The sequence below is a fragment of the Staurois parvus genome, unplaced genomic scaffold, assembly GCF_062004578.1.
Source record: "Staurois parvus isolate SC_StPar_1 unplaced genomic scaffold, SC_StPar_1.0 ptg000444l, whole genome shotgun sequence".
Lineage (NCBI taxonomy): Eukaryota > Metazoa > Chordata > Amphibia > Anura > Ranidae > Staurois > Staurois parvus.
The window spans coordinates 2727466-3015823 of NW_028318240.1; the positions used below are offsets into that span (position 1 = coordinate 2727466).

Genomic DNA, 288358 nt, shown 5'->3' on the forward strand with positions numbered 1-288358 from the left:
CCCTGGTCGTGGACGGATGAGGAAAATTGATGAAAGATTGCAACGCAGAATAGTCCGGATGGTGGATAAGCAGCCCCAAACATGTTCCAAAGACATTCAAGCTGTCCTGCAGGCTCAGGGAGCATCAGTGTCAGCGCGAACTATCCGTCGACATTTAAATGAAATGAAACGCTATGGCAGGAGACCCAGGAGGACCCCACTGCTGACACAGAGACATAAAAAAGCAAGACTACAGTTTGCCAAAATGTACTTGAGTAAGCCAAAAGCCTTCTGGGAAAACGTCTTGTGGACAGATGAGACCAAGATAGAGCTTTTCGGTAAAGCACATCATTCTACTGTTTACCGAAAACGGAATGAGGCCTACAAAGAACAAAACACAGTACCTACGGTAAAATATGGTGGAGGTTCAATGATGTTTTGGGGTTGTTTTGCTGCCTCTGGCACTGGGTGCCTTGACTGTGTGCAAGGCATCATGAAATCTGAGGATTACCAAAGGATTTTGGGTCGCACTGTAGGGCCCAGTGTCAGAAAGCTGGGTTTGCGTCCAAGATCCTGGGTCTTCCAGCAGGACAATGACCCCAAACATACGTCAAAAAGCACTCAGAAATGGATGGCAAAGAAGCGCTGGAGAGTTCTGAAGTGGCCAGCAATGAGCCCAGATCTAAATCCCATTGAACACCTGTGGAGAGATCTTAAAATTGCTGTTGGGAAAAGGTGTCCTTCCAATAAGAGAGACCTGGAGCTGTTTGCAAAGGAAGAGTGGTCCAAAATTCCGGGTGAGAGGTGTCAGAAGCTTATTGATGGTTATAGGAAGCGACTGATTTCAGTTATGTTTTCCAAAGGGTGTGCAACCAAATATTAAGTTAAGGGTGCCAATACTTTTGTCCAGCCCATTTTTGGGGTTTTGTGTGACATTATGTCATATTTGCTTTTCTGCCTCTGTTTTATATTTGTTCCAATACATACAAAGGGAATAAACATGTGTATAGCAAAACATGTGTTAATGCAATACCTTTTTTTTAAAAAAGTTTTTTGTTAGTTTTTGTTATAAAATTTTGTAAATAAGTGATTTTTCTCCTTCACTGGTGTGCGCTAATGAGGCTGAAGTGATGGGCACTGATAGGCTGCACTGATGGACACTGATAGGTGTTACTGATGGGCACTGATGGGGAGGCACTGGTAGGTGGCACTGATGGGAATTGACATGCATCACTGATGAGCACTGAAAGGCAGCACTGATACATGGCACTGATATATGGCACTGATATGCTACACTGACAGGCACTGATAGGCGGCACTGACAGGCACTGATAGGCGGCACTGATGATGCACATTGATAGGTAGCACTGACTGGCACTGATAGGCGGCAATGACTGACACTGATATGCTACACTGACAGGCACTGATAGGCGGCACTGACAGGCACTGATAGGCGGCACTGATGATGCGCACTGATAGGTGGCACTGATTGGCATTGATAGGTGGCACTGACTGGCACTGATGGGTGACACTGAAAGGCAGCTCAGATGGGCACTGATATGTGGCATTGATGTGCACTGGTAGGCACTGATACGGGCATTGATGTGGCACTGATGGGCACTGCCATGAGGCACTGATGGACACTGACAGGTTGCACTGCTGGGGCTACACTGATCATCAGGGTACACTGATCATCAGTGCTCTGATCATCAGTGTACATGTCCCCTCTGAGGAATGCTGATTACTGGCTCTCCTCTCCTCTGTCAGCGTGACAGCTCGAGAGAAGAGAAATGCCGATAACCGGCATTTCCCTGTTTACATGTGATCAGCTGTGATTGGACACAGCTCATCACATGACCGAGCCAACATCTTTTGCTGTTTCCGTGATTGATGATCCGCTGTGGCCGAGGGACACAGCGCACTGCCTATCGCCGTGCTGCGTGCTCCCTGAGCCGAGCATGCGTGGTGAGAATAGGAGGACGTCATATGACGTCCTCCCAGAAGCAGAGAACCACCTTGCGTCCGTCATATTACTATATGACAGGCGGGAAGTGGTTAATTAACAGTTCACAGCATAGTACATCTATAAAATGTAGGGGTTTTTTTGCACAGTACATCACTTTTTTATATTTTTTTGGTTCTTGATCACTGAAGACCTGTATAAGGGGCCAAAATCAGTTTGGTGTCAATCAGCTTTGGTTAAAATAAGTAAGGAATATTTTCCATAAAGCACATACTTGTTTGGTTTTTCATGTTATTTAACATTTCACTTTAAGCATTTTTAAAAATCACTGCTCCCAGCCAAACAGAATTTTTTTAACAGTTTTTTATTTTGCTTTGGTACACGTCTCCCAAAGCACTGCCCAGCTCCTTGTGTCATTTGTTTGACAATCCCTTGCCTATTAGCCAAGAAAATGGTTTGAAGTGGCCTTGATAATAACGGGGTTTGCGTTTGGCACGCAAGCTTTTATAATGTTCCCTGAACCTTTCTTGAACTGAATCTAGGTGTGTTCGGCTCATCCCTAATATAATAATATAAACTTAATCCAGTCCTATCAAACCCTAAACTTGGCAAACTATTTCCCAACATCATGAAACCGCCAAAATTTAATACTCTTCTGGTCAAAACATAACCTCTCATGGATAGGGGAAATTATTGCCAAATATGACCACTCTGATGATACTGCTTGGGCGGCACATTGGCTAAATGGTTCCGCCTGGCTGGCAGTACTAGAGTCATAGGTTCAATTCCCAACCATGGCACTTCCTGTCTGGAGTTTACATGTTCTCCCAGTGCCTGCACGAGTTTCTTCCAGGTACTCCAGTTTCCTCCCACACTCCAAAGACATGCTGGTAGGTGAATTGGCTCCTGTCTAAATTGTCCCCACTATGTGTATGTATGAATGTGAGTTAGGGACCTTAGATTGTACACCCCTTGAGGGTTAGGGACTGATGTGAATGTACAATATATGTAAAGCGCTGTGTAAATGGACGACAATATATAAGTAACTGAAATAAATAAATTTGTTTTTATGCTTCCTAATCCCATCTTGACTTTCAAACTCAAATCTTTTCAAAACTGTCTTACAAAATTTATCCGGTTCAAAAAGAAACCTTGAATTACCAAACAAACAATGTATAGCCATAAACATCAGTGAGGATTGGGAGTTCCTAACAGGGGCGGACTGACAACTCATGGGGCCCCCGGGCAATAGGGGATCATGGGGCCCCTGTGTCCTCACCCACACTCAAACCACACCCAAAAAAGCCTATGAAAGGTACCAGGGACATCTCATGGGCCCCCTACTGACCCCGGTGCCCCAGTTCCCCAATGGTCAGTCCGCCCCTGGTGCCTAAATTCTATAAATATTTTAGGAAGGCCCAAATCACTTTGTTGACATCCCTCTTCACCTCCAGAGAATCCCCTTTGAGGGTAAATCTGGAATCATACTGCTGTTCGCTTGTGAACATTTGGGTACGCAGTAGGCTACCACCCCAATCAAGACCTCAGTGCATGGGCTCCTTGATATTGACACATTAGTAGTCTGGAACTACACAAAATATTATAGTAAATTATGTTCATCACATTTACCTTTACTCAAAGTCCTAGGCAACCTATCATTTGTGCCTGGTCTGGAGTTGCATTGTATTTTCAGTTGGTGGCGCTCTAACAATAATTATATTCTTCTATCAATTGTAGTTCCATATACAGTTGCAAGAAAAAGTATGTGAACCCCTTGGGATTACGTGGAGTTTTGCATGAATTGGGCATAAAATGTGCTCTGAACGTCATCTAAGTCACAACAATAGAAGAACACAGTCTGCTGAACATAATACTACACAAACATTAGATGTTGCCATGGTTTAATTGCACATAACATGTAAACATTCACAGTGCAGGGAGGAAAAAGTATGTGAACCTTTGGACTTAATAACTGGTTGACCCTCCTTTGGCAGCAATAACCTCAACCAAACGTTTCCTGTAGTTGCAGATCAGACCTGCACAACGATCTGGAGTCATTTTGGACCACTCCTCTTCACAAAACTGTTTCAGTGTAGCAATATTCTTGGGATGTCTGGTGTGAATCGCTCTCTTAAGGTCATGCCACAGCATTTCAATCGGGTTGAGGTCAGGACTCTGACTGGGCCACTCCAGAAGGCGTATTCTGTGCTGTTGCAGCCATTGTTTTGTTGAATGACTTGTATGCTTTGGGTCATTGTCCTGTTGCATCACCCATCCTCTGCGGAGCTTCAGTTGGCGGACAGATGGTCGTACGTTTTCCTGCAAAATGTCTTGATAAACTCTGGAATTCATTTTCCCATCAATGACAACAATCCGTCCAGGCCCTGAGGCAGCAAAGCAGCCCCAAACCATGATGCTCCCTCCGCCATGTTTCACAGTGGGGATGAGGTTTTGATGTTGGTGTGCTGTGCCTTTTTTTCTCCACACATAGTGTTGTGTGTTCTTCCCAAACAACTCAATCTTGGTTTCATCTGTCCACAGTATATTTTGCCAGTAGTGCTGTGGAACATCCAGGTGCTCTTTTGCAAACTTCAAACGTGCTGAAATATTCTTTTTGGACAGCAATGGCTTCCTCCGTGGTGTCCTCCCATGTACTCCATTCTTGTTTAATGATTTCCTTATTGTAGATGTGTCAACAAAAATGTTAGCATGTGCCAGAGATTTCTGTAGGTCTTTAGCTGACACTCTGGGATTCTTCTTTACCTCATGCAGCATTCTGCGCTGTGCTCTTGCAGTCATTTTTACAGGATGACCACGCCTAGGGAGAGTAGCAACAGTGCTAAACTTTCTCCATTTGTAGACAGTCTGTCTTACCGTGGACACATGAACATCAAGGCTTTTGGAGATACTTTGGTAACCCTTTCCAGCTTCATGCAAGTCAACAATTCTTGATCGTAGGTCTTCTGAGAGCTCTTTTCTGCGAGGCATGGTTCACATCAGACAGTGCTTCTTGAAACCAGTAAACCCAAAACAGGTGTGTGTTTTTTAAGGGCAGGACAGCTGTCAGCAACACATCCAATATCATCACACTGATTGGAGTCAAGGTTGGCTCACTCCTGGGTCCAATTAGCTCTGGGAGAAGTCATTAAGCTAGGGCCTCACATACCTTTTCCTCCCTGCACTGTGAATGTTTACATGTTATGTGCAATTAAACCATGGCAACATCTAATGTTTGTGTAGTATTATGTTCAGCAGACTGTGTTCTTCTATTGTTGTGACTTAGATGACGTTCAGAGCACATTTTATGCCCAATTCATGCAAAACTCCACGTAATCCCAAGGGGTTCACATACTTTTTCTTGCAACTGTACAGCTGGGCTAAGATCAGGGAAAAAAATCTAAGCTCTTCATTCGGAAATCTTTTGATATATGCAAATCAAACATCGGCTGACACTGACATCTAAGAAGGATCAATGTTTGACTGTATTTACTATCACACGCTCTCTCCCAAATTATGTGCTGATACTATTTCCAACACAATTCTTTTATCCAGCCAACAGCTCACACTTACATTTCCAAATAGTGATTTTAAAGGCAATAAAACAGCAAAGGATTGGTAACAGTCGTCCACAGTATCTTCATGTTCTATTAATGAGCTTTCTGCTGAATCATCATTTAGGGTACTCACCCGATTGTACATGGTACAGTAATGCAGGCCATAGATGGGTCGAAAATCGGCCGATTTTTAGGCCGAAAAAAAAGATCGGGCAATTTTTGCACCGTTAATGGGTTAATTGGTTGGCCATTTTTCTGGATTTTGTCAGATTTCTTTGATCAGTAAAGTTGGAAAAAAATCGGCTGATTTTGCCTATCGGCCAATTTTCACGGCAATGATGGGCAAATCGGCCGATCTTTTTACCGATAAAAAAATCTGTGCATGAGCCGTGACCTGCAGGAAAAAGAAGAAGAAGAAGAGGAAGAAGAAGAGAAAGAGGAAGAAGAAGAGAAAGAGGAAGAAGAAGAGAAAGAGGAAGAAGAAGAGAAAGAAGAAGAAGAAGAAGAAGAGAAAGAAGAAGATAAATAAGGAGAAGAAGAAGAAGAAGAAGAGAAACAAGAAGAGAAACAAGAAGAAGAAGAGAAGAAGGAGAAGAGAAAGAAGAAGATAAACAAGGAGAAGAGGAAGAAGAGAAACAAGAAGAGGAAGAAGAAGAAGAGGAAGAAGAGAAAGAAGAAGAGAAAGAAGAAGAAGAAGAAGAGGAAGAAGAGAAAGAAGAAGATAAACAAGGAGAAGAGGAAGAAGAGAAAGAAGAAGAGAAAGAAGAAGAAGAAGAGAAAGAAGAGGAAGAAGAGAAAGAAGAAGAGGAAGAAGAAGAGAAAGAAGTAGAAGAAGAAGAAGAGAAAGAAGAGGAAGAAGAAGAGAAAGAAGATGAAGAGAAAGAAGAAGAAGATAAAGAAGGAGAAGGGAAAGAAAAAGAATTCCGGTCCGCTATTATATTTGACATGAAAAAGTATTGCGGTTGCAACAATGTATCTATTTGTATCCGAAAAAAACCCATCTGTATCCGAAATGAATACAAATAGATACAATGTTGCAACCGCAATACTTTTTAATGTCAAATATAATAGCGGAGCTCTCTGCAGGGACAGAAGTAATTAAATGCCGGCCGTAGACGGGAAGGAAATCGGCCGATTTTTTTTACTGTTGGTGGTAACGTCGGCCTATTGAACAACCGATTTTTTGTTTTTTTGTTAAAAAAACAGCCGTCTATGACCTGCATAAGGGTCCTTTCACACGGGTGTTCCGTTTTTTTTCTTCAGGTCAGTCACATTTTTTCAAAGAAAAAACGGATGAGCTTACATCCATTTTTTCATCTGTTTACATCCGTTTTTTCATCCGGTTTTCATCCATTTACATCTGTTTTTCATCCGTTTAGATCCGTCTTTCGTCAGTTTACATCCATTGACATCCGTTCCGTTTTTTGTTGTGGAAGAAAAATAGGGTTAATAAAAAAAACGGATGCGGACATTGACGGATGTAAAAAGATGTTCATCCGTTTACATCCGCAAGTCCATAGAAATACATGGGGGTCAGTTTTTCATCCGTAAATGGACATACGAAAAACGGATATACGGGATGCCTGTGTGAAAGGGGCCTATGATTGGCACAGTAAGATTGGCACATCTCCACATCTATCATTCTTATTTATGTTTCAGGGCTTGCATATCTGTTAGAGGCATTCTGACTGATAAATGATGGCTCCCTGCCTCTCAAATTGTATCCTATTAAACAGGATGAGATTCTGTGCCACCAGTGTGTACGATGTCTATACATTGTCTCTGGAAAAATGGTGGAATTATGCCTGCATCAAAAATCTCATCACATCCTAAAGAATATGATTCAGTTCAGCAAATAATCATCTGGTAAGAGGCAGTGTGATTGGTGTTAGTGAAGGATTTCTCATTTTGGTGATTTCTTGGGAATCTTTTAGATTTCTGTTGGGTCCTCGATTGATGAACTTTTTTCTGTATCCAAAAAGCTTTGGATTGGACTTTTTTGTTATATTATTATGTTCTTGAAAGTTTAAATTTAGCGCTGCACTTTCTGTATATAAATAATTACCAATTACCAATACCTATCGCCTATGAAGAGTAGGTAAGAGTAGGTGGTGCAATAAGGAAAAACATGCGATTTCGCACGTTACTGCATTGCACTTGGTGGGAACAAGCACTGAAATATACTCTGTGAGGCAGAGTTCAGTTGCCTGTAGAAAGTAAAGCACCTTCCCCCAAATCCCCCCTCTTAAAACAAATCCCTCTATCCCAGGGGCGGACTGTCAACTCATGGGGCCCCCGGGCAATAGGGGATCATGGGGCCCCTGTGTCCTTGCCCAAACTCAAAAAAGCCTATGAAAAAGGTACCAGGGGCATCTCATGGGGCCCCCTACTGACCCCGGGCCCTCGGGCAGTGCCCAAGTTTCCAAATGGTCAGTCCACTCCTGCTCCATCCCCCCTCCTAGCAACACCCCCCTAAATTTCCATTCCTAGCACACCCCAACCCAAATCACCCCCCCAGCACAAACCCCCCCCAAATTCCTCCTCGTAGCATGACTCTTCTAAATCCCCTGACCTAGCACAATCCCCCTCCTTGTACAACCCCCCCCCAGCATGCAACCCTACTAAATCCCCCCTCCTAGCACAACCTGTCTAAATTCCCCCTCCAACCTCCCTCTCCCAGGGCACAATCCCCCTAAAACCCTCCCTCCTTGCACAACCCCCCTAAATCCCCCCTCTTAGCACCCCCCCAAATCTCCCCTCCGTGCACAACCTCCCCCTCCTAGCACACAACCCCCCTAAATCCCCCCTTCTAGCAAAACCCCCCTAAATTCCTCCTCTTAGCATAACCCCACCATACTAAATCCCCCACCTAGCACCCCCCTCCCAAATTTCCCCTTTCTTCTAGCACAAATTATGTCCCTAGCATAGTAATAGCAGCAGGGAGGGGGAGAGAGCCAGGAGAGCCATGTTTAGAGCTCGCTCTCTCCCCACAGTTACTATGAATGATCCTCGATCCTGTTAGCTCCTGTGCTATGTGAGGCAGAGAGCACTGTAATTGTTGGTTATGTGTTAGAGAAGACACTGGTAGCTTGTGATGAGGCAGAACTCTGTTTTACTTGTGTGGCTTAAGTTGCAAACATACAGAACACATTTCAGCAGACATCTTGGTTTTGAAGAGAGGAAGAGAGAAAAGAGAACCAACAAGTTTTACACACATGCACAACTTGTAACCTTAGTGTACAGTGCCATCTACTGGTCAAGTGATATTAACACACAATACTATATAGTACATGCTGTTGTATTCCCAACAGTAATGTCCTGCGGAGATGCAGAGAGTCTGTACTCTGTCTCTTCTGCTCTCTGCTCCTCCCTGTAAACTTACTGAAAAAACAGAAAGCTGAGCTGGCCGCCTGACCACATCCTACCAATGGAGTACTTATTGGCAAGAGTTCAAAGAGGAGCAGAGAGCAGGAGAGGTGAGGGTTCTCTGCATCTCGGCAGGACATTACAGTACTCTCTGTCTCACATAGGACAGGCGCTAACAGCTGGCATCCTTTTTTTTTAACATTTCAGCTGTCAGCAGGGGCGGGGCCCCCGGGAAGTAAGGGATCATAAGGCCCCTGTGTCCTCACCCACACTCAAAACCACACCCAAAAAAGCCTATGAAAGGTACTAGGGTCATCTCATGGGGCCCGCCACTGACTCTGAGCCCTCGGGCAGTGCCCGAGTGCCCGAATGGTCAGTCCGCCCCTGGCTGTCAGCAAGGGAATCCCACTGACAGCTGAAATGTCATCAGTTGTTAAGGACAGGGAAGCCCTTTCCTTAACAATTTATAATTGTCTACATTTCAGCTGTCAGTGGGGGAGTCCCACTGACAGCTGAAAGAACAGAGCATTTGTACAAGTATTGGTACTCCTGCAAATGCTTCGACACTAAAAACCGATACCTTTACGTTCGTAAAGGTATCGGTTTTTAGTGTCGAAGCATTTGCAGGAGTACCAATACTTGTACAAATGCTCCGTATCGGCACTGAAACCAAAACCAGTATTGGTGCAACCCTAGTAAACAGGACAAATGGAGTGGGTGAATCTCCTTAACCTCTTGGCGCCGGCCGAACGCAAATGTGCGGCCTCCCGGCATCTGGGCCTAGACGCCGAGCGGCCACATATTTGCGTTCTATTAAAAAAACATGTGCTGAGAGCATGCGCCCTGCACGCTCCCAGCACACACGTACGTTACTCATGGAAAGGTCCTGATCTCCTCTTTCAATCGGGACCTTTCCCGATCATGTGACCACCGTGATAGCGAATCTAAAAGAGGCCGTTTGATACTTTCTCCTCTGTTCCTCCCCTTTTTTCAAGTGACCACCTCTTATCTACTGAAAAACTAGACTGAACCGTAGGCATTTTGCACATGCTCAGGTTGGTGTGTATTGCTAGAGAGGTTTTTATTTTTCTTGGGAGAGTGCATGTGATCAGCACAGGGTCAATCAGCACTGGTCAGACAGAAGTCAGGGATTTTGCATCCTCCTAGAGCAGAAAGAAAACTCCTTCTACAAGGTTTAGCTAGTGCTGGGCTGGACACTAATAGAAGTCACAAGACTGCCCTAACTGCTGATGAGAAAAGGTATTTAGCAGTTTATATTTACTAAAATAATTGCATTTCCATGTTCTGTGTACCGTGGGAGACCGGATATAGTGAATGCAGGGTCCTGGGAGACCAGATATAGTGAATGCAGGGTCCTGGGAGAGCAGATAAAGTGAATGCAGGGTCCTGGGACACCAGATAGAGTGAATGCAGGGTCCAGGGAATCCAGATATAGTGAATGCGGGGTCCGGGGAGACCAGATATAGTGAATGCAGGGTCCAGGGAGAGCAGATATAGTGAATGCAGGGTCCAGAGAGACCAGATATAGTGAATGCAGGGTCCTGGGAGACCAGATATAGTTAATGCAGGGTCTGGGGGGAGACCAGATATAGTGAATGCAGGGTCCAGGGAATCCAGATATAGTGAATGCGGGGTCCGGGGAGACCAGATATAGTGAATGCAGGGTCTGGGGAGAGCAGATATAGTGAATGCAGGGTCCTGGGAGACCAGATAAAGTGAATGCAGGGTCCTGGGACACCAGATAGAGTGAATGCAGGGTCCGGGGAATCCAGATATAGTGGATGCAGGGTCCGGGGAGACCAGATATAGTGAATGCAGGGTCCGGGGAGACCAGATATAGTGGATGCAGTGTCCGGGGAGACCAGATATAGTGAATGCAGCGTCCGGGGAGACCAGATATAGTGAATGCAGGGTCTGGGGAGACTGGATATAGTGAATGCAGGGTCCGGGGAGACCAGATATAGTGAATGCAGGGTCTGGGGAGACCAGATATAGTGAATGCAGGGTTCGGGAAGACCAGATATAGTGAATGCAGGGTCTGGGGAGACCAGATATAGTGAATGCTGGGTCCTGGGTTTAGTAACACTTCAATGTGCAAGTTTTTTTTCATTTAAACAGCACTTCCAAACTCAAAAAAAGACTTTGAATCCAGTCAAATGACTAAATCATGTGCCGTGCCAGACATTCTCCTTTACTTTAATAAGGGTATCATAAACATATAAAATATTGCACAATGGTAAAACAGTGGGAATAGCAAGTTACAAAAACACATAAAATGCTAACACAATAGAAGGCCCTTCTTTTCAATCTAAGAGATGGTGGAGCACTGGCAAGATGGCAGAGACTGCTGGTATTTAGTTACTTTGTGATGAATGGCTAGGGAAGAGAGATAGGTGAATTTTTAAAAAGATGGACATTAGAAATATTTTATAAGTATATATATGCCATTCATTAAAATCTCATACGTTTTAGCATGTTAATGCCATTTCAAAAGCAACTTTGAATCTTTTTTAAATTTGCAGCTTTATTAAAATGACATATTGTGATCCTGCCTGTGGGGCCTTTCTCAGGCACTTCCTGTTATAGGGTGACAACTAAGTGTAGCACTACCCCTGTAGAGGCGGATGGCATTAAGCGGTTTGTCCGTAAAAGTACTGAGTCACACCGCTCCAATAACACAGTCTAGGGGATGTCTTTTTTAAGATTTATTGCTTGAAGAAACTTTAACAGGAGAGGGGTTAGGGCATCCTTTCTCAACCAGGGTACCCAGGCACCCGGGGTGCCTGGAGGTTTCTTCAGGGGTGCCTTGGCAAAATCTATGAAAATTTCCCAGAATTTGTATACAAGCCAGCGGGTGGACAAGCCTGCCTTTTATTTACACAAAGTCACAGGTTTTCATTGAGCGCCATTACGACCTTCTATCTGCCTGCGTCCTGACAACCAATGACATCATCAGTTGATAAGGAGGATGTCATCTGCCTGCACAGCATCCTAGTTTGACTCTCCCCTGCCCCTCTCCATCAGTGTTGGGGTCACATTAGTTCAGTGATGGAGAAAAACTGAGGGAGAAGAGAAACAATGGAATACTAGTCAGTACCAATGTGCAAAAGTGTATTTGCTTTGGAAGAATAAATCACCTCTAATGTTGGGTGTCCTACATGTGTGGGTGTTACTGTGTTATATAAAACTACTAGGATAGTTTTTCACATTTTAGAATGGGGTGCCTCAAGACTGTCCATAATTTTAAAGGGTGCCTTGACTGAAAAAAGGTTGAGAAACACTGGGTTAGGGCATAGGATACTCCAATGGTGGATGGGCAAAACCCTCACAGTTGATGACCATGAGCCAGCCACAAGCCATTAGCAAGCCAGAAGCTTCAGTGCATACTGCGCAATCTCTGGCCAGTGGTTCATAGAACCCAATAGTTCATCAAGACCTCATTTCAAAGAGTGTCCACATCAGCCCCTGAACCTCACAGTCTGCAGTCATATGGTTTAGGTACTGCCTGTGACTGTTGCCTGTAGCTAGGCCTATCTGTGAGATGGGGAAACAACTCTAATTGTTTGAATACTGCTTGTGTGGAGTAAATTAAATGTTTTGACTGACATTCTGCAGTTTAGCCACAAGATGTCACTGTTTTTCTCACACAGCCTCAGACTGTATAGATATTTCTATATTCATGAAGAGGAGTTTACACACAGAGAAGAGAGAGCAGCCATGTTCTGGAGAATGGTGAATGGGGGGGGGCCGTGTGAGCTGAGAATCTGATGACATCCAGGTGTGAGGGCATCTCTCCTTAACCAGAGCTGCAGCTAAGTGAAGCTGATGAGATTGCTGCCAGGAAGCTGATGAGATTGCTGCCAGGAATGCTGATGAGAGCAGAGTAACTAAACAACATATACGGCGAGACCGCATGCTTGTTGGAGAGACATTTGTTCTGTTCAGAGTCACCAGCGGATGCAAAGCAGACCCGGGTCGGTAAGCACGTGCACGCACCTCATTTCAGTGTTGGCGCCTTGAGACTGAGTCCAGGCCTATAGTTAGTTAGTTAGGGTTTCTGTTTGTGTCAGGCCACAAGTGTTGTTACTGATCATTGGAAGGACTCCACAACTTAAAGTGACATTTCACATTGGAGAGCTGATAAAATCCTACAAACTCAAGCCAGACTGACTGTCGTTTTGCTCAGACGGAATACTCAGGCACGTGCTACAGGACCAGTTATGGGAGAGGGAATACTGTAGATTTGTGTAAGATTGTAAGCTGTTGTGCTGCACCGCAGGCTAGCCCATACCATACACCCATACACTGATTCCTGCTCTTTTAGGGTAATAACGGGTAAGGTGTGGCAGCTTAGTTGTGCCCCCCAGTAGATAAATTACTACACCTTCTACCTTCATCCATCAGGAGGCGCCGTGCTGTGCAGCACAAGGGTCTCAGCCTTTGGGCTGAGTGTATGTAAATTTATTGTATGTTTCCAGCATTTGTGGTTGTGTTTATTTGCCACATCTAAGTAAAATTCTGTTGTGACAAAAGCTGGTGTTGGGGTTGCTTTCCTCGTTCGTGACTTCAGTGTATCCTGGGGAGCCCACCCCGGTACACAGCTTACATATCCACTATGGATAGTCCTTCAAGGCCTGAATCTTGAGGTTCTTGCACAATCATTTCAGCATGAATGATAACATTTGCCATAAATTTGCTGCAGAAGTTGACCTTGAGCCCTAAATGATCTTATACCACCATTCACAGGATTTGGGAGGGGTGAAACAGACCCCTGCAAATGTGTCCCATCCTCCTCTTCCTCCTGCTGCTGTGCCAATTTGTTACAAATCTGGTAGAGGCTGAATTGACAAAAGGGCTTCCCTTACACCCCCTGCCCAATACCCACTGTGGTGTAGCAGGGCGAGGAGGGGCATGGATGCTTGCATTGGATACAGACTCAACAAAAGATCCGAAGACAATCTGGAAGCTGCTGGGCTGCTAAGATGTTCAGACCAGGTCTGTGCAGGAAGCTAGTGCATTGGTTGGGCAAAGGAATAGCAAGTGGATGAGCGGGGTCAGCAACAACCTGGAAATAGTGGTACCAATTCAGAAGCAGGAGCAAGGTCAAAGTCGAGTCGAATTACCATATGAGCAGCAGAGGTACCAAGACAATAGGCAGAAGGTGTGGTCAGAATACAAGCCAAGGTCAGATCTGGATACAGCAGAGTCAGAGGGCATGCTGGGCCAGGGGCGGACTGACAACTCATGGGGCCCCCGGGCAATAGGGGATCATGGGGCCCCTGTGTCCTTGCCCAAACTCAAAAAAGCCTATGAAAAAGGTACCAGGTGCATCGCCCTACTGACCCCGGGCCCTCGGGCAGTGCTCGAGTTTCCAAATGGTCAGTCCACCCCTGTGCTGGGCCAAACACATTATAGCAGAATGCAGGTTGGGTCATGGGTTAAAGGAGTCTATGGCCACTAAACAATCCTTGCCAGTTGCGCTGTGCTTTAAACAGGGCTCTTGGTGCCCTAGTACTAGCTAGTACTGGATATACTCTTTCATTCACGCTACTGCACATGTGCATGAGCCTACATATGCAAATGTGCACACAGTTATGACCCTATGTATCAGGTAATAAGATATAATATGTTAATTAAAGTGATATTAAAGGCTTCATTTTTTTTTTAAACAAACACATCATACTTACCTGTTCTCTGCAGTGGTTTTGCACAGAGCAGCTCAGATCTTCCTCTTCTCGGGTCCCCTGCCGGCGCTCCTGGCCCCTCCCTCCATTTGGGTGCCCCCACAGCAAGCAGCTTGCTATGGGGGGCACCTGCTGCTTGGCCCCGCCCCCTCTCTTCTCATAGGCTCACTGGCTGTGATTGACAGCCGCAGGAGCCAATGGCTCCTGCTTCTGTCTCAGCCAATATGGAGATGGAGTCCAGGGATTGCCGAGACTCCAGTGCACATTGCTGGATCGAGAGGAGGCTTAGGTGTGTATTGGGGGGGGGCTGGGGGAATGTTGCACAGAGCAGGTTTTTTACCTTCATGCATAGAATGCATGAAGGTGAAAATCCGTGAGCCTTTACAACCACTTCAACCTTCCTCACACTGATCTATGCATTGTGTGAAGGGGGACTTAAAGTATAACTAAAGCCAACACATTTTTTTAGTTTTGGAGATGGAGATGGTGTTCTGCCTTCAACAGGGTCATTCATCATTCTTTCCTGCAATATAAGATTTGGCCACTAGATAGAGCCCAGAATACATATACTGTTTTACAGAATCCTGATACAGTGTTGATAATAAAATATTCTTTCATTCTAAGCAAAGGAAACAGGTGAATCTTGGGAGCTCAGACTCCATCTCAAGAACTGTGGGAAAGGAACCAGCCATAATTCTCTGCAGCACGGCATGGACTGAACTTACATTCCCTACAGGCAGCATCGCTAGTGAGCACAGACTTATTGCCATCCGTGGCTTAATCATTTCATTGTGTTTGTATATTTCATATATTGGTTATATGTACAGTACTTCTTATCTCAATAGTTAGGCTGCGTGTCGAGTTACACGAAGGGAAATGTGTAGTGAGGACAGAATAAATGGATTCGAACACCTATTAGTTTTTTTTGGCTGACTGTGTAGGGAGATTCACCCTCTCTATTTGTTCTGTCTATCATTAAAAGTGAAAGTAAAAGAAAACCCACATTTTGGGGAAATCTTCCAAAGGGGACACTGGTTCTGCTGACCTAGGGGCCCCAAAGGATTCCCCCAATGGGACCCGGATAGAAAACAAAATCTGACAGCGGTTATAACCTTCCTCTACACTGAAAAAAAAATGTCTACAGTTCTACTTTACTGATTTATAATGTAATTTTAAATTAATAATATTTAAATCAAGCTACAGCCTTAACTGCCTCCCGCCCGCCATATAAGGAAATGACGGGCGCAAGGCGATTCTCTCGTTCTGGGAGGACGTCATATGATGTCCTCCCACTCCAACTGCATGTGCGTGGCTCTGGGGGTGAGCAGCGTGGCGATCGGTGGTGCGCTGTGTCCCTCGGACACAGCGCATCACTGATCAACGGAAAGAGCCGAAGACATCAGCTTGGTCATGTGATCAGCTGTGTCCAATCACAGCTAATCGCATGTAAATAAGGAAATACCAGTTATTGGCATTTCTCTCCTCATGAGCTGTCACGCTGACAGAGGAGAGGAGAGCCGGTAATCACCATTCCTCAGAGGGGATATGTATACTGATCATCAGAGCAGATGATCAGTGTGCCCTGATGATCAGTGTAGCCCCAGCAATGCCACCTGTCAGTGCCCATTAATGCCAGCTGTCAGTGCTCATCAATGCCACCTGCCAGTGCCTACCAGTGCACATCAATGCCACATATCAGTGCCAATCTGAGCTGCCTATCAGTGCCACCTATCAATGCCAGTCAGTGCCACCTATCAATGCCGCCTATCAATGCCAGTCAGTGCCACCTATCAATGCCGCCTATCAGTGCCGCCTATCAGTGCCAGTCAGTGCTGCCTATCAGTGCCAGTCAGTGCCACCTAACAGTGCCAGTCAGTGCCGCCTATCAGTGCCATATATGAGTGCTGCCTTTCAGTGCCCATCAGTAATGCCTGTCTATGCCCATCAGTGCCACCTACCAGTGCCTCCTCATCAGTGCCCATCAGTGCCACCTATCAGTGCCCATCAGTGCAGCCTATCAGTGCCCATCACTGCAGCCTCATTAGTGCACATCAGTGAAGGAGAAAAATCACTTATTTACAAAATTTTATAACAAAAACTAAGAAAAACTTTTTTTTTCAAAATTTTCAGTTGTTTTTGGTTTGTTTAGCAAAAAAATAAAAACCCAGAGGTGATTAAATACCACCAAAAGAAAGCTCTATCTGTCTCAAAAAAATTATAAAAATTGCATATAGGTACAGTATTGAATGACTGCGCAATTGTCATTCAAAGTGTGACAGCGTTGAAAGCTGAAAATTGGCCTGGGCAGGAAGGGGGTATAAGTACCCTGTAGGCGAGGGGTTAAACACAGCTTTCATGCCTTACCACATATACAGCATAACATATAGCAGTTTACAGCCTTTTCACAGCATATTTTAGTCACTGCTGAATGTTATCTTGTACTATCTATATAGGACTGTTACATAAACAAGAGTTTTATAGTTCACCATATGACGATTTTAACCTCCATGCAGAGCTACTCCGGGAGGTCCTTCAGCTTCCAGAGGTGATCACCCAATCTGGTAGCTTCTGAGCTCATGAGGCATCTGGGGTTTTGCAAGGGTTTTACTGGGCAAGTAAACCTAGCAAAAGGTTAAGGGAAGGAAACAGGCAAACATTGATTCACTGCGGAATGACTCATATTACATAGAATGCAATAAACACAGCCCACAGAGGCAACTGTACTGTACGTAGGCACAGGCATTGGCAGAGATAGCAATGCTGAGATGAGTCTTCCAAACTACAAAAACATATCAAGCTGCAGAAATGATTTACTGCATATTAACTATTAATATCCAGCCATCACCATTGTGACGGGAGTCACTTTGGGTTGGGGGCCCATGGAACCCAGCTCACTTTGGAGAGGTGGGGAGACCCCTGTCTCAGCTCCCCATATCCCTCTTCTGTGTAAGTCACCCTGTGCCTGTTAGGGGTGCAGGGTGAGATGTCCTGATATTGTGTAGACATATATAGGTGGGGTGGGGGGTTGGTCATTGTTTAATGCCATGTGATTGTGTCCCATTGTTTTATTGTGTGTCTTGCTTGGGAGTAAACTATTATGGGATGTATGTGTTTGTGTATTGGCTTGGTGGGGGGTGTTTCTGGCAGCCCTTACCCCTGAAGGGACTGTCTGCTCATGTGTTTCTTGTTGCTAGATTTGGTTTGCCCCGCCCTGTGTCCTTATGCAGGGAGGTGGGTTGTTCCCTTGAATGTTTATATCGTGTGTGTGTGTTAAAATAAAGCAGTCTATTTCCTGGTTTTGGTCAAGAGTGGTGTCCATGGATCTATGTTCGGACAGGGAAGCGGGAGGCTAACGGAAATACCATAGTGCAGTCGGGGTCCGGTTCCTTTACAACCATCCCCTCCAATGTGAGCCCCCCTCTCATATTCAGCCACCATCAGACTCCTCCATGAGAAACTTCCCTCAAATTAATTTAGCAAATGTAGACCTTGCTGCTAATTAAAGCCCCATGCACATAAAATCCTATGTAATATGAGTCATACTGTTACATTAGAAGATGTAAATGGTTGTGTTACATTGGTAGTTCCTGTATACCCCCCTGTTACATTGGTGGACAGTGCTACAGGGACATCACGGCAGGGTGTGAATTGTCTATTTATGCTACACAGATCATTACCCCAGGTGCTTCCTCTTTTTTTTGCTCTTTTAGGCAATTGGATTCTATTTCTGGTTACAGTGCAGTTCCAAAAAAATATTGTGATACAAATGTTAGATATTCTTCTATCATTGCAATTATTATTATTATTATTATTATACAGGATTTATATAGCGCCAACAGTTTGCTCAGCGCTTTACAATATAACGGGAGACAATACAGCAACAATACAGTTCAATACAAGAGGGTTAGGAGGGCCCTGATCCTGGGAGCTTACAATCTAAGATTGACCTTGAATTCACAGAGCTAACGATCTCAAAGTAAAGTTCTAGTTTTATAAATCAAAAAGTAGGACCACAACACTAAAAAGTAATAAACAAAAACTGAAACTCTTTTTCCCTACCCCTTGATCTACAGTAGTGGTCTCCAAACTGCGGCCCGGGGGCTGGATGTGGCCTTTGATTGCCTTTATCTGGCCCTTGGGGCACTGTTCCTTCCACTGATATGAGGCAACATTCCTTTGTCTAACACCAACATTGGGACATAATCCCTCCCACTGATATAAACTACAGAACACTATTACACCATTAGCACTTTTCCTCCCACTGACACCATCGATGGTGCACTACTCTCCTGCCACTGACACCAATGCTGGAGCACCAGTTCTTCCCTGACACCAATGTTGGGGCACCGGTCCTTCCACTGACACCAGTATTGGGGCAAATTTTCTTTCATTTATACCAGTGTTATTATATTATAGTTTTATAGCACTTACCTACTGCCTGCCCTTCGCCTGGGAAAAAAATCACACATGTATCTTGCCTTGCACATATCCTCAATCTGGTAGTGCAGCATGCATCATGAAATACCTTGGTTTCCAGGAAGTCCTTCATCAAGGCAGAAGGCTTTGTGGCCACCTTAAGCTTTCATGAAATGCAGCACCGACATTACCCTACTGCCAACCACCTCATTAGCCTTGTCTCTCTCTTTTACATTATGGCTCCACCAAGCTACTTATATGTTGTTCAGCCACTGTTTCATGTTTTTGACTATTGTCTCTCAAGCAACATTTTGTAATTTATATTTCAAGATAAGATCTGCTTAGTCTCACATATTGCAACCTAACAAGGCTGTTTAAACACTGCTCAGCCACTGTACAATATCAATTACACAGACATCCTTAATATATGTTACCAGGATACAGTGTTGCTCTATTCTGCATCTCCCATGCATATATTTTAAAGTATAGGTGTTTTTTCCATGTAAACCTCACATTAAAATGACCCCTTCCATGCTGTATATATTTTTTATTTATACTTGGTTAAATGTTCCTCATGATAATGGGCAGTCTTCCACTGTAGCTAATAGAGCACAGATCATGTTCCATTTACTTTTTTCATGGCCACATCCAGAGAAAGTGACACCTGAAACCAGAAGTCACAAAATCCTTGTTGTTTCTGGGTTTTTACTTAATCAGGGGTCTCCAAACGTCCTAAACAAAGGGCCAGTCCTTCAGACATTGGGGGTGGGGGCATTAGGAATAGATATTGCCCTGGCATTAGAGTAAACAGTGCATCTTTGGAGTTAGGGGGAGGAATAGAGCCCCATCATTCATGTCAATGGTAGGAATAGTGCCCCATCATTGGCGTCAGTGGGAAGAACAATGGCTCCTCATTGGTGTCAGTGGGAGGAGTAGTGCCCCATTGTTGATGTTAGTAACAGGAATTATACCTTATTGTTGGTGTCAGTGGGAGGAATAGTGCCCAATCATTGGTGTCAGTTGGAGGAATAGTGACCCATCATTGGTGTCAGTAACAGGAATTATGCCCCATTGTTGATGTTAGTAACAGGAATTATACCTTATTGTTGGTGTCAGTGGGAGGAATAGTGCCCCATCATTGGTATCAGTGGGAGGAATAGTGCCCCATCATTGGTATCAGTGGGAGGAATAGTGCCCCATCGTTGGTATCAGTTGGAGGAATAGTGCCCCATCATTGGTATCAGTTGGAGGAATAGTGCCCCATCATTGGTGTCAGTAACAGGAATTATGCCTCATTGTTGGTGTCAGTGGGAGGTATAGTGTCTTGCATTAGTGGGAGGAATAGTGCCCCAAGGGCTGGATAAAGGCAAGGTAAGGGTTGCATCTGGCCCCTGGGCTACAGTTTGAAGATCACTGCACTAAATAATGGACATCTAAAATTACGTATGGCATGAAAATGAAAGTATTATATTTGAAGTTTTGTTAGCATGTTGATGGGGGGGGGGGGAAACCAGAGAAACCCAATGTAAGCAGATTAAACTTTAGCTTTGAAGGTCAAATAAATGAAAGGAATAAAATGTCCATTGGTTGAAGCTTCTAGCTTCATTTTCAAAGCTTAAAGCTCATTTCTCGTCTCACTGCATGGTTCAACTGCTCGTTTTGTCTTGAGATGAGGAGAAAGCTTATACTTATCAGATCATTCATTCAACTGGAAAATGGCGCTCCTTCAAGGACCAGCGGTGGACTGTTCCAGGTCTATGGAGCCTGCTCTGTGCTTAATGACATCAGGAACAGTCCACAATTTAAGACTGCGAGAGCATGGGAGTGTAAGACTGGGTGCTGGGAGGATTGGAGGATTAGGTAAGTAAATATCCTTTCTCTTCTCCCTCAGATAAAAAAAAGAGTAGTTATAAAGGGCAGTGCGGGCAGAGCTCCACTGCATGGGAAAACCTTTTTTTGCCCGGAGATGGACTTCAGCAGAACATACTGAAATTAGAATCTGACACCATGCACAGCTCTTCTAGTTTCTGGATGCTCCATTTTTGGTAAATACCCCCCTATGGACTCATGAATTCTCTAACAGACAATCTTGGGGAAAGGAGTCTTTAATTATGCTCTCATCAATCTTATCTCCTAGACATAGCATAAATAATCACTTTAGTAGTACATACTGTCAGTGGCGTCCCTAGGCAGGATCTGTGGATTGGGGAGCATAATGGATCGGAGTCCGATCCATTATGCTCAATTCGCAGATCTGATCCATCCTGCGGGGATCGTCAGCGTGCAACCTATATGGGGTGACACCGGACCCGCTCCACGAAAAAAGGTAAGTTGTAAAGAAAGCCGACGATTCCCACAGGATGGATCGGATCTGCGGATTGAGCATAATGGATCGGAGTCCGATCCATTATGCTCAATCCGCAGATCCGATCCATTCTGAGGGGATCATCGGAGGGGGTATCACCAAGTGTTATCGCACCGAGAGACACCAACCCTAGGGACGCCCCTGCATACTGTACATAATAGCTTTACTACATTCACCGCACACCCTTTAAGTGCAAAAAAGTTCCCAACTATACCATGGCTTTACATTGCCATCTATATCATTCATTCTCAAGTCATCAATCACTTTGGATGTGGCTATAATTAATTTTTCTAGTTATTCCCAAATAACCAACCTGTGTCCTACAGAAATATACCTAGAAAAATAAAACAACAAACTGCTATCTAACTAACCTGAAGGGTGTTACAAGCAGGAGCGGACTGACCATTTGGAAACTCGGGCACTGCCTGAGGGCCCGGGGTCAGTAGAGGGTCCCATGGGATACCCCTGATACCTTTTTCATAGGCTTTTTTGAGTTCGGGTAAGGACACAGGGGCCCCATGATCCCCTATTGCCAGGGGCTCCATGAGTTGTCAGTCTGCCCCTGGTTAGAAATATAATAGGAGAGCAGGTTTTATAATCTTGATGCCCCTTTGGATATTGATTGACATGGGACTTGCATTCAGTAAAAACAAATGGGCATTTTATATCTTTCTCTATAAAATGATTGGTTTAAATGGCAGAGCACCTCATCTCAGGGCTACCAGCCCAACATACAGTATATAAAAGGAACTGACTAAGATGGAACTCAGCCTTCTACTGATGACTCAAAAACTAACAAATCCTTTCTGCTTGTCGATTGTGGTTTACTGATTTTTAACTTTAACTTACTACGTAAGCTTTTTATGTTAGTATGTTTGTGTGTATTGGATACCATAACTTTTATATACCCATATACAATCTTCTTCCTGTAATAATGTAGTCTTTAAAAGTAACCAATGCATTATCTCAATGGATGAATCAAGCAATAAAGTTTAATGTGAGCTATAGGAGTGTTACCATGAGGAGCTATTCCAGCAGTCTACACAGTCTAAAATACAGGATTATCAACCTCGTTGCTGCATACAGTGAATCTCCTGAACACTAATTTTAATATTCTCCTGAGTCGTCCCATCTGTCATCCTACACACCGTAAGAGCCCCTAATGAAAAGGGCAGTTTTGGACCCACGAACCTACACTCTAACCTTTTAGTGTGGTGATCCTGTTTGCCATGGGACTGCGCACTACTAATCCGTCACCCTAAAGCAAAGCAATAAAGGAAACAAAAAATGATTAAAAAGAAAAAATAACAAATACAAAAGTGTTTTAAATGAGGTGCTGTGATAACTATACAGTAAACAGAAATGATGACACCACAGTGATTATAAGTGTAAAAGTTCATCATAAAATAGTCCCAAACATATTCTTCATGAAACCACAAAAAATTCCTCAGGAATGTGCAAACGGATGCTCCAGTGATTAAAACAACTCCCCAGCAGACTAGACCTCATTGGACATAAATGACTTTCTTTTCACAGATTGGCATATAGTGCTTTTGGACAACAACAACTCCATTTAACATGGCTTCCGGTCCTGCATTCATACTCCAGTAGGGCTCCCCATATGGTGCATAAAAGAAATAGAGGCTCCAATAGTGTAAAACTGTATATCAAAAACCTTTTATTTAAAGTCAGAGCTACTTACAAGATAAAATACAATAAATCCAGCTTGGATAGTGACCTAGCAGTATTACATAATCTCACATCTAGTAACATCTGTCCAAACAATTCGTCAATATATCATCTTCCGGTGTAATAACTGAGGTCACATCCGATTGCTGCTCGGTTATGCCCCAATATGTTGTCAATATGTTGTCAAGGGGATGGCAGGGCAGAACAGCAACACAATATTTATATATCCACACCTTGGAAATGCTTAACTTCTTTGTTTCCAATACTGCCATTGTTCAATGCAATAAATAAAGCCTCACACATGGGATGAAGGCAGTACAAACTGAGCAAGTAAACCTATAAAACAATGAAAATCTCCATAAAACTAGCCTCTTATCTAAATCAATGGAATGTACAATGGCAGTAATACATTAGAAAATAATTGGCAACCAAATACAGCATAACTTTGAACAAAAATATAAAAAAAGTACACATTCTTATAACATCGGCAAATCTACGATAACACAAAAATAACTTGAATAAGCCATTTCTGAAGAAGAAAAATCATAGATTTGTGGATTTATTGTTATCACAGCACCTCATTTATAATACTGTTGTATTTGTTAAATTTGGGTTAATTTTGTATTGAAGGCTGCAGTGACACTTTGTATTTGGGGGTAAACATTATAGTCCTGAGTTGGGTGATTATACAAAAAAATATTAGTATACAACCAAATGATAGTTTAAGTAACTTGTAAAATGGCGGTGGTACTTTATTTGGGGTCAGAATATAAACGTTACTAACAACAAAGTAGCTGAAAAGAGGAGGAGCCACATACAGTTTCCTAAAAAGAAAATACCCACAAGCCTCTTAGACAGAGATAGCGGTGCACAAACAACAGAACTTTTCTCAAAAACTTAACAAAAAACATAAAAAATTGTCCTTGTCTAACAATTCACAATAAAATGCAGGGTTTAGTTGCACACATTTGCAAATATATGTGAAAGCCGCAGTACCTTGCCAAGGTTTTTCTGTATACTGTGATCATAACTGTATATTTCAGATTATCCAAGTTAGAGCACATATAGCAGTGGATAACTTAAAGGCAAGTTTGCCTGGAGGAAGCCATCTCCTAAAAGGCACAGGGACACATTGGATGCCCATCAAGAGCACAAGGGCAGCTGAAGAGCATCAATGTGTCCCCAAACCAAAACCAGCAAATAAGCTGTACAGATAAATGGCAACAACCTCAATCTATAACCAATCTTTGCAGTAAGGTGCACATGGAAGGGCTTAGCTCACCACAAACAGAAAATCTCCCAGCATACCTACCAACTAGCCTGCAAAGAAACAACTTGACCCTGTCTAACGATTAACATTAAAAACAGAGGGTTTATACACTTTACCCCCTGACCCGGCTATGGCCCTTCTTAATAAACGGCTCCCAGACACTTCAAGCTACTTCTGCAGGTCACAACTGCAGCAAAACAAATTATTGCCAAAGCCTGGAAATTCCTTCACCTCCACATTTTAGAAATAAAACACAGGATCACCAGAGCCATGATCCACGCCAAGGTCGAAGCGGTCCTTTTAGATAAAGTGAGTAAATAAGAAATGCTATATAAACCTAGGATAGATCACTTCCTTCCACCTGATTTTGACGAATCCTTACTTCTCCCATGTTAGAAGCCATGCTAGTCTCCAGGTTCATGACCTGCACTAAGGTTGCTGCGCCTCCCCCTCAGGGGTCTCTTCGCTGCCCCCACACCCCTTCTCTGATCGTCCCCACCACACCTCCTTTTCACCCCTCCCTTCTCCCCCATACACCCCTCCTGCACTCTTTCATTCCCATTTCCTCCATCTCTTCGTCCCCCCCCCTTCTCCTCTTCTTGTCTTTCCTTCCTCTTCCCCCCCCCCCCTGTTTTCTTTACCTTTTAGTTGTTCTCCTATTGGTCGCTAATGGAATACCCTTAACCATACCAATTGCGTTGCCTACAGTTCAATTCCCCCTATGGTTAAGCAAACAAATATATCAGAAATACTTCCCTCAACGGAATTGCTATGCTAATCATCACATAACACTAACCTCACCCTGATCTGTCATTGCTTTCTATATACCAACCAATGTATAAACTTGTCTACATTGTCCTCTTTTCAGGAATATTTTTGTTCACAGTGCTAGGGGTTGCAAACCCATCATATACAAATGCCTTCCAGGCATTCCTTGAATCGTTACTGTTAATGTGGTTATCTCCCATTGAGATTATGTACTTGTGATCTCTAGACCTGTAATCGCCAATTCTGTTATGTTACCTTCAATAAAATATTTGAACAAGAAAAACAGAGTTTAGTTACACACATTTGCACATACACTATATTGCCAAAAGTATTGGGACACCCCTCCAAATCATTGGATTCAGGTGTTCCAATCCCTTCTATGGCCACAGGTGTATAAAATCAAGCCCCTAGGTATGCAGACTGCTTCTACAAACATTGGTGAAAGAATGGGTCGCTCTCAGGAGCTCAGTGAATTCAAGCGTGGTCCCGTGATAGGTGGTCACCTGTGCAATAAGTCCATCCGTGACATTTCCTTGCTAATAAATATTCCACGTTCAACTGTTAGTGGGATTATAACAAAGTGGAAGCAACTGGGAACAACAGCAACTCAGCCACCAAGTGGTAGGCCACGTAAAATGACAGAGCGAGGTCAGTACATGAAGCGCACAGTGTGCCGACGTCGCCAGTTGTCTGCAATAGCTAAATACCTCCAAACTTCATGTGGCCTTCAGATTAGCACAACAACAGAGAGCTTCATGGAATAGGTTTTTATGGCCAAGCAGCTGCATTCAATCATGTGCACGCAAAAATGCTGTTTTTTTTGTACATTTTCCTTGCAATTGTTTGGATATTCTTTGCAAAGTGTAGCTTTACCTCCTTTATTAGGCTCTGGAGAATCAATTGCTAAAGACTTCCAAAATTCATGTGGCCTTCAGATTAGCAAAAAACAGTGTATAGAGAGCTTAATAGAATTGGTTATCATGGCCGAACAGCTCTATCCAAGCCTTATATCATCATGTGCAATGCAAAGCAGCGGATATAGTGTCTGGCAATCCATTTGACATGTCTGGGTTTGGTGGTTGTCAGGAGAAAGGTACTTGCCGGACTGCATTGTGCCAAGTGTAAAGTTTGATGAAGGGGGGATTATGGTGTGGGGTTGTTTTTCAGGGGTTGGGCTTGGACACTTAGTTCCAGTAAGAGGAACTCTTAAGGTGTTGGCATACCAAGACATTTTGGACAATTTCATGCTCACAACTTTATGGGAAGTTTGGGGATGGCCCCTTTCTGTTCCAACATGACTGCACAGCAGTGCACACAGCAAGGTCCATAAAGACATGGATGAGCGAGTTTGGGGTGGAGTCCTGACCTCAACCAGACAGAACACTTTTGGAATGAACTAGAGCAGAGATTTTGAGCAAGACCTTCTCGTCAATGCCTGACCTCGCAAATGTGCTTCTAGAAGAATGGTCAAACCTTCCCATAGACACACTCCTAAACCTTGTGGACAGCCTTCCCAGAAGAGTTGAAGCTGTTATAACTGCAAAGGGCGGGCCAACTCAATATTGAACCCTACAGACTAAGACTGGGATGCCATTAAAGTTCATATACATGCAGGCGTCCCATTGGCAATATAATGTATATGTGAAAGCAGTGGTGCCCCAGCAAGGTCCCTCTGTATACTGTGGTCTTAACTCTGCATTTAAGAGTCTCCAAGTTGGAGCACACATAACAGTGAGCTGATGATACTCTTCTTGCAATAAAGAACAAATAAAAACAGCATTAATTCAAATGAATCACCAAGAGGTGACAACTTGCAACAGTCCTCAAATTTATACCATTGCAGCCAAGTGCTTGAATAGCCTGACCAGGTTAACTCAGAGAGAGATTGATCCAACACAGATTTAGTTAAATCCCAGTTAGCTGTTAAAGGTGTTCGTTCTGGGCACTTATTATTGTTATTATTATTATTATACAGTATTTAGCGCCAAAAGATTTGCTCAGCGCTGTACATTATAGTGGGGGACAGTACGTGAGATGATACAGTAACAAAACAATACACAAGGGGTTCGAGGGCCCTGCTCTTTCAAGCTTACAATCTAGGAGGGAGGGGATAATGATACAGGAGGAAGTGGCTGTGGGGGATGGAGTGGTAGGAGGAGTGGAGGAGGTCGGCTGTTAGGTGAGGGCGGGGTAGGCTTCCCTGAAGAGATGGGTTTTCAGGGTGCGCCTGAAGGTGAGGAGGGTAGGTGACAGTCTGATGGATGGGGTAGAGAGTTCCAGAGCATGGGGGAAGTCCTGGAGAGGTCCTGCAGTTGGGCGTGGGAGGAGGAGACCAGGGAGCTTGAAAGTAGGAGGTCTTGTGAGGAGCGAAGAGTACGGGTAGGGTGGTATTTGGGTATCAGGTCGGTAAGGTAGTTTGGGGCAGCGTTATGAATGGCTTTGTATGTCAATGTTAGTAGTTTGAATTTAATGCTTTGGGCAATCGGAAGCCAGTGGAGGGCATGACAGAGGGGGGTGGCAGAAGTGGAGCGGTTGGTAAGGTGGATGAGTCTGGCCGCTGAGTTCAGGATAGACTGAAGCGGGGATAGCCTGTGTTGGGATAGGCCGGTGAGAAGGGAGTTGCAGTAGTCCAGGCGTGAGATAATAAGGGAGTGAATGAGTTGTTTGGTAGTGTCTGGGGTTAGGAACGTACGTATCTTGGAGATGTTGCGGAGGTGGAGCCTGCATGAATTTGCCAGAAATTGGACATGGAGTTGGGCACTTCTGCTTGATTGCATCTCTTCCTTTTCTCCAGGGGGCCACACTCTTGAGGGAAGCGAGCTGCTGGTGTGATAAGCATTCACAAGTAAATTACAAGTAAATTAAATTGGTCTGGCAAGTAAGTCACTTTGAGCCATATGTTAAAATGTACACAACACAAAAATAAATGGTGGAGTAAATTAACAAGTAATGGGGATTTTGAGGGCAGGCTATTAACCGCATATACAACCCTTTTGTTGTCTGTGTGCAGCAATCATTTTTTTGTAAAAATATTTATTCTTAAATAACAATAGAAAAAAACTATGGGAAAAGAGTCCCAACAAACAATATGGTGAGTGGTGCCTTTAGAGACAAAGGAGTCATACAAACTATCAGTTTACCATTTACCTTGCCAGTAAGCCAGAAATCCCACAGAGCCTGCATTTGTGAGAAATTCAAGGCTGTCACCTGATATAAACTTTTCCTGCCACAAAACGTGCCATTTAAGGATGATAAAAATGAGTACCAAAAGAATAAATCCTTAAGCATGTCCAGTAACTTCCCTTTGAACTCAGAAATTTGTCAAGATGCTTCTTAGTTGTAGGAAATGTGTTCCTGCTGGAGCCTAAATTAGATTGCTATTGTATTAATAGAAGTATTGTGTGTAGAAAGGTTAATTATTGGCAAATCAATACAGTCTTTTTTATGGCTACAACAAAATCTGATATCCTGTCAAAGAATAAATGCTGCAGCTGGTGAAAGCACCAATGAACAGATACAGATGAGATTTTGGAGTCACCAACCTTTAGGGGAGCATGAGATTAAGACACAACTATATGTCTTCAGGCCACAATCTTATAAAGGAATACACAGCATTCTTTTGATGAAAAGTATCACTGCAGTGAAACCATGCAACCCCCCCCCCCCCCCATATAGCCATAGGCCTCAAAAACATTAAACATCTTACTGTTGAAATACTGTAAATCATGACCTAGGATGCTTGCGAAGACACAAAATGCCTGCAACCAAGTATTAAAATATCTTGCTGATGACCTTCTTCTGTCTCACACAGCATCTTTCTTCTCCTTACCAACAAAATCCTTATCAGCAGGTAAAGCCATCAGCAGGTCAACAAATTCATTTCTCAAAACAACACTTGCAAGTGAATACCTTACAGCGACATTTTGCACATCATTTCCTTATGAAACAAAGCTTCAGTCCAGAGCAAGGAGAAGAGAATAGAAGAAGAGAGGACAGACAAAACAGCATTGGTGACAGAACTGTTAGTAACTGGTTGTTCACAAACTGCCAGAATAGCTTAAACTATCTGGTAGTTTACTTGAGTTGGCACTGAGACTACTGAGGATGGAAACCCAAAAGAAAGGTCAACTCGGAGGAACCCACACAGTTGAAAAGGAGACAGCAGAAGTAGCTGAGGAGACCTAAGCCTGAAGACTCTAGCATAGTTAGTCTGGTTGAAAAAAGACAAAAGTCCATCCAGTTCAACCATTAAAATAAAAAAAAAGAAAACAAAAAAAAAAGTTTTAATCCTACACCCACAGTTGATCCAGAGGAAGGCAAAAAATCTTAGCAAAGCATGATCCAATTTGCTCCTGCAGGGAAAAAAATCCTTCCTGATCCCCTGAGAGGCAATTGGATATTCCCTGGATCAACTTTACCTATAAATGTTATATCCAGTTATATTCTGTGTATCCAAGAAAGAATCCAGGACTTTTTTAAAGCAATCCACTGAGCTGGCCAGAACCAACTCTTGAGGGAGTCTATTCCACATTTTCACAGCTCTTTCCGTGTTTGGAGATTACATTGCTTTTCCTCCAGATTTATAGAGTGCCTCCTTGTCCTCTGTGATGACCTCAGGGTGAATAAATCTACACCGAGTTCACTATATGAACCACTGATGTATTTATACATGGAGATCATATCCCCCCTTATGTATTATACATGGAGATCATATCCCCCCTTATGTATTATACATGGAGATCATATCCCCCCTTATGTATTATACATGGAGATCATATCCCCCCTTATGTATTATACATGGAGATCATATCCCCCTTATGTATTATACATGGAGATCATATCCCCCCTTATGTATTATACATGGAGATCATATCCCCACCTTATGTATTATACATGGAGATCATATCCCCCTTATGTATTATACATGGAGATCATATCCCCCTTATGTATTATACATGGAGATCATATCCCCCTTATGTATTATACATGGAGATCATATCCCCCTTATGTATTATACATGGAGATCATATCCCCCCTTATGTATTATACATGGAGATCATATCCCCCCTTATGTATTATACATGGAGATCATATCCCCCCTTATGTATTATACATGGAGATCATCTCCCCCCTTATGTATTATACATGGAGATCATATCCCCCCATATGTATTATACATGGAGATCATATCCCCCCTTATGTATTATACATGGAGATCATATCCCCCCTTATGTATTATACATGGTGATCATATCCCCCTTATGTATTATACATGGAGATCATATCCCCCCTTATGTATTATACATGGAGATCATATCCCCCCTTATGTGTTATACATGGAGATCATATCCCCCCTTATGTATTATACATGGAGATCATATCCCCCCTTATGTATTATACATGGAGATCATATCCCCCCTTATGTATTATACATAGTGATCATATCCCCCCTTATATATTATACATGGAGATCATATCCCCCCTTATGTATTATACATGGAGATCATATCCCCCCTTATGTATTATACATGGTGATCAATACATTCACTGTTTTACAGAAACTAGGGACTGTCTGGCCTTGATAGAAAAACTCCTTCATTCTAAGAAAAGGAAACAGGTGCATCCTGGGAGCTCAGACTCCCTTTTAAGAACTGAGGGAAAGGAAACACCTATAATTCTCTGCAGCACATGTTGTGGACTGAACTTGCATCCCCTACAGGCAGCATCACAGGTGAGCATAGACTTATTGCCATCCACAGCTTAATTATTTCATTGGGTTTGCCTCATCACAGACTATCTCCGCTTCAGTCTATCCTGAACTCAGTGGCCAGACTCATCCACCTGCCACCCCCCTCTGTCATTCCCTCCACTGGCTTCCGATTGCCCAACGCGTAAAATTCAAACTACTAACATTGACGTACAAAGCTATTCATAATACTGCCCCAAACTACCTCACTGACCTGATACCCAAATACCACCCAACACGTACTCTTCGCTCCTCACAAGACCTCCTACTCTCTAGCTCCCTAGTCTCCTCCTCCCATGCCCAACTCCAGGACTTCTCCAGGTCTTCCCCCATCCTCTGGAACTCATTATCCCAATCCATCAGACTGTCACCTACCCTCCTCACCTTTAGGCGCACCCTGAAAACCCATCTCTTCAGGGAAGCTTACCCCGCCCTCACCTAACAGCCGATCTCCTCCACTCCTCCCACCACTCCATCCCCCACAGCCACTTCCTCCTGTACCACTACCCCCTCCCTCCTAGATTGTAAGCTCCAAAGAGCAGGGCTCTTGAACCCCTCATGTATTGTATTGTCACTGTATTGTCTCATGTACTGTCCCCCACTATAATGTACAGCGCTGAGCAAACTTTTTGGGGCTATATGAATACTATATAATAATAATAATATTTCATACATTGATTATATGTACATCTTATCTGTTTTTCCAATGGCTCCACACATCCCGTTTTGGAAATAAAGCTTTAAGATTACATCCAGTCTGGCTTATTGCAGAATAGGAAGGTTGAGCTACATGTTGAGTTACACACGGGGAAATGTGTAGCAAGGACAGAACACCTAGGGTTCCTCCAGAGGTTAGTAGGAGTGCCTCTCAGCAATTTCTGCCTTTCAGATAGCTAAAAAAAAATCAATGGTGTCAGTGGGACGTTATCTGTAAGGGGGTAATTCTTCTCAATGACCATAAGTTTAACCACTTCCCGACCGGCTGTTGCATATAAACGGCCGGATGGTGGCAGTGCAGGGTCGGGGGGCCGTTTATAAACGGCCTCCCCGCACCCTGCTTGTGCACGCTCCCTCGGAGCGCGCAGCACCGCGATCCGGTGCCCGCTGTGTCCTCCGGACACAGTGGAACACTGATCGTCGGACGGGACCTCTGTACGAGGTCCCAATCATGTGATCACTGATTGGCCAATCAGTGAGCACATGCAAAGTAGTAAGCAAGATGTCACTTGTGACATCATTGCTTACTACGTGTGAAATCTGTGAATGATCACAGAGGTCACATGGTACAAGGTTATTCACAACAGCCTTGTACCATGTGACAAGCTGTGACCAATCACAGTTCACACAGTATTTCTCAAATCACAGAGAGAAAGAGAAATGATTGCTTTTACATCCTATATGGGTGTAAAAGCAATGTGTAAAAAAAAAAAAAATCTTCATCACCCCCCACAAATAGTACTTGGGTGCTAGGGTGACAGTATGTAAAAAATAAAATAAAAATAAAAAATTATAATATAAAAAAATAAAATAAAAATGTAAAAAAAAATGTTTAAAAATTATAAATTTTTGGTTATAAACTAATTTGGATTTTTTTTTACTAAAAAGATAACGGAATAAATTTTGGCAAAGATTTATGATGAAATATTATTTATTTGCAAAATGTTATAGAAAAAACTTTTTTTCAAAATTTTTGGACTTTTTCATTTACATAGCAAAAAAAATAAAAATCCCAGCGGTGAATAAATAGCACCAAAATAAAGCTTTATCTGTCTCAAAAAAATGGTAAAAAATTCATTTGGGTACAGTGTTGCATGATCGCGCAATTGTCATTCAAAATGTGATAGCGCTGAAAGCTGAAAATTGCCCTGGACAGGAAGGGGGTGAAAGTGTTCGGTCTGGAAGTGGTTAAGAACCATTCGACTGACCATCACACTAATGTATCATGAGTTGTTTCAAAGGTTCCTCTGTGTTGAAAAGGTTGAGAAAGGCTGATTTAGACTATATTTCCTATTACCCAGAATCCAGATTTAAAGTTTTTGCAATCTTAGTCCCTAAAATACCCTATACGTATTACCATGTTAATGTCCTTACAAAAGTCATTTTCTAATATTTTGAAATCTGCAGCTTTCAGTAGAACAATCCTTGGTGATCCTGTCATGGAGGTCTTTGTCCAGGTATTTCCTGTTATATAGTGACAACTCTCCATCCATGTCTCCCAATGGTGCTTCTGTTTTGTCACCTTCTTGCACAGGTATCTGATGGAATTTACAAACAGACATTTCAATACATTACACACGCTTGGTCCACTGCTATATCCATCAGGGAACCCACCCTGAGAAATACTAGGCAGCCATTTATGGAGGGCATGTAGATAGGCAGTGGCTGCAGATTAACAGCATACAGATGTAACAAACAATAACTTAAAAGACAACAAACCTTTTATAAAAAATAAGAATGGTAATTTTTTTCAAAGTGGTGCTATTGCGGAACCAATTTATAACAAAAAAAAATTACCTCCAATTCAAAGATAAGGAAACTGCAGGCAATGAAGACAAACTCTAAGGTGGTGTACAGAGACAGGCCAAGTGCCTGTCTTTGTATGCTGTGTAGCAAAGCGGCATGTTTGCTGTCACTACCCACTCTCCTTCTTACCTGTTACTGGTTGTTAAGGATGCTGTAAGCTTCACAGCCACCAGCCTTCGAGCCACCACTGAAGCTGCAGTGGGTCAACTCTGACGGGGAAGCTGAGACACTAATTCCCCATCAGGTCTGCTGTCTCCTTGTGATCAACAACAGGCAGTGGATGGATTCTATAGTCAATAGCATGCTGTCTTTTGTCTATGGATCCACTCACAACCGGCTGTCAATAACAAGGGGAGTGGACCCGATGGGGAACTAGTGTCACGTACCTTGGTAGTGAGCCTGACATGAAGAGGCAGACCTCTCGTACAACCCCGGCTCGGGGACCGCTGAGAGTGAGACAGCAGTCGCAGGAGGTAAGAGGGCCTGGGAACCATCCGGTGAAGTAGTTGGACTGGTGAGGAGCAGACCAGAGCAGGATGCGGATGGATCCGTGCAGGAGGGATGGATGTGGGTGCACCGAGAGGTGAGTAGCAGAGTCAGACGAGCCGGGTTTGGTATTGGATGAGGCAGAGCAGACCAGAGCAGCATGCAGGAGGATAGTCGGGTCACAGGCCAGGTTCAGCAGCATGAGGTCAAATGATCAGGAGCAGGCTGAAGAATTATCCAGAGACAAGCCAGGGGTCAGGGCAAGAGATGGTCAACAGTAGTCAGGAGCAGGCTGGGTTCGGCAACAGAGAACAATACAGAATCAGGAAGCACAGGCAGGGGAATAAGACCATACGGCAATTTGGATACTGCAGCGGCCAGTTTAACCTCCCTAGCGGTATGATTATTTCAGATTTTTGGTGCTGAAAGCGGTACCATTATTTTGCATGGAAATATGTAGTTTTTTTTATTGTAGGCTGTAATTTTCAGGAATAACTCACTGAAATCTGTCCAAACAAGAGTCTATTAAACATCCCGGGGATGATAAAATTTGAAACACAAAATCATAAATTATAATTTAATAAATAATCATAAAAAATAATAATATAATAATAATACATTTAATTCAATAATGTAATCAAACCAAAAACACTGAAATTTGAAATATAGCGCCAAGTTCGCACATCGCTGAGCAAAGTCGCAAAATCGTTTTCAGTGTCTGATGACAAATTTCCCCCACGAATCATTATCACTCAATTCTGCAAGTGGTTCTGATTTACTATCGCTGTTCTCTAGCCGGTCTAAAACCGCTTTTGACCTAAAGGGACGCTTTTTGGACGCCATGGACGTTTCTCAGTTTCCAGGCAGAATGAACAGTAAAAATGCAGGCAGGGTGCTGGACAAAGCACTCGGGACAAAATGTATGTGAAATGGGTTGAAACAGCAATGTTATACTATGTAAAATTTGTTTGGAAAAAAATGACGTTTTTTAAAATTTTCAAATTTCCCGCCGCCGGCGGCGCCCGTACGTCCTGACGTCACAGGGACCGGAACACAGAAGCCGGATGCCGGCATCGGCCGGAGGAGATGGCCGGGGACGCTGCAGGGGACACATCACGGGAGCGAAGGACAAGGTAAGCTCTGCACGGACTCCCTATGCAGCGCCGCATGGTAAGCTCGAGTGTAGCTCGGGGTTACCGCTTGTGGTACTGACATTTTACCCCGAGCTACACTCAGGAATACCGCTAGGGAGGTTAAATAGCCTGCTTGGCGCCGTGTGCGCGAGTGCGCAGCCACAAGTGCCGCTGCGCGTGCCTGTTTACCTCGTCGGGATCCTGCGCATGCGCAGATTCGTGCGCCGCGGCGATCCTCTCATTCCCTGACAACTAGTGCTTGTAAGTCATCATCAGGCTCGTCCCCAGATACAAAACCTCTGAGCTGCTTGCTAACATCTGCAGTGGAAAGAGGATGCCCAGCTGCACTGGGGATGAAGGGTTCATATGGACATTCCAGTCTTAGCACCCTTCCATACATGGTCCATACCCCAGATTTATGTACCTGTTTGCAACATGAATTTGTCACCCGCACTGACGTTTCTCAAGCAGAGACGTGTGATTTTAAAGAGTGTCCCAGACACTCTATGGATTTCCCCAACAGTGCTTTGGTAAATTATTGTAATACTGTTACAGATCACATCTACTTTGATTTGTTTGCCAACACCCTTGAAATACGTTTGGGCAAATTTGTTGGTTGAAAGGTAAACATGCCTGAGTTATAACACTTGTTACTGTACATGGTTCGTCAGCATAATTTTACGTTGATTTACAAGTTTTCACAACTTCCATTTACAAGAATACTTATCTTATCAAGGTACTTTAGTTCCTCCTTGGCATTTAGGAGATTTCTGTTCAAACATAGTCCTTCCTATCTATTCATGACATCTCTACTGACAATTTATACCTGTGTCACTGTTGGAGTTGCGTACTATGTCATCCCTCTACCTCCTCCTGTCAGCGTCACAGCCTCTATTATAAATAAATGTTGCTTCAGAGTCTAAGTTCATTGTCGATTTAGGAATCATATAGAATAAGAGAGGATTCTACAAGAATATCATTGATAGGAAGGTGGAAGAACAATCAAAGGTTCCCAAGGTGGGATCCTTCATAGATAGTCAAAGGTCCCACAAAATGGAAACTCAGTGGGGTCACGTCCTTGTGTTCCTGGTTCTTTTTTGTGCTTCTTTTGGTAAGTTTTCCCTTTATTCAAATGAACTATTTTTTGTTTAATGAAATAATTTTTGGCTTCTAAAGTATCGCAAAAAATGTGTTAAAAATCAAAAACTAATTGAAACCATCTAAACATTGTATTACATTGGGGTCCAGTTGCCTATCACAGATTGTATGTATTTCGTCATATGTTGTTTCTGCTGTTTCTGCTGTTTTAGGCTATTCTTTTTTTATTTTTTGCTTGAACAGTTTATTGTTTGTTGGGGTACATTTTGCAGCAGATCTTTAATGCAATTATATCTCAGTATTTAGTTACATATTTAGTAAATAATATTTGGAGATTTCCCAGCACAAGCCACATGTGGCAAATTTCCATGTGGGATGTCACTTTTGCAACATAGAAATGATTTGCTAAGGGCTAAGGTCAATCTACACTGGATCTGACGTGATAAGAATTGCAGATTTTGGTGCCTAATTACTTTTGTGTTAATGCACGTATGGCATTTAGAGGTGTACACATGTAAACTGCTGCTGGCTGGAATATTCTGTTATTCTAGCCACTTGAATAAATGTACATGCATATGCACATGTGTAAACACGTATGTATGTGAATTATGTCAGTATAGTAAGCTCCTCTACAGACATGTTTGGGGCCTTTTTTTATGCCTCTGAGTGTTGCTCTAGCTTTCCTCTGATGCAGCTGGCTAATAAAATAGATTACCCACGTAACCCTCATGGGACTACATTTTGTATTTAACAATGCAACTTTTTGGGACACTGGATCACTATATTTGAGTGCTAAAGCCACGGCATTTTAAAGTCCCCTTCTGGGCTCCTTCAGTTTTGGATTCACTGTTAACTGGATCAACAGGATGCTTTGTTTCTCTTTACGGGTCGACCCTGATGTTTGATAAGTTTCCTCCTGTTTCCATGCACATTATAACTGATTACAGTCATATACCAAAAATACAGTCTGGATGGACTTAGGCTGGCCATACATTATACAATATACTTGAGATTTTTGGTTTAGATTTACCAAAAACCATATAATAGGAGGTCAAACCTAAACAACACTTTCAATTGTATCCAATTAGACAGGCCCTTGCACTACATAGTTGAAGGTAAATCTAAAGGAAATTGGGCAGAAAATTGTATAGTGTATGGCCAGCCTTAGTGTGACATATACTCACCGGCCACTTTATTAGGTACACCTGTTCAATTGCTTGGTAACACAAATTGCTAATCAACCAATCACATGGCAGCAAGTCAATGCATTTAGGCATCTAGACGTGGTGAAGACAATTTGCTGAATTTCAAACCGAGCATCAGAATGGGGAAGAAAGGGGATTTAAGCGACTTTGACCGTGGCATGGTCGTTAGTGCCAGATGGGCTGGTGTGAGTATTTCAATACCTGCTGATCTACTTGGATTTTCACGCACAACCATCTCTAGGGTTTACAGACAATGGTCCGAAAAAGAGAAAAAATCCAGTTAGTGACAGTTGTGTGGATAAAAACGCCTTGTTGAGGTCAGAGGTCAGAGGAGAATATGCAGACTGGTTTGAGATGATAGAAAGGCAATAGTAACTCAAATAACCAATTGTTACAACCAAGATATGCAGAATTCCATCTCTGAATGCACAACACGTCAAAACCTTGATGGGCTACAGCAGCAGAAGACCACACCTGGTGCCAGTGTACCCATCTTGTAGTGGCTACTTCAATCAGGATAATGCATCATGTCACGAAGCTCAAATCATCTCAAACTGGATTCTTGAACATGACAATGAATTTACTGTACTCCAATGGTCTCTACTGTCACCAGATCTCAATCCAAAAGAGCACCGTTAGGATGTGGTGGAATGGGAGATTCACATCATGGATGTGCAGCTGACAAATCTGCAGCAACTGCATGATGCTAACATGTTAATATGGACGAAAATCTCTGAGGAATGTTTCCAACACCTTGTTGACACCTTGTTGAATCTATGCCATGAAGAATGAAGGCAGTTCTGAAGTCAAAAGGGGGTCCAACCCAGTACTAGCAAGGTGTACCCAATAAAGTGGCTGGTGAGTGTATATTTTGGACTCTTGTGGGCTATGAGTCACCTCTTTCTTTGAGTATTAAAAATGTATGATTGATTGTAGGCATTAGGAATATTTTAACAGTATAACATACGTGATTTATTGCATCATGTTTTTGTGAAGGGGTTTTCCTAGTGTGAGGACTCGAGCATCTATGATTAGTCTTTAGTGATAAAGTCATTACAGCTTTGGACAGTTATAGAGACTTGGGTATAAACTGTATTTGGATAAATGTTTGACTGCCAGTGTCCATTTATAATGATATATTATGCATGCAGTTTTGAGGCCTCCTGTTTCAAGGTACTTGTACATGGAGTACAAAACGACATTACTAGGCAGATACCTACAAGGTGTGCCTGCCATGTTTCTAAGTTTGAATCTCTATATGGTATACATCTTGGCATGTACTACAGCATATTTGATACGACTGCTGTTTCATGAATGTGCAAAACCTGATTATTGGATATTTTAAGGACATTCACTTGGCTGGTACACAAGAGTACATTCACTTGGCTGGTACACCAGAGTAAATTCACTTGGCTGGTACACCAGAGTACATATGCCTTGTCTGTATGTCCACCCATCTATGGTCTTTGAACCCAGTAGTTGCACATACCTTCCAGAGAGGCTAAGCCTTTTGGTCTTGAGCTTACTGTTATTATTATTATTATTATACAGTATTTATAAAGCACCAACAGTTCGCTCAGCGCTGTACATTACAAAGGGAGACAGAACATGCGACAGTACGAAAACAATACAATGTGATACACGAGGGGTTCAAGGGCCCTACTCTTTCAAGCTTACAATCTAGGAGGGAGGGGATAGTGGCACAGGAGGAGATAGCTGTGGGGAGTGGAGTGGTAGGAAAAGTGGAAGAGGTCGGCAAATTAGCAGGGGGTGGGGTAGGCTTCCCTAAAGAGATGGGTTTTCAGGGTGCTCCTAAATGAGAGGAGAGTAGGTGATAGTCTGATGGAGTGGGGTAGGGAGTTCCAGAGGATGGGTGACGCCCTGCAGAAATCCTGGAGGTGGGCGTGGGAGGAGGAGACTAGGGAACTAGAGAGAAGGAGGTCTTGTGAGGAGCGGAGAGTGCGTGTTGGGCGGTACTTGGATATTAGGTCAGTGATGTAGTTTGGGGCAGTATGATGGACAGCTTTGTACGTCAGTGTTAGGATTTGATCCATTGGGCAATCGGAAGCCAGTGGAGGGATTGGCAGAGGGGGGTGGCGGAGATGGAGCGGTTGGTAAGGTGAATGAGTCTGGCAGCCGTATTCAGGATCGACTGAAGTGGGGATAGCCTGTGGCGAGGCAGGACAGAGAGGAGGGAGTTGCAGTAATCGAGTCGTGATATGATGAGGGAGTAGATGAGTTGTTTAGTGGTTTCTGGGGTTAGGAAAGTGCGGATTTTGGAAATGTTGCGGAGGTGGAGTCTGCATGAGATAGTTAGTGATTGGACCTGGGGCTGGAAGGATAGGTTGGAGTCCAGAATGACACCAAGTACTCTGGCCTGCGGGGCGGGCCTGATAGTGGCATTGTTGGACGTGATGGAGAAGTCAATGGGAAGTGGTGTGCGAGCTGGGGGGAAGACTAGGAGCTCAGTTTTGGAGAGGTTCAGTTTAAGGAAGTGGAGCGACATCCAGTCTGATATGTCGTTTAGTAGGTTTGTGATTCGGGCGGAGACTGAGGGGGTAAGGCGAGGCGTAGAGATTCATTATGCTCACTAACATAAGAGTTCTACCACATGATATCTTGCTTCTTGCTTCTTTTGGATGCCCAGGCCTACCATTGTGGAAAAGCCCCTATAAGCGGCAAAAAGAAAAATACACAAGCTGGTTGTTTTTTCGACCTTAAATACTGATGATGAACAATGTCGGGGTACAATGGGGGTCATATCCATATTGGGTGTGTTTGTTTTTAAGTTGGACCACAGTCGTTTAATGTGTGTGCTATATCATATGTTTAGTTATATAAAAATTGAATGTATTAATGTAAATGGAATAAAATCCCAGAAACAAACACGGAGGAAAAAATGGTAGTGTTTTAATAACATATTAAATAAAGGTGTTAGCCAGTGCATTCCAACGGGAAACAAATATAAAAGTGCTAAAGGTTAAACCTGGGTGGTGAAGCTTTAATGTAAAAAGGCTTATAAAAGAGAAAAAAATGGCCTTTAAAATAAAATAAGGCCAAGGGGTCATTGTCAGCATTCCAACACTACAAGAAACACAATGAGAATGTAAGAGCGCAATCTATGAAAGAGCGCAAAACTACGATAGGCACATAGCAGAAAAGAGTGAAAAAAACTATCAAGAAATGTTATAAATATATTGGCCCCATAAAGGAGGGTCAGGGGAAGTTGGTTGACAAAGAGATGGCAACTGTACTAATGCATTCTCCCCCTCATTTTCTAAACAGGAAAAGGAGGGTTACAACAACCATGCTTGTATAGTTAGTAACACATCACAGAATGGACCCCTGTGGCTTACAGAAGCCAGCGTCCAAAACAGACTTGAAAAACTTAATGCAAATAAATCACCAGGACCAGATGGATTACACCCGAGAGTCCGTAGCCCCCCTGGAGGTATTCCCGAGTGTAGCTCGGGGTAAAGTTTCAGTACCACAAGCGGTAACCCCGAGCTACACTCGGGCTTACCATGCGGCGTTGCTCCGCGATCCCTCGATCACTTACCTTGTCCTGCGCTCCCGCGATGTCCCTCCTGCAGTATCCCCTGTAATGTAATCTGGCGGATGCCGGCATCTGTCATCTGGGTTCCATCCTCTGCGAGCGTCGGGACGTACGGAGGACGGAACGGCGGGAAATTTGAAAATGACAAAAAGTGACATTCACAAAAATCACTAAAAATCACATAGTATAACATTCCTGTATCAAACCATTTCACATACATTATGTCCCGAGTGCTTTGTCCGGCGCCCTGCCTGCATTTTTACTGTTCTTTCTGCCTGGAAACTGAGAAACGTCCATGGCGTCCAAAAAGCGTCCCTTTAGGTCAAAAGCGGTTTTAGACCGGCTAGAGAACAGCGATAGTAAATCAGAACCACTTGCAGAAATGAATGATAATGATTTGTGGGGAAAATTCGTCATCAGACACTGAAAGCAATTTTGCGACTTTGCTCAGCGATGTGCGAACTTGACGCTATATTTCAAATTTCAGTGTTTTTGGTTTGATTAGATTATTGAATTCAATTTATTATTATTATATTACTATTTTTTATGATTATTTATTAAATTATAATTTATGATTTCGTGTTTCAAGTTTTAACATCCCCGGGATGTTTACTAGACTCTTGTTTGGACAGATTTCAGTGAGTTATTCCTAAGAATTAAAGGCCTACAATATAAAACGCCAAATTTCCATGCAAAATAATGGTACCGCTTTCAGCACCAAAAATCTGAAATAATCATACCGCCAGGGAGGTTAAAGAACTTAGCCAGGTTATAGCCAGACATTTATTCCTAATTTTTATGGTCAGTTTAAGGATTGGAATGGTACCAGCTGATTGGCGTAAGCAAACATGATACCAATATTCAAAAATGGGCAAAGTTATATACCTGAAAAATTCAGGCCAGTCAGTCTAACATTAATAGCATGTAAACTATTAGAGAGGATGATAAAGGGACTATATTCAAGAATTTGCACATGAAAACAGCATCATTAGTAGTGACCAACATGGATTTATGAAAAATCATTCTTTCCAGACCAATCTGTTCTACGAGGAAATGAGCTGCCATCTTGATAAGGGAAGGCTGGTGGATGTGGTGTATCGGAATTTAGCAAAAAAGCATTTGATACAGTTCCCCATAAACCCTAATTTACAAATTGAGGTCTGTAGCCATGGACCATATGGTTTGTACATGGATAAAAAATTGGTTACACGGGCGCATACAAAGGGTGGTGATAAATAGCATGTCCACAGAATGGTTTGGAGTGGTAAGTGGTGTACCCGAAGGCTTGGTCCTGGGACCTATTCTGTTTAACTTATTTATATATGATACAGAGGTTGGTATTAATAGCTCAATCTTGGTGTTTGCAGATGATACAAAGCCAAGCAGGGCAATAACTTCATAGCCGGATATAGAAACCCCTAAATAAAGGGATATTGGCTCAACTTCCTCTCCTTGGCTCGGGTATATAAAGTGGGGGGAGCTGCTAGGTTGGCAGATGCATGGGAACAGCTAGCTATGAAGCACCCCATTTGGTGGTAGTAAGATAGCCACATGCTTCCCCTCAGTGGGCCCCAGCTTGGGCCTGGTTCAGCAATGTCAGGGTAATGAGCAGCGAAAGCAGCTATTGCAAAGAAGCCGCCACTGGGAGCCAGTCATGTGTCGGGACCTATTTTCAGGGTGCTCCAGTCCGGTCACATTATCTCCCCAATGGCCAGCTTTAGTGGAGAGGAAAGAGCGCAGTCAATATCTGCAATGTCTGTGTGGTGACATCACTCATAGGCTCAATATGGGGCATCCATTGTCAGTGGTCCTTCCTCTCCCCTGAAGCCGCCACTGGGAGCCAATCACGTGATTGGACCGGAGCACCCTCTGAATAGGTAAATATAAGCATTTTCCTTCTACAGAGTCGTTATTTTAGGATTTAAATGGGTGGGGATGGGTGGGGGCAGGTTTAGGCTTAGTTAGTAATAGCTTGAATGTCTACTTTCATTTACAGAGCAGCATATAGATAGATGACCACATGGTATAGGAAATGTACAGAGTGAGGTGTAAAAGATGAACTTAGGAAGGGATTGAACGTTGGGATCCTATCTAGTTGCGCTCCTTCCCCTTCACCTCACGGCCTTCTATGGTGTGGGGGGGGAGGGGGGTGTGATGCTTCGGCGTCTGGCAGAGAGGGCGAGAGACACATGCTACCCCCCTCTGTCATACTTCCTCGATAACTTAAGTTACGTTTTGTAGCACTTCACATCCTCCTCTTAGTTCTCTAAGTTGTTGTTTGGGGTCTGCCCCCTCATTCTTATGTGTTCCACTTCCATGCCAGGTTTTTTTGTTTTTTTTTCCTTTCTTTTTGTCTGACTTACTCTCGTTATATGGCTAGATGCTTCTAGCAAACTGTTGTATAGATATAACCCATGCTTTTGTCTATGTTTATGTTTTTCGATGCTCAATAAATCTTTATTGGGAAAAAAAAAGATGAAGACACTGACCTGCATTGCCAAATTACTGTTTCGGTGCCTCCAGACTCCACCTCCTAGGAAGGGGGTCCTATAGAAGCTTGTGCTTCTATCTGGTACAGACTGCCGGCCACTTGTGGGACAACCACTGCTGCTGCCTGCATCTGAGATTTGACATTAGGGATGTTAAAGTTAAAAGCAATCTGTATATACTGTGAAAAATATATTAACCCCTTACTGTGCACAGGGAGAGAGAACACACAGAATCGTTGCGAGAAAGATCTCTCGTCTATTGAGAATGTTACTACGGATGTAGTACAGCTTAGAGATAGGAATTAGATTACAAGGTCACAGTTGGCTATACACTTAAGAATAATGAGAGCGCAGCTGAAGAAAATAATTTTTAAAGAAGAACCCTGCGGGTATAACAAATATTAAATAAATAAAGTCTCTAAAGCATATAGTAGCTCTGAGTGAGGCCAGCTGGCTCATTACCCTCCTTTTTGTCCATTCCTGGACAGGGAACAGGCTGTGGGAGAACTACGCAGACAACAGTACGACGTCCTGTATAAACTGTCTATAATATAGAAACAGGACTGCAATTCTCGGTGTGGCCTGTATACACTGTCTATAATAGAGGAAAAGGACTGCAACTCTCAGCCTGGCCTGTATACACTGTCTATAATAAAGGAACAGGACTGCAACTCCCAGCGTGGTCTGTATACACTGTCTATAATACAGGAACAAGACTGCAACTCCCAGCGTGGCCTGTATACACTGTCTATAATAATGGAACAAGACTGCAACTCCCAGCGTGGCCTGTATACACTGTCTATAATAATGGAACAGGACTGCAACTCCCAGCATGGTCTGTATACACTGTCTATAATACAGGAACAAGACTGCAACTCCCAGCGTGGTCTGTATACACATTCTATAATATAGGAACAGGACTGCAACGCCCAGCGTGGCCTGTATACCCTGTCTATAATACAAGAATGGGACTGCAACTCCCCGCGTGGCCTGTATACACTGTCTATAATACAGGAACAGGACTGCAACTCCTAGCGTGACCTGTATACACTGTCTATACTACAGGAACAGGACTGCAACTCCCAGCGTGGCCTGTATACACTGTCTATACTACAGGAACAGGACTGCAACTCCCAGCGTGGCCTGTATACACTGTCTATAATACAGGAACAGGACTTCAACTCCCAGCGTGGCCTGTATACACTGTCTATAATACAGGAATGTGACTGCAACTCCCAGTGTGGCCTGTATAGACTGTCTATAATACAGGAATGTGACTGCAACTCCCAGTGTGGCCTGCTTACACTGTCTATAATACAGGAATGGGACTGCAACTCCCAGCGTGGCCTGCATACACTGTCTATAATACAGGAACAGGACTGCAACTCTTAGCGTGGCCTGTATACACTGTCTATAATACAGGAACAGGACTGCAACTCTTAGCGTGGCCTGTATACACTGTCTATAATAGAGGAACAGGACTGCAACTCTTGGCGTGGCCTGTATAGACTGTCTATAATACAGGAATGGGACTGCAACTCCCAGCGTGGCCTGCATACACTGTCTATAATACAGGAACAGGACTGCAACTCTTGGCGTGGCCTGTATACACTGTCTATAATACAGGAATGATACTGCAACTACTAGCGTGGCCTGTATACACTGTCTATAATACAGGAATGATACTGCAACTACTAGCGTGGCCTGCATACACTGTCTATAATACAGGAACAGGACTGCAACTCTTGGCGTGGCCTGTATACACTGTCTATAATACAGGAACAGGACTACAACTCCCAGCATGGCCTGTATACACTGTCTATAATACAGGAACAAGACTGCAACTCCCAGCGTGGCCTGTATACACTGGCTATAATATAGGAAGAGTACTGCAACACCCAGCGTGGCCTTTATACACTGTCTATAATTCAGGAACAGGACTGCCACGCCCAGCGTGGCCTGTACAGGAACAGGACTGCAACTCCCAGAGTGGTCTGTATACACTGTCTATAATACAGGAACAGGACTGCAACTCCCAGCGTGGTCTGTATTCACTGTCTATAAGACAGGAAGAGGACTGCAACTCCCAGCATGGCCTGTATACACTGTATGTTATAGGGATAAAGGCTACAATTCCATCCCAGTGTGGATGGAAAGTATATTATGGAAAATTGGATTACAACTCCCAGCATAACCCATTTATTTATTATTTGTATTTAGCAAAGTCACCTCATTGCATGTTGTGGGAACATGGGCTGCACACCCAGGATGATTTATATTTATATTATATTATGGGAACTGGGACTACAACTCCTTTTTATACCGTTTAGTATTATTTGAGAAAATTGGGTAAGGCTTTAATCACACTTGTGCGACTTGTCATGCGACTTCATGACAAGTCATAGCCCATTGTTTTTAATAGCACCCTTTCAGATCTATGTGACTTAAAGTCACAGCGAATTTGAAAAATGTTCCTGCACTTCTTTGAGTGTCAGAGTGTAAAGTCACATCAAAGTAGCACCAAAAGTCCCACTCCAAAGCCGCACTGGAAATCGTGCCACTTTAGAGTCACACAAGTGTGAAAGGAGCCCATGTATTAATTATTTAATACCCCATCTAGTGAATGCAAATTAAAATTTTGTTATATGCTTTTTCGTGACAAAATATTATCAATTCTTATTTTATATTATGTAAATTTGGACTGCAAAAGTCTCCATTGCCGTCTCATTGGAGAGCCTGGAACTGAAGACAGCAGTTTTGCCAGCCTAGAATAGAGGCAATCGGGGACCAGAATGTCCCCGACATCTCTATGGCATAGGAAACGGTAAGCAGCAAGTATTTTGTCACTTCCAATTTTGCCGGATATGAACAAGTCCATTTTTGGCTTGGGAAAGCATCTGATCACACCGATGTTTAGACCTAACTGTCACTGACATCCCCAGTGACAACAATACAGTGATCAGTGCTAATAAAAAGCACTGACACTGAACTAGTGGCACTGGGAAGGAAGGGGTTAACTTTTGGGCGATCAGAGGGTTAACTGTGTGCTGTGTGTGTTTAACCTTGGAGACATGCTGTTTTGTATTTCTATGCTGGCAGGAGAGAGACCTGTGTTTACACACAGGTCTGTCCCCTGTCAGGTTTGCATGGCGATCGCCAGGTGCCGGTGGGCAATCTCCGGCCGGGACCCATTGATTGACATGCCTAGCCGCCAATGGCGGCATGGGCACGGCAGCATGCACGCCCTCTACCCGTAAATGCAAATCACGTATATATACACATGAGTTTGCGCAGCCCTGCATCCCTGTAGCAGTATTTCTGCTATAGGGTGGCGGGCAACTGGTTAAAAAGTGACATGTTATGTATGTATTTACTCAGTGTAACACCATAATTTACCAAAACAATATGTATTATACTGTATTTTTGTGCATTAAAATTCATTAAAGTTTACAAAAAATAAATTGCATTCGAAAAACAGCTGTGCAAATACCATGTGACATTAACTAGCTGCCGACCACAGATAGCCGAATGACGGCTGCACTGCGGCCGGCCAGTTCTGGCTGGACATCATATGACGTCCTCCCAGAACGCGCTCTCCTGCGCGCCCCAGGGGGCGCGCACCCGGCGATCTCCGTGATCGCTGTGTCCTACGGACACAGCTGATCACGTGATGTGGTAAAAGGCCAATCACAGCGGCCTTTTACCACGTGATCAGCGGTGTCCAATGACACGCTGATCAGAGGAAAATGCAAGTGCCGGTTCTCGGCTGCACTTTCCTCACGCTGTCAGATCGTGAGGAAAGTACTGCCGAGAACCGGCAGTTGTCAGAGCGGGGATCGGCACCGATCATCAGGGCACTGATGATCAGTGCCCTGATGATCGGTGCCCAGCAGTGCCACCTGCAAGCTCCGCCCACCTGTGCCCAGCAGTGCGCCCACTAGCTCCGCCCAGCTGTGCTCAGCAGATCACCCACCTGTGCCCAGCAGTGCACCCACCTGTGCCACTCTGCAGTGTCACACACCTGTGCCCAGAAGTGCCACCCACCTGTGCCCAGCAGTGCCACCCACCTGTGCCCACCTGTGCCACCCACCTGTGCCCACCCACCAGTGCCACCCACCAGTGCCACCCACCAGTGCTGCCAGTCAGTGTCACCAGTCAGTGCCCAGGGGTTGTGCCAGTCAGTGCCGCCAGTCAGTGCCCAGCAGTGATGCCAGTCAGTGCCGTCTATCAGTACCCATCATCAGTGTCACCTATCAGTGCCGCCTATCAGTGATGCATATTAGTGCCGCCTATCCGTGACACCTCATTAGTGCTGTCTATCAGTGCCGCCTATCCGTGCCACCTCATTAGTGCTGTCTATCAGTGCCGCCTATCCGTGCCACCTCATTAGTACTGCCTATCAGTGCCCTTTAGTGCTGCCTATCAGTGCCCATCAGTGCCGCCTATCAGTGCCCATCAGTGCTGCCTCATCAACGCACATCAGTGAAGGAGAAAAATTACCTGTTTGAAAAAATTTATAATAGAAACAAAGAAACTTTTTTTTTTTCAAATTTTTTGCAATTTTTGTATTTATAGCGCAAAAAGTAAAGCGCCCAGTGGCGATTAAATACCACCAAAAGAAAGCTCTATTTGTGAGAAAAAAATGATCAAAATTTCATATGGGTACAATGTTGCATGACCGCGCAATTGTCAATCAAAGTGCGGCAGCGCTGAAAGCTGAAAATTGGCCTGGTAAATAAGGGGGTATAAGTGCCTGGTAGGCAAGTGGTTAAAAACAAAATGAAAAACCCACCATTTTATTCTCTAGGGTCTCTGCTTAAAAAATACAGATTTTTAAATGTAAATAAAATGTAAAAAAAAAATGTCGGAAAAGGCCTGGTCTCAGGACCGGATCTAGCCTGCCTGATGTGGGAATGCAATAAAAAAATGCCGGGGGGGGGGGGGGGGGGGGGCAAAGAATGGGAGATCAGCAGGGCAGTGTACAGGAGGCAGCAGGGCAGAGAGCAGGGGTCAGCAGAGCTGAGGACAGGGGTCAGCAGGGCAGGGGTCACTACTGGCAGGGCAGAGGACAGGGGTCACTGCTGGCAGGGCAAGAGGACAGGGGTCACTGCTGGCAGGGCAGAGGACACGGGTCACTGCTGGCAGGGCAGAGGATAGGGGTCACTGCTGGCAGGGCAGAGGACATGGGTCACTGCTGGCAGGGCAGAGGACATGGGCCTGTTTTGGCAGGACAGAGGACAGGAGTCACTGCTGGCAGGGCAGAGGACAGGAGTCAGTTTTGGCAGGGCAGAGGACAGTAGTCACTGCTGGCAGGGCAGAGGACATGGGTCACTGCTGGCAGGGCAGAGGACACGGGTCAGTTTTGGCAGGGCAGAGGACAGGAGTCACTGCTGGCAGGGCAGAGGACAGGGCTCAGTTTTGGCAGGGCAGAGGACACAGGTCCGTTTTGGCAGGGCAGAGGACACAGGTCAGTTTTGGCAGGGCAGAGGACAGGAGTCACTGCTGGCAGGGCAGAGGACAGGGCTCAGTTTTGGCAGGGCAGTGGACAGAGGACAGAGGTCACTGCTGGCAGGGCAGAGGACAGGGGTCACTGCTGGCAGGGCAGAGGACAGGAGTCACTGCTGGCAGGGCAGAGGACACAGGTCAGTTTTGGCAGGGCAGAGGACGGAGGTCACTGCTAGCAGGGCAGAGGACAGGGCTCAGTTTTGGCAGGGCAGAGCACAGGGCTCAGTTTTGGCAGGGCAGAGGACAAGGGTCACTGCTGGCAGGGCAGAGGACATGGGCCTGTTTTGGCAGGACAGAGGACAGGAGTCACTGCTGGCAGGGCAGAGGACAGGAGTCAGTTTTGGCAGGGCAGAGGACAGTAGTCACTGCTGGCAGGGCAGAGGACATGGGTCACTGCTGGCAGGGCAGAGGACACGGGTCAGTTTTGGCAGGGCAGAGGACAGGAGTCACTGCTGGCAGGGCAGAGGACAGGGCTCACTTTTGGCAGGGCAGAGGACACAGGTCAGTTTTGGCAGGGCAGAGGACACGGGTCAGTTTTGGCAGGGCAGAGGACAGGAGTCACTGCTGGCAGGGCAGAGGACAGGGCTCAGTTTTGGCAGGGCAGTGGACAGAGGACAGAGGTCACTGCTGGCAGGGCAGAGGACAGGAGTCACTGCTGGCAGGGCAGAGGACACAGGTCAGTTTTGGCAGGGCAGAGGACAGAGGTCACTGCTAGCAGGGCAGAGGACAGGGCTCAGTTTTGGCAGGGCAGAGCACAGGGCTCAGTTTTGGCAGGGCAGAGCACAGGGCTCAGTTTTGGCAGGGCAGAGCACAGGGCTCAGTTTTGGCAGGGCAGAGGACAAGGGTCACTGCTGGCAGGGCAGAGGACATGGCTCCATTTGGAAGGGCAGAGGACAGGGGTCACTGCTGGCAGGCCACTCAGCAGAGCTCCTTCTCCCATCCCTGTACTACACACAGCCTGGGCACAGGCAGCAGAACTCCTCCTTACCACACAGATAGCTTTGGCTTTGGCGGGCACAACTAAAATCTGGGGGGGCATAGCCAATCCCAGCACCCCCACTCTAGCCATGCCTGCTCTTCAATTAGTTAAGACAGTGGAAACAACAGGGCACATGTATTGGGGTATTTATGATGATATTTGAACGTATTACAGTGCATTTGTTACTGCCATGCTTCCAATGTCTATATTAGGCTTATACTCCATAAAAATAAAACTTTTTAATATTTTCATGTTATTGCAGCTGTTTGATTTTTGGATTACACCGTAGCTTTCTGTACATGGTCTGTGCACATTGTATATCATGGGAATGGCAACTCTCAGCAAATCTCTATATGCTTTCATACAGGGGCGGACTGACAACTCATGGGGCCCCCGGGCAATAGGGGATCATGGGGCCCCTGTGTCCTTGCCCAAATTCAAAAAAGCCTATGAAAAAGGTACCAGGGGCATTTCATGGGGCCCCCTACTGACCCCGGGCCCTCGGGCAGTGCCCGAGTTTCCAAATGGTCAGTCCGCCCCTGCTTTCATACATTCTATACAGTATAAAATTGTCCCAAAAGTGCTCACAATCAGTTATATAGAATGGAATCCACCCTTGCCCACTTTTTCCCCAACAGCTAGCAGAAGCTTTCCAATGGCGAGAGATCCCCCCAATCCAGGCCAATAGGAATTCACAGAAAGGACACAGCATGTTTTAGGTTAAAAATTGCATTCAGCAAACATACATTTTTTAGGGCCTATAAACTGACATTTCCTTTAAACCTACACCTATTTTATTGCACAACTACGTTGTTAACTATATAACTGGTTTATCGGTTTTGTTCCAGAGGAAGGCTAAACAAGCCCTCTACTCTATTTTATTTCATTGGAGGAAACAAATATTGTTCTGGGCTAAGCAAATACAAGTAGGATCCAACCCGCAGCTCAGATATTGTTCTATAGTATCTATAACTGTGGATGCTATTAGAAAATCATCCAATCTCTTTTCAAATTTTGTCAATTTTTCCATGACTACATTTTGTGGTAAGCCATTCCGCAACTTACCTGCTCTTAACCCCTTGCCTACTGGACACTTCTACCCCCTTCCTGCCCAGGCCAGTTTCCAGCTTTCAGCGCTGTTGCACTTTGAATGACAATTGCGTGGTCATGCAACACTGTACGCATATGAAATTTTTATCATTTTTTTTTCACACAAATAGAGCTTTCTGTTGCTGGTATTTAATCACCACTGGGTGTTTTATTTTTTGCGCTATAAACGAAAAAATAGCAAAAAAAAAGAAAAAGTGTTTCTTTGTTTCTATTATAAAATGTAGCAAACAGGTCATTTTTCTCCATCACTGATGTGCGTTGATGAGGCTGCACTGATAGGCAGCACTGATGGGCAGCACGGATGAGGTGGCATGGATAGGCAGCACTGATGGGCACTGATGAGGTGGCATGGATAGGCAGCACTAATGGGCACTGATGAGGTGGCATGGATAGGCAGCACTGATGAGCACTGATGATACTGAACTGATAGGTGGCACTGATAGGCGGAACTGCTGGGCATTGATGGGTGGCACCGATGGGCACAGGTGGGCTGCACTGATGGGTGGCACTGATGGACACTGATCATCAGGGCACTGATCATCACTCCCGTGATGATCAGTACCGATCCCTTCGCTGACAATTGCTGGTCCTCGGCAGTGACAGTGTGAAGAAAGTGCTGGCGATAACCGGCAACTGTATTTACCCGGTGATCTGCTGTGTTAGTGGACATAGCTGATCACGCGGTAAAAAGCCGCTGTGATTGGCCGTTTACCAAACCATGTGATCAGCTGTGTCCGTAGGACACAGCGATCACCGGCGGCTTCAAGTGCGTGCCGCTGGGGGCGTGTTCTAGAATGACATCCATGGACGTCGTCCCAGAACTAGACAACCACGCTGTAGCCATCCTTCGGCTATAGCGCGGTTGGGAACTGGTTAATGTTCTTTTACTATACTAACAATAATCAACAATCAAAAAACAATCTTCTTCTACCATATACAACTGATGTCCTCTTTCTGTACAGCCCTTGGAATAATAGGTGAATTTGCCAAATCCTTATACTCACCTTAGAGGAATTATTGCAGATTAGAGATGAACTGTACATATCCAGACATCAATCTGAACCACACTGAAATCAATTGAAGCCGAACCTTAAAAACCAGTTCTGGTAATTTTCAAGGTTAATAGGCAAAGGATTGTCAAACAAAGGGCATGGGGACCTGAACACTGCCTGGGAGAACATGTACCAATGTATAAAAATGTTTAAAATGACCATTTGGTGAGGAAAGGATATTTAGAGGGGCCTTAAAGCGGTAACAAAATGGGCCCCCAGCAGGTTTATCCCATAATGTCTATCTATCTATCCAGTCGTAGCCAACCCTTGGCGATTGCATGGACTGTCACTCGTAAGCAACTTTTTCCATGATTTCTCTTAGCAATTATTTTTACAGGGTAGGTTGCCAGGTCTTTCCCCAATCCCTACTATGCAGGAGACCTCGCATGGCAAGGGATAAAACCAGGACAATTTACAGGAGCAAATTAACCTACCAGTATAGCTTTGGAGTGTGGGAGTAAATCCACGCGAACACAGGGAGAACATGCAAACTCCAGGAGGTGCAATGGTCGGGAATTGAACCCATGACCCATTTAATGCACGGCAGATGTGCTAACTACTAAGCCACTGTGCCGCCCTATCCCATAATGTGCTAGTATGCAAAACATACTAGTACATTATGACACACTTACCTGCAAATGGAGCCCTCCAGTGCAGTGCTGTCATGGCTCCCCAGCACTTATTCACTCCACTTCCTTCCAGGTTCCCAGGCTCTGGCTCTTTGAATGGCCAGGGCCACGATGACGTCACAGCACCGCTCTCTGCATTCAATGGCATACTGTGTGCCCTGACTGCTGAGCGTCACTGCCCATGTGCGGGTGATGTCATCGGGTATTGCCGATATGAATATCTCCTAAATGGTGCACATTTAGGAGATATTCATTGTATCTACAAGTAGGCCTGATTGAATGATTATCTGTAGGTACAAGCTAGGAAAAGGGACTTTACTACCACTTTGAGGGGCAGGATTGAAAATACACAGATGATTCAAATAACATGCATGGGAGATGTCTAAGTTCCGTTGGAAAAAAAAATCATCAGATGGAATGTTTCTGAAAATCAAAGCAAAATGGCCCTTGTTCTGCTAGCTGGGATTTTAGTTGAAATCTTTTGTCCTCTGATCCCCTGCTACTCTCTCAGCTGTAATCGTCTGATGCCACAGGGGGTTCATTTGAGGGGCCTGTCATGTGTCTATTCCTGCCCATTCTGCCTTATCCTCCATTTATTTATTTAGAAACTGTATTATAGCTCCCCTGGATGAAAAAAGCTGTATGAATGGAGGATGAAGAAGGAAGGACCTCATAGGACTTCAGACTTTGAAGGCTTAAATAGTACCAAAAATATTTTAAAAAGTACAACTTTTTTATTTGTGAAAAATTGTTATGACACATAGACTTACAATACAATACATCATACAGAGTCATAGTACAGCATCAGAATATGAATGGAAGATGGTGGATAAATGAAAGGTCCACCTCCTCTATTCATAGATCATCTTTAATTCATGATTTCATTGCATTCATAATTTGTGCATTTTTTTCCTGAGACTCGACACAGAAAAATTGTACAGATTTGCTTTAGTCTTTCATTCTTTTTGATAGGCTACTACAGTGGGGCAAAAAAGTATTTAGTCAGCCACCAATTGTGCAAGTTTTCCCACTTAAACAGATGAGAGAGGCCTGTAATTGGCATCATAGGTAGACCTCAACTATGAGAGACAAAATGAGAAAAAAAATCCAGACAATCACACTGGCTGATTTGGAAAGAATTTATTTGCAAGGATTTTTGCTCACCGTTCTTGTGATCATTTTGACCCCACGGGGTGAGATCTTGCGTGGAGCCCCAGATTGAGGGAGATTATCAGTGGTCTTGTATGTCTTCCATTTTCTAATTATTGCTCCCACAATTGATTTGTTCACACCAAGCTGCTTGCCTATTGCAGATTCAGTCTTCCCAGCCTGGTGCAGGTCTACAATTTTGTTTCTGGTGTCCTTCGACAGCTCTTTGGTCTTCACCGTAGTGGAGTTTGGAGTGTGACTGTTTGAGGTTGTGGACAGGTGTCTTTTATACTGATAACAAGTTCAAACAGGTGCCATTGATACAGGTAATGAGTGCAGGACAGAGGAGCCTCTTAAAGAAGAAGGTACAGGTCTGTGAGAGCCAGAAATCTTGCTTGTTTGTAGGTGACCAAATACTTATTTTCCACCATAATTTGCAAATAAATTCTTTCCAAATCAGCCAATGTGATTGTCTGGATTTGTTTTCTCATTTTGTCTCTCATAGTTGAGGTCTACCTATGATGCCAATTACGGGCCTCTCTCATCTTTTTAAGTGGGAGAACTTGCACAATTGGTGGCTGACTAAATACTTTTTTGCCCCACTGTATCTCAGATGGAGAGAGCACTCAGTTTGCATCTGGAAAAAAATATATAATTTTTTTCTTTTTTTGGAGAGTAAAGATGAAAAATGTCACACATTTACATCATAATCTATTTGGACAGCCTACAATTTCTAAAGGACTGAGCCAGCATAATGCATCTGGAAATGAAAAATGTGTGTTTTTTAATACAAGGTTGAAAAGAGAAAAGTTTAGCAAATTTGCAGCACAGCTTTTGACAGGATATTTCTGATGGAGAGAGCAAGCAGATTACATCTTGCAATAACAAATGTGCTCTTCTTTAAACAGACTGAAGACCAGGGGTGGACTGACCATTTGGAAACCCGGGCGCTGCCCAAGGGCCCGGGGTCAGTAGTGGGCCCCATGAGATGCCCCTGGTACTTTTTTCATAGGCTTTTTTGAGTTTGGGCAAGGACACAGGGGCCCCAAGATCCCCTATTACCCGGAGGCCCCATGAGTTGTCAGTCCGCCCCTGCTGAAGACATAAACAATTTACAGATTTGCAGCACAGTTTTTAGTTCTTTTTATCCATTCTCTAATTTTTGAAAGATTGAGCAGGCACTGAATACTGAAAAATTTGTATCTTTTTGTTTGAAATTGGAAACACAGAAATTTCACACATTTGCAGCAGAGTTTTAAGCCTGATAAAAAAGACCACTATTTCTGAGGGAGAGCATAAAATCAAGGTTCAGCAGAAGACAAGGCACAAGGCAGGATTGTCCAATGTATCCGGCAGCATACTGTCCACCATCTCAGGTAGTCAATGAGAAGAGTTACAGCCAGACATAGGCAAGGTCCCAGGTTCAAGTCCAGACACTGATAATAGGTCTAATGTTGACTCATATTTGATGATACCCCACAACAAGTGGCCCGTAGGGCTGTATCAAAACCTTGAAGGAAAGAGAACAAAAAGTAGTTATCAAAGAGTGGAAAGGAGAGAGAAAGAAGGGAAGTAGACCAAATCCAGGCAGGAGTAAAAGAAGCAGTTGTATACCTGAGAGATATTTGATCTAGGGGTATGAGAGGTGTTCATTGACCATGATCCAAGACAACATGGATTTCAATAGGTGGAAGGGAATCGTAGGTGATTTCCAAGATCTAGTGATGGAGATTGTAGCTGCTTCAAATACAAATGCAATGAGCCTCCTAGTGGGTTCCAGTATCCCCTCCACTGCATGACAAACTCGTGCAGACTCCACCTCCGCAACATTGCCAAAATCCGCACGTTCCTAACTCCAGAAACCACTAAACAGCTCATCCACTCCCTCATCATATCACAACTCGACTACTGCAACTCCCTCCTCACTGGCCTGCCTTGCCGCTGGCTATCCCCGCTTCAGTCGATCCTGAATACGGCTGCCAGACTCATTCACCTTTCCAACTGCTCCGTTTCTGCCACCCCCCTCTGCCAATCCCTCCACTGGCTTCCGATTGCGCAACGGATCAAAATCCTAACGCTGACGTACAAAGCCGTCCACCATACTGCCCCGAACTACATCACTGACCTAATATCCAAGTACCGCCCAGCACGCACACTCCGCTCCTCACAAGACCTCCTTCTCTCTAGTTCCCTGGTCTCCCCCTCCCATGCCTGCCTCCAGGACTTCTCCAGGGTGTCACCCATCCTCTGGAACTCCCTGCCCCAACCCATCAGATTATCACCTACCCCCTGCTAACTTGTCAACCTCCTCCACTCTTCCTACCACTCCACCCCCCACAGCTATCTCCTCCTGTGCCACCATCCCCTCCCTCCTAGATTGTAAGCTCGAAAGAGCAGGGCCCTCATACCCCTCATGTTTTGCATTGTATTGGTATTGTTCTGTCACATGTTTTGTCCCCCTTTGTAATGTACAGCGCTGAGCGAACTATTGGCGCTTTATAAATACTGTATAATAATAATAATAATAATAATGTCCAAGTAAGGCCTGTATTGGTGATTTGGGAAGATTCTTTCACATGAACGGAAGTAAAACTTACACTGGGAATAATAGTTAAAGTCAGAACTGAATTACGCCTAATTATACCTGTTTTGTATGAAAAATCTCTCTCTTGTGCGTTCTGTAAAATTATATTTTTTTCCTTTCATGTCATGTATACTACAGGTGCAGGGGCACAATCCACTGAAAATGTAAATGAATCAGAAGCAACAGAAATACATACAGCCTCCAGTGTAACGATGAGAGAAGACACAAATACGTCCTCCAATACTGGTATTTTTTTGCATTTTTTTAAAGATAAAAAGAATGATTCTCACTTTACAGATCTGAGGACAACTGTACAACGCTTGTTTCAACTTCCATACATCTGCTACTGTACTTAGTTAAAACATTAAAAAGTCTATTAACCACTTCCTGTCCAGACACTTTCACCCCCTTCCTGTCCAGGGCAATTTTCAGCTTTCAGCGCTATCACACTTTGAATGACAATTGCGCGGTCATGCAACACTGTACCCATATGAATTTTTTATCATTTTTTTGAGACAGATAAAGCTTTATTTTGGTGGTATTTATTCACCGCTGGGATTTTTATTTTTTTTGCTATATAAATGAAAAAGTCCAAAAATTTTGAAAAAAAGTGTTTTTCTTATAAGATTTTGCAAATAAATAATATTTCATTATAAATCTTGGCTAAAATTTATTCCGTTATCTTTTTAGTAAAAAAAAATAGGCCAAATTAGTTTATAACCAAAAATTATAATTTTTAAACAATTCTTTTTACATTTTTAATTTATTTTTTTATATCATTTATTTATTTATTTTTACATACCGTCACCCTAGCAGTACAGTGTCACCATGGTGACACTGTACTACTTGTGGGGGGTGATGAAGATTCTTTTTTTTTTTTTTACAGTGATTGCTTTTACACCCATATAGGATGTAAAAGCAATCATTTCTCTTTCTCTCTGTATGCATTCTTGCAGCCATTGAGAAATACTGTGTGAGCTGTGACTGTTGTGAATAGCCCTGTACCATGTGATCTCTGTGATCATTCACAGATTTCACACGTAGTAAGCAATGATGTCACAAGTGACATCTTGCTTACTACTTTCCATGTGATCACTGATTGGCCAATCAGTGATCACATGATCGGGACCTCGTACAGAGGTCCCGTCCGACAATCGGTGTTTCACTGTGTCCGGAGGACACAGCAGGCACCGGATCGTGGTGTTGCGCGCTCCCAGGGAGCATGCACAACTAGAAATAGCGGGTGCCGTTTATGAACGGCAACCCGCCCCTGGAGTGCCACCGCCCTGCCATTTAAAAACAGCAGGCAGACGGCAAGTGGTTAAGTTCGAGCTCCTGCCATTTTGGTATACAGGGAGCAAAACAAACCCCTTGAGCAAATATTGTCAGCTTTTCAACAGAGGAGGAGAAAGAATAATTCCTGATATTAACCCCCTTATTATTTGTGCCATTACTTCTTTAAATGGTGAAGCTTAATCACTTTTACTAAAAAGAATACCTTCCTTAACTGATAACAATGTTCTTTCTTTCATGTGCAATTGATTTCCTCTTGTCTTTTGTACAGACCTTGGGATATACAGTAAAACAAATTTGCCAAATCTTTATTCTGGCTTTGAATATACACTATATTGCCAAATGTATTGGGCCAGCCCTCCAAATCATTGGATTCAGGTGTTCCAATCACCTCCATGGCCACAGGTGTATACAATCAAGCCTCTACTGCTTCTACAAACATTGGTGAAAGAATGGGTCGCTCTCAGGAGCTCAGTGACTCCAAGCGTGGTCCCGTGATAGGTTGTCACCTGTGCAATAAGTCCATCCGTGACATTTCCTGGCTACTAAATATTCCACGGTCAACTGTTAGTGGGATTATAACAAAGTGGGAGCAACTGGGAACAACAGCAACTCAGCCATGAAGTGGTAGGTCACGTCACATGACAGGGCGGGGTCAGTGAAGTGAAGGTCATGAAGCGCACAGTGCGCAAAAGTCGCCAACTGTCTGCAGAGTCAATAGCTAAAGACCTCCAAACTCCATGTGGCCTTCAGATTAGCACAACAACAGTGTGTAGAGAGCTTCATAGAATGGGTTTCCATGGCCGAACAGCTGCATCCAATCATGTGCAAGCAAAAATGCTGTTTTTTTTTAATTTTTCATGCAATTGTTTGGATATTCTTTGCAAAATGTTGTTTTACCTCATTTACTAAACTCTGGAGCAACTGCACTTGCAAAGTGCACAGTCTATTTGCCTTTAGTAAATCTACCCGACTATATCTTAATATTTCGGGGTAACTGCACCTCTTTCTCTGTTAGGCTAATGCTGGTTAGCCCTCTCCACCATATTATCTGGCACTGAACACATTTGAAGACAGATGAAAAATGTGTAATTAGATATCCAAATTTTTGATTAGGGCCGGTTCACGCCATAGAAACTCACTTACAATGCCATTCCTTATGCTTGACAAGATGGAGATATCCACCCATGAAAGGAAAAAGTAACTATCTTATATACCCTCAGGATGTTGTGTACACCCAGGTCCCCCCCCCCCAAAAAAAAAATAAATAAATAAAAGAAAAATAAACTAAATGTTCTAGACAAAAATGATATTTATCAGGATAAACTGCATAAATAATTTTTAGAAAAAAGGAAAAAAGGAACAAACAAAACATCCATACAAAAGTGTTGATTATCTACTTAATCTGCAATTTATTTTTAAAGTTATATTTTAAAGAAATGTATATTAAAATACCTCTTCTTCCTAGAATGTATTTATTTGTGTACATTTGCAAGAGTTCATTTAATATCTTTGCCAAATTATATATATATAATTTGAGGTATGTCCCCTTCTTCAAGGTCCAAGCAGGTCAAGGTTTTTTTTTTATGTCGAAGCCTAATTGAACAAGCTGAAGTTAAAAGCTGATTGGCTACCCTGCACAGCTGCACTAGATTTTGCACTCTCCAGTTTTAGTAAATCAACCCCTTTGTATTTCTTACAAAGCCATCCACAACACTGCCCCTAGCTACATCACCAACCTCATCCGCAGATATCGCCCAAATTACCCACTCCGCTCCTCCCAAGATATCTTCCTCTCTAGCTCCCTCATCACCTCCTCCCACGCTCGCCTCCAGGACTTCTCCAGAGCCTCTCCAATTCTCTGTAACTCCCTACCACAGTATGTCCGGTCAGCCCGCACCCTGTCTGCGATCTTTAAAAACTCACTTATTCAGGGAAGCCTACCCCACCTCCACCTAAGAACTGTACTTGAGCCACCTCCATCAGATCATCACATTTTGTATCACCTCCCCCTTCCTTTAGATTGTAAGCTCCACGAGCTGGGCCCTCCTATTCCTTCTGTACTGAAATGTATTGTAATTGTACTGTCTCCCTTATATTGTAAAGCGCTGCGCAAACTGTTGGCGCTATATAAATCCTGTATAATAATAATAATATGTAAATCCTGTATAATAATAATATATAAATCCTGTATAATAGTAATAATAATAATAATAATATATAAATCCTGTATAATAATAATAATAATATATAAATCCTGTATAATAATAATAATATATAAATCCTGTATAATAATAATAATATATAAATCCTGTATAATAATAATATATAAATCCTGTATAATAATAATAATATTAATATATAAATCCTGTATAATAATAATAATATATAAATCCTGTATAATTATAATATATAAATCCTGTATAATAATAATAATAATAATAATATATAAATCCTGTATAATAATAATAATATATAAATCCTGTATAATAATAATAATAATAATAATAATATATAAATCCTGTATAATAATAATGTCATGTTCACTACAGATATGTCAGAGCAAGAAACAAACACAGCATTTTCTGAGACGTCAGTGACAGAAACATCTCCAACTACAGGTAAAATCTTCATCTATAAAGGTATCATCATAGAAATGTAACAGTAAATAGGAATCCTTTGTAGCTGTGTTCTTTCTTGGAGAAGAAGATGAAGTTTGGAGGCCAATTTTGGCACTTTTATTTTAATTAATTAACCTCCCTGGCGGGATGATTATTTCAGATTTTTGGTGCTGAAAGCGGTACCATTATTTTGCATGGAAATATGTAGTTTTTTTTATTGTAGGCCTGTAATATTTAGGAATAACTCACTGAAATCTGTCCGAACAAGAGTCTAGTAAACATCCCAGGTATGATAAAATTTGAAACACGAAATCATAAATTATAATTTAATAAATAATCATAAAAAATAATATAATAATAATAAAATTAATTCAATAATATAATCAAACCAAAAATACTGAAATTTGAAATAGAGCGCCAAGTTCGCACATCACTGAGCAAAGTCGCAGAATCGTTTTCAGTGTCTGATGACAAATTTCCCCCACGAATCATTATCACTCAATTCTGCAAGTGGTTCTAATTTACTATCGCTGTTCTCTAGCTGATCTAAACCCACTTTTGACCTAAAGGGACACTTTTTGGACGCCATGGACTTTTCTCAGTTTCCAGGCAGAAAGAACAGTCAGGGCAGGGCGCAGGACAAAGCACTCGGGACAAAATGTATGTGAAATGGGTTGAAACAGCAATGTTTTATTATGTAAAATTTGTTTAGGAAAAATGAAATTTTTTAAAATTTTCAAATTTCCCCGGCGCCCGTACGTCCCGACGTCACAAGGTTCGGAACACAGAAGCCGGATGCCGGCATTGGCCGGAGGAGATGGCCAGGGACGTGGCAGGGGACACATCGCGGGAGCGAAGGACAAGGTAAGTGCTGCAGGGAATCCCTGAGCAACGCCGCATGCTAAACCTGAGTGTAGCTCGGGGTTACTGCGTTTGGTACTAAAACGTTACCTCGAGCTACACTCGGGAGTACCGCCAGGGGGGTTAACCTCTACAGTAGAGATGATGTTTTTAGCTTCATGTCTATGGCCAGTGCCAATTGCTATGTAACAATAACAAGAGATACCTGCGCTCAAATCCCAATAGCTTGTAGATGCATTTATCCATCAGGTGCTAAAGGGGTGTAGCCACATATTAACACTGGAAATCCTGGAGGAACCCTCTGCACACAACTAATTTCTCTTTCCAGCAAATGTTGCAATAAGAATAGGGATTTTTAGATCACACATATTGCAATACATTTTTAAGCTGGCCAACTGCATCAAAGTATTCCATTTTGACCAGTCCTACTCTGCTCTACCAATGAAAATGCTACTGTGGACACAATGTCCATCATTTGCTATGTAGACTGATGCCAAGACATTTTTTGGGAGCCACATCAAAGTCCATGCTCCTGAAAAAACACTGGAACTAACCACCCCAGCAATCCTTTACACCACGTGTCAACCACAAGGCCTGTAGGGTGAATCTGGCCCACCAGGCTATTTCATGTGGCCCCTGCACTTGCTGCCCCCTTCTCATCTTCATCCCCACTATGTCTCATGAGGACAGAACCCCTCGGCCAGATCCTGCCCTCCTCTATTCCTTCTCTAGACCCTGCATGTTCTGCTTCCCAGCTACTCCCCTCAGAAGCAACACAAATTAAGGGGGGTGCACTGTGATATATGGGAGGGTGGGGGCCTCTGGACAACTAATGTAAGGGGAATGGGGTGCTCTGGACATCTAGTCTTACAGATACAACTGGTCCCTTGAGGGCAACCATAATGCTGATGCGGCCCATGATGATATCAAGTTTGATACCCTTACTCTAAACCATAGTTACTCAACCACATCCACAATTCCCTGGGCTGCATGTGGAGGAAAGCAACTTCCTGTGTGCCTATTTCAAGTTCGACCCAGAATTGAGCATCTGTGTAGAAAAAAGAAAGTCCAAGTTTCACATTAAGGCCTCATGTACACAAGACACTTCTGAATGCTGAGAACTGACTGCTGGAAAACGTAGGTTAAAAAATGTCTGTTTAGCTGCGTTTGCATACCGCGTTTATGTGCATTTGCGTTTAGAAGCGTTTTTTAAAGATACGCACAGAAGAACCTCCAAAATGCCCAGAATGCACTGAAAAGTGGTCAATTATTAACTATTTCAGACTGTTTCAGAGAAATACAGAGAGTAGAAGCAGAGACAGCAGTATGTATTGAAATTAGCTTAGGTGTGAGTTGCTCATTAACATTTCTTTTGTTTCCAAGGGTGGGAAAGGTGTCTGGTGGAGAGTCATTAAGGCCACCTGGCAGGGGGTCTTCATGAGGAATTTGAGGTGTGAATGGTCATTAACATTTCTATTGTTTCCAAGGGTGGGAGAGGTCTGAGGTGTGAATTGGTCATTACAATGTGTGACAAGCTTGGTAGGAACATCCTGTATTCAGTGTTTTGTCCATCTGAGGACCTTGAAAATGCTTTGCATGCATTTTTCATGATGAAAAAAGTCTCTGGCCAGCATCGGGAACTGGAAGAGTTAAAACAAAATTTCAGATGCAAACGCTTATATGCAGCTTTTAGCTGCATTTACAAGAGATTTGTGTTTGAAATGCTAATAAAATCGACCGCTGAACGCAAGTTTTCTGCATTCAAACAAATGACTGTATACTCAAATGCCTGTAAACTACTGTAAATGAAGATGTGTACATGGACACATAGGAAAACATTAGGGAGAGTTCAGGGGATGCTGAAAAAAACGCTGAACAGCTCCTAAATGTGAGTTTATCAGCTGCAGTGTACATGAGCCCTAAGGAGATACGATTTTTTTTATTTAATGCTGTTTGTTAATTGTTTTATATCTACAGCTCACTGATCAGATCCAATGTTCCATGAGCTGCAGATCTAAATTTTGTTTTAGGGGTTTCCCGGGCTCTTAAAAATTTTTGCCAAGGGTTCCTCCAAGGTAAAAAAAGTTGGGAAATCCTGATAAGACTGATAAAAGTTTTGTGGTACTTAGTTGTCATAGCCTCCAGGCTTCCATCAGCTACTGGTACCTGAACACAGATGCCCCAGTCGGGCCTTGTCAAATGGAATATGATCCAGGCAATCAGAACAAAAATGCTTCACTTTGAAAGAAGGTAAATGACCAAGGACAGAATCCTTATTCAAACAGAGATGCTGATTGGCTGGTTGAGTGTTAACATTACCCTTTGTGAAAAGTTATGTGATCCATCACCATGGTTGAGTTCATGTACCTGCAGCCAGAGGATTAGATTTTCTTATCAGGTAGTTCAGTTTATTAGGCATTACGGTGTGCGCTATGAGAGTTTTCTCTGTCTTTGAGCTATGATTTGAAGTGGAGGCAGTGAGGATTGGTCACTCAAATGGACTCTATGCCTGAAGCTGCTGCTAATAGCTGGAGGTGAAACTGCATGAATATTCTGTTAAAGCGCAAGTGAACTAATATTACAGGTTTTAAATAAAAAATTAAAATTATAGGCTTTAAATTTATAGGAGTATTAACCACTTCAAGTCCGGACACTTTTCCCCCCTTCCTGCCCAGGCCAATTTTCAGCTTTCAGCGCTATCACACTTTGAATGACAATTGCGCGGTCATGCAACACTGTACCCATATGAATTTTTTTAGCATTTTTGTGAGACAGATAAAGGTTTATTTTGGTGGTATTTATTCACCACTGGGATTTTCGTTTTTTTTGCTATGTAAATTAAAAAGTCCAAAAATGTTGAAAAAAAGTATTTTTCTTATAACATTTTGCAAATAAATAATATTTCATCATAAGTCTTGGCCAAAATTTATTCTGTTATCTTTTTAACAAAAAAAAATAATCCAAATCAGTTTATAACTAAAAATTATAATTTAAATTTTTTTTTTTTAAATTTTTATTGTATTTTTTTATTATTTACTTTATTATTTATTTATTATTTTATTTTAATTTAAATTTTTTTACATACTGTCACCCTAGCAGTACAATGTCACCATGGTGACACTGTACTACTTGTGAGGGGTGATGAAGATTTTTTTTTTTTTACACTGATTGCTTTTACACCCATAAAGGCTGTAAAATCAATCATTTCTCCTTCTCTCTGGCTGCATTCTTGCAGCCATTGAGAACTACTGTGTGAGCTGTGATTGGTCACAGCTTGTAACACGGTACAAGGCTGTTGTGAATAGCCCTGTACCATGTGACCTCTGTGATCATTCACAGATTTCACACGTAGTAAGCAATGATGTCAGAAGTGACATCTTGCTTACTACTCTGCATGTGAACGCTGATTGGCCAATCAGTGATCACATGATCGGGACCTCGCACATTGCGGTGCTGCGTCATCCCAGGGAGCGTGCACAGACAGAGGGGCGGGGAGGCCATTTATAAATGGCCACCCTCCCCTGCACTGCCACCATCCGTCTGTTTATATACAACGGCCGGAAGGGAGGTGGTTAAAGTGAGTGGACATTGCATATATTGGTGGGTTGGCAGCTTGGGCACTGAAGAACCTTCATGAAAGTGCTTGGTGAAAAATTATATGTTTTATGTCACGGAATTAACACTTTTATTTGGACATTGAATATGATGCTTAAGGACGGATATTAAAGTGTTACTAAATGCACAACGGTAAAATCAGTATGAGGTGAACCATGCTTGTTAAAATCCCTGTGGAACCTAAGGTGTTAATCCTCTGCATTGTGTAAAAAGGATGTTTGATCCTGACTTCTCTAATCCTCCCCTTCCTCTACTGTCCCCCATCCATTTGGTGACAGTACAGAGCTCTAGGAGTCACTCTGCTCCTAGCCATTCTAGCCATGCTCAGTTTACTGTGTATGGCTAGAAAGTGTTTTTTCCTTTGAGAGGGTGCGTGAGATCTGCCCAGGGCCAATCGGCACTGTCCGGACAGCGGGTCAGGGGTTATGCATCTCCTAGGACAGTAAGAGAATAAAAACTCCTCCTACAAGCTTTAATCAGTGCTCAGCTGGACACTGATAGAAGTCACAAGACTGCTCTAACTGCTGATGAGAAAAGGTATTTAGCAGTTTATATTTACTAAAATAATTATGTTTCAGGGTCCAGGGAGACCAGATATAGTGAATGCAGGGTCCGGGGAGATTAGATATAGTGAATGCAGGATCCAGGGAGACCGGATATAGTGAATGCAGGGTTCGGGGAGACCGGATATAGTGAATGCAGGGTTCCGGGCAGAGAGGATATAGTGAATGCAGGGTCCGGGGGAGACCAGATATAGTAAATGCAGGGTCCGGGGAGACCAGATATAGTGAATGCAGGGTCCGGGGAGACCGGATGTAGTGAATGCAGGGTCCGGGGAGACCGGATATAGTGAATGCAGCGTCCGGGGAGACCAGATGTAGTGAATGCAGGGTCCGGGGAGACCAGATATAGTGAATGCAGGGTCCGGGGAGACCAGATATAGTGAATGCAGGGTCCGGGGAAACCAGATATAGTGAATGCAGGGTCCGGGGAGACCAAATATAGTGAATGCAGGGTCCGGGAAGACCAGATATAGTGAATGCAGGGTCCTGGGAGACCAGATATAGTGAATGCAGGGTCCGTGGAGACCAGATATAGTGAATGCAGGGTCCGGGGAAACCAGATATAGTGAATGCAGGGTCCGGGGAGATCAGATATAGTGAATGCAGGGTCCGGGGAGACCAGATATAGTGAATGCAGGGTCCGGGGAGACCAGATATAGTGAATGCAGGGTCCTGGGAGACCAGATATAGTGAATGCAGGGTCCTGGGAGACCAGATATAGTGAATGCAGGGTCCGGGGAGACCAGATATAGTGAATGCAGGGTCTGGGGAGACCAGATATAGTGAATGCAGAATCCGGGGAGACCAGATATAGTGAATGCAGGGTCCGGGGAGACCAGATATAGTGAATGCAGGGTCCTGGGAGACCAGATATAGTGAATGCAGGGTCCTGGGAGACCAGATATAGTGAATGCAGGGTCCGGGGAGACCAGATATAGTGAATGCAGGGTCCTGGGGAGACCAGATATAGTGAATGCAGGGTCCGGGGAGACCAGATATAGTGAATGCAGGGTCCGGGGAGATCAGATGTAGTGAATGCAGGGTCCAGGGAGACCAGATATAGTGAATGCAGGGTCCGGGGAGACCAGATATAGTGAATGCAGGGTCCGGGGAGACCAGATATAGTGAATGCAGGGTCCTGGGTTTAATATTACTTTAAGGGTGATTAGTGGTCTATTTGCACCTTACCAAATGGAAATATTTGGACTTGTTGGATCATTGATGGTTATATGTTGTTTTAGCATTAGTGCAGGTTCATATATCACCATGAATGATTAAGGTTTTCATTATATATGTTACTGTTGGCTTACTATATGTTTAGGAGATTAATCAGTACCGTATTTTTCACTCCATAAGACGCACCTAGGTTTTAGAGGCGAAAAACAGGAAAAAAAATTCTGAACCAATGGACTGCAGACACAGTACAGGAGATGACCAGAGACTGCGGACACAGTACAGGAGATGACCAGAGACTGCGGACATAGTACAGGAGATGACCAGAGACTGCAGACATAGTACAGGAGATGACCGGAGACTGCGGACAGTACAGGAGATGACCAGAGACTGCAGACATAGTACAGGAGATGACCGGAGACTGCGGACAGTACAGGAGATGACCAGAGACTGCAGACACAGTACAGGAGATGACCAGAGACTGCGGACACAGTACAGGAGATGGCCAGAGACTGCGGATATAGTACAGGAGATGACCAGTGACTGCGGACACAGTACAGGAGATGGCCAGAGACTGCGGATATAGTACAGGAGATGGCCAGAGACTGCAGACATAGTACAGGAGATGGCCAGAGACTGCGGACACAGTACAGGAGATGGCCAGAGACTGCAGACACAGTACAGGAGATGACCAGAGACTGCAGACATAGTACAGGGGATGACCAGAGACTGCGGACACAGTACAGGAGATGACCGGAGACTGCGGACACAGTACAGGAGATGACCAGAGACTGCAGACACAGTACAGGAGATGACCGGAGACTGCGGACACAGTACAGGAGATGACCGGAGACTGCGGACACAGTACAGGAGATGACCAGAGACTGCGGACACAGTACAGGGGATGACCAGAGACTGCGGACATAGTACAGGAGATGACCAGAGACTGCGGACATAGTACAGGAGATGACCAGAGACTGCGGACACAGTACAGGAGATGACCAGAGACTGCGGACATAGTACAGGAGATGACCAGAGACTGCTGACACAGTACAGATGACCAGAGACTGCGATGACCATTCACAAAGCGAAGCGCATGCGCAGTGGGCTCCCGGCTGTCACAGAAGCCAGAGCGGGAAGACTGTGCAGCGCTGGAGCGAGGAACAGGTAAGGCCCTGCAGGAGACAACAGCTGAGCGGCCGGCCCGGTATTCTGACATGGTGGCGGCAGAAATACTGGACCGGCCGCTTTATATTCGCTCCATAAGACGCACTGACATTTTCCCCCCTTTTTTTGGGGGGAAAAAGTGCGTCTTATGGAGCGAAAAATACGGTAATTGCATTGCATATTTTGGTGTTTTATCATTTTAAAAATACAACACACCATTGTTTTTTCTGGTATTGCTATATATTAATGTGTGAGTACACTGAATCAGTGGTAGCAGCAGTTCCATACAGCACATATATTGAGACATCACACATACACGTATTTTTAAAATTTCTTTAATTTAATTAATTTATTTTTTGTGAGCACACATAAAGCAGCACGAGTTCATCACAACTTTTACCTGTTTACCATTATTAAAGTAACAGAAAATCTGTCCCCAAAACAGGAACAAAGGGGAACTGTTCCAATGAGGACACTGGTTCTGGTGACCCTGGTGACACCCTGGGATTCCATCACTTTGGAAGGATTTCTTCTCACTTCCTGTTTCTGCCATGGATCGGGAAGTGAAGGGCAATCTTAAGAATAGAACACAGATGGCAAAAAAAAAAACAAAATGGCAGGAGTTTTGATTCTCCCTTACTCATTCCAGAATTAAAAAAAAATGTTGCCTTCAACTTTTGTCCTAAACTTTACACTCATAAAGTAAAGTCCAACTTCAGGCTAATGTTTTTTTTTCCTCAAAATACCAGCTATACAGTAACAAAATCCCCCAAAAAACAAAATCTACTTACACTGCAATACTCACCTTCAATCTGGTGTTACCCCCTACAGCAGCTCTTCTCCACCACAAGTTCTAAGTGCTCCAGATTGAAAGACATATGGGGGAGGGCATCTCCGTGGGAAAAGGTGAACATTTTTGACTTACCAGTATCAAAAAATTCTGAGAGAAACTTAAACCTGGTTAGTGTGATGAATGTATACTTGTAGGGAAAAGTTACTTCATCCTTTTTTGACTTCTGCTTACCCTCCTTAGCGGTATTCCCGAGTGTAGCTCGGGGTAAAATTTCTATACCAAGAGCGGTAACCCCGAGCTACACTCGGGCTTACCATGCGGCGTTGCTCTGGGAGTCCCTGCAGCGCTTACCTTGTCCTTCGCTCCCGCGATGTGTCCCCTGCAGCGTCCCCGGCCATCTCCTCCGGCCGATGCCGGCATCCGGCTTCCGTGTTCCGGTCCCTGTGACGTCGGGACGTACGGGCGCCGGAACCGGCGGGAAATTTGAAATTTTTTAAAAATTTCATTTTTGCTGTCATTGCTGTTTCAATGCATTTCATATATATTTTGTCCCTACTGCTTTGTCATGTGCCCTGCCTGCATTTTGAATGTTCTTTCTGCCTGGAAACTTAGAAAAGTCCATGGTGTCCAAAAAGCGTCCCTTTAGGTCAAAAGCGGTTTTAGAGCAGCGATAGTAAATCAGAACCACTTGCAGAATTGAGTGATAATGATTCGTGGGGGAAATTCGTCATCAGACACTGAAAACGATTTTGCGACTTTGCTCAGCGATGTGCGAATTTGCCTCTGTAATTCAAATTTCAGTGTTTTTGGTTTGATTATATTATTGAATTAAATTTATTATTATTATATTATTATTTTTTATGATTATTTATTAGATTATAATTTATGATTTCGTGTTTCAAATTTTATCATACCCGGGATGTTTACTAGACTCTTGTTCGGACAGATTTCAGTGAGTTATTCCTAAAAATTACAGCCTACAATAAAAAACTACATATTTCCATGCAAAAAAATGGTACCGCTTTCAGCACAAAAAACCGGAAAAAATCATACCGCCGAGGAGGTTAACAGGCACTGAACTTCTTCAAAATCTATCTTCAACAGCTCACAGACTCAGCTACTATATTAATATCACAATTTATAATATTCCCTATTTCTGCAGAAACAGAATTCCGTTCATCATCAACCAGTGGTACAACATCAGAAGAATCATCACCAGACCCAAATTCAAGCACAGAATCTGCAACCACTGAATCATCTTCACAGTTCAAAACTGCGACACCAACTATTTCATCCACTGAACTCTATAATGAAAGTAAAACAACCTCTGGTGTAGCCGTACAGTCACCAACACAGCTAACCACAACCGTATTCACTGAACACTTTACTGGAACTCTACCCACCACAGAAACGTCCATACAGTCCACACCAGAGATACCAACAGCCTCATTCACTGATCATTCTGCTGAATCTGTTCTCACACCTCATACATCCATACAGTCCACAAGAGGAATACCAACAACCTCACCTACTGATTTCTCTACTGAAGCTTTACCCACTTCTAAAATATACATACAGTGCACAACAGGGATCCCCACAACCTCCTTCACTGAGCATTCTACTGAATCTGTTCTCACACCTCATACATCTATACAGTCCACAACAGGAATACCAACAACCTCACCTACTGAGCTCTCTACTGAACCTTTACCCACCTCTGATATATCCATACAGTGCACAACAGGGATCCCCACAACCTCCTTCACTGACCATTCTACTGAAACTCTACCCACTTCTGACACATCCATACAGCCCACAACAGAGATTCCAACAACCTCATTCACTGACCATTCTACTGAAACTGTACCCACCTCTGAAACATCCATGCAGTCCACAACAGAGATAGAAACAATGTTATTCACTGATCATTCTACTAAAACTTTACCCACCTCTGATATATCCATACAATCATCAACACATATCCCCACAACTCCTTTCACTGAGCAGTCTACTGAAACTTATACAACCTCTAACACATTCACCCAGTCCTCAACAGAGATACAAACAACTGCATTCACAGTACAACCCTCTACCATATTATATAATAATCTATCTATTGAAAGTAGACCCACCTCTAATACAACTATACAGTCATCTACACAACCCTCAATTATATTATCTACTAATCAATCTACTGAAAGCAGACCCACTTCTAACACAACTATACAGTTCTCTACACAATCCTCCACCATATTATCTACTAATCAATCTACTGAAAGTGGACCCACTTCTAATACAACTACACCGTCCTCTACACAATCCTCCACCATATTATCTACTAATCAATCTAATGAAAATAGACCCACTTCTAATACAACTACACAGTTCTCTACACAAACGTCCACCATAATATCCACTAATCATTCTACTGAAAGTAGACCCACTTCTACTAAAACTACACCTACTTTTACACCACCATCCACCATAATGTCTATTAATCAATCTACTGAAAGCAGATCCACTTCTAATACAACTACACCGTCCTCTACACAATCCTCCACCATAATATCTATTAATCAATCTACTGAAAGCAGACCCACTTCTAAAACAACTACACAGGTCTCTACACAAACTTCCACCATAATATCCACTAATCAATCTACTGAAAGCAGACCCACTTCTGACACAACTACACAGTTCTCTACACAATCTTCCACCATATTATCCACCAATCAATCTACTGAAAGTAGACCCACTTCTACTATAACTACACCTACTTTTACATACCCCTCCACCATAATGTCTATTAATCAATCTACTGAAAGCAGACCCACTTCTAATACAACTACACCGTCCTCTACACAATCTTCCACCATATTATCCACTAATCAATCTACTGAAAGTAGACCCACTTCTGCTATAACTACACCTACGTTTACACACCCCTCCACCGTAATATTCACTAATCAATCAAATGAAAGCAGACCCACTTCTAACACAACTACACCGTCCTCTACACAATCCTCCACCATATTATCTACTAATGAATCTACTGAAAGCAGACCCACTTCTAACACAACTACACAGTCTTCTACACCACCCTCCACCATAATATCTGCTAATCAATCTACTGAAAGCAGACCCACTTCTGACACAACTACACAGTTCTCTACACAATCTTCCACCATAATATCCACTGATCAATCTACTGAAAGTAGACCCACTTCTACTATAACTACACCTACTTTTACACCACCCTCCACCATAATGTCTATTAATCAATCTACTGAAAGCAGACCCACTTCTAACACAACTACACAGTTCTCTACACAATCTTCAACCCTAATATCCACTTATCATTCTGCTGAGAGTAGACCCACTTCTAATATAACTACACAGTCTTCTACACCACCCTCCATCCTAATATCTACTAGTCAATCTACTGAAAGTAGACACACTTCTAATACAACTACACCATCCTCTACAGCACCCTCCACCATAATATCTGCTAATCAATCTACTGAAAGCAGACCCACTTCTAACACAACTACACAGTTCTCTACACAATCCTCCACCATATTATCCACTAATCAATCTACTGAAAGTAGACCCACTTCTACTATAAATACACCTACTTTTACACCACCCTCCACCATAATGTCTATTAATCAATCTACTGAAAGCAGACCCACTTCTAATACAACTACACCATCCTCTACACAATCCTCCACCATATTATCCACTAATCAATCTACTGAAAGCAGACCCACTTCTACTATAACTACACCTACTTTTACACCACCCTCCACCATAATGTCTGTTAATCAATCTACTGAAAGCAGACCAACTTCTAACACAACTATACCGTCCTCTACACAATCCTCCACCATATTATCTACTAATCAATCTAATGAAAATAGACCCACTTCTAACACAACTACACAGTTCTCTGCACAAACTTCCACCATATTATCCACTAATCAATCTACTGAAAGTAGACCCACTTCTACTATAACTACACCTACGTTTACACACCCCTCCACCATAATATTCACTAATCAATCAAATGAAAGCAGACCCACTTCTAACACAACTACACCGTCCTCTACACAATCCTCCACCATATTATCTACTAATGAATCTACTGAAAGCAGACCCACTTCTAACACAACTACACAGTCTTCTACACCACCCTCCACCATAATATCTGCTAATCAATCTACTGAAAGCAGACCCACTTCTGACACAACTACACAGTTCTCTATACAATCTTCCACCATAATATCCACTGATCAATCTACTGAAAGTAGACCCACTTCTACTATAACTACACCTACTTTTACACCACCCTCCACCATAATGTCTATTAATCAATCTACTGAAAGCAGACCCACTTCTAACACAACTACACAGTTCTCTACACAATCTTCCACCATATTATCCACTGATCAATCTACTGAAAGTAGACCCACTTCTACTATAACTACACCTACGTTTACACCACCATCCACCATAATGTCTATTAATCAATCTACTGAAAGCAGACCCACTTCTAACACAACTACACAGTTCTCTACACAATCTTCAACCCTAATATCCACTTATCATTCTGCTGAGAGTAGACCCACTTCTAATATAACTACACAGTCTTCTACACCACCCTCCATCCTAATATCTACTAGTCAATCTACTGAAAGTAGACACACTTCTAATACAACTACACCATCCTCTACAGCACCCTCCACCATAATATCTGCTAATCAATCTACTGAAAGCAGACCCACTTCTAACACAACTACACAGTTCTCTACACAATCTTCCACCATATTATCCACTAATCAATCTACTGAAAGTAGACCCACTTCTACTATAAATACACCTACTTTTACACCACCCTCCACCATAATGTCTATTAATCAATCTACTGAAAGCAGACCCACTTCTAATACAACTACACCATCCTCTACACAATCCTCCACCATATTATCCACTAATCAATCTACTGAAAGCAGACCCACTTCTACTATAACTACACCTACTTTTACACCACCCTCCACCATAATGTCTGTTAATCAATCTACTGAAAGCAGACCAACTTCTAACACAACTATACAGTTCTCTACACAATCCTCCACCATATTATCTACTAATCAATCTACTGAAAGTGGACCCACTTTTAATACAACTACACCGTCCTCTACACAATCCTCCACCATATTATCTACTAATCAATCTAATGAAAATAGACCCACTTCTAACACAACTACACAGTTCTCTGCACAAACTTCCACCATATTATCCACTAATCAATCTACTGAAAGTAGACCCACTTCTACTATAACTACACCTACGTTTACACACCCCTCCACCATAATGTCTATTAATCAATCTACTGAAAGCAGACCCACTTCTAATACAACTACACCATCCTCTACACAATCTTCCACCATATTATCCACTAATCAATCGACTGAAAGTAGACCCACTTCTGCTATAACTACACCTACTTTTACACCACCATCCACCGTAATATTCACTAATCAATCAAATGAAAGCAGACCTACTTCTAACACAACTACACAGTTCTCTACACAATCTTCTACCCTAATATTCACTAATCATTCTGCTGAGAGTAGACCCACTTCTAATATAACTGCACAGTCTTCTACACCACCCTCCACCATAATATCTGCTAATCAATCTACTGAAAGCAGACCCACTTCTAAAACAACTACACAGGTCTCTACACCACCCTCCACCATAATATCTGCTAATCAATCTACTGAAAGCAGACCCACTTCTGACACAACTACACAGTTCTCTACACAATCTTCCACCATATTATCCACTGATCAATCTACTGAAAGTAGACCCACTTCTGCTATAACTACACCTACTTTTACACCACCCTCCACCATAATGTCTATTAATCAATCTACTGAAAGCAGACCCACTTCTAATACAACTACACCGTCCTCTACACAATCCTCCACCATATTATCTACTAAACAATCTACTGAAAGCAGACCCACTTCTGACACAACTACACAGTCCTCTACACAATCTTCCACCATATTATCCACTAATCAATCTACTGTAAGTAGACCCACTTCTGCTATAACTACACCTACTTTTACACCACCATCCACCGTAATATTCACTAATCAATCAAATGAAAGCAGACCCACTTCTAATACAACTACACAGTTCTCTACACAATCTTCTACCCTAATATCCACTTATCATTCTACTGAGAGTAGACCCACTTCTAATATAACTACACAGTCTTCTACACCACCCTCCATCCTAATATCTACTAGTCAATCTACTGAAAGTAGACCCACTTCTAACACAACTACACCATCCTCTACACCACCCTCCACCATAATATCTGCTAATCAATCTACTGAAAGTAGACCCACTTCTAAAACAACTACACAGGTCTCTACACAATCCTCCTCCATAATATCCACTAATCATTCTACTGAGAGTAGACCCACTTCTAATATAACTACACAGTCTTCTACACCACCCTCCATCCTAATATCTACTAGTCAATCTACTGAAAGTAGACACACTTCTAATACAACTACACCATCCTCTACACCACCCTCCACCATAATATCTGCTAATCAATCTACTGAAAGCAGACCCACTTCTGACCCAACTACACAGTTCTCTACACAATCTTCCACCATATTATCCACTAATCAATCAACTGAAAGTAGACCCACTTCTACTATAAATACACCTACTTTTACACCACCCTCCACCATAATGTCTATTAATCAATCTACTGAAAGCAGACCCACTTCTAATACAACTACACCGTCCTCTACACAATCCTCCACCATATTATCCACTAATCAATCTACTGAAAGCAGACCCACTTCTAACACAACTACACAGTTCTCTACACAATCTTCCACCATATTATCCACTAATCAATCTACTAAAAGTAGACCCATTTCTACTATAACTACACCTACGTTTACACCACCATCCACTGTAATATTCACTAATCAATCAAATGAAAGCAGACCCACTTCTAATACAACTACACCGTCGTCTACACAACCCTCCACCATATTATCTACTAATCAATCTACTGAAAGCAGACCCACTTCTAACACAACTACACAGGTCTCTACACAATCCTCCACCATAATATCCACTGATCATTCTACTGAGAGTAGACCCACTTCTAATATAACTACACAGTCTTCTACACCACCCTCCATCCTAATATCTACTAGTCAATCTACTGAAAGTAGACACACTTCTAATACAACTACACCATCCTCTACACCACCCTCCACCATAATATCTGCTAATCAATCTACTGAAAGTAGACCCACTTCTAATACAACTACACAGGTCTCTACACTATCCTCCACCATAATATCCACTAATCATTCTACTGAGAGTAGACCCACTTCTAATTCAACTACACAGTCTTCTACACCACCCTCCACCATAATGTCTATTAATCAATCTACTGAAAGTAGACCCACATCTAACACAACTATACAGTTCTCTACACAATCCTCCACCATAATATCCACTAATCAATCTACTGAAAGCAGACCCACTTCTAAAACAACTACACAGGTCTCTACACAATCCTCCACCATAATATCCACGAATCATTCTACTGAGAGTAGACCTACTTCTAATTCAACTACACAGTCTTCTACACCACCCTCCACCATAATGTCTATTAATCAATCTACTGAAAGTAGACCCACATCTAACACAACTATACAGTTCTCTACACAATCCTCCACCATAATATCCACTAATCAATCTACTGAAAGCAGACCCACTTCTAAAACAACTACACAGGTCTCTACACAATCCTCCACCATAATATCCACTAATCATTCTACTGAGAGTAGACCCACTTCTAATACAACTACACAGTCTTCTACACCACCCTCCATCCTAATATCTACTAATCAATCTACTGAAAGTAGACCTACTTCTAACACAACTACACAGTCTTCTACACAATCCTCCACTATAATATCTACTAATCAATCTACTGAAAGTAGACCCACTTCTAACACAACTACACAGTTCTCTACACAATCTTCCACTATATTATCCACTAATCAATCTACTGAAAGTAGACCCACTTCTAATATAACTACACCTACTTTTACACCACCATCCACCGTAATATCCACTAATCAATCTACTGAAAGCAGACCTACTTCTAATACAACTACACCGTCCTTTACACAATCCTCCACCATATTATCTATTAATCAATCTACTGAAAGTAGACCCACTTCTAATACAACTACACCAATCTCTACACAATCCTCTACCATATTATCTACTAATAAATCTACTGAAATCAGACCCACTTCTAACACAACTACACAGTTCTCTACACAATCCTCCCCCATAATATCCACTAATCAATCTATTGAAAGCAGACCCACTTCTACTATAACTACACCTACTTTTACACCACCATCCACCGTAATATTCACTAATCAATCAAATGAAAGCAGACCCACTTCTAATACAACAGCACTGTCCTCTACACAATCCTCCACCAATATATCTACTAATCAATCTACTGAAAGCAGACCCACTTCTAACACAACTATACAGCTCTCTACACAATCCTCTACCCTAACATCCACTAATCATTCTACTGAGAGTAGACCCACTTCTAATATAACTACACAGTCTTCTACACCACCCTCCATCCTAATATCTACTAGTCAATCTACTGAAAGTAGACCCACTTCTAATACAACTACACCATCCTCCATACCACCCTCCACCGTAATATCTGCTAATCAATCTACTGAAAGTAGACCCACTTCTAATATAACTACACCTACTTTTACACCACCATCCACCGTAATATCCACTAATCAATCTACTGAAAGCAGACCTACTTCTAATACAACTACACCGTCCTTTACACAATCCTCCACCATATTATCTATTAATCAATCTACTGAAAGTAGACCCACTTCTAATACAACTACACCAATCTCTACACAATCCTCTACCATATTATCTACTAATAAATCTACTGAAATCAGACCCACTTCTAACACAACTACACAGTTCTCTACACAATCCTCCACCATAATATCCACTAATCAATCTATTGAAAGCAGACCCACTTCTACTATAACTACACCTACTTTTACACCACCATCCACCGTAATATTCACTAATCAATCAAATGAAAGCAGACCCACTTCTAATACAACTACACTGTCCTCTACACAATCCTCCACCAATATATCTACTAATCAATCTACTGAAAGCAGACCCACTTCTAACACAACTATACAGCTCTCTACACAATCCTCTACCCTAACATCCACTAATCATTCTACTGAGAGTAGACCCACTTCTAATATAATTACACAGTCTTCTACACCACCCTCCATCCTAATATCTACTAGTCAATCTACTGAAAGTAGACCCACTTCTAATACAACTACACCATCCTCCATACCACCCTCCACCGTAATATCTGCTAATCAATCTACTGAAAGTAGACCCACTTCTACTATAACTACACCTACTTTTACACCACCATCCACCGTAATATTCACTAATCAATCAAATGAAAGCAGACCCACTTCTAATACAACTACACCGTCCTCTACACAATCATCCACCATTTTATCTACTAATCAATCTACTGAAAGCAGACCCACTTCTAACACAACTATACAGTTCTCTACACAATCCTCCACCATAATATCCACTAATCAATCTACTGAGAGTAGACCCACTTCTAATACAACTACACAGTCTTCTACACCACCCTCCATCCTAATATCTACTAATCATTCTACTGAGAGTAGACCCACTTCTAACACAACTACACAGTCTTCTACACAATCCTCCACTATAATATCCACTAATCAATCTACTGAAAGTAGACCCACTTCTCACACAACTACACAGTTCTTTACACAATCTTCCACCATAATATCCACTAATCAATCTACTGAAAGTAGACCCACTTCTAACACAACTACACAGTTCTCTACACATTCTTCCACCATATTATCCACTAATCAATCTACTGAAAGTAGACCCACTTCTAATATAACTACACCTACTTTTACACCACCCTCCACCATAATATCCACTAATCAATCAATTGAAAGCAGACCTACTTCTAATACAACTACACCGTCCTTTACACAATCCTCCACCATATTATCTATTAATCAATCTACTGAAAGTAGACCCACTTCTAACACAACTACACAGTCTTCTACACAATCCTCCACTATAATATCTACTATTCAATCTACTGAAAGTAGACCCACTTCTAATACAACTACACCAATCTCTACACAATCCTCTACCATATTATCTACTAATAAATCTACTGAAAGCAGACCCACTTCTAACACAACTACACAGTTCTCTACACAATCTTCCACCATAATATCCACTAATCAATCTACTGAAAGTAGACCCACTTCTAACACAACTACACAGTTCTCTACACAATCTTCCACCATATTATCCACTAATCAATCTACTGAGAGTAGACCCACTTCTAATATAACTACACCTACTTTTACACCACCATCCACCATAATATCCACTAATCAATCTACTGAAAGTAGACCCACTTCTAACACAACTACACAGTTCTCTACACAATCCTCTACCATATTATCCACTAATCATTCTACTGAGAGTAGACCCACTTCTAATACAACTACACAGTCTTCTACACCACCCTCCATCCTAATATCTACTAATCAATCTACTGAAAGTAGACCCACTTCTAATACAACTACACCAATCTCTACACAATCCTCTACCATATTATCTACTAATAAATCTATTGAAAGCAGACCCACTTCTAACACAACTACACAGGTCTCTACACAATCCTCTACCATATTATCCACTAATCAATCTACTGAAAGTAGACCCACTTCTAATATAACTACACTGTCTTTTACACCAACCTCCACCCTAATATCCAATAATCATTCTACTGAGAGTAGACCCACTTCTAATACAACTACACAGTATTCTACACCACCCTCCACCATAATGTCTACTAATCAATCTACTGAGACATCTACCCAGTCTACACCAACAACACACACAGCAACTAGCCAAGTCTTTTCCACAGACACTACTCAAACAATTAAACCACCAACAACCTCTACTACCAAAAAGCCACCAGTTACAAAGCCAGGTGAGTCTGAACTTACTGTTAACATACTTTAAAGTAGTTTCACCATGCCTTTTTATCTATTTTAGATATATATTTTTTCACAGGCAGGATTAAGTGGATTGAAAGTGTAAGTTCACCTTTTTGTAAAAAATGAAAAGGTGAACTAATACCTTGTGCTCCCCCATATCTCCACTTCTTTCTGTACTTACCTCCATATGTGATGAGATGTAAGAGCTCACGCAGCCAGTCTAGCAATCCAAGGACTTAAAATTCTCTGCTCTTTTCCCTCCTTCTTTCTGCAGGTCTTTGCCGACTGATCAGAGTGCTTCCGATTGGTCAGTGTTGGCAAATTACTTATTTAACCAAACAGAAGCACTCTCATCCGTCATAAAAGGGGAAAAAGCATGGATTTAAATCCCTGGACTGCTATACTACCATCTCATCACCCATGGATATAAGTACGGTGGGAAAAGGGGCGGGGGGGGTTTGGAGCTGGAGAGGGTGTTCGGTGTTAGTTCACCTTTTCATTTTTTATGATATGGTGGACTCTTACACTTTGATGTCCAGTTTTAATATTAATAATTAGGGTACAGTAACTATTATTCATTGATGCATTATATTAATATTGAAGATATTTCTTTTAGAATGTACATCTTTTTATAGCTATATCAAACGTGAAGAGACATGGTCGTCTTAATCCTTATGCTGATAGCATTAGTAAATAGATAGTAAGGTATATTATATTTGCTTGTTTTTTTTTTGTTTGTTTTTTTTACATTTCTTCAGTTGTTTCTTGGTTTCTGGCCTAGGTCAAAATGATATCATACATCCCAGGAGTCTTCATGGGCATTCTTTCCTTTCATCTGGAGGGGGGAAGCAGAGTATTCCTCAGCTAAGCACACCTTCCTTCTGCATTCCTGAGCTAAGGGCAGATGGATTCCAGGAAGTAAATGCTACATGAATCATCTGCCCTTACTCAAAATGGCTGCAGCTAAAAATGCTAGGGGGGGGGGGATTTCCTAACGAGATGAGGCATGGAGACATGGATGAAGAGAGGAGTTTGCTGGGAGTATTCAAATGAATTAAATATGTCCCAATAAATATGCTGCATGATGTTGGGGATATCAGCTCAGGGGTGGCATGGCTGGAGCAGGCCTCTTCCCGTAGCTTCCAGGGGAATGACTGCTCTGGTAAGAAGTGGGCAACAATAAAGGCAGGGCTAGGCAGATACTGGAGGTAGTGGTCTCAATTATTAGAAGGACAGATAGGGCAATCTGTCACAAAGACCAGGATCGCTGAACAGCATGTTGTTTACTGTGCGCTTGGCTGATCACAGATTGGATCACCAGATTGTTGTGTGGAGCTGGGGAGGACCCAGCTGTCATGGTACATGTTGGTACCAATGACCAAGTTAGAGGAAGGTGGAATGTCCTAATAAAAACATTTTTTTGGGACTTAGAAAAGAAAATGGCCTCCAAGGTAGTATTCTCAAAGATACTACCTGTGCCTCAAGCCACACCAGAGAGGCAGGAGCTAAGAAAACTTAACAAGTAGGGATGGACTGCACCTTAATGGGAAGGGTGCATCTATGTTGAGGGCAAGGAAGACCAAAAAGTTGGAGGGGCTTTTAAACTAAATGGCGGAGGGGAGGGACCAGACGAAGTGATAGCCAGTAATGAGTGAAAGTCAGGGGGTGCTATAACCGTAATACCTAAACCCTGGATAAGTGGGTTGGCAAAACAAAAATATAGCCACAGAAAAAATAATAAGGAAATAGCATGCACTCGTATAAAACTGAGAGGCATGTATACAAATGCCAGAAGCTTTGCTAACAAAATGGAAGAACTGCAAGTTCTGATACACGAGGAGGATTTTGACTTCATGGGAATATCAGAAACCTGGTTTGACAGCTCACATGACTGGCTGTCAACTATTCCTTGTATCGGAGGAACAAAGACGGTAAAGGATGAGTATGTCTGTATATCAAGAATGATTTGCCAGTGAATGTGCAGAACAACATTGCAAATGGGAAAAGGGAAGAGATGGAGTCCCAGTGGGTGGAACTTCAAAAAGAAGAAACTAGTGGGAAAATAATAGTGGGTGTATGCTACAGGAACCCTAACCTGAAGGATGAGGAGGAGTTGGATCTCCTATCCCAGTTAGAAATGGCAGCGAGGCAGGGCAATGTTATCATAATGGGGGACTTCAACTATCCAGATATTGACTGGGCAAAAGGAACAGCTCACTCATCTAAGGCCTGTCATTTCTTAAATTTATTACAGGACAACTTCACGTGTCAGTCAGTGGATGCCCCAATTATAAATAATGCATTACTAGATCTATTGACTACAGATAATATGGATCTGGTTGCAGATGTGGAAATAGGGGACAGCTTGAGAACCAATGATCACAAGATAATTACATTTAGAGTAATTCATAGGATAAGGAGGCAAAAACACTAAATTTCATAAGAGCCAACTTTTCTAAACTGCGCACAATACTACAAGATAGTAAATGGAATCAAATCCTAAAACACTGAACACTGAGGAAAAATGAGAGCATTTTAGGAATATTTTAAATAAAGGTATCATTCAGTGAATTCCGATGGGCAGAGTGAAGGTTAAACCTGGGTGGCTAAACCATAACGTAAAAAGAAAAATTAAAGAGGAAAAAATGGCATTTTAAAAATATAAGGCAGAGGGGTCATCATCGGCATTCCAACACTACAAGGAATGCAATAATATGTGCAATCAGGGCAGCTAAATTAGACCAGGAGAGACACATACTGTAGCAGAGGAGAGAAAAAAAAATCCCCCCAATTTTTAAAAATATATTAACATTAAAAAAGCAAGGTCAGAACATATTGGCCCCATAAAAGATGACAAAGGGAAGTTGGTTACAGATGATAAGGAGAAGGCAACTGTACAAAATGCATTTTTCTCCTCAGTTTTTACAGAGGAAACAGAGGGATATAGTAGTCAAGATTGCCTCATTAATAATGCATCAGAGAGTGTACCCTTGTGGCTAACAGAAGCAAATGTCCGCAAACGTCTTGAAAAGCGTAACGCAAAGAAATCACCAGGACCAGAAGGCTTACACCCGAGAATCCTCAAAGAACTAGGTTATAGCCAGGGTGGTATTCATAATTTTTATGGACAGCATACTGACAGGAATGGTAGGAGTTGATTGGCGAAGGGCCAACGTGGTTCCAATATTTAAAAAAGGGCGGAGATGTATTCCTGGAAGCTACAGGCCAGTCAGTCTAACATCGATAATATTTAAACTATTGGAGGGGATGATAAGGGACCATATCCAAAAATTTACTGAGGAAAACAATATCATTGGTAGTAATTAGCATGGCTTTATGAAGAATTGTTCTTGGCAAACCAATCTGTTCACATTCTACAAGGATGTGAGTTGCCATCTAGATAAAGGAAGACCGGTGGATATGATGTATTTGGATTTTGCAAAAGCATTTGATACAGTCCCCCATAGGTGTTTTATTTACAAAATTAGGTCTGTAGGCATGGACCATAGGGTTTGTACATGGATAGAAAACTGATTATGGAGCATGTCCAAATGGTAGTAATAAATAGCGTATACTCAGACTAGACTGGAGTAGTAAGTGGGGTCCCCCAAGGCTCTGTACTGGAACCAATTCCGTTTGATTTATTCATAAATGATAGAGAGGCTGGAATAACTGGCTCAATCTCAGTGTTTGCAGATGATACAAAACTATGTAGGGCAATAACGTAACAGAAGGATACAGAAACTCTGCAATAAAACCTCAATAAAATTAAGAGGTGGGCAGATACATGTTAAATGAGGTTTAATGTTGAAAAATGTAAAGTAATTTACTTGGGGGCTAAAATTATGAATTCAAGTTACTCGCTAGGGGGAGCACCTCTGGGGGAGTCCAGGACAGAAAAAGATCCCAGGGGTCCTAGTAGATTATATACTCAGTCATTGCATGCAATACCAAGCTCCAGCAAGCAAAGCTAGCAGAATATTAGCATGCATTAAAAAGGGAATTTACTTGAGAGATAAAACTATAATCCTACCACTTTACAAGACTAGTTCGGCCACATCTGGAGTATGCCATCCAGTTCTGGTCACCAGTCCTCAGTAAGAAATGTGCTGGAACTGGAGAGAGTCCAGAGAAGGGCTACAAACTTAATAAGGGGACTGGAGGACCTCAATAACGAGGAATGCTAGCGATATACAAATAACTCAATGGTGACTTTGGCATAAAGAATAAACTATTCAGTCTCAGGGAGTATAAGAAGACACACGGCCACTCATTGAAAATGGAGGAGAAGCGGTTTAACCTTACACTGCATAGGGGGTTTTTCACTGTCAAAGCAGTAAGGATGTGGAACTCACTTTCACAATCGGTGGTGTCAGCGGGAAGTATTGATAGTTTCAAAAAGCTCTTGGATGGGCTTCTTAGAGAACACAGTGTACAGGGATATGAGTTTTAACATAAACACACACACACCCACACGGGTTGAACTGGATGGACTGGTGACTTTATTCAACCTTACCAACTATGTAACTATATGCAGGGCTGCTGTTAGAAACCAGGGGGCCCCATACAACCAACCTGACAGTTCCCCCCCCACACACACAAAAAAAACTCCACCGTTTACTATGCTTTAGTTATGAATGAACACAATGAGTTGTCGGTACCAATCACTCAATGTGTTCATTCAGGAAAGGAAGAAGATGGTAAATGTGACATTGTCATTGGACCCTTCCCCCTTTCTCCATCCTGAACGTTCATATTGTGTGATTGCAGCTGTGGGTGGGAAGGAGAGAAGAGAAGCCGTCAGCACTGAGGGTGTGGGGGCACATAGAGGAGCCTGGGCTGCAGGAGGAAACATATGGTTCACAGGGAGGGTGATGAGCATGGTGGGGGGCAATTACTGGTATGGTATGGTTTTCTCGGCAGCAGCTGACAGCCAGTTGGAGGGAGAGGAAAAGAAGCCAGCTTTCAGCTGCTGCCGAGAGAGCCATACAGGGGATCAGTTCCAGTAATTGTTCCTGCCCCCCCCGCCATGTTGATCATCCTCTCTGCCCACATCAAATTCCCCCAGCTTCCTGGGCCCCCCTGCTGGCCTGGGCCCCGTTCAGGAGGACTGGTGGCACCCCCTTATCCACAGCCCTGACTATATGTAACTATGTATGTCTTCAGTTCGTGATGCTCAGGTACAGTTTATTCCGCTTTAAGAAATAAATGATTGTACAGCATCAATCTCAGTACCAGAGTGATATTGTTGAGAATGTATTTAATTTGTAAACTCACATGTCACTTAGCTTTATGTAATGTCTTTGAAGGAGTCACCTGTGAAAATGGTGCTTATTATGATGGAAACAAGTGTGTATGCAAAAATGAAGACTTCTACGGGATTAGGTGTGAATTCCTTTTGAGTGAGATCAAAAGAGGTAAGTTTATTTCCATCCTATAAAAAGTACTAAACTAATTAATGGTGGACCATGATACAAGACAAAATGCTTGGATGTTATTATCATCCTGAGTGCCCTGTAGTACATTTACAAGGTGCCTAGAACAAATAAACAATGGCCATACCTGAACGGAGCATTACCTGTGATGATTGGGTATGGACTGGGCCATCTGGGCCAAGGATCTACAGTATTGACTCAAAAAATAGGAGTAAAATGAAAGTACAGGGGAGACCTTTAGTGGTGTTGTAAATTGGAGAAGATTTTATTTAATTGGAACTTGAAAATTTAAGAGACATTAACCCAGGAATGGTCTCTGTGTTTAAAGTGCAAATGTTGAAATTTCAAATATGTTTACCTCTATCTAAAAAAAACACAAAACAAAAAACTGTCTCATCTAAAAAAAATAGAATACAAACAAAATGCAAACATATAGTACAAAAACACAACAAAATGTGCTTTTTTTTCCGAAATGTTGTCCTATGTTTTGAACCTCCCTAGCGGTATGATTATGTCAATATTTCTGTGCTCAAAGTGGTACATTTTTTTGCATGGAAATATGTCGTTTTTTTATTGTAGGCCTGTAATTTTTAGGAATAACTCACTGAAATCTGTCCGAACAAGAGTCTAGTAAACATCCCGGGTATGATAAAATTTGAAACATATTATTATAACAAATCATAAATTATAATATAATAAATAATCATAAAAAATAATAATATAATAATAATAAATTTAATTCAATAATATAATCAAACCAAAAACACTGAAATTTGAAATCTAGCGCCAAGTTCGCACATCGCTGAGTTCAGTCGCAAAATCGTTTTCAGCGTCTGATGACGAATTTCCCCCACCAATCATTATCACTCAATTCTGCAAGTGGTTCTGATTTACTATCGCTGTTCTCTAGCCGGTCTAAAACCGCTTTTGACCTAAAGGGACGCTTTTTGGACTCCATGGATGTTTCCAGGCAGAAAGAACAGTAAAAATGCAGGCAGGGCGCCGGACAAAGCACTCGGGACAAAATGTATGTGAAATGGTTTGATACAGGAATGTTATACTATGTGATTTTAGTGTATTTGGTGAATGTCACTTTTTAAAATGTTTAAATTTCCCGCCGGTTCCGTCCCCCGTACGTCCCGTACGTCCCAACGCTCGCAGGGAACGGAACCCAGAAGATGGATGCCGGCATCGGAAAGAAGAGCGGGTAAGAGCAACGCTGCAGTGTATTCCCGAGTGTAGCTCAAGATTACCGCTTTTGGCACTGATAAATAACCCCGAGCTACACTCAGGAATACCGCCAGGGGGGTTAACATCTACATTTTCATGATCACTGACGCGTTTCATGTGTCAACACCCCCCAAATAAACCTCTTAAAATGAGTAAAAAAAAACCAAAAAAACTTGATTTCATTTTTTGAGGGGTTATGACAGGTTTTTTGGGCTCCAGATGCCAAAATTTCTTGTTGTTTTATTATACTGTTATACAGTATATGAAGAAATATAAAATATGCAAAAAAAAAACCTACAGCTCGCCGTCGCTTTTCTTTTTTAGGACTGTTTTTCACATCTAGTTATTAAAAAAATACAAGGCTTCTCCTAAAAGGCTTCTCTTAAGTGATTCTTCTCTGCATCATTATTTAACTGCGGATATGTGTACAATGCAATACCTGAATACCAAATTTCCGTGTTTGGTGAACGATGATGTACACGCATGCAGGGACACATCGGCATATAGTCCGTCACTTCTGTGGTCAGCTGTGCTCCCCATTTGCAGCTCCCCAGACCTGAGACAATTATATGTTTTTTTATGCTAGGCATATTCTGTGACTAATTATGTCCCTCTGCATGTTACGAAACACAGCTGTCATTTTTACGGCTGATAATTGCTGGCAAATGCAACATCAGGAGTGACAACAAGGAAGAAGGACAGGACATACTGCACATGCTTTATGTACTTCAATAAAGTGTAGAACCCCCTTTGACCACAATTGGGTATGTACAAGGGCAGGAATGGGCAAACTACGGCCCACGGGCCGTATACGGCCCGGCGGACCTTTCAATCTGGCCCGCGGAGCGTGATACAAAAAAAAAAACAGCCAGGGCAGGCAAACATTTGCATCATTCAGCGCGCTCAAATGCAATGATTGGCCAGTCTCGCTGCCACTCACATCCTGATAGCCAGTGATTGGCTGTCAGGATGTGTGTAGGCGGGGCAGCGTGACGAACGTGAGGGGAGCTAGGCTCCTCTCACAGTCCGCCCTGAAGACCGGAACGGCGCGGGAACACGGCGAGAGGAACGCGCGGAGCAAAGGTAAGTAAATTGACACAGGGGGGACTTGGCTTACTACTTGGGGGGGAATAGTACTATGGGGGATGAAATGTTACAAATTTTAATTTAATTTATATTAATTCACACATACACATCATTCATCTACTCTTGGTCCCGCCCCCGGGTCCAATATATGAACCCATTGCGGCCATCAAGTCAAAAAGTTTGCCCACCCCTGTACAAGGGTGTATTTACCACAAGGCATTTGCCTAGGGTGGCATTTTTCAGGGGGGCAGCAACACCCCCCAGGAAGAGGGGATGGAAGAAGGAACACATGCAGCTTGGAGACCAGGTGGGATAAGTTGCGGGCTTCTTGACCCTCATTCCTGGGGATGTCCAGAGCTTTGAATGTGAGTATCTTTCTCTCTCTTGCTGGGAGGGGAGTGGCTGGGATATGGGGCGATGGTAGTGGTAGGCTCTCTTGGGTGAAGGGGCAGGGGTGTTGTTGGTCAATGTCAGGCTCTCTGCCTGGGGCAACACAAAACCTAAACACACCAGTGGGTATGTATTATAAAACACTATAGTACATAAGGTACATTAATTACAACATTTGTAATTAAAGCCGAACTCCAGGCAGATAAAAAAGACAAATGAATGCAGCTCATTATCCATTAAAGTCTATGTAAACCTTCACCTTGTAAAACAATCCAGTCAGTTTAAAATATAAATGAAAGGTAAAATATTTGTGCATAGATACTGTATAAAGAAACATTATAAGTACCATTTTTCTCTTTTTTCATACGTAATTACATACCCTCTGTTCTCAGGTGCATAAGGAGCTAGGAGAGGAGAAACAGCAGCACACTGATCTTCCTAGAGAATGGCTGTGCGGGGGGAAGGGGGGGGTGTCAGGACAAGTCTAATACCGTATTTTTCGCTCCATAAGACGCACTTTTTTCCCCCCAAAAAAGGAGGGAAAATGTCAGTGTGTCTTATGGAGCAAATATGGAGCGGCCAGTCCGGTATTTCCACCGCCGCCATGTCAGAATACCGGGCCGGCCGCTCAGCTCTGTAGCGGGACTTTACCTGTTCCTCTATCCAGTGGCATGCGCAAGAAGCGGTGCTCTTTGTGAATGGTAAGGCGGCACCTGGGACACATGACAGATCCCAGAAGCCGCCGGACCAATCACAAAGCGCAGCGCTTCTCGCTCATGTGCACTGGGCACCCGGTTGTCAAGCCGAGCGCCATTACAGAAGCCGGGAAGACAGCGCGCGGCTGGATCGAGGAACAGGTAAGAGCGGGTACCCGCTCCCCACCTCTCCAAAGGTCAGCAGTCATCTGTCCTGTCCGCAGTCTCTGGTCATCCCTGTACTGTCCGCAGTCTCTGGTCATCTCCTGTACTGTATCCGCAGTCTCTGGTCATCTCCTGTACTATGTCCGCAGTCTCTGGTCATCTCCTGTACTGTATCCGCAGTCTCTGGTCATCTCCTGTACTGTCCGCAGTCTCTGGTCATCTCCTGTACTGTGTCCGCAGTCTCTGGTCATCTCCTGTACTGTATCCGCAGTCTCTGGTCATCTCCTGTACTGTCCGCAGTCTCTGGTCATCTCCTGTACTGTGTCCGCAGTCTCTGGTCATCTCCTGTACTGTATCCGCAGTCTCTGGTCATCTCCTGTACTGTCCGCAGTCTCTGGTCATCTCCTGTACTGTGTCCGCAGTCTCTGGTCATCTCCTGTACTGTGTCCGCAGTCTCTGGTCATCTCCTGTACTGTGTCCGCAGTCTCTGGTCATCTCCTGTACTGTGTCCGCAGTCTCTGGTCATCTCCTGTACTATGTCCGCAGTCTCTGGTCATCTCCTGTACTGTGTCCGCAGTCTCTGGTCATCTCCTGTACTGTCCGCAGTCTCTGGTCATCTCCTGTACTATGTCCGCAGTCTCTGGTCATCCCTGTACTGTCCGCAGTCTCTGGTCATCTCCTGTACTGTATCCGCAGTCTCTGGTCATCTCCTGTACTGTCCGCAGTCTCTGGTCATCTCCTGTACTGTGTCCGCAGTCTCTGGTCATCTCCTGTACTGTGTCCGCAGTCTCTGGTCATCTCCTGTACTGTCCGCAGTCTCTGGTCATCTCCTGTACTATGTCCACAGTCTCTGGTCATCTCCTGTACTATGTCCGCAGTCTCTGGTCATCTCCTGTACTGTGTCTGCAGTCTCTGGTCATCTCCTGTACTATGTCCGCAGTCTCTGGTCATCTCCTGTACTGTCCGCAGTCTCTGGTCATCTCCTGTACCGTGTCCACAGTCTCTGGTCATCTCCTGTACTGTCCGCAGTCTCTGGTCATCTCCTGTACTGCGTCCGCAGTCTTTGGTCATCTCCTGTACTGTCCACAGTCTCTGGTCATCTCCTGTACTGTGTCCACAGTCTCTGGTCATCTCCTGTACTATGTCCGCAGTCTCTGGTCATCTCCTGTACTATGTTCGCAGTCTCTGGTCATCTCCTGTACTATGTCCACAGTCTCTGGTCATCTCCTGTACTATGTCCGCAGTCTTTGGTCATCTCCTGTACTGTGTCTGCAGTCTCTGGTCATCTCCTGTACTATGTCCGCAGTCTCTGGTCATCTCCTGTACTGTCCGCAGTCTATGGTCATCTCCTGTACTGTCCACAGTCTCTGGTCATCTCCTGTACTGTGTCCGCAGTCTCTGGTCATCTCCTGTACTGTGTCCGCAGTCTCTGGTCATCTCCTGTAATGTCCACAATCTCTGGTCACCTCCTGTACTGTGTCCGCAGTCTCTGGTCATCTCCTGTACTATGTCCGCAGTCTCTGGTCATCTCTTGTACTGTGTCCGCAGTCTCTGGTCATCTCCTGTACTGTGTCCGCAGTCTCTGGTCATCTCCTGTACTATGTCCGCAGTCTCTGGTCATCTCCTGTAGTATGTCCGCAGTCTCTGGTCATCTCCTGTAGTATTTCTGCAGTCTCTGGTCATCTCCTGTAGTATGTCCGCAGTCTCTGGTCATCTCTTGTACTGTGTCCGCAGTCTCTGGTCATCTCCTGTACTGTGTCCGCAGTCTCTGGTCATCTCCTGTACTATGTCCGCAGTCTCTGGTCATCTCCTGTACTGTGTCCGCAGTCTCTGGTCATCTGTACTATGTCCGCAGTCTCTGGTCATCTCCTGTACTGTGTCCACAGTCTCTGGTCATCTCCTGTACTATGTCCGCAGTCTTTGGTCATCTCCTGTACTGTGTCTGCAGTCTCTGGTCATCTCCTGTACTATGTCCGCAGTCTCTGGTCATCTCCTGTACTGTCCGCAGTCTATGGTCATCTCCTGTACTGTCCACAGTCTCTGGTCATCTCCTGTACTGTGTCCGCAGTCTCTGGTCATCTCCTGTACTGTGTCCGCAGTCTCTGGTCATCTCCTGTAATGTCCACAATCTCTGGTCACCTCCTGTACTGTGTCCGCAGTCTCTGGTCATCTCCTGTACTATGTCTGCAGTCTCTGGTCATCTCTTGTACTGTGTCCGCAGTCTCTGGCCATCTCCTGTACTGTGTCCGCAGTCTCTGGTCATCTCCTGTACTATGTCCGCAGTCTCTGGTCATCTCCTGTAGTATGTCCGCAGTCTCTGGTCATCTCCTGTAGTATGTCTGCAGTCTCTGGTCATCTCCTGTAGTATGTCCGCAGTCTCTGGTCATCTCTTGTACTGTGTCCGCAGTCTCTGGTCATCTCCTGTACTGTGTCCGCAGTCTCTGGTCATCTCTTGTACTGTGTCCGCAGTCTCTGGTCATCTCCTGTACTGTGTCCGCAGTCTCTGGTCATCTCCTGTACTAGGTCCGCAGTCTCTGGTCATCTCCTGTAGTATGTCTGCAGTCTCTGGTCATCTCCTGTAGTATGTCCGCAGTCTCTGGTCATCTCCTGTACTGTGTCCACAATCTCTGGTCATCTCCTGTACTATGTCCGCAGTCTCTGGTCATCTGTACTATGTCCGCAGTCTCTGGTCATCTCCTGTACTGTGTCCACAGTCTCTGGTCATCTCCTGTACTATGTCCGCAGTCTCTGGTCATCTCCTGTACTATGTCCGCAGTCTCTGGTCATCTCCTGTACTATGTCTGCAGTCTCTGGTCATCTCCTGTAGTATGTCCGCAGTCTCTGGTCATCTCCTGTACTGTGTCCACAATCTCTGGTCATCTCCTGTACTATGTCCGCAGTCTCTGGTCATCTCCTGTACTATGTCCGCAGTCTCTGGTCATCTCCTGTACTGTGTCTGCAGTCTCTGGTCATCCCCTGTACTATGTCCGCAGTCTCTGGTCATCTCCTGTACTATGTCTGCAGTCTCTGATCATCTCCTGTACTGTTTCCGCAGTCTCTGGTCATCTTCTGTACTATGTCCGCAGTCTCTGGTCATCTCCTGTACTGTGTCCGCAGTCTCTGGTCATCTTCTGTACTATGTCCGCAGTCTCTGGTCATCTCCTGTACTGTGTCCGCAGTCTCTGGTCATCTTCTGTACTATGTCCGCAGTCTCTGGTCATCTCCTGTACTATGTCTGCAGTCCATTAGTTCAGAATATTTTTTTTCCTGTTTTTAGCCTCTAAAACCTAGGTGCGTCTTATGGAGCGAAAAATACGGTAATTGGAGGAGAGCAGGCTGAATTCCCTAAAGAACTGACCACTGTGCTCATATGCCTAGTGTGGTCAGTTTTTAAAAGGAAAGCAGAGGAACTGGTAGGAACACCATGGATTTCACACAAAGGAAGCAATACAAAGAGAACAGGGGACTTTTTCATGCAAGTACATGGCACTGCAGGCACATAGCAGGAATATGAAATGTTGGGTTTATATATTATTTAATACATCAATATTGTTTTTTTCATTGTAAGCAGCGAAAGTACCTGAATGCAGTGGCGTCCCGAGGCAGGTGCGGGGGGTGCACGCCGCACCGGGTGACATCCACCGCACGGGGTGACACAGGACTAACTCCACGAACAGGTAAGTTGTAAAGCAAGCCGACGATCCCCACAGTATGGATCCGATCCATCCTGCGGGGATTGTCGGCATTTTTTACAACTTACCTTTTCGTGGAGCGGGTCTGGTGTCACCCCGTACAGGTTGCATGCCAAGAATCCCCGCAGGATGGATCTGATCCATCCTGCGGGGATCGTCGGCTTGCTTTACAACTTACCTTTTCGTGGAGCCGGTCCGATGTCACCCCGTATAGGTTGCATGCCGACGATCCCCGCAGGATGGATCGGATCTGCTGATTGGGAAGGATAATGGATCAGAGTCCGATCCATTATGCTCAATCCGCAGATCCGATCCATTCTGTGGAGATCGTCGAACGGGGTGTCACCAAGTGTTATCACACCGGGTGACACCAACCCTAGGGATGCCCCTGCCTGAATGTGACTTGGCTTTAGCATCTTGCAAGTCACTGTACACTCTGTACAGCAGAAATTAGAGAGGATCAGGAAAGAAACACTCATCAGTGCGCTGCTTCTCCTTTCCCTGTCCAATCCAGAATAAAGATAGTGAAGGGACCTCTAAGTAAAAGTGAAACTACAACAGAGAAAGACAGGGCCATGCAGTATGTGGCAGAGCAGTGTAAATGTTGGGACTAGATGGACAGAAAAATAAATCCTTCAGCAGGTAAAATGGCTTCCATATATGTATTTCATATTTGTAATATGATTTTATGCAGAGTTCAGTTTTAAATAAAAAATGGCACATTTTGCTAGAAAATTTAATTTTGTTAAACTAGAATCAACATTTCTTGGAAAGAATATTCATGCTAATAACTTGACATGTGAACAGAAAACACGCTAGAGCTTCTCATATGTGCTTCTCATTATAGCAAACGTCACTGTCACAGTATCAGTCAACATTAGCACAGAAGATACGTTTACCGAAGATCTCAGGAATGAAAATTCTGCCATATACAAAACTTATAAAGAGCATTTTTTAAATCATGTAAGTATATATTATGGGTATGAGTTTTTAATCTTTGTCTATATATTATTTTGATATTTAAGCCTATATACTGTATGTATATGTATACTAAATATATATAAAATATATACTGTATACACTGCTCAAAAAAATTAAAGGAACACTTTGAAAACACATCAGATCTCAATGGGGACAAATCTCCTGCTGGATCTCTATACTGATATGAACGGGTAATGTGTTAGGAACATAAGGACGCCCCATCATTTGATGGAAATGAAAATGATCGACCTACAGAGGACTGAATTTAAAGACACCCCGAAAATCAAAGTGAAAAAAGTATGCAGCAGGCGAGTCCATTTTGCTGAAATTTCATTGCAGCAACTCAGAATGGTCCTCAGTAGTTTGTATGGCCCCCACGTGCTTGTATGCATGCCTGACAACGTCGGGGGAGGGTCCTAATGAGACCACAGATGGTGTCCTGGGGGATTTCCTCCCAGATCTGGACCAGGGCATCACTGAGCTCCTGGACAGTCTGAGGTGCAACCTGACAGTGTTGGATGGACCAAAACATGATATTCCAGAGGTGTTCTATTGGATTTAGGTCAGGAGAGTGTGGAGGCCATTAAATGGTATCAGTTCCTTCATCCTCCAGGATCTGCCTGCATACTCTCACCACATGAGGCTGGCATAACGTTCTCCACAGCTTCTCCAGACCCTTCCACGTCTGTCACATGTGCTCAGGGTGAATCTGCTCTCATCTGTGAAAAGCACAGGGCATGAGTGGTGGACCTACCAATTCTGGTGTTCAATGGCAGATGCCATTCAAGCTCTATGGTGCCGGGCAGTGAGCACAGGGCCTACTAGAGGACGTCGGGCCCTCAGGCCACCCTCATGAAGTCTGTTTCTGATTGTTTGGTCAGAGATATTCACACAAGTGGCCTGCTGGAGGTCATTTTGTAGGGCTCCGGCAGTGCTCAACAGTCAGCATAGATGAGTAGGGAAAGAAATGCCAGTGGCCTCCACCTGTAAAACCATTCCTGTTTTGGGGGTCATCTCATTGTTTCCCATCTAGTTCATCTGTTGTTAATTTCATTAACACCAAAGCAGCTGAAACTGATTAACAACCCCCCCTGCTACTTACCTGACCAGATCAGTATCTCAGGAGTTTAATTGACTTGATGCTATACTCTAATTACAAAGTGTTCCTTTAATTTTTTTGAGCAGTGTGTATATATATATATGCATTTAGTATATATGAAAAATATATGAGAAATAAGATTTGTTTGTGTGGTATCAGCTTAAGCATTATGGGGGTTATTTACTAAAACTGGAGAGTGCAAAATCTGGTGCAACTCTGCACAGAAACCAATCAGCTTCCAGGTTTTATTGTCAAAGCTTTATTGAACAATCTGAAGTTAGAAGCTGATTGGCTACCATGCCAGATTCTGAGTGCACCTGTTTTAGTAAATATCCCCCATTGTGTTTGTCTATTGCTGTGATGTAGATGAGAGTCAGATCACATTTGATGGCAAATGACTGCAGAAAACCAGTTATTCCAAGGGGTTCCAAGGGTTTTTTTTATTATTGCCACTGTATATTTTTAGTTTTATGCAGGGCTTTTTTTCTCTGAGAATAGGTGCAGGAACTCCCCACCTTTTCAGCCACCCCTTGCCTCTGCCCCTACCCACCTCCAAGCACTGTCCCTTGGTTTCACCCCCTACCCACCTCCCAGTACCACCTCTTTTAGAGAATACAGTATCATTTTGTGGTTCACGTAATTTGTATGTAATGTGTTAATGATAACAAGAAAAGCAGAAAAATACACTAGATCCCCTGCAGCCAACAACAATAGATCCCCTACATGACAATAGACCCCCCCAGCAACAATGGACCCCCCCACAACAAAATACCACCTCAGCAACAATAGATCCACCCCAACAATCATAGATCCCCAGAAACAAAAACAGATCTCCCAGCAGCCAGCATCAATAGGCCCTCCAGCAGCCAGCAACAATAGACTCCTCCTTCAACAGGAGATCCCTCAGCAACATAAAACCCCCAAAGCAACAATAGACCCCTCATCCAAAAATAGATTCCCACCAGTGAAAATAGACCTTCCTGCATACCCCAGCACCCATTTCCATTACTTACATTCAGTGCTGGAGGTGCTGGAACTGCGTTCCCCCACGTTCCCGCTGAAAAAATGCCCTGGTTTTATGTCTGCACATGTATTTTTACTCAAGTAACAGTGAAATATTGCATATTAATTCTTCCTTTGAGTAAGCCAGAGCATCTCCTTTTCACATGTTTAGCTATACTGTATATCCTTCTCAGCTTTACTGTTGTTTACAGACATTAAACCCAACATTTCATTTTCCTGATATAAAGTATGCCTACTGTACCATGTACTTGTATGAAAGTACATCCTCTCCACCTTCTTCCTCTCTCTGGTTCCTGCTGTACTTACCTCTGTGGGTGATTAGCTGCCAATGCCCATCCAACCGGTGCAGCAGTCCAAGGATTTGAAAGTCTGCTTGTCATCCCCTTCTATCCTTAGGACTTCCAGAATGGATCTTAGAGATTCTGATTTGTCAGTCAACATGTGCCAGCACCTGACCAATTGGAGTTATTCTGATCCGTCCTGGAAGCCCTAAAGAAAGTGGGAATGAAGAGTGGGCATTTCAAATCACAAAGGCAGGAACAAATGTGGGAACAAGGGGAGGGTGTAGATTGTTAGATCACCTTTTTAATTTTTCTGAAAAGATGAATTTACACTATATGGGGTGAGTATCCTCAGCAGGAACATACACAAATGGAGCCCCCCCCCCACCAAAAAAAAACCTCTCCTATATTTTCTCTGTGGTTGTTTGGACAGGAAGTTAGGGAAAATCTCTTGTAGGAATACTTGGCATGGTGAAAGAAATTTTTTTTAGGCTAGAATTTTACTTTACTCATGGTGCAGAATCTGATCAGGGTTCCTAATATTGTAGTAAAAAAAACTTTTCCCATTCTCATTCTACCTTTGAGTTAATCATTTCCAGCTTATTATTATTATTTTTTTTGCCTTGCAGATGAAAAGGATCTACACCGCCCTAAATAGAGATGTAATAATCCGGTTAATATCTTTCAGGTATGAATAGAACTTATGTGTATTGCAAACTCTAATTAAAGTTTGTTTTTGTTACTTATCCTGCTCCCACTGGAGCTTCTCCCAGGCACCCCCTTTTTCCTGAGACCCACAGAGTCTATGTAGGCTGGAGTGCTGAGATTAACTAAGAACTATGTGTATCCTGACCCCTGTGTTGGATCAGATGAGATGTAACATAATTTTTTCACGTTGCATGTTTTTGTGTTGTTTTAGTATGAATTAGTGTGTATATATATTTATATCAGGGGCGGACTGACCATTTGGAAACTCGGGCACTGCCCGAGAGCCCGGGGTCAGTAGGGGGCCCCATGAGATGCCCCTGGTACCTTTTTCATAGGCTTTTTTGAGTTTGGGCAAGGACACAGGGGCTCCATGATCCCCTATTGCCCGGGGGCCCCATGAGTTGTCAGTCTGCCCCTGATATATATATATATATATATATATATATATATACACAGTATACACACACACTATATTGCTTTAAGAACAGATTCATGTAAGGTTTAAATCAAGAGATACACTATATTGCCGAAAGTATTGGGACCCCCCTCCAAATCTTTGGATTCAGCTGTTCCAATCACCTCCATGGCCACAGGTGTATAAAATCAAGCCCCCAGGCATGCAGACGGCTTCTACAAACATTTGTGAAAGAATGGGTTGCTCTCAGGAGCTCAGTGACTCCAAGCGTGGTCCCGTGATAGGTTGCCACCTGTGCAATAAGTCCATCCGTGACATTTCCTGGCCACTAAATATTCCGCGGTCAACTGTTAGTGGGATTATAACAAAGTGGAAGCAACTGGGAACAACAGCAACTCAGCCACCAAGTGGTAGGCCACGTAAAAATAGGGCTCAGCGCATGCTGAAACACACAGTGCTCAGAAGTCGCTAACTGTCTGCAGAGTCAATAGCTAAAGACCTCCAGACTTGTGTAACCTTCAGATTAGCACAACAACAGTGCGTTAAGAGCTTCTTGGAATGGGATTCCATGGCCAAGCAGTTGCATCCAAGCCTTACATCACCACGTGCATTGCAAAGTGTCAGATGCAGTGGTGTAAAGCACGCCGCCACTGGACTCTAGAGCATTGGAGACGTGTTCTCTGGAGTGACAAATCACGCTTCTCTGTCTGGCAATCTGACGGATGTGTTTGGGTTTGGCAGTTGACAGGAGAACGGTACTTGCCTGACTGCAGTGTGGCAAGTGTAAAGTTTGGTGGAGGGGGGATTATTGTGTGGGGTTGTTTTTGAGGGGTTGGGCTTGTCCCCCTAGTTCCTGTGAAGAGAACTCATAAAGTGTCAGCATACCAAGACATTTTGGACAATTTCATGCTCCCAACTTTGTGGGAATTATGGAGATGGCCCCTTCCTGTTCCAACATGACTGAGCACCAGTGCACAAAGCAAGGTCCATAAAGACATGGAGGAGCCAGTTTGGGGTGGAGGAAGTTGACTGGCCTGCACAGAGTCCTGACCGCAACCCTATAGAACACCTTTCGGGTGAATTAGAGCGGAGACTGTGAGCCAGGCCTCCTCCCCCCGACATCAGTGCCTGACCTCACAAATGTGCTTCTGGAAGAATGGTCCAACCTTCCCATAGACACCCTCCTAAACCTTGTGGACAGCCAGGTAAAGGCAAGCATCCAAATTGTTTCAGCAATATAGTGTGTATATCTATATATATATATATGATACTTGCTCTATTTTATACTGAAGAATTAAGTTGTATTTTATTATAAACATTACTTGGTTCCCACAACTCTTTAATGCTTTAGCCCGGGTTCACACTGATGCGGTGCAGAATTCTCAGCTGTTTCTGTGCGATCTCCGCACCGCATCACAATCGCACCCCATTCATGTGAACCGCTGCGGGTGTGTATGTTAAGTTAACAACACCCAGAAATCGGTCCGCTAAGCACGGTGCGATGTACAGAATCGGATCACATAGGTGTAAATACCAAAGCAATCCGATTCTAGTGCAGACCAAAAAAAGGTGCTGATGTGGTGTGATTTCAGCTATACAAAATTGCACTGCACAGAATTCACATGTTATTTTCACAGGAATGCGGTGCGGTTCCTGTGCGAATCACATGCGATATGCCGCACCGCACAAGTGTGAACCCAGGCTTAATGTCTATGATAACTTAATTTGAAGTGGTTGTAAACATGTGAAATGAAAAATAAACAAAGCACATACTTCTATAGTGTACACTCCAAAGCACCAAGTGTGAGTTTTCCCTGCTATTTGCATAAGTTATTTTTGTCTGCATGAGTTGACACCAGACGATCTCTGCTGATAGCCCCATCACGCAGCACACAACAGGTGATTGACAACCTCAGCTGTCCATGTTTCCTTACAACAGTGTGTAGGGGGGGGGGGGTGTCCATTCCCTCCACTCAAGTATCAGATTACACTGAGCTCTGTGCTTTATGCTCTACAGTGCTTGACATTAGATCCCCGCCCCCGGCCTTCTGAAGCTGAGAAAAAGATCTCTGTGTTTTAGAAGGCTGTAGAGAAGAGAGAGCTTTAGATATACAGGTAAAACCTATTGTATACAGTAGGACTTGTTTCATCTCTGTATATAATCTGTAGATAGTCACTTTAGTGTATATGTGTAAGAGTTTACAACCACTTTAACCCATAGAGATATAAGAACTACAATGTCCCCTGACAGGAATTGTAACCAGTATCCAAGTTCTGCTAGGCAAGTGAGCTAAGTTAAAGTGCTCTCCACTATGCTCACTTAAAACCCAACTCTGGGTTAACAAAAAGGGGGGGGGGGGGGCAGGGGCGTATTTTACCACAAAGAATACAAGGCATTTGCCTAGGGCAGCATTTTTCAGGGGGACAGCGCTGACCCCCAGAAGAAAGAACACACGCCACATGGAGACCAAGTGGGATCCGAAAGAGGCTGCGGGCTGCTTGACGGTGTATGCAGAACCCAACTCTCGTTCCCAGGGATGTCCGGAGCTGTGAAGGTGTCTGTGAGTTTTTCTCGCTCTTGTCGGGGGGTTGCGGTGGATGTATGGGTGGCAGGCTCTCTCCTTTGGGAGGTTGTTGGTTGGTGTTATGCTCTCTCCACGGTGGGGGTGTGTGTTGGTTGGTATCAGGCTCTCTCCGCGGAGGAGGTTGGGGTGGCTGATTTTTGTGTTGCCTAGGGCAGCACAAAACCTAAATACACCACTGGGGGGGCTCTACTTATTGCCACACAGGCTGAAATAAAAATGTCTTTCTTTAGTAGAGTAGAAAAGACTGAACCCTCATCAGATTAAAATTTCTATGTGTCCCTGTTGCAGATCTTCCCTCACGTCCTGTTTGGCAAATCCACTGTCAACGGGACATTTTAACTAACAAAGCCTGAATAACAGGAAAAAGACCAACACGGGGTCAAATCTTTCCTCACTCTGTCCAGAACAAGAACATAGTTTTTAGTTGAAAAGAAAAGTATTTCCACAGTTTTTTTGATCATACTTGTCTTCTGTGTCACATAAAATGCAATTTCTTTTTCTCTCTTGTGACCTAGAGTCAGCTTATAGAGGGCAATGCCCTTTCTCCGCCCGGAGCTCCAGTAAGCACTGGAGGGGGAAAGTGGAGATCGGTGACTGACAATCACTGCTCTCTGCTCTGAGCAGACCGAGAACTGACGAACTTCAGTCATGTGATCACTCATTTCTCTGTTGTAGAGCCAACGTGGGACAGCTGAAGCATAGAGGGTTTATTTTTATGTACCTCAAACTTCTCTTTTAATAATACACTTTATAGGGAGTGGAAATTGATTTTTTTTTGGCTTCTCATTGGAAGTAAACTTTTATAGAAACAAAAAGGAATACGATGAGGATGGAATACCAGCAAGAGCCAAGAAATGTTCCTAGAAATACAAGAGTTTTAAAACTCTTCTTATTGCCATTATTTATTGGGAACTTTTATAGTATTAACATGTAAACTGTCTCAGTTATTTCATGTATTCCAAACTGCTGCCTATTATACCTTTGCTGCTACTTGTGTCTGTATTCTAGTCCTGGAAGTATTGTTGTGAACCATGAAGTCAGTACAGCAGTCCCGTTCTATAATTACACAGAAGAGAAAGCAGACTTAGAAGAAAATGTGAGACGTGTTCTAGATAAATCAACATACAACAATTGCACATACAATACATCAATGAAATTTGGTAAGCATGTCTTCCTTTCTTTATACAGTCCTTTTTTGTCTATCTATCTATCTATCTATCTATCTATCTATCTATCTATCTATCTCTATCTATCTATCATCTATCTATCTCTATCTCTTTCTCTATCTATCTATCTATCTATCTATCTATCTATCTATCTATCTATTCATATCTATCTATTCATATCTATCTATCTATCTATCTATCTATCTATCTATCTATCTATCTATCTATTCATATCTATCTATTCATATCTATCTATCTATCTATCTATCTATCTATCTATCTATCTATCTATCTATTCATATCTATCTATCTATCTATCTATCTATCTATCTATCTATCTATCTATCTATCTATCTATCTATCTATCCTATCTATCTCTATATCTATCTATCTATCTATCTATCTATCTATCTATCTATCTATCTATCTGTCTATGTATCTGTCTATCTATCTATCTATCTATCTATCTATCTATCTATCTATCTATCTATCTATCTAACATCTATCTATCTATCTATCTATCTATCTATCTATCTATCTATCTATCTAACATCTATCTATCTATCTATCTATCTATCTATCTATCTATCTATCTATCTATATCGATCTATCTATCTATTATCTATCTATCTATCTATCTATCTATCTATCTATCTATCTATCTATCTAACATCTATCTATCTATCTATCTATCTATCTATCTATCTATCTATCTATCTATCTAACATCTCTCTCTCTCTCTCTCTCTATCTAACATCTATCTATCTATCTATCTATCTATCTATCTATCTATCTATCTATCTATCTAACATCTATCTATCTATCTATCTATCTATCTATCTATCTATCTAACATCTCTCTCTCTCTCTCTCTATCTATCTATCTATCTATCTATCTATCTATCTATCTATCTATCTCAGTTTTGTATTATTTGTGTTGTGCCCTAGGCAACACATACAATCTAAATTGAAAATGGCATAAATTAAACAATATTAATTTTACATTAAAATTTGAGTTATATCTCTATAAACATGATTAATTATCAAACTGTAATCATATGAAAAGAAGAATCCACAACTGTCCATCTGGGAAACCGAGTTCATAAGTAGTATTGCTCAACCAAAACTAGGATCCAGTCTACCAATATTTCCCAGGGAGGTGAGCATGAGAGTCAACCCACCCAGCCTACTGCAGGCCAGCTGTTAGCTTTTCAGGAAAAGAAGAAAAAAGAAAAAGCAGAGGAAGGGGAAATAAGAAAAGAGACAAATTATAAATAGAGATGTATGCAGCAGACACCAAACAATGGAAGTTACCCAACAGTACTGGACCAGATTCACAAACTCCAAATTTGAGCATGTTGGTTTTGATGTTTTGGAAAATACTTAACACATCATTAATCATTATTCAATTTAGTTTATTCTTTACTAAGTCCAGAGGGATCGTAGACCATCAACATCTAGTTATAGCTATTCTAGGTGCTAGGAATATATATGGAATCTGCTGACTAGTTCCTTTCAGGATCCCAGGGAACCATGTACTTAGAGCGGAGTTCCAGCTGGAAAAAAAAAAAGTCTGCAGCTACAAAAATTGTAGCTGCTGACTTAAAATACAGACACTTACCTGTCCCTCGGTCCCGCGGTGTCCTCACCACCGCTGGTTTCACTGGCCATCTTCTCTCCCCGGTGCCGGTATCTTCAGTGTGGGCACCCGGATGTGACAGCTTGTGGCTTTACAGCTGGGTGTCCACTGCGCATATGCAAGAAGCACTGCGCTTTGTGAATGGCCCTGTAGTCTTCTGGGACCTGTCACGTGTCCCAGAAGACTACGGGGAGAGAGGGGGGGAGGACAACTTCCGCTTCTGATTGAAGTGGAAGTGGGAGTGGGTGCCTATCAAATTCAGGTACCCGCTTCCCTTCCACTCCCCAAAGGTGCCAATCCTTAATGGGGAGTTGGGGACAAGGGCTTAAAGTGGAACTTCCCCTTTTGGGCAAACACATTTTAAGTTTGATTTGGGTGAGTGTAATAATAAATGTATATACAGTATATGTGTAGCACCCTCTTAGAATAGGTTGCTAGAGAGGTTCAGGTAAAGTTAGTTCTTAAGCTCCTCTGTAATCATTGCAATGGTGTGTGATTATTTTTGGCTGTTCTGGGTCTGACTGGCTGAAGGCTCAATTGCTTCCCCCTGCCTTCTAGTGGCTTCAAAAACATAGTGGGCTGGAAGAGTCAGAGTTTCTGCTTGAATATTTATGTGGTATCAGCCAATCACTGGGGGAAGGATACCCAGTAGGTAGTTGAGAAGTGCACAAATAGTTTTGGGCTTGGAGCATCAGGATTCTTGTCTAGGAGGTGAAGATCCCAGCCTGGAGGGCTGCTGCCCTTCTGGGCAGTTCAGCAAGGTCCGAGGCCTATTTGCTGGAAATAGTTGGAGCCAAATCAAGGGGACTCATAGGATCTGGCCTGTAGACTCACAGGAGGCTTTCCCTGCACCCCATACTACTTCAACAAGCATTAAAGTTTAAAAATCACTCCTTGATGGTCATTGAGTTGTGAGACTGTCCTAGTTGTAGTGTGCCTGGCTGCTGTACACCCAGCAGGGCCCGTCTGGGGTCTGCTCTACATATGTATCCAAAATCTTTTAATTTTTGTACAGATCAACCAAATATGCATCATAGTACCCTCCAAGGGACAACCCCAAAAACAGGTATGAGTCACTTGAGAAGCAAACTTAGTGATCTTGCTCAAAACTAAATATAAGTTTATAATTTGGTTCTCCAAGTGATGCATTAATTTATATAGCCTAGGTCAGTGGTCGGCAAGCCGCGGCTCGCGAGCCACATGCGGCTCTTTACACACTTTAATGCGGCTCTTCTGTGTGCCGGACGCCCGCTCCCCTCCCTCCTCTCGGGCGGCCGCCCCAAAGTCAGGACTCTGCAGCTAGCCCAGCAATGGGCAAACTACGGCCCGGCGGACCTTTTAATCTGGCCCGCGGAGCGTGGCAAACATTGGCTGTCAGGATGTAGGCGGGGCAGCGTGACGAACTCCTCTCCTCTCACAGTCCGCCCTGAAGACCGGAACGGCGTAGGAACACGGCGAGAGGAACGCGCGGAGCAAAGGTAAGTGAATTGACACAATATGGGGAATGAATTACTATAGGGGAAATGAATTACTATAGGGGGGATGAATTACTATGGGGGATGAATTACTATATGGGGGATTAATTACTATGGGGGATGAATTACTATATGGGGGATTAATTACTATGGGGGATGAATTACTATATGGGGGATGAATTACTATGGGGGATGAATTACTATATGGGGGATTAATTACTATGGGGGATGAATTACTATATGGGGGATGAATTACTATGGGGGATTAATTACTATATGGGGGATTAATTACTATGGGGGATGAATTACTATAGGGGATGAATTACTATATGGGGGATGAACTACTATGGGGGATGAATTACTATGGGGGATGAATTACTATATGGGGGATGTATTTTCAGTTTTAAAAATGTGGCTCTCAAAATAAATTTCAATCGTGGTTTTGGCGAGATTTGGCTCAGTTGAAAAAAAAGGTTGCCCACCACTGGCCTAGGTGAATGGGCTCCCTCTTCTGGATGCAAAATATACTGGAAACCAGCTGCTGTAAATCTGAAACCCTCAGAGAGAGGGTCAAGACAAAGAGGGAGTGCCAATAGTGTAGTAGGTTCAAGCTAGTTTATTGGTCACATAAAATAGCCATGGGTTCATGTACAAAAATAAATAAATAAATTGCCAGCATTATGTGGGAACAAAATTTTTTTGCACTGACCCAGCAAGGAAAATGGCATCCGGACCTCCTCGTGGTCGCGGCGGTGTATGACGTCACACATGCTTCCGGCTCCTCCTGAGGCCTTTCGTGCTACAGCACTTCATCAGAGGGGAGGCCAAACTTGTTGCCACCTCGACCTGCAAATTCTGAACTTCAAAAAATGTACACATTTTAAAGACAAAATGTTTTAATTTAGTTTTTAGTTCAGGAAGAATTAAAGAGCCCTTGGCAAGTTTTTATTGGTCTGTATCTCTGCTAGGTAGATTGGTCCTTTCTATTCATATTGGTAACTATGGAAGAGCTATGGTTCAGGCTGATCTCAGTTCATCAAACCTGTAGGAAACTGTCATATGAGAGCAGGCCATCACCTCAGTCTACTTTGACTTTGTAATTCCCTACCACGCAGCCGCACATAACATATGGGCAGAGATGCTAGTGACATCATTGATTCTAATATAGCCGTCTGTGACCATGTTAGGTCAACGATGTCACCAGCCCTCCACACACACTTTAATGCTGGAGAGGAAATTCCACAGATTCCACAGATGGGGCAGAAACCTGCTATCATGTGACATTCTTCCACCATAGCTCATCCTTACTGGTGACCACTGTTAGTAGGACAGAAATTTATAGGAAATTTAAAATGTTATATTTGTCACAAGACAAGGGGCGATGGTAAATCTTGAAACAGAGACAGATGTTATGGTGACATCTCTCTAAGAGGGGATTTCCCCTCCCTTTGTAGAGCTTTTCCCTCACTTACTGTTGTGTCTCGGGGATAGGAAGCAACAGAAAAAATGCCCAATGGGACACAGCAAGAAAAAAACGTTTTGGCTATACATTTGATTGAAATGAGAAGTATAGGTATATAGATATATAAGCATAATGGAGGTTAACAAAAAGAACATACATACATACATACATACATACATACATACATACCTAACTCCATGCTGCAGCATCCACGGGACATTACAGCTGTCCCTTGGCTCTGGGTCACAAGAGAACATCAGTAAATGCACTTTTGTGATCCAAAAGAGAAATATAGCCAACAAATGTTGGCCATACTTCTTTTTGAAGTTGACTTACTTTAAATAAAAGGTGAACTTTGATTTTAGGCTATATACAAACTGCATTTACTTGGCATCCTTTTATTTAGGACAGTTTGTCACCTGAGATAGGTATCAGGGGTTGTAGTTAGATATACTAAGACATACCTTCCAGTACCTGTTGTAACTTTAACAGCCAATATCAGCAGCTACACTATATTGCCAAAAGTATTGGGCCCGCCCTCCAAATCATTGGATTCAGGTGTTCCAATCACCTCCATGGCCACAGGTGTAGGCATGCAGACTGCCTCTACAAACATTTGTAAAAGAATGGGTCGCTCTCAGGAATTCAAGCGTGGTCCCGTGATAGGTTGTCACCTGTGCGATAAGTCCATCCGTGACATTTCCTGGCTACTAAATATTCCACAATCAACTGTTAGTTGGATTATATCAAAGAGTGTAAGCAACTGGGAACAACAGCAACTCAGCCACCAAGTGGTAGACCACGTAACATGACAGAGCAGGGTCAGCGCATGCTGAAGTGCACAAAAGCTAGAGACCACCAAGCTTTGTGTGGCCTTCAGATTAGCACAACAACAGTGCGTAAAGAGCTTCATGGAATGGGTTTCCATGGCCGGCCAGCTGTATCCAAGCCTTACATCACCAAGTGCAATGCAAAGCATCAGATGTAGTGGTGTAAAGCACGCCACCACTGGACTCTAGAGTAGTGGGATGTGTTCTCTGGAGTGACAAATCACACTTCTTTGTCTGGCAATCTAATGGACATGTCTGGGTTTGGCAGTTGACAGGAGAACGGTACTTGCCTGGCTGCATTGTGGCAAGTATAAAGTTTGGTGGAGTGAGGATTATGGTGTGGAGTTGTTTTTCAGGGGTTGGGCTTGGCCCCTTAGTTCCAGTGAAGGGAACTCTTAAGGAGTCAGCATACCAAGACATTTTGGATAATTTCATGGTCCCAATTTTGTGGGAAGAGTTTGAGGATGGCCCCTTCCTGTTCCAACATGACTGCGCACCAGTGCACAAAGCAAGGTCCATAAATACATGGATGAGCGAGTTTAGGGTGGAGGAACTTGACTGGTCTGCACAGAGTCCTGACTCCAACCTGATAGAATGAGGATGAATGAGCGGAGACTCTTGAGCCAGGACTTCTCGTCCGCCTGACCTCACAATTCTGAAATGGTCAAACATTCCCATAGACACCCTCCTAAACCTTGTGGACGGCCTTCCTAGAGGAGTTGAAGCTGTTATAGCTGCAAAGGGTTGGCCAACTCAAAATGGAACCTTATGGACTAAGACTGGGATGCCATTAAAGTTCATATGCGTGTAAAGGCCGGCCGACCAATACTTTTGGCAATATAGTGTATGTTTGCACTGATCAGCAGAAACAAGTGCTTAATTGTCAATACTTGTTAGAATGGAAATAATACATTGTATTTAGCTGTAGCTGCCAGGGCGCAGAAGTTGCTAAAGTAAACTTGAAAATTAAACAAAAAATAATCTAGGTTTTTCTTATATAACTTTCTGATAAAACACTTGCAATCCACAAGTAGCCCTAACTTTTTCTTTGCTTTGCAGATGCATTTTGCTTCAATTCCCCAATCGTCAAAACAACAGAAATCGATATATCAGGTACTCTTTTCTCTATTTTATTATGTATATTTTTGCTTTGTTCATGACTGCAGTGTAAAGAATGCACTAGGAAATATACCTGTATCTATAGCTCATTTTTTCAAATAAATATTTATATCTTAAAATTTCAGATTTGTGCTCTTTTGCGGATATTGATCCAGAATTAGGGAAATATTATTATGGTATAAATGGAACCACCGAACTATATTGTGTTAACAACTGCAGTGCTCTCACTTTGAAAGAATATCGATTAGACTGCCACCAAGGACAGTGCTCACTAACAAACAAGGGTCCTTTGTGCTAGTAAGTATCAAACATAACTTATCTTCTTATTCAATGTTATGGCCCTTCCATGGCCAGGGATAGATTTTGCCTTCTTGATCATAACAACTGTAGTTCCAAAGCTTTAAAACAAACCTTGCTTTGCCCAAACAGGACAAAGCAATAGGTTCACTTTATTGGAGCCTCCCGTTGGCAGGTGAGGGGCTACCTCATGCGTGGCTTAAGCAAGCAGTTGAGCAACCTCCAATATAGAACCAGGGGCGGACTGACAACTCATGGGGCCCCCGAGCAATAGGGGATCATGGGGCCCCTGTGTTCTTGCCCAAACTCAAAAAAGCCTATGAAAAAGGTACCAGGAGCATCTCATGGGGCCCCTTACTGACCCCGGGCAATCAGGCAGTGCCCGAGTTTCCAAATGGTCAGTCCGCCCCTGCATAGAACTGACCTTCTGGGCAATACTAAACTTTGCCCAGTGACTCTCCTTGATGTGTGAGTGGTCAGCTGAGACCAACCCCTGATCCACCATCCTGACTGTGTGCTTTGTCTCCTTCACTCCGAAAAGTTCCAGGCACTGGGCTCCTTCTCCATAGCCAGGGGACACAAATCGAATCCATGCTTGCTCTCTTCTCTTCAGAACAGCATTCTTACCGAATAAAGGAACAACGAGGATGGATGTGGTTAATGTTCTTTTTCTGAAAGCCTCAGTCAATCATAGCTCCAGCAGAACAACACAGTTCATTGCAAATGGACTCTTGGTCCCAGGCCCTGCCGGTGGCTGCTCTTGTCCCTGCAATTAAATGGGTCTATGTTTTTTTTGACCCAGGATGGGGGAAACAGAGGGGTAAACCATCTCTAAGGCTCTACCTTCCTTTTCCTGGAACTAGGATGGGGAAGCCCATGGCACCCTGCCCTTCCCCAGAGCAGGAGAACAGCAGATGGTGTTGCCTGTTCTTCTTTCTTCTCCAGACTGACTCACCTCCCTACTAGGATCTGCCTAGTCTCCCAGCCTTCTCCCAGGCCGAGAAGGCATCCTAAAGGGGAGCCCTCTCTACCACCTGCCTACACTCCACCAGCAGCAAATACTTACTTATCATCCCAGCCTGCCTTCTCCGAAGACTTCACAGTGGTGCTGCTTCATCTATCCTCCAAAGAAATTTGATATGGAGTCTGCAGTACAATTGAAGTAAGCAATTTCAGTACAGGAGAGGAACCTGAACCACCGCGGAACACTGATGTTAAGGCTGGAGTTCAGCTTTAGTCCTTTTGCTGCCAGAGCCGTTTTTGCATTTTTGCACAAAAAAGATGTTTAAAAAATGATGTCAGGCTTGAAGATTACACAAACTGCCCAAACATTCTATATTTTCTGAAAGCAGACACCCTAGAGAATAAAATAGTTAAAATTTTATAAGTCACCAGATATTACCGCAAAAGTCTAGGAAACACAAAATTTCAGTAAAAAAAAACACTAAAGTTATTTTTAGGGCAAACAAACGCAATAAATTACCCACATTTCTAGTAAAATATAAAGATGACATAGTACTGATTAAATAAATACCCAGCATGCCAAACCTTAAATTTGTGTGCACCTATAAAATGGCAACAAATTTCAGTACCCTATCTTTTCTATAGGTGGCGCTTCAAAAGCCCTTATAGGTCATCAGTTTAGTGTTACAGAGGAGGTGTTGTGCGGGAATTATTGCTCTCACTATGGCGTGCGCAGCGATATGTAACATGTGTTTCACATTCAACGTTTTCATGCCTAGGAATCCAACATGTGCGTTTATGTTCGTACGCGCATATATGTGGGGCCTCAAAATTTTTGGGGAGGGAATGTTATGTGCTTGGGTGTAATTTTATTTTTTTGGAATAAAAAAACATTTTTTCCTTAACTTTGTTTTTTCCATCACATAGGGGACACATAGTCCCCCATGTGATGATTTTTTTGTGACAGATTCTCTTTATTGAGACATGCAGGGTTTAAAAGACCTGGTCTCTGGTCTCCACTAGATGTATTGCAATACAGATCACAGTGCGATAGATGTATTCCCAGCTATTCTAGCCGGGGAAAGTGACAGCCATGACCAAGAAGTGACGTCATGCACATCGCCTTCCGGGTCGCAGGAGGAAGGGGAGGAGAGCTGTGCCTCCACCCGCTGGCACCAGTGCTCCCTGGGCCTGCAGATGGGCGAGTGGAGCCTGGATATACAGCGAGGAACAGAAGTATTTGAACACCCTGCAATTTTGCAAGTTCTCCCACTTAGAAATCATGGAGGGGTCTGAAATTCACATTGTAGGTGCATTCCCACTCTGCGAGAATAAAAAAAAACAAAATTCAGGAAATCACATTGTATGATTTTTAAAGAATGTATTTGTCTTGCACTGCTGAACATAAGTATTTGAACACCTGAGAAAATCAGTGTTAATATTTGGTACAGAAGCCTTTGTCTGCAATTACAGAGGTCAAACGTTTCCTGTAGTTCTTGACCAGGTTTGCACTGCAACAGGGATTTTGGCCCCCTCCTCCACACAGATCTCCTCTAGATCTGTCAGGTTTCAGGGCTGTCGCTGAGCAACATGGAGTTTCAGCTCCCTCCAAAGATGTTCTATTGGATTTAGGTCTGGAGACTGGCTAGGCCACTCCAGAACCTTGATATGCTTCTTACGGAGCCACTCCTTGGTTATCCTGGCTGTGTGCTTCGGGTCGTTGTCATGTTGGAAGACCCAGCCACGACCCATCTTCAATGCTCTGACTGAGGGAAGGAGGTTGTTGCTCAAAATCTCACAATAAATGGCCCATTCATCCTCTCCTTAATACAGTGCAGTCGTTCTGTCTCCTTCGCAGAAAAGCACCCCCAAAGCATGATGTTACCACTCCCATGCTTCACAGTAGGGATGGTGTTCTTGGGATGCAACTCATCCTTCTTTTTCCTCCAAACACGAAGAGGGAAGTTTAGACCAAAAAGTTCTACTTTGGTCTCATCTGACCACATGACTTTCTTCCATGCCTCATCTGGATCATCCAGATGGTCATTGGCAAACTTCAGACGGGCCTGGACATGTGATGACTTGAGCAGGGGAACCTTCCGTGCAATGCATGATTTGAAACCATGATGGCGTAGTGTCACCGACAGTGACCTTTGAAACTGTGGTCCCTGCTTTCTTCATGTCATTGACCAGCTCCTCCCTTGTAGTTCTGGGCTGATTCCCCACCTTTCTTATCATCAGTGATACCCCACGAGGTGAGATCTTGCATGGAGCCCCAGTCCGAGGGAGACTGACAGTCGTTTTTAGCCTCTTCTATTTTCTAACAATTGCTCCAACAGTTGATCTATTTTCACCAAGCTGCTTGGCAATTGCCCCGTAGCCCTTTCCAGCCTTGTGGAGGTCCACAATTTTGTCTCTGGTGTCTTTTGACAGCTCTTTGATCTTGCCCATGGTAGTAGTTGGCGTCTGACTGACTGTGGGGTGGACAGGTGTCTTTAAAGAGCTCAGGCAGGTGCTACTAAGTTAGATTAATGAGTGGAGTAGAGGTGGACTTTTTAAAGGCACAGTAACAGGTCTTTGAGAGCCAGAATTCTTGCTGTTTCTTAGGTGTTCAAATACTTATGTTCAGCAGTGCAAGACAAATGAATTCTTTAAAAATCATACAATGGGATTTCCTGAATTTTTTTTTTATTTTGTCTCTCAGAATGGGAATGCACCTACAATGTGAATGTCAGACCCCTCCATGATTTCTAAGTGGAAGCACTTGCAAAATCGCAGGGTGTTCAAATACTTCTGTTCCTCACTGTATGGTGGGAGTGGATGCATGGGGGCACTGGTACCAGGGGCTGCAGAAGCAATTAGATGACTGTGCTGCCACCCGACTGCTTCCACCTCACAGGCAGGAGTCTGACTGTCAGTATAATATAGAATCCTGGTGGCTGAAGCCACCAGATTTTCTATAAAACCCCCTTCTGTCAGGTCCGTCTGACCTACCGACCTGGCGGCGAAAGGGTTAAGGGCAATAAAGAGAGATTTTTTAAATATATCTTTTATCTGGCTTCTGTACAATATAAACGAGGTGCAAATGTTTTATATATATATTTCCTGAAATCTAGTAAAAGTAGTTAAATTGAAATTCCTTTGTAAGCTCTGTCCTCTTACAGCTGAGCCCTGCAAAACATGAACCATAGCAGGCTAGGTGGCTTGGTGACCCAGCAATATAATGGAGCAACAGATAGATTTTTTTCCTGCCTGTTGTTTTTGGGGAGACATCTCACATAGTCAAGCCTCGTTTCCATTACAAATCCATGTGCTTGTAGAATCACTATTTTGTAGCACGTACACAGACTAAAAATGAAAGAGCCAAGTGAATGAGCCAACGTGAACATCTTTTGCAGGCTTTTCCGATTCACTAAGGACTTTATTCATGGCTGTCCACTACTCTCTTCTTTTTTGGTTTGGATTTGAGGACATGTATAGTTAGTTTGAAAAAAAGACACATTTATCCAGTTCAGCCAGAAACAAATACGAGAAAATCCTTACATCCTCTGTATATAGCAAAGTCTAATTAGGTCCAAAAGAGAAACAAATTCCTTCCTGATCCCCAAACGCAATTGAATAGTCACTGGATCAACAATCTTATAAATAATAGTGACCAGTTATACTGAATATTCTGTATTTAGAAGTAGATTCAGACCCAGGGGCAGACTGACAACTCATGGGGCCCCTGGGCAATAGGGGATCATGGGGCCCCTGTGTCCTGGCCCACACCCAAAAAAGTCTATGAAAAAGCCAATGAAAGGTACCAGGAGCATCTCATGGGGCCCCCTACTGACCTCAGGCCCTCGGGAAGTGCCCGAGTGCTTAAATGGTCAGTCCACCCCTGTCCAGACCTTAATTAAAGTAAATCTAAAGTCTAAACATGTTTTTACCCAAATGCATTCTCTGCATTAATGTGGTTCTAAAGGCTCAAGGCTTTTTACCTTCAGGCATTCTATGCATAAAGGTAAAAAGCTTTCTGTGTGCAGCATCCCCCCCCAGCCCTCCCTAACACTCACCCAAGCTCCCACTCGATTCAGTGATGTTCACTGGAATCTTGGCTATCCTGGGACTCCCTCTCCTCATTGGCTGAGACAGAAGTGGGAGTCATCGGCTGTCAATGACAGCCAGTGAGCCAATGAGAAGAGAGAGGTAATGGGGCTGAGCCACGGCTCCATTTGTGACTGGACATACAGAGAACCTGGTGCCCCCATACCAAGCTGCCTGTTGTGGAGGCACCTGACAGGAGGGAGGGGACAGGAGAGACTGTGGGGGACCTGAGAAGAGGAGGATCCGGGTCACTCTGTGCAAAACCACTGTACACAGCAGGTAAGTATAGTCATGTTTGGTTTTTTTTCTTAAAAAAAAAAAAAAACTTTTTAGAATCACTTTAAAATAAAAAACACCCCACTATATTTTCTGGCTCCCGCTTGTCCCTAAACACCTACCTGACTCCTCTCGCCTCTTCAGCATTGTCTTGGCTGCAGCACTGCTCCTCTCACTTTCTGCTTTCACAGCAGACACTGAGGGAAGCAGGAGCCATAGGCTTTGAGGAGGGAGCAGGGGCATGGTTATTATGTATCTATGGATGCACACAGCCTGGCTCATCAGCATACATGTCCAGGTGCCTCCTTACTATTCATCTTGCAATGGAGATATCCAGAACAGGAAGAAGGTGACAGCGTTGGGGGGAGGACTGCTAGAAGAGCAGAAGAAGGTGCTTTCAGTTGCACAGAACAGGTAAGTATGACCTCTTTTTTATTTTTATTTTTTTATTTAAAAAAAAATAACCTACAGCCATTCCCTCTAAGAAGCAATATTGTCATCTCCCAATTAACATCTTCAGTCTCATTGTGGTACCCGTATGTCGATGAGTTGAAGGGTTTATACCAGGATGATTCCTGCAGCTGCAGGCATCATCCCAGTATCTTTTTTCAGCCAGAGATTGGCTGTTGAAGGCGGTGGAAGGGGGTTTCCCCATGCCTTCCTCTGCCTTCCCAGGCTTTCCTGTCCCACCAGGAATCCTGGGACTGAAGCCAGTGGTTCCGCTTGCTGTCCATAGAGATGATCGAGGACCAGAATGTTCCCGATCATCTCTATGGTCTAAGAAACTGGAAGTGATGAGTTTTTAACTTACGCTGTCGCTCGGATGTAAACAACTTGTGAAAGCATCTTATTAAACCGATCTTGGTTTGATCAAATGCTTTTAAGGGCAGAGGAGAGAACTGGGGTTTAATAGACCCCAGATCTCCCTATAAAGAGGACCTGTCACTGCTCCAGCTATCAGAAAGGATGTTGTTCATCCTTTGCGATAGCCATAAAAGTGATAAAAAAAATAAAGAGACAGTGTAAAGATTAAAAAAAAAAAAAAAAATCTTTAACAAACTCGTGCAGACTCCACCTCCGCAACATCGCCAAAATACGCACATTCCTAACCCCAGAAACCACTAAACAGCTCATCCACTCCCTCATCATATCACGACTTGACTACTGCAACTCCCTCCTCACTGGCCTGCCTCGCCGCTGGCTATCCCCGCTTCAGTCGATCCTGAATACGGCTGCCAGACTCATTCACCTTTTCAACAGCTCCATCTCTGCCACCCCCCTCTGCCAATCCCTCCACTGGCTTCCGATTGCGCAACGGATCAAATTCAAAATCCTAACGCTGACGTACAAAGCTGTCCACCATACTGCCCCGAACTACATCAGCAACCTAATATCCAAGTACCACCCAGCACGCACACTCCGCTCCTCACAAGACCTCCTTCTCTCTAGTTCCCTGGTCTCCTCCTCCCATGCCCGCCTCCAGGACTTCTCCAGGGTGTCACCCATCCTCTGGAACTCCCTGCCCCAACCCATCAGATTATCACCTACCCTCCTCTCCTTTAGGCGCACCCTGAAAACCCATCTCTTCAGGGAAGCCTACCCCACCCCCTGCTAACCTGCCGACCTCCTCCACTCTTCCTACCACTCCATCCCCCACAGCTATCTCCTCCTGTGCCACCATCCCCTCCCTTCTAGATTGTAAGCTCCAAAGAGCAGGGCCCTCGATCCCCTCATGTTTTGCATTGTATTGGCATTGTTCTGTCACATGTTCTGTTCCCCTCTGTAATGTACAGCGCTGAGTGAACTATTGGCGCTTTATAAATACTGTATAATAATAATAATAATGTAGCAATGTCTGTTGCTTATCTATTTTAAAGTACATTTTTCTGCTTTCACGCAATGCAAGCTCTCATTTTTCTTCCAAAGTAGATATGTACTCATTCTCCTCACAGCCTAAAACTTTCTATCTTCTCAGCTGTCAGATATCAGACCAGTACTGGTACACGGGGGATCGATGTGACACGGCAATCAGTAAACCTGGGGTTATCGCTGGAGTCACTGTTGGCCTGGTAGTTCTGCTTATTATAATTTTAATTCTGGTGTACTTCTCATATAGACGTCAACATCGCACAGACAAGCTCAAGTGAGTGCCTTCTTCTTAAATGAAAAAATAAAGGATCAAACATTTTCAGTACAAGTATCAGAAGATAAAACTTTTTTACCTTAGCACTTTAATATGTAATATAAATTTTCTCCTTCTAAAACCAGATTAATACAACCAGAATTGGTCTCTTATGAGGACATCCAGGAGCCATATGGCTGTCAAAGAAACAAGACCAGAGAAGGTGAGGCATCATAAAAGACAAATTTTGTCAGCTCAATACTTTTATGACAATCATTGAATCTCTTATTTTTATGTTATGCCATGTGTATCACCCAAATAAATGCTCAGGTTTTTATTGCTGTCCTCACTAGGGAGATTCACCCTTTCTCATGTCCTAGTGATGATCTGTATTTGTCCTAGTGATGATCTCTACTTGTCCTAGTGATGATCTCTACTTGTCCTAGTGATGATCTCTACTTGTCCTAGTGATGATCTCTACTTGTCCTAGTGATGATCTCTACTTGTCCTAGTGATGATCTCTACTTGTCCTAGTGATGATCTCTACTTGTCCTAGTGACGACTGTCACCACAACTTTAAGTGAAGAGAAATCCAAAAGTTTGAGCTGTTGCCAAATCAGGAACTGAGGTTAAGTCTTCCAATGGGGACACTTGTTGCTGTGACAACTGTCTAAAGGCCCATATACACATCAAGAATATCATAAAAATATGTCCATATGAGGAATGATCGTTCTATTATCCGATTGTTAGTATAGTGCTTTCGAAAGCTGATTCCGACTGTTCAGACGAAAAAAACTGAAAGTGCAAGCTAGAACATTTTTATCATGCGTGAACACAACATCCAATTTTCCCTGAATGTGTACAGTAATCGTAGGTAAATAATCAAATAGAAAAAAACACGCATGCTTGGAAAGAAAGAACGACCCTACACTTCCTCTTCTACTACGCTAGTGCATAGCTAAGTTTGCCTTAGCCGATTGAGAATTTTCATACAACTTAATACCATTGTTGGTTACATCATGATGCATACCTTTGTGCAAAATCGGATGATTGTTCGTCCACTTTTCTCATAGTGTGTACTAGGCTTAAGAGAGAAGTTCTCTAACTTTGAAGAGATTTTGGACCTGTGTTGGTGAGCTTTTGTCGATGGTATGTTTGATATCAGTTTGAGAGACTTCTGAGATCATTCAGAATTTACTGACAGGTGCATGTGATTTGAAGTTGATCTTCTTCTGACCTGTTTCAAGCTGGTTTTGCATTCTTATATAGAAGGGGTCTCCAAACTTTTTAAACAAAGGGCCAGTTTACTGTGTTTCAGATTTTAGGGGGGCTGGATCTTGGCCAGCAGGAGTAGAAAATGTGCTGGCATCAGTGGGAGTAAACAATGTTCCATCTTTGCTACTAGGGGAAATATTAGTGCTCCATCATTGGTATCAGTGGAAGGAATAGTGCCCCATTGTTGGTATCATTAGGAGGAATAGTGCCCCATCATTGGTATCAGTTAGGAATAGTGCCCCATCATTGGTATCAGTAGGAGGAATAGTGCCCCATCATTGGTATCAGTGGGAGGAATAGTGCTCCATCATTGGTATCAGTGGGAGGAATAGTGCCCCATCATTGGTATCAGTGAGAGGAATAGTGCCCCATCATTGGTGTCAGTGGGAGGAATAGTGCCCCGTCACTGGTATCAGTGGGGGAAATAGTGGCCCATCCTTGGTGTCAGTGAAAGGAATAGTGCCACATCATTGGCATCAGTGGGAGGAATAGTTCCCCATCGTTGGTGTCAGTGGAAGGAATAGTGTTCCATCGTTGGTCTCAGTGGGAGGAATAGTGCCCCATCATTGGTATCAGTGGGAGGAATAGTGCACCATCATTGGTATCAGTGGGAGGAATAGTGCACCATCATTGGTATCAGTGGGAGGAATAGTACCCCATCATTGGTATCAGTGGGAGGAATAGTTCCCCATCGTTGGTATCAGGGCAGGAATTATTGCCCCATTTTTGCTGTCAGTGGGAGGAATAGTGCCTTGTGTCAGTGGGAGGAATAGTGCCTCAAGAACTGGATAAAGGTATGCAAAGAGCTAAATTCAGCCCCTTGGCCATACTTTGGAGACCACTGTTATATAGATATGCAAAACCCAACTGAAGCAAACAAAAGCCTGTCAACACAGACCCTTTATCTTGCTCCCAAATGTATCTACGGGACTGAAAGTGAACAGACAAGGGTTTTCACCTTTATCTATTTTAAAATATCAGATGTATTTTAAATAATACGTATTGCCCATCCATGTTACAGTACTCAAGATAACATATTAAATATTGTACATAAGGTTAAAACAATATGGTATGCTTCTTTGCATCTGTTTCCAGTAATATTTACTGATATTCTTGTCAAAGTCTCAATATACAGTATGCACTTCATATACGGTGTGTCTTTTTAGGGTTTGTGAGCTTTGAATCAAACAACAATGGGTTTCAACCATCCGTGGAAAGGGTAAACACAGGAATTAAGGTAAGCGGGTAGAACATGATAAAATCTTGGCTTTCATAAGAAAAATAGCATGGTAAGGTGAATTTACATGTGAAAATATTCATGACACAGCCAGGGGTGGACTGACAACTCATGGGGCCCCCGGGCAATAGGGGATCATGGGGCTCCTGTATCCTTGCCCAAACTCAAAAAAGCCTATGAAAAAGGTACCAGGGGCATCTCATGGGGCCCCCTACTGACCACGGGCCCTCGGCAGTGCCCGAGTTTCCAAATGGTCAGTCCGCCCCTGGACACAGCTAGGTTAGGCCGAAAGAAATAAAATACTATGCAAGGATATCAAAGTATTTTTCTGACTCTCACCCTTACATTTAAGAATTACATAAACAGATACATGCATTATCAAATCTATTTCCACAGCTGTTTTACATGTCAACAGATTACTGGAAAGAAGCTCAATGTAAAAATTCACCATCCACCATCTTCACCACCTTCATCCAATGAATAGTACATACCATAGCTCTACCTGTTTGAAAATAGTGAAGGTCTTCCCATAACAGATGCAGCTATTGAGAGTACACAAAGCAAGAGGAGACCGCACAATGCGCATGCGCAGAGTTTTAATGGCCTGAAACAGATGCTGATAGCTTAAGCTGGAGTCAGGAGAGGGTGCATTGTGCACGTGCTCAGTTTGAATGCACTATTGGGTATTATTGGGAAATTTGGCCCATCCTGAAAACAGCAGGACAGAAAGGACCAAGGTGTGAGCATTTTTCTGGAAAGGACCCCCAAAAGCTGCATTTGAATAGGAGGATCTTCACCATTTCCAATAGAAGGAGCTATGGTATATTCATTGGATATAGAACAGCATAGGGCCTTTTCTGAAAAAAAAAAAAAAAAATCAACGTTTCAGTGTGCAAGATTCTATATTCTTTTTTCCTCCTTTGTCTGTTCTGAAGCTTTTTGTCCTTATTTTAACATTCACCAAGGTTTTTTGCCTTAAAACTGGAGAAAAAGGGGTCTAGAAGGGAAGCTTATCTTATGGAGAGGGGAAGGTGCTCCATAGTGCAATCAGGTAGAACTGGACAGGGAGGACAACACCGCATGGGATTTCCGTGCAGCAGAAGCAGAATAGTCAGCTCACTAAAGGCAGTTAGTAGCTTACTGGGCTTCTGGGAGATTGGCAGGAATTTTTTCAGTACTAGCAATGGATTTAAAGGGATAAAACATGGGAAAATGCTTTGCACATTGCAGAAATGTACTGATATTTTTTTTATTTTCCCATTTCCTGTTATTTTTATTTATTATTGACTCTGCTATTACAAAAATGAATAGTACTAAAATCTACATTTTTATACATAGGTTACCACTCCTAGACCCAAGCTAATTAATTAATAGCCTCAGTTGTAATTCAGCAACCTGAAAAAGCCATCACCCAGGACACCTAAGACACCCTGGACACCCAGAACACCCAGAACACCCAGGACCATGAAGACTGGAAACAAAGATGTTTATTGTCATTTCTATGATAGTGAATCAGAAAAAGAAAAGATATTTACCAGTATTCAACAGAATTATATTTTTTCAGTATAAAATCATGACGTACTGAAAACTTCCTTTCGGATAAATTTAAAGAAGAATAAGGTGTTTGTAGAATTTTATTGGTCAAATGAAATCCTTATGTATTTTAGTAGGTAAAATTTCTGAGTACATAAAAATGTGTATCTTTTGTTTTTTGAATGCCATCTCGAGGGAAAAGCAATGTTGCTTGAAAAATCCTTATGCGCAGTACAGCATGGAACAACACAGAATGCACTCAAAAATTGTTCAGAAATTTTACAGTATTTATTATTTCTATTCCTACGTTAGGTTTAAACTGTATTATTTAAAATGAAGTGTCATTACAGCATTATATTTTTCTATTAAAGCTAATAAATAAATTGGCTGTGTAACTAAAATTGCTTAATGGGTCCCTGGTGTGTATTGAGAACTCAGTTTTAGACATTGGGGGAGATTTACTAACCCCTGGTTCACATATACGCGTTCCTGCAGGCCGCGTTTTACGCGGGCACGAGAGCTCATTCATTTGAATGGACTCCCGTGCCCCGGGACACGCAGGGAAGAAGTCCCTGCACTTCTTCTGAAATCGCAGCCCGCACGGGAACCTCGGTTCCCAGTACGGTTGCAATTTCCAGTGCGGGCGGCGTGCCATTAGAATTAATAGCACACCCGCGGGTACGCAATTCTCTGGGTGGGTGGTGCACGGATCCACAGTGGCACCACCTAAACATATGTGAACCTGGCCTAAAACTGGAGCACTCAGAATCTGGTGCATCTGTGCATGGTAGCCAATGAGCTTCTAGTTTGTTTAACCATTAGCCGCCTGGCCTATAGCCATTTGGCGGCGGCAAAAATGCTTCACCATTCCGGGTGCACGCCCGTGCTCCCGCACATGCGCAGTTCGCGCAGTTGCAGAGCCGCGCAGCGGCGCGATCTGTCACCGGCCGTGTACCTCGGATACGGCCGATGACAGATTTGGGTACCGGCCCCCGTTGCCAGTGCCATGTGACCTGCTGTGACCAATCACAGCAGGTCACATGACAGTTGTATACAATGGATGGCTTCATTCATGCCATCCATTGTATACTAGTGCCTAGCTGTGAATGGTCACAGCAGGTCACATGCACATGTCATGTGATTAGCTGTGGCCAAATCACAGCTAAGCACAAAAAAAAAAAACCCCAGAATGAATCGATTTCATTCTGGTAAATGCTTGCTTATAGCAAAGTAATTCTTTGCTATAAGCAAATTGTGTAAAAAAAAAAAAAAAAATACTGATCACTTCCCCAAAGTAGTACAATGTTACTATGGTAACATTGTACTACTTTGGTCATAGTAAAATATGAAAAAAAAATCTTAAAAAAATAAAAAATTTAATAAAAAATTAAACATAATAAAAAAATTTATAAAAATTTAAAAAAATATATTTATTTTTTTCATACTGTCACCAGTCAGTGTCCCTGTTCACCACCATGCCAGTTATATGATGACGCTGTACTGCACTGGTGACAGTATGTAAAAAAAAAATAGTGAAAATAATTTTTTTAATTTTCCGAACAATTATGACAAAAAAAATACAACTTCAAAAAATGCGCCATTCCTCTTATGAAGTACGTCCGACTGTCTACTCTGCAAAAAGGGGTCATTTGGGGGATATCTGTACTGTTCTGACATTCTTGGACCTCAAGAAATTAGATTGGCTCTCAGTACTTCAGGATTGATCAATATTCAGATCTATACCATAGTTTGTGAACTCTATAACTTTCCTACAAACTAAATAATACATCCTAATTTGGGTTATTTTCACCAAAGACATGTAGCAGAATACATCTCGGCCTAAATTTATGAAGAACAATTATTTATTTACAAACTTTTATAACAGAAACAAAGAAAAATGTGTTTTGTTTTCAAAATTTTCGGTCTTTTTTTGTTAATTTAGCAAAAAATAAAAACCCCAGCGGTGATTAAATACCACCAAAAGAAAGCTCTAGTTGTGTGAAGAAAATTACAAAATTTTAGTTTGGGTACAATGTTGTATGACCGCACAATTGTCATTCAAAGTGTGAGAGCGCTGAAACGTGAAAAATGGCCTGGGCAGGAAGGTGTAAAATTGCCCGGTATTGAAATGGTTAACTAAGCTTTGACAATAAAACCTGGAAGCTGATTGGTTTCTATGCAGATCTGCACCAGATTTTGCACTCTCCAGTTTTAGTAAATCTCCCACTTGTTCTACCAATTAAGAAAGCTCATTACATTTTCCAAGTATACACCACATGTATTTAGTTACAGATAGTTTTTCACCTGAAAAAAGAGCAAATTTAAAAACCAAGAAAAAAAAGGCAAGTAAAAGTTATAGCAGATTTTCTCTTATTATATATCCCAGACTGATAAACATAATATTGGAATTAAAGATGGAAGGAAAGTTGTCTGCTGGAATTACGAGTAGGTCATTTAGTGCTTCAAAAGTATAGACATTATTTAGTTAATCTTGGAATAACTTTAAATCATATATTAAAGCATGATGTAATCCGTGTTTTTTTATTAGATAAGATTCAGAGGGATTACAATATTTAATTCATTAAATCTGATTTTGTAATCAACATAGTCAAAATGTTAACACATGATAATCTGTGTTGGTGGTATAAGCAAATATACAATTAAAATAATCCTTTCAAAGTATAATGACTTAGCTTGCTATGAATATAACACATCGCCATGCCTTGGGCCTGTGTAGATGGGTTTTGGGTTTGGGTCAATGAACAAGTGCAGCTTGTTTAAGGCTCCTTTCACACAGGGCGGACTCTGCTTGCTTAGCAGGGGATCTGTCCGCTGATCGCCCGCTGAGAAGAGTGGAGAGGGTGGATGAGAGGTCCATGTTTGCTCCACTTATGCAGACTGGACACAGACAAAGCCTGCTCTGCTCTGTGGGCAGTCGGATGTGAATGGACCAGCTGTCCGTTTACGCCTGTGAAGCAAAAAACAAACAGAAAGCGCACCAACCTTGCGCATTACCTCAATAAACCAAAATGTATTAGTCATAGAATAATACTCACAAACAAATGGAGTGTATCAAGCATTTAAGTCCATAAAGTGACTAAGGATAAAAGCAGCTTGCGCGAGTCCCATCATAGAAGTGGATACTTAGGTAACCACTGACGCGTTTCGAAGGGTGTCCCTTCTTCCTCAGAGCTTTGAGGAAGAAGGGACGCCCTTCGAAACACGTAAGCTGTTACCTAAGTATCCACTTCTATGATGGGACTCGCGCAGGCTACTTTTATCCTTAGTCCCTTTGTGGACTTACATGCTTGATACACTCCATTTGTTTGTGAGTATTATTCTATGACTAATACATTTTGGTTTACTGAGGTAATGCGCAAGGTTGGTGCGCTTTGTGTTTGTTTTTTGCTTCACAGTATTGGTTGGGCTTCCCCAGCCTTGTTTGAAGCTGCACAACCGCATATGCACTGGTGGTAGAAATTTTCAAGTTCTGGTTCCATCTTCCTACCCCGGGTTGGGTCACAGAGCACAAAATAATTCATTTTTCTTCTATATTGTCCGTTTACACCCGACAGCCCTTCAACCTGAGCCATCCACATGGAGGGGAACGGATTTGCTTCTGTTTGTTTTTGGCGGATCGGAGCAGATTGAAAGTAGGCAAATGTAAAAGTCCATTTATATTCGCTGATCCATAGAGGAGAATGGAGGGTCCAATAGGGTCCTCCTGAAAATAGTCCCGATCGGACCACTCTTGTGAAAGGAGCATTTGGTGCATCACACTTGCATTCATGCTATGACTCAGATCATTCAAACCACAACCTCCCCTTTTAGTTGCCCCCCCCCCTTTACATAACAGTCTTTATTTCACATCACAGCCCCTCTCCCCCCCTTACATCCCAGTCCCCTTCATATCACAGACTCCTAACATACATCTCAATTCCCTTCACATCGCAGCCCCCCGTTGCATCTCGGTTTCCTCTCCTTAAATCACAGTACATTCCCCCTCACATCACATACACCCCTTCACATCACAGTCCCCTTTTCAGATTCCCCCCCCCCTCCAATTACAGCCTTCCCCTTTACAGTCCTACCTTACACAGCAGGGCAGAGGACAAGAGGCATGGCAGGTCTGGACTGAGGGTGCAGGTTGCCCAATTTTTCATGTTAGCAAATAGGTAACTGGTTTCCGGTATCGCCCCATGCCCTAGCAATCAATCACCTGCTTGTTAACTTGAAAAGTTAGAAAGCTCCCACCAGTGCAGATTTTCATGCACCCTGCCCTCTGCCCTGCAGCAAGAATGGCAGCAGCACCGTTGGGGGGAAGGGATACCTAGGAGAGGACATCCTGGCTGCTAAGTGGCCCAGCCATGATCCAAGTAGGACTGTCACTCAGTCGTGATCTGGACCTTGGTCTGCCATTTAGTGATGCCTGCCTTAGATTAAGGCTTGCATCCATGTCTTTAGACTTCAAGTGCATAATGTTACATTTATCAGAACTAAACTTCATTTGCCACTTGGTTGCACAATCAAATAGTGCATCCATGTTATTTTATAAATCAGAAATATCATGTAAAGACTTTATTCTTGGGGGATGTGGACTGACGCTAAAGTGAACGGGCATTGAATGCTCAGCTGTGCTCCATCATCAGAGTGAGGTCTCCAATGTGTCCAGGCGCTGTGGCTGTGTTTCCTCTCTGGTCCCCGGCAAGGCTGAGCAGAGTGGTGGTGAGCCACGTAGAGAAACCGCAGCTCTGAGGCAGAGACTGGAGGGAGCGGTGGAAAGTGATTGCTGGTTCGGCATTGGCCAGCGGTTTTCGGCAACCCTCGGCAACCTTTGACAGCTTCCAGAGATCTTCAGCAATCTCCGGTAATCTCCACCGCTCCCGTTGGCATTACTTGACCTCTAGATCCTCTGTGAGACTCTCAACTGGCCAAAGATGGGGAAAGCATGAGGAGAAAGGATTGTAGCTTCCCTGGAAGCATACAGAAGGTGACAGAAATCAAGATCACTAGAAAGAAGAGGGAGACATCAGCATTACAAGATGGTGCTGGCTCCCAAGAACAGGATACAGGGAAAGATCGGAGCAAAGAGTTGGCTACAGCTGCGGCAAAGCTAGAATGCTTTTTCTCATAATCCGACGCAGACTGCTGGAAAGTTGCAACAATAGCGCAGGCCAACTTTGTCACCATCAGGGGCAACTAAGGCCTTAGTATCAGGTGAGCACTGCAGATCTCCCAAGATGACTTCGGCACCCTGTACTCCAATTGCAGTGAGAGCACACATCCTATACTTCATCAGTGGAGGAACCATCTTTGAGAGAGGTATTGATAGTGGTTAATGGCTGTAAATTTTCATTGTCAGAAATGATGGATCAATTAAAAAGGCTTAAGGAGGAGATGGCTTTCCTTAGGCATGATCAGCAAAAAGTGAGGGATCGCACTGTGGTCTTGGAAGGCAGAATTAGTGGAGTAAAAGATGATATAACTCCCATGAAAAAAGAGATGGGATTGTTAAAGGGGAAAGTTGCTAAGCACAGTCATAGACTGGAGGATTTAGAAAATTGACTGCAGAGGAATAATGTCCTTGTTGTAGGCCTCCCAGAGTGTAGTGAAGGAAATAGTGTGAGAGACTTTTTGGAAAAATGACTTTGGGAGGTCTTTGGAAAAGAAGCATTTTCTCCTTTATTTGCTATAGAAAGAGTGCACAGAGTTCCTTGAGATCCCCACCACCAGGGGGCCTTCCGAGACCGGTGCTTATGAAGCTTTTGTACTACAAGGACTAGAGAAATTATCCTGTGAAAGGCTAGAGAAATGAAAGATATTGTATATAATGGGGAAAGGACTCATTTTTCCAAGACTTTTCCGAGGACCTACAAAAAAATTTGTGGACATCAAAAGACGTCTGCGGCAGTTAAATGTTACATATGGCACTCTGTATCCAGCACGGTTGAGAGTTGTACAGGGGCGGACTGACAACTCATGGGGCCCCTGGGTAATAGGGGATCATGGGGCCCCTGTGTCCTTGCCCAAACTCAAAAAAGCCTATGAAAAAGGTACCAGGGGCATCTCATGAGGCCTCCTTTTGACCCCGGGGCCCTCGGGCAGTGCCTGAGTTTCCAAATGGTCAGTCCGCCCCTGGAGTTGTAGCTAATGGAGCAACACATTTTTTGATACACCTGCCACAGCTTCTGCCTGGCTAGAGAGAAACGAATAGTCCTTGCATACTTAAATAGACTTGAGAGATGGTAAAAGAACATTTGGACACTCTCTGGAGGTTTTTTCTTTTTTTTTTTCCTTTTTTCAATTAGAAGCAACAGGTTGGACTTATACGTTCACATAGTGTAACTGTTTAGGTGTTTTTGCACTGACACATGATTTTTGAAGGTTGTTTTTTGAAATTTGGGGAGTTAAAGTGCTAAGATTACATGCCTTGGTTTTCACAAGGGGGGGTTATCATTTTGGTGGTAATAATGTCTTTTTGGTATGTTTTAGGATGACTAAGATGGGGACTGTTTGTTCTTGGAATGTGAGGGGGTTGGGGAATCTGGTAAAGACAACAGCCGTATTTACTACCGCTTCTACTCTAAAGGCTAATCTCCTTTGCCTGCAGGAAGCGCATCTTACTAAAGAAACAGGGTCAAGGTTAAAGCATAAAGGTTTGCTTGTCGTTGGCAGCACAGCGGCTAAAATGTTAGCACGTCCGCCTGGCAGTACTAGGGTTGTTGGTTTGAATCCCAGCCACAACACCACCTGCCTGGAGTTTGCATGTTCTCCCTGTGCCTGAGTGGGTTTCCTCCGGGTACTCCGGTTTCCTCCCCCTCTGCCTGTGTGGGTTTCCTTCAGGTACTCCGGTTTCTGCCCACACTCCAAAAAACATGCTGTTAGGTTAATTGGATCCTGTCTTAATTGGCCCTAGTATGTGTATGCATGAATATAAGTTAGGAAACTTAGATTGTACGCCCCTTGAGGGTTAGGGACTGATGAAAATGTACAATATATATATGTGTAAAGCGCTGTGTAAATTGATGTCGCTATATAAGTACCTGAAATAAATAAATAAATAATTGTCAGTACCACTAGATATACACCTCCTAGTCAAGAGGGGGTGAGTATGTTAATTCGTAAGTCAGTGCCTTTCTCCTGCAAACAGATAAGGATGGATATGCAGGGCCGGTTCATATTTATGTACTGCTTATTAGCAGGGATTTCTGGTATTCTGGTCAGTGTCTATATCTCCTTTAAAGGTGGAGGTAATAAAACATGTATTGGGATTTATGGCCGATAAGCTGAAGGTACCATCTCTAGTAGTAGGAGATTTTAATATGATGATGGACAGTCAGAAAGATACATTTCCTCCTGGGAGGAATGTTGGGCAGATCTCATTTACCCCACTATATGGAGTATTTGTTGAGGCGGACCTAAAGGATATATCTGGTGAATTTGCCATCCTGTGGACAAGCGTTTCTCATATTATTTGGCCACCTACTCCACGCTCTCTAGAATAGATCTAGTGTTTTGGAATGAAAGCCTATTATAACTGGTTACGGATTTAAGATATATAACAAGGGGGTTGTCGAATCACTCCCCTCCTGTTCTGTCAATGGGTTTAGGGGAACATCAACAGTTAAGAGAATGGAAGGTGAACCCTTCCATTGGTTAAGCTTAATTACACCTATGGCAAATATAATAGGGGCCCTGAGGGAATTTCTAGATTATAATAGAATATCAGCGCCACAGGGAGTGAGGGAGTGATATGGGACTCTTTTGGGGGACCCTAATTCAGCAAATCTCTAAGATAAGAAAACTATGGGAGACTGGGAGATGTCAGTTGTGAGAGAGGTGGCTGAGGTTGAAAAAATATGTATCGAAGTCCCTTGGCTTGAGATACATCAGATGTATCATATGGTCTCCCTAACGTAGGCAGAGAAAAAAAGGTTCTTTATGAAGCAGCAACAACAGGAGGAGAGAGAAAACACTGAGCATATGTTGGCCTTTCTGGCAAGGTGTCATAATGCCTCTAACAATGTGTCATCTATTGCGACTTAATCTGGAGAGGCCACTACTTGTCCGGTAGAGATACTGAATATTTTTAAAAATTATTATTCAGCTCTATATAGCTCTAAAACATGACAGGTGGAAAGGTAGATGAGCAACTTTTTTAGAGGCCTTGAGATTCCAGTTCTCTCAGATGAGGATAGAAATATGTTGGAACCATCACCATTGAGGAACTCCAGGGGGCAGTATCAGCTTCCACCAATCATAAAGCACCAGGACCAGATGGGCTTCCATCTGAAATCTATAAACAATATGGACAAATATTATTACTAGGGCTCTTGCCAGTGTTAAATTGGGTAATTGATAAGGGTGAACTACCTCTATCCATGACTGAAGTCATGATTATAAGGATACATAAAGAAGGAATAGAACCCCTTCAGCCTTCATCATACAGACCAATCACTTTGCTCCGTACAGATGTTAAGCTGTTAGCGAGCATGTTGGCCTCTAGATTGAACAAGGTTGTACATACTTTGGTTCACCCAGATCAATCTGGGTTTTTTTTTATGGTAAATCAACAGCTTTGAATATCAGGAGAGTATTTTTAAATCTACGGATCTCAATGGAGGTGAAAGAAGCAAGAGCTATTCTTTCCCTCGATGCGGCCAAAGCATTTGACATCGTAGAGTGGCAATACCTGTGTCAAGCTCTGTCATTATTTGGGTTTGGCCCCTTATTCAGGAAGTGGGTGAGATTGTTCCCCTAAGGTGTTGGTAAATATTAATGAAGTAGTACTTCCCTTTGACCCAGGGAACGAGGCAGGGGTGTCCTTTATTTAATAGTGGATGAAGCGCTCAGCCATGAGGGTATTAGGCTAATTAAACTAATTAAACTAGATAAAAACGAATAAATACATGAAAATGAAATAAAGTGACTAGTGCTCCAAATAAATATACAAACAAAACAAAATTATACCAAATAAATATAAATACAAAATCTCAAACACATAGATATTTATATAGGATCTTCCTGAAGAAGCCACGTGTTCGGGACGTAACGCGTAGAGCGTAGTGACGTCATTTCCGGGTGGAGCTCGATGAAGCAGTTCCGGTGACGGACTTCCGGTTTTTCGCCATCTTGAGTCCCTTAGTACACCCATAACATATGGGAAACCATGGGTTGTATACTTGGACCATGTGACTGATTTATCTGGCATTTTTTTGATTAAATATATTGACGTACTACACTATGGAAGTATTTCTCTTTGTTTACCCTTCCATAGCCCTGATATTATATTGCTGAGTCTCTCTATGCCTAATACATTTGGAGTGGATATCGGAGTGATAGATGAGGTGTTGTGAAGTCATCAGTATTATCGGAAGTTAATGATTCCAATCGGGGTGGAACATCTTATTATATGATTTGTGACCCTTAGGGGTCGAATAAAGGAGGTGAGGAGGCACTCTAGCCACTGGAGGATATATGCACTAGAGTGTCACCTTTTTTGAGCACAAAACTTTGAAGTGGAAAAGCATATATTTATTTATTTCACATCAAAAGTGTCAGCAGGATTGTTGCACTTTAATTTGGACTTGTTTATTGTTTGTTTTATTCAACACTTGTCACTTTAGGTAGTGATTGTTCACTTTGCATCAATTTAAAGTTTTTATATACATGATTATGTGTGTATTTGTATATATATATATTTAGTTTTTGGGCACTTGTCACTTTTTATACACTTAGTGTGTGTACACCTAGTACCAGTTTTAGCCACTGGGTGGCAGACTGGTAGTTTGTTTTGTTTGCACATTTTGATTGATTTGAAGCACCAGTCACTTTCACTATATAAATATCTATATATTGGAGATTTTGTATTTACATTTATTTGGTATAATTTTGTTTTTTTTGTATATTTATTTGGAGCACTAGGCACTTTATTTCATTTTCATGTATTTATTCGTTTATATCTAGTTTAATTAGCCTAATACCCTCATGGCTGAGCGCTTCATCCACTATTAGATATTTCTTCATCCCAAGTTATAGGGTATAGATGATAGCAGCTGGCCTTGTTTAGTTACTCTGTGGAGTGCAGGAGGACATTCTTATACAGGGGTGTCCTTTATTGCCCGTTTTTTGTCTTGACCATGGAACCACTAGTAATAGTGATTAGTGCAGTGAGGAATATGAGGGAACTCCAAAGGGGGGCTAGTGAGAAAAAATATTGCATTATATGCGGATAATATCCTCCTAATTTTGGAGCATACAAACCATTCACTGATTACAGCAATGGATACCATAAAATGGCTCCTTTTCTGGCTTATCCATTAATTGGGAAAAATCCCTGCATTCACTATATCTGGTCTCCCCGGACCCTGCATTCAATATATCTAGTCCCCCCAGACCCTGCATTCACTATATCTGGTCTCCCCAGACCCCGCATTCACTATATCTAGTCCCCCCGGACCCTGCATTCACTATATCTGGTCTCCCCAGACCCCGCATTCACTATATCTAGTCCCCCCGGACCCTGCATTCACTATATCTAGTCCCCCCGGACCCTGCATTCACTATATCTGGTCTCCCCCCCGGATCCTGCAATCACTATACCTGGTCTCCCCGGACCCTGCATTCACTATATCTGGTCTCCCCGGACCCTGCATTCACTATATCTGATCTCCCCAGACCCTGCATTCACTATATCCGCTCTCCCCGGACCCTGCATTCAATATATCCGGTCTCCTCAGACCCTGCATTCACTATATCTGGTCTCCCCTGACCCTGCATTCACTATATCTGGTCTCCCCGGACCCTGCATTCACTATATCTAGTCCCCCCAGACCCTGCATTCCCTATATCTGGTCTCCCCAGACCCTGCATTCACTATATCTGGTCTCCCTGGACCCTACATTCACTATATCTAGTCCCCCCAGACCCTGCATTCACTATATCTGGTCTCCCCGGACCTTGCATTCACTATATCTAGTCCCCCCAGACCCTGCATTCACTATATCAGGTCTCCCCAGACCCTGCATTCACTATATCTGGTCTCCCCGGACCCTGCATTCACTATATCAGGTCTCCCCAGACCCTACATTCACTATATCTGGTCTCCCCCCGGATCCTGCAATCACTATACCTGGTCTCCCCGGACCCTGCATTCACTATATCTAGTCCCCCCAGACCCTGCATTCACTATATCTGGTCTCCCCGGACCCTGCATTCACTATATCTGATCTCCCCAGACCCTGCATTCACTATATCCGCTCTCCCCGGACCCTGTATTCACTATATCTAGTCCCCCCAGACCCTGCATTCACTATATCTGGTCTGCCACAGTACACAGAACATGGAAATGCAATTATCTTAGTGAATATAAGCTGCTAAATACTTTTTCTAATCAGAAGTTGTGTGACTTCTATCAGTGTCCAGCTGAGCACTGGTTAAAGCTTGTAGGAGGAGTTTTTATTCTCCCCTGATTGTCTTATGAGGCTGCACGACCACTAACTCTCTGTTTGGACAGTGCTGATTGGCCCTGTGATGATCACCTGCACCCTCCTAAAGGTAAAAAAAAAACCTCTAGCAATACACACCAAACTGAGCATGTGTACTTACCACTACTGCTCTGTACTATCAGTTGATGGATTGGGGACTGTGGAAGAAGGTGAGGATCAGAGAAGACAGGATCAGTCTTTTTACACAATGCAGAAGATTAACCCCTTAGGTTCCACAGGGAGAATAACAAGCATGCTTTACTGCATATGCAGACTGATTTTACAGTTGTGGGCTTAGTAACACTTTAAGGGTTAGTTTACAGGTAGGTATTGGTTATGCATTAGGTATACAGTTTGCTTTCGGTACAGATTCATGTAAGGTTTAAATCAAGAGATACACTATATTGCCAAAAGTATTGGCCCCGCCCTCCAAATTATTGGATTCGGGTATTCCAATCACCTCCATGGCCACAGGTGTATACAATCAAGCCCCTAGGCATGCAGACTGCTTCTACAAACATTGGTGAAAGAATTGGTCGCTCTCAGGAGCTCAGTGACTCCAAGCGTGGTCCTGTGATAGGTGGTCACCTGTGCAATAAGTCCATCCGTGACATTTCCTGGCTACTAAATATTCCACGCTCAACTGTTAGTGGGATTATAACAAAGTGGAGGCAACTGGGAACAACAGCAACTCAGCCACCAAGTGGTAGGCCACGTCACATGACAGAGCGGGGTCAGCGCATGCTGAAGCACACAGTGCGCAAAAGTCGCCAACTGTCTGCAGAGTCAATAGCTAAAGACCTCCAAACTTCATGTGGCCTTCAGATTAGTACAACAGTGTGTAGAGAGCTTCATGGAATGGGTTTCCATGGCCGAGCAGCTGTATCCAAGCCTTACATCACCAAGTACAATGCAAACCGTTGGATGCCGTGGTGTAAAGCACGCCGCCACTGGACTCTAGAGCAGTGGAGACGTGTTCTCTGGAGTGACCAATCATGATTCTGTCTTGTAATCCGATGGATGTGTCTGTTGTTTGGCAGTTGCCAGGAGAACAGTACTTGCCTGATTGCATTGTGCCAAGTGTAAAGTTTGGTGGAGGGGGAATTATGGTGTGGGGTTGTTTTTCAGGCTTTGGGCTTGGCCCCCTAGTTCTAGTGAAGGGAACTCTTAAGACATCAGCATACCAAGATATTTTGGACAATTTCATGCTCCCAACTTTGTGGGAACAGATTGGGGATGGCCCCTTTCTGTTCCAATATGACTGCACACCAATGCACAAAGCAAGGTCCATAAAGACATGGATGAGTGAGTTTGGGGTGGAGGAACTTAACTGGCCTGCACAGAGTCCTGACCTCAACTCCATAGAACACCTTTGGGAAGAATTAGAGTGAAGACTGCGAGCCAGGCCTCCTCCCCCGACATCAGTGCCTGACCTCACAAATGTGCTTCTGGAAGAATGGTCCAACCTTCCCATAGACACCCTCCTAAACCTTGTGGACGGCCTTCCCAGAAGAGTTGAAGCTGTTATAGCTGCAAAGGGCGGGGCCAACTCAATATTGAACCCTACGGACCAAGACTGGGGGGCCATTAAAGTTATTGTGTGTGTAAAGGACGGCCGACCAATACTTTTGGCAACATAGTGTACATTAGGGTTGTAATTTTAGTTGTGGTCATTTGTGAGGGATCATTTTATTTTTGGTCTAGATGAGTTTTATGGCACAAAAACTGTGACGCAACACAGTGTCATTCCACTTTAATTCTGGCAAAGAAAAACATTTCATAGAACAAAAGGCAAGGTACTGAGACCACATTAATAAATTAATGAATACATTGCATTAATAAATTACATTTGTTGCATAATTATTTTTCTACACGTACAGTCTTGTGACCACTTACAGTATATTCTCTGACTCAGGTTGAAGACCATTTGGAAAATAGGGACAATGTCAGGGCAGTTGTAGGGACTTAGCAATTGAAGCAACCAGCTGCGTAAGATAAATCTTAGGATGAAGAGTGGGCCTCACTCCACTCAGCAGGTGAAGAGGATGCACCCCCGAGTTTGTGTAAATATAGTATGTTGGATTGCACCTTTAACTTCTTTATGTCCAGGAATGCTATTAAAATGTAATCAGGCACAGTGGCTTAGTGGTTAACACATCTGCCTTGCAGTAAATGGGTCATGGGTTCAATTCCTGACCATGGTGCCTTCTGCATGGAGTTTGCATGTTCTCCTTGTGCTTGCGTGGGTTTCCTCCAGGTGCTCTGGTTTCTGCCCTCGCTCCAAAGACATACTGGTAGGTTAATTGGCTCCTGTATAAATTGGCCCTAATATGTGTACGAATGTGAGTTAGGGACCTTAGATTGTACGCCCCTTGAGGGTTAGGGACCTTAGATTGTACGCCCCTTGAGGGTTAGGGACCTTAGATTGTACACCCCTTGAGGGTTAGGGACCTTAGATTGTACGCCCCTTGAGGGTTAGGGACTGATATGAATGTACAATATATATGTAAAGCGCTGTGTAAATTGATGGTGCTATATAAGTACCTGAAATAAATAATAATTTCCCTGAGGACATGAATTCACCAATGATGGCTGTTTGCCCTTTTTTAGGATTGCTTCTTTGAAAGAAAGTTCTTTGGCATCGTTCAGTACAATGTCCTGGCTCCATTCACAGCTGTAGAAATGCCTTTTTCTCTGGGTTTATTCTATGCAAATCTTCAGTTCTGGGCGGAGATTTTCTAGATTTTTTAGTTCCCTTTTTACTGTATTAGACATGCGATGAGAGAAGAGACTGGAAGAGAGAAGACAAATGATCAGCAGATATTAACAACATTTTCACGAATTCCCTGCAGCCTCCAGAATGACTAAGACATGAACCTGTCACCTTTCATAGGACTTTAATAAGTAAGAGGTAAAAAAAAGTTAAGACCAATGTGTGGCATGAGACTATAAACAGTGAATATTGCATCCAAAACTGAATTCCCTGTTTTTCTTATACACCATTGTGACCACAATACAACTTTATAAGTCCTCATTTAATTTGACCCTTGCTGTGAGAGTATTATTGAACGCAGTATTAAACACAAAATCAAAATATAATAATCTGGGTCACAGGAGGAAGGGGAGGAGAGCTGTGCCTCCAACTGCTGGCACCAGTGCTCCTTGGGCCTGCAGATGGGCGAGCGCAGCCTGGATATATGGTGGGAGTGCATGCACGGGGGGCATTGGTACCAGGGCCTGTGGTGCCACCCTACTGCTTCCACCTCACAGGCAGGAGTCTGACTATCAGTATAATACAGAATCCTGGTGGCTGAAGCCACCAGATTTTCTATAAAACCCCCTGCTGTCAGGTCCGTCTGACCTACCGACCTGGCGGCGAAAAGGTTAAAGGCACTGGCAGACTGACCATTTGGAAACTCGGGCACTGCCTGAGGGCCCGGGGTCAGTAGGGGGCCCCATGAGATGCCCCTGGTACCTTTTTCATAGGCTTTTTTGAGTTTGGGCAAGGACACAGGGGCCCCATGCTCCCCTATTGCCCGGGGGCCCCATGAGTTGTCAGTCTGCCCCTGGTGTGCTTTTTTAGTTTTTTTTCTGTCTGTTTTCACCTTGTGATCTGGCCAGTAACACACCTCCTGTATTTGAGTCCCCCGCTCTCGATGAAGGAGCACAGGCGGCACCTTTGGGCAGCAGCATTGTCAGTCTGGGTGGAGGGGAGTGTTAGAAGTACTAGCAGATTTAGATACAGTAGCAATACATAAATGGGAGCTGTAGAAAATTCAGAGGGAAATTGTCCACTTTATGGTCACTGTCAAAAATACAAGGGCACTCTTTGCAACTGGAAAAAAAGTGGATTAACCCCTTCAAATGTTAAGGTTTTTAATGCAAGAGCTACTGCAAAAGGCTGGATGTGTTTTTTACGGCATAAAATACAAATACCATCAATATTTAAAATAAATACTATTGTTTATAGATGATCCAGGGAGCACCTTTGGCTTTGCCTTTGGGGGATCAGGAAGGAATTTGTGGTTAGAGCAATGCGGCCATTGGAGAGATTGTCTAGAGAAATCACCCCAATTATGTCACAGACAAAAAGTCAGAGGTTTTAACCACTCAATATTTAGGTTTTAGGTACATTTTAAGTAGTCAGTTAATACTGGTTGAATTTCCAGTGCAGTAGGCAAGAGGAGAAACAGGGCACATGTACATCATGCTATAAGAGTCAAGCAATGATAGCACTTCAGCACTCATGCATAACCAGCCTTATCCCCATGCACAACAAGGAACCTGAGACACCATATTGGACAGTAGAATAGAAGAGCCTTGCCAAAGCAGTTATGCCAAAGCTGAGTACATCTCCAACCTAGTGCTCTGGGCTTTCTTCATCATGGTATAACAGCCAAACAAGGATTAACACAAAAAAGATTGCACTCCGATGACATCACCTGCATTGAACCATTAATGGCTAGGAGTGAAAGAGAAGTGGCCTTCAGGCAAGGTTATGTCTGCTGCCAGCTGAATAAAGTAAGGTACAAGTGTGGACATTGTTTGTATATGTAGCGTGGAAGGGCCCTTGCACTGGCACAAGTTGCCTGGGGTGAGTGGAATTTGATAGGCCTCTATTAGTTTTCCAGAGATTAGCCAAACAATGATAACAATTTGTCATTCATGTTTGCCCACCACCATCCCCTTGCTGAATAGGAAACCATAGAGATGCCATATCGGAGAGTAAAATAGTGGAGGCATACCAAAGCTGATACCAGTGCTAATTAGATTCCAAACCTGTTGCCTTCTTATTGTCATTATGATCTGCAGTATTTTTGTACACCAAACACTCTTTTCCCTTGAGATCCAGACTTTGCTACATATGCCCAATAGTCAAGAAAGGACCTTCTGCTTCTTTGAAGGCCTTAGGCACACTTCCTGCAACTATTGAAGTAAAAATTTGGTCCTGTATTCAAATTTAAAGAAGGATCACCAATATGAAAAGTGTAATTCAAAAAGTGAGGCCTCGGTGAAAATAGATTGAGAGTTGCTGATGTAGAATATATACAAACTTGGGAATAGGTGAGAATTAAAGAATATCTGGGAGGAATAACAAAGTACGAATAACAATTAGATGGACGACACCTATATGAAACACCTGATAGTTCTGCCCTTTATCCCCAGCCTGCCTTTGTAATACATACATACCGAATTTCTTTCAGGCTGGATGTTTTCACAATAAGCTCCTGGATGTGACCAGAAACATGATCTGAAATTTCGTTATGGCCCAGATTCAGGTGTGTTAGTTTCCTGTTGTTAATCAGCGACATCAGTAATGGAGCATGTTCATCTGTCAGACCAATTTCATACATACTGTGAAATAGAAGCAAAGACACCTCTCAATATAAACTACTTTCCAGTATGCAGTCTTTGAAGCACAACTCATTCAAACCACTTTCTGTGAGCCCAGGCTGGGAATGACAAATGCCCTTTTGATGCATCATTTCATAACCTAGGCTCCAATTGGAAAGCTGCATACCCTCTTTTGCACTCATCATTACTTGAGTGTTGGTTAGCATTCCATTCCTAGCACAGGCTGCGTGATGATGTATCCTCAGGAGTTTAGTTTAAACTTTTGCCCCACAAGCAGTAATGGGAAGATCCCCAACATACAAACAGCAAATAATAAATCGTGGATTCAAACAGTCCATTACTCACAGTAATTCCTCTATCCTGCTTGTTTCAAAAGCCGTCATCAGATCAGTGAAATGAAGTCCAGCCAGGATGTTTTGAGATAGGTCAAGTTTCCTTAGGGTCTGATTATTATTAACTCCAGATGCCAGGTGGATACAGGAATTGTCTGTCAAATTGCTATACTGCAAACTGTAGAAAAACAAAACAGAAACACTGTTTTTAAACCATGTATGTATATATATATATATATATATATATATATATATATATATATTGTGGGAACTCGCTTCAAAATGGTAGAGCTTTTCTTGTTAAAGCACACAGCAACTCGCTTCTTTAAGGGCCTTTTTGCCCAATTTTATTTTAAATGACAGTTCCATAACACAAGAGGTTTGCCACGCAGGGGTATCTATCATCAATATAAATGAAAAGATTCAGCCTCCTGGCTCTCTCAGATATAACCAATCTTCCTCTGGTCTTTCTCCTCAGGCTTACGTCTGTCTCCTGCAGACTCTTCCCAAAATATGGCTCTTGCACACAGCTAGCCACTAGCACACAGAATCTCCTGAACATCCCCTTGCTGCTTTTGGCTTCCACCTCTCCTAGGTGATGCCCACCTGACTTCAAGGCAGTGACCTCCTGCCTGCCGGGGTGGAGTCCTCCTGACTCCTGTCTGCTGAGGTGGAGCCCAGAACCATGGGTTAGGCCTCTACAAAAAGCCCTGCACCCACGTGTACAATCAGTGTGCTGGGGGTTCTCAAAACATGGACCCCGGATTGGAGATTTCACCCCTCCCAGATCTCTTTGAAATCTCCAGGCTCCAGATCCCAAAACAGACTTAATGAATAAATGAGGAAACCGAAAAGCCAGTTTCCTCTGCAATATATCAACTCTCTGGAGCCCCTCAACCTGCCTGGTTGAGAATCCAGGGTTTTCAGCTTGATTTTGACCGTGGCAGGACACCGCACTGCCACTATATATATATATATATATATATATATATATATATATATACAGTGGGGATCGAAAGTTTGGGCACCCCAGCTAAAAATTTGTATTAATGTGCATAAAGAAGCCAAGAAAAGATGGAAAAATCTCCAAAAGGCATCAAATTACAGATTAGATATTCCTCTAATATGTCAACAAAAGTTAGATTTTATTTCCATCATTTACACTTTCAAAATAACAGAAAACAAAAAAATGGCGTCTGCAAAAGTTTGGGCACCCTGCAGAGTTAGTATCTTGTACTGCCCCCTTTGGCAAGTATCACAGCTTGTAAATGCTTTTTGTAGCCAGCCAAGAGTCTTTCAATTCTTGTTTAAGGTATCTTTGCCCATTCTTCCTTACAAAAGTCTTCCAGTTCTTTGAGATTTCTGGGCTGTCTGTCACGCACTGCTCTTTTAAGGTCTATCCATAGATTTTCAATTATGTTGAGGTCAGGAGATTGTGAAGGCCATGGCAAAACCTTCAGTTTACGCCTCTTGATGTAATCCCCCGTGGATTTCGAGGTGTGTTTAGGATCATTATCCATTTGTAGAAGCCATCTTCTCTTTAACTTCAGCTTTTTCACAGATGGCATCAAGTTACCATCCAAAATTTGCTGAAATTTTATTGAATCCATTTTTCCTTCTACTCGTGAGATGTTCCCTGTGCCACTGGCTGCAACACAACCCCAAAGCATGATTGATCCAACCCCATGCTTAACAGTTGGACAGAGGTTCTTTTCATTAAATTCTGTGCCCCTTCTTCTTCAAACGTACCTTTGCTCATTCTGGCCAAAAGTTCAATTTTAACCTCATCGGTCCACAGAACTTGTTTCCAAAATGCATCAGGCTTGTCTATATGTTCATTTGCAAAGTTCAAACGATGATTTTTGTGGTGAGGACGTAGAAGAGGTTTTCTTCTGATGACTCTTCCATGAAGACCATATTTGTACAAGTATCTCTTTATAGTGGAATAGTGTACCACAACTCCAGTGTCTGCCAGATCTTTCTGGAGGGATCGTGCAGTCAAACGTGGGTTTTGATTTGTTTTTCTCACAATCCTGCGAGCTGTTCTGTCTGATATTTTTCTTGGTCTTCCAGATCTTGCTTTAACTTCCACTGTTCCTGATGACTGCCATTTCTTAATTACATTCCGAACAGAGGATATTGACATCTGAAAACGCTTTGCTATCTTCTTATAGCCTTCTCCAGCTTTGTGAGCGTCAACTATTTTCAGTTTCAGTTTTCTAGACAACTGCTTAGAAGAACCCATGGTGCCGATTGTTGGGGCAAGGTCAAATGAGTCTGGGCATTTAAAACCTTTGAGATTGACATCACCTGGTCTTCCCAGACGATGATTGAGAACAATCCATGACACTGGCAGGTCTCAGCTTGGCAAAGGGGGCAGTGCATGCTATAAATTCTGCAAGGTGCCCAAACTTTTGCAGACGCCATTTTTTTGTTTTCTGTTATTTTGAAAGTGTAAATAATGGAAATAAAATCTAACTTTTGTTGACATATTATAAGAATGTCTAATCTGTAATTTGATGCCTTTTGGAGATTTTTCCATCTTTCCTTGGCTTCTTTATGCACATTAATACAAATTTTTAGCTGGGGTGCCCAAACTTTCGATCCCCACTGTATATATATATATATATATATATATATATATACACAGTATATCCATTCCCAAGCATAATTTTGTAAAGGGAGATACAAGAAATTTGTCTTGTTTCAGGCAGGATATTTGCCGTTGAAAAGGGGAGTCACCACCATGTGTGTGACTGTGAGCCTGAGCTATTGGGCTCTGTATTTGTTTCCTTTTTTTAACAGGGGTAAGGAAAACTGGGTACTATGCGGAAAAAAAAGCCTACCACTCCATCTGCAGGAAACAGATGAGAACACAATAAACCAAAATGTTTTAATTCACTTTTTTACTTCTGACTGTAATAAATAAAAGAAAAGATGTTCAGAATCACAAAATATTACCTTTAATAAGCTTATTAGCAAAGCCTTTTCCTCACAGATATCAGAAAAACAATAAGCTGGACAGTGGTCACTGTTTTTGCCTATTGTCCAAAAAATTGCTTAAGATAATATATTGTATGTTAATTTTCAGAGTAAAAGAGAAAATGCTTGTAATGAAACCTTTCAACTGAGAGAAAATATAACTCCGATCTCTACTAGCACTATATGCTAGAATTAGAGATGTGAAATTGCTGGAGAACCTCACTGCATGACTTCAGGGCACCTTAGAGTAATTTAACAGGGAGCTGTGGCCTCCTGGGGAAGATCCACCATGATATAGGCTTCAATGTCTGAAGGTTCCTTGTTGGATTCCTAGTGCTGCATACCTGGTGCTGGATTCTTGAAGAGCTGGATAAATCTCTACGGTCTTTCCTTGTCTTCTCTCTCTTTCTATTCCTTCTTCATACTCCTCTTTGCAAAAGTTTTATTTCTTCTAAAGTTCTTTTTTTGCAAAACAGGCCTCAGGCAGCCATGTGCCTATAGAGCTCCTCTTCGACCCTAGAGGGTTGAGGATGATTTTTGTCTCTAGCGCTTAGAATGAAGCATGTCCATAATTTTCTCAAGGTATGAAAAACTGATTTTATGACAACGACCTTAGAGTAAGAGCTATCTTACCAAAAATAAATAAATAAACAAATAAATAAACACTGATGTTCTTTACTCAAGGTTGGTGTACCAACATGTGCTACTATGAACCATACCATAGCCTTCAGTTAACTTTATTATGCATTATGGGATGTACTTGTACATTATGATACAATATGCCTGCTACTTTATATTGTGAAAATAATAAAAATGTACTTATATAAAAAAAGAAAATGGTTGTTATACTTACTATAACTCCTCTATCTGGCTTGTTTGTAAAGCCTCCATCAGGTTCCTGAAGTGGGGACCCTCCAGATTGTTACCGGACAGGTACAGTTTCCTCAGTGTCTTGTTATTTCTTATTCCACAAGCCAGGTAGACACTGGTCTGGTCTGTCAGGTTATTACTTCTCAAACTATAAAAAAAACCAAAGAGATGTAGAAAAATTTAAAACGACAACCCATACCTTAGAATGTATTTTAATAAAACTGCCCTAGGGCAGTTATACAAAAAAAGTGATAAAGTTGCCAAGCATCAGGCATTGTTATAAAACCTTTTGGCTTTTTATAAAGTCTAAAGCAGATTTCCAAGTTGATTACAATATCATACACAAAATGTTTGTCTATTTATGTTGATTTAGTCATTTCTCATTACGCTTACAGTAATTCCTCTATCTGGCTGGTTTGTACAGATGTCATCAGGTGACAGAAATCAGGACCTTCTAGACTGTTCACAGATAGGTCAAGTTTCCTCATGGTCTGGTTATTTTGTATTCCAGATGCCAGGTAGGTACAGGAACTGCATGTCAGGTTATTACGATACAGACTGTAGAAAAAAAGAAGGCGTTAAAGTTTTGGTCCAATTAGAACCTCTACATTTAAAAAAAAAAAAAGTCTAATGAGAGTGCCAGAGCAATATCCGAGACTCTAAACTCTGTTAATATACCAAAATGTTTTGGAGGCAACACCACTCCCCATTCATGAATGTTTGTGTACCAACGCTCCCCTATAATGAATGCCAGTGAACAGTGTCAGCCAACATGCAACACAGAGCTTCGGTGCCCTTGATATGCATTAGCTCTTTGGTCTGATAAAGCTTGAATTGCTCTTCAGAGAGTAACACTAGTGTAAATTAGCCCTTACAGTGTATAATACAATATAATTAGGAGCTCATTTGTGCCCCAGGAGAGTGTTTTCACCATCAAGATGTAGCTGTTACGCTGTCGGTCAGGATTCCTTATGGGGAGCCCAGCCAGTGTTCCCAGTAGGCTCTGGAGCCTGTGTACTTACATGGATTTGTTCTGGATTCCTTTTGTGGATTGTGGATTTACTGCCAAATATGGACTCTTGCCTTGAAAGGATTGCTATTATGGACTTGCCATCTGCCTAACATCTGATTTCCTCATGGGGTACTAGAGAACTTTGTATAGGAAAATGTGTGGAAGATGTCTTTGAGAACTGTCTGTTATCTGAAACTACCTTAATAAAAACAATTTATTGCTCATCTAAAATGCCTGGTCTGATGTCTCTCAAGAGGTACACGTAAGTTGTATCAAAGAAGAGGGCTTACATCAGAGCAACGAGAGTTAGAGAAAATACAGTACAGAGTCTATCAAGCAGACAGCTGTCCAGAGGAGGCTATGTTGCTTTTTCTAAGGTCTACCATATTTGTGTCACTTGCTAAAGAAGTCAACCAGACAGGAGACGGGCTACGTGGTAGAGGTAATGCACGCTCTGGTAATGAATGGGTGTTATGTTTGGCACCTTCACTAGCAACCGGCTATCCACATACTGGTACCAGATCCGTGGCAAAGGGTACTGAGGGACCCAGGGGCTGACTGACCATTCGGGCACTCGGGCACTGGGGGGGCCCCATGAGAGGCTCCTGAGAGGACAGGGAGGGATGGATGGAGTAAGCCAACTCTGGGTCTGATCCTGAGAGGAGAGAGAGGAGGGAAGGAGGAGGAGGACACTTCCCGAACCAGTGAGAGGACTCTGAGTGGGGTTAGCATGGGCTCAGCAGCACCGGTGCGAAGGACAGCGCCTCAAAATGCCCCTCCTACACAGCTATGGTAATAGTTGAATGCAGCGGAAGCTGATTGGTCTGCTGCCCTGTCACTTAGTGCTGCACCTGCCGCCTCCCAAAGTCCACGCTGTGTGGGAAGTACAATATGCTGCCGAGAGAATGGTGGAGTGCGGGGGATGAGAGCGAGAGGGGGTGAGAGCCTGGAGCCACTCTGTCATAGTTCACACTGAGCACTGTATACCATCCATGGTGACTATGTGTGCAGAGGGGTACAGCGATGGTACATGTGTGCAGGGGGGTATAGCGATGGTACATGTGTGCAGGGGGGTACAGCGATGGTACATGTGTGCAGGGGGGTACAGCGATGGTACATGTGTGCAGAGGGGGTACAGCAAATGGAATATATGTGCAGGGGGGTACAGCAATGGAACACATGTACAGAGGGGGTACAGCGATAGAACAAGTGTGCAGAGGGAGTACAGCGATGGAACACGTGTGCGGGGGGGGGGGGGGTACAGCGATGGAACATGTGTGAAGGGGGTATATCGATGGAACATGTGTGCAGGGGGTTACTGCGATGGAACATGTGTGAAGGGGGTATATCGATGGAACATGTGTGCAGGGGGGTACTGCGATGGAACATGTGTGCAGGGAGGGTACAGCAATGGAACATGTGTGCAGGGGAGGTACAGCGATGGAACATGTGTGCAGGGGGGGGTGCAGGGATGGAACATGTGTGCAGATGGGGTACAGCGATGGAACATGTGTGCAGAGGGAGTACAGCACTGGAACACATGTGCAGAGGGGGTACAGTGATTGAACACAAGTGCGGGGGGGTACAGTGATGGAACACATGTGCAGGGGGGGGTACAGCGATGGAACACGTGTACAGAGGGGGTGCAGGGGGGTACAGCGATGGAACATTTGGGGGATCCAGTGTGTATGGGGAGCGCTGTATTTCATATAATGGGGGCCCAGTGTGTCCTGAGTGGGGGCAGTGTACTCATAATGAAAGATCCCCTGTCATGTGAATGGGGGGCTGCACTCCTTATATTGAGAGACCCCCTGTGTGAACTCAGTACATTTTATATTTAGGAACCCCCTGTATGACCTGGGAATGGAGGATCTGTACATCATGTAATGAGGGGCAAACTTTCTGACCTGAGAATTGGGGTTCATTGTGCTTTACAATTGTGGGTCCCCTTTCTGCCCTAAGTGGGGGCTCTGTGTGCCTTATAATGAGGGGTCCGCTCTGTGACCTGAGGATGACCATGTACTTGTACTTTATAATGGGGAACCCCATGTGTGCCTTGAGGATGGGGGGCACTATCTATACCTCCCTCTAACCCTCTCTTTATCTCATCAACACCCTCTCACCCGCTCTCTCTCTTTCCCCCTCTCTCTCTCACCCCCTCTCTTTCTCTCACACACACCCCCTCTCTCTTACACCCCCTCTCTCTCACACACTCCCTCTTTCTCTCACACCCCCTCTCTCTCTTACCCCCTCTCTTTCACCCCCTCTCACACCTCTCTTTCACCCCCTCTCTCCAAGCCCTCCTCACCTTCTCTCTCACCACCCTTCTCCTTCACCCACATTTTCTCACTCCCTCACTTTCCTCTCCCTTTCACACCCCCTCTCTCTCATCCTTTCCCACTCCTTTCCCTTCTCTTCTCCCTCTCTGCCCCTCTCTCTCACCTCCCTCTCCCCCCTCTCTCACCACCAAACATCCTTCTTCTCCCTTCTCTCACCCCCTCACCTCCCTCTCTCTCACCCCCTCACCTCCTTCGCCCCCTCCTTTCTCACCCACTGACATCCCTCTCCACCTCTCTCTCTCACTACCCCTCTCTCTCACCCCCTCACCTCCCTCTCCCCCCCCCTCTCTCTCACCCTCTCTCTCTCACCTTCCTCTTCTCACTTCCATTCTCTCCCCCTACCTCTTTCCACTTTCCCATCTCACCCATCTCTCTCTCTCCCTCCTAATCCTATCTCCCCCTCCCACTTCCTCACCCCCTCTTCCACTCTTAGTTTCTAATAGGATTTTCTGTCATATATCAGGTTCTCAGTAGGTGTTCTGTCAGTAGATATTATGTTTCCTGACAGGAAGGAGCTGAGTTGGAGCTGAAGGCCCACAGAAGGCAATTAACCCTTCAGTCATCGGGAATCTATGTAACCAGCCCCCGAAAACCATACCCAATTTTTGCTGCAATGTGCAGCACTTCTTTCTCTGTCATTAAAGCCCAAATTAAGATCTTACACACAAGCCCACTTCTTTCATAAGACACTCCTGGTTGTGTCATAAAGATGGCTGCCACGTGGCAGCCATCTTTAAACCTAGAAGTACCCAGCAGCTTCTACAGAAAGAAGCCAAGAACATCCAGACAGGCTAAGCTGCGGTAGATATTTAAAGGTCCCCTCCTGCTGCTGAGCTGCAATATGTAGGTGGGGCTTCAGTGTAGGTGTGGCTTGAATGTGGGCAGGGACACAGGGGGCCCCATTATCTCCTATTGCCCGGGGGCCCCATGAGTTGTCAGTCTGCCCCTGTTATACACTCTTAATGCAATATAGACTGAATACTGAAAATGACAAACACCGAAATGAAGGTTCCCTACTATAAAATAATAAATACATTTGCACCAATGGAAACACACGGTTTAATCAATACCCCTTGCAAAATACACAGTGACCACATGAGGTCACTAAAACTCACTAAAGAGTGCTCTGCTATATAAAGAATGGCCATATGATGTCACTAGAAACACTAAAGTTACTTTCAGAGTTTGAGTCATTAGCTACTGCCATAGAAGGTACGGCCATAGAAGGTACCGCCATGACACGTCACTGGGTTATACACCCTGGCAGTCAAATGATTAATAACAGTAAAAGTAACCAAAGTATATTATTAAGATTTGGATAGATGGGGAAGGGTTAAAACAGTTATTGTTGGGCACTATTTATCCTCTACCCCCCACTGGGCACTGCTGTTCCTACCTACCCCCTCTGGGCACTATTGTTATCCTTCAACCCCCCCTACTGGACACTATTGTTCTTCCCCGGCTTGGCACAATTTGTCTTCCTTATTTCTGTGTTGGGCATTATTCTCCCCACCCCTCACTGGGAATTATTGTTCATCCCCACTAGGCACTAATTATTCTCCCCACCCAGGGGCGGACTGACCATTCGAGCACTCGGGCACTGCCCTAGGGCCCGGGGTCAGTAGGGGGCCCCATGAAATGCCCCTGGTACCTTTTTTATAGGCTTGAGTGTGTGCAAGGACACAGGGGCCCAGGGGCAGACTGACCAGTTGGAAACTTGGCACTGCCCGAGGGCCCAGGGTCAGTAGGGGGCCCCATGAGATGCCCCTGGTACCTTTATCATAGGCTTTTTTGAGTTTGGGCAAGGACACAGGGGCCCCATGATCCCCTATTGCCTGGGGGCCCCATGAGTTGTCAGTCCGCCCCTGCAGGGGCCCCATGATCCCCTATTGCCCGGGGGCCCCATGAGTTGTCAGTCCGCACCTAGAGGGACCTCATGAGAGTTATGGAGAGAGGCCTCAAGAGGAGAACAAGCATGAAGTTATGTAGAAGTGCGCTTCTGGTGTCCAATAGTAACATTCAGAACATTTTCACTGGAACTGAGGTGAAGAGATTGCTAAGTTTGTGGAGACAGGTACATGCTCTGTGCAACCGGCTCAGAAATGCTGCACACCTAGGGAAGTGGTATTCGCTAACAGAAGTTGTGTCCAAAGTGCTTAGTGTAACAGTGTAAGAGGTATGACCACGGATTACAAAAGTGTTTACTGCGCAAGTTGCGGAGTGAGGAGTCCTGATCTAACCACCGAGCTCCAGAAAGTTTTACCGCGTTCATTACCAGGCCATTTTTTGCTCTTCAGCACTGCGCTACTTTAACTGGTAATTGCATGATCATGCAACCATGTACCCAAATGAAGCTTATGATTTTTCACACAAATAAAACTTTCTTTTGGTGGTATTTTATCACCACTGAATTTTTTATATTTTTTTTTATATAAATGAAAAAAGATAGAAAATTAAAAAAAAAAATAAACTATATTTTTTACCTTCTGCTATAATATCCAATAAAAAAAAATCTAATTTTTTCATAAATTTGGGCCAAAATGTATTCTGCTACAAGTGTTTGGTAAAATAAAAATCCCAATAAGTGTATATTGACTGGTTTGTGTAAAAGTAGTCTACAAACTATGTTATATATACTGGAATCTTTTTTTTTTTTTATACTAATATTGGTGGTGATCAGCCACTTACAGTGGGACTATGATAGTAGGTGGGCAATCTAACACTAACTGACACTGGCATTCAGGGGCAGACTGACAACTCATGGGGCCCCCCGGGCAATAGGGGATCATGGGGCCCCTGTGTCCTTATCCACACTCAAAAAAGCCTATGAAAAAGGTAGCAGGGGCATCTCATGGGGCCCCCTACTGACCCCAGGCCCTCGGGCAGTGCCCGAGTTTCCAAATGGTCAGTCCATCCCTGCTGGCATCACTAGTGACACTAATACAGTAATTAGTGATAATACTATACACTGTCACTGTACTAATGGCTGGGAAGGGCTTAACATCTACGGGTGATCAAAAGGTTAACTATGTGCCTAACAATGTATAATATGTGTAATATGTGCTTCTTTTCACCAAATATCTGTTCCTGTTCCCTCTGTACAGAGCCCTGTGTTGTCTGTCACCACAGTGTTCTGGGCTGTGATTGGAAACAGCCAATCAGCAGGTCTCAGCCATGAATCAATGGCTGAAACCTGCTGACAAAATACGGCTGTGTCCTATTACAGTGGGAGTCGGCTGGGAGGTGCGCGCAGGCGCACCCCGAACCCGCAAGCCACTGCCAACGTTCAGCTAGTTGCGCTTGTACAAGCAAGTGGTTAATGTTGATTTCACATGACCACAGCTCCTGCCTAAGGTTTAGGCATTAGAGCAGTGGTTCTTAACCTTGTTGGAGGTACTGAACCCCACCAGTTTCATATGCGCATTCACCGAACCCTTCTTAATTGGAAAAATAAAATATGATTTTTAAAATTCAAAACATAGGTATATATTTAGGTATATATTTATACATAGGTGCACAAAATGAACAAAACCATTAAGAACAAAGAACAAAACCATTAAAACATGATTTTCACACAAAAACAAAAACATAATAATGAATATTTACTGCACGAATCATATGAGTCGGGTGTGGGTCTTCACCTCCGCCGAACCCGCGAGACTGACTCACCGAACCCCTGGGGTTCGATCGAACCCAGGTTAAGAACCACTGCATTAGAGAGTGCAGTTCCACAGTGTCCTGACTAGGGTATCGTAGGCCCCGCCCACAAGCGTGCTCACTACAACTATATATTGGCGTACCTCGGTTTACGAACGCCTCGGTTAACGTAATTTTCGGTTTACAAATGAAAATCCATTGAAAATAATGCCTCAGTTTACAATTTTTTTTCGTAATACAAATGGATTAATTGGTTTTCAATACATTTACGATTTTTTTTATCATGTCCCTGTACAGTATTTATGCCTTTAAAGTGCACTTTATAAAGAGTTTTGAACAGATAAGACTTTTTTGACTTTTTTCTGACCTCCGGAATGGATTAATTGGTTTTCAATGCATTCACAAATAAATTTTTAATCATGTCCCTGTACAGTATTTATGCCTTTAAAGTGCACTTTATAAAGAGTTTTGAACAGATAAAAGACTTTTTTTTGAACTTTTTTTCTGACCTCCGGTACCAGGGGTGTCCCTACGGTTGGTGTTACCCGGTGCGGTAACACTTAGTGACACCCCCTCCGACAATCCCCGCAGAATGGATCGGATCTGCAGATTGAGCATAATGGATCGGACTCCGATCCATTATGCTCAATCCGCAGATCCGATCCATCCTGCAGGGATCGTCGGCTTGCTTTACAACTTTCCTTTTTGTGGAGCAGGTCCGGTGTCACCCTGTATAGGTTGCATGCCGATGATCCTCGCAGGATGGTTCAGATCTGCGGATTGAGCATAATGGATTGGAGTCCGATCCATTATGCTCCCCAATCTGCAGATCCGATCCATCCTGCGGGGATAGTCAGCATGCAACCTATACGGGGTGACACCGGACCCGCTCCACAAAAAGGTAAGTTGTAAAGAAAGCCGACGATCCCTGCAGGCTAGATCGGATCCATCCTGCGGGGATCGTTGTCTTGCTTTACAACTTACCTTTTTGTGGAGCGGGTCCGGTGTCACCCCGTCCGGTTGGTGTCACCCGGTGCGGCGCGCACCCCCCGCACCTGCCTCGGGACACCCCTGTCCGATACGGATTAATTGGTTTGCAATGAATTCCTATGGGAAACCACATTTCAGTTTACAAATTTTTCACAAAAGAAAAGTCCAGCAGAAGGCATTGAATTTGTAAACCGAGATACGCCTGTACTATATTAGTGATGGGCCGAACACCCCCTGATTGACCCCGCCCCCTTGTGATGTCATCATGTGCTGTGATTGACCTGCTGTGGTCAGGTGCATTGCTTTGCCCAATCACAATGCACTGTCATAGTATTATAAACCACTTGAGCTGGTTTCAGATCTTTCATTGACAGCCTGTAGTAACTACTCACAGTTTGGCTTGTAATCTGTCAAAGGGAAATTGTAGATTAACGTTCTTTTAGTACAGGACATTGTTTAGGGCAATGTCACCCTACAGACTGCAGGAAGGAAGAGGTTTAAGTGTTGGAAAAATGTGTTTGTGTTGTAGGTTCATCTCACCATTGATATAACCTTACATCTTCAGACATCATAAACCTGCAGCTGATCCACAGAAAACCAAACACCTCCTAAAGCATAGTCCTACTGTAACAGGGAATACATTCCTTCCTGATGCCTAAAGTCTATTAACCACCTTCCACCCGCCCTATAGTACAATGACGGGCGCAAGGTGGCTCTCTCGTTCTGATAGGACGTCATATGACGTCCTACCAGACTCACTGCGCATGCGCGGCTCAGGGAGTGCGCAGCGCTGCGATCGCCGGTCAGCTGTGTCCCTCGGACACAGCGGATCACGGAAAGAGCCGAAGATGTCGGCTCGGTCATGTGATCAGCTGTGTCCAATCACAGTTGATCACATGTAAACATGGAAATGCCGGTTATCGGCATTTCTCTCCTCTCGAGCTGTCAAGCTGACAGAGGAGAGCCGGTAATCGGCTTTCCGCGGAGGGAACATGTACACTGATCATCAGGGCACTGATCAGTGTGCCCTGATGATCAGTGTGGCCCCAGAAGTGCCACCTGTCAGTGCTCATCAATACCGCCTGTCAGTGCCCATCAGTGCCACGTGCCAGTGCCCATCAGTGCCACATCAATGCCACATATCAGTGCCTACCAGTGCACATCAATGCCACATATCAGTGCCCATCTGAGCTGCCTTTCAATGTCACTCATCATTGCCAGTCAGTGCCACCTATCAGTGCCACCTATCAGTGCCAGTCAGTGTCGCCTATCAGTGCCAGTCAGTGTCGCCTATCAGTGCCAGTCAGTGTCACCTATCAGTGCGCATCAGTGCCACCTAACAGTGCCAGTCAGTGCCGCCTAACAGTGCCGGTCAGTGCCGCCTAACAGTGCCAGTCAGTGCCACCTATCAGTGCCAGTCAGTGCTGCCTATCAGTGCCGCCTATCAGTAACATATATCAGTGTCATGTATCAGTGCTGCCTTTCAGTGCCCATCAGTGATGCCTGTCAATGCCCATTAGTGCAACCTACCAGTGCCTCCTCATCAGTGCCAATCAGTGCCACCTATCAGTGTTCATCAGTGCAGCCTATCAGTGCCCATCACTGCAGCCTCATTAGCGCACATCAGTGAAGGAGAAAAATCACTTATTTACAAAATTGTATAACAAAAACTAAGAAAAACCTTTTTTTTTCCAAAATTTTCAGTGGTTTTTGGTTTGTTTAAGAAAAAATAAAAATCCCAGAGGTGATTAAATACCACCAAAAGAAAGCTCTATCTGTCTCAAAAAAATGATAAAAATTTCATATGGGTACAGTGTTGCATGACCACGCAATTGTCAAAGTGTGACAGCGCTGAAAGCTGGAAATTGGCCTGGGCAGGAAGGGGGTATAAGTGCCCTGTAGGCAAGTGGTTAAATAAGACTCTGAATTAAATGAAAAAAAAAATTAAGTCACAATAATAATCTGTAATTTTTGAAAGAAAATGAAGACTTTCAATAAAGCATTTTATAATTGTACCTCAAATTTTGGATGGTGTGGAGAGCTGGAACAAGTTTCTTCAATCCTTCATCCTGAATATTACATGAAGCTAAATTTAATTCTTCTGTCTCTTTGCGAGACTCAAGAATGAATGACAGCACAGAGCAGTCAAGAGGGTTAAGGTGGACGGATGAGAAGACAATATCTTTTCTGGATCCAGTGCATTGTAACACCAGAGCTTTATTCCTGCTCTCGTGGAGACAGTAGAATGAATTGAGGAGCTCTTTCTTGTCAATTTGTTCTTCTGAAATTTTTTGCTGAATCCATTTGATGACATCTCGGGAGGCCTGATTAGACAGATACTTTACATGAGTCTTCAGCATATATCTAGTCGAATTGTCTGAGAGGCCACAGAGGAAACGAAGAAATATTTCAGCACGACCGTCTTCATAAGATTTAGCCTTATTGAGTGACTCCCATAATTTGCCAGAATCATAGTCAATGAAATGAACTAATGCAGCAAAGAATTCCTGAACAGTGAGATGTAAGAAGGTATAATTCACTGTTGGAGGCTGACCAGATTCCAACATGAAACTTGAAAAGAGATGGTTATTGTTTCTCACGTTGAAGGACCTCAGCTGACGTTCATCAAAAACAATGATGTGATTCATGACTCCATGTTCTGCTATCCGCCCAACAGAGGCCAGCAAGTCCCGGGTTGAGCGCACGTCATCTCTACTTGGGCTGTGATTGGTTAGAATGTTGGAGACAAAATGAACAAAGAGCTGAGTCACTGTTCTGGGCAATGAAGCCATCAACCTTTCATTATTTGTTGGCTGGGCTCTGAAGCAGAGCAAAAGAACTGTACAGACAATCCAGCAATACGATGGGATATAGCAGAATGTGTAGAGCATAGGGTTCTCCTGCACATAATGAAACATCTTTTCTGACAGGTCGTCATTTTGAAAGAAATGTTTAAAGTAGATCTTTCTGTCAGTATGGAAGAACCCCATGATCTCTGCTATCCTCTGGAATGCAGAAATGTCAATTGATACCAGTCTGGTTGGGCGGCTGGTTATCAGTACAGAGCAACCCTGAAGAAGTCTCTGCCTTACCAAGCTGACTGCAATCACACCAAAATGTTTTTGATCTTTAGTACTAGTGCATAATCTATTGCATCTGAAATCCATCTGGTGAATACTTTCATCCAAGCCATCAAAGATAAACAAAAGCCTCTCAGGATGCTCTAAAATACTTCCAAGCTGGCCCTCCAGATACGGATATTGTTCAAGAATCATCTCCTCCAAACTTACTTCAGGATTTTTATTAAGTTCCTGGAATTTGAGGAAAAAGACAAAAGCAAACCTTTGGTAGAGTTCTCCTTTTACCCAGTCATAGACAAACTTCTGCATCATTGTGGTCTTCCCTATTCCTGGCACCCCGCTCACTATAACCGCATGTGGTATGCATTGTGACTTAGGACTCCAGCGGAATAACTTGCTGGGGGAGATGTACTCCATTCTATTTTCTATCTCCTTCAAGCATTCCTCATGTTTTGCACCGGTCTCTATTAACTCATTCTGGGAATGCTGTCTGAACTGGTCAGTGGAAAAAACAACCAGGTTCACGTAACGCTCATTGATGCTGAATTCTTGTGGTCCCAGGGTGGTTCCTGGTGGTCTAGGCTCCACCAGAGTCTGAGTTTTTTTCATCAGATGTTGTTTGTGCGTTTCCTGAATATCTGGAAGGAAATAAAACATGTTTTATGACCAAGTTTAAGGGAAATTTTAATGGTTTAATGTCAGTTCTATTTAGCCTCATTATATTCACTAAACCCTGGAGAAATTTTTCTTGCAAAATACAACTTTCCTTGAAAAGTGAACAGCCTTTTTGTCTTTAGTAAATCAACCCCAATGTTTCTGTTGTGTGAATGGGACAACGTCAAATGTTTTTTAGTTCCATGTGAACATTGCTGGTGGGCAAATAGGACAAATTGGAAAGTGTATCCTAATGTAAATTTTGGCTCACAACTAAAAAATTAATGCTGTTGATCAAGTTCTTGGTTTTTTTTTTTCAGATTTGAATGTTCTTAGGACAGTTCCTCTACCAACCTAATGTTCTAAGGGTATTTTCTTATAGGGTTGAATGTTCTTGAACTAGGATGCATCTAGTATTGCTTATAGTTGCCAGATATCCATGCGATACAATGTGTTAACACATTCTAATAACATTCAATTAGACATACAGGGTTTGACAAACAAATGGTACATTGACCTGAGGAAGACAACTTAAAGTAGAGCTAAAGCCCAAACTTTTTTTATTATTATTTTGGAGGATTGAGGGTTAACTACGTGCCCCTTGGGGGATATTTGCACTGTTCTGGCATTTAAGGGCCTCAACAAATGAGAAAGGCCTTCAGTAGATCAGGACTGATCAATTTTCAAATATGTATAGTATATACCATAGTTTGTAGACTCTGTAACGTTTTGCAAAGACTACATATTCTACACTGATTTGGGTTATTTTTACCAAAGAAATGTACATTTTGAACAAAATTTAAGCAAAAAGATTTATTTGCAAAAATTTAAGAAAAACATGTTTTTTTTTCAAAATGTTTGGTATATTTTCATTTATATAGCACACAAAAATAACCCCAGTGGTGATTAAACGCCATCAAAAGAAAAACAATTATATAAATTTATAAAGTGTTTAAGCGAGCGCTAAATCATAAAAGCAGCTAATGCACTAAAAGGAGAAACCATATGCCTTCAAATAAATATATAAAAGTAGTGCAGCGCTAAGTGATAAAACGAATAACTCCTTATGAGAAAACGCAGAAGGACTATAAGTGCGTTTAAACCATATATACGTAAACAATTCACCAGACATAAAAAATTCAGAAGGAAATAAAATATCACAAAAGATAAAATGTCTACAGGAAAACGCACATAGGCTAAGGATGCGTTTATGTCATAAAATTCCAAAAATGATAAGTGAAATTCAGAAAACTGTCAGTAAAGTTCATCAAGGTAATCACCAGGTGACATCGATTATTCCCAGTATACTTGTAATACTCAGGTGGGTGTGCAGGTAGATAGATAAAATGCGCACTCACCAGATGCACGTATAAATAGCGCGTTGTATAATATAAAGGTGGGCTGTCAGGGATCCCTTCTTAGGGTGGTCCAAGGTGCAGCCTGGGGGTAGGTGGCCCTCCTTTGGGTTACAGGATAATGGTAAGCCAGGTTATGTAGATCAACCTTTTCCAGGCACTGGGATGGTCACCAGGGGATTGCTTGGGAATTAAAGTGCTCGGTGTGGAGCAAAGAAAAGGGATATTCCCATAGTGTAGTATTTAAAATAATACTGTAATGGTTATGAATTCCAAAGATTAAAAGGTAAAATCCAAACACATACACTTTGATTTGTGCAAAAGGAAAGCAATGTAGTTAAAAACTGCTGAATAAAACTGACCCGCTGGTGTAGTAAAATGGCCACCGGACCTCCGTGATCCAGCGGCGTGACGTCACGGCATGCAGGGCTCCTCCTTGACGCGTTTCGTACTAGGGTACGTTATCAAAAGGGGGAGTGCCATTAATGAACAGTAAAAAAAAAAAAAAAATGGCCTGGTCATGAAGGGGGTAAAATGTTCCGCAGGTCAAGTGCCTAAAACCCCGGTCAGATTTTTTATGCCATCTGTGTCCTATTGGGGAGATTTCCCTTCATTTACCATCCCATCTGCCCAACAGGAAGTGAGAGGAAATCCCTTCAACGTGAGGAAAATCCATCCCATTTGTCACCAGAACTGGTTTCCCCATTGCAAGGTCTTCACTCTATTCTTATTCTGGTGAATTTTATTTTTTTATTTCACTTTCACTCTTGGTGATAATGGTATATATGTCAAATAAAGAGGGTAATTCTCCCTATCGGGGACACAGACAGCTATAAAAACTGATCAGATGCTCTAATCTGTCCACGCTCTATTAAAAACTAAAACAAGGTTTTGCCTTTAGTTGTATTTTAAATATCAGAAAATATCATTTGCCAATAATATAAACATTTACAACGGTATCATTGGCAACATAGACCTCTTTGTCCCAGCCATAAAGTATTTATGGGGCCATCAAAAGACTCATCATTTATAAGTGCTTATTGTAACTTTTGACAAGGTCAATAAGGGGTACTATTTAACAGCAAATGAATGTTTTAACTAAATGTTTATTTTTAAGTGTGATCTGTGTAATAAGTTAACTAGTTTAGCTATCTGGAAGTACTACTTGAGTCCAGATACTGAAGGGTTAAACACAAGCTTATGGTGGCAATATCCTTAACACCCCCTCCCCCATGGTTTCTGAGCTCTTTTACTGTTCCCAAAAACCTGGGACCACATCAAAGGGTGTCAGGATGGCAAATATCCATTCCTCAGTTTCCTCTTTAGTGAACTTTTGGTTCTGAGCAGGGGCGGACTGACCATTTGGAAACTCAGGCACTGCCCGAGGGCCCGGGGTAAATAGGGGGCCCCATGAGATGCCCCTGGTACCTTTTTCAAAGGCTTTTTTGAGTTTGGGCAAGGACACAGGGGCCCCATGATCCCCTATTGCCCGGGGGCCCCATGAGTTGTCAGTCCACCCCTGGTTCTGAGTTTTTCAGTTTCAGAGCTGTCATTCCCTGGCTGTTACAGCCAGGAAAGGAGCTAATCAAGCACAATTTGCACTCACATAGCTGCTGTGAAGAGTACGGGAGACATCAGGGGTTTAACAGAGCCCTGATGTCTCCATTAACCACTTGAGCTCCTGAGGATTTACCCCCCTTAATGACCAGGCCTCTTTTTGCTACTTGGCACTGCACTAATTCAACTGATAATTGCACGGTCATGCAATGCTGCACCCAAACGAAATTTACATCCTTTTTTTCACACAAATAGAGCTTTCTTTCAGTGGTATTTGATCATCTGTGCGCTTTTTATTTTTCACGCTGTAAACAAAAAAAGGCCAAAAATTTTGAAGAAAAACAATATTTTTTATTTTCAGCTATAAAAAATATATATTAAACTCAAAGTTTGTTATAAATTTAGGCCAAAATGTATTCTGCTCCATGTTTTTGGTAAAAAAAAATCCCAATAAGTGTATATTGATTGCTTTGTGTGGAAGTTATAGCGTCTACAAACTATGGTATAAATACTGCAATTTACGCCATTTTTCTGCTATACAGCGCTGCACTAGTTTAACGGACAATTGCGCGGTCATGCAATATGGTACATAAATGAGATTTACATCCTTTTTTACCCCACAAATTGAGCTTTCTTTCGGTGGTATTTGATCGCCTGTGCGCTTTTTATTTTTTGCGCTATAAAAAAAAAAGGCTGACAATTTTGAGGAAAAAAAAAACAATATTTTGGACTTTTGCTATAAAACATGTCCAGTAAAAAAAAATGCAAAAATCAAATTTAGTCATAAATTTCTGCCAAAATGCATTCTGTGACATGTCTTTGCTAAAAAAAAACCCAATACGTGTAAATTAATTGGTTTACGTGAAAGTTATAGCGTTTACAAATGGCGGGAAAGATACTGGGATTTTTAGGTTTTTTTTTATACTGATAATGGCGGCGATCAGCGAATTATGGCGGCGATCAGGGACTTATGGCAGCGATCAGCGACTTATGGCGGGACTGCGGTGGACATTTTGACATTGGGGGGTACTGACTTGGGGTCACTGACATCCCCAAAAACACTAATACAGTGATCAGTGCAAAAAAAAAAAACTGACACTGTACTAATGGCAATGGGGAGGAAGGGGTTAACTTTATTTTGCAGGGAAGGGTTATAGGAGTGAGGGGAGTGTTTTACTAGGGGGCGGGGGTGTGTACTGGGCGGGACAAGGCTGATCGAGAAAGAGAAACTGTTCTTTCTCGATCAGCTCATCCTCGAGCTGTCAGGGAAGTGACAGACAGCACAGCTACTGCAGCTGTGCTGTCTGTCACTGTTTGCCGCCGATCGCCGGGACATGGCCGCTAAGGAGCGGCTGTGACCCGGCGACTGACATCTGCGGCAGAGAACCACGGGACAAATAGGGCGTCGGCGCGCCTCGCGTGCGCCCCCTATTTGTTTACAAAACACACGTCTTAAAACGTGGTTTTGCCTGTGAGTGCCGTCCTGCCGCCGTATATGTACAGTGGCTGGGCGGCATGCGGTTAAGAGTACCTCTCACCTCTCTAATGCTATCATGTGGAGGCGTGTTAACCACTTTATGGTAGCAATAAAGATGAATCAAAAAGTAAAAAATAAAATAAAATTCTAATAAAATGTATTTAAAAAAATTTAATGTAATCTGTATTGCCCTGCATACACCTGAAAATGCAAATACGTGCACAGGGTGTGCATGTGTATGTAAACTGTGATTGTACCACATATGTGAGGTAGCTAATAGTATTTCCCAATATTACGGATGCACGTAATTTTAAGAATTTACATGTTTGGTATCTAATTACTCAACGCAACCCCATATTTTCTATTGTACAAAAAAATGGGGTATTATGTTGTGTGTGCTTGCAGTAAAATTTGATTTTATTATATTTTTTACAGAAAATTTATAATGGATAAACAGTTACACGAATATCATGGACATATAAAAAATTGCAACTGACATCTTTTTATTCTAGAAGGCCTCTGCTTTCAAAAAATGTACAGTGTTCTTGAGGTTTAAAATCGTTTTTCAGAATTTTACATGTGTGTAAAAAAAAAAAAGAGTACAACTGGTTAAACAGTTGCTGGCAATCGCCTCTTTAGCGGAACACTTATTCTATTATTTTGGTCAAATTTATGTAAGCATATTGAAACTCAAGAATAAAAATATAAATATACTGCAGCTTGTAGTATAGATATACTAATTAAAAATAATTATTAGATGTCTTTTTTTTAAAACTAATTATTTTTCTGCAAGTACAGGAAAATATGTTTTCATTTTCTTTGAAATTTGGTGTTTTTGGAAAATGCCGTGCATCACAATGATATCAGCTTTCCTAGCTATCATTAATGCTATCCTAGACTGTAAGCTCCAAGGATCAGGGCCCTCAAATCCCTCTTGTATTGAACTGTATTGTTGCTGTATTGTCTCCCGTTATATTGTAAAGCGCTGAGCAAACTGTTGGCGCTATATAAATCCTGTATAGTAATAATAATAATAATGATTCACAATCTACATATCTCATCCTAATGTAATTGAGTTGAGGAATGGAGGAGATGTTTGTAGTCCAAGTTAGAAGAACTGATAGGACAGAAGGACTGATAAGCTGCAATATATTACATTTTGTTTTTGGGTAGCACTGTGCATCATAAACAATTACCATTTTGGTGAAAACCAAGTTAAATATTTACTTTTTGTTGCATCTCATGCTACTGATCTTTTACAGCCTCTTTACAGAAACGTCCTTTCTACGTGTTCTTCAGAGATGGCTGTGTGGCATTTCTTAGGGTGGGTTTGCTAATGGAGACAACAGTTGACCATGCCTGCATAATGTGAGTTAACTACTTCCAGTCTGGGCCAATTCTGACATTCCTCTCCTACATGTAAATAACATCTCTTTTTTTGCTGCTTAGTAGGATTGCACCGATACCGGTTCCGGTATCAGTGCCAATACTAAGCATTTGTACCATTACTCATGAAAATGTTCTGAGACCTGAAACTGATACCTTTGTGGTGAGATTTAAATAAAACAAAAATAAATAAAACAAATAAAGAGCGCCCCCATGCTCATGCGCAAATGCAAACATGTATGTGGGTCCCACACTCATATGTAAACAGCAATTGCACCACAAATGTGACATGTCACCACAAACGTCAGAGCAAGGGAAGTAAATTTAGTGCCAGACCTCCTGTGTACCTCTAAAATGGTAATCTGTAAAGGCTTTTACAGCGTTACCCTTTGAGATTTTTAAGTACCATAATTTAGCGCCGTTCCACAGGTGTACGCAATTTTAAACCGTGACATGTTTGGTATCTATTTAATTGGCATTACAGCATATGTTATATTTTACCAAACAATTTGGTATTATAATGTGTTTCTGTGCCTTAAAATTCATTAAAACACTTAAAGTCTGCCCTATAGCATGTTTTACTGCTACAGGGCGGCCCTCCTGTGCACAATCATGTGATTTTTTTGCACTTCTGCCATAGGGGGCGCGCATGCACCACCAGCAGATTGCTTCTGCTCTGAACAGCTCATCGTCAGACAGGACACAGAAACAGAACAGAGCTCTGCCTATGTAAACAAGGCAGAGCTCTGTTCTGACTGCAAAGCTGGGAACACAATCCTTCACTTCCCCTAGTAAAAGCGCCACCTAGTGTACACCAAGCACATAGCTAGGCACTAATGTAATTGAGTTGAGGAATGGAGGAGATGTTTGTAGTCCAAATTAGAAGGACTGATAAGCTGCAATATATTACATTTTGTTAACCCTTTGATCACCCTAGCTTTTTAACCCCTTCCCATCTAGTGTCAATAGTACAGAGCCAGTGCAAAATGTTAGCACTGATCACTGTAGAGTGTCAGTTAGTGTAAAAATGTCTGCGCAATATTGCAGTCTCGCTATAAGTCGCTGTTACTGGTAGTGAAAAAATAATTAAAAAAATTCCAGTATACAGTATGTCTCATAATTTGTAGACGCTTTTGAGCGAACTAATCTATACACGCCTATTGGGATTTTTTTTTACTAAGAATATGTAGCAGAATACATCTTGGTCTAAATTTATGAAGAAATTAGATTTTGTGTTTTTTTTATTGGATATGTTTTATAGCAGCAATAAAAAATAGTTTTTTTTTCATAATTGTCTTTTATGTTTTCTATTGTTTATAACGCAAAAAGTAAAAAACGCAGAGGTGATCAAATACCAACAAAGGAAAGCTCTATTTGTGGGGAAAAAATGTAATTTAATTTATGTACAGTGTTGCATGACCATGCAATTGCCAGTTAAAGTACTCCAACCCCCAAAAATTACCTGGTCAGGAAAGGGGGTAAATCTTCTGGAGGTCAAGTGGTGCATTTTTTTCAAATATAAAACACTGCACAAATATCATGTGACATAAAGCTTTCTATCTATCTACCGTATCTATCTATCTATCTATCTATCTATCTATCTATCTATCTATCTATCTATCTATCTATCTATCTATCTACTGTCTGTCTATCTATCTATCTATCTATCTATCTATCTATCTATCTATCTATCTTTATCTATCTATCTATCTATCTATCTATCTATCTATCTATCTATCTATCTATCTATCTATCTATCTACCGTATCTGTCTACCTACCATATCTATCTACCTACCGTATCTATCTACCTACCGTATCTCTCTATCTATCTATCTATCTATCTATCTATCTATCTATCTATCTATCTATCTATCTATCTACCTTCCGTATCTATCTATCTATCTATCTATCTATCTATCTATCTATCTATCTATCTATCTATCTATCTATCTATCTATCTATCTATCTATCTACCTTCCGTATCTATCTATCTATCTATCTATCTATCTATCTATCTATCTATCTATCTATCTATCTATCTATCTACCTACCTACCGTATCTATCTATCTATCTATCTACCGTATCTATCTACCTGTCTACCTATCTACCTAATATCTACAGTATATATATCTATTGTTGGGGGGATCACACAACATTTACATTTAAAGTGGTTGTAAACCCTTCTATACACCCAGTGAAGTGACTGGCCTCAGGTGATACACAGAGATGAAACAAATCCTCCTACATAATTTGTACCTATTTATCTTCAGCTGCCTGTCCCCTACATCCATTCAAAGCGCAGAATTTACACATAATCTCTCAGCTCTGAAAAGCAGGAGGCAGGGAGCTGACGTTACACTCAGCGAGGAGAGCTCTGAGAGCCGATTGGAGGAAAGGGACACACCCTGCTTCAAACAGCATACAGGAACAGAGCTGAGGCTGTCAATCTGCTGGAGGTCCCTCCCCTGTCACCATTTTTCTCTTGGTGTCAGGAAAACTTGTCTGAAGTGACTCGTGCTGCTAGCCGAGGAACAAAGCAGCAGACAGAAATGACACTTGGTGCTCTCAATTGAGACAAGTGCACACTATAGAGGGATATGCGTTGTTCAAATTTCATATCTGAGGTTTACAACCACTTTAATGTTAAATCTGGCTTCATATACAGTATACTTTAACTATAGTTCATACTTTTTACCTTTCAGCTCTGGAGTTAGTGTATGTCCATGTGCATCTAGCAGAATCTGCTCCACCAGTGACCCACCTTTAAAAAGAAAAACAAATGACAGATCCTGATCACATGTAATTAAAGCAGACCCCTTTAAAAATGTACAAATACAAATGAGAAAGACATGTAAATGGAAAGCATACCCTTTATGGCTGCATAAGTAGGCCCACCACTGTACAAATCACAGGGATAAAGAAATATATCTTTTTTTACATGATTGATTTTTGGTTTTATTTTTACATTATTATGGGACACCTGAATCTCTTTGGAGTGGGAAAAATAATTATTTGATCCCCTGCAGATTTTGTAAGTTTGCCCACTTACAAAGAACCTAAGGGTCTATCATTTTTGTCACAGGTGTATTTTAAATGATAGAGACAGAATGTCGGCCAAAAACTAGAAAAACACACAATACAAATGTAATAAATTGAGTCGCAGTTCAGTGGGTAAAATAAGTATTTGATCCCCTACCAACCAATAATAATTCTGGCTCCCACAGACAGCCTATGTGCTCATGTGGTACACAGATTAGTCCTGTCAATTTAGGAAAGGGGCTCCTATTGACAACTCGTTATGTGTATAAAAGACACCTGTCCACAGAATCTCTTTCTTCCATTCAAACCTCACCAACATGGGCAAGACCAAAGAGCTGTCAAAGGATGTCAGGAACAAGATTATAGACCTGCACAAGGCTTGAATGGGCTAGAAGACCATCAGCAAGAAGCTTGGTGGGAAGGAGACAACTGTTGGAGTGAAAATTTGCAAATGGAAGAAATGCAAAATAACCATCTATCGCCCTCGGTCTGGCGCTCCATGCAAGATTTCACCTCATGGGGTAAGGATGATCATGAGAAAAGTGAGGGATCAGCCCAGAACTACATGGGAGGAGCTTGCAAAAAGGAATTAAGATGTTAACACAAAGAAATGACATAGTGGTCAGGCCGGCCGATAAGGGAGGGGGTATTGTGGTCATGTCAAAGAATTATTATTTGGAAGAACTGGGTACCCAATTGGGTGATAATAATACCTATGAAGTAATTAAGAAGGACCCCACGATTAAATATAAGAAAGATCTAGAAAGGTTGATTAAAAGAGGATGTGAGAAAGAGTATCTGAGTAAAAAAGAAGCCAGATATCTTGTTCCTGAAATGTGTAGAATTCCCATTATCTATACTATCCCAAAAATCCATAAAAATAGTATTTGCCCTCCGGGACGTCCTATAGTTAATGGGATTGGATCTTTAATGGCACGATTAGGGCAATACGTGGATATGTTTCTCCAACCATTGGTGAGATTGACTAGGTCGTATCTGAGAGATACCAAGCACCTAATCCAATTGTTGGAGAATGTAGATGGTAATGATGTGATCTTGGCAACAGCTGACGTCTCATCGTTATACACGATCATTGGTCATACAGAAGGGATGGAAGCTACGGAATGGGGTTTAAGAAAATATGGAAATCTGAAAAGAGGGCAGAGAAAATATATTTTGGACTGTTTAGAATTTTGTTTAAAACATAATTATTTTTGGCATATGAACACGTTTTATAATCAAATTAAGGGTGTGGCCATGGGAGCCCGTTTTGCTCCCAGTGTGGCAAACATGTTCATGGCACATTGGGAAGAGATGGCAGTTTATTTGAGTCCTCCGAAAGAACTTATTTTGTTTAAAAGATATATAGATGATATCATATTAATATGGAAGGGAAGAGAAGAAGATTTATTATGTTTCTGTGAGAATCTAAATAGGAATGATAAAAATATTGTTCTTACATGGGAACATAGCCGTGAGCGGATTAACTTCCTAGATCTAGATATTAACATCATACAAAACAATATTATCACTAAGACATTCTTTAAGAGTGTTGATAGGAATGGATACATTCCTCGAGACAGTTGCCACTTCCCGCCGTGGTTATTAAACATACCTAAAGGTCAAATGATTAGACTCAGGAGAAACTGTACGATGCAGGAGGACTTTATGAGTCAAGCACAGAATTTAGGTCAGAGGTTTAAAGCCAAAGGTTATCAGCAAGATTCTATTAGTAACACGATCCAAGAAGTTGGGAACACTAATAGAGACGTGTTGCTGGTAGATCGTGAGAAAAATGAGAAACAGAAAGATCAGCTTGTAATATGTTTAGACTTCAATGTCCATTATAAGAAAGTGGAAACTATCTTTAGAAAAAATTGGTCATTATTGAAAGCTGATCCGGCCCTGAAAGAGATAATATCAGATTTCCCCAGTTTCAGATATAGAAAAGCCCCTTCATTAAGAGATAAAATCGTTAAAAACGTTCTTGATCCACCCAATAAAAAGAATGTCACCTTTCTGGATATAAATGGGTTTTTTCCATGTAGAACCTGTTATGCGTGTAAAGCTACAAAAGGCAAGAATAAGAAATTGATGACTTTCTCTTCATCTGTGAGCAAGAAAGAATTTAAAATTGAAGAATGTATTACTTGTAGGACAGAGGGAGTTGTGTACGCGCTGCAATGTAGTTGCGGAATGCAATATATAGGGGGAACTAAACGACCACTTTGGGTCAGGCTCCGGGAACACGTACAAAATATTAAGAAGGGGTTCCCGAAGCATAGCGTCTCTAAGCATTTTGCCAAATGTCACAACAAAGACCCTAGTGAATTAAAATTTTGGGGTATTACAAAATACAAGAGACATTGGCGAGGTAGTCATAAGGTGCGCACTTTGAGCCAATTAGAATCCAAGTGGATTTATAGTATGCATACTTATTTCCCTAATGGTTTGAATATCGAGTTTGATGTAAACTGTTTTATTTCTGATTTCTGAGGCAATTTGAGGTGGTGCTATGGGTATAGATTTTTTATATTTATTTTTATTTTTATTTTTAATTTTGATCATGTAAACTCATGCTTTCAGATAGTATATATATGTGTGAGTTTTTTCGGAGTTGTCCTTTAAGTGCTGGTGAAGGATGTAGTTATCAACTAAAATTAATATTCTCTGTTCTATATATAAAAATTATTTCAAAAATAATTAAAATATTCTTATTAATGAAATATTAAAATATTTCTTTTAATTTAATTTTTAAAAAAATTTTTTATGATTATTTAATCTGTAGGATTATATATATACGTATGCGTCCTTATACGCAGAAGTATATGTATGTTTCCGTTTTGTGTTAATTGTATTTATATAATAATAGGTATGGGCTGTATATTGGCATACATGGTTATGGATCATTAGTTGGTGGTCTATAATTATGTGAGATATGGTCCTTTTTTATATATATATTTTTATTTATTTTTTTATTTATTTTTATATTTTTTAAATAATTAATTAAAATATTATAAAAGGGAATGGGTATTAGGTTGTTTCTGTTTAATATAACCCACATTGCAGGTTGGTACATTATTATATTCTTCCCTGTGTAAATGTGCCTGCTGCAGAATCGATTATATTTTTGCTATGTTTCTCTGGTGCATTATTACACATTCCTCTTTTTTCTGTGTAAATGTGCCCAATATAGATGTAAATCTGGCATCCGTGCATAATAGTCCCCAGTGGTCTTCAGTTTAATGGCTGCAGGAAGTATAGTTGTGATTAGGCTGAATGGAATGGTGATGTGGGTGGTTCCTTCTATCCTGGCCGGGTATATAAAGAGCTATCGTCACTGTGATTGACAGCCCTGATGAAGTCACGTGATATTGTGACGTAACGCGTCGGCGTAAGCGCGGTGACGTATTTCCGGCGTGGCGGCCATCTTGGTACACCTGTTATTCAGCTGTACACCCAACAACACAGATTTATCCTCATCTGAGAGCATGAGGGTCTCATGTGGACTGGCTGCTATGTAAGTGGAATTTTCTACCTACAAGTTTATGTTCCTATGTTCCTATGGTATAAATAAATAAATATACTACACTATGGGAGGATTCCTCTTTTTGTTCTGAGGGATTGATGTTTCACCTATACCTGGAGAAGAGCTTGAGTGGGATTATTGAAATTTGAAAAGCGTTTCTGGAAGGCTGTGGTGCCTGGAGGATCTGTGAGAGGGATCCATTATTGCTCTTTGATCCGCAAGGGTCGAAGGGATGAGGTGAGAGGCTAATCCAGAAGGTGGTTGGATTCACAAGCTCTATCTACACTCAGATACCTGCACGATTTGGTTCACCTGTGGTCACTTTGCAGTATTATTGGAAACACCGTTATCATTTTTGTTCACCTTCAACATTTAATTGGACTTTCTGTGCGTTTAATAAGCAATTATTTCACTTCACATTTTTTATTTCACCTTCAATATTTATAGATTTGTTTTTCTGTGCGTTTAATAAGCCATTATTTCACTTCACATTTGCACGTGTGATATAACTATATGTATGTGTAATTTATGCACATGCGTATAAATTTAAGTTTGTATTTTTATAATTTTTGGGGTGTTTGATGTGATAATTTTTGTTATCATTAAGCACTTATATATTTATTTACATAATATTGTCACTAAATTGATTTATATTATCGGATTCCACATTCACTTTAATTTTGAATGTAGCGCAGCATTTATATGGTTTATATTCACTTGATCACTGGTATATGATTTAATGCTAGCAGCTGTTTGGGGTTCATATATTTAATTTGTATTATTTAAAACACTATATTTGGAGCGCAGGAGGGTCACACCACTATTGCTAATATCATTACCTTTTTCTCCCGCTAGCTCAGAATGGAGGTGTTTAATTTCTTAGAAAATAGGTCTATCAATATAGAGGATATTTTCAGTAAAACTCCACATGAGCCCATAGGTGATTTAAATACACTGTACAGAAGATTGGGTCATGTAATGGAGAAAAAGGTTAGACTATGGTGGGACATGGTCACCCATGAAAAATATCTTAAAGAGAGACTAGTCCCAAGAAGATTAAGGTGGGATGTGCCCATTAGTGATGGTTTGATAGACCAGGAATCAAAAAATGAATGGTTTGACTTTTTTCAGGAAAAGGGTTTAGAATTAATGAGATTTTTATTAAAACGCAAACAGAGAAAATTAAGAATTTTAGAGACACAAATTTTAGAGATTAAAGAAAAAATGGAACCACATAAGGAATCTCCAGAAATGGTCAATCTTGCTAAAAGATTAAATAAAGATTTGGAGAAAGTTGATGTAGAAGTGAAAAATAAAAAGATGAAAAAATATCAAAGGGATATGAATGATTTCAGTAAAGATCAAGTCTTTAAATGGCAATCTTCAGGTGTAGAATCAGAATGTAGTTCAGTTGACACTACTCCCGTTAAAGAAGTACGTGTAGAACCTATGAAGGGACATATGAATGATCATCCTAAAGAAGCTAGAAGTCAGGATAAAGGGAATTCTCAAAAGAATTATCCCAAAGGAGATAAGGGACACCAGACACCATACAATGGATGGAGACCTAAGAATGGTGGTTCGTTTCATAATAAACCACAGGGGAAAAATAATGGACATGGTAAATCCTATCGTCCACCTTATAGACCTTATTATCCCAAACCTAATCATTATTATCAACAGCCTTATGGTCCTCCTTATTTCCCGAGACAGGATGATAGACCATTTTACCCTAGGAGTCCGAGACAGGACAATAGGCCCTACTATCCCAGGAGTCCTAGACAGGATCAATTAGGATGGCAGGGACCACGGTATGAAGGGAGGAGTCCCATCCCGGTTTATAATAGATATGAACCATTGGACTATGATTACCAACAGAGGAATTTTTTAGGGAAGGAGGGTGGGGAGAGAAGTCCCCGGAAAGAAGTATGTGCCAATTCAAGTCCCGGAAGACAAGAGGGTGTAGAGCAGGACGGAAGGTCCAAGCGAAAAAGAGAGTAGTAGGAGAGGGTATTTTTAATATTAGTGGTACTACACTCACCAAGGAAGAAATTCTCGTATTGGATAAGGGATTGAAGTTTGCCCCTCCAAAACCAGCTAACAAATTTGATATTTTTATAGACTTACAGAAATTTATCAGAAAGATTAACATCAAGAAGTATTTTATGGGTCTGTCTAGTACTAAGAATGCGACTAAAAATGCACCAGTTAGTGATATTCAACATACTCGATTAAGGAATAAATCCCTATTTAACCCTCAGATTAGCAATAATTGTCAAATAGAATCTTTTAAAAAAATGGTAAGCCAAGATTTGGAATCCCTTAAACTCCCTAGGTTTTCGGCCTAATATAGACATGCAAAAAGGAATTAAGATGTTAACACAAAGAAATGACATAGTGGTCAGGCCGGCCGATAAGGGAGGGGGTATTGTGGTCATGTCAAAGAATTATTATTTGGAAGAACTGGGTACCCAATTGGGTGATAATAATACCTATGAAGTAATTAAGAAGGACCCCACGATTAAATATAAGAAAGATCTAGAAAGGTTGATTAAAAGAGGATGTGAGAAAGAGTATCTGAGTAAAAAAGAAGCCAGATATCTTGTTCCTGAAATGTGTAGAATTCCCATTATCTATACTATCCCAAAAATCCATAAAAATAGTATTTGCCCTCCGGGACGTCCTATAGTTAATGGGATTGGATCTTTAATGGCACGATTAGGGCAATACGTGGATATGTTTCTCCAACCATTGGTGAGATTGACTAGGTCGTATCTGAGAGATACCAAGCACCTAATCCAATTGTTGGAGAATGTAGATGGTAATGATGTGATCTTGGCAACAGCTGACGTCTCATCGTTATACACGATCATTGGTCATACAGAAGGGATGGAAGCTACGGAATGGGGTTTAAGAAAATATGGAAATCTGAAAAGAGGGCAGAGAAAATATATTTTGGACTGTTTAGAATTTTGTTTAAAACATAATTATTTTTGGCATATGAACACGTTTTATAATCAAATTAAGGGTGTGGCCATGGGAGCCCGTTTTGCTCCCAGTGTGGCAAACATGTTCATGGCACATTGGGAAGAGATGGCAGTTTATTTGAGTCCTCCGAAAGAACTTATTTTGTTTAAAAGATATATAGATGATATCATATTAATATGGAAGGGAAGAGAAGAAGATTTATTATGTTTCTGTGAGAATCTAAATAGGAATGATAAAAATATTGTTCTTACATGGGAACATAGCCGTGAGCGGATTAACTTCCTAGATCTAGATATTAACATCATACAAAACAATATTATCACTAAGACATTCTTTAAGAGTGTTGATAGGAATGGATACATTCCTCGAGACAGTTGCCACTTCCCGCCGTGGTTATTAAACATACCTAAAGGTCAAATGATTAGACTCAGGAGAAACTGTACGATGCAGGAGGACTTTATGAGTCAAGCACAGAATTTAGGTCAGAGGTTTAAAGCCAAAGGTTATCAGCAAGATTCTATTAGTAACACGATCCAAGAAGTTGGGAACACTAATAGAGACGTGTTGCTGGTAGATCGTGAGAAAAATGAGAAACAGAAAGATCAGCTTGTAATATGTTTAGACTTCAATGTCCATTATAAGAAAGTGGAAACTATCTTTAGAAAAAATTGGTCATTATTGAAAGCTGATCCGGCCCTGAAAGAGATAATATCAGATTTCCCCAGTTTCAGATATAGAAAAGCCCCTTCATTAAGAGATAAAATCGTTAAAAACGTTCTTGATCCACCCAATAAAAAGAATGTCACCTTTCTGGATATAAATGGGTTTTTTCCATGTAGAACCTGTTATGCGTGTAAAGCTACAAAAGGCAAGAATAAGAAATTGATGACTTTCTCTTCATCTGTGAGCAAGAAAGAATTTAAAATTGAAGAATGTATTACTTGTAGGACAGAGGGAGTTGTGTACGCGCTGCAATGTAGTTGCGGAATGCAATATATAGGGGGAACTAAACGACCACTTTGGGTCAGGCTCCGGGAACACGTACAAAATATTAAGAAGGGGTTCCCGAAGCATAGCGTCTCTAAGCATTTTGCCAAATGTCACAACAAAGACCCTAGTGAATTAAAATTTTGGGGTATTACAAAATACAAGAGACATTGGCGAGGTAGTCATAAGGTGCGCACTTTGAGCCAATTAGAATCCAAGTGGATTTATAGTATGCATACTTATTTCCCTAATGGTTTGAATATCGAGTTTGATGTAAACTGTTTTATTTCTGATTTCTGAGGCAATTTGAGGTGGTGCTATGGGTATAGATTTTTTATATTTATTTTTATTTTTATTTTTAATTTTGATCATGTAAACTCATGCTTTCAGATAGTATATATATGTGTGAGTTTTTTCGGAGTTGTCCTTTAAGTGCTGGTGAAGGATGTAGTTATCAACTAAAATTAATATTCTCTGTTCTATATATAAAAATTATTTCAAAAATAATTAAAATATTCTTATTAATGAAATATTAAAATATTTCTTTTAATTTAATTTTTAAAAAAATTTTTTATGATTATTTAATCTGTAGGATTATATATATACGTATGCGTCCTTATACGCAGAAGTATATGTATGTTTCCGTTTTGTGTTAATTGTATTTATATAATAATAGGTATGGGCTGTATATTGGCATACATGGTTATGGATCATTAGTTGGTGGTCTATAATTATGTGAGATATGGTCCTTTTTTATATATATATTTTTATTTATTTTTTTATTTATTTTTATATTTTTTAAATAATTAATTAAAATATTATAAAAGGGAATGGGTATTAGGTTGTTTCTGTTTAATATAACCCACATTGCAGGTTGGTACATTATTATATTCTTCCCTGTGTAAATGTGCCTGCTGCAGAATCGATTATATTTTTGCTATGTTTCTCTGGTGCATTATTACACATTCCTCTTTTTTCTGTGTAAATGTGCCCAATATAGATGTAAATCTGGCATCCGTGCATAATAGTCCCCAGTGGTCTTCAGTTTAATGGCTGCAGGAAGTATAGTTGTGATTAGGCTGAATGGAATGGTGATGTGGGTGGTTCCTTCTATCCTGGCCGGGTATATAAAGAGCTATCGTCACTGTGATTGACAGCCCTGATGAAGTCACGTGATATTGTGACGTAACGCGTCGGCGTAAGCGCGGTGACGTATTTCCGGCGTGGCGGCCATCTTGGTACACCTGTTATTCAGCTGTACACCCAACAACACAGATTTATCCTCATCTGAGAGCATGAGGGTCTCATGTGGACTGGCTGCTATGTAAGTGGAATTTTCTACCTACAAGTTTATGTTCCTATGTTCCTATGGTATAAATAAATAAATATACTACACTATGGGAGGATTCCTCTTTTTGTTCTGAGGGATTGATGTTTCACCTATACCTGGAGAAGAGCTTGAGTGGGATTATTGAAATTTGAAAAGCGTTTCTGGAAGGCTGTGGTGCCTGGAGGATCTGTGAGAGGGATCCATTATTGCTCTTTGATCCGCAAGGGTCGAAGGGATGAGGTGAGAGGCTAATCCAGAAGGTGGTTGGATTCACAAGCTCTATCTACACTCAGATACCTGCACGATTTGGTTCACCTGTGGTCACTTTGCAGTATTATTGGAAACACCGTTATCATTTTTGTTCACCTTCAACATTTAATTGGACTTTCTGTGCGTTTAATAAGCAATTATTTCACTTCACATTTTTTATTTCACCTTCAATATTTATAGATTTGTTTTTCTGTGCGTTTAATAAGCCATTATTTCACTTCACATTTGCACGTGTGATATAACTATATGTATGTGTAATTTATGCACATGCGTATAAATTTAAGTTTGTATTTTTATAATTTTTGGGGTGTTTGATGTGATAATTTTTGTTATCATTAAGCACTTATATATTTATTTACATAATATTGTCACTATATTGATTTATATTATCGGATTCCACATTCACTTTAATTTTGAATGTAGCGCAGCATTTATATGGTTTATATTCACTTGATCACTGGTATATGATTTAATGCTAGCAGCTGTTTGGGGTTCATATATTTAATTTGTATTATTTAAAACACTATATTTGGAGCGCAGGAGGGTCACACCACTATGGAGCAGAATACATTTTGGCCTAAATTTATAACCAACTTTGAGTTTACTATATATTTTTTATAGCTGAAAATAAAAAATATTGTTTTTCTTCAAAATTTTTGGCCTTTTTTTGTTTATAGCGTGAAAAATAAAAAGCGCACAGGTGATCAAATACCACCGAAAGAAAGCTCTATTTGTGTGAAAAAAAGGACGTAAATTTCGTTTGGGTGCAGCATTGCATGACCGCGCAATTATCAGTTGAATTAGTGTAGCGCCGAGTAGCAAAAAGAGGCCTGGTCATTAAGGGGGGTAAATCCTCAGCAGCTCAAGTGGTTAAATACTGCAGCACCCGCAAGGCCCCCTCAAGAAGGCACATGTACAGGCCCATCTGAAGTTTGCCATTGAACATCTAAATGATCCAGAGAAGGATTGGGAGAAAGTGCTGTGGTCAGATGAGACCAAAATTGGGCTCTTAGGCAATTAAAATTGCTGTGTTTGGAGGAAGAAAAATGCTGACTATGACAACTGTTGGAGTGAATATTTGGGATGTGGTACACAGATTAGTCCTGTCAATTTAGGAAAGGGGCTCCTATCGACACCTCATTATGTGTATAAAAGACACCTGTCCACAGAATCTTCTTTCTTCCATTCAAACCTCACCATCATGGGCAAGACCAAAGAGCTGTCAAAGGACGTCAGGGACAAAATTGTAGACCTGAACAAGGCTGGAATGGGCTACAAGTCCATCAGCAAGAAGCTTGGTGGGAAGGAGACATCTGTTGGAGTGAATATTTGCAAATGGAAGAAATGCAAAATAACCATCAATAGCCCTCGGTCTGGAGCTCCATGCAAGATTTTGCCTCATGGGGTAAGGATGATCACAAGAAAAGTAAGGAATCAGCCCAGAATTACATGGGAGAAGCTTACAAATGATCTCAAAGCAGTTGGGACCACAGTCACCAAACAAACCATTGAAATCTCGCAGCACCCGCAAGGTCCCCCTCCTCAAGAAGGCACATGTACAGGCCCTTCTGAAGTTTGCCATTGAACATCTAAATGATTCAGAGAAGGATTGGGAGAAAGTGCTGTGGTCAGATGAGACCAAAATTAAGCTCTTTGGCATTCAAATCGCTGTGTTTGGAGGAAGAAAAATGCTGACTATGACTCTGAGAACACCATCCCTTCACTCAAGTACAGAGGTGGAAGCATTATGCTTTGGGGATGTTTCTCTGCTAAAGGTACAGGCCGATGTTGCTACATTGAGGGGCCAATGGAGGGGACCATGTATTGTAAAATCTTGGATGAGAACTTTCTTCCCTCAGCCAGACCACTGAAGATGGATTGTGGATGGGTCGTCCAGCAGAACAATAACCCAAAACATACCACCAGGGCAACAAAAGAGTGGCTCACAAAGAAGCACATTAAGTTAACAGAGTGTCCTAGCCAGTCTCCAAACCTTCATCCTATAGAAAATTTATGGAGGGAGCTGAAACTCCCGAGTTGCCAAGCAGTATATATATATATATATTGAAATATATTGAATATGGCCAAAATTGTAGCATTTCAAATATATGTCAATATATTTAGGAAGAATATTTTTTAAATATACTTCAAATATATTTTTCTTCCATATGGGATGGCACACCAAAAATGTTTTAATGGAAACATGCACCCTGCACAACATCAGCTGAAGCAATTCTGATCTTTAAGAAATGTCGGTGACACTTGCTGCCATGCCAGACAGGAATAGAACAGAGTTCAAATGATAGTAACCACAGATGCAAGCTCTGGTTTCTTTTAGCTCTGGTTAGAGCATTTGGATATTCAGCCTAATGATTTGTGACTATTTATTTTAATGAAAGTGTGAGAAGGTTGAGAACTGCTTAATAGTTAGGTACTGGCCTAGGCTGGGTTGGGAAAGGGTTAAGTCCACTGCTACCTGTGGTATAAATTGGGGGAAGGCCACTTCTTTAACAGTACTGACTGGTATATTCAAGGCTTTAGATATCTTTTTATATCCTCTCTCATCTTTATAAAGTTCCATTACCTTATTACTCAGATCTTTTGACAGTTCTTTTCTGCTCCCCATGCCTCAGTATTTGGCCTGCTCAGTGCATCCATGTAAGAGCTAACAAACTCATTGATTATTTATACACTGACACAAATTGCAAGTTAAAAAGTCAAAGATGTGAGAAATTAAACTTCAATTGGCATTGTAACCCGTGTGTGTCACCTCGTGTGTCTGTACCAAGGCCAAACATTCCAGGGGAGGGAGACTTCTGATCCGGGCTATTTGGGTGATTTCTGTTATCATTATGATTTAAAAAGGAGCCAAACAACTATGTGATAATAAATGGCTTCATATGATCACTATCATTAAATAAAAGTTTTTTGGTATGAACAATCATATTTTCAATATCAATGCCAAAATGTCACCATTTCTGCCAGGGTATGCAAACTTTTAGGCACAACTGTATTTACAATAGGGCTGCATTTAAAGTCTCTGTCATTCCAGCCTTCACTTAGTGGTGTTTATGACAGTCATTGAAACATTTACGACTATGCAGATCGTGGGTTAAAGGATAAGTTCACATTTTCATGCAATCTGATTATGCAATCTGATTGTACAATCTCTGTATACAATTTCCTTTAGATTTTCCAGAACTATGAAATAGGAGGACCTGTCTATCTACCCAATCACTCTGTATCCAATCAGGCAGGCCCTTGCACTACATAGTCAATGGTAAATCTAAAGGAGATTGTACAATCAGATTGTATAGTGTATGTGAACTTTACAGAACCCAGAAGTCTGCTGCTGCCAGACTCATCCACCTTACTAACCGTTCTGTATCAGCCATGCCTCTCTGCCAATCCCTCCACTGGCCTCCACTCAGTGCCCTCCATCCCTCTCTGCCAATCCCTCCACTGGCCTCCACTCGGTGTCCTCCATCCCTCTCTGCCAATCCCTCCACTGGCCTCCACTCAGTGTCCTCCATCCCTCTCTGCCAATCCCTCCACTGGCCTCCACTCAGTGTCCTCCATCCCTCTCTGCCAATCCCTCCACTGGCCTCCACTCAGTGTCCTCCATCCCTCTCTGCCAATCCCTCCACTGGCCTCCACTCAGTGTCCCCCATCCCTCTCTGCCAATCCCTCCACTGGCCTCCACTCAGTGTCCTCCATTCCTCTCTGCCAATCCCTCCACTGGCCTCCACTCAGCGTCCTCCACCCCTCTCTGCCAATCCCTCCACTGGCCTCCACTCAGCATCCTCCACCCCTCTCTGCCAATCTCTCCACTGGCCTCCACTCAGCGACCTCCACCCCTCTCTGCCAATCCCTCCACTGGCCTCCACTCAGCGACCTCCACCCCTCTCTGCCAATCCCTCCACTGGCCTCCACTCAGTGTCCTCCATCCCTCTCTGCCAATCCCTCCACTGGCCTCCACTCAGTGTCCTCCATCCCTCTCTGCCAATCCCTCCACTGGCCTCCACTCAGTGTCCCCCATCCCTCTCTGCCAATCCCTCCACTGGCCTCCACTCAGTGTCCTCCATTCCTCTCTGCCAATCCCTCCACTGGCCTCCACTCAGCGTCCTCCACCCCTCTCTGCCAATCCCTCCACTGGCCTCCACTCAGCATCCTCCACCCCTCTCTGCCAATCTCTCCACTGGCCTCCACTCAGCGACCTCCACCCCTCTCTGCCAATCCCTCCACTGGCCTCCACTCAGCGACCTCCACCCCTCTCTGCCAATCCCTCCACTGGCCTCCACTCAGTGTCATCCATCCCTCTCTGCCAATCCCTCCACTGGCCTCCACTCAGTGTCCTCCATCCCTCTCTGCCAATCCCTCCACTTAGTGTCCTCCATCCCTCTCTGCCAATCCCTCCACTCGCTTCCCATTGCCCAATGGATAAAATTCAAAACATTAACAATAACATATAAAGCCATTTATAACTCTGCCCCAAATTACATCACCAATCATCTACAAATATCACCCAAACCGAACTCTCCGCTCCTCGCACGACCTCCTGCTCTATAGCTCCCTCGTCTCCTCCTCCCATGCTCATCTCCAGAACTTCTCCAGAGCTTCCCCCATCCTCTGGAACTCTCTACCCCAATTTATCAGACTATCGCCTACTCTGCTCGCTTTTAGGCGATCTCTGAAAACCTCTCTCTTCAGGGAAGCCTATCCTACCCTCAGCTAATAATGGAATCTTCTACTCTTCCAACCAATCCATCCCCCACAGTTACTACCTTTTGTACCACTAGCCCCCTCCCTCTTAGATTGTAAGCTCCCAGGATCAGGGCCCTCCTATCCCTCTTGTATTGAACTGTATTGTTGCTGTATTGTCTCCCGTTATATTGTAAAGCGCTGAGCAAACTGTTGGTGCTATAAAAATCCTGTACAATAATAATACTATATATATCCTGTATGACAATAATAATAAAGAACACAATTCTCCTGTTTTCAGTACTACAGTTATCCACATAGGCTGTTATCTGTTCACTCAGCACACTATGCCAAATGAATGATCTATGCATGAAAGTTAAGGAAGAAAAATAAAAATCAATGTTTGTGTATTTAGTGAGAACAGTGATCACTGATTGATTGCTTTTCTTTTAATATCCGTGCACCTGGCAGTGGGTGGGAGGTAGGAGGGTAGTTGATGCAGGATGTGTGCTAATGAAGTCAGCTGGTCTACTCCTTCCTGTGTCATGAAATGAGATAAAGGTGAGTAGAAAAAATTGAAAGCTTTTGAATTTCTACAAAAGATGTACATTAAAGCTATTGGTACATAGAGGAGCTGGAATTTACAAAAAACAATGTGAACAAAGGTGAACTTATCCTTTAACCCCTCACCCTCCAGAGGGTTTCCCCCCCTTCCTGACTAGGCCATTTTTTGCATTTCAGAGCTGCGTTATTTAACTAACAATTGCGCAGTCATGCAACACTGCACCCAAATGAAATTTACGTCCTTCTTCCCACAAATAGAGCTTTCTTTCACTGGTATTTGATTGCCTGTGTGGTTTTTATTTTTTGTGCTATAAACAAGAAAAGATCGACCATTTTGAGAAAAAAAATATATTTTTGACTTTTTGCTATTAAACATGTCCAGTAAAAAAAAAATTAAAAATCAAATTTCATCATAAATTTAGACCAAAATGTATTCCGTGACCTGTCTTTGCTACAAAAAATCCCAATACGTGTAAATGAGTTGGTTTACGTGAAAGTTATAGCATTTACAAATGGCGGTATATATACTGGGATTTTTTTTCTACTAGTAATAGTGGCTATCAGTGACTTAAAGCGTGACTGCGGCGGGCATTCTGACACTGGGGGGGAAACTGACTTGGTGTCACTGACATTCCCAGTGACACCAATACAATGATCAGTACTAATAAAAAGCACCACTGACACTGTACTAATGGCACTGGGCAGGAAGGGGTTAACATGTGGGGCAATCAAAGGGTTAACTGTGTGCTGTGTACTGTGCCACTGTGTGCTGTGTTTGTGCTTTATACTGTAAGCACACTGCTTTGTATGGCTCTGCTATGCAGAGCCATACAAAGCAGTGTGCGGGAGTTGACAGGAGAGATCTGTGTTTATATGCAGGTCTCTCTCTCGTCGAAGATACTCGGTGATCACTGGGTGCCGGTGAGAAATCACTGTCCAGGACCCGGTGATTGACAGCCAAGGCCACGAATGGCGGTGCGTGATTTTGCGCACCCGTGCCGCCCTGTAGCAGTATTTCTGCTATAGGGCGGCATGGAAACGGTTAAGCAGGTAGCCATTGTTGTAGTTTGGGGGGGTTAATCTTCTCTGTGGACTTTAAAAGTTGGCAGATTTAAATCTAATTTTAAATCTATACGTTTGATATAACTGTAACAGTTTAGACTTGTGAATTTTGGAAAATGGAGGGTGGCACTGCGCTTTGTATGAATCCAGATTCACCTTACTCAGTTTGAGCTCATTATTATCACAATCTTCAATGTGCAGTATGTTTCATTAACAGGGATCAAAAGGACAGGAAATGAGGAACTGAGGCAATCTATGCATTGGGGAAAGAGCAAAACTTTTTAGTAGAAGTTTCCTCAATCTTGCCCTGGTTTTAAAAGTTCAAGTGTTCCAGTGAAAATAAAAAAAATATAAAAGTCAGCAGCTACAAACTGTATCTGCTGACTTTTAAAAAACGGACACTCACCTGTCCCTCGATCCCGCGGTGTCCCCCCGCAGCCAGTTTCACCGGCCACCCTGTGTTCCTGGCGCCGGTATCTTCAGTGTGGGGACCTGGCTGTGACAGTTTGCGGCTTCACAGCCGGGTACCAACTGAGCATGCGCGAGTAAATGGCCCCGCAGTCTTCTGGGACCTGTCAGGTGTCCCAAAAGACTACAGGGAGGGGGGAGGACAACTTTAGCTTCTGGCCGCCTAGGTGATCTCAGCAGAAGTGGGAGTGCGTACCTGTCAATTTCGGGTACCCGCTTCCCAAAGGTGCCTTAACGGGGAGCGGGGACCAGTCCTTAAAGCAAAACTTCCCCTTTTAGGTGGAGCTCTGCTTTAAGGGAATGAGGCACAATAGAGTCAAAGGTAGCAATAAAATCCAGGCAGAGTTTCCAAGTCTACCAAAGTCTGTGCGTCGTATAGATGTGACAAAAAATTTTGTCGGAGGTGTGACCAATTGAAGAAGATTTTTGGTGTTTTCTCCAGAAACAAATCCTGAATTTGCTCCCGTAATAACTGCTACAACATTTTATAAAGATTTTGTCTGCACACATAGTGTACTCTTACCTTGAGTATTGAGCTCATCCAGAACTGCCAATAGGTGAGGCCGAAGATGGTCTTTCGGTAGCGAACAGAGGCATTCCCAGAATCCAATCACAGCTTTTCTTCCCAATTTTGAAATATCTTCTAACAAGTGGTTAGCAAAGGAAGTATCCCCTAGGTCATTTTTGATTGACAAATAGATCTTAAATAGAGATATTATACTGATTATAATATAATATGTTGGATATATTGTTTATATTTCTGTGGTTGCAACAATATTGCTTCAATTTCTAAAGTTATAACAATGTAACTCAAACTGTTAACATCTGTCCCAGACATAGATTACATAGTATCCATTAGAACCACCTATTTTGATAAACTTTCACACTATAACTTTATACAGGGTTCACGTTAAACTCCAGGTGTCAGGAATGGACTTGCCAATAATAGTGGGACTCACCTGCCTTGTGGGCTGCAGTACCAGGGCTGGCCAGCGGGTGCTCTCAGCAATCAGAGACTCACCCCTGCAGTCAGCCAAACACCTGAAGCTGATTGCAGGGGTTGCATTTAAGGAATGGCCAGACTCACAGTCAGGGCCTTGGTGTGTGTTTTTCCATGGGCCCCTGTACCTTGTATCCTGTATTCCTGTTCCTGTCTGACTTGCGCTGCCCGTGAGTTACTGAACCCAGCTTGTGACCCCGACCACTCTGCCACCTGTTCCTGGTACTCCGTTTGCCCGTTTGCTACTGACCCGGCCTGCCTGACTACTCTTGCATTGTATGTATTGTTATCTGTGGGTGGTTTGGTTTGTTTGCACTGTGTTTTGTATTGTTAGTCTTAATAAACTATATTGTTTATAACATATCTGAAGCCTGCGTTTCCCTGTGTCAGTCCACACACCTCTGATCATACCCTGATTCCTGACACCAGGCAATCATACAAATACACAGATGAAATACATACTGCATATGGGAGCAGTTTTTTTTTATGTATTGTAAATTTCACAGGACTAAAAAGCTGTTTGATAATTTTCATCTAATTTCCATGTATTTTTGTGTGCTGAAAACAAATAAAATATTGAAAAAACTCCTAGACGTCATGATTTGCCATGTAATGCAAAGTTGTCTTCAAATTTATAATTTTTTTTACATTTTTGGTATTTTTTTTATATTATGGGTTTTTAACCAAATTTAAAGTCCAAATTACTATTAATTAATTCACATAAGCGCATTTAAGATATAAAATGCCAAAAAAACCTTAAAGGGGTTGTCCGAGTTATGTAAAAAAAAATATAGCACTGTAAATCTGATGGTCAGCAATATATACATAAGCTAAGCAAGTTTTAGGGAAAAAAAATTCTATTTCCTCATTTCCCTAGTTCTCTTCTGGCCCTTTGTTGTTGTTTGCAGGTAAACAATCTCTGCCCCTCCTCCCCTGCAAAGGGGATGAATACAAGTGCTGCTCTGAGTGACATGTCTGACTACTGGGATACTCAGCAGCATGCTGTATGTGTAAGCCTTAGCCCTGAGTCTGTGCTTCTAATGGTAGAAGGGGTTAATCTTTCCTGAAGAATCCAGTGGGTGGGATACAAAATACCCTTGTTTTCTGTGTCTATGGGACAGTCGAGACCAACAAAATTACTGGACCAAGAAGAGTTGGCAGCCGAGGGTGCTAACAGTCGGTGAAAAAAATGTCCTCCAAGAAACTTTGGTACCTTCCCATAAAGTTCTTCCACCACCTCTCCACATAAAATTGGGATTGATGAAGGATTTGTAAAATCACTTCCAAGAGATGGAGAATGCTTCAAATACTTGGTCACCAAGTTTCCAGGCCTGTCCAGGCAAAATTGAAGGAAGGTGTGTTCGTTGGACCAGACATTAGAAGGCTTATAGTTGATCAAGAGTTTGTCAATACCATGACGGATCCTCAAAAAGAAGGGTGGATTGCATTTGAAGAAGTCGTACAGAAATTTTTAGGCAATAACAAAGATCCTCACTACAGAAAGATCGTCGGACGAATGCTGAAAGCATTTCAAGCTTTAGGTCGCCTGATGAGTTTGAAAATGCATTTCCTCCAGTCCCACCTTGACTACTTTCCTGAACATTTGGGAGCTGTGAGTGAGGAACAAGGTGAACGATTCCACCAAGACATTAAAGAGATGGAAAGGCGATACCAGGGAAAATGGAGCATTACAATGATGGCAGACTACTGTTGGATGCTTCAGAGAGACATTCCAGATGCTACTCACAAGCGTAAATGCACCAAGAGGAGCCTCACAGGGAAGAAGAATCGAGTTTAGTGTGTGTAGGTGAGCTCATTTCAGTTCAAAAAAGGATTTTCATGAAAAAATTGTAATAAAACTTTAATTTTCTAAGTCTATTTCCATTTATTTTGAGGTATTGCCTTATTTAACATAGTTACCTAAATTGTCAGGAAACGTGATGTCCTATGACAAAATGGAGGTCATTTTCAGATTCAGTGCACCAAAACACATAAAGATTACGTGGAATAACCAAAACAGCTCTGGAAAAAATTTTTTTGCAGACCTGTGTTTTTATTAAGGGCCGAAGCCCAATTTTTGAAAACAGTACACGTATTCAACAGGAATAGAATGTGTATATAAGACATGGAAAGAATAAAACAGTAGAATGATCAAAGGCTATCATCAATACAAAAGAAAAGAGAAAACAACAAAGAAAAAGAAAAAGCAACATACAGAAAGGCACAATCACATATGAACAGCATGGGTGTTAGGGATCCGGGTATGACCAGAAATGTGTGGGAACACAGGCGTAGTCAGGGCTGGAGAGGTGGAATGGTCAGGCAGGCCGTTAGGTACTGTACAGGGCATGGGGTCTAAGTCCCAGTCTGCTTATTCACCAGGGCCCCTGATGGTGGGGATGGACTTGGAGCAGACTGAGACCAGGTCGCGACCCCTGAGTACGTCCGGCAATGGTAAAGAGCGTCCTCAGAGGTGTGCGGGGAAAGGAGCCTGACGTGAAGAGGCTGGCAGACCTGGTAACAGGGACAGATCCGTGCGGGTTGGATGGATGGATCGTCTAGGTAGCGTCAGGCGTAGTCAGGCAGGCCAGGCCAGCAACGTGCGGGCAGCGAGGTACCGGAGGAGCAGGCAGAGAATAGTCAGGGTCACAAGCCGTGTTCAGTAACTCACGGGCAGCGCGGTACAGAGGATCAGGCAGAAGGATGGTCAGGCAAGCCAGGGGTTAAACAGGAGACGGTCAGCAGAGGTCAGGATCAATGCAGGGTCAGCAACTAGGCAGATAGGCAGGAACACAGGATACCAAGTACAGGGACTCATGGCAAACAATACACCAAGGCACTGACTGCAGGTCTGGCCATTCCTTAACCATTTCAATACCGTGCAATTTTACCCCTTCCTGCCCAGGCCATTTTTCAGGTTTCAGCGCTCTCACACTTTGAATGACAATTGCGCAGTCATACAACATTGTACCCAAACTAAAATTTTATCATTTTCTTCACACAACTAGAGCTTTCTTTTGGTGGTATTTAATCACCGCTGGGGTTTTTATTTTTTGCTAAATTAACAAAAAAAGACCAAACATTTTGAAAAAAAACCACATTTTTCTTTGTTTCTGTTATAAAAGTTTACAAACAAATAATTGTTCTTCATAAATTTAGGCCGAGATGTATTCTGCTACATGTCTTTGGTGAAAATAACCCAAATTAGGATGTATTATTTAGTTTGTAGGAAAGTTATAGAGTTCACAAACTATGGTATAGATCTGAATATTGATCAATCCTGAAGTACTGACAGCCAATCTAATTTCTTGAGGTCTAAGAATGTCAGAACAGTACAGATATCCCCCAAATGACCCCTTTTTGCAGAGTAGACAGTCCGACGTACTTTATAAGAGGCATGGCGAGTTTTTTGAAGTTGTATTTTTTTGTCATAATTTTTCGGAAAATTAAAAAATTAAAAAAATTATTTTCACTATTTTTTTTTTACATACTGTCACCAGTGCAGTACAGCGTCATCATATAACTGGCATGGCGGTGAACAGGGACACTGACTGGTGACAGTATGAAAAAAAATATATATATATATTTTTTTTTTAATTTTTTTATTATTTTTAATTTTTTATTACATTTTTTCATATTTTTCATATTTTACTATGACCAAAGTAGTACAATGTTACCATAGTAACATTGTACTACTTTGGGGAAGTGATCAGTATTTATTTATTTTTTTTACACAATTTGCTTATAGCAAAGAATTACTTTGCTATAAGCAAGCATTTACCTGAATGAAATCGATTCATTCAGCTTTTTTTTTTTTTTTTTTTTTTTGTGCTTAGCTGTGATTTGGTCACAGCTAATCACATGACATGTTGTATACAATGGATGGCATGAATGAAGCCATCCATTGTATACAACTGTCATGTGACCTGCTGTGATTGGTCACAGCAGGTCACATGGTACCAGCAACGGAAGCCGGTACTCGGATCTGTCATCGACCGTGTCCGAGGTGCACGGCCGGTGACAGATCGCGCTGCTGCGCCGCTCTGCATTAGCGCAAACTGCGCATGTGTGGGAATGCAGGAACACTTTTGAAGCCGCCAAACGGCCATTGGCCGGGTGGCTAATGGTTAAATACACCTCCTGCAATCAGCCTCAGGTGATGGCTGATTGCAGGAGTGAGCTTCTGGTTGCTGAGAGCACCCGCTGGCCAGCCCTGGTACTGCAGCCCACAAAGCAGGTGAGTCCCACCACCAGTGGTGAATCCATTCCTGACAATGGGATTCAAGAAATATAAAGACATAAGTCGTTATAAGCCTGCATATCGTCAAACAACGAGAAACAAGAATAATAATCGAAGGCAGATCAGATACAACATGAGATGCGGGTCATGTAGGAGAGGATGTGGAGGGGGGGGACAGAGAGAACCTACAAAAAGGGGAGTGGTCCCACACCCCCCAGATAGAATGGAAGTTACCAGATTGGTCACATACCAGAGCCGTGAGGTATTCCATATCCTGTATTTCAGAAATTGCTCCGATAAGATGGTTCTTGGAAGGTGTGTCAGTCGATATCCAAAAACACGGTATTACCCTTCTAGATGCCGTCAAAACATGTAATCCCAATCGTTTAGATGGTTTGGGAATACCCTTAAAGGGCAAGCCCAAGAGGTAGTGTAGTGGATCTAGGGGGAGGGCAACGTTGAGTACCTGCTCCAAAACTTTTTGAACTGTGTTCCAGTATCCCACAATCCATGGGCAAAACCAGTAGATATGAGACAATGTACCCACGCCCTGGGAGCTGTTTTATGTGCCAAAAGATTGGTATTTCTGTATATCCATTCATCTGTGACTAATGAACCTCCAAGTAACAAAGGTTTTGTCACTTCCAGTTTCAGAGTCGTCATTCTTCGGTTATTGTAGCTGAGAATGTAGCACCGTCTTTGCTTGATTAGCTGCAGTGGAGGTTAGGGGAGACATTGGGGGTCTAAGAGACCCTTGATCGGCCAATAAAGAGAACCTTTCACCTGCCGGCGCACAGGTCCAGTACATGTATGTAAACAGAAATTGCACCACACATGTGAGGTTTTGCCGTGAATGTCGAAAAAAGAGACCACTAATTCTAAACTGATAACCTGTGAAGGCTTTTATAACGTCACCCATGAACAATTTGAGGTACTGTAGTTTGTTGCCATTTCACAGGCAAGTGCAAGCCGCTCGCCCGCTTGCCAAATGCGAGGGGAAATCCTTGTGTGGCAAGCACAGATGGAGCGGCTCCAACTGCGCTCCAAGCCTCATTGTGAAGCCGAGTTCCGATTTCCAACTTCTGGTTTCCGACTTCCGGCTTCTTCTTCGGCACTGCCATTACACTGGCAGCGCCGCTGAGGGGACAGGTGCAGGAGAGGTCCGCTCTCCTCCGCTCAGAGGAGACACCAGCTCCTCCGACTCGAGGAGAGGTCCACTCTCCCTCGCCGCGGGGGACACGAGACATATTATTATGTCTCTTTTATATATAATTATATATAAAAGAGACATAATATCATACCTAATATCTAACTATATACAAGGATATAAAAGAAACATAATATTATATATAATTCTGTAAACTAAACTTATAACTTTTAAAAGAGACTTTAGTTTCTAAAGTCTCTTTTTAAAGATGCAGGAGATAAGCAAAAAAAATACAAAATGTTTATTACAGGTTTAAAGCTGTAAAACTCGATATTTTGCTTGCACCCTATTGCTATTGTCAGGGCAGGGGCTGTAGCACGGACAGGTAGGTCTAGTGGCAGGGTAACGCACTGACTGACGACAACCACCACCAACAGACCGAAGTCCCTCAGGACGCAGAGTCTAAGTCCCAGGCTGCCCTTCACCAGGGCCCCTGATGGTGGGGATGGACTTGACGCAGCCAGGAACCAGGTCGCGGCCCCCGAGACACCCCGGCTGCTGTAATGGCTGCCGCCAATGGCGTGTAACTGGTAACAATGACAATAGCGTAGTCAGGCAGGCCGGGTCGACAACAACGGGACAAAACGGTACAGAACAGTAGACAGAGAATCACAGGTCACGGGCCGGGTTCAGAAACGGAAGGTCAGATCGAAGGAAAACACAGAGAATGGTCGAGTCACAAGCCGAGTCAGATACCAGAAGAGTCACGAGAGTATACACAGAGCTGTAGCAAGACAAAGACACAAGACACAAGTGCAAAGAGCATGTGCAGATCCCAGGCTTATATGTACTCAGCCACACCCCTCTGGGGGATGGACCTCAGAGACCTGAAGGCATAAAAGATTCCCACCATGCTCAGCAGAAATCCAAGATGGATGCCAGCACATGGAGTAACATAACCTCTGGGAAAAGGTAGGACCTTGACAGCTATTAGGCTATTGCTATTATGTTTAAATTGACATAATAAAGCTATGTTATAATTGCAGTTTTTTATATTTTGGACTCTTTATTCTAAAGAAAAATGTAATTTCATAAGCTTTAAGGGGGCGTGATTGGGGGCAGGGCTGGGGGCGGGGTTGGGGGACGGGTCAGGGATGGGATTGGAGGTGGACCTGGGCAAGGGTGGGTGGGGCAACTGGTGGAGAGTAAGGTTTGTGCGTGGCTAGTAGGTCTAGACTCGAAATTTTAAGCCCTGGGTTAAACTATTTACAGGTCACAAAACATGAAAATTCTTAGCAATTGTGTAACAGAGCAAAGGGAGGAATTGATGAAATTTAGAAGAAAGGAGTTGTGTAATCTATGGTGTTATCTGAATTTATATTATGATCATATTTTCAGTCTGAAATGTATGTGTTAAGATTTTTATCGGATAAAGATATATAAAATGTAGAAAAAAAAGAAAAGGGAGAACTGAGGACTAAAATATATACAATTAAAACTGACCACAAACCATTACGTTTCCCATTATTGTAGGGTTGCCCTTTACCAATGAGTACCTTGACATAAGAAATAGCAAATATCTTTATCTTACCTCTGCATTTAACACATTGTGAGAATTCAGTTCTGACAGGAGGGCATGAGTGTTGACATTTTCCAATATGTAGATCAGGTCATCTTTGAAATACTCATGAATTTTCCTCACTGATGCATCCTCATACTGGCACAACCTCTTAATGCCATCTAGAGAACACACAGATAGACACAGTTATGAGTGTGTGGACTGAACTTAGGTAAACTCTATATCTTGAAGCAATTCTTAGGCTCCATGTACAGTTGCAAGAAAAAGTATGTGAACCCCTTGGGGTTACGTGGAGTTTTGCATGAATTGGGCATAAAATGTGCTCTGAACGTCATCTAAGTCACAACAATAGAAGAACACAGTCTGCTGAACATAATACTACACAAACATTAGATGTTGCCATGGTTTAATTGCACATAACATGTAAACATCACAGTGCAGGGAGGAAAAAGTATGTGAGGCCCTAGCTTAATGACTTCTCCCAGAGCTAATTGGAGCCAGGAGTGAGCCAACCTTGACTCCAATCAGTGTGATGATATTGGGTATGATTGGGTATGATAAAATTTGAAACACAAAATCATAAATTATAATTTAATAATCATAAAAAATAATATAATAATACATTTAATTCAATAATATAATCAAACCAAAAACACTGAAATTTGAAAATTGCTGAGCAAAGTCGCAGAATCGTTTTCAGTGTCTGATGATGAATTTTCCCCACGAATTATTACCACTCAATTCTGCAAGTGGTTCTGATTTACTATCGCTGTTCTCTAACTGATCTAAACCCGCTTTTGACCTAAAGGGACACTTTTTGGACGCCATGGACTTTTCTAAGTTTCCAGGCAGAAAGAACAGTCAAAATGCAGGCAGGGCACAGGACAAAGCACTCGGGACAAAATGTATGTGAAATGGGTTGAAACAGCAATGTTTTACTATGTAAAATTTGTTTGGAAAAAAATGAAATTTTTTAAAATTTTCAAATTTTCTGCCGCTGCCGCCGCCGGCGCCCGTACGTCCCGGCGTCACAGGGACCGGAACACAGAAGCCGGATGCCGGCATCGGCCGGAGGAGATGGCCGGGGACGCTGCAGGGAACACATCCCGGGAGCGAAGGACAAGGTAAGCTCTGCAGGGACTCCCTGAGCAACGCTGCAGAGTATTCCTGAGTGTAGCTCGGGGTCACCGCTTTTGGTACTGAAACTTTACCCCGAGCTACACCCGGGAATACCGCCAGGGGGGTTAAATGTTATATACAGTTTGATTTTACCTACAAGTTTTTGTGTGATCTCTCTTTGCACATATGAAAAAACAATAAAAACTTCAGCTATCACGTAACAAACCTGTATTCAAATAAAACATTTGAAAATAAAAGTCCTATCTAGGAGCAGAATCTGTAAGTTGACTCTGATTGGCATTTTGAGCCAAAAACTCAACTCCATGGGGTTGATCTACTACAGGCAAAAAGACTGTGCACCATACAAGGTGCAGCTGCATTCTGTAAGTGCAATTGCTCCAGAGCTTTGTAAATGAAATAAAGATTCACTTTGCAAGGAATACCAAATCACATGCAAGGAAAATTAAAAAAAATAAAAATTGTTTGCTTGCACATGATTGGATGATGGCAGTCAGTAGAGCTTCTGCTCATTTACTAAGCTCTGGAGCAACTGCTCTTGCACAAAGTGCACAGTCTATTTGCCTTTAGTAAACCAACCCCGATGTGTATCTGAAAGTAGTTTCCTTTTGTTACTAAGGTCCTGAGTTTCCTGACTTTACGTCTTTGCCTAACTTTCACCCCCTTGTGGAATGGAATTGCCTCAACAGCCAGTGAGGATGCTCTCTTTAGACAAGGAAAAAGCAGCTGGTTCATGTAAAAATCAAATTGCATGGAGATATAAATTGAATTATGTAACAACATTATTTGTTATTAAAATCAGAAGTCTTAAACTCATCCATCCCTCAGTATGTATCCCAATCACAGTGCCATTTTAAACACTATTATTATTATACAGGATTTATATAGTGCCAGGGGCATCCCTAGGGTTGGTGTCACCCAGTGCCGGAACACTTGGTGACACCCCCTCTGACGATCCCCGCAGGATGGATCGGATCTGCGGATTGAGCATAATGGATCTGAGTCTAATCCATTATCCTCCCCAATCCGCAGATCTGATCCATCCTGCGGGGATCGTCGGCTTGCAACCTATACGGGGTTAACTGATCTCCCCACGAGCTCCACGAAAAGGTAAGTGTTAAAGCAAGCCGACGATGGATCGGATCTGCGGATTGGGGAGGATAATGGATCGAACTCCGATCCATTATGCTCAATCCGCAGATCCGATCCGATGCTTTAAAACTTACCTTTTCATGGAGTGGGTCCAGTGTCACCCCCCCCACACCTGCCTAGAGATGCCCCTGTATAGCGCCAACAGTTTGCACAGCACTTTACAAAATGACTAGGGATGAGTCTTTTCACCAAAATTGATATCCCACAAAATTACTGAAATTTCATTGAAATTGGTCCCAATTTTGTTATGTGAACTGCTTAGGTGACAAAAAATTAATGGTTTTGTTTTCTAATTCTAACGTGGTGATCAATGTCTTTGGTGATAAACAAGCCGAACCCTAATGGTGACCACATAGGTAACCCTTACTATCACACTAAAGCTAGCCCTAATAGTAACCTTAAAGTGACCCTAAACCAAAGTTTTTACAAAAATTCTAGTCAAGTATGTATTCCTCACCAAAAAAAGTCTCTTCAGTTACTCTCAGCCTCCTTCACATCTCCAAATTCCTACGTTCATTCTCCATGTTTCCTCTGTATGTATAAATGTAGCCACCCAGTCTTATTTGCTCCTGAGGTGGACTATGAATTATGGGATTTGTAGTGCACATAGAGCAGTGTACATGACCTCGACTAACGTTCCAAACAAACTGAACTGAGTGGGAAAATTAACAGTTTTCTGAGCTTTCAGAGGGTGTTACAAGGAGGCAGAAAAACACAGTAAGAAATGATTTTATGAAAAATAGATTACATTAAGTAGTGGATGGGTATGGATTATTTTTGGAGAATTGGGACATAGTTTAGTGTCAATTTATATTTTTATAACATAGCATAAGTAAAATTTATGTAAAATATTATATTAAAAAAAAATAGGGGAAATTTCAGTTTTACTTACCAGAATTGATGACACTTTCCTGGCGCCTCTTCATCCTTTCAGTTGTTATTTTGTAGCAGAAATCAAGCCATTACAACATACACCTATTTACATTGACAGGATAAGTGTTAATTAGTAAACCAACCTTGTTTCCTAAGCGTATAATATTACCAGAGCTAAACCCTCAACTTCACTTACTGAAACCTTAACATTTTCAACTCCTGATACAACCCTTATACTAGCCCTCCCTGTAACTCTAAGACTTACTCTTCCTTTAACCCTAACACTAACGGCCCGCATCCCTTACATTAACCTCCCTGTAATCTTAACAAAGCCTTCCTGTAATTCTAACACTACCGCCATGGGCGTATTTAAACAAGGCATTTGCCTTGGGCAGCATTTTTCAGGGGTTGGCGGCGCTGACCCCCAGAAGAAAGGACTCATGTGGCAGGTACCAGAAGTTGGGGACAAGGTGAGCTCCACCATAGAATCCGAGAGAGGCTATGGGCTTCTGGAGGGTGTAGGTAGAGGCCAACTCTCGTTTCCACACATGGGCGACACTGGGGATGGCTGGCTGCTTTCTTTCTGGAAAGGTGCAGGTGAGTGCTGAAAGACTGTATCTCCAGGGATGGCTCCAGGGATGGCCGGCTGCTTTTTCTGTCTTTCTCCCCTCTTTTTTTTATTTGGGGGGAAGGAAGGATGCCCGATTTTTGTGTTGCCTAGGACAGCACAAAAACAAAATACACCACTGACTATCACTCCCTGTAATCCCAACACTACCACTTCCTGTAATCCCAACACTACCACTTCCTGTAATCCCAACACTACCACTTCCTGTAATCCCAACACTACCACTTCCTGTAACTCTAACACTAAACCTCCCTGTAACCCTTACACTAACCCTACCTTTAACTGTAACACTAACATCCCTGTATCCCTGGTTCTAAAAAATAACTTCCAAACTAAAACTCCCTGTAACCTCAACCCTCACACTAGAAGGTTTATTTACAAAGTATCGGCATGGCCATATCAAGGCCAAATAGCTACTTTAAAAAATGCACATTTATAAAGCACAGAGATATACTTTATAAATGTGCTCATCCCAAAGCTGGAGGTGCACTGTAAAAAAGTCAAGAGTAGAACATGGTCACATGACCTATCAAAGCTCTTCTTCAGTCATGGAGTTCTGACTGTGGTGACCAGAGATAACTCCGTAGGACAACATAGGTCTCATGCAGAAGCCTATATTTTATGAAGGGGCCATAAAATGGTACTTACAATGTGCACAAATATTGCAATGTTGTCAGGAGTGTATAGTGCTCCTGCTCCATCATATTTGCTGCATCCTGCTTTTGGTTGTGATACATTCTCCCTGTCTGTCTACAAGGTGATTGATGTGGCCAGTCCCTGGGTGGAGACCAAACCTGATTTAAGCCAGCCAAGCCTGCAAGCTCGTATTTGTGATATTGTTTTTGTAACTCGTGCTCCAAGCTCCTTGTGGTCTGCCCTGCCTGCTAGATTGGATTCCCTCATTGACGACCTCAGATTGGATATTGACTACTCTCTGAACTCTGCCTGCCTTTTGACCATGGATTTGACTCTGACTATTCTGTGCCTTGCCTGCTGTGTACCTGGACTGTCTTTGAACCACTGACGTTCTGGAGGCAGGTCTCAGACCAGGACCTAATCTCCCCTGTAGCTATGTGCGGGTTATAAAGTCTAAGTCAAGGATAACATAAGATAAGGGGATAAGCAGGAGATGTTATCAAGTAGAAGCTGATTGTCTCCTTATGAAATTCCCCAATGGTCAGAGTAATATGTACAGTGCACAAGGAAACCAGGCCCATGCTAAAACTGAAAAGGGTTTTATACACATCAGTCAAGGGAATCTGTAGACTGTGTGCTAGGTCACGATCAATTAAATTGCTAGCGGCACCAGAATCTATGACAGCTAAGAGATAATGAGAGAAGTGGCAGAACTAAGTTGCGCAGGAACAAATAGTTTGTCCAGGGGAACATGACACCGTGCAGCCTAGAGAAGCAGACCCCACACACACTATACTCTTAGCATTTCCCGGCTTATTGGGGCAGCCGGCGACAAAGTGGCTGTGGTCCCCACAGTATAGGCAGAGTCCCTGGGGTCTTCTCTTAGTCTTTTTCCCAGAGGAAATGAGTAGCACCAATTTGCCTGGGCTCCTCCTTCTGGAGAGGTTGAGGGAACCCAGGAAGGTCTGATGGAGAAGACATGAGTGGCGTACTAGGGGGCAGAGGAACAAACCTCTCACTAAGCCTTTCCTGTAAACACCTATCTATACAGATGGCTACTTGCATGGCTACATTCAATGACTTAGGTTCAGGGTAGTGTACTAAGGAGTCCTTGATAGAGTCTAATAAGCCTAACCTGAACTAACATCTTAGAGCTGGGTCATTCCACCCTGAGTCAGGTGCCCAGCGACGTAAATCAGAACAGTATTGTTCAGTGGTGTGTTTACCCTGACATAATAGCCTAAAGTTAGTTTCTACTGAGTGGGCATGGTCAGGCTTATAATAAAGTGAACCCGGGGCCTTGAAAAATGCTTGGACTGACCCTGGGGCTGGGTCTTCTGCAGGGAAACTAAAAGGCCAAGACTGGGGGTCCCCCTGCAATTATGTAATAATCAAGTTAATCCTTTGTGCTTCGAAACCAGAAGAGCGTGACTGAAGCTTAAAGTATAGCATATACATCTACACATTTCAAGTTTGAAAATATATGGGGGTCACCAGAAAAATGGTCAGGCAGGTCATTCATGGGCTCTGGTTCCTGTGTTACTGCTGATGGTGACTTGGCTTTCAGTTTGCAAAGCTCCTGCGCAAATAAAACGAGCCTGAGTTCATCTTCACAGAAAGTTTTTCTTTTTAAAGGTTTTTGATAATGTCATGCTTACCACTAATGCAGGTGGTCAGACTTCTGTGTTCTTCACCTATAGCTGCCCCCTTTCCCATAAAGCAAGCAGGCCTACCAATACTAAGTTGCCCCCAGCACGGACTGAGCACAGCAAACTGGTACTTGCGGTTGGCAGACAGGCCTCCTGTTCCTATGTAAAAGCTTGCAAAACCAGTGCTCTCTCTAAGTCCTCAAAAGTCAAGCCCTCTGGATAACCCCAACCATTGTCTGTCCCTAGACACCCTTGGACACACATCCAGGCTAACTTGTCCTCAAGTTCTGCTGCCTCTACACCTGCAGATGCAGTCCAATCTGTCTCTGCACCAGTTATTCCAGTCCAGCCCATGGCAAATGAGCCTTCATCTTTTTCATATTCAGGACTTTCAATAACGTAGCCTCACCCTACTGCAACTACATCTGCTCAAACCTGTCTAAAAAGTTCCATCCATCCTTCAGATGGACTGCCTTATTCAGCCAGGTTGGGCCCTCAATCTTTTCTTCAAGCCACTTTGCATCCAGCCTGTGCTCCAGCTATCCAGCTTGACTCCAGTGACATGTCACCTGCTATCCAAATTGAGGTTACTGGTTCTCTGTCTACTGTCCAGTTTGGCTCCATAGACTCTCTGCCTGCTAACCAACCTGAACTCACTGATCTCCTGAATATTGCCCAGCCTGATGGTCCTGTGCTGGATGCTCAGCCTGATGGTCTGGTGCCTGATGCCTCTAAGGTTCCAGCATGCCTCTAAGGTCCTCCTCTGAGGGCAGGTAATATCAGGAGTGTGTAGTGCTCCTGCTCCATCACAGTTGCTGGTGGTATTCCAGCATCCTGGTCTTGGTTATGATACATTTCCCTGTCTGTCTGTCTGCCTGCAAGGTGACTGATGTGGCCAACCTCTGGGTGGAGACCAAACCTAATTTAAGCCTGCCAAGCCTGCAGTCTCATGCTTATAATATTGTGCTTGTAACACGTGCTCCAAGCTCCTTGTTCTCAGCCCTGCTTTCTAGTTTGATTGGATTGGATATCGTTGGATTGGATATCAACTACTCTTTGAACTCTGCCTGCCTTTTGACTACGGAGTTTACCCTATAAATAAATAGGTATTGTGCTCAAAACAAACATAAAAAACACTAATGTATGAATTTCAAAAAGCACATGTACTTAACATGAATAAAAATGTTGATAATGTTAGTGTGCAACCTTTATTAATTTTAATAAGTGTTGGGATCATTATTTACTACACTATGGGAGTTTTCATCTGTATTTGAGTATAAGGAATGCTGTTGGAGGAGTAGGAATTTCTCTGAATGGGACATATACCAAGCAAACTCTTAACCAAGGAAAGGAAGCAAGCAGTGGTTATTTCCCTGGAAGAGGGAAGGTGCTTGTAGACCTATATCCCACATAGGCCACATATATAAGGTGAAACGCTCACTGCACAAGAGGTGGAGAACAACTGAAATTACAGTTTTGAGGGGAACACTGGAATTATTTATTGGGACAGTCATTCAAGTTCACCAATATACTGTATACTGTATTATTAAACGTTCACTCTATACACAAACTTTGGAGCACAATTGAAATGACCAGTTTTTGGTGTCATATCAGAGGAACTAAGTGGATAGTTATTTTATTGCATGTTTAGACATGGTTGAACTGGATGAACTTTTGTCTCTCTTCAGCCAAACTAGCTATGTATGTAGACACCACTGGAGTATTACTGAAAGCTTTACGATTCTGTGGAGATGTATTCAAGGTTGATTGTTTGGAATTTAAGTTTATAACCACATGTAATTGTGTATACACATATTTGATTTGGTGGAGTGACTGTATGAGTGATACCCTTTGAAGCAGCGCAACACTATTTACTTTTATAGTATTGTTTGGTTGTAGATGTTTGCTTGCAGCTCCTAAAAGGGAGTTGTTTTTCGAGGCCGAACAGGAGTAATTATTTTTGTTTTGTCTAGAGATGTGAACACTTACACACTCAACCTGCTGGATTCTGGAGAAATTGGAGATTGGAGGGAGACCTCCTCCCTCGCAAAACAGATTGGAGTCTACCCTGATCAAGGAATTACAAAATCTGGAGTAAGATGAAAAAGCATATTTTTTTCTCTCAAAACCGAGAAAAGTAATTTTGTGTCCATTTCTGCTATGTTTTCACACTGGCAGAGCCTCACACTGCCTATATATATATATATATATATATATATATATATATATATATCAGTACAGTATATATACAGTATATGTGTATGTACTATTGTGCAAATGTTCTAAGCAGGTGTGAAGAAATGCTGTAAAGTAAGAATTCTTAAATATTTTAATTGTTTATTTTAATCAAATTACAAAAATGCAGAAGGAAAATCTAAATATTTGGTGTGACTCTCTTTTGGCCTCAAACCAGCATCAATTCGATTCATCAAGCTTTTTTGAAGAAGCACAGGCAACGTTGGGAACTGTAATGGCCGGCCTAAGGAAACTTAATGCAGCAGTTGAAAGACATATCATGTTTAGTTCCCTTCCACATCTGAAGATGTCCAGCAGTGACATCAGCACGGAACTGGCAGAAACCAGTAGGACCAGTAAGTAGATCAATCTACTGTGTGGATAAGTCTGGCCAGAAGCAGTCTTCATGGAAGAACTGCGTCCAAAAAGCCATACCTGGAAAATAAGGCTCTCAACTATGCATGAAAACATAGGAATTGGGGAGCAGAAAAATGACAGCAAGTGCTCTGGACTGATGAGTCAAAAAGTTAAATATTTGACTGTAGTAGGAGGCAGTTTTTTTGGCCGAAGGGCTGGAGAGCAGTACAAGAATGAGTGTCTTCAGGCAACAGTGAAGCATGGTGGAGGTTCCTTGCAAGTTTGGCGCTGCATTTCTGTAGAGTTGGAGATTTGATTAGGATCAATGGTGTTCTTGATGATGAGAAATACGAGTAGATACCTAGCAGATACCTATCCATCATGCCATACCATCTGGGAGGCACGTGATCAGCCCCAAATTTATGCAGCAGCAGGTCAACAACCCCATACATACAGCCAATGTCAAAACTATCTGCAGCGTAAAGAAGATAGATAGATAGATACACAGTAGACTTTGAGTGACTTGTAAATGCAGTAGTGTTTATTATGTAATAAGTCCATCCGTGACATTTCCTGGCTACTAAATATTCCACGATCAACTGTTAGTGGTATTATAACAAAGTGAAAGCAACTGTGAACAACAATAAGTCAGCCACGAAGTGGTAGGCCACGTAAAATGACAGAGCGGGGTAAGCATATGCAGAAGCGCACAGTGTGCGGAAGTTGCCAACTTTCAGTCAATAGCTAAAGACCTCCAAACTTAGTGTGGCCTTCAGATTAGCACAACAACGGTGCGTAGAAAGCTTCATGGAATGGGTTTCCATGGCTGAGCAGCTGCATCCAAGCCTTACATCAGCAAGTGCAATGCAAAGCGTCGGATGCCGTGGTGTAAAGCATGCCGCCACTGGACTCTAGAGCAATGGAGACGTGTTCTCTGGAGTGACGAATCACACTTCTCTGTCTGGCAATCTGATAGGCATGTCTCAGTTTGGAAGTTGCCAACATGACTGCACGCCAGTGCACAAAGCAAGGTCTATAAGAACATGGAGGAGCCAGTTTGGGGTGGAGGAACTTGACTGTCCTACCTCAATCCGATAGAACACCTTTGGAATAAATTAGAGCAGAGACTGCGAGCCAGGCCTTCTCGTCCGACATCAGTGCCTGACCTCCAAAATGTGCTTCTGGAAGAATGGTCCAACCTTCCCATAGACACTCTCCTAAACCTTGTGGACGGCCTTCCCAGAAGAGTTGAAGCTGTTATAGCTGCAAAGGGCGGGGCCAACTCAATATTGAACCCTACGGACTAAGACTGGGGGGCCATTAAAGATCATGTGCATATAAAGGCAGGCGTCCTAAAACTTTTTGCAATATAGTGTACTTTGATCTGATGGCAACGGTTTTGGGGCACTCATATCCAGCAGTATGCATCTGTAAAAGGGGTGGGTGGGTTAGGTTATGTCAGGGGAAGGGGGTAAAAAGGATAAATTCACTTAAAGTGATGCTTAATTCCTGCATTATCTTCAAATTACATACCTGAACAACAAATCCAATGTCGGCAGGTGAGGGGGGATGCTGGGGGAAGGGGGGTTGAAAGGAACAAACAAAAGCTGGGTTCTCACCGAGAACCCCAGATCTTGTACTAATGATTGGGAACTGGGAGTCCCAGTTCCCGATCACCTGATTGCTACAATAGCCTCTTATTAGCTGTCACGGTGGTCAGTCACCGTACAGCCCTCCCCTGTGCTTTCTTTCTCCTCTTAATGGAGAGAAAAATACATTGTATCTCTTTCTCCTTGACATAGGAGAAACATATAAACAAATAAATGTGCGTGTGGAAAAAGAAAGCAGAATTAAAAAAAAAACGCACATGCAAGATAAAGGCACTACCACCCAATCATCAAGAGTCCTTCCATGTAGATAAAGTCGGCAACCAGGTGAAGAATAATACAAATTCTCTTTATATAATTTGTTATTTGCTCCTTGGATGAAATAAAGAGAAATTTCATTCATCTTCACCTGGTTTCCGACTTTATCTACACAGAAGAGTAGAAAATACATTGAAAAATAGCTAGATCAGTGTTTTATCTAGGTCAGGGTTAGGGTCAAGTTCAGGATCAATGGTCAAGGTCAGAGTTAAAGGCCAAAGACAGTGTATTTTAGGTGGGATTAAAAAAATATATTTTTTAATTTGTATAAATACAAACAGCAGGAGCAGGAGAATTTATTTTCTTTGGTGGTATGGTATAGTAATAGCAAGAAATATACAGCTAAATTAAAAATATATACAATATATATTTTTTTTATATTTTGGATCACTTTTCTTTGATAATAATTAACCATTTCAATACCAGGCACTTTTACCCCCTTCCTGCCCAGGCCAATTTTCAGCTTTCAGTGCCCTGGCATTTTGAATGACAATTGCGCGGTCATGCAACACTGTACCCAAATTAAATTTTTATCGTTTTGTTCACAAAACTAGAGATTTCTTTTGGTGGTATTTAATCACCACTGGGTTTTTATTTTTTGATAAAGCAATGAAAAAAAACCAAAAATGTTGTTAAAAAACATGTTTTTCTTTGTTTCTGTTATAAGATTTTGCAAATAAATAATTGTTCTTTATAAATTTAGGCCAGGATGTATTCTTGCTACATTTCTTTGGTGAAATTAACCCAAATCAGTATTTATTATTTAGTCTGTAGGAAAGTTATAGAGTCCACAAACTATGGTATATATCTGAAAATCGACCAATCCTGACGTACCAACGACTAATCAAATTTCTTGAGGCCCAAAAATGTCAGGACAGTACAGAGATCCCCCAAATGACCCTTTTTTGCAAAGGTCTGTGGTATTTAGTAAGAGGCATGGAGAGTTTTTTGAAGTTGTCATTTTTGTCATAATTTTTTGGAAAATGAACAAACTAAAAAAAAAGTCACTTTTTTTTACATACTGTCACCAATGCAGTACAATATCATCACATAAGTGGTGTGGCGGTGATCAGGGACACTGACTGGTGACACTACAAAAAAACAAATGTTTTACATTTTACATTTTTTTTTTCATTTTTATTCCATTTTTTGTTAATGATTTTTTTTTCATAACACACCTTAGTAACATTGTAATACTTTAGTGAACTGATCAGTATTTTTTCTTTTTACACATTATGACTGCTTATAGCAAAGAATGTCATTGCTATAAGCAAGCATTTAACAAAAATTAAATAGATTCATTCAGGTTTCTTTTTGTTGTGATTAACTGTGATTGGCCACAGCTAATCACATGACACAGATGTATTTTTAATTGGCCTGTGTGATTACTGTGACCAATCACAGCTAGTGACACAATTGTATACAATGGATGGCATGAAAGGAAGCCATCCATTGGTTACAATTGTCATGTGACTTGCTGTAATTGGTCACAGCGGTCAAATGGTACTGACAATGGGCCGGTACACAGATCTGTCATTGGCTGTGTCTGAGGTACACAGCCGGTGACAGATCTTGGAGGATGTCATATGACGCCCAAACGGATCTACAAGATTCTCACTCGGCCGTCATTTTTCTATTGGCCGGGCAGGAACTGATTAAAAAAAAAAATAATTACCATTTACCATCAAATGAAAGCCCAATTTGTCTTGAAAAAACAAGGTATAATTCAACTAGATACACTAAGTAGTTGCGATGATATGTTGTCCTAACGCATGTCAAGGTTGCTAAATTGTGTTCAGGAATTAGGAATAGTTAGTCTAACTCTTAAAACTGACCTATAACCCAAATTTAATACTGAACCTAACCAAAACCTCATTTTAACCCTAATCTCTTGACTTAGTCCCAAATACTAAGTTAAAGTGTTACTAAACCCCAGACCCTGCATTCACTATACCTGGTCTCCCCAGGACCCTGCATTCCCTATATCTGGTCTCCCCGGACCCTGCATTCACTATATCTGGTCTACCAGGACCCTGCATTCACTATATCTGGTCTCCCCGGGCCCTGCATTCACTATATCTGGTCTACCAGGACCCTGCATTCACTATATTTGGTCTCCCCGGACCCTGCATTCACTATATCCGGTCTCCCCGGACCCTGTATTCACTATATCTGGTCTCCCAGGACCCTGCATTCACTATATCTGGTCTCCCCGAACCCTGCATTCACTATATCTGGTCTCCCCGGACCCTGCATTCACTATATCCGGTCTCCCCAGGCCCTGCATTCACTATATCTGGTCTACCAGGACCCTGCATTCACTATATCCGGTCTCCCCAGACCCTGCATTCACTATATCCGGTCTCCCCGGACCCTGCATTCACTATATCCGGTCTCCCAGGACCCTGCATTCACTATATCTGGTCTACCAGGACCCTGCATTCACTATATCCGGTCTCCCAGGACCTTGCATTCACTATATCCAGTCTCCCAGGACCTTGCATTCACTATATCTGGTCTCCCCGGACCCCGCATTCACTATATCTGGTTTCTGGACCCTGCATTCACTATATCTACCCCCCTACCCCCTGCTAACTTGACCAACCTCCTCCACTCTTCCTACCACTCCATCCCCCACAGCTATCTCCTCCTGCACCACTAACCTGTCCCTTCTAGATTGTAAGCTCGAAAGAGCAGGGCCCTCGATCCCCTCATGTTTTGCATTGTATTGGTATTGTTCTGTCACATGTTCTGTCCCCCTTTGTAATGTACAGAGCTGAGCGAACTATTGGCGCTTTATAAATACTGTATTATAATAATAATAATAATAATATCTGCTCTCCCTGGACCCTGCATTCACTATATCTGCTCTCCCTGGACCCTGCATTCACTATACAGTATCTGGTCTCTCAGGACCCTGTTTTATTCTGCTCTGATTGTCCTATGAGGCTGCATAACCCCTGACCATCTGTCTGGACAGCGCTGATTGGCCCTGTGATGATTACATGCACTCTTCCAAAAAAAAAAACCTCTCTAGCAACACACAGTAAACTGAGCATGTGCAGAGTGTCTCTTAGAGCTCTGTTCTATCTGCAGATGGATTGGGGACAGTAGAAGAAGGGGAGGATCAGAGAAGACAGGATCAAACAGCCTTTTTATACAATGTGTAGGATTAACCCCTTAGGTTCCACAGTGAGTATAACAAGCATACTTTACTGCATATACAGACTGATTGTACTGTTGTGGGTTTAGTAACACTTTAACTACTGCAGATCTGTACTTACCTTCTCCTGTGCCGAAAGCATCTTCATGCCATCCTTTATGGTTTTCATTGTTTCTGTCAAATGTAAAAAGGAAATCCAGATTTTTTTACCTTGTTATAGCACTGTAATTATAAGCTGTGTATTTAGAACATTTTATATAGAGGAACATTAATATTTCAGGTACAACAAGCAAGACCACCATGCATTGTGTTAACAAAAAAATAAAAATATATATATACACACTGCTCAAAAAAAATTAAAGGAGCACTTTGAAAACACATCAGATCTCAATGGGGATAAATCTCCTGCTGGATCTCTATACTGACATGGACGGGGAATGTGTTAGGAACGTAAGGATGCCCCATCGTTTGATGGAAATGAAAATTATCAACCTACAGAGGACTGAATTCAAAGGGAAAAAATGATGCAGCAGACTAGTCCATTTTGCTGAAATTTCATTGCAGCAACTCAGAATGGTCCTCAGTAGTTTGTATGGCCCCATGTGCTTGTATGTATGCCTGACAACGTTTGGGCATGCTCCTAATGAGACGATGGATGGTGTCCTGGGGGATTTCCTCCCAGATCTGGACCAGGGCATCACTGAGCTCCTGGACAGTCTGAGGTGCAACCTGGAGGCGTTGGATGGACTAAAACATGATATCCCAGAAGTGAGCTATTGGATTTAGGTCAGGCGAGCATGGGGGCCATTCAATGGTATCAATTCCTTCATTCTCCAGGAACTGCCTGCATACTCTCGCCACATGAGGCCGGGTATTGTCGTTCACCATGAGGAATCCAGGATCCACTGCATCAGCATAGGGTCTGACAATGGGTTTTAATCCTGATACCTAATGGCAGTCAGGGTGCCATTGTCTAGCCTGTAGAGGTCTGTGTGTCCCTCCATGGATATGCCTCCCCAGACCATCACTGACCCACCACCAAAACGGTCATACTGAACAATGTTACAGGCAGCATAACGTTCTCCACAGCTTCTCCAGACCCTTTCACGTCTGTCACATGTGCTCAGGGTGAACCTGCCCTCATCTGTGAAAAGCTCAGGGTGCCAGTGGCTGACCTACCAATTCTGGTGTTCAATGGTAAATGCCAATTGAGCTCTATGGTGCCAGGCAGTGAGCACAGGGCCCACTAGAGAATGTTGGGCCCTCAGGCCACCCTCATGAAGTCTGTTTCTGATAGTTTGGTCAGAGACATTCACACCAGTGGTCTGCTGGAGGTCATTTGTAGGGCTCTGGCAGTGTTCATCCTGTTCCTCCTTGCACAAAGGAGCGGGTACCGGTCCTGCTGATGGGTTAAGGACCTTCTACAGCCCTGTCCAGCTCTCCTAGAGTAACTGCCTGTCTCCTGGAATCTCCTCCATGCTCTTGAGACTGTGCTGGGAGACACAGCAAGCCTTCTGGCAATGGCACGTATTGATGTGATATCAGAGTTGGACTGCCTGTGCAACCTCTGTAGGGTCCAAATGCAAAACTAGTGAAAAACAGTCAGAAAAGATGAGTAGGAAAAAAATAGCCTCCACCTGTAAAACCATTCCTGTTTTGGGGGTTGTCTCATTGTTGCCCATCTAGTGAACCTGTTGTTAATTGCATTAACACCAAAGCAGTGAAACTGATTAACAACCCCCTCTGCTACTTACCTGACCAGATCAGTATCCCAGGCGTTTCGTTGACTTGATGCTACCCTCTAATTAAAAAGTGTAATTTTTTGAGCAGTGTATATATTTATATATATATATATATATATATATATATATATATATATATATATATATAAAGAGAGAGATGAGCCAATCAGTCTGTTGGTTCTCTTTTTCCTGTCCAGTCACAGGCTGGCAGAGGAGCCACATACATAAAGTTGGGTATACAAATATTGAAATTCAGGCAGTTCACCAGCTTCTGTTGAATGGTCCTGCTGGAAAACAGTAATTCAATCAGACGCTGAAGCCAATGGCTGCAGAGCTGATCAGTGAACATCAGTGTATTCTTCTGACAAAAATGCAACAAAAAAAAAAAAGTGTAAACCCAGCTTTAGTGTTTCTGAACTGCAACAGAGAAAATCAGGTCCAGACAGGTCTGTCTCATGTGGAACAGCTGTGCAAATCACAGGACTGGATGGATACAAATACAAATGCTTTGGCTAGTAAGATTTATACATTTCATCTGTGTATTTAGAGGTTTGATTGGAGTTCAGCTTTAAGGCCGGAGAAACTCACAAACTTTTCTTGGTAGTAACTATTAGGGCTCATGTACACGGGGCATTTAGAAAACTCTTCTGAACAATGGAAACTGACTGCTGGAAAACGTAGGTTAAAAAACGTCAGTTTAGCCGTGTTTGTATACCGCGTTTATGTGCGTTTGCATTTAGAAGCGTTTTTAAAAGATAACCTCAGGAGACCCTCCCAAATGCCCAGAATGAAAAATAATAAAAAATTAACTATTTCAGACGTTTTGAGAGAAATAGAGAGAGCAGAAGCAGAGAGAGCAGTATGTGTTGAGAAGACCGGTCTTTTCTGGTTGTATTCCCTATGGATCCCATCATGAGCATAATGCGGCGCATTCTAACATTTGTTTCCTTCACGCGAAACCTGGAACTGACTGCGCTGGTGTACCGGGTCCATTTGAATACGTGGAAAACACTTTGCATGCATTTCTGATGATGAAAAAAGGATCTGGATATGGAACAGTTAAAAAATGCTTCTAAATGCAAACACTTATAAACGCAGTTAACCGCGTTTACACGCTTTTACAAGCATTTGCCGTTTAGAATGCTGATAAAATCTACTCCTGAACGCAAGTTTGGTGCGTTCAAAAAAAACGACTGTAAACCAGGGGCGGACTGACAACTCATGGGGCTCCCGGGCAATAGGGGATCATGGGGCCCCTGTGTCCTTGCCCAAACTCAAAAAAGCCTATGAAAAAGGTACCAGGGGCATCTCATGGGGCCTCCTACTGACCCCGGGCCCTCGGGCAGTGCCCGAGTTTCCAAATGGTCAGTCCGCCCCTGCTGTAAACTCAACTGCCTGTAAACGACTCTGTGTACATGGACACATAGGAAAACATTAGGGAGAGTTCAGGGGCTGCTGAAAAAAATGCAGAAAAGCTCCTGAACATCAGTTTAGCAGCTGCAGTGTACATGAGCCCTTAATCTGTTGAGCTGTTTCTGGTGTCCTCTGTCATCGCTGCTGCTGTCGATGGCTGTCAGAGCTGTTGCTTAAAGGAAATGTCCTCCCTCGTACACAGCAACTGTTGCACAGCTTGTAAATGAAGTAATGTGTGCTATCAGTAGGGGGAGGGGGAGTTCCTCTTTTCTAGATTATTATAACCTAGAATTGCATATAATGAGGAATAGTCTAAATAAATATAGATAGCCAAACAAACAATAAAGAAATGATAGACCCTAATTAACCACAAAACCAGCTGCAAAGTCTAACCTTTGTGAAGGTGCATACAAATGTAAAAAAATAAGACTGCGCTAGTACTAAATATAAAACACAAAATGTATATACTGTGACATAGACAAAAAAATATACAGTGGGGATCGAAAGTTTGGGCACCCCAGCTAAACATTTGTATTAATGTGCATAAAGAAGCCAAGGAAAGATGGAAAAATCTCCAAAAGGCATCAAATTACAGATTAGACATTCTTATAATATGTCAACAAAAGTTAGATTTTATTTCCATCATTTACACTTTCAAAATAACAGAAAACAAAAAAATGGCGTCTGCAAAAGTTTGGGCACCCTGCAGAATTTATAGCATGCACTGCCCCCTTTGCAAAGCTGAGACCTGCCAGTGTCATGGATTGTTCTCAATCATCGTCTGGGAAGACCAGGTGATGTCAATCTCAAAGGTTTTAAATGCCCAGACTCATCTGACCTTGCCCCAACAATCAGCACCATGGGTTCTTCTAAGCAGTTGTCTAGAAAACTGAAACTGAAAATAGTTGACGCTCACAAAGCTGGAGAAGGCTATAAGAAGATAGCAAAGCGTTTTCAGATGTCAATATCCTCTGTTCAGAATGTAATTAAGAAATGGCAGTCATCAGGAACAGTGGAAGTTAAAGCAAGATCTGGAAGACCAAGAAAAATATCAGACAGAACAGCTCGCAGGATTGTAAGAAAAACAATTCAAAACCCACATTTGACTGCACGATCCCTCCACAAAGATCTGGCAGACACTGGAGTTGTGGTACACTATTCCACTATAGATACTTGTACAAATATGGTCTTCATGGAAGAGTCATCAGAAGAAAACCTCTTCTACGTCCTCACCACAAAAATCATCGTTTGAACTTTGCAAATGAACATATAGACAAGCCTGATGCATTTTGGAAAAAAGTTCTGTGGACCGATGAGGTTAAAATTGAACTTTTTGGCCAGAATGAGCAAAGGTACGTTTGGAGAAGAAGGGGCACAGAATTTAATGAAAAGAACCTCTGTCCAACTGTTAAGCATGGGGTTGGATCAATCATGCTTTGGGGTTGTGTTGCAGCCAGTGGCATAGGGAACATCTCACGAGTAGAAGGAAAAATGGATTCAATAAAATTTCAGCAAATTTTGGATGGTAACTTGATGCCATCTGTGAAAAAGCTGAAGTTAAAGAGAGGATGGCTTCTACAAATGGATACTGATCCTAAACACACCTCAAAATCCACGGGGGATTACATCAAGAGGCGTAAACTGAAGGTTTTGCCATGGCCTTCACAATCTCCTGACCTCAACATAATGGAAAATCTATGGATAGACCTTAAAAGAGCAGTGCGTGACAGACAGCCCAGAAATCTCAAAGAACTGGAAGACTTTTGTAAGGAAGAATGGGCAAAGATACCTCAAACAAGAATTGAAAGACTCTTGGCTGGCTACAAAAAGCGTTTACAAGCTGTGATACTTGTCAAAGGGGGCAGTACAAGATATTAACTCTGCAGGGTGCCCAAACTTTTGCAGACGCCATTTTTATGTTTTCTGTTATTTTGAAAGTGTAAATGATGGAAATAAAATCTAACTTTTGTTGACATATAAGAATGTTTAATCTGTAATTTGATGCCTTTTGGAGATTTTTCCACCTTTGCTTGGCTTCTTTATGCACATTAATACAAATTTTTAGCTGGGGTGCCCAAACTTTCGATCCCCACTGTAAATCTGAAACATATTTTCTTTAAGTCCCAAAATATGTCACTTATAGAAAGTCCCAAAGGATATGTAAAAAAAAAATGAAATTGAAAAAATTCCCTTTTGAAATAAAATCCACCAAGTGAATCCACCACCAAATGAACTGAATAAACTCACCAGAGCAATATGCTGATTAAATTATAAACCAGCATAAGCACTTTTTTGCTCTGGGAGCAACGATCTGCAGACAATTGTATTGTTATTGTACTGTCGCATGTATTGTCTCCCATTATATTGTACAGCGCTGAGCGAACTGTTGGCGCTATATAAATACTGTATAATAATATTAATAATAATAATCACACGGATTTAAAGGGCCAGTCAACGTATAAGGAAGGGCTCTCCCCAAAAAATAAAAATATCCAAAAAATTAACAAAAAATATATAAAAATTATTCCTTAACGGACTAATCAAAATTAAAGAGAAAAAAAAACTCCTGGCCATATGATGTCTTAAAAATAAAAATAAATGAAAATAAAAATAAAAAACAGTAATATCTTAAAAATTTGTGAGAAAACAGTTTAGGTCAATATCAATATTTAACCCATATGGTTTCAAAGTGTTCAACTCATAAATCCAATACGTCTCTTTTCTTGAAATTTCATTTATCAAATCAGTCCCTCTCCAATGGGGTTTGACCATATCTATCCCATAAAAGGTTAACAAATTGGGATCACAATTATGTGCCAATTTAAAATGTCTAGATACGCTATGCTTATCAAAACCCTTTTTTATACTACCTATATGCTGACCTATTCTAGTTTTTAAACATCTCCCTGTTCTACCAATATATTGGAGGTGGCACGGACATTCCAAAACATAGATAATATGTGTGGAATTTCACGTAATTAAAGAATTTATTTTATATTCCTTGTTAGAGAATGAGGAGTGAAAGGATTTTCTTTTCATTTTAGATTTATTTTTCACTGTTTTACATACTTTACACTTATTACAGTGAAAGAACCCTTTTAGATTCGGAAATAGATCAACCTTTTTAGGGGGGCCAATCACATTATGGGCTATTCTTGTCCTTAAAGATCTCTTTTTTCTATAAACGAATTTCGGTGTTTCAGGTATAATATTTTTTAATATATCATCTTTTAATAAAATAGGCCAGTATTTTTTGAAAATACATTCAATACTTTTATACTGCATATTATAATTAGTGATGAAGAATATATTGTTGTCATAACTCCTAGAATCCTTCTTATTACTTAGGAGCATCTCTCTTTCTTTTATTGATCAAATCTCCCCCAGGGGGTGCGCACCCGGCGATCTCCGTGATCGCTGTCCTACGGACACAGCTGATCACGTGATGTGGTAAAAGGCCAATCACAGCGGCCTTTTACCATGTGATCAGCGGTGTCCAATGACACGCTGATCAGAGGGAAATGCAAGTGCCGGTTCTCGACTGCACTTTCCTCACGCTGTCAGATCGTGAGGAAAGTACTGCCGAGAACCGGCAGTTGTCAGAGCGGGGATCGGCACCGATCAACAGGGCACTGATGATCAGTGCCCTGATGATCGGTGCCCAGCAGTGCCACCCGCAAGTTCCGCCCACCTGTGCCCAGCAGTGCGCCCACTAGCTCCGCCCACCTGTGCCCAGCAGATCACCCACCTGTGCCCAGCAGTGCCCCCACCTGTGCCACTCTGCAGTGTCACACCTGTGCCCAGAAGTGCCACCTACCTGTGCCCAGCAGTGCCACCCACCTGTGCCCACCCACCTGTGCCCACCAGTGCCACCCACCGGTGCCCACCCACCAGTGCAGCCCAGCAGTGCTGCCAGTCAGTGCCACCAGTCAGTGCCCAGGGGTTGTGCCAGTCAGTGCCGCCAGTCAGTGCCCAGCAGTGATGCCAGTCAGTGCCGTCTATCAGTACCCATCATCAGTGTCACCTATCAGTGCCGCCTATCAGTGTTGCATATTAGTGCCGCCTATCCGTGACACCTCATTAGTGCTGTCTATCAGTACCGCCTATCCGTGCCACCTCATTAGTACTGCCTATCAGTGCCCTTTAGTGCTGCCTATCAGTGCCCATCAGTGCCGCCTATCAGTGCCCATCATTGCTGCCTCATCAACGCACATCAGTGAAGGAGAAAAAATACCTGTTTGAAAAATTTTATAATAGAAATAAAGAAACTTTTTCAAATTTTTTGCACTTTTTTTATTTATAGCGCAAAAAGTAAAGCGCCCAGTGGCGATTAAATAGCACCAAAAGAAAGCTCTATTTGTGAGAAAAAATGATCAAAATTTCATATGGGTACAATGTTGCATGACCGCGCAATTGTCAATCAAAGTGCGGCAGCGCTGAAAGCTGAAAATTGGCCTGGTAAATAAGGGGGTATAAGTGCCTGGTAGGCAAGTGGTTAATATATTCCATAAAGCCATCAAGATCTTTTTGGGTCCCATTCCATATAACAATGATGTCATCAATATACCTCTTATACAGCGCCATCTCTGGTCATTTATTGTATATACTTTCTTCTTCCCATTTATCCATTACTAGGTTAACCACACTGGGAGCATATTTGGCACACATGGTGATGCCTTTACATTGTTGGAAAAGAGTATTTTTATACCAAACAAAATTATTATTCACGGCCAATTCCAATAATTCAATAATTAAGCTTCTTTGAGCTCATTTTAAATGTGATTTATGTTTTAGGGCCCATCTTACTGCCTTAATCCCATCTCTCTGATTGATATTAGTATATAATGACTCTACATCTATTTTTACCAATATACAGTCACTTATATTGTTCAAATCTTTAAGAATGTTAATAAGGTCCCCACTATCCTTCAAAAATGATTTATTCCTCATAGCTATGGCCTGCAAGAAAGAATCAATATATTCGCCCACTCTAGCAAAAAGGGAATTGATCCCAATTATTATCGGCCTGTCAGGTGGTTTCTCTTTATTTTTGTATAACTTTGGTAGGTAGTAGATGGTGGGTATTTTGGGATTTTTTATCAAAAGGTATCTAGCTTCTTTTTCCCTCTCTTTCCCTTTATTAATAATATGTTTTAATTGTAGTTTAAGTTTCTTAGTAGGATTTCCTGTTAATATTTTATATGTATCTTTAATTTTTAATAACCTCTCCATTTCCTCTTCATATTCAACCTTGTTCAAAACAACAATACTCCCTCCTTTATCCGCCCTTCTAGTCACTATATTCTTCTTCTTTTCAAGATCCTCAATACCTAATCTAATATCTCTTGGGGTATAATTAAACCCCTTCACCTCTAATTCTTTATATCATTCTCTAGCATATTTTTAAATACCTCCAAAAAAGCATTCCCAGGATTTTTAGGGTTAAATGTGGAGGCATTTTTTAAACCACTATTTTGAAAGCCCTTAGGTGAGGAACTCACATTTTTACTCTTAGTATTGTTTAACCACTTGCCCTCCAGAGGATTTACCCCCCTTAATGACGAGGCCTCTTTTTGCTACTCGGCGCTGCACTAATTCAACTGATAATTGCGCGGTCATGCAATGCTGCACCCAAACGAAATTTACATCCTTTTTTTCACACAAATAGAGCTTACTTTTGGTGGTATTTGATCACCTGTGCGCTTATTATTTTTCACGCTATAAACAAAAAAAGGCCAAACATTTTGAAGAAAAACAATATTTTTTACTTTCAGCTATAAAAAATATATAGTAAACTCAAAGTTGGTTATGGCGGCGATCAGTGACTTATGGCGGTGATCAGTGACTTATGGCGGGACTGCAGTGGACATTCTGACACTGGGGGGTACTGACTTGGGGTCACTGACATCCCCAGTGACACCAATACAGTGATCAGTGCAAAAAAAAAACAAAACACTGACACTGTACTAATGGTACTGGGGAGGAAGGGGTTAACTTTATTATTCAGTGAAAGGGTTAACTGTGTGAGGGGAGTGTTTTACTAGGGGGCGGGGTGTGTACTGCATGGAGACACACTGTTCCGGACAGATAAACTCTTCTGTCCCAATCAGCATGTCCTGGAGCTGTCAGGGAACTGACAGAAAGCACAGCTACTGCAGCTGTGCTCTCTGTCAGCGATTGCCGCCGATCACCGGGACATAGCCAGTAACGATTGGCTGTGACCCGGCGACTGACATCCGTGGCTGTGATTGGCGGGACAGGTAGGGCGGTGGCGCGCCTCGCTCGCGCCCCCTACCTGTTTTGAAAACACACATTTGAAAACACACATTTTAAAACGTGGTTTTGCCCAGCCGTGCCGCCCTGCCGCCGTATTTGTACAGTGGCTGGGCGGCATGTGGTTAATTAAAAAAAATGTTTAATTTTCTCACAAATTTTTGCACATCAATAAAAACATCAAATTTATTAAGATTCAATTTTGGTACATATTTCAACCCAAGATCCAACACCTTCATTTCTCTTTCAGTGAATACAACATCACTCAAATTATAAATGCCAGTCTTTAATGTTCTCTTTTTTTCTCCTGCCTCCTCTCTTTCCTCTATATCTTCTGTTCTTTCTCCTCTGCCATAATTTTCCTGTTCTCTCCAATCCCTTTCTTGGGGTCTGTAGCCCCTTGGTATCATATTCCATTCTCTGTGGTGATTTTTTTTTGTTTACAAACAATTTTATTTTTTCAAAAAGTAGACTGTACAACATAAGTACAGTTTCAAACAATGCGTACAATAATATCAAAGCGCATTTGAAAAGTACAATTCAGAAAGGCAAAATTATATAATAAAGATAAATAGGGAGGAAAAGAAAAGAGAAAAGAGAATAGATTGGAAGTACATGAGAGATATAATTGAAAAAAATAGGTTGAATGATATATCTGTCAACATTACACGCAAATCGACCTTCAAATGAAATGCCTTTAGTCATGTAATAAATGTCTATGAACCCTCCATGATTCCCATTTTTTATCAAATAAGTGCATCTTGTCCAATATAGTATAATGAATACACTCCATGAGCATCACAGCATCAACTCTATGTAAAACAGAGGCCAAGGGTACAGTGATGGATTTCCAAGGTAGGGCGATAGCCCATAAAGTGGAAATACAAATAGTATATATCAATCTCATGACATCATCAGAAACCCCTGGGATATGAGCTCCCAATAGACTGGACTGTATAGTCAGACTTACCGGGACCCCAGCCAGTGAAGTAGCTACCTTAGATATCCTGCCTCTGTTGTGATTTTGAAATAATAATTTATAATTTGAGTGATGTATTCACTGAAAGAGAAATGAAGGTGTTGGATCTTGGGTTGAAATATGTACCAAAATTGAATCTTAATAAATTTGATGTTTTTATTGATGTGCAGAAATTTGATTGGCTGTCAGTACTTCAGGATTGATCGATATTCAGATCTATACCATAGTTTGTGAACTCTATAACTTTCCTACAGACTAAATAATAAACACTAATTTGGGTTATTTTCACCAAAGACATGTAGCAGAATACATCTCGGCCTAAATATATGAAGAACAATTATTTATTTGCAAACTGTTATAACAGAAACAAAGCAAAACGTGTTTTTTTTCTTTTTTTTGTTAATTTATCACAAAATAAAAACCCCAGCAGTAATTAAATACCACCAAAAGAAAGCTCTAGTTGTGTGAACAAAATGATAAAGTTTTAGTTTCGGTGCAATGTTGCATGACCGCGAAATTGGCATTCAAAGTGTGAGAGTGCTGAAACCTGAAAATTGTCCTGGGCAGGAAGGGGGTAAAAGTGTCCAGTATGGAAGCGGTTAAGGACTCGCACTAGCTAAAAACTTGCTCGGTGAGTCAGAAATGAATGCAGCCAGGAACAGGCAAGCAACCAACAGTTCCAGAAGGACATTTATTTATTATTTAAGGTATTTATAGAGTGCCGTCAATTTATGCAGCGCTTTACATATATATTGTACATTCACATTCATCCCCCATAGTAATTCATCCCCCCTATAGTAATTCATCCCCCATAGTAATTCATCCCCCATATAGTAATTCATCCCCCATATAGTAATTCATCCCCCATTTAGTAATTCATCCCCCATATAGTAATTCATCCCCCATAGTAATTCAGCCCCCATATAGTAATTCATCCCCCATATAGTAATTCATCCCCCATAGTAATTCATCCCCCATATAGTAATTCATCCCCCATAGTAATTCATCCCCCATATAGTAATACATCCCCCATAGTAATTCATCCCCCATATAGTAATACATCCCCCATATAGTAATACATCCCCCATATAGTAATTCATTCCCCATATTAATTCATCCCCCATATTAAGTCCCCAAGTCCCCCCTGTGTCAATTCACTTACCTTTGCTCCGCGCGTTCCTCTCGCCGTGTCCCGCGCCGTTCCGGTGTAGCATGAAAATCTGTCTCCTATGAGGATCTGTCCCCCTCGACGTAACTGCGCATGTGCCAGTTTCAGGCATTAGCAGCCGATCGGCGATCTCCGGCACATGCGCAGATACGTCGAGGGGGACAGATCCTCATAGGAGACAGATTTTCATGCTACACCGGAATGGCGCGGGACACGGCGAGAGGAACGCGCGGAGCAAAGGTAAGTGAATTGACACAAGGGGGACTTGGGGACTTCAGGGCGGACTGTGAGAGGAGCCTAGCTCCGCGGGCCGGATTAAAAGGTCCGCCGGGCCGTAGTTTGCCCATTGCTGATCTAAGGTCATACATACACATACTAGGGCCAATTTAGACAGGAGCCAATTAACCTACCAGCATGTCTTTGGAGTGTGGGAGGAATCCGGAGTACCTGGGAGAAACCCACACAGGCACAGGGAGAACTCCAGGCAGGAGGTGCTGTGGTTGGGATTCAAGCCAACAGCCCTGGTACTGCCAGGCGGAAGTGCTAATCTTTCAGCCATCAGCATCCTACATATCTGGCTCAGTATTTCTTTCCTTTAAAGAATCATATAGTATTTCAATCCTTTTACAAATCCTTATACCCCACCCTATATAAGGCAGCACCTGTGTATTACATGCAGGCAAATGTGATCCTACCTTAGCCGTGACACCAGCTTGTAAAAACTGCTTCAGACAGGTCCAAAGGAAACAAGGAAATTGTACGCAGCAGCGAGAGTCTCGTTAGAAGAGCTTTCAGTTTCATTTTCAGCCTGTTACAACACATTCTGTTTTTCAACAGACCTACTGCCGCTGGGCTCAGCTACATATTATTATAGACATGTATTGGGGTTTTGTAAATTTTTTCTTTCATTATTACAATCAGTAAAACAGAATAATTTTTATAAAATATTTTTTGCTACAGTCAGGTAAATAATAAAATGTTACTAAACCCACAACAGTAAACTGTATATGCAGTAAAGCATGCTTGTTATACTCACTGTGGAACCTAAGGGGTTAATCCTCTGCATTGTGTTAAAAGGCAGTTTGATCCTGACTTCTCTGATCCTCCTCTTCTTCTAGTGCCACCCTCTTATCTCCTGATAAGACATATTGTGTGGAGACACTCTGCACATGCTCAGTTTGGAGTGTATGGCTAGAGAGGTTTTTTTTTTTTTTCTTGGGAGAGTGCATGTGATCAGCACAAGGCCAATCTGCACTGTGTAGACAGAGGTCAGGGGTTCTGCATCCTCCTAGAGCAGAAAGAAAACTCCTCCTACAAGCTTCAACCGGTACTCAGTTGGAAGTCACAAGACTGCTCTAACTGCTAATGAGAAAAGATATTTATCAGTTTAAATTTACTAAAATAATTGCATTTCCATGTTGTGTGTACTGTGGGAGACTAGATATAGTGAATGCAGGGTCCAGGGAGAGCAGATATAGTGAATGCAGGGTCCAGGGAGAGCAGATATAGTGAAGGCAGGGTCCGGGAAGAGTGGATATAGTGAATGCAGGGTCCGGGGAGAGTGGATATAGTGAATGCGGGGTCCGGGGAGACCAGATATAGTGAATGCAGGGTCCGGGAAGAGTGGATATAGTGAATGCAGGGTCCGGGAAGAGTGGATATAGTGAATGCAGGGTACGGGGAGAGCGGATATAGTGAATGCAGGGTCCGGGGAGAGCAGATATAGTGAATGCGGGGTCCGGGAAGAGTGGATATAGTGAATGCAGGGTCCGGGGAGAGCGGATATAGTGAATGCAGGGTCCGGGGAGACCAGATATAGTGAATGCAGGGTCCTGTGAGACCAGATATAGTGAATGCAGGGTCCGGGGAGACCAGATATAGTGAATGCAGGGTCCAGGGAGAGCGGATATAGTGAATGCAGGGTCCGGGGAGACCAGATACAGTGAATGCAGGGTCCGGGGAGAGCAGATATAGTGAATGCAGGGTCCGGGGAGAGCGGATATAGTGAATGCAGAGTCCGGGGAGAGCAGATATAGTGAATGCAGGGTCCGGGGAGACCAGATATAGTGAATGCAGGGTCCGGGGAGACCAGATATAGTGAATGCAGGGTCCGGGGAGACCAGATATAGTGAATGCAGGTAACACTTTAACTTTATTGCTATCAGAAGGGAGCTAATAAGTCTACCAACTACCTCTTGTGTCTAATATTTCCCCACCCACAGTTATGGGCTACACCCTGTCCTTCTCCTGTTACATCTTTGTATTTGTTTAGAATTGTTAATCCACACTTATTTTTTTACCATTAATGACAATGTATAATATTTTGCCATTTAAGGAATAAAAGGTAATAATAAAATGTAAAATGCATAAGTCATACGACACAAAAACAAGCATCAATGCCCGTCACTTTATTGCAGACTTTCTCAGCCTTGCCCTAGGTGAACCCTTGAAATAATTTTCAGGTTTTGGGGAACCCTTACTAAAAACAATTCACTGGTGGTCAGTAGGCAAAATGCCTCTTACATTGGTGGTCAGTGGCAAGAATGGCCTATTTACAGTTGAGGAGAGAATGCCATCTTTTCAGATAGTTAAATATTCTTTGGTGTCATACAGTTGACTCTGCCATGTAATGTTGGCCCTGACACCATCAGATGGGAGGTCAATTGCCCACAGCTCAAAAAACTGCTAGCACCCTCAAGAAGAACCCTGATTGAGAATGGCTGCTTTAATATCATTCGATTTCACTGCAGAATTTTCCACGTAAAGTCTCTGTTGTGACCTAGCCAAAACCAGTTTTACACTTTCAATGCTAAAACCTAGAGATCTGGGTCCTTTTGTTTGCGATCTTACCTTTTATTACTATGAACTTCTCTTCCATTTCTCTGTACGTTTGTCTCAGCAGCTGGCAGTAAATACTGACACACACCCTTTCCATGGCATTGAATCAGACTGGTTTCGTCAGAACACTTCGATTTCAGCTAAAAGGTTACTAACAACTTTAGAATGCCAATAAGGATATGCTGAAATCACAGCCAATTACTATAGTTACCTCAATTACTCATAGGAAAAAAATAAAGAAAAATTCCAGGTATAAATAATTTATACATTGGTCCAGGGGCGGACTGAAAACTCATGGGGCCCCCGGGCAATAGGGGATCATGGGGCCCCTGTATCCTTGCCCACACTCAAAGCACACCCAAAAAAGCCTATGAAAGGTACCAGGAGCATCTCATGGGGCCCCCTACTGACCCCGGGCCCTCGGGCAGTGCCCGAGTTCGCCAATGGTCAGTCCGCCCCTGCATTGGTCTATCTTGGACAAGTATACCATATATAATGGTATATACCATTGAGACCTGTTATATTGCTTTTGGAGCCACTCAAAGTAGAGGTGAAAGCATATCCCTGTGTGCCAGAGCATGGTTTCAAATCATGCATTACACGGAAGGTTCCCCTGCTCAAGTCATCACATGTCCAGGCCCGTCTGAAGTTTTCCAATGACCATCTGGATGATCCAGAGGAGGCATGGGAGAAAGTCATGTGGTCAGATAAGACCAAAGTAGAACTTTTTGGTCTAAATTTCACTCGTCGTGTTTGGAGGAAAAAGGATGAGTTGTATCCCAAGAACACCATCCCTACTGTGAAGCATGGGGGTGGTAAAATCATGCATTGGGGGTGCTTTTCTGCGAAGGGGACAGGAGAGGAGAACTTGCAAAATCGCAGGGTATTCAAATACTTCTGTTCCTCACTGTATATTGTACATTCACATCAGTCCCTAACCCTCAAGGGGCATACAATTTAAGGTCCCTAACTCACATTCATACATACACATACTAGGGCCAAATTAGACAGGAGCCAATCAACCTACCAGCATGTCTTTGGAGTGTAGGAGGAAACTGGAGTACACAGAGAAAACCCACACAGGCACAGGGAGAACATGCAAACTCCAGGCAGGAGGTGCTGTGGTTGGGATTCAAGCCAACAGCCCTGGTACTGCCAGGCGGAAGTGCTAATCATTCAGCCATCAGCATCCTACATATCTGGCTCAGTATTTCTTTCCTTTAAAGAATCTTATAGTATTTCAATCCTTTTACAAATCCTTATTTCAATCCTTTTACAAATCCTTATACCCCAGGTTTATCCTGATCTAGAATGCTGGTAAATGTAAAGAAGAAAGGTTTGCCACTGCTCCCAACCAGCCCAGTTGAATAAACGATAAGGAGCCTCTGGGGCATAGTCACCCCCGCTATGACTAAGTCCCAGTGTTGGGGTGAAATGCTTTAGGGTGTGTGTTTTGGTGGAGACATGTAGGCTGAGGCCGCTTCTTACTGTTTATTCACCTGGGCTGGTTTGGAATAGTGGTGATCCTTTCCTCTTTATATGTATACTGTATGTCACAATTGGCTGATCCCCATGGAAGCTGGAAATCACTGAAGTGAACACCACTACATAAGTGATCTCATCCAGCTTCCAGGTCCTACTCAGCTGCATTCTGAACACAGGTTCATTAGGACAAGGCACTGGAGTGCTTTCTTCCTTACATTTTTTATAAAATTTGTTAAAAAACACCCCCATTCCCCTCAGAGGCAGCCAACTACGTGAAAAGTTGACTTCAGCTCTGCCCCCGAGTAGTTCACTGTGTGGCTCTGTACTTATTTCCAGTATACCTAGCTCCTACATGTACTCAGCCCATTCATTCCTATGGTTGGGCCATACTCATGGCAGGCCCAGTCATCTAAGGGAGTATAACATTCTTTGCCATTTTAATGAGGGAAAAACACACACACACAAATGTACACAGTAAAGGTAATTAGGTTTTAATAGCTGGTAGGAAAAGGTAGAGAAAAGGCTGAGGAATTGGAGGGGGAGTCACAGAGTTTAGAGTAGTAGAAAAAAAACAACATTGAATAGTGATTTAAGCCCGCCATAGATGGAGCAATTGCCTGTGGTTGCTGTTTTGGTGTTGATTGTCTTTGGCTGCTTTGGTGTTGAAGGCGGAATCCCTCCTGTGGGGCCATTGTCTTCTAGTGGGGAGGGGGGGTGAGAGCCATCCCCATTGGAAGAACACAAAAATTACTGGTAGAAGCTAAAATAGACATTAGCAATAATCACGTGTAAAATCTGAGAGGCTGGTTGTACCCAAGTTGATCTTTTGATCAACTTGGGTACATTCAGCCTGCCAATACATGGTTTGGATCTCGGCTGGTCCCTCCTGAACTAGGCGAGATTTGAACAGTTTATGAAGTTGAGGTCTACATTTAGACCATTATGGTTTGTGTCAAATAGAATTATCATTCTTTGTTCAAAAGCTTTCCCTTCCTGAGTAGTTTTAAAGTTCCCTTTAAGAAATAAAACATTCAGGTCTCCCATAGTGTAGCCTGGTTGTGAGAAATGATGTCCCACAGGTGTGCAGAAATCGTACACTACTGTTTTTTTCGTAGAATACGGCTACAATCATCTAGAGCAGTGTTTCTCAATTCCAGTCCTCATGGACCCCCAACAGGTCATGTTTTCAGGATTTCCATTATTTTGCACAGGTGATTTGATCAGTTTCACTGCCTTAGTAATTACCACAGCTGTTTCATCTGAGGGAAATCCTGAAAACATGACCTGTTGGGGGTCCATAAGGACTGGAGTTGAGAAACACTGACCTAGAGCTACACTATAAATCTACTTTTTTTTAAAGATGTGGATCATCCTATGTAATAGGACACCTCAAATAGTATGAAATCAAATGTAATTCAGCCTTACCACATGTTCTCAATGGTCCCTTGATTTAAAATTTTGTATAAATGCAATAAATTCAATATAAATGTACATACAACAAAAAGTGATGTATACAGTCAGATCCATAAATATTGGGACATCGACACAATTCTAACATTTTTGGCTCTATACACCACCACAATGGATTTGAAATGAAACGAACAAGATGTGCTTTAACTGCAGACTGTCAGCTTTAATTTGAGGGTATTTACATCCAAATCAGGTGAACGGTGTAGGAATTACAACAGTTTGCATATGTGCCTCCCACTTGTAAAGGGACCAAAAGTAATGGGACAGAATAATAATCATAAATCAAACTTTCACTTTTTAATACTTGGTTGCAAATCCTTTGCAGTCAATTACAGCCTGAAGTCTGGAACGCATAGACATCACCAGACGCTGGGTTTCATCCCTGGTGATGCTCTGCCAGGCCTCTACTGCAACTGTCTTCAGTTCCTGCTTGTTCTTGGGACATTTTCCCTTCAGTTTTGTCTTCAGTAAGTGAAATGCATGCTCAATCAGATTCAGGTCAGGTGATTGACTTGGCCATTGCATAACATTCCACTTCTTTCCCTTAAAAAACTCTTTGGTTGCTTTTGCAGTCTGCTTTGGGTCATTGTCCATCTGCACTGTGAAGCGGCGTCCAATGAGTTCTGAAGCATTTGGCTGAATATGAGCAGATAATATTGCCCGAAACACTTCAGAATTCATCCTGCTGCTTTTGTCAGCAGTCACATCATCAATAAATACAAGAGAACCAGTTCTATTGGCAGCCATACATGCCCACGCCATGACACTACCACCACCATGCTTCACTGATGAGGTGGTATGCTTAGGATCATGAGCAGTTCCTTTCCTTCTCCATACTCTTCTCTTCCCATCACTCTGGTACAAGTTGATGTTGGTCTCATCTGTCCATAGGATGTTGTTCCAGAACTGTGAAGGCTTTTTTAGATGTCGTTTGGCAAACTCTAATCTGGCCTTCCTGTTTTTGAGGCTCACCAATGGTTTACATCTTGTGGTGAACCCTCTGTATTCACTCTGGTGAAGTCTTCTCTTGATTGTTGACTTTGACACACATACACCTACCTCCTTGAGAGTGTTCTTGATCTTGCCAACTGTTGTGAAGGGTGTTTTCTTCACCAGGGAAAGAATTCTTCAGTCATCCACCACAGTTGTTTTCCGCGGTCTTCCGGGTCTTTTGGTGTTGCTGAGCTCACCGGTGCGTTCCTTCTTTTTAAGAATGTTCCAAACAGTTGTTTTGGCCACGCCTAATGTTTTTGCTATCTCTCTGAGGGGTTTGTTTTGTTTTTTCAGCCTAATGATGGCTTGCTTCACTGATAGTGACAGCTCTTTGGATCTCATCTTGAGAGTTGACAGCAACAGATTCCAAATGCAAATAGCACACTTGAAATGAACTCTGGACCTTTTACCTGCTCATTGTAATTGGGATAATGAGGGAATAACACACACCTGGCCATGGAACAGCTGAGAAGCCAATTGTCCCATTACTTTTGGTCCCTTAACAAGTGGGAGGCACATATGCAAACTGTTGTAATTCCTACACCGTTCACCTGATTTGGATGCAAATACCCTCAAATTAAAGCTGAGAGTCTGCAGTTAAAGCACATCTTGTTTGTTTCATTTCAAATCCATTGTGGTGGTGTATAGAGCCAAAAATGTTAGAATTGTGTTGATGTCCCAATATTTATGGACCTGACTGTATAATGTACAGTAGGTGTATAATACAATGTGTTATGTTATTTGTATGATACGACAAGAGAATGAATGAAACAACTTATAGCAGCCAAGTTTACTGGTGGGTTTTAACAATTGTTGAATATCGATTAGAATGATTCGATTGGTGAGGAGCTATAAAAAATGGCAAAGAGTTCTAAAGTAAGATAGTTGCTTTTTTAGACAGGCACTCTGCGCAGTCTGCACTGGACTCAAGACTTGATTTACCTTTCCTATGGAGTAATGAATTAATTAATTAAACACATTCTCAGGAGAGGATTTTGTCAGCTGAAAAGTGGACTTCAGGACAGCCACACAAACAAGGGACGGTTTGTAGGCTTAGAGTAGGTTAAAACTCCAATTTTTTAGTCCAAGGGCCTTAACCGTGGAAGGTGGGCTTCCCGAATATGTGACTCCCACCAATGGCTGTCGCCGTGGTCACATGATTGTATGCAATGACCAGGAGCTCTCCATGATGGCTCAGTCACTGTGTTGGAAGCACACAGTGAGTGCACTCTCAGATTGGTGGTTCACCATGGACACAGCTACGTGTTAAGACCCACATGATCTGATACCACTTCTATTCTTCTCTACCCCTGAAGGAGACACTTGGTTTGATGTGGCCTCTGTTCTGTCACAACTCCCTAACCTGCTCGGTCCCCACCGACACACCTGGTTGTAGGTTCCTCACACCTGTGTAACTTCAGCAGTAATATTCCACCGCTCTGTGATATTACACATACAATAGATAACATGCAGCTTAATAATTTATAAGATGAATGTAATATTGAAGGGTAAGCAGATACAATGCATTTAACAAATAAACAGGACAACAGAATATGTTAAATTAACCGACAGGCAGGTTAACCTCACCTATGGCTGTTAACTTACACCGCAGTAAGGCTCAGCCCCATTACACTTGTCACATAGTGTCAGTAAGAATAACATCAAGCATGAAGCATAAATGGTATAAAAGAAACCTCATTGTAATTCTGGCTAACGAATACACAAAAAAAGTGTCTCCGAGTGCATTCTGCACATACAGCCCCAACAATGATTGGGTATATGCACTACTGACAAAAGGTACCCCTGGAGGTGACTAGAAGTACCTGACACCTAACAGTCAGTGTTGGCTGGCTTTTTGGGGCCCTTCTGTAGGTGGTGTACATTTCTGCTTAAGACTATACACAAAGAATGGCTAATGGGCTGATAAGTAAGGGCAGTTTCAGCTGGCATTAACTATGGGCAGCAAGTGGTTTATCCTGATAGTTCCTCTCAATGTATACAAGGGATCAGATCCAGTATGCTTGGCAATCAGGTGTCCCTGAAGTCTCAGTCCTCAACAATCAGGTCCTCATAAGGCTCAGTCTCTCAGCTTCGGCGTAAGCTTAGCAAATCATCTCTTTGAAACTCAGTTCTTAGGCTTCCATGGACATAGCAAAGGCAACAGATCTCTGCACTTGCTCTGTCCTCCCTTATGCAGTGCACAAACCCCAGCAGCAGACCCCGTTCTTCATGCTGGTACGCTTTTAATGTGTATGCCACCGATCTCTGGTAATTTGCCCAGGAAAATTCTGTATTTCTTCTCCTCTTGACACAGAGAATTATGGGTATGGTAGTTCGGCAGCAAATCACTTGTATTGTATGTTGCCCCTTTAGGACTACATTTCCCATGATGCTCAGTGTCTGCAGAACAAGTTCTCTCCCCACCTCTGATTGGTTCAGGTTCACTGCAGCTGGGAGGGAAGGGGGCAGGAGTGAGTGGAGATCCCACAGAGCCACTCCAATGTTCACACAGCAGGGAAGCTCAGGGTAAGAGGCAGCTGCTGCACACACAGTAATGATAGGGAAGTGAAGGGAGAGAGGCCTCTGCAGTCAGCAGCACATCTGGCTACACATACGTTCAGGCAGTGGGAACAAGTTAACCCATTTTTCCCTCTAGCTTCACATAAACATGGGCAGCACATTCAAAGTATGTTGCTTTATTTTGGTCCAGGAGCTCCAGGGAGACCCTACAAGGCAGCATAGCCACCCTATACGTGGAAATGTTCTGCCCATGAACTTATAGGCCTCCTCTTGCGCAAAAGGAAGTATTGAGAGGGAAATGACACAGCAGTCCAACAATTATGTGAGTTATACTGGAACATTTAGTTTTATAGCTTATGGGTTTATGACTTACAGTATATGGAATCCATAAACCCATGAGTTGTCTATGCAAAGTAAAGATAAGCCGGAACATGTATAACATTTGTTTTAAAGCTGATCAGCAAAGTAGCTACCTCTTCATTCACAACTACTGAAAAGATCCATAGACCATACCAGGGGCGGACTGACAACTCATGGGGCCCCCGGGCAATAGGGGATCATGGGGCCCTTGTGTCCTTGCCCAAACTCAAAAAACCTATGAAAAAGGTACCAGGGGCATCTCATGGGGCCCCCTACTGACCCCAGTCCCTCGGGCAGTGCCTGAGTTTCCAAATGGTCAGTCCGCCCTGGACCATACAAAGTGCACAGACTGGTAATAAGGGGGTCAGTTCATTTTAGATATTAGCAGTGGTGTATGTAGGTTTTGTGCTGCCCTAGGCAGCACAAAAATTGCCTACTCCCACCCTCCCCCCCCCCGTGGAGAGAGCCTGACACAGGCCAACGCCACCCCCCCACCCCTGTGGAGGAGAGAGCCTGAGACATTGACCAACAACACCCCTTCCCCCCCTCCCCCCCACCCAAGAGAACCTTCCATTACCATTGCCCCATATACCGCCTTCCCCACCCGATGGGAGGAAAGACACTCACATTCACAGCTCCAGACATCCTCGGGAGTGAGAGTCGGGCTCTGCATATATCATCAAGCAGCCCGCAGCCTCTTTCTGATCCCACCTGATCCCCATGCCGCATGTGTCCCTTCTTCCGTAGGGCAGCACTGCCCCCCTGAAAAATGCCACCCTAGGCAAATGCCTTGTTTGCCTTGTGGTAAATGCACCCCTGGGTATTAGCACGCCTTGAATATGTTTTTAGGATAAGTTTTAATGTGTATGAACACAATGTTGTGATCATTTTATCCTGAGAACCTGGCCGATGGTACTTTGTATTTAAAAATATTAAGCCCCATTCACAGTAAGCAATTTGAAATCGTGGAGAGAATCTTTGCAATTCTGCCCATAATTATAAATCACAGCAAAACATGCAATGCACCCCAAATGCAATGCAATTCTGCTGCAATTGGCACATGACAAAAATGGGCGCCAATCAAGGCAAAATGCAAGGAAAAGGATAAAGAAAATTGCATTAAGCCTGTCGCCCAGAAAGGAGCAGGAAGGTCTTGTTGGCGCCAAACAATCATAGGGCAGCCCATTGAAGTGAATGACATGCCCTATGCACGACACATGACTCCTTGTGTAAATCATGCTTTAAAAACTGTTGCCACTACATGAGGTCTGGATGGGGCCTTAGGTTGGGGCAAGGAAAATGCCCTGCATTTGCAACTTTTGTTTGGGGTGTCGTTAACATTGAACTGACAACCTTGGTGAACGCAGTGTGGGAAAAGCAACAAATTGCTGGTTTCCCGCACTATGTTCTACTGTGAACCAGGGCTTACGGGCAATCTAGGGCAGCCTCTCTCAACCTTTTTATCACTGGGGTAGCAATGAAAACTTTTTCAGGCATATTGCAGCTTACCAATTCATGATGTGGTAGCTGCATTAGTTTTCTTTTGTTATGCTTTTTTCCTTTATTTTCACCTGGCGATATCACCAGTAAGTCTGTTATTTTCAGCTTTCTTTAACAGACCAAGCTGTCCAGCAAAAGTGACAGTCAGAGGGATGAGACAGACCATTTGCTCCTGACAGGGGTGCTTACAATGGTCAGATTTTATTTATTAAACCCTTGCCTACAGGGTACTTATACCCCCTTCCTGCCCAGGCCAATGTTTAGCTTTCAGCGCTGTCACACTTTGAATGGCAATTGTGCGGTCATGCAACACTGTACCCATGTGAAATTTTTATAATTTTTTTGAGACAGATAGAGCTTTCTTGGTGGTATTTAATCACCTCAGGGTTTTTTTATTTTTTGCTAAACAAACCAAAAACAACTGAAAATTTTGAAAAAATAAACAGTATACAGTATTTTTCTTAGTTTCTGTCATAACATTTTGTAAATAAGTGATTTTTCTCATTCAGTGATGTGCGCTAATGAGGCTGTAGTGATGGGCACTGATAGGCTGCACTGATGGACACTGATGGGCACTGATAGGTGGCACTGATGGGCACTGATAGGTGGCACTGATGGGCACTGATAGGCGGCACTGATAGGCGGCACTGATGGGCACTGATAGGCGGCACTGATGGGCACTGATAGGCGGCACTGATGGGCAGGCACTGGCAGGTGGCACTGGTGGGCATTGACAGCTGACATTGATGGACACTGACAGGTGGCAGTGATGGGGTTACACTGATCATCAGGGCATACTGATCATCAGTGCCCAGATGATCAGTGTACATGTCCCCTCCGAGGAATGCCGATTACCGGCTCTCCTCTCCTTTCCTCTGTCAGCGTGACAGCTCAAGAGGAGAGAAATGCTGATAACTGGCATTTTCTTATTTACATGCGATCAGTTTTGATTGGATACAGCTGATCACATGACTGAGCCGACGTCTTCGACTCTTTCCACTGATCAGTGATCCGCTGTGTCCGAGGGACGCAGCGCACCACCGATCGCCGCGCTGTATGCCCCCAGAGCCGCGCATGCGTGGTTAGAGTGGGAGGACGTCATTTGACATCTTCCCAGAACTAGAAAACCGCCTTGCGCCCGTCATTTTCTTATATGGCGGATGGGAGGCGGTTAAAGAAAAACCTTTATCCTAAAAGAAAATAAAACCCTATTTGCTGTAACTGCCTAGAAAGTGTTAGCTGGGGATCGGCTTTACTGTTAGTCAAGGTCATTCAAAATTGGTAGTACATCTAACACTACCCTCTCCCCAGATTGACAATGCTGCTGTCCAAAGGTGTCTTTGTTGCTTCTCCATTCAGAGCAGAGACTCTAAAACAGGAAGTGTGTAAGGCCTCAGCTAGGGGATGGTAAAAGCAAGCAGCTGAGCTGTTGTTTTACCACACCTGACCACCCACCTAAACACAGACATGCAGCTGCTCACGGCTGTATCCATGACGTGGTCATGAGGCTTTGCTTTGTGGCTGCAGCATAAATTAAACCCCCTGCGACATTCAGCAGGCAATACTGATGTCAAACGCTACCCATTCAAGTGGATGGGGCCATGCCACAACCGACCTGCAACCGTGTGGAACGATTGTGGTTTGCGGTGTGGTGGTTCAGCCTTTTGAAGGGTTAAACAGGGGTGAGGAGGTGACTTATCACCTCCCAGCCACCTGTGAACCACCCTCTGAAAAGGTATCCGCTACACATCACTTTTCAGGGGGCAGCAAGGGGTACCACACAATTGAACGAGCCCTTATTAATCAGATCACCAGGTAAAAAAATCTCCAATAAAGTAAACTTATGCAGTCACCACATTTAAGGACTTGTAGATGCAATATACATATTTGTTGTTTTTGAATCTTGTACCAATATATTACATTGATAGTCAGTGGGAAAAATGCCCACTAGGAGTGACCGGGTGACCCCGCCCCCTTATGACATCATCGGCCCAGCATATCCCTGGTCAATGATATCACAAGGGGGTGGGCCCCCCTGGTGAAGTTATCAGGTGGCCCCACCACCTATGTATTTAAGAAGTGTTAGGCAGCGGAGCTGTTAGATGGCGGGAGCTTTCGCCAGGTGCGGATTTTTTTTTTTTCCGGGTCGGCTGCTGGAGTTCATCATGATTTATGTTGGATCTACTTTGGGGGACATTTATTTTTTGTTTCTTAACTGCTTGCAATCAGTCCAATTTAATATGTAACCCTAGGGTCACATCTGTGCGGGTGGTGCCGCTGCGGATCTGCAGGAAAATCTGTACAGCCGCACCACCCGCACAGAGAAGTGCGGACCTGCGGGCGGGTGCCGTTAGTTCTAATGGCACGCCACCTGCACTGGAAAACGCAACTGTACTGGGAACCGAGGTTCCCATGCGGGCTGTGTTTTCAGAAGAAGTGCAGGGACTTCTTTTCCTGCGTGTCACGGGCATGGGAGTCCATTCAAATGAATTGGTTCTCGTGCCCGTGCAAAATATATGTAAAAACATTCTACATGGAAATAGCTTGTAAGCATTAAACATGCAGCATACCAAGATGGCCGTTGTTCCGAGAGACGGAGCTGGTGGCATGACGTCATTATGTAGGTTTCATCACAAGCGTTTCGTGCACATGCACGTCTTCAGGGGTACGCCCATTGGCTTTCTAACAAGTAGCCTTCTGGTGAGTGCACAGTGGTATAGATATCTTTAACTTGGCTGTGGATTAGCATCAGGAAATAAACACAAGCCTGTTACATGGTAAATTAACTCAATGTATTGGTATGGATTAGAATAACTAGTCTGGAGTGCACTCTAAGAGAATGGCATAATCAAAGGTTTCTGTGCAGCAGCTGTAAGGGGACAGTCTTTAATCCTAACTCTTTAGTTGGCTAGCGTTGGGGTCCAGTTGTACTGTTGGGATGAGAATAGTCCCATCTAAGCCAGCAAGGCAGCAATAAGGCTTCTAAATGCAACTACAGTTGTATTTTTCTTTTTTTTTTTAATGGTTGAACTGGATGGACATTTGTCTTTCTTCAGCCAGACTAACTATGTAACTATGTATGGTCAGATTGTAAAGAGCTCAGTCTCTCTAGCAGCAGAGGGTAGCAGCTCACCAGTCCCAGTGATCAGGGGCGGACTGACCATTTGGAAAGTCGGGCACTGCACGAGGGCCCAGGGTCAGTAAGGGGCCCCACGAGATGCCCCTGGTACCTTTTTCATAGGCTTTTCTTGAGTTTGGGCAAAGACACAGGGGCCCCATGATCCCCTATTGCCCGGGGCCCCATGATTTGTCAGTCCGCCCCTGCCAGCGATATTGCATCTCTCCATTCATTCACACACAGTTATTAGCTCACTCTCTGCTCTGTGCCCGGGTGACTCTGTCTGTCGGCACCCCCTAACCTAGCACTCCAGATCCTGCTAAGGCCGCCGATATACAGCAGTGGTGAACACTGGACAGTGATGAGCACACTTATGGCAAGAGGATGCTGTTTCCTGTGCAGACTGAGAAATTGCACCTCTTTCCCCCCCTCCTGGCCATCTCCTCTCTGGGGAATACAGTAGTCTGTCCTCAGGACTACAGTACCCAGAGTGCAGTGCTGCCTGACTCTGTCTATTGAACTCTTCCTGCTCAGAAGCTTCCTCCTTTTACTGAAATTGAACATTACTAGACTATTTTCTCTCCATATCCAATGCTGTTCTTTCACAGATTGAGTGAATCAGGAAAATACCCCAATATGGCCAGTAAAAGGAGTTGATGATCATAAGAAATACATATTTATTTACTATGAATTTTATGTTCATCTAGCAGCCATAGCATATTACTAAACCACTCTATTGTTTTATGAAGGAGTAACATTTGGCCTGTAGAGAAAATAGCCTGATAACATTCGATTTAGCTCGCTCAGAATGAATGTACATGCAATGGTCACTTGATAAACTCCCACGGCTTCAACTACCATCTCTATGCTGATGACACGCAAATCTATCTGTCTACCCTTCACCTCACCCCTTCAGTCTCCACCCGCATCGCTAGCCTACTAAGTGACATATTGGCTTGGATGTCACTTCGCTTCCTCAAACTCAACCTTTCCAAAACTGAGTTCCTAGTTTTCCCCCCATCCCGTGCCACCTCCACTGACTTCACCATAAATATCGATAACACTATCATCAGTCCCTCCCCTCATGCCAGCGTTCTAGGTGTAATCCTAGACTCCCATCTGTCCTTCCAGCCCCAGATCCAATTGCTGACAAAATCATGTAGACTTCACCTCTGCAACATCTCCAAGATACGACCGTTCCTAACCCCGGAAACCACTAAGCAACTCATTCACTCCCTTGTCATATCACGCCTCGACTATTGCAACTCCCTCCTCATTGGCCGACCTCATTGCAGGCTATCCCCCCTTCAGTCTATCATAAATGCTGCTGCCAGATTCATCCACATTACTAACCGTTCTGTATCCGCCACCCCTCTCTGCCAATCCCTCCACTGGCCTCCACTCAGTGTTCTCAACTCTCTCTGCCAATCCCTCCACTGGCTTCCCATTCAGTGTCCTCCACCCCTCTCTGCCAATCCCTCCACTGGCTTCCCAATCAGTGTCCTCCACCCCTCTCTGCCAATCCCTCCACTGGCTTCCCAATCAGTGTCCTCCACCCTTCTCTGCCAATCCCTCCACTGGCCTCCACTCAGTGTCCTCCACCCCTCTCTGCCAATCCCTCCACTGGCCTCCACTCAGTGTCCTCCACCCCTCTCTGCCAATCCCTCCACTGGCTCCCAGTTGCCCAACGGATAAAATTCAAAACACTAACAATGACATATAAAGCCATCCACAACACTGCCCCAATTTACATATCCGATCTTATCTCTAAATATCACCCAAACCTTCCTCTCCGCTCCTCGCAAGACCCCCTACTCTCTAGCTCTGTTATCTCCTCCTCCCATGCTCGTCTCCAAGACTTCTCCAGGGCGTCATCCATCCTCTGGAACTCCCTACCTCAATCTATCAGACTATCACCTACTCTACTTACCTTTAGGCAATCACTGAAAACCTATCTCTTCAGGGAAGCCTATCCTGCCCTCTGCTAATACTGGAATCCTCTACTCTTCCAACCACTCCATTCCCCACAGTTTGTACCTATTGTACCATTCACCCCTCCCTCCTAGATTGTAAGCTCCAAGGATCAGGGCCCTCAATTCCCTCTTGTATTGAACTGTATTGCTACTGTATTGTCTCCCACTATAATGTAAAGCGCTGAGCAAACTCTTGGCGCTATATAAATCCTGTATAATAATAATAATAATAAATTCACATGATGAATAGCTTTTCAAGCTGTTTACCAATACGCTTCTTAGTGTGTTTTGCTATAGCATGACTAAAAGATTTTTTAAAAAGTGCTTTGGCATGTGAGTTTGGATGTTGCTGGCTTACTTAAGTTTCAATTAAAGCTGTGGAATCCTTCTGTTAAAAAAAGATAAGACCTTAAAATAGTATAGAAACTTATAAAGGTGTAATGTTGTACAATCCTACTGTAGATATTTCATTTTCCGGGACTGTAAAATAATGATAAGGCACATTTGTAGATAAGCCACATCATCAATCGTACGTGCTGTGTGTGATGGCGAGCAGAATTAGTGATGCTTCCAAGATCAGTTTCTCTCTCATACTGTACACTTACTGTAATTTGCCATCAAATGACATTTAATTGCCGACTTCTTTAAAAAACAAAAAAACAAAATAGCACACAGATCCATTCAAGAGACTGCTATGTATTTTGGAGGACCTTTGGAATAGTCTGTGTGTTTAAGAAGCTGGCAATGAAATGTCATTTAATGACAATTTAGGGCTCATGTACACGGGGCGTTTGGAAAACTCTTCTGAACGATGGAAATTGACTGCTGGAAAACGTAGGTTAAAAAAACGCCAGTCTAGCCGCGTTTGCATACCGCGTTTATGCGCGTTTACATTCAGAAGCGTTTTTAAAAGGTAACCTCAGGAGACCTTTCCAAATGCCCAGAATGCACTAAAAAATGGTAAATAATTAACTGTTTCAGACATTTTGTAGAGAGAGCAGAAGCAGAGAGAGCAGTATGTGTGGAGATGACCTGTCTTTTCTGGTTGTATTCACTATGGATCCCATCATGAGCATAATGCGGCACGTTCTACCATTCTTTCCTTCACGCGAAACCTGGAACTGACTGCACTGGTGTACCGGTCCATTTGAATACATGGAAAACGCTTTGCATGCATTTATGATGATGAAAAAAAGTCTCTGGACAGCATCTGGATATGGAACAGTTAAAAAACGCTTCTAAATGCAAACACTTATAAATGCAGTTAACCACGTTTACACGTGTTTACAAGCATTTGGCGTTTGAAACGCCAGTAAAATCTACTCCTGAACGCAAGTTTGGTGCGTTCAAAAAAACGACTGTAAACTCAACTGCCTGTAAATGATGATGTGTACATGGACACATAGGAAACATTAGGGAGAGTTCAGGGGCTGCTGAAAAAAATGCTGAACAGCTCCTGAACGTCAGTTTAGCAGCTGCAGTGTACATGAGCCCTTAAAATGTGTTACTTTTTCTTTGTAAATGTCACTTTTGCTGTAGTTCATCATACAGCAAGTATGAAAAAAAAAATTATCCCCCCCCAAAAAAAAATATTTGAAGAATTCAGGGCCTGCCCACCACAAGAAGAAAGAACAGAGGACCTGTAACATCTAATGACCAAATCGTAGTATTTATTTAAGGATGAACTACAGTTGTATTCTTTTCTTTTTAACCACTAGGTTTTATCCCCTTCATGACCAGGCCATTTTTTGCTGTTCAGCACTGAGCTACTTTAACTGGCAATTGCTCAGTCATGCAAAACTGTACTCAAATGAAATCTATATCTATATATTTTTTTTTCCATAGTTTTTATTGAGTTCAAAAGCATAAAACAAGTGCAAACAGTAGGCGCAATAGCACAAAGTACAGAAAAAGGCAACCATTGACATAAAGTAGGTATGGCAATACCAAAAACAGGCATATCAAGGAACAAGGAGTGCTTCGTATACAAAATAAAAAGAAAAGGAAGGGAGTACCAGCGCAGCCTAGGTCAAGGGTCTGGTAATGGAGCAGAAGCAGCTGTAGAACCAGCTCGATAGCATCTGAAAAAGAAGCCATCCAGTTATGTTTCCACATGTTTACACGCAAGGAAAATGGCCCAACCAAAAACTGACAGTCGTGAAAAAAAGAAGTAAAAACGGTTGGAGAAAGGAGAAGTTAGAAGACAAAGTAGTAAAAGAAAGGGAAAAGAGGGGGAAGGAAGATGGGAGAGAGAGAGAGAAAGAGGAAAAAAAGTTCCAACCCCCCCAGCCCCCCCCCCCCCCCCACAACCAGCCTGCACAGAGAACACCTGAGTACATCTTCCCAAAGTAAGAGAGGTATACGTAATTCAGCCCCTGTATGAAGGCCATCTAGTGTACATAATGTACATAAAATGAAACCAACAGGACCAAACAATTGAGAACTTGTGTATAAAGTCAAGGGAAATGGAGATCAAGTCCTCCACAGGGGCGGACTGACCCATTGGAAACTCAGGCTCTGCCTGAGGGCCCATGGTCAGTAGGGGGCCCCATGAGATGCCCCTGGTACCTTTTTCATAGGCTTTTTTGAGTTTGGGCAAGGACACAGGGGCCCCATGATCCCCTATTGAGGGCCCAGGGTCAGTAGGGGGCCCCATGAGATGCCCCTGGTACCTTTTTCATAGGCTTTTTTGAGTTTGGGCAAGGACACAAGGGCCCCATGATCCCCTATTGCCCGGGGGCCCATGAATTGTCAGTCTGCCCCTGGTCCTCCATTTCTTCTATATTATATTAATTCTGAAGAACCATTGTTTGATTGAAGGTACCTGTGCAGTTTGCCAGTGGACAGGTATACAGAGCCTGGCCGCGTTGACCAGACACATAGCGAGAGACTTCCCATATTGTTTTTTTGAGTGAGGTGTGATGCAGTAAATATTGTTCAGGAGTAAAATCCAGTGTGTTCGTGGTGACCAATTCAATTATCTTGTGAACCTTTTGCCAAAAAGGACAATGCTGGTTGCAAGCCCACCAAATGTGGAGCATCGTGCCCACTTTTCTGCCACACCTCCAGCAGGTATTTGGGACATCGGGAGCAAATTTATGCAGAAGAGCCGGGACTCTATACCAGCGGGTACGCATTTTAAAACTATTCTCCTCGATAGCAACATTGAAAGACCCTTTATGGTAGTATTCATCTATCACAGACCAATCTTCGTCAGAAAGGGTACAAGCAAGTTCTTTCTCCCAAGCGTGCCTGCCACAGTCCAAGGATAAGGGAGCAGATTGAAGCAATAAAGAGTAAATTGTGGACACTAAGGGGTTTATTTACTAAAGCTGGAGAGTCCAAAATCAGACTCCCTTCTGCATAGAAACCAATCAGCTTCTAACCTCAGCTTGTTCAATGAAGCTTTGGCAATGAAACCTGGAAGCTGATTGGTTTCTATGCAGAAGGGAGTCTGATTTTGGACTCTCCAGCTTTAGTAAATAAACCCCTAAATGTCTCTGGGGGCGTTTTTAAGACATAAGGATTCAAACTGTGTGCAAGATCTGGACCACTGTTCTAGAAGACTCGAATGGGTTAAAACATTTTGAATCTGAAAATATATCCAGAAAGGATGCACAGAAGTAGACAGCTGGTCATGGGAGATGAATCTCTGCCTAACAAAGAAACGATGCGCTTGAATTTCGCCATGTGGCCAAATGGTGGATAAAAATGTGACAGCAATGTCTGGGGGGGAAATCCGGATTCACACGAATCAACGTAAAAAGAACCAGGGTGTGAAGAGATGTCAGGGATTCTACAATCCCACCGGGCGCCAAGTAAAGTAGGGGCTATAAGCGGGTGGGCAAGAAGACAGGAGAGGGTGCATTTGGGAGGAAGCCATGGGAGTAAACGGAGGGGAGAAGGAGAAAATGAGTTTTCCAATTGAATTCATGCCTTCCCACGTGCATGGGTACACCAGTCTACCACTATCTAGTAAGCAGGCAGGCAAGATAATATTTATGTAGATCAGGGAGCCCAATTCCTTCTTTAAGCTTCAGGAGAATAAGACAAGCAAATTTAAGTCTGGGGGGGGAGTGTTTCCAGAGAAATAAAGTGCAGCATTTCTTGAAAGCATCAAAGAAAGCACATGGAAGAGAGATTGGAATAGCCTGCATCAAGTAGAGAAAGCGTGGGAGAACGTTCATTTTGATAAGCGACAATCGCCCAAACCAAAAAAATATTGAGACAACTCCAGGTCTTAAGTTCCTCCTGAACTCTAGACAATAGCGCATGAAAGTCTCTGTGATATAGTTCAGATAGATCAGAGGGGATCTGTACACACAATATGTGATAGCGTTCCTCCTCCATGAAAATGGAAAGTGTTCTTGGCAGTGAGAAAGTAAAGAGGGAGGAAGTAAAATATTCAACGAGTGAGACTTGGCATAGATAATTTTCAAGTTTGATAAATGCCCAAAGAGTTCCAAGACACTGAGAAGGTTGGGTAGGGAGCTGCAAGGTTCTGTTAAAAAAAGAAGTAGGTCATCAGCAAAGGCCACTACTTTACATTCCTGAGTGCAGACCCCGGATATTCAGGTTAGTTCTGAGTTTATTCAGGAACGGGTCCAGGGTCAGCATAAATATCAAAGGAGAGAGCGGACACCCCTAGCGTGTGCCATTTGTGAAGAGGAAGGCATCAGACAGGTTGCCGTTAACCCTAACCTTAGCCATAGGAGTAGAATACAGTACTAAAATACCAGCACACATGCGGGGGCCCAAGCCAATTGCCTGGAGCACGATCGACAAATAGTCCCAGGCCACCCTGTCAAACGCCTTCTCCGCATCAAGGGAAAGGAAAAAACCTTGTTGTTTCCTAATGGAAAGCCAATGATGCAAATTAAGCGCCCTGATATTGTTGTACCTCACCTCCCTGCCGACATAAAACCAACCTGGTCCCAGGAAATCAAGGATGGGAGAATCGTAAGAACCCTGTTCACTAAAACTTTTGAGAATAATTTAATGTCAATGTTAAGAAGGGATATTGGCTGATAGCTAGAAGTTTTTGTGGGGTCCTTACCCTCTTTAGGGATCATTGCGATATGGGCTTCGAGTAACTGACCTATGGATTCGTAAGAAGGCAGGGTATTAAAAGTTTTGAGCAACCATGGAAGGAGAACCCCAGCAAAGCTCCTATAATATTGGACTGGAAGGCCATCAGGGCCTGGACTCTTACCTGGCCCCATTTGCTTAAGAGCCAGCTCCAGTTCTTGTTGAGAGAAAGGGTGCTCCAGATCTTTGGAGAGCGTGGCTGAAATAGCCTGAGGACACTGTCAAGGTCCTACCTTTTCCCAGAGGTTGTGTTTCTCCATGTGCTGGCATTCATGTTGGATTTCTGCAGAGCATGGTGGTAATCTTTTTATGACTTCTGGTCTCTGAGGTCCATCCCCCAGAGGGGTGTGGCTGATTACATATAAACCTGTGGTCCAGCACATGCCCTTTGCACTTGTGTCTTGTGTCTTTGTGTTGCTATAACTCTGTTCTGACTCTCGTGACTCTCCTGGAATCTGACTCGGCTTGTGACCTGACCATTCTTTTGTGTTCTCCTTTGATCTGACCCTCCGTTGCTGAACTCGGCCCGTGACCCGTGATTCCCGTCTGCTGTCCTTTACCGTTTTGTCCCGTTGTTGTCGACCCGGCCTGCCTGACTACTCTATTGTCTTTTCCACCAGCTACACGCCATTGGTGGCGGCCATTACCGCAACTGAGGTGTCTCGGGGGCCGCGACCTGGTTCCTGGCTGCGTCAAGTCCATCCCCACCATCAGGGGCCCTGGAGAAGGGCAGCCTGGGACTTAGACTCCGCGCCCTAGGGGACTTCGGTCTGTGGGTGGTGGTTGTCGCCAGTCAGTGCGTTACATTGTTTAGGCCTGCCTGTCCGTTCCTCAGCTCCTGCCCTGACATTACACAAGTGCCATGAACCCTGACGGTGCAGGCACGCCTTCGCTCCCAATGCTAGTCGCCAGACTCGATCAACAGGATCACCTGTTGGATCAATTCGCTCAGGCGCTGCAAACTCTGCTTGCACGCACTGCGCACCTTACACCTGGTGCTATTAGGCCGGTAGTCACTCCGGTGGTCTCTCCCGCTGCTACTCCGCTTGTTGCGCCCACCACCTCAGCTGCTGCATCGGCGGCGCCCAGAGGTATGACTGGTTCTGCCCCTCTTCCACAGCGCTTTGGGGTTGAGCCGAGTCAGTGTCGTGGGTTCCTCAACCAGGTGGGTATTTATTTTGAACTAATACCCCACGCCTTTCCGTCTGAGAGGTCGAAGGTGGGGTTTCTAATATTACTACTCTCAGACAAGGCCTTGGCCTGGGCAAATCCCTTATGGGAGAGGAATGACCCGGCGATTCAAGATTTTTCCGGTTTTGTCGATGCCTTCCGCAGGGTATTCGACGTACCGGCTCGTTCCGCCTCGGCGGCCAAGCTGCTCATGACCATGCATCAGGGTTCATGGACCGTGGCCGAGTACGCCATAGAGTTTCGTACCCTGGAGGCAGAGGTGGGTTGGAATAATGAGGCTCTGGTGGCTGCGTATTCCCATGGTCTTTCTGACACATTGAAGGACGAGATTGCAGCTAAGAAACTGCCTGTGGAGTTGGAGGAGCTCATCTCTTTCCTGATCCTGATTGACACCAGGCTCAGGGAGAGGCCTTCACTCAAGGAACACCTGCGGAGGCCTCCTAATCGACTGGCACCTGCGTTTTCTGTCCCACCCATTCCTCCCTCTCCTCCCACGCCTCCTGGGGATAGCTTGTCTGGTGGTGAGCCCATGCAGCTGGGGTTTGTTCGCCTTTCTGAGGGAGAGCGGGCCGCTCGGCGTCGGGAGGGTCGCTGCCTGTACTGTGGCCTAAGTGGGCACTTTCGGCAGTCTTGTCCGGTCCGTCCGGGAAACGCTCGCACCTGAGATCCTGCCGGGGACAGATCTTGGGTGGAGTTTCCTCATCCCCGGCGTTCCGCAAGGATAAGCCACTGATCACCGTTGTCCTTTCTTGGACTGAGGGCTCGGTGACGGCCCAGGCATTGGTAGATTCCGGGGCCGGTGGGTTGTTCTTGGACAGCTCGTTTGCTGCACAGCACTCCATTCCCCTGCAGGCTCGTGCTACCCCATTGGTTCTCGAAGCAATAGATGGCAGGCCCCAGGTTACCGGACCGGACAAGACTGCCGAAAGTGCCCACTTAGGCCACAGTACAGGCAACTGAGGTGTCTCGGGGGCCGCGACCTGGTTCCTGGCTGCGTCAAGTCCATCCCCACCATCAGGGGCCCTGGTGAAGGGCAGCCTGGGACTTAGACTCCGCACCCTGGGGGACTTCGGTCTGTGGGTGGTGGTTGTCGCCAGACAGTGCGTTACATTGTTTAGGCCTGCCTGTCCGTTCCTCAGCTCCTGCCCTGACAGACAGTACGTAGAAAGGAAATGTGTTATCGAGTGAGCGTGAGAATGCTCTTTGGGAGAGTCAGAACATGTTGGTTGTAAATTATAAAGCTGAGCATAATAGAAGTCAAATTGACGGGCAATGTTCTCATTCTTGGTAAGAACACCGCCCGACAGAGTGCGGAGTTGATGGATATTGAACAAATTGAAGAGGCGTTCGGACAGCACGGGCAAGCATTCACCCACTCTTATTATCATGTTCATAGTAGACTTTTTGGTGAAGCACATAGCGATGTCTGGTGCGAGTGCCCAATTCCTCTAATAGCGGAGACCGAGCCTGCTCAAGTTCTTAGCCTGGGTCTGTTTGTAAGCCTTTTCTAACGTTTGAATATGAGCAATCAAAGAGTGGATCAATTTTTGGCATTCGTTTTTGAGTCTGTTATCGATAGGAACTCCCCCCTCATCATACATTTGTGGGCCTCCCACAAAGTGGGAATGCAGAAGTCTGGAGTGGCATTCTCCAAGAAATAATTCTCAAGACAGGAATTGAGAGAACGTACATCACTTTCATCCTTCTATATGGACATATTCAAGCGCCAGAACTTGGAGCGTATACATCTCTCAGGAAATAACAGGGTTATCGTGACCGGATGGTGGTCCGATAAAAACATGGGCTCAATAGAAGCCTGATTCAGGAAAGGGAGATATACCTGGGAAAGAAAAAAGTAATCGATCCTAGAATATTTTTGGTGTGGGATTGAATAAAATGTGTAGTCCCTATCTTTAGGGTAAAGCGTACGCCAAGAGTTATGGAGAGTTAAGTCTTGCAATTGTGCTCTAATTTGACGTAGTGCTCTTTATGGCAGAGGAATAGGAGGAGGAATCAACTAGCAGGGATAACGCGATGTTGAAGTCTCCACCCATGATCAACAACCCGGTACGAAATTCCAGCAAAAGATCCCGAATCTTCCAGTAAAAAGAAACCTGATACTCGTTGGGGCAATAGATATTAGCTAACGTAATGGGTCAGGATGCAAAAGTACCCCGTAGGAACAAATATCTGCCTTCTAGGTCAATCAAGGAGTCCAGGAGTTGGAATTGAGAATTCTTAGCTATAAGAATGGACAATCCCTTAGTCGAAATCTATATTTTTAATATTATTATTTATATTTTATTCACACAAATAAAGCTTTCTTTTGGTGGTATTTGATCACCACTGTTTTTTTTTTAATTTTTAACTATTATATAAAAGAAAAAAGACCAACAAGTAAAAAAAGAAAAAAAAAACAATATTTTCTACTTTCTGTTATAAAACATATCCAATAAAATCTGATTTCATCATAAATGTAGGCCAAAATGTATTCTGCTACATGTCTTTGGTAAAAAAGAATGCCTGCTATACTATCACAGTCCCACTATAAGTCGCTGATCATCGCCATTACTAGTATAAAAAATTCCAGTATATATACCACCAATTGTAGACGCTATAACTTTTACGTAAATCAATTAATATACATTTATTAGGATTTTTTTTTATCAAAGCCATGTAGCAGAAAACATTTTGGCCTAATTTAAAAAAAATATATATTTTTTTTATTGGATATGTTTTATAGCAAAAATTTAAAAAAATATTTTTTTTTTTTCAATGTTGTCAGTCTTTTTTTGTTTATAGCGCAAAAACTAAAGAATGCAGGTAATCAAATACCACCAAAAAAGCTCTATTTTTTGGAAAAAAATGACAAATGTTATTTATTTACAGTGTCATGGTAGCTCAATTGTTAGTTAAAGTAACGCAGCACCATATTGTGAAATATGGGCTTTTCATGAAGGTGGGTAAATCTTCTGGACCTCAAGTGGTTAATATGCTCCTTTTTGCATTGGAGGCATCTTTGAGAGGAGTCACTCTTAAAAATTGTTGCCAAAACACTGATGCATGATACTGATGGGCACATGAAGAAGGTGCTGGGGAGGAAGCAGGATTATGTTTTACTTACTGGTCTCTAAGTCGGGGTACCCATGTAGGTTATCACCCCCTCCAGGTGTAATGGTTTTAAAGGTCTTAATTTAAAAAAAAAATTCAATAAATAGAAAATAAAATCCATGCAAAAAGGCAGAACCCAGCATGATCAAAATTTAAGCTTTCCATATTTTTCAAGCTCAACTCTTGCCCAGTCCCTTCCCCTTCTTGCTGCACCCCCTCTCCACCTCTTTTTTCCCCAGTGGTGGATAGGTCCTAAATGCCACAGAGATCATTGCCACATAATGATATGGCACCACTCTGCAGCATTCTACTGTGTGCCCAGGATGGTTGGATGCTGTAATTCCTTGATCCCTGGACTCGTGGCAAATGGGTTGTACTGGCTTCATTCCAGCCAGGAGTGTGATATAGCAGCGGAGAGGAGATTCTGTGGAGGACAGCACTGCACATAGGGTGAGTATTGCAGACAGAGCTGCATTGCTTTTTTTCTTTCAGCTACATTTCATTTACAAATTTAAAGACGTATAATACAGGTTGTCCATTGAACTTACATCCTTGAATAGCACGCCTACAAAAATGTAGTAACTTAAGACATTTTAAGGCAATTACAAAATATGTCAATTGAAAAAAATTATTAAGAAGGGGAAAGAATTGGGAGTTCTTGATAATAAGGAAGCAAGGTACTTAATGCCAAAAAATCCATGAATACGACTATATATTACTTACCGAAACTACATAAGAATAAGATCAAACCTCGCGGAAGACCTATTGTGAGTGGAATTACTTCCATTTTTGCTCATACTGGAGAATATATAGATTCTTTCTTGCAAGAAATAGTCGTAAAGAATAGATCCTTTCTCAAAGATAGTGGGGAGTTGATTAATATTTTGAAATCAGACTGATATTGAAGATTGTTTTTTGGTGGCAGTTGATGTTAAATCATTGTACACCAGTATTAATCAGGATGATGGTATTAAAGCTATTCAGTGGGCTTTAAAAAAGAAGACCAAGCTTAATAAAGCACAGAGAGATTTTATTGTTGAATTATTAGAGTTCGCCATGACAAATATTGACGCCATGACGAAGCCACGTGACCCTGTGGCGCAACGCGTTGGGGAGGGGCACCGACGTCACCACGTACCCGGACTCCGATGCACGGCGAGTATAGGCAGTGTGAGCCCACAAGCCGCTCAGGCTGGATACAGTTTTTATATCAAAAGCGCTTTGTTGGTTTTTATCTAGTAAGTGCGCAATTGGCACTAATACATTTTTATGCTTATCAAGGATAAGGCACTATTTCTTTCTTGTTTTTCTTTGGCAATACGCTGAGCAACAGGGAGAAAATAAACAGCAACTCTTGGAGGGAAGATCTAGTCTAGGATTTATTCACGGCAGATCAGTAGGAGCAAAAGAGGAGAAACATTCAGTCTTCTACTAATAGAAGAACACCAAGTAACTCATTTCATCTTGAGAGGTGTCATTTTGGAAATCATGTGAACAGTCCATTTGCAGTATATAGTCCCACTTAGATGGGATTTGATATATGAAGGGATTTTCAATTTTTATTGGACATTTATGAATTACTCTTTTTAAATTAATTTATTTATTTAATTATTCTTTCAATTCTATTGAACATTTATGAATTATTCTTTCGAAATTTATTTATTTATTTATTTTCATTAATTAATATCAATTATTTTTCAGATTATTTATTTAATTTTTTTTTTTTTCTGGAGTAATTAAGGGGAAATTATTTATAGATCATTGAATATTATTTACTCTAAATTGATTTTATTTATTTATTCACGGTGTTTACATAAGGGCACGGCACCACTTTTCAATTTTTTTTTTTCCGCTAAGGATAGAGAAGCTGTTTTGGGGAGTACTACCAAAAAGAATAGATTATTTGATGAGGTAACATTTTTAACTGATTATAATGCTCAATATAAGGATATAGAAAAGATTTTTAATAGATATTGGTTCATTTTGTTAAAAGATGAAGTTTTAAAAAATACCTTCTTGAACAAACCCAAATTTGTATACAGGAAGAATAAACCTTTAAGAACTAAAATTATACATAACATTATAGATCCACCTGAACTGGGAGGGTTTTTTATTATTGTAATAGGTGTAAAGTTTGTAAAACTGTCGAAAAGTATATTAATAGAAAGAGGAGGAATTTTAGATCAGCATCAACGAAGAAAGAATACAGTATTAAATCTCTGATTTCTTGTGACTCTTCACATGTGGTTTATGTGTTGGAGTGTCCGTGTCACTTCCAATATGTGGGAAGAACGGTGAGACAGTTAAAAACCAGAGTAGTAGAACATATTTATAATATTAAAAAAGGTTTTGATAAACACAGTGTTTTGAGTCATTTCAATTTGAAACATAATAGTGACCCCAGTTTATTGACCTTTTATGGAATTGAGAAAATGTATCATTGGAGGGGTACTGATATGTTGAATGAGGTGTCAAAGAGAGAAACCTATTGGATATATTAATTAGACACTTTGTAACCCACAGGGTTAAGTATTGATATCGATTTGAACTGCTTTCTCACAGGTTTCTAGTAAAATCTTACGACTGTTTGGAGGAGTTATTCTATAATGTATCTGTAACGGAACCAACCCAGACTGCACTTGGGTACTTCGGTTAGAATATCGCTTCCCCATCCGAACACGGACAACAGACACCACAGCTGACCATACAAGACTAGATGACACCAATCTTGAATAATCCAGAAGGTAGACTAGTTTATTTGAACACAGATACAAGATATATATACACTCAGGGGGCAATCCCCCCTCCCTGCATAATGACTCTGGGCGGGGCAATCTACATTTAGTAACAAGAGACACACAGGTATTCAAACTTCACACCAGCAGACAGTCCCATCAGGACGGAGGGCTGCTGGAGACACCCCCCGCACTAAGGTAATACACATAAACACATATATCCCATAATAGTTTGCTCCCAAGCAAGACACACAATAGAACAATGGGATGCAACCACACAACACCAAACAATCAACAACCCCCCACCCCAATATTAGGACAGATCACCCTGTACCCCTAACAGGCACAGGGTGATTTACACATAAAAGGGATATGGGGAGCTGAGACAGGGGTCTCCCCACCTCTCTAATGTGAGCTGGGTTCCATGGGCCCCCCACCCAAAGTGACTTCCGTCACAGTATCATTGTTTAGTTTGCAGTGGGTTGTGTTGGTTACCTCCGTCAAACCATTGTATGATGCGGAGTTGCTTTTTATTGCACTGACGGAGTTAACCAATTTGCTCATACCATTGCGATTCATTATTTAGTATTTGTATTTATATGTCAATCTCACCTATTGTTTCGTTGGTGGGTTTGTTTGTATGTTTATATTTTTATACATACTGTTTTATTTACATTTTTGGAGTTTGATTATGAAGGATATTATATAGTTAGTGGCATGTTGAGATTGGAGTCCTTCTTTAACGTGTGCTGTTGTTTCATTTTTTGAGATAGCGCATGTTGTGAAGCAGAGTTCCTCTTTAGCATGGACTGGCCCTTAAAAATACCCAATCAGGTATTGTATTAATTTTTTGAGGGTTTTGACCTATTTTTAGGTTAGTTTGATAGGTGTCAAGGTCCTACCTTTTCCCAGAGGTTGTGCTGCTCCATGTGCTGGCATCCATCTTGGGTTTCTGCAAAGAGCATGGTGGGAGTCTTTTATGCCTTCAGGCCTCTGCGGTCCATCCCCCAGAGGGGTGTGGTTGATCACATATAAGCCTGTTGTCCGCACATGACCTTTGCATTTGTGTCTTGTGTGTTAGTGTTGCAACAGCTCTGTGTATACTCTCGTGACTCTCCTGGAATCTGACTCGGCTTATGACTAGACCATTCTCTGCGTTTTCCTTTGATCTGACCTCCCGTTGCTGGACCCGGCTTGTGGCCTGTGATTCTTGTCTACTGTTCTGTACCGTTTGTCCCATTGTTGTCGACCCAGCCTGCCCAACTACGCTGTTGTCTGATTCCTACCAGCTACACGCCATTGGCGGCGGCCATTACCGCAGCTGGGGTGTCTCGGGGGCCGCGACCTGGTTCCTGGCTGCGTCAAGTCCATCCCCACCATCAGGGGCCCTGGTGAAAGGAAGCCTGGGACTTAGACTCCGCGCCCTGAGGGACTCCGGTCTGTGGGTGGTGGTTGTCGTCAGTCAGTGCGTGACCCTGCCTCTAGGCCTGCCTGTTCGTTCCACAGCCCCTGCCCTAACAATAGGGTTAGTGATTACAGCTTAAGTTGTCGGTTCGCAGAGATTATAATAGTAAGAGGTAGGGCTAAATTGTCTCCATACGGTATATCGTGTGGGGTATAAATTGTTGACGATTGGTGACTCACGTCCTTCGGCTGCGTGAGGGCATCAAGTGACGAAACGCGTAGCATAGAGCTTTGGCGTGACGTCGCCACACCCAACGAGCTGCCAGTGTCTGCGGACACCAAACGGGCTTTTTTGAATTTAGTTGTATTCGCTTTTCATGCTAGTGTCGGCTTTGACACAGGAATTTTGTTTGATGTCAAGAAGAAATTTATGTTCATTGAATCACTTTCCAATTGCTAGTAATCATTCCGCAGATCGTTGCTCCCAGAGCGAAAGTGTGTGTGCTGGTTTATAATCAGCATGTTGCTCTGGTGAGTTCATCCAATTTATCTGGTGGTGGATTTTTCTGCACGGTGATTTGGGTTTATTTCATGAGTTAAAAGTTTGGAGTATTGAAGTTTGAGAAAATACATATTTTTCACGATCAAGTTGCACACTTTATTCATTTGATGTTAAAAGTTTTTTTATCTACATACTTTTTCTTCTTATAAGGACACATTTATCGGACACCTTTTTTTTTTTTAGAGCATAGAATTTTCAGAATATATATTTTTTTACGATTAAGTTGTACACTTTATTTGTTTGTTGAAATAAGTTTTTTTATCATTTTTTCTGCACATAAGATCATATTTATTGGACTTTGTTCCATTTATTTTTTATTCTTCATTTTTTTGCACTTGATACATATTTTCATTCACAGTTTGATGATTGATTTTTATTATTATCCATCATTTGTTTAAAGCGCTGCCTTTTTTCTGTTTTGTCAATTAAAAAATATTAATTACGAGTCAAGGTTGAACTTCAGAGCTACCTTTTTATTTGCTTATAGATGTTGGAGACTGAAATTATAATTTCTTTTATTACGATGTATTTAGGCTTTAAAGCATGAAGAAAAAAAATCATAAACAGTCATATAAAAAAATGCTTGTAAGCACTTTAACCTTGCACTGCTGTACCTCACCTTTTTTCCTGGTTTATGTCTTTTATACTCTCTTCTTGTTGATACTGTACCTGTCATATCTATGTATGTGGATTTTTCAAAATAAAACGCTTTATGGAAAAAAACTGCTTAGTTTCCTTCCTGCTTTTGGTTAAAAATGAAAAGTTAAAGCCTAAGTTGAGCTAAAATCAGCACATGGGACATAATTTATGGTTAGTTTGATGCGTCCCTTATGCTGATTCTTCTACATTTAGGAGAAATCGTCCTCTTCTTAACCCCCTTCCTGTCTTACAAATGGAGGGTAGCTATCAATCATGTGCCCATCCCCCATTCAGAGATCCTGTGTCATGTATAGAAGCTGTAATATGGCGTTTATGAGTGGTGGACCTAAGAGGAAGGGGTGGGCATAGTCAAGTGCTCTTGAAAAGAGCTCCTGAGAGCCCTTCAGTTGTTTTGGGGAAGGGGGAGTTGCAGAATTGAGGAAGATTTCTCCTAAAGAAGAATCAGCACAAGGGACACATCATACTAACTGTAAGTTATGTCCCTTGTGCTGATTTTTTATGTTTTTTGGTTGTAGCTAAACTTAGGCCCTAAGAATGGATAAAATAAATAAATGTTTGTGTGCACATACCATTATCAGTAATTCAGGGAATGTAATATTCTGTCTTGTCTTTTTTTAAATTATTGTTTATACTGGGTTGGCATGCCTCATTTTGGATATACCATAAACACAAATTGACTCAAGGCCCACCTGATGTATGTAAAGCTGTGACAAATATACTTGTTTAAGGCTGACGTTTATTCTGCATATACAGTATCTCCCAGAAGTGAGTCCACCCCTCACATTTTTGTAAATATTTGATTCTATCTCTTCATGTGACAACACTGAAGAAATTACACTTTGCTACAATGTGACGTAGTCAGCGTACAGCTTGTGTAACAGTGTACATTTGCTATCCCCTCAAAATAACTCAACACACCCGAGTGACCCTGTACCATGTGACATCATTGATGTCACATAGGGTGGGGTCACATGCCTGATGTCCCTGGGTGGCACCACCCCTTACATATTTAAGAACTGTCAAACCACCAGAGCAGGCAGACGGCTGGGAGCCATCGTCGGGAGTGGAGACGTTTTTTAAAATTCTTTTTTCGGGTTGGAGGCGGGGGACATTGTGAGTGACGTTGGATCTACTGCGGGGGACATTATTTTCTTTTTTTTCTTTTAATAAAGGTCTTGTCAAAGACCATGTCCTGTCTTTTTTCACACTACACTTTTTTGTTTTTTGTGAATGAGTAGCGGGACCATGTACCCCATACTCATTCACATGGGGGGGAAGCCGGGATCTGGGGCCCCCTTGTTAAAGGGGGCTTCCAGATTCCAATAAGCCCCCTGCCCGCAGACCCCCACAACCTCTGGCCAGGGTTATGGGGAAGAGGCCCTTGTCCCCATCAACATGGGGACAAGTTGCTTTGGGGGGGAGCCCCCCTGCCCCAAAGCACCCCCCATGTTGAGGGCATGTAACCTGGTATGGTTCATTAGGGGGGGCCCTCATTCGCCCCCCCTTTCCTGACCTGCTGCACTGCATGCTCAGATAAGGGTCTGGTATGGATTTTGGGGGGACCCCTACGCCATTTTTTTAAAAATTTTGGTGTAGGAGTTCCCCTCAAAATCCATACCAGACCCAATGGGCTTGGCAAGGATGGGAGGGGCACCCCACGACGTTTTTTTATTTATTATGGTTGCTGGTTTTTAAATGTAATTACCACTTTTCTTTTTCTTTGCTATAGCTCAGAGATTCAGCTGTCACTTCCCCCCCCCCCCCCAGCTAAAAGAAAGAACATTTCCCTTTAGTTTATTTCCCCAAGTTAAAAGAAACAATGTTTCCTTTTAGTTTCTTAAAAGAAACAAAGCTTCCTTTAACTCTGGGGAAAGTGACAGCTAATTCTGTGAGCTATAGTGAAGAAAAAAAAAGCTGGCAATTGCATTTAAAAATCGGCACCGACATACACTTCGTATTGCAAAAAAAATTCGTAAAAAATTCATAAACCGAGGCATTATTTTATTTTCAATGGATTTTCATTCATAAACCGAAAATTACATTAACCGAGGCGTTTGTAAACCGAGGTGCACCTGTAACTTTGTTTCATTATATTTGTTATGTTGAAAATATTTTTTTTGGAATTCGTTTGTATATTCAATTTCTTTGTTTTGAAGTGATTCATAAGTGTCGGAAGTTATTTCGGATTCATTTGTTGTGTCATTATATAAAAAAAAAGCAGCGTGGAACAGCTGTTTGTTAATGAGTGGGCGACTGCAGTGTCCTTAACAACTATGACTCATCTGCTGTGAGCGGGCCCCCCCCCCCGTTATTTAAAAAAAAAAACATGTCCCCCAATATAAATCCAGCATAAGTCATGATGAATGCTGCCCAATGACCCGCATGAAAAAAAATTCCCACTGCTGGTAAGTTAACACCTAGTGACCACACCTCCCATGACATCAGGGACGGGGATCTCCAAATAACAAACATTCTGTCCGAATTTTGATCTGTAATGAAACAGACTACAGATGTCTAAATATCAGTACAGGAGAGGAGACTGCGCAACTGTGTATTACGGAATGTAGGGTTGGAGTTCAGCTTTAAAGTCACGCACCATCCTTTTTATTGAACATTTGCATCTTCTGCTTCGGTATACATTCAGAGAGTTCACAAGTCTCCTCAATTCCCAGAGAAAAGTTTTACAAGAATGCTTCTCTTATCTAAATCAAAGCCTGCTGGTATTTAAGAGCTGTATAATCGTACCTTTATAGCATTTTGTTTCTAGTCAATAAAGCTTCATTTGAGTCTTTGTCATACCTTCACCTGACATTACTTATCCCATCACGTCATGCGCACTTTTATATGCCATATATAGGCCTTGTGATAGGGTCCAGGCTCATTGTGATCACGGGAGCAAGAGGGATCAATAGTAATTTTCCAGTAATAAGAAAAGGAGAAAGATCGGTTGGAGACCTTGTAAGGTCCTCTGCAATGGAGCCACCACTGGGTCTGGTCCTTGTGCTGGTACTTTCTTTCAGTTCTGGTGAGTATTTTTGTTACTATCTTAGATGAATAATTCTAGAATCCAACAGAAATACAATCATCTTTATGTAATGTTGAATATGGTGTTTGCCTAGTGGGAACTGAAATGGCGTTCTGTTTTATTTTCTGTTGGAGTATCTGTGAAGGTTCTCATTTATCTGGGCTACAGTATACCTAACGGTAGTTAGTCTTTCTCTACTCATCCCGGAAGCTATTTAGATGAGTATTGAAAAATCTTAATTTCCGAAAAAGTTCCGTTAAAGATGACAAACTACTACTAGGTTTATAGAAGTCTATATCTTTTTTGCAACACTAGTGGTGAACTTGTCCTATAGACTAGTAATTTCTAATATTCTTTGGCCAGCAATTGATCCTCTTAGCCTTCCTTTTGCAAGTCATGTAATTTAGGGAACATTGCCAGTATCAGCTGTGATAGGGCTGTCTGGATTGAACCTTTCAGTAGACTTGCTTGGATCTTGTTAACCACAGATGGGCCCTGGAGTTCAGTAGTGAGGGGTCAAAGTCAGCACTTGGTTAGCCAAGATTCTTATGAAAAGTCAACTTGTTATTATGGGTTCTTAAGCTTCATGAATACATTGAACATGTAGGTCTGTCCCTACTGCCATAGTTTGGTTTTAAACAGTAATATATATTACAGCTTACTAATTATTAGATTTGGTGGCTACATCCATTTTTGTAGGTTTTTTTCCTTTTATTTTGACCTGGCCCACCTAGTGAGTCTGTTATTTTTCAACTTCATTTAGCAGACAAAGCTGTTCAGACAAAGTGGCAGTTAGAGGTTTGAGACAAACCATTAAACCCTTGCAGGGGGTGCTTACAATGGTCAGCATTCATTTATATAATACCTTTATTCCAAAAGGAAAAGAAAACTGTTGCTATAGCTGTTTGAAATGTATTCTGAGTTTGGCTTCAATTTGTTAGTCACTTCTTTAAAATCCATCTACGTCTACTAGTCCATCTAACACTACCCTCCCCCTAGATTGACAATTCTGATGTCTAAAAGTGTCTCTGTTGCTCTTCTATCCAGAGTTGAGACACCCTAAGACAGAAAGAGTGTTACTGACAGGATCACCTGATGGAAAAAAAAGGGAAAAAGCCTATAAAAGAAAACTAGTGCAGCCTCTAAATTTCAAGACTAGTAAGCTGCAACCAAAAATAGATTTTTCAGCTATAGGTAGTGTAAAGGACACCGGGAATGTACCCTGAATGCCAGATATATTTACCCAATTTTTGAATTGTTGTCCCTTTAAGGAAGACAGTTTTGGAGACATTGCTGAGTAGTCCGGGGTTCTCTCCCATGCAGGGTAAGGTGTTCCGGTGTAGTCTGGGTAGAATGGACTGACTTCCAGTTGATAAGTTGTTATTAGGGACCCAGGAACTTTGAAGGTCCAAAGAGATTTGGGAGGGAAGAACTTCCAAACCCTGACTACAAAGACTCCAGTCCTGAAGGGTTTAAGCTACAGCCAAGGGTGTCTTGAAAGGCAGCAGAAAGGAATCAGCACCTGAGAGGTAGAATGGAGAGGTTCCCCAGCTGTGAGCAAGGGTGAGCCCTCTGGTGGTTGCTGAACCCCTGTGGCCTTTCCGGCAACATTAACAAGTAGGAACCCTAACCCCAGTGTGGGACCAAGAGATTGGTGGTAAGCCTGCTATGCACAGTAATTTTGTTGTATCAGAATTTTTGAATGCTTATTTTTTTTGCTGAAGGAAGCTCTTTTTATTTGTTTTTCAAAATGAAAGAACTGATTGTTCTTACCTGACCTCGCATCACAGTAGATACCAGAAGGCTGAATTATTCACTAGCTTCATACTACTCCAAATGGGCTCCAATAGTGAGATCTCAGCTTCTGAATTCCATTATTCAAAAGTGCCCTATTTCTGTTGGATTTTCCATTAATGCTGCACAATGAAGAATCTGACAGGAAGAATGAGACTATTTCTTCTGCAGTATCAGGAAGATTTCTCCACATTACATAAAAGCAGATACAGAAACAATGAATATATCTCACTTCTAGAATCGTGACAAATTATTAGAAGCTATCAGTGACTCAAGTTGATGATGTCTACACAAAATGGAAGTGCTGCCTTTGGGTTGAACTTTCCCATTAAAGCAAAGCATGTTAAACCTCAAACATGTCTTAAGTAGATAAAGAAGATCCCTTCTTTATCTACTATGGAATTATTGATATGGCAGCCAGTGCATGTGGAATATCCTTGGAATCTGTTCCTTAGTCGGTGGCTCAGTCTGTGCATTGTACTAATGTCACCTTATGAGATTCAAGGTATTCTTCTCTTGCCTGCCATCTGCTATCATGTAGAGTGGTAGTGATGAGATTGAGCTTAGATATTGGACTTAGAATACTTTTCTTCCATTATGACCTGCTTCATGGGAAGAATTTTATTGTTTCTTTTATTTTCCATAATACATTTTTATTTGGTTTTACAAATATAGTTACAACAAAAAAAAAACAAAAATAGGACAGTGAAAAGCTACACAATATCACAGTATAGGTGCTGGGATAAGGTTTAACAAAGAGAAAAAAGGAAATATTGAATAATTCCTAACAATCCTACTAGTTCTACGAAATAATCATTTTAGAGTATTCAAAAAAAAGGTAAAACATAATAATATCTTAGGTTACAGTTGTGAACCAGTCGGACCAGGGTTCCCAAGCTTTGTCAAGTTTAGTAATTCTATCGTTTAGGTAAGCTAAAAATTTCTCAAAGATGAAGTGGGTCTGGACTAGCTCACTGACTTCTTTTAGAGAAGGGGCTAAGTCTTGTTTCCAGCATCTAGTAATGGTAAGTCTTGATGCTAGAAGAATATGTGTCACTAAGTGTCAATAATGGATTGGATATGTATCTATATTTATATTCAGAATGGCTAGGGTAGGATCTGGTTGTTTTAATATCCCAGTCATTTCCAATTATCATGTGGAAAACTTTATACCAATACAGTAGCTTCTAATATTTTTACATGTCCATAATATATGTAATAGAGTACCAATCTGACCACAGTTTCTCCAGCATTGAGGACTATGTTGTTCTGAGAATTTGGCCATTTGGTAAGGATTTGGATACCATCTTGTGGAAATTTTGTGCATTAGCTCCCAACAGTTAACATATCTAGTAGCTGAAAACACATTCCTAAATGCACATTCCCACTGCTCATTAGAGATTTCAGTCTCTAAGCCTTTTTCCCACTTGATTAAGGGAGTTGTCTTGTTAAATTCTGATTTACATTGTAGAAGGTTATAAAATAGGGTTATACCACCTGATTTAGGAGTAGCGGAGCTATAGAACTGTAAAGATACTTTGGGTATATATATTGTTTTTACTGAATGTTTCGATAGGAAATGACTGATACGTGTATAGGTTCATTTTTCAGAAGGGAGGAGCTTAAATTCTTTCCTAAGGAATTCAAAACTTTTTTGTCGTTCTTAACAAAAATATCTTGTATTGTACGTATGCCATTGTGTTTCCAATTTGAGATATCTATTCTAGGCATTACAACTTCTAAGGCTCCTATAGGTATAGGAGGAGGACTTATTTGGAGAGGATCTATAGGCATGGAGCTTAAGGATTTCCAGACTTCAATTGAGGCTCGTATAGTTGGTGTTGTTTTACTAGTGGGAATCCTTTGCCATGAGCTTGCTAGTAGTATGGCACTTAAATCTGTAGTAGAGGCTAGAGTTTTTTCAACGTCACCCCATTTTCTATCATCTTCCACTATAAACCAGAGTTTGAGTTGGTCTAATAATGATGCTTTGTGATAGTCCCTAATGCCAACAAATCCCATTCCTCCTATTTTTTTCTGTTTGATTAATATATTATGTGAGCATCTAGGTCTCAAATTTCCCCAGATGTATTTTTTAAGCATAGATTGTAGTTTTGTTAGATATGAAGATTTAATTGGTATAGGAATTGATCTAAATAGATATAAAATCTGTGGTAATATGAACATTTTAAATGCAGCCAGTCTGCCAGACCAGGATAGTTCATGTTTAGCCATTTGATTAAGGTGGGTTTGAATTTCTGGAATGAATTTCAAATAATTGAGAGTTCCTAGGTCAGAGGTTTTGTTTGTCAACAATATTCCAAGATAAGGAGTGGCTTAATTTTCCCAGATGTAGGGAAATGTGTTTTGGAGGTGCATTTTCAGAATGTGATCTACACCCAGATTTAGGATATTAGATTTGGATGCATTTATTATATAATATGAAATATTACTGAATTGTATGAGAGTTTGTTGAAATGCTGCTAAAGAAGTAGAGCGATTAGTAAGCATTAAAATGATGTCATCCGCAAAGAGCGTTATTTTGTGGTGGTTTTTACCTATATAGAAGCCATGTATATCTGGATTGTTTCTTATAGTTTCAGCAAGAGGTTCAATTGATAGGTTAAAAATTAGTGGTGAGAATGGGCATCCTTTTCTGGTACCATTCACAATTAAGAATGGTTTGGATAGCATGTTAGATATATGGATTTGGGCAGAAGGATTTGAGGAAAGTGCTGAAACAGCATTAATAATTGTTCCTGAAAATCCGAAGGTATGTAGTGCTTGGAATCAGGGGCAGACTGACAACTCATGGGGCCCCCGGGCAATAGGGGATCATGGGGCCCCTGTGTCCTTGCCCAAACTCAAAAAAGCCTATGAAAAAGGTACCAAGGGCATCTCATGGGGCCCCCTACTGACCCCAGGCCCTCGGGCAGTGCCAGAGTTTCCAAATGGTCAGTCCGCCCCTGCTTGGAACATGTATGTCCAGTGTATCCTATCAAAAGCCTTTTCGGCGTCCAGAGCAAGTAATAAGGAGGGAATTTTATGTGAGTCTGTGTAACAAATTATGTCTCCGGGTTGCGTCAGATGTTTGTCTACCTTTAGTAAAGCCTAACTGATCAGACTTGATCAAATCTGGGAGTATATTGGCCAGTCTGCACGCTATAATTTTAGCGTAGATCTTAATATCAGTATTTAATAAAGAAATAGGCCTGAAATTTTGTGGGTTATCTGGATCTTTACCTGATTTGGGGATTGTTATGATTAATGCTTGCAGCATTTTGGAAGGTAATGAGACGGAAGAAAACGCGTCAGTGTATAGTTGGTTTAGATGAGGGTATTTTTGAAAATCGTATACTATTCACTGGAAAATCCATCTGGTTCTGGACTTTTGCCATTGGGTAGTTTTTCTACTGTTCTATTTATTTCATTGACTGTGATAGGGGAGTTTAAGATATTTAGTTGTGATTTCGAAAGCATGGGTAAGCGAACTTGTGATAAAAATGCTTGTATGTTTTCTATAGAAGGTTGGAGAGTGAATTTGTATTGATTTAGGTTATAAAGCAAATCGTAGTAACTAGCAAATTAATTTGCTATTTCTTGAGGATTAGTGATTTTAGTTTTATCTTTTGGGTTGATAAGATACTGTATTTTAGTTTTAGTAAGCATAGATTTAATTTTATTCGCTAAGTATTTCCCTGCTTTGTTTCCATTAGAGTAGTAGTTGAGTTTTAATCTTTGCGTACTTTTATCAAATTGGTACATCAGTAAGGTGCGTATTCGAGGTGGTTTGTTCAACTTGAGCTTTATTTTGCATTTCTAGTTTGCGAATATCGTGTAGTAAGTCATTAAGCTGTTTATTTATATACTTTTTAGCTTTAGTACACATTTTAAAATTATACCACGTATATATGCTTTGTGAGCGCACCAAAGGGTGCCAGAGTTTGATACAGATTGTGAATTTATATGGAAGAACTCCTCAAGATGTTTTTAAAGTATCAAGGTATTGTTGGAGATTTTTATGATGGACGAATTTACATGCCAGAGGTTGTGTGGTTTCAATAAGTGGTTATTCAAAATAGTAATTGAAACCAGTGCATGGTCTGACCCCATTATATTGCCTATGGTTGATGTGGTAACATTTTGCAGTAGCCATTTATCTACCAATATAAGGTCAATTCTCGAATAAGATTGGTGTCAAGCCGAAAACAAGGTGTAATCTCTTTCACCTGCATGTTGACACCTCCAAACGCCATAGACATGTTCATTTATTAGAAAGGGTCGGGGTAGTCTTTTTTCGCGATTTTGTTGCGTCTAGGTTTCTGTCAACTATGAGGTTGAAGTCACCACATAGTATAAGGGAACTGGAATGATTTTTGGAAATTAGTTTGAAGAGCTTGGCAAAGTATCTTTTTTGATGAGTATTAGGTGCATATGAATTTACAATAGTGTCATCTGTATTATCTATTGTACATATAAGAATCAGTTACCGGCCTTCGGGGTCTGAGATGTTTTTATGAAGAACAAAGTTTAGTGTATCTCTAATAGCAGTGAGTACTCCTCTTTTTTTTCAGAGGAATTGGCAGTATATACATGTGGAAACTTTTTGTGTGAGCATTGAGGAGGGGATGAATCTACAAAATGAGTCTCTTGAACACAGAGTATATCACATTTATCTTTAAATGCCTGTTTTCACATGTTTGTATGTTTGACATTAACAGAGATCATTTGTATACCCATTGAATAGATATATGTACCAATATTAATTGGGGCTTAACCAAGGGGCCCCTAAAGATACATCTGTGAAAAGTTGTAAAGAGGAGAATTGTGCAGGCAAATTTTGGGGTTTGCTTGCAATTTCCATGATTTTTTCTTTGACATGAAAAAAATGAATTCTCATCAAGACATCTTGAGGTATTTTATCTGGCAGATAGGAGGGTTTTGGAAGGTGATGTATTCTATCGATGGTCAGATTTGTGTTTGTAGCATCAGGTAGGAGGGCACAAAAGAGCTCTTGGGTATATGCTCTCAATTGGTCAGGTTGTATCCATTCTGGAATGCCTCTTATTTTAATGTTGTTATGCCATGATCTATCCTTCAGATCTGAGACTTCATTTTTGAGCCATTCAATTTCTTCATCCCTTTCGTTGTGGGCGTTTACTAGGGTGTTAAAGGAAGTGGCGTATTCTCACCATTTTTGTTTCAGCATGGTCAACTCTGTCACCAAGATCAATAATCTCTGATTTTATTTGTTGCATAGAGTTAATGATATCTGACTGTATGGATGATCTTAATGAAAGGAACATCTCCTTCATTAATGTATCAGAAATAGGCTGACAAGTAGTAGGAAAGTTAGCCATTGGATCTGAGAAATCACTTGCAGAATGTGAAGTATTAGTGTGAGAATCTGTTACAGCATGCTGTGGGTTAATATTTGTCATACTAGGATTAGATTTTGCTGGGCTCTAGAGGACGTAGAGGCAGGTGTCACAGGAGAAGCTGCAGAGACTTTCCTGTGTGCTGAGTGAGAGGAGGAGGAGGAGGATCCTGAGCTGCTGCTGCCATGTTGGGGATTGCTGTGATCCGGCCTAGGGGGAAACTCTGTTAATTTCAGAAGTTTCCTCTCAGCTTTTCTCTTCTTTGTCACCTCCCTGAGGGTCACCGGGCTGTTGCCACTCCTCTGGTCGCTTTTGGAGTGTCAGTGTGCTGGCACTGTGAGTACAGCAGAGATGTGTGGTTATGCAGCCATTCAGCCTCTGCTCCGACCACACCTCCAATTTTATTGTTTCTTATCCTTACAAACTGATAACAGCACACAGTAAAACACTAAAGTCATTCACTTTATGTTACTAGAAACCATTTTACATCTTCAGATTCTTAAATGAAATGTCAGAAACGTATTGGTTTTCTTTTGTGTGGCAAAGTGGGATTATGATTTTGCTACAACCATTCCATATATTTATAAAACATTTTATTGTTATACACAATTTATATAGTGCCAGCAGTTTACACAGCGCTTTGCAAAATAAAGGTAGACAGTACAGTTCAAATAAAATTCAATTCACGACCAGAGGGTTAGGAAGGCCCTGCTTATGAGAACTTACAATCTAAAGAGCAAGGACAAATGGTGCAAAGAAAATGTCCGTGGGGGATGAATTGTAAAATTCAGTTGTTACGTGAAGGTGGGATAGGCTTCCCTAAAGAGATGAGTTCTCAGGAATCATCTAAAGGCAGACAGATTAGGAGATAGCCGGACATATTAGGGTAAGAAATTCTAAAGGTTGGGAGAGTCTCTGGAGAAGTCCTAGAGGAGAGCATGGGAGGAGGTGACGATAAAGAGCAGGGGGTCTTGTGAGGACCAAAGAGAACTGTTTGGTGGTTATTTTAAGACTGGGTTAGTGATGTAGCTGGGAGGCAGGGTTGTGGAGGGCTTTGTATATCTGATAATATTTTGGGGAATATTCGTTGGGTGATTTGGAACCAGTGGAGGGACTGGCTGAGCAGTTTAGTAAGATAAATGAGTTCATAAATAGCAATTATATTCTTATTAAAATCAGAGGACAATTGTTGTCAGGAAAGAACTGTAAATACTGCGCTCCTTTCACCTCTGTGTGCAAGTAAACACAATAAGCCTCCTTCCGAGACTCCCCTTTAAAAGAAAGGTCTGTGATGCCCCATTTACAACAATCTGATATATATTCAGAAAACAAATTTCAATAGTCCTTTGAAACTTTGAATCCGATCGGTGGTTGTAAATAACACAAAACAGGTTTGTGACCTAAACAAATTTCCTGAACCAGAATTCTTTATGGATTGGTTGAATTTGTGGGACATGGAATCTGAGAACATTTTGCCTCCATGCGCATGCATTTTTGTAGTTGGTGTGACCCACGCCTAATGCCTTAGATCTCCTCTGGCTCTCTGCTAGCACTTCCAACCCCTTACCACAAAGGTGAAGTGTCTTGCAGACATAAAAAAACATAAGGGACGTTTTTAAATTCTGTCGCACAGACATTGTGCACAGAAGCACAAAGGCAGAATATGAGAACATGTATTATATACTGACATATAAAGCTGTTCATAATACTGGCCCAAACTACATCACCAATCTTGTCTCCAAATACCACCCAAAATGTACTCTCCGCTCCTCACAAGACCTCCTACTCTAGCTCCCTGGTCTCCTCCTCCCATGCTCGTCTCCAGGACTTCTCCAGGGCTTCTCCCATCCTCTGGAACTCCTTAACCCCAATCCATCAGACTATCACCTACTCTGCTCACCTTTAGGCGCACTCTGAAAACCTCTCACTTCAGGGAAGCCTACCCCACCCTCAGCTAATTACTGAACTCCTGCACTCTTCCTACCACTCCATCCCCCACAGCTATTTCCTCCTGTACTACTATCCTCTCCCTCCTAGATTGTAAGCTCCAAGGACCAGGGCCCTCGAACCCCTTGTGTATTGAATCGTTTTGTTACTGTACTGTCTTGTGTACTGTCTCCCACCATAATGTAAAGCGCTGAGCAAACTGTCGGCGCTATATAAATCCTGTATAATAATATAAGTATATAAGTTGCATCCATGCCTCTGCTGTTCTAAAGTAGGACTGTGACAAAATAAAACCTGCCTTGTCCACTTCTTAATTGTGCATTAGTTTGGAGTAAAAATCTTGTCCTGTGCCTCATCACCAGTGTAAATCTGTGCAATTCTGTCTCAGCTGGTGGCCATACTTCTTTATATTTGTTTTAATTATGGTTTTAACACTATTTGCACTCTGTCAATGATTTAGTGGTTTATGGGTGTTTTGACATTGTATTACAACTGTATTTAGTGTTGAAAGAGTATGATAGTGCAAGATTATGTTTATTATTACTATAGCGTATAGCAACTGAATCTCCCTACACAGACTGTCAAATCTCCCCGAACTACTCCAACACAGACTGACAAATGATTGCTGAGAACCCACAGCTTAAAGGGCAGGCAGGACATTATGGGGTTGGTTCATTAAAACTAGAGAATGCAAAATCTGGTGCAGCTCTGCATGGTAGCCAATCAACTTCAATCTTCAGCGTGTTCAGTTAAGCTTTGAAAAATATTCCTGAAAGCTGAATGGTTTCGATTTAGAGCTGCACCAGCTTTTGCCCTCTCCAGGTTTAGTAAAGCAACCCCTATGGGTTCTTTAAAATTCAGTCCAGTTCACCATAAATTCACTGGAAATACAAACCTCATCTCCACTTAAAGACTTTAACATTTTTGAAAAAAGATAATTTTGGATAACAGCTACAGAAACAATTGAGCACTGTACGCAGTGGTGTATTTATGTTTTGTGCTGCCCTAGGCAACACAAAAATTGGCTCCCCCCATTGACCAACAACACCCCAGCCCCCCACCCTAGCGAGCCTTCCACTACCATGGCCCCCTATCCACTGGCAACCCCACCCTGACAAGAGATGAGACACTCACCTTCACAGCTCTGGACATCCCCGGGAACAAGAGTCAGGCTCTGCATACACCATTAATGGCCTGCAGCCTCTCTCAGGTCCCACCTGGTTCCCGTGCTGCATGTGTCCCTTCTTCCTTTCCTTCTTTCTGGGGACAGTGCTGCCCCCCTGAAAAATGCTGCTGCCCCCTGAAAAATGCCGCCCTAGGCAAATGCTTTGTTTGCTTTGTGGTAAATACACCCCTGACTGTAGGGCTACAATCACCTCAAATAATAGCTAGAAACTGATGGCACTGTAAAGATAAATACAGGGTTTTTTTCCTAGAAAATTGGTGCAGGTACTCTCCCTTTCTGAGTCCCTTGTTGTCTCTGCACCCTACCTACCTCCAAGCACTATCCCTTGGTTCCACCCCCACCCACCTCCCAATACCATCCCTTTTAGAGAAAACAGAACCAAGTATCCTTTTGTATGGATTTTGTTAATGACAAGAAGAAAAGCAGTAACAGTAGATCCCCTGGAACCAGCAAAAATACCCTCACAACAACAACAGACCCCCCCAGTGACAGATCTCCCCAGCAAAAATATATTTCCACAGCACCAATAGATCCACCCCAGGAACAATAGACCATACCAACAACAATACATTTCCCATCAGTCAGCAACAATAGATCCATCCCAGCAACAATTGGCCTCCCAGCAACATAGGACACCCCTTAACAACAACAGACCCCTCCCTCAACAACAGATACCTCCAGCTTCAATAAATCCCCCAGCAGCCAGCATAAATAGACACTCCACCACACCTCAGCACCCCTTATCATTACATACAGTACATTCAATGCTGGAGGTGCCGAAACTGCGTTCTCCCTGAAAAAATGCCTTGGGTACATATAAAGTCTTGCGTATATTTATACATACATATATCTAAACTATACTGAATTTAAAAAAATATTACAACACACATGTACATGTTCCATTAGTTTCCTTCAAAGAATTTGAAAAAAAAATACAGAAATGCTGATTCATATTACTTTAATTGGATTATTTTATAAGTATTCAGTATATTGAGATCTCTGTTGGAATAGTGGCAAGAGAAGACTGTTTCAGTATTGTCAGGGGAGAGAGACACAAGAATTTTTTAGTAGGAACCAAAAAGCAAACTAAGCTGTCTTACAACCCGAATGGAGAAAAGGTTTTGGGTTTTCTTTTTTTTTAATACAGTTACTATGAAGCCAATTCATGTATTCTACATAATTTTCTTGTTTCAGGTGAGTGCTTTACAACACAAATGGGTTCTGCATCTGTGATTAGAGATACTTCCCCATCAGAAGCCCAGTTATCTCCAAGTTCAAGTCCAATAGATGCAGATTCTACCACAGGTCTGGTTTCTAGTGGTTCATCACCAGAACAACAATCTTCAGAATCTTCTATAACATTTGTTATCGATTCTTCTTCAAATCCATCATTGATAGAGACAACTATTACTGAATCAACAGAAGAAAAATCTTTGGAAGCATCTACACCAATTGTTACCTCTTCTACTTCAACTCCAACATCTACATCATCCACAGAGACATCTATTACTGCATCATTGGGACAGCAATCTTCAGAATCTTTTACACCGAATTTTATCTTTTCTACTTTAAATCCATCATCTTCAGAAACATCTATTACTCTGTCCACAGGACAGCAATCTTCAGAATCTTCTAAAGTAGCTGTTTCCTCCTCTACTTTAGATATATCATCTACTACAACTACTAATACAACCACAGTATTATCTCCATTAAGCACAACACCTCTCACTGTACCAGGTAAATATATCTGTATATCTGTTTTTGATATATTGTCTTTCACAGGTTATTATTATTATACAGGATTTATATAGCAACAACAGTTTGGCCTGCTCTTTACAAAAGTGAATGAATAATTTACAAAATTATAGTAAAATAAGGTCAGACCTGATGGACGGAGGGGCTGCATGACTCAAGGGAGGAACAGCTCAAAAAAAGGTTAAATTTGTGAGCTCAGGGTGTATGGGGTTGTATGTCTTATATGTTTGGAGGATGAAGGCAAGATGGGCCTGGGTGGAACGGCAAGGCTTGTTTAAAGTAGAATTATAGGCAAAACTTTTTCCTGGTGCCATGGCAGCATACTTGTGATAAGCTCCGCCTTAGACTCCTCCCTCAGGACCAGTGAATATATAAAAAGAAAGGATTAAAGAACCCCCAGCATTCTCCTTTTTTTTCCTAGTACCTTATGGTCAGGGAGTGTAAGTCAGTCGTCCTAACCTGTGCCGCGAGCAGCTTATGCCTGGGTTCAGCCTCTCCCAGTCACAGTCCCTACTCTTGATAAGGTAGGGAGACCCTTCTGGGGGTCTTTTGGGACAGCAGGTGTTGCTCATCCAGAATCACTATGTCTGCCAACGGGTTCATGGCGTTTGCTGGCGCTTAGGACAGAGAGAGCAGCTATACCTGTCCTTTCTCCATGACTTCCCATGCACTCTCCCACTTCTTTTCTGTTCCTCTATTTGCTGCATTTCTTGATCTGGTTGTCTCTCCCCAGATACTTGTCTTCTTCCCCTCCACTGGGCTTTGTTAAATTTATTCCCTTTTCCTGCTCCCCTATAGAGCCGGTGCGCTCCCATCTCCGGCTATTCTGAGAGTCCAGGCGCCTTCTCGGGCACAGTGCATATGCGCAGATGCCTGCCAAGTCTGACCTGGCTGCGGGGTCCTAGGGCCACCGGTTTGCGCATGCACGATGCGGCTTCACGCTACTGTGGCCATCTTGGCTGTTGGCAAACAGGCTATTTTTGCCCTTACTCGAATTTCTGTTTTTTTCATTCCAGGATGGGGAAAGAATTTGTTTCCCTTTACCCCGCCCCTTCCACTATTTAGTCCTGGGAGCTTTAGTGTGGCCCTGTGTGGCTTTGGTGTAGGTCAGCCTTGCTGAGAGCTCTTGGAAGTATCTCCAGTATTCACCGGCGGTAATTCTTCTTTTTTTTTCTCTATTTTCTTTTTTCATTTTGGATAGAGTAAGGGAAAGTTATAAACTCTGTCAATTTTGTTTTTGTCACCTGTGTCTCATTGGGGAAATGTACATACACTTCCTGTCCTGCCAAAACAAGAAGTGAGAGGAAATCCCTGCAAATTAAGGGAATTCCTTAGGGATCCCCATATCAACAAACTAGTGTCCCCATTGGAAAATTTCCCCTCTATTACTTTTCTAGGACAACCCAAAATTTGGAGTTTCTTTTGCTTTCACTTTTAATGATAACGGTAAACAGAACAAACAGAGTGAATCCCCCTAACACAAACAGCAATAAAATCCTAATAGGTGTTCTAATCCATATTCACTCTGTCCAAGACAAAAAAAAACTTTTGCCTTTAGTTATACTTTAAGGAAAGGATGCTGGGAATTCATTTTGGAAAATTCAGGTAAAGAAGAACCTCCCACACTTCCTAGACTTTAACTGTTTTCTTAAAACGAATGTGTATATACCATAAATGTTTCTCACAGTAGCTTGGCAGGTCAAGGGGTCTTCAGGGCTGTCAGGTAATACTTTGTTACAAAACTGGAGGGGGGGGGGCATCTGTGGTATGCCACTTCCACTTGATTATTGGTGGTTCTTCCAGGAGCTAGGTACCCTGGGAAAAAAGTGAGTGTGTGAGTCTGTAATGTCTTTAACCACTTGCCCTCCTGAGGATTTACCCCCCTTAATGACCACGCCTCTTTTTGCTACTTGGCGCTGCACTAATTCAACTGATAATTGCGCGGTCATGCAATGCTGCACCCAAACGAAATTTACGTCCTTTTTTTCACACAAATAGAGCTTTCTTTGGTGTAATTTAATCACCTGTGCACTTTTTATTTTTCACGCTATAAACAAAAAAACTCCAAAAATTTTGAAGAAAAATAATATTTTTTATTTTCAGCTATAAAAAATATATAGTAAACTCAAAGTTGGTTATAAATTTAGTCCAAAATGTATTCTGCTCCATGTTTTTGGTAAAAAAAATCCCAATAAGTGTATATTGATTGCTTTGTGTGGAAGTTATAGCGTCTACAAACTATGGTATAAATACTGCAATTTACGCCATTTTTCTGCTATACAGCGCTGCGCTAGTTTAACGGACAATTGCGCGGTCATGCAATATGGTACATAAATTAAATTTACATCCTTTTTTTCCCCACAAATTGAGCTTTCTTTCGGTGGTATTTGATCGCCTGTGCGGTTTTTATTTTTTGCGCTATAAAAAAAAAGGCTGACAATTTTGAGGAAAAAAACAATATTTTGTACTTTTTGCTATAAAACATGTCCAGTAAAAAAAAATGCAAAAATCAAATTTAGTCATAAATTTCTGCCAAAATGCATTCTGCGACATGTCTTTGCTAAAAAAAAACCCAATACGTGTAAATTAATTGGTTTACGTGAAAGTTATAGCATTTACAAATGGCGGGAATGATACTGGGATTTTTAGGTTTTTTTTTATACTAATAATGGTGGCGATCAGCGACTTATGGCGGGACTGCGGGACTGCGGCGGACATTCTGACATTGGGGGGTACTGACTTGGGGTCACTGACATCCCCAAAAACACTAATACAGTGATCAGTGCAAAAAAAAAAACCTGACACTGTACTAATGGCAATGGGGAGGAAGGGGTTAACTTTATTTAGCAGGGAAGGGTTATCTGAGTGAGGGGGAGTGTTTTACTAGGGGGCGGGGTGTGTACTGGGCGGGTCAAGGCTGATCGAGAAAGTGAAACTCTTCTTTCTCGATCAGCTCATCCTCGAGCTGACAGGGAAGTGACAGACAGCACAGCTACTGCAGCTGTGCTCTCTGTCACCGTTTACCGCCGATCGCCGGGACATAGCCGCTAATGAGCGGCTGTGACCCGGCAACTGACATCTGCGGCGGTGATCCACAGGACAAATAGGGCGGCAGCGCGCCTCGCGCGCGCCCCCTATTTGTTTACAAAACACACGTTTTAAAACGTGGTTTTGCCTGTGAGTGCCGCCCTGCCACCGTATATGTACAGTGGCTGGGTGGTATGTGGTTAACCCCTTCATTTCGGCGCCTCCCCACCCTTTAAGGGTTTCAGAAGCCAGGAGGCGGGGCGGGGTTTAAGGACATGTGACCGCCGTGACACGCCGTCACACTGGTCACATGATCGGGAAAGGTCCCGATCAAAAGAGGAGATCGGGACCTTTCCGTGACTACCGGACATGTGTGCTGGGAGTGCACAGGATGCGCGCTCTCAGCACACATGTTCTTTTTTAATAGAACGCCAATGTGCGGCCGCTCGGGGCCTAGGCCGGGAGGCCACACATTTGTGTTCGACCGGCGTGAAGAGGTTAAGCCAGCCGGGCTACTGTTGAGGACAAGGGTGATGCTAGTTATTATTGTTCCTTTAAAGACACCAAAACTCATTCCCCTGGTTTCACTGTTGAAATTGTTTCATGCTATGTTGATGCTATGTTATTTATTTTGTTTTATAAATAAAATGGCTGCTGTGGCCGTTTTAAACCCATGTCATGCAGTCTGTGTTTTTGAAAAGGTTAGTAGAGGGACCAAGGTTGATGAATCCTTTAGGATCGGGAGAACATAGAAAAACACTTTTAGGAGCAAAACGTTACAGCGCTCACATTCATGACCTTACTTTGAGCATGCAAGCTGTCTTTACCGCAACATCTGTTTCTACAAGCTGCATAGTTCATTTTTAAACTATATGCTTACAAAATTCAATGTCGTCACCCTACTTATTTCCCAAAGATATTCAATAAAAATAAAGACGCTTGTGTAAGGCCCCTTCAACACGAGCATTCCGATTGGGTCCACCTGTCCATTTTTCAGGTGGATCTGTTCAGAACCTCAGTTCTCTATGGAGCAGCTGGTATAAATGGACATGTGTCTGTTTGCACCCGCCTACATCCAATCTGATCCACCAAAAACAGACAGATGGGTATCAGTTCCACTTTTGTCCAGCAGATCGAATGTCACTTGGGTGTAAACGGATAGGCAGTCTGTTTGCATCCGACTGCCCATAGAGGAGATCTAGCTGTGTCCGCTCTGCAGAAGCAAAGCGTAGATGGACCTGTCATCCACCTGCTCAGTGGGGGATCAGTGGAAGTGCCGGAAGGTCGATCAAGCATTCCGATTGGGTCCGCCTGTCCATTTTACAGGTGGACCTGATCAGAACATCAGTTCTTCTCTGTTTGCACCTGCCTACATCCAATCTGATCCACCAAAAACAAACAGATAAGTATCAGTTCCTCTTTCGTCCAGCGGATCGAGTGTCACTTGAGTGTAAACGAATAGGCAGTCTGTTTACATCCGACTGCCCTTAGAAGACAGCTAGCTGTGTCCGCTCTGCAGAAGTGGAGCGTACATGGACCTGTCATCCACCTGCTCAGTGGGGGATCAGTGGAAGTGCGGGCAGGTCGATCTTGACTCCTGGTGGGACGGGAGATCCTGGTAAAGCTGCAGAAGGCAACGGGAGGTGGGACGTCCTCCGCTGTTGCTTGTAATAGCAATCTAGAGGCTAGTTAGCTGCTCGGATTGCTACTACAAGAGGGATGACCATCAGCTCTAAAAAATGGCATCAGAATGATACCTGCAATTGCAGGCATTATGCCGGAATAGCTGTTCAAAATCCATCGATGTACAGGTGCATTGCTGGAGCTCAAGTGGCACGGCTACTCTGAGATTGAAAAGCATACGTGTCCTATCTGCTTGTCCCTATCACTTTTGCATCTCACTTTAGGACTGCCTGAAATATTTTTAAATAAAGGAAAATGCCTAAATTTTATGGCAGCCTTGGCAAAAGGGAGAATAATTATGTGGCACTTTAGTGCACACTACTTTGACGTGTTCTTGAAATCAAGGGCAAACATGTCAGCAATAAAGCGCATGCTGCTGGGGGGGGGGGGAGGCTGGGGGGTCATGCAGCTAAATGGCAACTACAATTGCATATACACACAAAATGTTAGTACTATGAAGGACTGTTCGGGTTTTATACTGTGTACACAGGAGTGAAGGAGATTTGATTTTATAAAGAAAGCCCACCACACCAATATAGCAATGTATAGCAACTAAGTCTCCCTATACAGACTATCAACTCTCTCTGAACTACTTCAACACATACTGACAAACGCTTGCTGGGGACCCACAGCTGAAAGTTCAGGCAGGACATAATGGGGTTTATTTACTAAAGCTGGAGAGTCCAAAATCAGACTCCCTTCTGCATAGAAACCAATCAGCTTCTAACCTCAGCTTGTTCAATGAAGCTTTGGCAATGAAACCTGGAAGCTGATTGGTTTCTATGCAGAAGTGAGTCTGATTTTGCACTCTGCAGCTTTAGTAAATAAACCCCTATGGGTCTTTTAAGATTCAGTCAAGCGAATTTCACCACAAATTTGCTGGAAATATGAACCTCATCTCCACTTAAAGCCTATAACAGTTTGAAAAAAATAATTGTAGAAAAAAAAACCTAGAAATTAAGGGACCTGAATAGGACAATTATGCATTTTGTATATATGTATGTATGCACCTATGTAAAGTAAACTCTATTGAAAAGAGGGATCACAACACTCGTGCTGATGTTCCGTTTGTTTCCTTAAATAAAATATACAGAAATGCTGAATCACATGACTTTAATTGTATATCGTGAGATCACATTTAGCCCTCATTTACACGGGACGTTTTGATAACGCTGGTAACGTTAGCTGTGTAAAGTCACGTTAAAAACGTGAGTTTTTCAGCTTTTTATTAGAGTTTTTGTATTAGTGTTTAGTGGTGTTTTCCATCGTTTTTCCACATTTTCAAAACCATAAACACCAATTCTTACCTTTTCTTCTTCAAATCCAACATCTACATTATCCTTGGTGACATCTATTACTGTATCAACAGGAGAAGAATCCCCAGAATCTCCTACAACAGCTGTTTCCCAAACTACTTCAGATACATCATCTATTGCTACTACTACCGAAGTATCTTCAGTAAGCACAATGACTCTCACTCCACCAGGTAAGTCTTCAGTTTTACTGCTGTATATCCATCTTTATTTATTGTCTTACATGGATGAATTAACTATTTAACACATGTTATGTACAGTAACAGAAAATCATGGTAAAAATATAACCAGAAGTATTTAAAAGGAGATTTTCAGGAACAGGGGTTACATACATTTATGACCTTGCCTCTAGCATGTAGGATATCTTTACTGCAACATCTGCTACTTTATAGTTAATTTCCAAACTGTATATTTACACTTACCAACCACTTTACTAGGTACACCTGTTCAATTGCTTGGTAACACAAATTGCTAATCAGCCAATCACATGGCAAAACCGCAATGCATTTAGGCCAGAACCAACACTTGAGGGAGTCTATTCCACATTTCCACAGCTTTCACTGTGAAGAAACCTTTCCTGTTTGGAGATTAAATTTCTTTTCCTCCAGACGTAAAGAGTGCCCCCTTGTCCTCTGTGATGACCTCAGGGGGAATAGCTCTACACCGAGTTCACTATATGAACCACTGATGTATTATACATGGAGATCATATCCCCCCTTATGTATTATACATGGAGATCATATCCCCCCTTATGTATTATACATGGAGATCATATCCCCCCTTATGTATTATACATGGAGATCATATCCCCCCTTATGTATTATACATGGAGATCATATTCCCCTTATGTATTATACATGGAGATCATATCCCCCTTATGTATTATAGATGGTGATCATATCCCCCCTTATGTATTATACATGGAGATCATATCACCCCTTATGTATTATACATGGAGATCATATCCCCCTTTATGTATTATACATGGAGATCATATACCCCCTTATGTATTATAGATGTTGATCATATCCCCCCTTATGTATTATACATGGAGATCATATCCCCCTTTTGTATTATACATGGAGATCATATCCCCCCTTATGTATTATACATGGTGATCATATCCCCCCTTATGTATTATACATGGAGATCATATCCCCCCTTATGTATTATACATGGAGATCATATCCCCCCTTATGTATTGTACATGGTGATCATATCCCCCCCTTATGTATTATACATGGAGATCATATCCCCCCTTATGTATTATACATGGAGATCATATCCCCCTTTATGTATTATACATGGAGATCATATCCCCCCTTATGTATTATACATGGAGACCATATCCCCCCTTATGTATTATACATGGAGATCATATCCCCCTTATGTATTATACATGGTGATCATATCCCCCCCTTATGTATTATACATAGAGATCATATCCCCCTTAATCTCCTCTTCTCAAGAGAGAATACCAAAAGAAATACATTCAGTTCTTCTAATCTTTCCTCTTAGCTGATCTTATCAGTTTGGTTGCCCTTCTCTGTACTTTCCCCAGTTCCCCAATGTTCTTTTTGTGAACTGGTGCCCAAAATTGAACTGCATATTCCAGATGAGGTCTTACTAATGATGTGTCACCCTATTAAAGAAAGTGGAAAAATCATTTATCTACTGGCAGGATTAACAGTAAAAAACTATGTTAAGGGGGGACTCGTGAAAATGTCTCTGTAATGCTACTGAAAGGCTGCATGTATGTGACATTTCCTATGTTGCCCATAATTACACTTTAAATCTGAACTACAGTCTGTAATGTGGTAAGAGGGCTCTTTCCATAATGAGCCAGTAAAGCCAGAATACTTGTACAATATGGTACACCTACCTCCTAAACCACCCTTCTCCATCAATGCAATGTCCACACTCTCTCTCATTGCTCTGTTGCTGTCAATTTCTTTTGGTATTTTTCTTGGATTTTATGTAAGGACCATAATCTACAGTCAATAAGATGTATCCCTTGTGCTGAAATCCTCCTTTGTTTCTGCCAAACCCACCCCACTGCCATAATCACCCTGTGCAGCGGAAGATAATAAAACTAAGAGGCTGTCCCAGGTTCTCATCAAGAGTGCCTGACTATGCCCGCCCTATCCATCTAGCTGCTCTATTCAGAGAAGCCGTACTACGGGGTCTATGAATGAAAGATGATTTATGAATGGAGGGAGCAGACCTTTTGGTTATCCATTTGCCCTCCATGCACAGATTATGTTTTATTGACAGAAGGTGTGGTACAGCTTATGAATCGAGGAGATGGATGGAATGGGCAAACATAGTTGGGCACTCTTGATGACAACCCTTTAGCTTTATTAACCCCCCATTGCCTTGGACGATTACAGAGGCAGTGGGAAGAGGGGAGGTAGCTTGGATAGAGGAGTATTGCAACTAACAGCAGAACCATTTGCACAAGGAAAACATTCTACTGACTGTACGTTATGTCCCTTGTGCTGCTTTCTCTGTTTTTTATTTTTGCTACACTTGGTGTAACAGCGTATACCCAGAGATGGACGCGGTTCAACCATTTTGGCTTCAACCTCCATCTTGGCAAAGGGGTTAACCCTCCTGACAAACGTATTTCTCCCTCATTCTTCCCCCCTCCCTCTCTGAAAAGCCCAGGGACATTTGGCCAGTATGTGTGTGAGTTAGGAATGTCACAGGAGGGTCATAGGAGCTACAAAGCCCCCCAAGGGAGCTGGGGCCTCGCTGTCCAAAGAACCTGCAAATTGTAACACCTCGGATAAGATAAGGCAAGCTTTCCCAGGAGTTCAAGATGTCTCCCATTTTAACATCAGTACCACCTGGGGAGACCCATGCCCTTTCGCTCTGAAACTTGGATCTGCTAACCCAGGACTTTGACAAGTACCTTAACCCTTTCACCTCTCTCGGATATCTCTTTGCTGTGTTGTTAGTCTCTGTATATTTATATATATATCGTAGTTACATCTTTTTCTGTATATATTTTTATTGCACCTGTTTGACCTTTTAGTAATAAATCTTTCCTTCGGAAAGTGTTGAACTGTTTCTATAGCGCTTAATTGCAATTTACGAATTCCTGCCTCTAAAGAGACGCTACTGTGTTTGTTTAACTCTCTGCATAATCGGCCTGCCGTGACCGTATTATGCAGACGATTATCTCAACCATTATAATGTTTAAGCTGATATTTCCGAGTTTCCTCTTTCTCTGTACAAAAAGGAGGTGGTGGCTGTGTGAAGGGTTAATTGGCTATTTAACCTGACCCAGTAACAATCGCTCAGGTTGCCGGTACATTGATTGTGCTCCAATTAGCTGGAAAATCGTTGTGCAGGGTGCAGCTGGGTGTGGCATTGTTACGCACGTGACATCAGGGTTTTAGATCAGCTAGTCGTTCGGTCACAAGTTTGGTGAGAAGGGCTGGAGTCTGACGCCGCGATCGTGACACTTGGACTTTAAGAAAGATGTGACATATAGAGCCTCAAACTACAATAAAAGATCTTATACAGGATCTCATAGACATGTGGAGTCTATTCTGTAATGAAAGTCTACGCTGCTAGCATTTTTTTTAAACAACTGGAGATCCTGGATAATCTTGAAAACTCACTGATTGACTTTACTTATTGCATAGAATTATTATTTAGGTGGCATCTCTCTCTCTTTTATTACAGCTAACAACACTATAATAGTCACAGTGATTGTTAAAATCATTGAAACCTTTTTAGAAGAACTCCATAACGAGACCTCCGAAATATATAAACATTTTACGAAGCGGTTTAAATATCAGGTATGTTTTTATCAAATAAATAGATGTTTACTTCATCACAATTTTGTGTCTTTTGATGTCACAGATCCTTTTTCTGTTCCTCCAGAGGGGGTGGTGGTACTGTGAGCCCAGGCTGCATAACAACACATTCCCAGGGAGTCCATGACAGCTTAGGCTCACAGGAAGAGGTCTGAGTAATTTTAAGGCTTCGGTGAAGTTCTGGAGAGGAGCATTAGAGGAGCTTGTAAGCAGAAGTTCTTGGAAGTCACAAACCGGATGTTTTTGATGACATTCTGAGGTGACTTTGGTGATGTAGCTTGTGGCATGGAGTTGTGGATGGCATTGGACATTGTTGTTAGTATTTAAACTGTTACTCATTGGTTGAGTGGAAGCTAGTGGAGGGATTGGCAGAGAGGGGTGCTGTCACTGAGCAGTTGGTAAGGTAGATGAGTCTGACAGCAGCATTCATGATAGACTAAAGAGAGGATAGCTTGTGTAGAGTTAGGGCAACAAGGAGGGAGTTGCCATAGTTGAGGTGAGAAATGACAAATGAGTTAATTAGTAGCTTAGTGGCATTATTGGTTTACCCCTTCCTGCCTGCATGCTACGGCTCTTTAACTAGGTCTTAAGGCAGGGGCCAAGACAGACTTGCTTGTCATGTGAACACTGCATTTGACTGTCACCGTTGTTGCATGTTTGGCTATGATCAGGAGCTTTTGTGATGGATTCCTAGAAACCAGGAGTTGTCAGTGATGGCTTGGTCATGGTGCTGGGAGCACACAGTGAGCACACTCTCAGGACAGAAACCCCAGTAATCAGGAATGCATATGTACAGGATGGGGGTGTTAAGGCCCAGCCTTCTTGCCCCCAAACATATGGGTTACATGGTTGAGGCAAGAGGTTAAGAACGGGGCATACTTTGAAAATGTTATGGAGGTGGAGGTTACACAATTTGGACAGCAGTTGGATTTGGGGTGGGAAAAAACATAGACATAAAGGGAGGGACAGATAGTTGTGTTATTGATCTTGATGGAAATATTGGGGGAAAGGGTGACGGAAGAGGAAATATTATGAGTTCAACAAAGAAAGATTTAGTTTTAGAAAGTGGTGCGACATCCATACTGATATGTCAGTTAGTAAGTTAGTGATGTACGAGGAGACTGAAGGGGTGAGGCAAATAGTATCTGTATCTCTAACATTATCTCTTTGCTTTACAGATGAAAGACTTCTACGGAAATCTACTGGGAAGGACTGTGAAAATCATTATAAAATCAATATTGTAAGTAATAGGCATATGTAAAACACCAGCACGATACACAACCTGCAGAAGAGATAAATCCTAGATTAGACTTGGAAAATAAGTATTGGGGTGTAGCAGAGTTAAAGTGGTTGTAAAGCCTTATGGTTCTTTACCCTAATGCATTGTATGCATAAGGATGAAAAATCTTCTGTGCCTAGGATCACCCTCAGCTTCCCTTATAGTTACCTGAGCCCCATCATGATCCAGCACTGTGCATGAAAGCAGCGGTTCTCCCGGCTCTGTCCCTCCTCACAGGGAAGATCGATAGTAGCCATTGGCTCCCGCTGCTGTCAATCAAATTCTATGACGAGGGAGCGGGGTCTGGGCCGTGCTCTGCTGTCTGAGTCTATGGACACAGCTGGGCTCAGGAGTGATCCCGCACGGGTGCCTGCAGAGGAAGCGGCTTCCTATGGGGGCACTGGATGAAGAAGAGGAACCAGGCGCGCTGGCGGGGGACCAAAGATGGGGGTCATCAGGGCTGCTCTGTGCAAAACCATTGCTCAGAGCAGATAAGTAGAACAAGTTTATTATTTTAGTAAAAACCCTGAAGCTTTACAATCACTTTAAGCTGGGCATACACATGGCAATCGAATGTTCGTGCAGTCCCAATTGTGATTCAATTTTTTCTGAAAACAGTTGAATGAATAATTCACTAATTATGATCCACTGTTGGTTGAGTTGAAGAAACTTGGGATCAGGTCCAAAGGCCAGTGGCTGTAGCAGTAGAGAGGTTCATGAGTAATAAGCTGGAAATATACAATCAGATCCCCCTAACATGTGAGGCAGGCTCTGAGCAATAACGGATCCAACTAGAGCCTCTGATGGTAGAGATGGGTTTCAGTGCGTGCTTTTGTCAGGTTGCGGTCCTCTAGATTGCCCAGGTAACAGATGAAGCAGATAAGGAACAAGCAAAGGCATAGTCGATGAGCAAGCCAGAAGCCAGAAACAAGTAGCAGTTGGATGAGATCAGATGGAAACGTAGTCAACAAGCAAGCCAATGGTCAATAACAAATGTTAGGAAGGATAAGGAAGCTGCAAGTATGCGGGTTTATTGAGTATTGACAAGGATTCCAGGCTTTCTCAAAGTAGTCTTTTTATCCTTAATGAAACCAGATAATTTCTCATGAATCATAATCCAGGAGATTTTAGATTTGGTTATTGGAAGGGATACAGACTGGGATTTCCATGCTCGCAATTTTTAGCCACTAGCTTCCAGGATTTTTGTCAAAGCTTAATTGAACAAGCTGAAGTTAGAAGCTGATTGGCTACCATGCACAGCTGCACCAGATTTGCACCCTCCAGTTTTAGTAAATCAACCCCAGAGTGTCTAGGAATACTCTGGATTAGGTCATTAAGTGGTGTATATTGGGGATGTCTACAAACCTGTACTCCTGTAATCTTAAAACTTAAGTTCAGTATTTTGTTCCAGTAGCTCCTAATTCTGGAACATTCCCTCCAATTATGAATCACAATGCCCTCTAATTTACAGCTCCTGAAACACAAAAGAGAGGTTTACGGATATATTTTTGTGAGCCAAAAGGGAAATAAATACACGTTTGGCACAACTTTAACATTAGCTTCAATAGTTGAAACATTCATAATGACTTGCTAACAGCTAAAACCAACTGTCACTACTTTGTACTCTTACTCTTGGACCTCTCCATTGTCTTTGATACAGTTGACCACCTCCTCCTGCTTCAAAAACCTAATTTCCTTGGTCTCCACGACTGTACTCTCCAATAGTTTGCATCTTACCGCACCTTCAGTGTCACTTACAACTCTAATTCCTCCTCTCCTATTCCTCTCAACATTCGGGTCCCCCAGGGTTCTGTCCTTGGACCTCTCCTATTTTTGACCTACACTTCTTTACTGGGTCAGCTTCCCATGGTTTCCAATACCATTTCTAGGCTGATGACACACACATCTATCTCTCTACCCTTAAACTCACCCCATCAGTTTCCTCACGTATCACTGATTTACTAATCAGATATGTCAGACTAGATGTCACACCACTTCCTCAAACTCAACCTATTCAAAACTGAGATCATAATATTTCTTCCCCCACGTGCCTCTTCCCTGATTTCACTGTCAAGATCAACGGCACAATTATCAACTCTTCCCTGCATGGCAGAGTGCTAAGGGTAACGTTGGATTCTGAACTGTCCTTTCAGCCCCACATCAAATCCCTGTCCACATCATGCCGGCTCAACTTCCTCAACATCTCCAGAATAGCCCCTTTTTAGCCGACACCACAAAGCTTTTAATTCACTCCCTGGTTATCTCTCACCTCGACTACTGCAACTCCCTCCTCATTGGATTACCTTTTCATAGCCTATCCCCAGTCCCTCATGAATGGTGCTGCCAGACTCGTCCACCTTACCAATCATTCAGTGTCTTGTACCCCTCTCTGCCAATCCTTCCACTGACTTCTGCTCACCCAATGAATAACATTCAAAGTACTTACAACAACCTAAAAAACCATCCACAACTCTGCCACCAGCTACATCAATACTCTGGTCTCAAAATAAAACCACTCTCTTTGGTCCTCCCAAGATCTTCTGCTCTCTAGTTCCAATGTCTCTAGTTCCAATGTCACCTCCTCCCATGCTTGCCTCCAGGAGTTTTCCCACGGTAGGCCTCTCAGGCTTCCCCATCCTATGGCACTCCCTACCCCAATCTGTCTGACTAGGTCTGGTGTGGCAGTGATCATGAACACTGTTGGCTGGCTGCTGTTGGCTGGCTGCTGGCTTGCAGTGGACTGGCACCACTGGGGACTGGTGTGGCAGCAATCACACTGGTCTGTTGAAATTGGTACTGGTGTGGTGGTGATCAGTTGATGAGTACACCAGGACTCCAGAACTTGTGTGACTGTGATCAGGAGCACTGTCATACAATGGTTTGGTGACACTTGGACATGTGTGGCACTGATCAGGGACACTGTTGCTGGTATCACTGGCTGTGGGGACACTGGCACTGGTGTGCCACCAATCATGAATGCTGTTATTGGCTTACACTGGTCTGGAGACACTAGGATGGGTATGGCAGCAATCTGGAACACTATTTCCAGCTTATGCTGGTCTGGTGAAACTGGGACTGATGTGGAATAGTCAAGAAAACCATTGTTGCTTATATTGGTCTGGTCACACTCAGACTGGTGTGGCAGCGATCAGGAAAACTGTTGCTAGCATACACTGGTCTGGCAACACTGTGACTGTTGCGGTGGTGATTGGGGACACTGTGACTGGCTGCACTATTATGGTAACACTGTGACTTGTGCAGTAGTGACTGAGGACACTGTTACTGGATGCATTGGTCTGGTGGCGCTACCTCTGTGGTGGAGATCAGGGACAATGGCAGGCTGCACTGATATATGTTGATATCATAGACACCAGCCATTGTACATACTTACTAGCCACCGTAGTAGAAAGTCACCGAATTGCTAAAAACCGCGGGAAAATGCCACTAAATGCGGCAAAACGTCACTCATCACTAATGTAAAAACGCTAAAAAAAGCTGAAAGACACATTTTTAACATGATAACATTTCCAGCGTTATCAAACCGCCCCGTGTTCATGGAGCCTTAGCCAGTTCATCTCATGATTTTACTTGTTTTTTGGTGTTTTATGTTGTGTATTGGTACATATTTACAGTTTTATTTATTTATTTTTTGCCATGCAGCAAAGGATGTATTGCTGTGGAGCACAAGGTTCTCATTCCATGTTCTTCCCACAATGCCGAACAAGAGCAACTAATTTATGAGGAAAAGCTGAATGCTCTCGTAAACCAAACAGAGTGCACCAATAATTCTTCCACAGATAACAGTAAGGATGCTCCAAAAAAATGTTTACTGATTGTGTACTTTTGTTGTTTCCTAAGTCACCGGTCACACCGCTGCCATTTAAAATTGTGCGATTTGTGTGCAATTTCAGCACTATTTCTGGTGCGATTTCTGAAAACTTTTTAGCTACTTGTGAAGATTTTCAACGATTTCTTGCAATTTGCAGTGTTATTTCCATTATATTCTATGTATGTGAAATCTCAACAAAACTGCTGAGAAAGCAATACAAGAACTACTTTAGAAATCGCGATGCAAATCACACATGTTAGGACCTTGATATTCACATTCATTAGATGCAATTTCAGGTGCAATTTTAATTCGCAAATGGCACCTGAAATCACAGCGGTATGACCGGGCACTAAGCGCTGGTTCACACCACCGCGATTTGGGAATTGAAATCGTACCTGAAATCAGATCTAATGAATGTGAATGTGAGTGTCTTAATATACACGATTTGTTGCAGAGCGATTTCAAAAGTAGTTCTTGTATTATTTTTTCTGCAGTTTGTTGCGATTTCACATACATAGACTACAATAGAAATCGCACTGCAAACCGCAAGTGTGTCTAAATATGTGCAATTTTTATCATTTTTATTAACCCTTTCCTAGTTTTTTCCTGCGGTCTCTGCCTGTTCAAGCCTGACCCTCACATTGTTCCTCCCTGTGACTAGTACAGCCCCACCTCACATCCCCTCTGAGGTCCCCTTTGACAAGTAGCAGGACATGGAAATTGCAGGAAATCACCAGAAAACTCAATGGAAAATGCAAGAAATCGTTGGGAAATCTTCACAAGTTGCAATCAAAGCTTCAGAAAACTTGGTGAAATTGCAAACAAAAAGCATGATTTTAAATCGCATCCAGTGGGAACCAAGCCTAACACCCCGGTCACATCGGGTGTGACTTGGCATGCGATTTGCATGCCATGTGACTTGCAAATTCATTGTTGAAGGATCTATTGTTGCTGGGGTGGTGTCTATTGTTACTGTAGGTGATTTATTGTTGCTGGGGTTGGGTCTATTGTTTTGTGGGGGAGCTATTGCTGCTAAGGTAGGATCTAATGTTGCTGGGGGATCTATTGTTGTTGGCTGCAGCAGATTTATTGTACTGGTTTTCTTGTTATCATTAACAAATTCTCTAAAAGGGGCGGTACTAGGTGGTGGGAAGGGGGTGGAACCAAGGGAAGGTACTCAGAGGAGGGTTGGGGGTGGAGACAAGGAGGGACTCAGAAGGGGGGAGTTCCTGCACCTATTCTCTAAGAACAAAAACGCCTCATGGCCACAGTGCAGAGTGTTGGTATCTATGTACTAAGACATTCTAGGAAGACAATCAAACAGATCTGCCTTTATTATTTTTTTATATATATATACTATAACACTGTAACTATTTCTTTTACAGACACAATTTGCTTCAATATAACAAGTTTTGAGTTCACGACAGACATTGATTCAACAGGTATTCTCTCTCTCTGTCCCTCTCTCTCTTGCATAATAATAAACAGACTGGTAAACCAGATAGAGTTATCATCAAAGTAATACTCTGTGAAGGGCGAGTCCACTCCAAAGTAATACGTAGCTGTATGAGGAGTCTTGTAGACTGAGTCAGCCCCTGGCTTCTTATATGTCTTGGATACTTCAACAGTGTGATCTCCCTGTTACAATTCACAACTCTATTCCTGTCCACCTTGGAGTTTTTGGTGTTTTTGATGACCTTTGTGGGTTTAGTTCCTATCATTAAATTCTAAATTGAAAATAACTAAACGTAATCAGTTGGGTGATTGGAGGGGAGCACTCAATGTAAAAAAAAAGTCTCACTTGATTAATTTTTTAGTTTACGGAAGATATAAATAAACAGGTAGAGCCATTGAAGTTAAAAGTAAACAAGTAGAGCCATTGAATATAAAAGAAAGCAAGTAGACCTTCAATAAACTATAAAATTCATCAAATCAGACTTTTTTTGGACATCAGGTGTTCCTCTCCAATCACACAAGTGTTCCCTGTTTTAATATCTCCATTGTCGTTATCAGAAAGGTAGCAGCCCAAGACCCCAATGGAGTCTATTAGTCTACACCTACAATTGGGATATAACCCATTAGAAGAAATTCCCTCTATGCCCTCCACACAGTAACTTGCAGCCAGGCAGCGTGCTAACCACCAAAGATGGTGTGCAGGGGTCTCGCCACCAGAGTCCCTGAGAAACAGAACAACATGGTGGTGGTTTAACCCTTTGACTGTCAATATTTAATATGAAGCAGCAATTTTGTGCAGTGGTGACATAAAAAAAACTTGCCCAGTTTTCTCTTTCTTGGAGTTTAATGGGATTATGTCATGTTCCTTCTAATTCTAAAGCAATGTGTTCACCAAGTACCCACCATTCCTAGTGAATTACACCCAGGCATGTTTTCTGAATGCAGTGGGCCTGTGTGCAAGAACATAAGGTGGGCTCCAGTGTGGACTTGTAACAAGAGAAAGCCATACTACACTACAGCCACCTACATGTACATTATTTAACACCTTTCTAGATCAACAATTTACCTTCAGTAATAAAGCTAGGCATGTGCTGCACAGAATGTTGGGTATAGCCAGACAGAAAATGCTTCTCAGGCAGCAAGACATTGATAACTTTACATCTCTTTCTATCTTAAGTCTCCTTTTATGTCAGAGTACCCCTTTATTTCTGAGTTCACCTGTGGTTGTCAGTTGGAAGAATGCCCCTTATATTGGTGGTCAGTGAGAAGAGTACTCCTTTCACTGGAGGTCAATGGGATGAATGCTTCCTATATTGGTAGTCAGTGGGAAGATAATCCATTACGTTGGTTGTCCAGTGGCAAGAATATTCTTTACTGTGGTGGTCAGTGAGAAGAATTCTCTTTTTACATTTGAGGTTGGGGGAAGAATGGCCCCACCAAGTAGGGTTGTCTCCAGAGTTATTCAGGCACCATCAGATAGGAGGTCAATAAGCTGTATCTCAATAAACCCCTAGAACCCCCTAGAGCAGGGGTCTGCAACCTTTAAGACATAAAGAGCCACTTGGACCCGTTTCCGAGAGGGAAAAAAAGACTGGGAGCCGCAAAACCATTGCAACATTTAAAACAAATCCGACATTGCATATATTGCAAAAAACGCTCTGGTCATGAAGGGGGTTTAAGGGCCCAGTAAGCAAAGGGTTAATCAGGGCCACAGTGTATCGTCATAATCACAATCATAGCCTTAGGTCAGTGGTGGGCAACCTTTTTTTTCGACTGAGCCAAATCTCGCCAAAACCACAATTGAAATTTATTTTGAGAGAAACATTTTTAAAACTGAAAATACATCCCCCATATAGTAATTCATCCCCCATATAGTAATTCATCCCCCATAGTAATTCATCCCCCATAGTAATTCATCCCCCATAGTAATTCATCCCCCATATAGTAATTCATCCCTCATATAGTAATTCATCCCCCATAGTAATTCATCCCCCATATAGTAATTCATCCCCCATAGTAATTCATCCCCCCTATAGTAATTCATCCCCCATAGTAATTCATCCCCCCTATAGTAATTCATCCCCCATAGTAATTCATCCCCCATAGTAATTCATCCCCCATATAGTAATTCATCCCTCATATAGTAATTCATCCCCCATAGTAATTCATCCCCCATATAGTAATTCATCCCCCCTATAGTAATTCATCCCCCCTATAGTAATTCATCCCCCATAGTAATTCATCCCCCCTATAGTAATTCATCCCCCCTATAGTAATTCATCCCCCCTATAGTAATTCATCCCCCATAGTAATTCATCCCCCAAATAGTAATACATCCCCCATATAGTAATTCATCCCCCATAGTAATTCATCCCCCATATAGTAATTCATCCCCCATATAGTAATTCTTCCCCCATATAGTAATTCATCCCCCATAGTAATTCTTCCCCCATAGTAATTCATCCCCCATATAGTAATTCTTCCCCCATAGTAATTCATCCCCCATAGTAATTCATCCCCCATATAGTAATTCTTCCCCCATAGTAATTCTTCCCCCATAGTAATTCATCCCCCATAGTAATTCATCCCCCATAGTAATTCATCCCCCACATAGTAATTCATCCCCACACAGTAATTCATCCCCCACACAGTAATTCATCCCCCACATAGTCTCAATTCACTTACCTTTGCTCCGCGTGTTCCTCTCGCTGTGTTCCCGCGCCGTTCTGGTCTTCAGGATGTAGGCGGACTGAGAGAGGAGTTCGTCACTCTGCCCCGCCTACATCCTGGCTGCCCCACCTACATCCTGACAGCCAATGTTCCACGCTCCGCGGGCCGGATTTTTGAGGAGGGAGGGGAGCGGGCGCCCGGCACACAGAAGAGCCGCATGTGGCTCGCGATCTGCGGCTTGCCGACCACCTGGTGGGCAGTGTGCTCCGGAGCCGCAGCAAAGATGAGAAAGAGCCGCATGCGGCTCTGGAGCCGCGGGTTGCCGACACCCGCCCTAGAGGAACCCTAGTTCAGAATGACTGCTCTATATAGTTCTTTGATAGAAAAAGCTATCAACAGGGTCAAAATCTGGTCACACCCGAGCAGAATTGGGGCCTCCGTACCTTTCCTGGTGTGTTTTAATTTATTTTATAAAAAGATGTAACAGGAGGAGTGAAGATGCCCCAAAGTTGTCGGGAACGTCTAAAACATTCCTGTTGATTGGGAAATTGTTGGTGTCAGTGGTTCAGGCTGGGCACAGTATTATGATGGGCAAAGTTTACAAAGCATGGCACAGTGTAGCTCAAATTATGGCTGCCCATGTGCCCCATCTCTGTCCCTATTAAGGATTATATTTTTGGAACAGTTATCAGAGCCAGTGTGATTTTAAGCTGTAATGGACTTTTTAACAATAATTTTGTAACCTAAAGTGTTTGAACAAAATCTTTCATGAACATATGTGTGATGGTATGTTAGCCACACTAAAGTCCCAAAGGGTTTTTTTCTTTTTGTATTCATGCTGAGGACGAGCAGCCAGATACTTGATTCTTTTTTCTTGAGTAGTTAAATTTAAAAAATTCTATTAAAAAAAAACTCATCACAATACACAAGCAAAAGTTCCTTTGTTTCCTTCAAAGAACTTGCAACAATATACAGAAATGCTGAGTCATATCATTTTAATTGGATTCTTTATTATTATTTATTAAGATCACTTTTAGCACAGGGGCTAGATAAGACTGGCTAAAATGTAGCACTCGTGTCTATACATCTATTACTGTATCAACAGAACAATCTCCAGAATCTTCTACAGAAGCTGTTTTCTCAACTACTTCTCATACATCTACTACCATCGAAGTATTATCTTCAGAAAGCACAACACCTTTCACTGCACCAGGTAAGTCCTCAGTTTTCCTGCTGTATATCTATCTTTTATTTATTGTCTTTATTGTCTTATGTGGCTGAATGAATGATTTAGATCAAGGGTGTCAAACTCGTGTCTATACATCTATTACTGTATCAACAGAACAATCTCCAGAGTCTTCTACAGAAGCTGTTTTCTCAACTACTTCAGATACATCTACTACTATCACCTTATCATCTTCAGAAAGCACAACACCTTTCACTGTACCAGGTAAGTCCTCAGTTTTCCTGCTGTATATCTATCTTTTATTTATTGTCTTTATTGTCTTTTGTGGCTGAATGAATGATTTAGATCAAGGGTGTCAAACTCGTGTCTATACATCTATTATTGTATCAACAGAACAATCTCCAGAATCTTCTACAGAAGCTGTTTTCTCAACTACTTCGGATACATCTACTACCATCGAAGTATTATCTTCAGAAAGCACAACACCTTTCACTGCACCAGGTAAGTCCTCAGTTTTCCTGCTGTATATCTATCTTTTATTTATTGTCTTTATTGTCTTATGTGGCTGAATGAATGATTTAGATCAAGGGTGTCAAACTCGTGTCTATACATCTATTACTGTATCAACAGAACAATCTCCAGAGTCTTCTACAGAAGCTGTTTTCTCAACTACTTCAGATACATCTACTACTATCACCTTATCATCTTCAGAAAGCACAACACCTTTCACTGTACCAGGTAAGTCCTCAGTTTTCCTGCTGTATATCTATCTTTTATTTATTGTCTTTATTGTCTTTTGTGGCTGAATGAATGATTTAGATCAAGGGTGTCAAACTCGTGTCTATACATCTATTATTGTATCAACAGAACAATCTCCAGAATCTTCTACAGAAGATGTTTTCCCAACTACTTCAGATACATCTACTACCATCGAAGTATTATCTTCAGAAAGCACAACACCTTTCACTGCACCAGGTAAGTCCTCAGATTCCTGCTGTATATCTGTATTTTATTTATTGTCTTTTGTGGCTGAATGAATGATTTAGATCAGGGGTGTCAAACTCCATTTCATCACGGGCCATTTAAGCATTATGGTTGCCCTTAAAGGGCCGATTGTATCTGTAGGAGTAGATGTCCAGAGCACCCCACCCTCCATTACATTGGATGTCAAGAATCCCACACCCTCCCTAACATCACCATGCACCCCCTTTGGGGGCAGAGCTGGATAGCAGAAAGTGCAGGGTCTGGAGGAGGACCAGAGGAGGAGTGGAGCCAGTTACCAGAGTCTGCTGAATGCTGAGACCAGGGTAGGCAGAGATGAGGGGATGCTGCACTGAGAGGTGCAGGATTTGGCAGAGGAGTTCCATTCTCCTCTCTGCTGCCAACTGCTGAGACAAGGTGGGGGTGGAGACAAGGGGGTACCTGCAGGAGAGGTGCAAGGGCCATATGAAATGGCCTGGAGGGCCGGATTCAGTCCGCGGGCCTTGTGTTTGACACCTGTGATTTAGATAATTCTATGTACAGTATCAGGGAATCAGAAGAACTTAGAAAAAGACTTTCAGGAGTAATGATAACAGCGCTCACAATTATAACCTTACTTCTAGAACGCAGGGTACGTTTACTGCAGCATCTGCTTCTACAAACGTTATCTTTATCATTTATTTCCAAACTATATACTTACAAAACTCTGTGCCGTCACCCTACTTCTTCCCCAAAGATATTCAATAAAAACAAATAGACGTATATAACAGGCTTCTCTCTTAGTGGTGGTCTGTAGCTGCAGAGAACAGGAGAGGTTGTTGCATCAGTTAGATGGCATTTACTTCTACTAAGACTGGTGTACAGAGGAGGCAAGATCCTGACACAGATGGTAACTGCATCGATAGGTTCCCCTTTTCCTCTGGAGTGGCTAGAGTTTAGGTTTACTTTGATTTTGAGAAGGGTTTTGTTTGCAAATATTTTCTGAGATGGAAACGCTGTGCCAAAATCAGCATAAGGCCACTTGAACCATTAAAATGGGCTTTGCATTAGGGCAACTGACACACAGACCTTCTCAACAGCTCTGGATTCCAGGGGAATATCTTGCTATGCCACAGATAGGTATTGTTGTCTGCCTAGGTAGAGACTTAGGCAGAATATGAGAAGAAGGATCCAGCTATACTGATAGGTGCTGTTTGATAGACTGCATCATACGTGCCATTTCTTTTGTTGCCCATAATTACACTTTAAATCAGAACTAAAGTCTGTAATGTGGTGGGAGGGTTTTTGCCATAATGAGCAAATAAATTCACAATACTTGTACAATATGGCAAACTTACCTCCCAAAGAATTTTCCTCCAACTGTGTGTAGCACCCTCCTAGTTAGCCAGGGGGAGCTAGTGGATTTTTTTTAGGCAGAGAGGCTGAGCAGCAGCCTGGGAAATAGTCAGGGCCGAGAGGCTCTGCAGATCAGTTCCTTGATTCCTCCCCCTGCACTAGAATTTGAGAAGATTCTTGAAGCAGTGGGCGGGAATGAGAAGGGGCTGGTCTGCACACTTAGAGGACTTTGGCCAATCCCCAAGCAGGAAGCTTGGCATGGGGCCAGGGCAGCCTTTAAGTGTGACTGGGCAGTAGCAGGAGAGTTCGGGTGGAAGATATGAGGAAGGCTGAGATACAGGAGCTTGGGAGGGGACCCATTGGGAAGGGGCCTACCTACAGACTGGGACTCAGACTGGAGAATCATTCAGCCTGTCCGTCCCTCAGAGCGAGGGCCATCTGTGCAGCCACTTACCTAAAGCAGCACACAGGAAAGAGACTGAGTGAGTTATCCTACACCCCCTGGGCCAGTTAAGAGGAAAAGAGCACTCTGGAGGGAAGCCTGATTAATTTCTTACCCAGGACTGTTTTTTCTTAAAGTGGCGGGCATTGGATCCCTTTGCCCAGGGATTCCTCCAGACACCTGGATAGAAAAGAACTATCTGGGGTTTGGGGTGGTAAATCAGGATAGGTTGGAGAGCTCTCCAAGAAAAGAAACCCTTCTGTAAAATTGTACAAGAAGTTTGTCCTTAGTTGCAGTTCCCTTGAGCATCCCATACACCCCTTACGCCATCCAAGTTCAATTCCCCTGAAAAACCCCATAAAAAACAAGCCCAAGGACTGTTTTACTTTCTCTGGAAAGCAAGTCTGTGGAAAATGCATGTTGCCTGGCTGTGCAGGACTATAGGGGACCCCAATTTCTATTGACTCCTAAGGGGGTAGTTCTACATATGCAATGTCCACACTCTCCCTCATCGCTCTGTCCCTGTCATCTTCTTTTGGTATTTCTCTTGGCTGTGACAAAAGGGACATACCTTACAGCCAGTAGGATGTGTCCCTTGTACTGATGTTACTTTTGTTGGACAAAATCCTTATTTATTCATGCCAACCCTCACTGCTGTAATCACACGATGCAGTAGGAGGTAATAGAACTAAAGGGCTGTCACACGCTCTCCTCAAGAGTACCCAACTTTGCCCACCCAGTTGCTCCATTGTAGTACGGCTTCTATGAATGAAACATGATCCATTAATGGAAGGAACGGAACTTTCAATCATCCACCCATCCTTCATTCATAGATTGTGTTTCATTCATACAAGGCGTGGTACAGCTTCTATGAATGGAGGAGGTGGGCAGAAAGGGCATACATAGTTGAGCACTCTTGATGAGAGCCAATGACAGCACTTTAGCTCTATTAACCCCCACTGTACTGGAAGATTACGGCAATGGTGGGAATGAGGGGCTTTGATAGAGGAGGATTTCAACTAACAGAAGAAGCATCAGCACAATGAACACATCGGACTGACTGCAAGTTATGTCCCTTGTGCTGATGTTTCTGTTTTTTATTTTGGCCACACTTAGGCTTTAAGGCAGACAAGACATACAGGGACCTTAGCTGCAATAAAACATATTTTACAGGAACTTAGAGGCATGCAGAATCCCTTCTGTAATGAAAGCCTAACCTGCCAGAATAATTTTTTAAGACATCAGATCCTAGATAACCTTGAAAAATCACTGATTGACTTTTTTTGTTGCATAGAATTATTCATTAAGTAGCATATCTCTCTCTGTCTTGCTTTATAGTTGTCATTATAATATTCAAAATCACTGTTAAAATCAATGAAGATTTTTCAGAAGATCTCTTAAACAGGAGCTCCATAACATATGAACATTTTATACATCGGTTTGAGGATCAGGTATGTTTTTATTAATTCAATAGCTGTTTGTGTCTTTACTATTTGTGTTCTATCATGTCCCAGGTCCTTCCTCTACTCCTTCAGAGAGGGTAGTGATAGCATTAAAATGGGGGAAAAATCTGGTGCTCAGGGGTATATAAACTCCAATTGAGAAGGGGAAAATTACTGGAGTATAAATATCACATATTCACAAGTTCATAATGGATACTTGCTGAGGTGTATATGGTGATAGCACATGATAAATACATATACCATATAGCATAAATAAACAGAGCAAATTCTTATAAAAAGTCTCTGGGGTAGGCGTAATGGTAGCGGCAGCCTTCCTTAAGAGCAGGGCCAGCTCTGTATGCAAAGGTCTGGAGAGAAGAGAGGAACAGGAGGCGCCAAGCTAAGTGCAGTATGTAACAGTAACATTTCATTTGTAGGAATAAAAACTCCTCCTCTTTGCTCTTTCTAAGACCTCCCAACTAGATCCTTCAGCTTCTTTAATGCTCAGAACTTCTCCAAAGTCTTAAAATTACTCAGACCTCTTTCTGTGAACCTAAGCTGTTATGGACTCATTCCCTGGGGGATGCTATTATCCAACCTGGGCTCAAAGTACCACTAGAGAGAAGAGAGGAACAGGAGGCGCCAAGCTAAGTGCAGTATGTAACAGTAATGTTTAATTCATAGGAATAAAAACACTCCCAAAAGCAAGAATAAAATACATCTCCTCTGTGTTAGGATGTGAGACCACTCTAAATCCGTCATGTAGGATATCGTCAGTGTGTCAAGAAGACAGCAGGGTGGTGAAGCCTTGGGTGCAGTGTACAAATCTTCCTGAGGTGTATAGGAGGATGATGGAGTCGATGAAAGGTGGCCGTTCCTGGAAGAAGCCGGAAATGGCCGCACAACCAGCATGGAATGCACCGGCGGGAGCGACGTCACCAGAAGTCTCCGAGGGTCAGGTATCTGGATTATACAGAAACAACAGGGTACGCGCTCGGAGTGTCTAGCTCCTTCTACAGGCCTCTGTCATCTTGACACACTGGCGATATCCTACAGGACGGATTTAGAGTAGTCTCACATCCTAACACAGATGAACTTTATCTTATTCTTACTTTTGTGAGTGTTTTTATTCCTATGAATTAAACGTTACTGTTACATACTGCACTTAGCTTGGCATCTCCTGTTCCTCTCTTCTCTCTAGTGGTACTTTGAGCCCAGGTTGGATAATAGCATCCCCCAGGGAGCGAGTCCATAACAGCTTAGGCTCACAGAAAGAGGTCTGAGTAATTTTAAGACTTTGGAGAAGATCTGAGCATTAAAGGAGCTGAAGGATCTAGTTGGGAGGTCTTAGAAAGAGCAAAGAGGAGGTTTTGAGTAATATTTTGAGATGAGTTTGGTGATGTGGCTTGAGGTAGAGTTGTGGATGGCTTTGTATGTTTTTGTTAATATTTTGAATTGTATTCATTGGGCGGGTGGAAGTCAGTGGAGAGATTGGCAGAGGGGGTGGTGGGCACTGAGCAGTTGATAAGGTAGATGAGTCTGACAGCAGCTTTCATGATAGGCTAAAGAAAGGATAGCTTGTGTAGAGGTAGGCTGATGAGAAGAGAGTTGCAATAGAGAAATAACAAGTCAGGTAATTAGTAGCTTGGTAGTGTCATTGGTTAACCCCTTCCCACCTGCCCGCAATGGGACTTTAAGTAGGTTTTAAGGCAGGGGGAAGAAAAGACTTTCCAATCATGTGACCACTGTGATTGGCTGTCACAGTGCAAGTGTATAGTCCAAACGCACACGTTCCTGCGTTAAAAATGTCTGTGTGTGTATAAGTGGGTGCTGCAGCGACCGTCGGCTGGAACCGAACAAAATCAGCAAGGAAAAATGTCACCAGCACGGGCGGACTGACAACTCATGGGGCCCCCGGGCAATAGGGGATCATGGGGCCCCTGTGTCCTTGCCCAAACTCAAAAAAGCCTATGAAAAAGGTACCAAGGGCATCTCATGGGGCCCCCTACTGACCCCGGGCCCTCGGGCAGTGCCCAAGTTTCCAAATGATCAGTCCACCCCTGGTCACCAGCACACCAAGGATCACCAATATGGGTCCAAAGGCCTGATGAAGGGGTCCTGCGAGACTCCGAAACGTTGCCTTGCTGTAACTATGTGATCGTTCATTAAAACCTTTGGACCCATATTGGTGATCCTTGGTGTGCTGGTGACATTTTCCTGCCTGTCACAGTGGTCACATGATTGGGTGCCCATCCCGAAGGCTCCTAATCATAGAGACCAGAAGATGTACTGTGGGTGACAGCTTGGTCACTGTGCTGGGAGCACACAGCAAGCATGTTATCAGGACAAAAACCTCAGCCATCATGGATGCATATGTGTGGACTGTCTGTGTAAAGGCCCATCCTCCTTACCACCCTACATATGCATTATGCATTTGACAAAAGGTTAAAAAGGGATGCATTTCTAGAATTTTAGAGGTGAAGGAGGCACAGTTTAGACAATAATTTGATTTGGGGTTGAAAGGACAGAGCAAATTCCAGGATTACACCTAGCACACTGACATAAGGAGAGGGACATAGTTGAGTTGTTGATGTTGATGAAAATGTTGCAGAAGAGGGCAAGGGCAGAGAAAACATTATGAGCTCAATTTAAGAAAGATTTAGTATTCGGACGAGATGTGACATCCATACTAATATCTATCTATCTATCTATCTATCTATCTATCTATCTATCTATCTATCTATTCAGTCGTATCCGACCCTTGGCGATTGCATGGACCGTCACTCGTAAGTGACTTTTTCCATGAATTCTCTTAGCAATTGTTTTTACATGGTAGATTGGCAGGTCTTTCCCCAACCCCCACCATGCAGGAGATCCCACATGGCCTGGGATGAAACTAGGATAATTTTTAGACAGGAGCCAATTAACCTACCAGCATGTCTTTGGAGTGTGGGACGAAACCGGAGCACCCTGAGGAAACCCCCGCGAACACAGGGAGGACATGCAAACTCCCTGAAGGAGGCACCATGGCCGGAAATTGAACCCATGACCCAATTACTGCAAGGCAGAAGTGCTAACCACTAACCATACTAATATGTCAGTTAGTAAACTGGTGATGTACTAAGAGACTGGGGAGGGTGAGGCAAATATTGTCTGTTTCTGTGTCTTTAAAATTATCTCTTTGCTTTACAGATGAAAGTGTTCTACCAAAGAAAACTGAAAAGTGTTGTGGAAATCGTTATAATATCAGTTTAGTAAGTAATAGGCGTATGTTGCACTCACCTCCAAAGGGGGAGCTATGAATGACCCAGGTATCTCCTTGCTAGTACAGAGGCTACCAGACCCAGACACAGTTCCAAGCACACTGGCAAACAAAGGTTTAGTCTGGTGGATGTCTTTTTATGGATTTATTGCAGAAAAGTGTAATAGGAGAGGGATAGGGGTGTAGGAGACTCCAAATGCTGGCAACAATGGGGGAACAGTCTCTCAGCACAAATCCTATAGCAGCAGCCTTTGCTGGAGGTAAATGATAATGACCAGTTAACCTGGGACTTACTACTTCCCCAAACACCTGGGATCCTAGATCAAGGTCACAATTACTCACAATGTCCTAGGACAGCCCTTCACTCCAGCTTGGAGACAAAGGATCCTTCTTCAGAGATGTGTGATACTGGTGATAACCTCCAGCAAATATCTTTTAGTCAAATCACTTTCAGATCCCTAGCCCAGCACATGCTGAATCCCAACAGAAACTCTTCATGCATCACAGGGGCAACAGTCCTGGGATATGAAAAAGTTAACATGGGTGTTTCATTATGTTACAATTCGTTTTTTGGCCGAAAATGTCATTTTTGGATATTCGGATGTATACAAATCTCCAAATAGACATAGTAACAAATGTCAACAAATGTGAAAAAAAAATGTATACCAAAATTAACGGAAGCATTAGTTTTATTTGGATGGTGTCACGTGATGCAATAGTAGCTTAGACCCATGAGGGAATTCATTAAATTTTCGATTTCAAGCGATAATTTGAATTCAGATAATGAATTAATCTGATTTCCGTTCCATTCGTTAATTCGGATGCATGACACCAGTCAATATTGTCCAATCAGCTCAAATCATTTCTCTTAGTGGATTGAACTATCGTCTCAAAAATACTGAATACTTCCAATTCGAATCCGTCTGATTCAATAATATATAGAATATATAGCAATCTTCTGGAAAAACTGCAACATTTTTTAATGCACCTGAACCAATGGATATGCGAAACAAATTCCATAAAAGAATCAGTTCAACACAATGAATATGATGAAACAAAATTCTTCAGTAAACAAATGCATCTGAAACTAAATGGAAATTTCTGGCATGCACATGTCTAAGAACAAGTCTGAGCAAGCCTCCCAAACATTTATCCACTCTCCAGCCACCTTCTGACCTCCCCATCCCTGGGATTAGCAGAGGACAGATAAATATTGATAACTCCAGTGGCTGACCCTCCCAGCTATTTCTGGAAGCTGCTGGTTCCTGGGGTTCCCACCCCTGACCCTGGTCTCTCACCTCCACGATCGGCTTGCCCTGACCTCCCTCCTGTTCCTCCCCTCCCCAACCCCTTCTCATTCCATTCTCTACATCCTTCTACTCCTCTCTGTCTACCGTTTTTTTCTCCCTTTTTTTCTTTTTCTTTTCTTTTCTACTCCTGGTATCTCCTTCTTTTTTTCTGGTAGCCACTATGGTAGTGGGCAGCTGATTCAGGCTATCTGAGTCATCACCTTCTGGCTTGATCTCTGCTTATTGCCCACCACATGTGTATATACACTTCTCGAAGACAGGCCCAACCTACCCCTTCATGGACCTCTTGCACTTTGGCACCCTGAATAGTGTGAGCAACCACTCTATGAATGGCTTGCATACAGCAACTCCTCTTCACTCATGTTCGTACGTCGATTTCCATGCCCTATATACTCGAAATGTGAGATGTCTATTTGAATTGTGTATATACCTTCCATAAGTATGTATTGTTATTTTATTCTTTACTGGCTACCAACGCAATAATTTGTTATCAGTCTACGTTTTGGACTTGTGTACTATTTATGATTATTTTTATTTATTTGTATGTTTATTTTACATTTATTTCTTCAATTATTATTATTATTATTATTATTATTAATAGTAGTAGTAACACCCTAACAAAAAAAATTAAATAATAAGAAGACAATTCATGAAATATTAACCCTACGCTAAGAAAAAGAAAATTATAATAAATGTATAATCAAAAAAAAAAGTCAAAATACATGGCACTAAATGATGCATCAGATGATATTTTTCTTTATTGGCTAATAAAAAAAACTAAAGCTCAAAAATGCCTGAAATATGCTCTAAATGCTATAAATGTGCAAAAATCACAGAAAAGTCATTCAAAGATCTCTCAAAGACGCTAATCTCAAATGTGAATCCAGCCTAAAAGCAAAGCTTTACCCTTTTTGTCAAGTGCCCTCGTCTCCACCCCTCGCACCCTCCTCTACACAAAGACGGGAGGTTTTTTTTTCAATTTACCTTTTTTTTTTTTCTGCAAACAGTACGACCCTGCCTCTCATTGCATGTATATAGCCTAGATCAGGGGTGTCCAAACTATGGCCCTCCAGCTGTTGAAGTACTACAAGCCCCATCATGCCTCTGCTTCTGGGTGCCTTGCCTGTGGATGTCAGAGTCTTGCAAGGCCTCATGGGACTTGCAGTTCCTCAACACCTGAAGGGCCATAGTTTGGACACCCCTGGCCTAGATGAATGATGTGCACAGTGCTCTCTGGGCATTTTTGATATGTACGTCACATATTCCAGGGGACCTTTAGTCATGTATTCCGTATGTTGGAAGGGGGTGGGCCTAGTGGCGTGTTGGAAGGGGCTGGGGTGGTGGGAATTTCAATGATGTCACAAGCAGACCAGCGGTGTCTGTTGACCAAAGGATGTCAGCGGGACAATGCTGGATTCGGTGGTAGGTTGAATATTCGAAGTGTGCTTACAACACCACAGGGTAATCGGGGTCCTAAACAATCAACCAATAGCCAGTTGGTAAAGGGCCGGCACCCGATGGCGTTCTCAACTAGCTGTTCACACAATGAATTTAAAATGCGCTATGCATTTTTTAAAAATGTGCGTTTTAAAAGCGCTGCAGTTTGAAGTTATATGGACTGCAGTGTGAAAGCAACCTACATTGTTCTTATGCAGTGAGTCCCAAAGTTCTTCTGATGTCCATCTCCTGTAATCACCTGTACTGACTATAAGATGGAGAAGCAGCATCAGGAGCCAATCCGGCTTTTTTGATTGGTGGTGACTCATCACTGATCTGCTGCTCCTTCATTGTCCAATAAGCAGCCATCTTCACCATCTGCAATTCTGCTGCAGAGGAGGCCGGGGACTTGGCTGTGCTCTCTGGTAGTGGTGCCTTCTTCATAATAGCAGCTGAATAAAGATGAAAATGCTTTAGAAAGTAAAACTTTTTTTATATATGATCAGTGGTAAATTATGTATATTTTCTTACTTTTGATAGAAAAGGTAGAGCCCTAGTCAGGTTTTTTCTTTTTCCAATGGTATTTTCTGACTTTACAATAATGGCAGTGCTTCTCACACAGCGTTAACCAGTCCAGCTCATAATTTTACTTGTTTTTTGCTGTTGTATTGATGTTATTATGTTGAATTGAACTTTTTTTCTTGTAGCGAAGGAAGTATTGTTGTGGAACACGAGGTTCTCATTCCATCTGATTTGCAAAATGCCGAAGAAAATCGACAAAACTATGAAGGAAAGTTGAATACTCTGCTATATACTACAGACTGCACCACTAATTCTTCCACAGATAACGGTAAGTATGCTCAAACTATTTTTACTAAATTGTGTACTTAGTTTTTTTTCTTAGAGGGACACTACATATTTTTAAAAAACAATTCAATTAAGAAAAAAAAGGCATCCCCCTCAAAACCCATACCAGACTCTTAAGCCGGCCATACATGGGTCGAATTCCAAAATAATGTTCTTTCAAAAATCTTTTCTAAGAATTTTTGTTCAAATTTTATTAGTGGGCCACAGCAACGACCGATTTTTGAGCAACCCTCGAATTTCAGTGATCAAGCATGTTGGAAATTTTTTGAAAAACTAAAGATTTTCTAATCAATGATGGAAGAACTGTGTGAGAAATGTAACTGAAAAAAAAAATGAGCATGAGCTTTGACCTGGAAAGAAAAGAAAATTCTTGGCCACGAAAATTGTTTTCTGTAGCAACACGAGGTGAAATTAAAGGTTTGGTTGGTTGAATTTCAAAATCAATGGTGGCACCATCGGATTACGAAACGCACAAAATTTCCGATTTTCTACAGAAAATTTGTTCGGAATTTGACCCATGTACAGTCTGCATTATTTAGGAATGCAGCCTGACTGGCCAGGAAAGGGGTGCTACAAGTTTTGTGGGGACCTTGCAAAGGAGGGCTGGCAAAGCCACCCCATGAAACTTCACATTGTCCTCATGTTGTGCCTCATCCCCATGGCCCTGCATCATTAGATGTAGGGGTCTCTAGTGGGCCCCCCAGATAATTGAATGTGAATGAGCACAGGATACATATACCCCTTGTTACTCATTCACAAAAAAACAAATAAAAACAACCAAAACATTTAAATTTTATTTAACTCCCAATGTCCCAAGATGTAAATTCAACATCAGTCATGCTGTCCAATGATGTAGATCTAGTGTTGATCATGATGAGCATTTCTGAATAACATGTCAACCTGCTGCTACTCCTGTCACATATGACAGTTCATCAGAACTACTGTAATGTAAATGAAAGCCCCAGGGACTTGGGTGACATCATTGACTAAATATGGTCATGATCATGTTTGGTCATTGATGTCACCTGAGATCCTTTTTAACTTGTTTGCAGTCAAAAACAAGCCAGTGGGAATCTGTGATTTAAGGACGGTAATAATATCACTTCTAAATGACTGACAGCATCATCTGGAAGTTCAAACTGGTGAGCACCCAAATCTAGCTATTTTGTTGGCCCATTTGCAGAACTGCAAAAAGGCTGGGTTTAGGTCGAGTTCCTGGTCAACCATGACCCAAAGCTTATTCCTAAGTGTGGTGTAT

General features: G+C 42.4%; 3 protein-coding genes across 6 annotated transcripts; 2 read left to right on the forward strand and 1 right to left on the reverse strand.

Moving 5' to 3' along the window:
- The first annotated feature begins 33748 nt into the window (after positions 1-33748).
- LOC149453954 (uncharacterized) lies at positions 33749-73087 on the forward strand. Its single transcript, XM_089687991.1, has 5 exons — positions 33749-33817; positions 40552-40717; positions 69568-70368; positions 71914-72009; positions 73053-73087. The coding sequence occupies exons 1-5, from the start codon at positions 33749-33751 to the stop codon at positions 73085-73087; spliced, it is 1167 nt and encodes a 388-aa protein (XP_089544117.1).
- A 691-nt stretch (positions 73088-73778) lies between these two features.
- Positions 73779-119295, forward strand: LOC149453955 (uncharacterized). Its single transcript, XM_089687992.1, has 16 exons — positions 73779-73931; positions 75315-75625; positions 77630-77832; positions 77983-78417; positions 78661-79292; positions 79449-79620; positions 84937-85044; positions 93168-93283; positions 96334-96392; positions 100421-100572; positions 107043-107096; positions 107228-107399; positions 114703-114870; positions 114996-115072; positions 117291-117361; positions 118700-119295. The coding sequence occupies exons 1-16, from the start codon at positions 73779-73781 to the stop codon at positions 118730-118732; spliced, it is 2916 nt and encodes a 971-aa protein (XP_089544118.1). The 3' UTR covers positions 118733-119295.
- Positions 119296-132118: 12823 nt separating this feature from the next.
- On the reverse strand, positions 132119-198263 carry LOC149453956 (NACHT, LRR and PYD domains-containing protein 3-like). Of its 4 annotated transcripts, XR_016314408.1 has the most exons (12): positions 198209-198263; positions 187514-187596; positions 184345-184493; positions 176890-177067; positions 160124-160189; positions 149934-151635; positions 140313-140477; positions 139903-140067; positions 136081-136245; positions 135571-135735; positions 132800-133171; positions 132119-132735 (listed from the first exon to the last, which is right to left on the reverse strand). XR_016314408.1 is itself a non-coding variant. In XM_089688028.1 (11 exons), exons 2-11 carry the CDS (start codon positions 187545-187547, stop codon positions 133081-133083), a joined length of 2880 nt encoding a protein of 959 aa, XP_089544154.1. In that variant the 5' UTR covers positions 187548-187596; positions 198209-198263; the 3' UTR covers positions 132119-133080. The 4 variants fall into 4 exon arrangements, 3 of the variants coding, with proteins under 3 accessions (XP_089544154.1, XP_089544155.1, XP_089544156.1); XM_089688028.1 differs by having other exon boundaries at positions 132119-133171; XM_089688029.1 differs by lacking the exon at positions 198209-198263 and having other exon boundaries at positions 132119-133171; positions 187514-187649.
- Between the last annotated feature and the right edge of the window lie 90095 nt (positions 198264-288358).

Excerpts from the sequence above, each read along its gene's own strand:
- LOC149453954 (XM_089687991.1), top strand. The coding sequence starts at position 33,749 with ATGAAGAGGCAGACCTCTCGTACAACCCCGGCTCGGGGACCGCTGAGA. Across the intron at positions 40,718-69,567 it reads AGTCCGTAGCCCCCCTGGAG|AAACAGAATTCCGTTCATCA; the intron begins GTATTCCCGAGT and ends CTATTTCTGCAG. Across the intron at positions 72,010-73,052 it reads CACTAATCAATCTACTGAAA|TCTTCTACACCACCCTCCAT; the intron begins GTAGACCCACTT and ends ATAACTACACAG.
- LOC149453956 (XM_089688028.1), bottom strand. The coding sequence starts at position 187,547 with ATGAAGAGGCGCCAGGAAAGTGTCATCAATTCTG. Across the intron at positions 160,190-176,889 it reads GGATGAGCTCAATACTCAAG|GTGGGTCACTGGTGGAGCAG; the intron begins GTAAGAGTACAC and ends TTCTTTTTAAAG. Across the intron at positions 135,736-136,080 it reads AGCAGGATAGAGGAATTACT|TATGTATGAAATTGGTCTGA; the intron begins GTGAGTAATGGA and ends TCTATTTCACAG.
- LOC149453955 (XM_089687992.1), top strand. The coding sequence starts at position 73,779 with ATGTCTATTAATCAATCTACTGAAAGCAGACCCACTTCTAATACAACT. Across the intron at positions 73,932-75,314 it reads CTTTTACACCACCATCCACC|TTCTCTACACAATCTTCCAC; the intron begins GTAATATTCACT and ends ACAACTACACAG. Across the intron at positions 100,573-107,042 it reads CAATACATCAATGAAATTTG|ATGCATTTTGCTTCAATTCC; the intron begins GTAAGCATGTCT and ends TTTGCTTTGCAG.